The sequence below is a fragment of the Equus quagga genome, chromosome 11 (assembly GCF_021613505.1).
Source record: "Equus quagga isolate Etosha38 chromosome 11, UCLA_HA_Equagga_1.0, whole genome shotgun sequence".
NCBI lineage: Eukaryota > Metazoa > Chordata > Mammalia > Perissodactyla > Equidae > Equus > Equus quagga.
In genome coordinates this window covers 38,086,725-38,375,082 of record NC_060277.1, presented here as the reverse complement: position 1 = coordinate 38,375,082, position 288,358 = coordinate 38,086,725, and the positions used below count along the sequence as shown (strand labels likewise).

General features: G+C 37.0%; 1 protein-coding gene across 4 annotated transcripts in view; it reads right to left on the bottom strand.

The window, feature by feature from the left end:
• The window catches only part of EPHA7 (EPH receptor A7), a 169,023-nt gene extending 168,964 nt beyond the window's left edge, over nt 1-59 (bottom strand). For all 4 annotated transcript variants that reach the window (XM_046677608.1, XM_046677609.1, XM_046677610.1 and 1 more), the window contains exon 1: nt 1-59. This exon is cut by the window's left edge and continues 228 nt beyond it. The gene's annotated coding sequence lies outside the window, so the exon portion shown is untranslated.
• Nucleotides 60-288,358: the final 288,299 nt, after the last annotated feature.

Genomic DNA, 288,358 nt, shown 5'->3' with positions numbered 1-288,358 from the left:
CACGTTTAGCTTTTTTATTTTTTTTCCCCCTCCTGTTCGTTCGCACCGTGTTTGCTGCCTGCAAGTCTCCGACTGCAGACCGGCCGCTTGCTCCACACTCCAATAATATCAATTAGGGGGGAGGGGGCGGGGCTCGGAGCCGAGAGCCTCCGCCACTCGGGCTGAGTGGCAGGCGCAGCCGGCCTGCCAGGCGGCGATTCCCAGGGCCGAGGGGCGGGTCCAGGCGAAACGGCCGCCCCGGCCGCGGGGGCGGGGTTCGGGGCGCGGGCCAATCGGCGGCGAGCGGAGTCAGGTTGCGGGTCCAGGATTCCCCCCAGGTTCGGGGCTCCGAGCTAGAGCTGGATGCTCTGGGAGGACGGACGTGGATGGCAGCCGAGGTGCGAGCTGCTGTGGGCACTTTGCTTGGAGCAAGTACAGCTTTCTTGGAGCAGAATCAATCCGAGAATAACGCTCCCAGCTCCCAGGCCTGTAGCTAGCGGTACTCCTCGCTGTCTTTTAGAAACCAGAGGCAACGCAAGCCGTGCCTCGGCTACCGCGCACGAAGCCGGGACAGTGAAATGAACTGTGCCTTTAAGTAAAATGCCTTTTACTTTTTTGTTGTTACAACCTCCGCGGGTCGGGTAACTTTGTTCTTTTCCCTTCTTGAAGGGTTTCTTCTCTGTTTCTGTTACTCCCACGGCAGTCAGCTCTAGGCACCACCCAGCACAGTCCGTGGAAGAATAAAAGTAACTAAATGTATTATGTTCAAACAATGTTTCCAAGAGTTTGCAACAAGCTCTGGCAAAAGAAACAGAGGAAAAGGGAGTGGAGAAAGGAAGTCTTTTGTTTTATGTGCCTCCCTCACCCCCGCCCTATCATTTCACAATAGTTTGTTGAGTGAAGTACGACCAGAAGAGTGAACCTTCAGAAGGTTCCGTATCATTTTTCTTACAGGTTTATCATTTTCTGAGGTTTCCTGTGGATTGCCCCACTCTGTTTCACGTTTCGCTGCATAAATTACACTTAATTTTAAAGAATGCTATCACGCATTGAATTCATAAAGCAAGACCTCCTTCGCAAATATTGACTACTTTCCAATAATTATTCAATAATTATCTTTCAAAGGGAACTTGAGAATAAAAAGTGTAAGCAACATCTCCAGTTGAATTCATCCAACTAAAATATCGCGGACCATGCGTAGAGTAATCCGTTTTCCGTTAGGCACTTTCAGACCCTGCAATTCAAGAAGTGGGTAACATAAGAGGAAGAACTTGAAGTTTAAAGCCTTAATTGCCAATGCATCTACTTCAAAGGTCACGCAGAGTAACAATCACATGGTTAATATCAGCTTCGTTTTCTTCTTGTCCTGTATTTCTTCTTAAAAAAAAAAATCTGTCATTGATGATTTGCCTTTATTTATGATAGGCACAAAGTTTGATCTCGTGTAAGACTCCAAACTTTTCCTATCCTTTCTTACTGGATATATAAAGTAAATCAAGTTGTTTCTGGTGTTTACAGCAAAGACTTCTGAGAGATGACAGATCTCCAGATTTTTACATTTTATCTTATGGTAAATTGTCTCCTGTAGTTTTTACTTGCTTAATGCAGTTACGAAGAAAAAGGAAATGAAATTTCCTTCTCCTCTAACCTCTCTTTGGTTCTGTAGTTTATTTCTTAAATCTTACTTGTTCCTAGCCATTATGCCTACTAAATATTTTACAAATTATATCTAAAAGCATCTTAAGTGCCCTTTAAAGGATGCATAGAAAATGTAAACTGCTTAATAGATTAACCTTGAAAAGAGACCAAAAAAATGTAGAGTGCACTTGTTACAGAGAAGATCAAACAGTATTGACATCAACAGATGCTTTAAGGGTAAAAATTGTAAGGTAAAACGTTAGAATTAAAAACATAAATCCCCACACGTAGGCTATAAAACTGTTAATCTCAGAACCACAAACTCGCAAATACTAAACCACTTGTGATAGTTAAAATAGTTCAGGATTTCAACACTTTCCCCGGGGACTCATCCCCACTTCTTAGAATGACACCAAGGTAGCCTTTAAAGTTTAAAATATTCCTTTCATCTATTGAATGACTAATACTCAGTGATGGGAATACAAATACTTTTGCACTAAACCAGGAAACCAAAGAAGTAACAGCCTTCACTCTGATGAGTGTAGGTGGTATAGGAGCCCCCTTACTGTGTCCTCTCTCTCTGTCAGACATAGGGCATGTGCAGCCTCGCTTTTCTTTTTAGAGACAAGAGGCTTCACATTAAATGCACATGTGCCAGGCTGCTGACAGTTTTCCTGCAGAGTTGCACAATGAAACTCATTTTTAGGTTTACCAACCTTCTCTTCTTTCTTATGTATCTAAGTACAGGGATAAAGAAGTCAGGGCATTTCAGTAAAAGTGAACGACTTTTATTTAAGGAGAAGAAAATGTTCATTATTTGGTATTGGCATATATTTTAGTATATAAATTGGTATTAGACCGTATTTGACTTAAGGCAAAGCATATAAACCTATTTGTACATGAAGCCACTGAAACAAAAAATAATCAGTTCACAAACCTTTTATACTTTAAAATAACATTTAATAGTTAATTTCAGCATATCACTTTAAAAACAGTTTATTTTAGCTTCATATCTATGATTTTTGCATATTATCTCCAAGGCAAATTTTAGAAAAGAAAATGTATGTGTGTATGTAAAATGAAATAGAAAAGAAGTCATTCTCCTGAGCAATACAAAATGGTGTATACAACCAGCACATGCGAGCCAATCCAGAAATTCTGAAAACTATTTTTTAATTTTTATGTATTCACTGTGCAATGCAGTTGATAAAGTATACTACTTACGTTTAGCTAATTTTAACGAAATGGAAAAAAGAGACTAAAACCTTAATATTTCCATTTAGAGCTCCTCTTTTGAAACATCTATCATAAATGAATAGTAGAAAGATGAAAAATGCCTATTTTCAGATGCAAAGAAAATATCCTCAATTTTTCTGCACCCTGTTATTTTTATCTAATTACTAATAATCACACATAAGCATACATCTATGAAAATAAGTGTACAAATTCAAGACACACTTCCCAAATGAGGATACAGCTGTTATCGTCTTTTAACTTGCTTCAATACTAATATTTACCTCACTGTTTATCTTTGGGAGATATTCTCTGATTTTACTAGAGAAGTAGTTACTTAGGAGTAAATTATAATGACTTCGGGGAATAAGTTCCATGAATTTTCAAATAAAAGCCTTTGTGTGTGTGTATGTGTGTGTAGTAAATAGGCCTTTAGAGGGTAAAGGAACAACCTGAGACTTCGGTATGTTGCAAATCCAAAGCTGCCAAACTAAATAGTTAACAACAACAAGGAAATCAAAGGGCTGTTACTAAACCTTCTACGTTTGCACTCACTGTCTAAATGCATTCACAGCTGGTAAATGTGAAAATGCAAGTTCATCACAGAAAAGGGGGTAATTTAAACTGAATTAGAAAAGGTACTGTGCAGAAGAAACTGATTATAAACAGAAAAGCAACATTATGTCTCAGTTAATAGATATTACAGAAAATTGGGTTCTCTATTTGTGATTTCAGTCAAAATGTAAACAATCTTTCCACTGTGAAGGAAAATCACATATTTACATTAGCATGATTTATGTAGTATACATAAAATATTTATTTGCCCAATGTAAAGAATGTACATAAGCTAAGCTCACAAAAAACATAGTAATAATTTCGCTGATTCCTCTGAGCTTCAGATTTAGCTGACAGTATAGGAAGTTAGACGTCAGGAATCAAATCATAGGTCAAGAGTATATTTTATCCCTTTATAAAAAGTTCACTCACTTTTATGAGGTCAGATAAACCCATAATATTCAGAAGATTACAATTATAATTCTTTAACTGCAGTTACTGAGTTAATTTAAGACAACTTAACAAAAATACAATTTATATCAAAATTATGAGTCCAGTTGAATATTCCTAACGTGTCACTCTGAAATTTTTTAACCCCTTAAAATACTCAAAAGTGTTCAGTCAAATAAAAGTTATTTGACTAATATTAAAAGGACTACTAAATATAGCAGAGAAATATGGCACATTATACTTGAAATCACTGAACACATGTTCGATACTCTAAAGAAGATTTTTTTTTTCAAATTTGATTTTCCCTGGGGAGGTTCTTCCTTTTCATTACTTATGCTTCATTTTGCCATAAATCACCAGAACAGATAGGAAGAACTAGCTTAAATTATGCAAACTACTTCTAAATGCTTTCATGGTTTCCCATCTTGCAAGTTTTTAGCTCTTCAAATCCAGTGGATTTTTAGGTGTGGAGGAGATCTGTGATAATTCAGTGACCACCAGGGGGCACCAAGATCTGTGGGTGATCTGGGCAATCAAGTCCACACTGAATAAGGATGAGGTAATTATGAAATTATGTACATATATAATTACATATTTATATATATAATTTTATATATGTAATTAATATATTTGTCCCATTGACGTTTTTAAGTTTCTGATCCTCTCTGGACCTATGCCAGCCTACTAAAGGCCTTCATAAAAATTTGTGAGATGTTCTATGACCTCTTTCAGTGTATAGAGGCCAAGTTAACTGAAGGGGCTCCAAAGGCACCTTAGAAGATGAATTATATTCCAGAAAAGCTCTCTCCAATTTTTTAAAACTAAACATCTAAGGAACTCTAAGTATCCAGATAGGCCTCAGATATTCTCTTCCTTACTTTCCACCCACTTAACTCCCAGTCTTTTACCCCAAGAACAGGGCCAGGCTGGCTGGGGTTGAGGGTTTTCTCGGACTTGACAGTTCTGAGTTTTTAAGCATCCTGTGAAGTTCCTAGAACTCCCTAGCTCGAGGAGCATTTTAGAGACCACGTCTCACCCTAGTCTTTTGCCATGGTTAATAAGAAAGATGAAATTTTGTCAAAATTTACCTGGCTTCTCTCCAGGAGGTCTAAGAAAAGATCTGAACAATAGGAATTTCTATGTATCCAAGTAATTTAGAAACAGCATTTTGGGATATGGGGTAAAGAATTCATGAACAGTGTCCCCTGGCTGTAAAATTATAAAGCTGTGGATCCTCTCCACTGACTAGGGTGGCATTCTGTACCCTGCCAGAGGTGGTGCCTTATGCTACCTCTTGACTTGACATGTAATGTTGTTCTCTGTGGAGAAAGTGGGCAAATTTGCATGAAACAAGGACCCTTTGGGGAGGAGAGGTATCATAAGTCCCCAACCTAATCCCATTTGAATTTCAGCAATATTATAAGCTCTGAAGTGTACAGATGGTTCTGACTGAGAAGGAAATGAGTCCAGGTACCTCAAAGAAGTACTCATTGTGAGGGAAAGAGAATTCTGGGCTTCAAATTTGCTGGGCGAAGACATATGCTTGAGGCTCAAAGGCCCTCCGAACCCAGCACCCCAGGTGTGGTGTCTGTATTGATTATGTAGGTGTGAACTAAAAGAGCTGTACCATTGTAGCTCACATGTGGAGTGACACTGCAGCTGGGGTGGGGGGGATCCATAGAACAAGGCATCGCTGTAGCAATTCTGTTTAAAGCCAGTTTTCAAAAGTTATACAGTGTGGCAGTGATGAAAATAAGGTCAAGAGTGGACTGAACATACTAATCATTTGGAAGATTATCTGATCCTTTGGACTGAGGGTACTCCTAGAAATACTTTGACAGTTATGGAGACGAGAAAGCCTCAAGAAGGGGGTACCAGATGTCCCCTTAAGCTGGAGAAGCCAACTTAAAAGAGGTGACTATCTTTCTTCTCGATGATGTGGATCAAATTGATTACAGAGTCACAATCTAAACAGCATAACATTCCAGAAAGAGAATACTGACAGAAACCTCAATTAAAAATAGGATTTTCAAGTATTTATTAAATATTTAGAAAGGCATATGCAGATGAATAAAGCATGGCTCAATCCTCAAGAGACCTAACGACCATCAGGATTCCTTTGTGGCTCATGTTTCCTTTTTGAAACAGGGAGAAGATCATATGTTTAGAGAAATAGGTGACTAGCCAGTTTTACTCAGTGTTGATTTCAGCCATATCAACAATGATGCTGTCTTCATAATCACACTGTTGACCATAAACTGCAAGACGATTCAATGCACAATAAGGATTTTATCGTCTGACTTGTCCAAGGCTGTTTTCTTTTGCCCTCTCTGCACTCAGTTCAGATAAAAACTTTCCTGAAAATTTATACTCCGTCTCAGATTCTATGAGGTTATTATTATCATTGCTTGGTTTTATAGACACCTTGCTTTAGCTAAAGCTACAGAGTTAACCTGGCACATTCTCTAGTTGATTTTAGATTGATGAAATGACTGAGGTCAATCACAGTTTAATTAAGTATTTTAATATAACATAGTCACTCTCTCGACAGTCTTTTAACAGGCAAACTCTCGTGGCAAAGTCTGCAAGACTAAAGATGTGAAAAACATGGCAGAAGCTTGTCTCATTTAAGGACAGATGATAACCATAAAAGACAAACTCTACTTTGTCTACCTCACAAGTACAGGGGAGGAAGAAATTATCTGCATTCCAATAAAGGAGGACAGGACTGCTTATGAGACTTCTTTCATATCTCAACTTGGATTTAGTGTTTCTATACTGTCAGATCTCTGTCTTTATTTTAACAATTTATTATATTTACATATAGCTTTGAGTTAAGCTTTTGAGGGAACAATTACCTTCTAAGTGTGAGTAAAGATATACTATAATAACATGCATATCCTCAGGTGCTTTTGGGAAACTGTTGAGCAGATGCATTATCATCGCATTTTAGATAAATGGTAGTTGTGTCCATTTTAGAGAATAACAGCTGTGATTCAGTCAGTTATCCTTGTTCCCAAGGCTATCCAACAGCATGGTGAAAGATATGGAGTGAAAAGGAAAAAAGGCCAAAGCAATTACAAGCTTAGAATCGATTAAAGTTCTCATTCAAATATCTCAAAATATAATGAAGATTTTAAAAAATTACTATATATTCACCCATTCAAATGTCTTTAATAAAATTTAAAGCTTAGAGAAATATATCTATTTTTTACCAGAAATGAAAGTATAAATTTTATATAAATTTAAGTGTTAGATATATATATAGAAAGAGAGAGAGAAAGAACTTTAAAGTTAAATATGAAATTTGAATATGATGTATATATTTTTGTACAATTGTGCAAAATGTGTAATTTAGATTTTATCATACTTTATAGACAGATTATCATGAAATATATTCTCTAATAATATCTATTCTTCAAAATTTAAGTTTTTTCAGAGCTTATCATTATAAGGCATTTATCCCAATGTTAGAAGTAAATGCTTATCATGTCACATTTATTTATTTAAAGATATCTGATTTGAATAATGAACACAGATACAGAAATATTCACACCTGTAATACATCATTTCCAAGATCTACTTGGCTCTCAGACTTTGCATATTTCCCTGTAACTAGCAGCCACCAACTGGTTTCCACCTTAGTCTCTAGCCAAACTAAGCCTAACCTTAGGAAAGCAGAATTCAAGCAACATGAGTTAAAGACTCAGAGGATCAGAGTTTCACTCTTGAATCAAAGTCTATATGTGGTATTCAAATCCCTGTCCAGCCTATAAGTGTGAGTCCCTTAAGTAAACGTCCCACTACCTCATCCCTCTAATGGGATCCCTGTCCTAGAACCAAGCCCTATGCCTTAGGCCTCTTAGGCCTTGCAACTTGCTGATATACCATCTTGATGTGGACTGCCTGCCGTCTTCCTGGATATTCACTGCTCTTCACTTTACCTGCCACCTACTATATTTTTCAGAATATGTCTGATGCCACCTATTTACATTCAGTCGCATTTTTCCTGTCAAAATATTTATTGGACAGTATACCTGCCTTTCTAGACTACTTGACCACCTACAGATCTGGATTTCCCTTTGCAAGCCTAGGCATGTCTTATTCCAGCCCTGACCCCTTCTGCCGTATTACATTCTTCTACATTTAGCCTGCAATGTCTCTGCCACATCATGAGATACCCTAGAATGTGATATCCCTCAGATTATAAACCCTCATGTTGTAATTACTGTCCTTAGTAGAATAAGGCCTGGTTTTAGAGTTAGTCGTCTCTTCTTTTTGTCCTTCTTTCTCTCTCTCTCTCCTTTGTTCCTTCTTTCTTTTATTTCTTCCTTCCCTCCAATCATCACACTTTACAAAGCACATTCTACTGTTTAGCCTTTGGCTAGGTACTGGCATGCAAAAATGAATAAGAAATGGTCTCCCTTGTGGTCTTCAAGAAACATTCACTTAGCATGTGGCAGAAATATGCACAATTAACAGACAGTGCCTTTTAAATGAGATAGGTGCTCTGATAGTTGTATTCAGAGCAATAAATTAGACTGGGGACAGCATCCTAGAAGCAACTAGCGTTTTAGATTGGTTTTGGGTTGCAAATAATCAGCTGGCCAGATACACAAAGGCGATGGGGAAAGAAAATTTCAGAGAGCAGAGAAAACATGTAAAGGCATAGTAGGGTGTATATAAGTTATATTTTATTGAGAAAACAGAAATTACCCTAGGCATTTTAAGCTGAAGAAATTTAATTTGAATGATCTTGAAAGAAGATCTTCTGAGGCCTAAAAACAGCCTCATGAGTGTCAGGAAGCAAATCCTCCTTGAGTTGAGCCTTGAGATGAACACAGTCCTGACTGACACCTTCACTGCAGCCTGTGGAAGACCCTGAGCCAGAGGACCCAGATAAGTTGCACTGGATTCCTGACTCGCAGAAACTGGGATAATAAATGTAAGTTGTATTAAGCTGCTGACTTTTGGGCTAATTTGTTATACAGTTATATAAAACTAATGCAAGAACTTTTACAAATTTTTGTGAGCATCTAATTTCCAAATTAAATTTCTTCAGCCTAAAATTCCTAGGATAGTTTCTGTTTCCTCAATACATCCACCAGAGCATCTAGGTATGAGGGTTCAATTGCTCCATTTGCTGACTAACACTTAGTATATTCTGTATTTTTATTTTAGCAATTCTGTATGGTGACATCATATTGTGATTTTAATGTTTATTTATCTGATGACTAATGAAGTTGAATACACCTTTGTGTGTTTATTGGCCATTTGAATATCATCAGTAGTGAAGGTCTTTTAAAAGTTTCTGTCCTTTTTTTCTAAGTTGTCTGTCTTTTTGTTATAGATTATGAGTTTTTCATATATCTAGATATGCATCCTTTGTTAGATATACATGTCTTGCCACATTTTGTGGTTTGCCTTTTCACTTTGTTAATGACATCTTCTGAAAAAAAGAAGTTCTTAATTTTAATATGGTCCAATTTATCGTTATTTTCTTCTGTGATTTGTAATTTTAGTATCCTGTTCAAGAAATCTTTGCCTAATCCAAGGTCATAAAGAAATTTCCTTATGTCTTCCTCTAAAATCTGTATTGTTTTACCTTTCGTATTTAGATCTGCAATCCACCTGGAATTGATTTTTGTTTATGGTGGGAGGTAAAGGTCAAGATGCAATATTTTCCTCATAGAGTAAGTATCCGGTGGACCCAGCATCACTTCTTGGAAAGACCCACTTTTCAGAATTGCACTACAGTAGAGCTTTGGTTATAAATCTGGTATCTGATTGTATGTGTGGAAGATCCTACTAAGTTTTTGAGGAAATTCTACTGTCAAAGACACTATGTTATTCAGAAATCTGGCATATTTATCTATTTATTTTTGAATAATAAAGGAAATGGGCTATTTAAAATCCTAAGCCATCACGTAGCTTCACAAAGATCCTAATTTTGTTAATAGGACTTCAAAAAATTTGCTCTCTGTATTTTGAGATATCTGGTTATTATCCATTTTCCTGATCCTTGGAAAATATACTGCTTGCTTTAGACAAGCTCACAGACGTTCCATCTGCCCAAACTCTTCTTTCTGTTTCACTGGACAGGAAGTAGCAAGCCATGCCATGAATGATGTTATGAATCATGGCAAGGATAAAGAAGCTTTTAAAGGCATGTCCATCAACTTTTTCCAAGAGAGCCAGAAAAGGATCCGGGAGCCATGCATTCCTGCTGCTTCCCGTTTTTCCCCAGCCTGGGATGGAGCACAGGCTGAGAACAATTATAAATAAAGTGATTAAAGTAACTTAAAATCTTAGGTATAAAATACAGCATTTAAGTTTAAAATATATTACTCACTCTCTAGAATTTTGGATTATTCTATTAACCGGGCTTTGCTTCTGGCATAGCCCATACCCTCAGTCCATTCTCAACCATCCAGCTGGAGTGATCCTTTTACAACATATCAGAACACGTCACTCCTCCACTAGAAACTCTCCACCAGAAACTCACCATCTCACTTCACGGTGAAAGTCAAGCTCAGTAAAGGCCCAGACAATCCCACTAAACCATAACCCGGGGGACTTCCCCTCTCCTGCCCCTTTTCCCCTTTCTTGGACTTCTTTATCCCTTTGTTCTTTTCCAGAGATCTTATCACCAGTTAATATATCACCTTTACTTACCTTGTTCATTGTCTTTCTCTCCAAACTAGGTTGTAAGATTCCTGAGGACAGGGAATTTTCAAATTCTGTTTTTCTGGTGCCTAGAATGATGCTTACACACATAAATAAATGAGTAATTTTTAATTAGTTTGACCATCTTTTTTTTTTCTGCTGTTTTCTCCCCAAGTCCCCCCAGTATATAGCTGTATATTATAGCTGTGGGTCCTTCTAGTTGTGGCATGTGGGATGCTGCCTCACTGTGGCCTGATGAGCAGTGCCATGTCCCCGCCCAGGATCCGAACCTGCGAAACCCTGGGCCGCCAAAGAAGAGTGTGGGAACTTAACTACTCGGCCACGGGGCTGGCCCCTGACCATGTGTTTTATAATTAGGTTTATAAAGTTATTTCTAGAGAAATGTTCTACAAGGACATTTCTTGCTGTCTAGATTGTTGGGAGGCAAGATTTTTGGCAGTGCCATTTGTAATAACCGTTCAAATCTTTGAAGAGCATTAGAGTAGCTAATATATAAAATTCAAAAGAGGGAGCTCTATCAGAAGAGGTATATTCATTTTTAAAGAGAGCTATAAATATTAAAATATTGCAGATAATTGTTGGGGAAATAAGGCAGAATTAAGTGGGACAAGTTCTTGTTATACATGCTTAGTAAATAAAAAATATCGTCTCTTACAGTCCAGTAAGATCAAGATACACAGCTCACCTTAGCTCCACTTTTCCTACTTAGAAATGAAAATAAAGGTCTAGATCTAAGGACATGAAAAAATTCTTCTCTCAAACCCGTTTCTTGAAAGCAAATCACATAAAAGCCCCAGAGCAGAGGTTCTTTATACGATGCCTAGAAATACCTTGAAAATGTATGCAAATCATGTGTGAATGTGCATTTTCTGGGAGAGAGTTTCCCAAATCCAATTGTCAAAGGAATCCAAGCTGAGAAAATTAAGAATTCTGCTTTAGATCAGTGATTCTCGTACCCAGCAACATATTAAAAGCATCCAGGAAGCTGTTTAAAATTATCAACCCCGGGGCCCCATTATCAGCAATTTGATTTAGTTAATCTGGAGGGAGGTATAGGTAGCAGTATTTTTTGTAAGTTACTTAGGTGATTCTACTCCATACTCAGAGCTGAGAAAAACTGCTCTAGAGCAGCGCTGTTCAATAGACATTTAATGTAAGCCGTATGTGATTTAAAATTTTGTAGTAGCCACATTAAAAATATTAAAAAGAAATAGGTGAAAGGAGATGTTGATCAGAGGGCGCAAACCTTCAGTTGTGACTTAATCCTGGGGATCTAATGCACAGCGTGGTGACTATAGTTAACCATACTGTGTTATACACTTGGAAGTTGCTAAAAGACTAGATCTTAAATTTTCTTAACACACAAAATATAATAATTATATCTTTATATAATTCTGCGAGGTGATGGAGATGTTAACTACCCTCATTGTGGCATGATTTTTCAATATATATGTGTATTAAATCATCACATTTTACACCTTAAACTTACATAATGTTAGATGTCAATTGCAACTCAGTAAAGCTGGAAAAAATTTTTAAAACTAAATGGGTGAAATTCATTTTAATAATATATTTTATTTAACCTAATATATTGAAAGTATTATGACTTCAACATGTGACACTAGCCACATTTCAAGTGCCTCATTGCTATATGTGTCTAGTAGCTATCTTTTTTTATAGTGTACATCGCAATGACCTAGAAATTTTGTTAGAGCACAGCTTTCTAGTTCCCAGTCCTAGAATTTCTGAACAAGCAGGTCTAGGGTGGGGTCTGAGAATCTGCGTGACTAACAAGTTTCCGGGTGATGCTTCTTCTTCTTATTTTGAGATCACACCGGGAAAGCCGCTGCTTTGGATCCTGGTTTTTTAATCTTGGCTGTTCACTGGAATTACCTGATAAGCGTCTAACAAACTACCTGGATCCCATACCTAAAGATTCTAGCTTAATTGATCTGACATGAGGCCTGGGCTTGGATATTCTAAAAGATTCTCAGGTGATTTTTTATTTTTAAAGATTGTAGATTCACGGAAGTTGCAAAAAAGTATACAGAGAGAGACTGTGTACCATTCACTCAGTTTCCTTCAGTGTTAGCATCTTGCAAAATTGTTGCACAATATTAAAACCATGAAACTGACACTGGTATAATCCACACAGCATATTCAAATGGCACCAGTTTTACACACATTCGTGTGTGTGTCTATACTTCTATGCAACTTTATCCCATGTGTAGATTCATGTAATCACCACCATAATCCAGATACAGAACTGTGACATCACCACAAAGATGCTCCCCTTTTCTAGTCACACCCGCCTCTTCTCCCCAGAGTTCCTAACTCATGGCAACCACTAATATCTTCTCCATCTCTACCATTTTGTTATTTCAAGATGTTATACAAATGGAATCGTATAGTATGTGACCTTCTGAGGCTGGCTGTTTTCACTCAGTGTAATATCCAGGAGGTTCATCCAAGTTGTCGAGTGTATCAATAGTTCATCCTTTTTATTGGAGAGTATCATTTCATTGCATGAATGTACCACAGTTTATTTACCCATTCGCTTATTGAAGGACATTTGTATTGTTTTCAGATTTTGCCCATTACAAATGAAGCTATAAACATTCATATACAGGTTTTCATATGATCATAAGTTTCCATTTCTCTGGGATAATTGCCCAAGAGTTCAACTCCTGGGTCATATGGTAAGTATAAGTTCAGTTTTGTAAGAAAGTGAAACTGCTATACTCTTTCTTCAGAGTGGCTGTACCATTTTACATTCTGATCAGCAAGGTATGAGTGATCCAATTTTTCTGCATCCTTGTCAGCATTTGGTGTTCTCACAAATTTTTATTTTATTTTAGCCCCTCATTTGGTGTGTAGTGATATCCCCTTGTGGTTTTGATTTACATTTGACTAATGGCTAATGATACCGAATATTTTCCCACGTGATTATTTGCCATCTGTACACTCGCCTCGGTAAAATGATTCCTTATGTCTTTTGCCTAATTTCCAATTATATCATTTTGTTTTTGTACTCTTAAGTTTTGAGATATTTTGTGAAATATATGCTAAATGCAAGACTTTTTATGGATATGTGGTTTACTAATATTATCTCCCAATCTGTAGCTTGTTTTTTCATCCTTTCCTCAAGGTCTTTCACAGGAAAAAGTTTTTAATTTTGCTGAGGTCAATTCACTCATTTTTTTCCTTTAATAAATTGTGCTTTTGTTGTCAAGTCTAAAAACTCTTCATTTGCCGGGGAGACTTAAGACTTTCTCCTATATTTTTTTACTAAAAGTGTGATAGTTTTCTATTTTACATTTAAATCTGCGACTCTCTTGAGTTAACATTTTCTTATAAGGTATGAGGTTTAGGTAAAGGTTCTTTTTTTTGGCCTATGCTCCAATTGCTCTAGTGCCATTCTTTGAAAAATGCTTCCCCGGGGAAGTTTGAAAACCACTGCAAACTTTGGCAGATTAATACCCTTTGCATCTACCTCCCTCTTCTGGTGCATTCTACAAGTTATTAAGAAGCTTGTTCAGAGTGTCTTAGGTTCCAAACATACTAACGCATCTGGAGTTTGGCAAATTTGAGTATTTTGAGTTGAGATCCCAATTCATAAATACATTTCTTCACTTTCTTCTCCACTCCCCTCCTTCCTGCATTTATTCTTCTGTTTTTCTTCACCTTCTCTCTACCCCGCTTCCAATTCTCCTCTTCTTTCTCCTTATCATGGCAAGACTAGGTTGTATATACTAGGGATGAGGCAATGAACAAATCAGACTTGTCTTCGTGGAGCTTATACTCTGCATGAGGGAGCAAATAGAAATAATACAGGTCCAGAAGGTAATAAGTGTCTGGAGACTAATAGATGTTGATAATATGATAAAGTTTATTAGAAGAGAAGACTACTTTAAATCAAAATGTAAGCAAAGTCCTTTTTCAGACAGTGATATTTAAGCTGAATCTTGAATAAGGAGATGGAAGCAGGCACTTGAGTTAAAATCTGGGGAAGGGATGTTGTAGGTTGAAGGAGCTATCGATACAAAGGCCACAAACTGTCACTGAGAGCAATCCTTTTTGAAGTCACAGGAGGTCAGTATGATGGAAGTTGGGAAAAATAGTTTGATTTTCTTTTGGGCTTAGTTGGCAGAGGACAAATCATGTGGATTCTTGTAGCCCAGGAGAGAAGTTTGTACTTTATTTTTAATCCCATAGGATGACATGGGTGGGTTCTAAACAAGAAAGTAATGTGATTTACATCTTTAAAGGATTGCTTTGGCTGCGAAGTAGAAAAAGTCATATGTGCGGAAACCAAAGGGAAACAGGCAAACCAGTTAAAGGGTTCCTGGAGAACTCTCAGTGAGAGAGGATGTGGTGTGGACCAAGGTGATGGCAGTGCAGATGGGGAGAAGTGCTTGGATTACAATGATGTTTTGGAGTAGAACCAACAGGACTGTAAATTTAGCAGATGTGTGGAGTGAGTATAAGAGAGGAATCAACAGTGAATTCTTTGATCTGAGAAATTGTATAATTTCTCATAATTTACTTCAAATTTCTCATCATTTCTGTAGAATTTCTGATAATTTATTTCAAATCATTTACTGAAATGGGTAAAACTAGCTGAAAATAGATTTGGGAGGTATTAAGTACTCATTCTCTGTTTTGAACTTGTTAATTTTGAGATGTTTGCAATACATCCAAGTTAAGATGCTAAGTAGTCAAATGGAGATACAAATCTGGAGATGAAGGGAAAGATCAGATACAAATACACACATTTGTCATGTGGTATATAAAGCTTAGAACTTGATGAAATCATGTAGGGGGAGAATATAGCTAGAGATGAAGACATACAGAGATCCCAACATACCGAGGTTGTCAAGGAGTAGAAGGGCCAGTGAGGGAGGAGGGAAAAGGAGAGTGCGGTATGTTAGAGTACAACAGGAGGATGTGTGTCAAGAAGCGGTCAGCTCTGCCAAATGCTGACAAGGGCCAAGCATAATGAGAATTTGAGTAACGTAGAAAAATGGTCTTGAGCTTTATGCACAAGCACTTTATGGTGATAGAAATACAAGGACAGCATTTTCTTGTGTCTCTGGTTTAGCATCTGAAGGAAAGAGAGAAGCAAAAGATGAGAAGTTGACTTCAGGGTAAGTTTTGCAATACTGTGGCATATGTAAGGTTGGAAGTGACAGCAACATAGCTTAAATTGGCTGAAAACGTATTGGTTCATATAAAGGGTTGAAGAGCTGGGGCTGGCTTTAGGGCTAACTGGAGCCAGGGAATCAATCGTTCCTAAGGCTGTTTTGCTGCCTGTGTCTTTACTTACCTCCCATGCTTGGCCGGATGGAACTTGTTTCTGACAGCGGTACATTCTTAGGAGGTTCTAGGACATAGATGGGCAGAGGAGGTTGCAGAGAGGTAAGGCCCTGTAGGAGTAGATGGGGACAATAACCAGGATAATACAGGCTGCAATTAATTCAACAAACACGTATTTTCAACTATTTTCCCCTTATGCCTGGAAAAGGCTACTGAGGAGTTGACTGTATTCTCATCATGTACGTGAAAATGTCCCTATGCCTACTCAAAATTATGAATATATACATATGTATGTGGATACACACACACAAAGAGATGTCTTATAATAGGGTTTTGGTTTTTAATTTCTTTTTATTGAGATACAGACTATTTATGAAAAGCAGATAGCGGGGTTGTTCTAGTACGTGCCTGAACTACCTCTGGAAAGGATAGGACAATGTTTTTTTGTTTTTTGTTTTAATATGAAGCAATCACAGGACCACATTCAAGGCCAAAATCTGGGACTTGTTTAAAGAGAGTGCATATCTGTGTGATATAAATCTAGCTTTAATTTTTAATGCTAAATTACCATCATAATAAACTGTATTACGCATGTACTCCTTGGTCACTGTTTTCAACATGAAGTAGAACAAATTAAAAAACAAAAGAGGCCAAGAGATAACCCATTAAAAGAAAAGCGGGCACAAAAGTGGAAACATTGTTGTTTTAAATTGCAGTAAGCCCAACCCCTGGTCTTAACTAAGCCCTTCTTGAGATGTAAGATGGTCAAATGCCACTGACAAAATCCCTTGAATCTCCCATGACAAAGTTGAGGTTCCTCGCAAGAAAAATATCCTAAAAGGAACAACGTGAGGCTGAAGTTCCCAATAGAGTTCCCTGTCAAATCTTGATGGAGCAAGATCCTTTTAGCTTATTACAGGTACTCATGCCTTGGCAGAAGCAATATATATATATACTTGTTAATGTTGAGATGCTTACTATATATATGGTAACATATATACATATATGTGTATATATATTATACTAATATATATCTCTGCAATTGACTGGAGAAACGCTCCACATGCCTGTAACAGGTTAACCTGTTTTTTACACCCAAAGAATTACCCATAAACAAATTCTCTCTGCATGTTACAGATCCCATGGTTTATGAGTCACTTTTAGTAATCTTGTCTGAACTCAGTTGGGCGGGTGTATATAGTTGCAAAATGCTGTAAATGCACCATTGTCTTTCAAAGACAAAGATACCTTCACTTGTGAGAAAAGGAATTATTAAGTCAACTCATGATCTGCTATATGTACTCTCTGGACAATCTGGGGAAACAACTATGTTTTAATGTCATGTCCCCTAGCAGGGGCCTGTCCCAGTTTATGGTTTTTCCACGTACTATGTTTGTGTGATGGTGTTCTCCATTCAAAGGATGTTTCCATATAACCCTCTCTTTTTGTCTCTTCTTCAGGAATAAGTTGTATCATCACAGAACCTCAAAGAGTGCTCATTAAATTTTCTGAGCACTTGCTCTATTCCCTGTGTTTCCATCATACAGAGGTCGGTAATGAATTTTCTATTCTGTCTCACCATTTGCTTTCATCCATTTTTCTCAAAGGTTTTCAATAACCATAGCTTCGATAACTCAGGCCTCAGTTCTAAGACCACACTGTCAGAAAAATTGTATGAAAGGAAAAGAATTGAGGTGCCTATTCACTAATTGAATGTGACTTTTGTAATAAGTCCGGCTTAGTTCCAGGCATATATCTTGCAAATAAATACTATTCCAGGAGCACTAATGAAAAGGTTATTACAGTCTTACTCTGGGGTACATTGTTGAATGACACCTAATGATACATGTATGTGTATTTAGGGACAAATTGCAGGCCCCATTCTTATTTGTGATATAGGACAGCTCTCTTCTAGCTATTAAGGGTCAGTTTCCTCATCCATCTAATACAGATGAAACTATGTATCTTCCAGAGTAATTGTAACAACTCAAAATAATGAATATAAATCACTTACAGTACTTCAGTCAAATTTTACTAAAGTTATCTTTTAGCAAAATGACTAAGGCTACTGTCTTTTAATGAATTATATATATGTTACTTATTATCGTGGACTGCTTATTAGCCTAATCGATATGGAGAACAATTTGCTACAATGGCCCTTGTTCCTTTGCCCGGTCTCTGACTCCATCCCAACACCCCTACTGAGTGCCTCATCCTCTTCAGTATCCCCTGTCTCTTGCTTGGAACCAGTTACAGATCTTTCCCAGGCTGGGATCGTCACATATCTGTCGTAGGATTGAGGAGTGCCAATTTCCAAATGCTTCTGTGGAATGCACGCTGGTTTGATCTGTGCCATTCTGCCCAAATCTCATGGAAACCTGATACTGCAAATTTATCTAAATGGTGTTGGTGCCTAGAGTGGTGACAATGTCCTGTGTTCCAGTTCCTGGCCTGGGCTTAACTAACGCTTTCCTCCCTCCTGCCAGTTCAGATTTCTGATGGCTTCTCTTCAGTCTCAATCTTCTGTCGTACTTGTTAAGCCTCCCTTCTGTTTCAGAAGGATTTACTTTATATTATTTTATTATAAATTCCTTTTCACATGAGATAAAAATAACATGAGCTCACCACAGCCAGATAAATAATGCCAAGACCTATAAAGAAAAAATGATAATTTCCCACTACCCTCTCTCCACCTCCCATCCTTCAATGTAAGATGTTTCATAAATACATATTAACATTTTGCTGCGATCTAACTACAGCTTTATCCATCTTTTTACAATCATATGGTCACTTCTCTAGGTTTACAAAACTGTTTTAACAAAAATCATAAAATCTGAATCAGCAACTCATTTTCAGCACTTGATAATACATGAAGGGAATCTCTTCATTTCCATAAATAAGAATTGCTCTTCTAGAAAAGTCTTCTAAGACTTTATTTTTAAAATTCAAACGTTAAATCTATTTCAAAATTAATTTTGCATGTGGTGAGAGATCAGGCTCTATCATTATTTTCTCTTGGGTATCTAAATGCCTAAACAGCTACCCAGTGTCGTGAGTCATCATACGTACTTGATCTACTTTTGAATTCTCTATTCTGTTTCACAGATACGTTTTTCTTTTCCAGTGCCAAAACCACATTTTTATGACAAATGTTTTGTAGTAAGTATTTTTAGTATATTAGGAAAACTTGTATTTTTAAAAAAATATTTTTCTTGCTCATTATTCTTTTTCTTGATTTTGTTACCTCTTCATAGGCCATATATTATTCCATAAGAATATTTAAATTTTGTCACATTAAAAATTGTGTTGAATTCTAATTGAATTTACATTAAATTAATAAAAATGATATAAAAGATTCTCATCTGGAGAAATAGTCTATTTCTGCAATTGTTCAGGTCCTCCCTTATTTATTTCAGTAATATTTTATAATTTCCTTCCACACACATGCAGTACTTAAAAAAAAATTCCTTGCATTTTGCAATTTTTTCTTTTACTGTTACTAGGACATGTATTTCTCAGTACTATTTTCTAATTTGTTGTTTTGAATTATCTATGGAACTTTGCATCTTTTTAAAATATTCACCCAACTTATTGAATTCTATTTTTAATTCTAGTGGTTTAGTATCTCTTGGATTTTCTGGGTACATACATATATTATGTAAATAGACATGCTTTTATTATTCCAATATTTAATTTTTTTTCATTTTTTAGGTCCAATTGCATTAACTAAACATCCAAAATAGTCTTTTTTTACAGATTTTTATTTTTTTGCTTTTTCTCCCCAGAGCCCCCAGATACATAGTTGTATATTCTTCGTTGTGGGTCCTTCTAGTTGTGGCATGTGGGACGCTGCCTCAGCATGGTTTGATGAGCAGTGCCATGTCCACGCCCAGGATTCGAACCAACGAAACACTGGGCCGCCTGCAGCGGAACGCGCGAACTTAACCACTTGGCCACGGGGCCAGCCCCCCATCCAAAATAATTTTTAATCACAAACATTGATACGGGCATTCTTGTCTTGTTCTTGACTGTTGTGGTATGATTTTGACATTTCACCATTCACTATAATGGTAACTTTTTGGTAAATATCTCTTATCAACATTTATCAAAGTTAAATTATTTCCTTCTATTTCTATTACATTTAGAGTTTTTATTAGTATTGGCTGTTAAACTTTATTGGATTTTGTGAAATCATATGGGTGTTTTACTTAAGTAAACATTCTGATTTTGATCATTCTTTCTGGAATGAACCCTATTTAGTCATTGCTTATTATGTTTTGTCTGTTTGTTTTTAATTTTATCAAGGTGAAAGTCACATAACGTAAGATCGACCATGTTAAAGTGAACAATTCAGTACTATTTTAGTACATTCGCAATGTTGTGTAACTACCATCTTTGTCTAGTTCTAAAATTTTTTTTTAAAGATTGGCATATGAGCTAACATCTGTTGCCAATCTTCTTTTTTTCCCCCTTCTTCTCCTCAAAGCCCCCCACTACGTAGTTGTATATTCTGGTTGTATGTCCTTCTGGCTGTGCCGTGTGGGATTCTGCATGAGCATGGCTTGATGAGTGCTGCTGTGTCTGCACCCAGGATCCGGACCAGCGAAACCCCTGGCCGCCCAGGCGGAACCCGTGAACTTAACCACTGACCATGGAGCTGGCCTCTTCAAATATTTTTATCACTGAAAAAGAAACTCATTAAGCAGTTACTCCTCATTCTCATATTCCCTTTCTGCCACCAGCTGACAAACACCAATCTGTTCTCTGCCTCTATGGATTTAACCTATTCTGTATATTTCACATAAATTGAATCGTACAGTGTGTGGTGTTTTGTGACTGACTTCTTTCATTTAGCATAATGTTTTCAAGGTTCATTGAAGATGTAGCATCTATCAGTATTTCATTCCTTTTTACGGCTGAATAATATTCCACCATACATCATAATTTGTCTATCCACTCATCCTTTGTGGGTTGTTTTCACTTTTTAACTGTTGTAAACAGTGCTGCTATGAACATGTGTGAATATGTATTAGTTGGTTTTCATTTCTCCTGGGTAAATACTGAGTGAATTTGCTGAGTTGTATGGTATCTTATGTTTAATTTCTTTGAGGAATGGTTAAACTGTTTTCCACAGTACCTGAACCATTTCACACTCCCACTAGCAATTTCTGATGGTTCCAATTTCTCCAGCCATTGTAGGCTGCACTCTTTGATCTTAAAGTTGAAGCTTTAACACCCTACTTATACGTTATCATGAAGAAAAGGCACTAAGTTACCTCCTGATCATGCATAAATTGTTCTCCCTCTGCTTACTTGACTCTTTTACAAGAGGGAAAAAGTTTCCTCCTCCACCAGGCTAGACTCAAGCTAGAAGAAGAGAGGGCATCTCCAGCTCTATGTGGATACAGACAGGAGGAAGTATCACCCCTCAAAGTCTTTGAAAAATTCTGATTTACTCTTTTTCATCAGAAAAGAGTAACTTGCCTGCTTGACATTTCCATTCTGGGTAGGAAGTTGTGCAAAAATTTATTTTCCTTCAAATTCTTATCCTTTGACTTTCCCACATCTAGCTCACTCACCATCCCGTTTCTTAAAATGGCTTATACTTTTCATTCAGAATCCATATCTTAAAATACAGTTCAATAGAATGTATATGGATTCTAAGCACAATAATTTCTTAATTTTCTTAAATAATTTAAGAAAATGTTCAGTGTCTCTTGCTTCTAATCCTTTTCTTTTAAAGCAATATTGCATTTCTAATTTAGTAATTAGATTTAGATTGCCCTCCTCTCACTCCCTCACCCTCCAAATTGGTAGTAATCGAAGGAGCATTCATTGTAATATATGCCACCAGGTGAAGTTTGTATTTGAACAACCATATGCTACAGAAGTTCAAAAGAAGGCTAGAATTAAAACAAATGATGTTTACAAAGCAAGTCTTACACATTATACAGTGTTACTTTTGGGCGTGCGTATGCCTGATAACTTTTCTTCACTGTCAGCTTTTGGTGTTATTTATTGTAACGTGCATGCATCTGTGTCTTTCTCCTTTGAGTTAACTGAAACTTTCAAATAGACTTCTACACCGGCAAAGCCAGTTTTGGGAAAACAGAGCTAATCTAATAGTGCTTTGTTGAGCTGGAACAAGAAGCTCTTCTAGAAATAATAATAATAATTCAATTAGTTAAAATCAAAGTAATACTACTTTCAGTGTTAGCTAAAATTAATATATAATAATAAGAGCTGAATCGATGGAAACTTGCAAACAGTATAAGAGATGAGCTTTAGATGAACTATGCAATGCAGTCCAGAAAGGCAAATCCCAACCCATTATCAGATATGAAGAGAAATAAATGAAGGAAAACTGAATGATTAAATGCTTTCATCTGGAAATTTGATTTCAATATTCAGAAACTCTACAATTCTCGTAATTCATCATGGTCTTTGTTTATTATTAATAAATTAGTGTGCTGATGGAAAGAATTCATTACCCTTTCTGCACACTTCACTAGTTGCAGGTCATTTATTAATCTGTGTTATCTGGTGAGACTAAAACAGCTGTAATTACATTGTTAAACATTGATTAATAAGCAACTCTCATCACTAATAAAAGAAACATGTAAAATGTGTATTCTTTCAAGTATTTAGCCTAAAGTTTTACTCTCCTCTCAGGAATAAGGAATTTCAGAATGCCATTAATATTCTTTCTGAGCAAACTTGCCTTGCTTTTGCAGCTGCCTCAGGTCACACCTATGAAACCAGATTTCCAAAAAGAATTCAATTACACTAAAGAAACTCATCTTGGCCACAAAATAATATTAATTCCCTAAAATGGACATTGAAAATTGAAGTATATTTTTATGATTTTCAGTTATTTTTCTTTAATTTAATGTTAAAAGGCTATTCAATCAAAGCTGTGTTTTTATTTCCTCTATTTTGATTATACAATCGAATACACATCCATTTGTGGTTTGTAATTCAAATATTTCACAGATTGGCAGTACTTCAACTGCCAGAAGCATATTAAAAAACTCTGTAGTTACTGTTTATTAGGTTTCCAGTATAATCAGGTTGATTTAAGTGTTACCAGAACATTATTACATGTCAGATATTTTGATTATCGTTAACAGTAAACAAGCAGAATACCTCTGACACATGAGCAAATTATACAATTTCCTTTCCATCAATACCATAAAAAATAAAATGGTAATTTAAGAAATGGTTCTCTAGTAGACATTTTAAGCATAAGCCAATCAAATTCATGACTTCTTAATAAAGTGCCTCGTGCTGTCAAAAATTCCTCTTGAAATTCGAGGTGCCGTATAGTCTCTTGTACTTTAGTCATGAACTGACTGCTGCCACTGGTTTTCTCACACTTGTATTTGAGTGCAGGATCTTTAAAGAGATAGCTGTCATTTTTAGGCAGGGTGGTGGCATGGCAGGGGCTGAGGGTGGAAGTTACAGGTTCAAATCCCAGCTCTGTCACTAAATAGCAATGACTTGGGGAAGTCACCTAAACTCTCCTATTGTGAGAATGAAAGGAGATAATGTTTTCAAGAAGTGGCTAGCACAGTGAGGTTGAGTCACAGTAGACAAGTATAAAAATGTTATTTTCCCTTGCACCCAGATTTTTAAGCAGAGTAGTCAGTCATCTAACTGCTGATATTTTCAAGACTGCCAGCATGGTCTTCTTGTTCCTCAAATTTCTCAACTAACAGCTGGCTTCTGACACCTGGAAATCTATTGGTTATTAAATCAAGCTTCTCTCAGTTATACACATCTAAGTTGAATTGAAATATTGGAATTAGAATATTTCCGAAGATGAGGATTGAGCTTGAAAAGTACTCCAAATGAGAAAGGATAGGTAGAGAAGGGAAGGCGAAGTCCCTGGGTGAGGAGAGAGTCAGGGCAAAGAGAGAGAATCACGGCAAAGAGAGAACTAGATAAGGCCCTGAGTGGCTGGGTAAGGGGGACAGAAGAAATAGGCATAGGTCCACGTCAAGGATGCAAAGGAAAGACTCCACCTGCTGGGAAACCTGGTATCATGCAACTGGCAACTCAGTGCTGCAAACAGGAACTATACACATTATGATGCTCTGGAGCACACATAGCAGGTGCCAACAAGAGCATTTATTGGGAGGAGTTTTGGAGCTTATGTAGTTGCAGAGAAGCTGGAAGGATAGGTTAGGGGAATGGATTGAACTAAGCGCTTCCCCTAGTAAAAGTACAGAAAGTCCTGTACTTTAAGTGTTTTTAGCAGGAATAACCCGGCCGGGCTACTCCTGCTGCTGCTAAGGAAATGAGCACAGTTTCCTCTGTCTAGAATAAATCCTAACTCTCTAGTTAATATTGCTTGCTTCCTCCGAATTTACAGTCTTGGAAGAACACATCTCATTCAACGCTCTTAGGTCCAGAGACTTGCCTCAGTGCACAGAGGGCAGGAAGAGGAAAGGTCTGTCCCTCTGGCTTTCATAGTCAAGGCTGGAGCACCTTTCTTCACCTCCTCATGGAGACAATAAACAACGGCAAGTTCTCTCACAATGAGATAGGAGGTTAGATGCCATAAAAATAAAACAAAACAAAAACACCGTGCTATAGTACCTGCCTTGTGTGCAAGTCTTCTAAACAATGAGAGGGAAAATGAACATCACTATTGTTGGCATAGAAAGTCTGCCTCATTGTTGCTAGAGGAAAACGCTATAATGCAGGGGCTGGGCAACCAGCTGAAGGAAAATGAATTTCTTTCTTTCTGGAGGATGTTCTAGAGATGTCTTTTTGCCCTTCTCTATTCTGCTGTGTGCTAGGGAAGGCTGAATTTTATGGCCACATCAGCTAGTCTCCCCTACCTTCTGATTTGATTTAGAAAATGAGAGAGAAAGGCCAAAAATTGGAGATCTGGAGGACAGTGAGTTCGAGATATTTACTCTGCTGGCTCCCTTCCTGTCAGGCTGCATTCAGGTTGGCTGTAGCTATTGTTCTCTTGAAGGAACAGCTCCTGTCCTGCTCCTTTTGCTGCAGTTACGTGACTTGGAGTCTGGTAAATATTCCTTGTCCTTACTTACTCATGCCTGGACTGGGCCTTCTTCCCACTACCATGAGTCCTTGGATGCTATACCATTCCTTATTATTTTCCTTTCACTGCATTGAAGCTTTTGTAAAATGGTCCCTTCCATAAATTCTCTTCAATCACAGACTCCTTTTGAGCATGTCTTTGGTTTCATGCCATAATGTGACTGATACAGGTGAGCTGCAAGGACAGCTCATTGGCTGTGAATGGACTTACTGCTGTTCCACAAATGTATTCATGATATTTGGGAGAGAGGATAGCATGTATAAATCTTAGGCATAATATATGCTTTTGTGGATATTTCTTTCATTTCTCCAAAATAAGGAGGATTCAGCATCAAGTTCAGGTCAAAAAATCACCACAGCCTTGTCTTGAAATTAGGTTACTTCAAATCCTCATCTATCCTCATATTCAAGCAATATTCTAGAATAAAGTGTGAGTCATTGTTCTCTTTACCAATCCCTTTTCTTTTTTTTTTTATTGAAGTAACATTGGTGTTTAACGTATAAATTTCAGGTGTACATCAAATCTTTTGATTTCTGTGTAGACTACATCATGTTCACAACCCAAAGGCTAATGTTCGTCCATCACCATACACATGTGTCTTGTCACGCCTTTCGTGGTCCTCTCTCCCGGCTTCCCCTCTGGAAACCACCAATCTAATCTCTGTATCTATGTGTTTGTTGTTGTTGTTTTTATCTTCTACCTGTGAGTGAGATCATATAGTATTCGACTTTCTCCATATGCCATATTTCACTTAGCATAAATACCCTCAAGGTCCATCCATGTTTTCGCAAATGGCAAGATATTTTTAAAGCTGAATAGTATTCCATTTTACATCTATACCACATCGTCTTTACCCATTCATCCACTGATGTGCACTTAGGTTTTTTCTATATCTTGGCTATTGTGAATAATGCTACAGTGAACATAGGGGTGCACGTATCTTTACACATTCACGTTTTCGTATTCTTTGGATAAAATACCCAGAAGCGATATTTTCTCTTAAGTTTTTAAGGAAACTTCATGCTATTTTCCATAGTGGCTGCACCAGGTCACACACCCACCAGCAGTGTACGAGAGTTCCCTTTTCTCCACATCTTCTCCAACACTTGCTATTTCTTGTCTTGTTAATTATAGCCATTCTAATGAGTGTGAGGTGATGTCTCACTGTAGTTTTGATTTGCATTTCCGTAATGGTGATGTTGAACATCCTTCATGTGCCTATTGGCCATCTAGATATCTTCTTTGGAAAAATGTCTGTTCAGATCTTTTGCCTATTTTTAATTGGGTTGTTTATTTCTTTGTTGTTGAGATGGATGAGGTCTTTTATATTTTGAATATTAATCCTTTATCAGATATATGGTTAGCAAATATCTTCTCCGAATTGTTAACTTGTCTTTTCATTTTGTTGATGGTTTCCTTTGCTGTGCAGAAGCTTTTCAATTTGATGTAATCCCTTTTGCTTATATTTTTCTTTTCTTTCCCTTACCTGGCCAGACATGGTATACAAAAAGATGCTGCTAAGACTGATGTCGAAGAGCATACTGCCTATGTTTTCTTCTAGAAGTTTTATGGTTTCAGGTCTTACATTCAAGTTATTAATCCATCTTGGGTTAGTTTTTGTGTATGGTGTAAGATAATGGTCTACTTTCATTATTTTGCCTGTGGCTGTCCAGTTTTCCCAAAACCATTTATTGAAGGGACTTTCCTTTCTCCTTTGTATGTCCTTGACTGCCTTGTTGAAAAGTAGCTGTCTATAGATGTGTGGGTTTATTCTCTTGATTCTGTTCCACTGATCTGTGTGTCTGTTTTTATGCCAGTACCATGCTGTTTTGATTACTATAACTTTGTAGTATATTTTCAAATCAGAGAGTGTGATACCTCCAGCCCTGTTCTTTTTTCTCAGGATTCCTTTGGCTATACAGGATCTTTTGTTGTTCCATATAAATTTTAGAATTTTTTGTACTATTTCTGCGAAAAATGTCATTGGAACTTTGATAGGGATTGCATTGAATCTGTCGGGACTCTTTGGGAAGCATATACTTTTTAACTATGTTAATTCTTCTGATCCAAGAGCACAGATTATCTTTCCATTTCTTTGTGTCTTCTTCGATTTCTTTCAAGAACATTCTATAGTTTTCAACATACAAGTCTTTCACTTTGGTTAAATTTATTCCTAGATATTTCATTCTTTTTGTTGTGATTGTAAACGGGAGTGAATTCTTAATTTCTCTTTCTGCTACTTTTTGTTAGTGTATACAAAAATGATTGATTTTGGCATTATGATTTTGTATCCTGCAACTTTATTGTATTCAATTATTATTTCTAATATTTTTTTGTGGATTCTATAAGATTTTATATATACAAAATTACATCATCTGCAAACAGTGACAGTTTCACTTCTTCCTTTCCAATTTGGATCCCTTTTATTTCTCTTTCTTGCCTGATTGCTCTGGCTAAGACTTCCAATATTATGTAAAATAAGAGTGGCAAAAATAGCCATCCTTGTCTGGTTCTTGTTCTTAAAGGGATAGCTTTCAGTTTTTCACTGTTAAGTATGATATTTGTTATGGGTTTGTCATATATAGGTTTATTATGTTGAAGTACCTTCCTTCTATACCTATTTTATTCAGAGTTTTTATCATAAATGGATGCTGTATCTTGTCAAATGCATTCTTTGCATCTATTGAGATAATCTTCTGGATTTTGTTCTTCATTGTGTTAATGTGGTGTATGGTGTTGACTGATTTGCAGATGTTGAGCTATCTTTGTGTCCCTGGAATAAATCTTGCTTGATCATGGTGTATGATCCTTTTAATGTATTGTATTCAATTTGCTAATAGTTTGTTGAGGAATTTTTCATCGATGTTCATCAGTGATATTGGCTCGTAATTTTCTTTCTTTTTTTTTTGCCTTGTCCTGGTCTGGTTCTAGTATCAGGATAATGTTGGCCTTACAGAATGAGTTAGGAAGCCTCCCCTCCGCTTCAATATTTTGGAAGAGTTTGAGAAGGTGAGATGTTAAGTCTTCTTTGAATGTTTGGTAGAATTCACCAGGAAAGCCATCTGGTCTTGGACTTTTGTTTTTTGAAGTTTTGATTACTATTTCGATCTCCTTGCTGGTCACTGGTCTATACAAATTCTCAATTTCTTCTTAATTTAGTTTTGGAAGGTTTTATAGCTCTAAGAATTTATCCATTTCTTATAGATTATCCAGTTCCTTGGTGTATACCTTTTCATAGTATTCTCTTATAATCTTTTGTATTTCTGAGGTGTCAATTGTAACTCTCCTCTTTCATTTCTGATTTTATTTGAGACTTCTCTCTTTTTTTCTCGGCAAGTCCAGCTAAAGGTTTGTAAATTTTGCTTATCTTTTCAAAGAACCAGCTCTTCATTTCATTAATTTTTTATGTTTTTTTAGTTTCTTTTTCATTTATTTCCACTGTGATTTTTATCATTTCCTTCCATTTTGGGCTTTGTTTGTTTTTCTTTTTTCTAGTTCCTTTAGGTGCACTGTTAGATTGCTTATGTTAGATTTTTCTTGTTTCTCAAGACAGGCCTGTACTGCTATAAACTTCCCTCTTAGTACTGCTTTTGCTGGATCCCATAAATTTTGGCATGTTGTATTTTCATTTTCATTTGTCTCCATGTATTTTTCGATTTCTCTTTTGATTTCTTCTTTGACCCAATAGTTGTTTGGTAGCATTTTATTTAATCCCTACATATTGGTGGCTTTTTCATTTTTCTTCTTGGAGTTGATTTCTAGTTTCATACGATTGTGGTCAGAAAAGATGCTTGGTATTATTTCAATCTTCTTAAATTTCTTGAGACTTGTCTTGTGGCCTAATACGTGATCTATCCTGGAGAATGTTCCCTGTGCATTTGAAAAGAATGTGATTTCTGTGATTTTTGGATGGAATGTTCTGTATATATCTACAAAGTTCATCTGGCCTAATGTGTCATTTAACGCCACAGTTTTCTTATTGATCTTCTGTTTGGATGATCTATCTATTGGTGTAAGTAGAGTGTTAAAATCTCCTACTATTATTGTGTTACTCTATTTCTCCTTTTATGTCTATTAATAATTACCTTATACATTTAGGTGCTCATGTGTTGGGTGTGCAGATTTACAAGTGTTGTAGCCTCTTGTTGGATTGTTCCCTTTATTATTATGTAGTGTCCTTGTTTGTCTCTTGTTACAGTTTTGTTTTAGAATCTATTTTGCCTAAGTATTGCCACCCTAGCTTTCTTTTCATTCCCATTTGCATGGAGTATCTTTTTCCATCCCTTCACTTTCAGTTTGTGAGTTTCTTTAGGTCTGAAGAGTGTCTCTTGTATGCAGCATATAGATGGGTCTTTTTTATCCAATCAGCCACTGTACATCTGTTTGGAGCACTTAGTCTATTGACATTTAAAGTAGCTAGTGATAAGTATGTACTTATTGCCATTTTGTTATTTTGCTTCTGGGTGTTTTAGTAGTTCTCTGTTCCTTAATTCTTCTCTTGCTCTCTTTCCTTGTGATTTGATGATTTTATTTTGTACTATGTTTGGGTTCCTTTCTCTTAATTTTTTTGGTATTTATTATAGATTTTTGGTTTGTAATTACTATGAGGTTCATATATAATAACGTTGGCAAATAGCAATGTATATTAAGTTAATAGTCTCTTAAGTTTGTCCTTTTACTGAAAGTCCTACTCTTTGACTCTCTTCCCCCCCACATTTTATGTTTTTATATCATATTTGACCTATTTTGTGTGTCTGTGTATCCCTTAACTTCTTATCATGGAAATAGATAATTTTAGTGTTTTGTCTTTTGACCTTCATGTTAGCTTCATTAGGTGGTTGATCTGCTAACTTTACAGTATATATGCCTTTACCAGTGATTTTTTTCTTTGATATTTTTCTTATTTCTATTTGTAGAGTTTTCTTTTCCACTTAAATAAATTCCCTCAACATTTCTTGCAAGGTTGGTTTAATGGTGATAAACTCCCCTAGTTTTTGCTTGTCTGGAAAACTCTTTATCTCTCCTTCCAGTCTGAGTGATAACCTTTCTAAGTAAAGTATTCCTGGCTCTAAGTTTTTTCCTTTTAGCACTGAATATATCATGCCACTCCCTTCTAGTCTGTAAGGTTTCTGCTGAGAAGTCAGATGATAGTCTTATGGGGATTCCTTTGTATGTTACTTGTCGCCTTTCTCTTGCAGTTTTTAGGATTCTCTGTTTGTCTTTAATTCTTGACATGTTAATTATAGTCTCTCTTGGTGTGGACCTCTTTGGGTTCATCTTGTTTGGTGCTCTCTGTGATTCCTGTACCTGGATTTCTGTTTCCTTCCTCAGGTTAGGAAAGTTATCCACTATTAGTTCCTCAAATAGGTTCTCTGCCCCTTTGTCTCTCTGTCTTCTCCTTCTGGAGTGCCTATAATATGGGTGTTAGTAGGCTTGATGTTGTCCCAGATGTCCCTTAGATTGTCCTTGTTCTTTTTAGTTCTTTTTCCCGTTCAGCTTGGTTTATTTCCTCTACTCCTTTGTCTAATTCACTTATCTGTTCTTCTGTGTTATCTACTCTGCTGTTGATTCCCTCTAGTGAATTTTTCATTTCCATTATTGTATTCTTCAGTTCTGGTTGCTTCTTTTTTATATTTTACAACTCTTTGTTGAAGTGCTCACTGTTCATCTATTTTTCTCTCAACATCAGTGAGCATCCTGATGACTATTAGTTTGTACTCTTTACCTGGTGGATTGTTTATCTCTGATCTAGTGCTTTTTGTGAGAATTCTTCCTGCTCCTTATTTGGAACATTTTGTCTCCTCGTTTTGCCTCTTTGTGCTTATATCTATATATTAGGTAGATCAGCTATGTCTCCTGATTTTAGGATGTGGCCTCATGTAAGAGGTGCCTTATGAGGCCCAGCAATGTGCTTCCCTCATGTTACCAGTTTCAAATATTCCAAGGGTGTCCCCTGTGTGTTCCATGTGTGCTCATCTCTTGTGGCAGGGTTGCTCTTGCTGCAGCTGCACAGATAGGCTTGGCTGGCCCCCTGACCAGTTGGTTGCAAGGCCCAGCTGCATATGGCTGCTACAGTCACTTTAGTCACTTTATTGGGCTGGAGGAGCCCTAATGCAGCTGGCTGAAAGGTCTAATAGCACACACTTGCTTCTGATTTTCTGTTAAGTGAGTCAGGTCCCCAGCATGGTTGGCTGCTAGACTCAGGGGCTCACAATTGCTGTAGGCCTCAGGCCTGCAAGGCTGTTGTCAGGTCTCTCAGGAGTGCAGCTTCGTAGGCCTGGCCCGAGGCACAGGAGTATGTAATCGCTTCAAGTTTTGATAGGGGGCCTGGATCCCCTATTTAGCTGTTTGAGAATGCCAGCAGGACAAATCTGCTGCAGCTGACAAGTCCCACCGCCCATGGGCCAACACACCCTGTCAATGCAATCTTATCCCATGCACACACCCTGCCTCACTGAAGTGGACCCATTCTCCCTGCTGCAGAGGTCACACACACCCCATCTATATATGGGCCCCACTAGTTTCCAGGGCTTGCTGGTTGATAGGGTCATTCCCTAGGGCAGGCTGCCTGCCTTGGTTGAGCTGAATTAAATCAGTGCTCTAGGGAGTGGGGCAAACCCCTATGCTAACAGGCCAGGGAAAGAACTCCAACAGTGTCCACCAGTGGCTGTGTCAGCACACCTGTACTAGGTCATAATAATGGCTGCCACCAGTGTCTCAGTCCCAGGGAAGGTGGTCCCAGCCATCTCCTTCCTCTCTGAGATGCACTCAGAGCTTCTCGAGTGAATATTTTTATCAAAGAACTATAAACCTTTCTTTCCACTGATTTTGTGTTGATTTCTGGAATGGGTGAATTTGTGTGGGGGACCTTTAGGAGCAGGCTTTTCTGTCTCTTATGTTTGATAGCATTTCTGGGGATAGTCTCCATTGGTTTTAATATCCAGCAAAGCCATGTATTAGGGTACTTGTCTCAGTTGTGCTCAATTCAAAAGCTACTTATTGTGGCCTGGCTCTCCCACTCTGATCCCAGCTCCTCCAGGAAAAGCTTCATACCTTACGATTGCTCCTGACCATGAATCCCCAAGCTAGAACTTGTGTTTTTCCTCAGCAGAAAGTTATTTCTCCCTCTTTAACCTCAGTCAGTGTTGTCCTTTGTTGTGGGGGTTCTTTTTGTCCAGTTTTCAGTTCTCTCTCAGGGGTAATTTTTCCAAGAGTAGTTGTAAATTTGTAGTGTCCCTGGGAAGAGGTGAATTCAGAGTCTGCCTACATGGCCATCTTGACACCAACCCTCCAGAGTGGCTAGTTTTTGATGATTAATATTTTTAGAACACCAAACCTGATTTTATATCATTCCTTTGGAAAGCTTTACTTGTCTGTATGGCCTCCTCTTGAAACTGACTCAATATGTTCCCAAGATATGATCATTATGTTCATTCATAAACTTTCCTCTCTTTATTTGTGATTTTCAAAAAATATCATCATGATTGAGAACAACTATCCTTCAAAAGTCCTTGAAGCCATCCTTGTCTCATTTTTCTCCCAATGTTCCCAGACACTAGATGCTGCATTTTTTTTTTTTTTTTTTTGAGGTATGCTTTTTGGTCAGGAAGATTGGCCCTGAGCTAACATCTGTAGCGAGTCTTCCTCTTTTTTGTTTCCTCCCCAAAGCCCCAGTACATATTTGTATATCCTACTTGTGTGTCCTTCTTGTTCATCTATGTGGGATGCTGCCACATCATGGCTTGATGAACGATGTATAGGTCTGTGCCCAAGATCCAAACTGGCAAACCCTGGGCTGCCAAAGCACAGCACATGAACCTAACCACTACACAACTGGGCTGGCCACTTGTATTTCAAATCAGTTCTCTTTTCTCCATTATCATTGTGCATAATATGACCCCCTACGACTTTAACATCATTTAGGAGGCCTCCCTAAAATCAAAGTATTTCCTCCTCTGGCATATATATATTTAAACTTCTGTTGCTTCTCTCTTGCCTCATGAGACTTTTCAAACTTCCTGGAGAGGGTGATTTCTCAGATTATGCAGGGAAGTTTTAGAAGCCCCAGACTAACCATGGCTGAGTTTACTGTAGTATCCATTTTACTCACTTGTAAGTGGGTCAAAATATCTCTTTCATGTTATTCAAACAGGAGAGTAGAATGTAAAATTCTCATTAATATTCACAATAACGTGTTAAGACTTGAAAATTTTTTGCTTACAGCAGAATACTGTTGCAGATGGTGCTGACAGACCTGTGGGTGTATAAACTCATTGTCTTCTCTCTGTGTTATTATGGAAAAAAGTTTGAAAATCATTATTGTAAGGACAAAATTTAAGCTATTTTTGTGGCATACAAGTCCTTAAATAATTTGGTCTTAATTCATCCCTTCTGTCTTATCTGCACCTCTCACCCTCACTCACACTCTGCCCATTCACTCTGAATTTTTTGTGGTTTCCCAAACATACCAGACTCTCTTGCTCCATGCTTTTGCACAAGATCTCAACCCTGTCTAGAGTAATTCTTTCTTCAAATTTCAGGTCAAAACTTAGCTTTTTATGAAGGCTTCCCTGTTCTGAGGTCGTTAACCACTTTTCACTTACCTTGTCTTCTAATTACTTGCTAAATTTGTCTCTTTCATTACCTAGTGAATTTCTGGAGAGTAGCGATCACCTTTTTAATCCCTAGTGCCTAGCAGAGTGCATGTTAATGATTGAAAGAGTGAATGATGAACCTCGCTCTTGAATACATTAATTTTTCTCTGTATGTGTCTGAACAAAACCACAGAAAGTGTTTCCTCTAACTGTGATTTAGCAATGAGATTTGTGTTAGACCAGATTGTGAACTCCATCAATAAGGGTAATAGGAATTAGGAGTAATTCAACCAAGTACTTCTTGGCTGTAATTATTAATACTGTTAATAATTATTATAATTTAAACACCTTACATATTTGTTTAGGAGAAAAATTTTTAGCCATGGCTATGTATTTTTGCCTTTGACATTACTGGTTTACTCCTCTAGAGTCTCTCTTCTTCCTTCTCTACCCTATTCTGTCTGAGGAAACTGAACGACTTGGCCTGAAGCCATAGGGCTATTGCACGCAGAGGCTTCTAGTTGGCTCTGGCCGTTGGGGAGCCCCTTGGAAGATCTGAGAGAGGGAAAAGAATGAGCTCAGGTATTTATTCACTTGGCTCACTCTCTGCAATGGTCCAGTTACTGCTCCCTCTCTTCTCCCTTGGGTCAGAGTGCAGCAGCTCTGGTTAGTACTAACCCTGCATTGCAGCACCATACTTAGTGCTTCCTCTATACTCCCATCTCTGTAAACAGTCCCATATTCAGGTAGTTTGTTGAATTATCCTGATTTGAGTGTGACATCTGTTCCTTCTTGGGAACCTGACTGATATAATTCTCTTCTATTTTCATGATTGCTTATTCTACTGCCAAAATGCCAAAATTAAAAGTGAATAAGAATGACTTTTTCTGCTTTCTTACTACTTTATACAGCCATAAGTTTGTTCACCCTTAGGCAAGTGTGTGTGTGCATGCACAAGATTAAGTTAAAAATTAACAATGGCATGTTTTTGCAAAATGTATTTTTATTATAGAACAATAGTTCAAAATTATGTAGATTGAATTTGGATAGCGTTTACATTTTAAGAAAATTTCCTATTAAGTGGAATTATTTATTCAAGAGAATAAATCAAATTAAGATACGTTAGAGTATTTCTCAGGGTAAATAAAGTTAAGAAAAGCTTTCATGAAAGTTCTGTGGTTAAAATAAATAAAACCTGATTTTAAATTTTCTGTGCATAATAATTAAAGTCAATAGTAAAACATTAACAATTTAGATAATTTTCAAATATTTTTACTTTTTTTTTTGGTAAGGAAGAGTCATCCTGAGCTAATATTCACCACCAATCCTCCTCATTTTGTTGAGGAAGATTGGCCCTGAGCTAACATCTGTGCCAATCTCCCTCTATTTTATATGTGGGATGCCTGTCACAGCATGACTTCAGGATCAGTGTGTAGGTCCATGCCCGGGATCCAAACTGGTGAACCCCAGGCCACCAAAGTGGAGCATGCCAACTTAACCACTGCACCACTGGGCCAACCCTCTCTCTATATTTTTATAAGGTGAAAATTAAAGATATCACCGCTAGAGATTTCTGGGAAGGCAGCGGCATAAGAGGACTCTGAACTCACCTCCTCTCACGGACACAACAAATTTAGAATTACTCTTGTAACAATTGCCCCTGAGAGAGAATTGAAAACTGGATAGAAAGAACCTCCACAACAGGGGACAGTCTTGACTGAGGTGGAAGAGGCAGAAATTACTTTCTGGAGAGGAAAAAGCCAAATTTTAGCCATGGTACTTCAGCCAGGAGAAAAAGCTTCAAGGTATGAAGCTTTCCCTGGAGGACTGGGGGATCTGAGCAGGAAAGCTTTGCCACAATATGCAGCTTTTGGACTCAGCACAACTGAGACGTGTCATAATATCTGGCTTTGATGGCTATTAGGAACAATCGGGGAATACCCCCAGAAAAGCTAGCAGACATCAGGGGAATGAAAGGCCTGCTCTTAAAGGGCCCATACACAAATTCAACTATTTCAGAAAACAACCTAAAATTACCAGAAAGTTGCACAGTCCTTTGGTGAGAAATGACTCACTTGATAGGCTCTGGGCACATATCAGAGAGAGGTGAGACTTCCCCATGCTGGGACCGCCTCCCCAGGGACTGAGGCATTGGTGGCAGCCATTATTGTGACCTAGTACATGTGTGCAGACACAGATGCTTGGCAATGACAGTGGAGTTCTTACCCTGGCCTGTTAGTGCTGGGGTCTACCCCACTCACTAGAATACCAATTTAATCCAGCTCAGCCGGGGCAGGCAGCCCTCCCTAGGGACTGGCCCCACCCAACAGCAAGCCCTTGGGTAACTTGTGGGCTCACATAGGCAGGATGTGTGGGACCTCTGCTGCAGAGTGAGTGAGTCTCCCTCTGTGGGGCAGGGCACGCACAAGCAGATGGCCTGTGTTGGTGGAGTGTTTGGGGCCTCTAAATGGGGCAAGTGGGTCCACTTCAGTGGGTCTAGGACTTTGCACCGTGAAGGACTGTGTTAACAGGGGTGTGTGGTCCTGTGGGTGATGGACTTGTCAGCTGTAGACTGGCTTGTGTTTGTCAAACAGCCACATAGGAGAATGACCCCACCTTCCAAAGCCTGAAACAATTGTGTGCTGCCATGCCCGGGGTTGGCCCCACCAAGCTGCAATCCTGAGAGAGCTAACAAGAGCCTTGCAGGCTGGAAGCCTACAGCAATTGTAAGCCCCTGAGCCTAGCAACCAGCCATGCTGGGGACCTACTCACTTAACAGAAAAACTGTAATAGAAATGTGCTATTAGACCTTGTAGGTGTCTGTGCTGGGGCTCCCCACACCTGATAAAGTGACTGAAGGGTCCATAGCAGCCACACACAGCTGAGCCTGACAACCAGCTGGCCAGAGGGAGAGCTTAGCCTCCCTGTGAACCTGCAGCAAGGGCAACCCTGTAACAACAGAATGACACATGTAGCCCATGCAGGGGACAAGATTGGAACATTTGGAACTGGTGACAAGGGAGAAGCACATTGCTGGACCTCATAAGGTATCTCTTACATATAACACATGTAAATATTTATGCGCCCAACATAGGAGCACCTAAATATATAAAGCAATTATTGACAAACATAAAAGGAGAAACAGACAGTAAAACAATAATAGCAGAGGACTTTCACACTCTACATACACCAATGGATAGATCAACAGAAGATCAAGAAAGAAACATTGGCCTTAAATGACTCAGAAGATAAGATGGACTTAGTAGACATATACAGAACATTCCATCCAAAAACTAGAGAATACACATTCTTTTCTGACACAAATGGAACATTTTCCAGGATTGATCACATACTAGGACACAAAACAAATCTCAAGAAGATGGTTCTTGGAGAAGATACACAAAATTGACAAACCTTTAGCTGGACTCACCAAGAAAAGAAAAGAGAAGGTTCAAATAAACAAAATCTGAAATGAAAGAGGAAAAATTAGGATACCTCAGAAATACAAAAGACTATAAGAGGGTACTGTGAAAAGCTATACATCAGCAAATTGGATAATCTAGAAGAAATGGATAAATTATCAGAATCATACAACCTTACAAAACTGAATGAAGAAGAAATAGAGAATTTGAATAGAACAATCACCAGTATGGAGATTGAAAGAGTAATCAAAAATCTCCCAAAAAATAAAAGTCCAGGACCAAATGGCTCCCTGGTGAATTCTACCAAACATTCAAAGAAGACTTAATATCTATCCTTCTCAAACTCTTCCAAAATATAGAAGAGGAGGGAAAGCTTCCTAACTCATTCTATGAAGCAAACATTACCCTGATACCAAAACCTGACAAGGACAACAAAAAAACAAAGAAAATTACAGGCCAATATCACTAATGAACATCAATGCAAAAATCTCAACAAAATGCTAGTAAATCAAAGACGAAAATACATTACAAGGATCATACACCATGATCAAGTGGGATTTATTCCAGGGATGCAGGGATGGTTCAACATCAGCAAGTCAATCAATGTGATATACCATATTAACAAAATGAAGAATAAAAATCACATGACCATCTCAATAGAAGCAGAGAAAACATTTGACAAGATACAGCAACCATTTATGATTAAAAACTCTAAATAAGATGGGAATAGGGGCCAGACCCATGGTAGAGTGGTTAGGTTTGTGCACTCTGCTTTGGTGGCCCAGGGTTTCACCGGTTTGGATCCCTGGCACGGACTTGGCACCACTTATCAGGTCATGCTGAGACGGCATCCCACATGCCACAACTAGAAGAACCCACAACTAAAATATACAACTATGTACTGGGGTATTTGGGGAGAAAAAAAAGCAGGAAAAAAAAAGAAGATTGGCAACAGTTGTTAGTTCAGGTGCCAATCTTTTAAAACAAAATGGGTATAGAAGGAAAGTACCTCAACATAATAAATGCCATATATGACAAACACACAGCTAATATTCTCAATGGAGAAAAACTGAAAGCTATTTCTCTAAGAACAGGAACCAGACAAGGATGCCCACTTTCACCACTCTTATTTAACATAGTATTGGAAGTCCTAGCCAGAGCAATCAGCCAGAAAAAAAAGAAATAAAAGGGCTCCAAATTGGAAAGAAAGAAGTGGAATGGTCACTATTTGCAGACTACATGATTTTTTGTATAGAAAACCGTAAAGAATCCACCAGAAAACTTTGAAATAATACACTACCAATGAAGTAGCAGGAAGAGAAATTAAGAATTCAATCTCATTTATAATTGCAAGAAAACGAATAAAATAACTTGGTAGAAACTTAACCAAAGAAGCGAAAGATCAGTATATAGAAAACTGTAAAATATTGTTGAAAAAATTGAAGAAGATACAAAGAAATGGAAAAACATTACATGCTCTTGGATTGGAAGAATTAACATAGTCAAAATGTCTGTACTCCCTAAAGCAATCTACAGATCCAATGCAATCTCCATCAAAGTTCTAACAAAATTTTTCACAGAAATAGTGCAAAGAATCCAAAAATTATCCATTAACAAAAGACCTCATATGGCCAGAGGAATCCTGAGAAAAAAGAACAAAGCTGGAGGTATCACACTCTTTGATTTCAAAATATACTACAAAGCTATAGTACCCAAAACAGCATGATACTGGCACAAAAATAGACACATTGATGGAACAGAATCGAGAGCCCAGAAATAAACCCACACATCTATGGATAGCTAATTTTCACACAAGGGAGCCAAGAACATACACTGGAGAAAAGAAAATCTCTTCAATAAATGGTGTTGAGAAAACTGGACAGCCACATGCAAAAGAATGAAAGTAGACCATTATCTTACACCATACACAAAAACTAACTCCAAATGGATTAAGGACTTGAATGTAAGACCTGAAACCATAAAAATTCTAGAAGCAAACATAGGCAGTACGCTCTTCAACATAGGTCTTAGCAGCATATTTTCAAGTACCATGTCTGACTGGGCAAAGGAAACAATAGAAAAAGTAAGCAAATGGGACTCCAGCAAACTAAAAAGCTTCTGCACAGCAAAGGAAACCATCAACAAAATGAAAAGACAACCTAACAATTGAGAGAAGATATTTGTGATATATCTGATAATATTAATATCCAAAATATATAAAGAACTCATACATCTCAAAAGCAAAAAAAACTAACAACCCAATTAAAAAATGGGCAAAAGAGCTGAACATGTATTTCTCCAAAGAAGATATACCGATGGGCAACAGTCACATGAAAAGATGACCAACATCACTAATTGTCAGGGAAATGAAAATCAAAACTACAATGAGATATCACCTTACACTCATCAGAATGACTATAATTAGCAAAACAAGAAATAACAAGTGTTGCAGGGGATGTGGAAAGAAGGGAACTCTCATATACTCCTGGTGGGAGTGCCAACTGGTTCAGCCCCTGTGGACAACAATATGGAGATACTGCCAAAAATTGAAAATAGAACTACCATATGATCCAGCTATTCCACCGCTGGGTATTTATCCAAAGAATGTGAAAACACGAATGCATAAAGATACATGCAGTCCTATATTCATTGTGGCGTTATTCACAGTAGCCAAAACTTGTAAGCAACCCAGGTGCCCATTAAGGGATGAATGGATAAAGAAGATGTGGAGTATACACACAATGGAATACTACTCAGCCCTAAAAATGAAATCTTGCCATTTGCCACAACATGGGTGGACCTTGAGGGAATTATGCTAAGCAAAATAGTCAGAGGGAGAAAGTCAAATTCTGTATGATCTGACTCATAAACAGAAGCTAAAAACAACAAAAAACAAATACACAGCAACAGAGTTTGGATTGGTGGTTACCACTGAGGAAGCGGGGAGGGAGAAAGGTGGAATGAGTGACAAGGCACATATTTCTGGTGATGTATTGTAATTAGCCTTTGGTGGTGAACATGATGCAATCTACACAGAAATAGAAATATAATGATGTATACCTGAAATTTATATAATGTTATAAACCAATGTTACCTCATTAAAAAAAAACATAACCACTAGTGATATAAAGTATGAATTAATTTTTTTCCTGCTTTTTTCTCCCCAAATCCCCCCAGTACGTAGTTGTGTACCTTAGTCGTGGGTCCTTCTAGTTGTGGCATGTGGGACACCGCCTCAACATGGGCTAATGAGCGGTGCCATGTCCCTGCACAGGATCCAAACCCCTGGCCTCCGAAGCAGAGCGCGCGAGCTTAACCACTCAGCCACGGGGCCAGTGCCCATTTTAAGATCTTACTGGTATTTACCAAATACCTCTCCCCCAGATGATGCCCAAATACACTTGCTTCTTCTATAATGTGCTCTATTGTAAAGAGCATTACGGTGAAGTTACCACACATAGCTCTTTATGATTCAATCATTCATATTTAAAGGTAACTTTAAAATACATTTTAATAAGGAAAAATTTCTAAAGTGAAAATTTACCTTTAACCTCTCTATTTTATATACATATTTGTTCCTACATTTCTGTAGCCTTATTCCTTTCATTTTTCACTCGCCAAATCTTTTTTCACAAGTTGTACTTTCCCCCCTCTCTTTTTTCAACCTTTCCAAATGATAGACTGCATTCCACGATCTCAAGGTTGGTGACTCTGGCTTGCCATTTTTCTGTTTAGTATGGCCTATTGGTGAAATTGAGTGAATTTCTCATGAAATCGTGTTTTGTTGTTGTTGTTAATGTTGTTTGTGTTACTTACATATACTACAGAAGTTTTGACAGCACGGTGCTCATGTGTTTTGGGCAACACTTCAAGCTTCTTACGAATAACATAAGTCTTTGAAAACACTAACCCATGATATGACATTCTGATGAATGTGATCGTGAAGTCCATCTATAAGAAGAAACATAGGTGACTATAAATCACTTGGTCCAGTCTGAGTACAGATATGAACTAATAGAAAACCTGAAGAAACAAACATATTGAACTGGTCACAATAAGAGAATCCCATTGGCTCCTAGCCCCAAATTCTGCCAGTTTCCTAGACTTGATGTTAATCTTTTCCTCCCTAAACCCTTTTAACCATGCTCTCTTTGACAGTATCCGCCTGTTCTCTTGACTTCACTGTTCCAAACTCCACTAATGGAACTGCGTCCACTTCTACATATGCAGTACACCTTCATACACCCCCAGTTCTGAGACCATCTGACTAATGAAAGAAACACTGAACAGCCAAACACACCAGTCTAAAGACATTTAGCTGTAGGGACTCCTCTAGCCAGAGACTCTGGGACACAGACCTCACAGTCACACTCTTATCCCTGGGGGTCTAGTTCCCAGAACAGGGCTAATAAATAATTCAGTTCCTTTTAGCCTGTCTCCTTTTCTACTCCCTTCTAGAAGTACCAAAGTATTGCTTCTAAACATTCACCTATTAATTGGGCCCTTATTTTCCACCTACTGACCTGTTTCTGAATAGTGACCTTTTTTCTCTCCCTAAATTCCCTGGATCATCAATCAGATTATAGCTGTGCTCTGCTTTCCTGCCTGGATCTAACACCTGCTCTTGCAAACCCCCTTTTGACTTTGTCTGAATCCAAATGGAGTTATTCACGTTCTTTGTATCTTGTTCATGGCTCTTACTACCTCCTACACCCCTTCCCTTTTCAACTGCTCTTTGTAGTTAGTCTCACAATAAATCTAACTATTGAATCCTAAACATAATCTCCACACCTGTTCTGCCCTGGTGGGGTTAGATTAAGGTCCAAGTGGCTTCATCCTTTCAACTCTTGTTTGCCTGATTGGAGCTCCACAGCTCACATCCGAGTCTACTGTATGACATGTCTCAACACCCTATGTTTCCTCACTCCCTCAGTGAGTTCCACAGCACACTCTATTATTCTGAGCTTCCTGAGCTCTCTACTTCTGCAGCCAGCTTGCTTATCGTTGCTAAAAAAAATTCACAAGACTGCCAATATAATCAACTGCAGATTCATCGTTACTCTTCAGATAAACTTTAATGCTAATTTGTGTGTCGATTAGAGGTTGTTTCATACTTTTTCATTTCCTCAAGCTTCTAAGAACACTTCTGCCTCTATCCCCATCCCTTCCGCTCCCCTATCTCTCCCTTACCAGCTCTTGTCTTTACTTTCTGAGCAAATAAGGAACATACTTCTTAATTTTGCTAAGAGAATTGTGGACATTCAACGAGAGCTCCCTAAAATGCCTTTATTTGTTCCTAAAATTGCTCGCAATTATCTCTTTTCCATTTTTCTTTTGTCTAACAGAAACAAGCACCTACCACCATTCTCAAGCACAGCTTCTTTAACATTCTCCAATTTTCGTACGTATGTTTGTTGATGTAGTCCTCTCCTTTTAAGTTTCAATCTATTTCATCTTGGTCACCAGAAAGGCTGAAATATTTCCTTTCTTTGCCCCTTGTACTCCTTGAACTCCTATGGAATCTCCTTTCTATCCTTCACCAATGAGAGAGACTATAATTTTCATTCATTCTCCTTCTAACTCTTTATCTCTCAGTTGCTTAAAAGATTTTTTTCTTTGTATAAAGTGTATATAATTATTTAAAACAATTGTACAGTGAGCAAACATGTGCCTTTCCAGGGTAAGAAATAGATAATGACCAATCCAATTGAATGGGTTTCTGGCAATTGCCTCCCTTCATTCCATCCTAGAGGCAACTGCTATACTTAATTCTGTGATAATCATGTCCTTATTTTTCTTTATGGTCTTATGTGTATATCTTTAATTAATATATTGTTTATATTAATGCAATATTTGTCACAATTCTTATCCATCCTAGCAGACACCTCTCGGTGTGCTTTCAGAGCCACTGTGCTTATATCTGTCATAGCATTTATCACACTTACTTTCTGTCAATTCCTTAGACTATGAGCTCTTTTTACATTTATTTCCTTATTCTCAGAGCTTAATCAGTCCCCAGAACATAGTAGGCATTCAACAAATAGGAGTTAAATAAATTAATAACAGAAGAAATTAGGGGCACAACCTCATTGTAGGTTCAGAGTTCCTGTATTTTGATATTAAAACATTTAAGTAGACGAACACATTGTTGAATAGAAAAAATTTCAGTCACAAGGATTGAAACAAAAAGCATGTTCTAGTTAAGTTTCTCTATAATCCCAGCTCTGTCACTAATTGACGGCCACCTTGGGCCATTTATTTAACCTCTTGGTCCTCTATTACCTAATCTATAAAATGAGCTTGGACTAAATGATCTCGAAGGTCCTTTCCAGCTGTGAAATTCTATGATTGTCATCTATGATTGTATAAATAAAAAATTCAATTAACAAGAACATCTTAATCCCTAAGCATTACCACTAAATTGAGATTTTACTTTCAAAGAGCAATTATTTTATATACACAGCAGGAAAAGAAAGTGTTCACATATCTTCCTTTCCAGCTCAATTCAGCTTCATCAACAGACTCATTTTTCCATAATGTGGATAGTGTTCTTCCTAGTCAAATATGGGCACTTCTCTTTCTTTGAAGGGGCATCACTAAGTGATCTTTTCTTTATTTAATCAGTGAATTCATTACTTAGCTTAGAATAGATGTGTCACTTGTCTTACCCAAGTCTAATGAAATATGCTAGGCTCTCCCTCCAAATCTAATTAGACACTCTACACTGCACCTCTTAGGTCAGCAGCCTGGGAGAATTTCTTAGAGCTTCCGATATGGACTTTGGCCTTCATGTACTCCTGGACCTCTCCAAATCCATTTCCTCCCTCTAACTCTTGTTCGTCTTTCTTAATCCTCTGGCCTTCCCTCCCTATGGCTTCTCTGTCTTCCCTCCTATGCCTAGATTCCATGGAGAGTCTTCTGAGCCACATCCCCTGCCTAACTGCCCACATAGGACTTCCCTCCATAACCCTTTCCTTTGAGAGAAAATCATCACCCGCTATGTTATTGATACAAGGTCAGAATCTGGACACATAATAATGTCATCGCAATTAATGAAAATAATTTAAATGTAAAAAGTAATACATGGTCACTGTAAATTTTTTAACAGCTTTATTGTGGTATAAATGACATACAATACATTTTACTTGTATAAAGTACACATTTTTGAGAAGGTTTGACGTATGTATACACCTGTGAATCCATCAACAGGATCAAGATAATGAACATATCTTTCATTCCATAACATAATTTCATTACCCTTTGTAATTCATGTTTTCCACTCTCCCCACACTCCTCCCACTCCCCCGGCCCCCATCCCTGGGGGCCACTCATCTGCTTTCTGATGTTGCATTTTCCAGAATTTTATATAAATAGAATCATAGAATATGCATGGTTTTTGTCTGACTTCTTTCATTCATCATGTTATTTTGAGATTCATCCATATTGTCACATGTAAATAGTTCATTCATGTCTATTTCTGAGTAGTATTCCATTGTGTGGAGTGACCACAATTATTTTATTGATCTCTTGATGGACAGTGGGTTGTTTCCAGTTTGGGGCTATCACAAATAAAGTTGCTATGAACATTTGTATTCAAGTCTTTGTACAGATATATGCTTCTGTTTCTTTTGAGTAAATATCACAAGCGATATGGCTGGTTCATGTAGTAAGTGTTTTAAGAAACTTCCAATCCATTTTCCAAAGTAATTGTACCATTTTACCGGCAGCAATGTAGGAGAGTTCCAGTTCCTCCACATTCTCCCAATACTTGGTATAGTCAGTCTTTTTACTTGTAGTTATCCTAATAGATGCGGAGTGGTACCTAACTATGTGCCTGTTATTCAGAATATATATAAAACATTCAAACTTAGGTAATAAAAAGATAACCCAATGAAAATGTGGAAATGGTTTGAATATAAACAAGTGTTTAGACACTTCCCTAAAGAAGATATACTGATCATAAATAAGCCCAGGAAATGATGCCCAGTATCATTAGTCACTGGGGAAATGCAAATTATTGTAGATATTATGATTCATATAAGAATCAGTTGAAATGAACTACAATTTACAAAGCTTCCTATTATTTTCCTATCTGGTTGAACATAGTTAATATCATATTACATATGCAATTTAATCTTATTTTTACCCTAATGCAGTGTGGAAGAATTTAGTGAATAAATATTTGTGTTTCAGATTGTGTCCTTTTTACGAACTACCAAGAATGAAACTACTGGGTATATCAATACGCAATTTCAAATTACTTCTTATAAACTTTGTACTATGTACACAACTTCTATCAATAGATGAGATTTATCCTCTTCACACACTTTAAAATTATTAACTTAAAAAAAAAACTTTGTGAATCTGTTGAAAAATTGATTTTTATTTTAATTAAAATGTCTTTCATTACTCTTGATATTCAATTTTTTTATACATTATTGCATCAATTTTTTAATGATTTTCTTTCATTATTCACTTATCTGTTGCCTCATTTTTTTCCTAAATTACTTGACTGAACTCCATAAAGTTATTAAACATTGCAACTATTTCTTCACTTTATCTTTTAACAATGTTTACAGTACTCTTGACGTTCAGTTTTATATTTTCATGTTGCCAGTATATTAAATATATCCTTCATGGTTTCTTCTAATGAGTTTAAATGTAGAAAGGTTTAATTATCGTTTTAAGTTTTTTATGGCTTGATATTTTATATTTAAAATTTTAATTAATTTATAGCATATCATGGCCCGAAGTATAAGGATCTTAGCTGATATTTTTCTGTTGGCATACTATTTGTTCCAGATAATTGACTGACTAATCTATTCTTCCCTCATTATTTCCCATGTTTTCTTTATCACATATTCTTTGATGTAAACTAATTCCTTTATATAAGTTTCAAAAAAATTATTTTATTTCTGCTTCTGTCCATGAACATTATACTTATTTCTTAAAATTAAGGTAAGATCTCTTTAGAGTTTTGATTAAACTTGTACTTCAAGTTTAAAGTAGTTTGGGAGGAATTTGACATCTACATATTTTGCATTCTTATCCAGAAATATTGCATGACTTAATTTATTCAACTATGCTTTTATGGCTTTCAGTAATTTTGTAGCTTATTTCATATAGATCTCACGTACTTCTAGTTCATTTTCTTACTAAGTGCTTTATATTTGAATACTGGTACATATGTTTTTTTAATTATACTTCCAATGATTTAATACTGGTATACTGGAAAGCTGTGTCATTTTGTTTATTTTGTTTCCAGCCACCTGATTGAATTTTCTTGTTAATTTTAGTAGCATCCATCTTCATTCTTTTGAATTTCCCAGCTATACAATCATATTATGCATAACAGTGATAATTTTGTCTCTTTCCCCATATTTTTACTTTTATTCTTTAACTCCTTTTTGATTAATTCCATTGGTTAGAATTTCCAAAGACATTTAAAATTATAAGTTTTACTAGAAATTCTTATTTTTTTCCTGATTTATTAATGTTTTATATTAAGTATGAAGTTAGCTATGCTTTAGCTAACTTTTTTACTTTACATTTTAAAGCCAGTATTAAAGTTTACTCAAAACTACCTGAAATATCAGAATTCTTCCTCATTCGATCAGATAGTGATTCTTTAAATATTATGTGAGGATAGGGGCCGGCCCGGTGGCGCAGCGGTTGAGTTTGCATGTTCCACTTCTTGGTGGCTCAGGGTTCACTGGTTTAGATCCAGGGTGTGGACATGGCACCACTTGGCACGCCATGCTGTGGTAGGCATCCCACATATAAAGTAGAGGAAGATGGGCACGGATGTTAGTTCAGGGCCAGGCTTCCTCAGCAAAAAGAGGAGGACTGGCAGTAGTTAGCTCAGGGCTAGTCTTCCTCAAAAAAAAAAAATATTATGTGTGGATAATAATAACTTTAGCATTTCAAAATGTCAAATATGTTCCCCAGGTTACCATTACCTTCAGAAGTTAATTCATTATTTCTCATCAGAACTATAAGATCGTCAGAGAAACCAGTTGGTGGATATATTCAACTAACAAAAGTTTATTTATTCTTCTCTGTTAGGCAGAGATATGAACACCTACTCTGCCCTACAACTCTTATAACAGATGATGGAGAATAATAAGAAACATGTATCAACCTTTGAGAATGTCCCCTTTGCAAGTCACTTTACCTTTCTGCATCAGTAAGTCATTGAATATCACATATCTCTTTATTTAAATTGTGTGTGGATGCTTGGCTGGCAGTCAAGACCTTTGTGAATTTGAGTAAATTACTTTATTTTCCTGATTTCTTACCTCATTTATTCATAAGGAGTTTAAGATAGGTTATCTCAATTGTCTTTTTCGCTCAAATATTCTCTCACTTTATAGCAATCTCTGTTAGAAATAAGGCATACATATGTGGAAATACATATAATAAACAACTCAAGAGTTGATGCAGTATAGTAAAAATACAGGTTTTGGTTCAGAATATTCTATTTCAAAATTCTGGTGCTCCCTTACTATCTGTGTGACTTAGAGTAAATTATTTAAACTCTACAAGCCTGAGCTCCACTGATATCAATAGGAAATACTAACTCATACCTGCCATGGTTTGTGATGACAAAGAGTCTTGTACCATGTGAGTCTGTATCTGTTAGAGAACCAACAGGAAACAGATGGCACACTTGAAATAAGTTAATTCTAGAATGATTTATTTATAGAGATACTAATTATGAAAGTGTGGGTATATGGCAACCACAAAGGATATTGCAATAACCTAGGGCATATTAGCAGACAAATTACTATCACACTTCAGCCCAGGGGGAATAGGGGAGGAGGCAGTTTTGGGAACCTGGAGGGACACAATCTTACATCATCTTGGCCTTGAAGGAAGCAATGACCACTGAGTGGAGGGACACAGTCAGCCTAAGACGGAAATAAATTTCATTCACAAAGATGTAAGATTGGTGAACTGCCTAAATTGATCAAATCTGGGCTCCAGAATTTTAACTCTAGTGGGACCTGCGTTGTCTAGGTGTCTTCATGTAAACATATCCATAGCAGTCTCTTCGTATTGACACTTAACGAAGTGAGCAAATTTATTTGTCCAGAGTAACTGAGTTCAGAAACCAACGGAAGGTCTTAGACAATTTACACCATAGTTCGGTAAGATCTATAATACTCATAACGGGAGTTCTAATATTTCCAAATTCACCTCACATAAAACTTGTACTATTTGTTGAACAGTGTGATATGGTCCAATCTGGGTTCCCACCTTTTTGTCACAAGTTTCTCTGGCCCAAATCTGCCTGACCTAGCTCCAGGCTCCTTGATACAAGATTTTCAGTCTTTTCCTGTTTTTCTTCCTCAATGAATAATCTTTAAGTACTGAACCTTTATCAATTGATTTCTACAGAAAGCTGTGCTCCATTTCAATATGTTCTGAAAACTGCTGTCTGGGAGTAGTTTCCAGCTGCTCTCTGCCCTTCTATTCTGAGAGCTCTGTGTCTACTGGCAGCTGCATTCTCTTCGTAGAATTAGTATTCTTTTCTTTACTTTGGTGATGCAAGGGAGTTTTTTAGCTCCTTGTTTTTAAGAGTCACTTCCTGCTTGGAATCAGAACTACATCTACTGTTGCAGAGGAACAGAGATGTTATGACGCTTCCTTGGGTAACAGGAGCTCAAGGCACTGATTTTTCATGACTTCGTGTCCTACCTGTCAGAAAATTAGCAGAGGTGCATGGTATGATGAAAAGAATGCCAGGACAGAAATGTCAACCCGGGGCTATAGTTGGTTGTCCATTTTCTAGCCATGCAATTTGGAAAAATTACTTAAATTTTTGATCTTCATCTTTCTTTTTTCTCATTTGTAAAAATGAAATCGTATACTGCTATACTTACCTCATGTGACTGTTATGAGGCTCAAATGAAGTAATGTATGTAATGTGATTTGCAAACTATAAAGTGGAAGGAAGGAATTTTTACTCTCTGAAAAAATGCATATTCTTGAGCATTTGGAAACAGCATAGTATGTTATGTAAATGACTGTTGGCTTGGTGTTCATATTTTCCCACCTGACTAGTGAAATGAAAAGGACATTTATTTCTCATGGAAATCTCAACTGATATTAAGCATTCTTCTTTCAGTATATTTAATATAATTCTAAGAATTAATAAGCAACATTTAGAGTAATCACAGATACAAGACTACACAAATCAAATCATAATCATGTTCATTTTACACTGATAAAGTTTCCAAGAATAAAATGTACCTTTGCTGTTCATGACTTACTTGAATAGTTTTCAAGTCTCCATATAATTTTTCCTGGAGTTATAAAACTTCAACATTATCATATTGACTTGAAGAAGGAAATTGCATGACTTTCGTTAAAGGCAATGACTATTATTAATTTATTAATCCTGGAATTACTCTATACCGTTCATATGAATCAGCCGAATGCATCGTTGACTGGATCTTTAAATGTTTATGTGAGTTAAAATTTTATTAGGGGATGTTATTTTGCTTATATTTCTTCTTCTATAAACCAAATCATAATAATTGCATTATTATTGCTTAATATTATATCTTTATTATTAGTAATTAGATTCTGTACTATTTTTCAACGTGTAGAAAAGAGGATTTTAGAAGCAAAATAAGGATATTAAATCAATACTTCAAAACACTAACATTTCTTTCACAGTTTTAGACTTTTAAAGTAATTATGTCACTTTATTTTCTCTATTTCAGTCAGAGCACTTAAATATATTTGTGAACATTTGAACATTTTTCCACAATCTTCACATATTTTTGTTGTTTTATTGTCACCATCTGCTTTTCTGAAGTTTTTAATGACATTTATTCAGTGCTTACTATGTGTCTGGCAGTTGAAACGAGGTACTGTAGGAAGTCAAAAGAAGTGATTTGGGATTACCTACTAATCAAGAGCGCAGATGTAAACATACACATACCTAAATATACACATACCCAAATAATTAAATGAGACCATTTCATAGGGTAGTAAGTGCCGTAATAATAAAGCTGGAATATGGGATCAGGAGTGGCTGGGGTAGAAATGGGAAGGAGGGCTGCTTTAAATGGGATGGCCAAGGAAGATCTCTTTCAGGAGGTACCATTTTCGCTGAGACCTGAATTGTTAGTAACAGCCCAGTTTTTGAATCACTAGGGCAAGGACATTTTCAGTAGACTATGAAAAGGCTCTGATGAGAGAATGAGCTTGGCAAAGCAGCGCAGTTTGGTTGGGGTGTGGTAAACGGTTGGATAGGTAGGCAGGGGCAAATCAAGCGGTATGCTGTAGGTTAAGACAATGAGTCTGGATTTGGTTCTAAGTCCAATGAGAAGCCATTGGAGAGATTCAATCAGAGGAGTGATTTGATTTACATTGTTGAAAGTTTTCCCTGACTAGCATGTGGAAAATGAGCCATGTGAAAGCCAATGATGGAAACTGGAAAACAGGTTAAGAGACTGTTATGGTATCCTAGATGAGAGAGGATGGTAGGGAACAAGTGGTCTGTGTTCAACAGAACTGGTCAGATTTGGGATATGTGTGAGCAGTATGGCCACTAGATCTTTCTGGTGCATTGGACATGGGAGGTGATGAAGAGATGAATCAACTTTGCCTTTCATATGTGCAGTGTGATCACCTAGGAACCATTGACCATGGGTGAGGAAATCTAAAAGGAGAAACAGTTTATGGATAGGGTCAGTTTGGGGCTGAGATTGAGTCAAGATCTCTGTTTTGAACTTGTTAATTTTGAGATACCTATTGGGTGTCCAAAAAGAGATGCTGAGTAGCCATTTGGGTGTATTATTCTAGAATATGGATTGTTCATCCTAATGAAAGAGACCATTAAGTTTGGTCAGTTAATCATCAGAAAGAGAATTAACATTTTGGAACAACTATTACATCCCAAGATCTTTAGGTGTGATAATTTAGAAAATCCTCACCATTCTGTGAAGTGCATTATTTCTCAAAACGATAAAGTGAGAGAAGACTATCTGTTACAGAACTTACATAGTGATAAAGCAGAAAGATTTAAATTTAGGTATATCAGGCTCCAAACTTCATGGTCCTTCCAGTAACACCTGCTGACTTCCAGGTATTACTATTATCGTTACTTGCATTCCTACCATGTATTTAACAAAAACTTGAAAATACTAAATAAAACCATTTGGGTTTTTTCACATAATGGATCTACTACACTGTGATAAAGCTACTTTGCTACCATTTCCACAAACTAACTGATAGAACACAGTCAAGTTTCCTTGCACGTTCTCCAGCTTTGCCTTTTAATGCCAGTTGTATAACATGGTGACTAACATGGATTTGGTTTTTTACTCCAGCTGTTTAAGAATTTGTTCTGTAGTGTTACTTAGCCAGGAGAAAGTAGGCATCCTGCCATTTGTGACAATAAGAGTGGACCTTGAGCATATTATGCTGTGAGGTAAGTCAGACAGAGAAAGACAGGTGCTGAATGACATCACTTATATGTGGAATCTAGAAAAACCAAACTCATAAAAACAGGAAGTAAAATGGTGGCTACCAGGGGATGGGGGGTGGGAGGATGACAGATATTGTTTAAGGGAACAAATTTTCCACGAGCAGTAAATAAGCACTAGAGATCAGTGCATAATATAATGAATATAGGCAACAATATTGCATTATAATCATCAAGCTTGCTAAGAGACTAAAACTTAATGAGTCCAACCACTAAAACGAAAAGATCACTATTTAACACGATAAAGGTGCTAATTATCGCTACAATGGCAATCACATTATAATATGTAAATGCATTGAATTAACCTGTTGTACACCTTAAATTTGCACAATGTTAAATGTCAAATATATTTCAACCAAAAAACAGAATTTGTTCTGTGTCTTTTTTAACAAATAAAAGGGAACTGAGAGGTGGGTAAAAATTAGGAACTTGGACTATATATTTCTATGAATTTTTTCAATCTTGGAGTTTATTTGCTTAATCATTAGATAGCAAAATTTATTAGAATGGGCTTCATCACAGCCCAAATAACAATTTTAATTAATTAATGATACATTTATCTATCTTTACTAGCAATCTATTGCTATGTATTTGTTTGTCCTTGTTTCTATCTTCTACTGCTGAGTGAGATCATACGGTATTTGACTTTCTCCCTCTGACTTATTTCATTCAGCACAATACCCTCAAGGGCCATCCACGTTGTCACAAATGGCCAGATTTCATCATTTCTTATGGCTGAGTAGTAGTCCATCATGTATATATACCACATCTTCTTTATCCATTCGTCCCTTGATGGGCACCTAGGTTGCTTCCAAGTCTTGGCTATTGTGAATAATGCTGCGATGAACATAGAGGTGCAAGTATCTTTATGCCTTTGTGTTTTCAAGTTCTTTGGATAAATACCCAGCAGTGGGATAGCTGGATCATATGGTAGATCTATTCTTAATTTTCTGAGGAAACTCCATACTGTTTTCTGTAGTGGCTGCACCAGTTTGCACTCCCACTAGCAGTGTACAAGGGTCCCCTTCTATCCACATCCTCTCCAATACTTGTTGTTTCCTGTCTTGTTAATTATAGCCATTCTGACAGGAATGAGGTGATATCTCATTGCAGTTTTAATTTGCGTTTCCCTGATAGTTAATGATGTTGAACGTCTTTTCATATGCCTGTTGGCCATCTGTATATCTTCTTTGGAAAAATCTCTGTTCAGATCTTTTGCCCATTTTTTAATTGAGTTGTTTTTTGTTGTTATTGAGACATATGAGTTCTTTGTATATTTTGGATATTAACCACTTATCAGATATATGGTTTGCAAATATCTTCTCCCAATTGTTAGGTTGTCTTTTCATTTTGTTGATGGTTTCCTTTGCTGTACAAAAGCTTTTTAGTTCGATGTGGTCCCATTTGTTTATTTTTTCGTTTGTTTCCCTTGCCTGGTCAGACATGTTACTTGAAAATATGCTGCTCAGACCAATGTCAAAGAGCATACTGCCTGTGTTTTCTCCTAGAAGTTTCAGGTCTTACATTCAAGTCTTTAATCCATTTGGAGTTGATTTTTGTGCATGGTGTAAGATAATGGTCTACTTTCATTCTTTTGCATGTGGCTGTCCAGTTTTCCCAACACTGTTTATTGAAGAGATTTTCCCTTCTCCATTGTATGCGCTTGGCTCCCCTGTCGAAAAGTACCCTTAAAATGGCTCTAATTCTGTAAATAAATTTATCTGTATTCTTATTTTTCAGAGATATACTTTACTTTTTTTTCCTTCTTTTTCTCCCCGAATACCCCCAGTACTTAGTTGTATACTTTAGTTGTGGGTCCTTTTAGTTGCAGGTCCTTCTAGTTGTGGCATGTGGGACACCGCCTCAATGTGGCTTGATGAGCAGTGCCATGTCCGCGCCCAGGATCCAAACCAGGGAAACCCTGGGCCGTGAAAGCTGAGTACGTGAACTTAACCATTCAGCCACAGGGCCAGTTGCTACTGTACTTTTAATTCTTCTTAGTAAGTGGGATTACTTTTGTGTTTTGTCTTCTGCCAATGATGAAAGTCTTTGAAGTCTGAGCATTTTGTTTATTACCGTGTTTTAAGGAAGGATTGGCTTAGAAAGGGAAAGGACAGATTTGCTGGTTTATACTTTTCATTAATCTGGTAAATGATACTATTCATTCACCTAGTGGAAGGGTCTTAGGGTTTGGTTGAACAAGAGGCAAATGGCTATAATGTGACAACACAAGCGGTAGTATTTCTGAAATACAACAAATTTTGAGAAGATCAAACATACTCAGATTCAAATGTAAGTATTTACTTTTTTTCCAAAGTCTACATAGTTGACATTTGTGATTTGTCTTCTATTTATGATGATGTGATACATTCCTCTTACTGGGATGTTCTTTACCATGGGTATGTGGCTGAGGTTACATCATGAGTTTGATGGTTGTGCTTATAACTCCTGCTTCATTTCCTTGACTACATTACTCTAATTTGGTTTCTTTCCTAAGTGAATTATGTCCTGGGTTAGTATACATCTGTGTTTAGGATGCTATTTTGTTTAGGAATGTTGTAAAGTAATCCAAATAGTTTGGAGGCAATAAAATATCTATTTTAAATTTTATAAAATCTGGTTACCATAACAGTTATCTAAAAGTAGTTCAACTTTGTTGCAAATTATCCCTATTGAAGGAACACAGCGCCCTTCCTCAGCAGAGAGTTGTCCTATGTCCTGCTTAGGTTAACGTGCATGTTTTCTCCTGGAGTTATACATGCTGCCCCGGTCAGGGGCAGTAAGAAAGGGAAGTGGTGGGGCGGGTTACAAAAGAAGGGGCTGTCTCTACCGGAGATGTGTTTATTTTAAAACTGACACAGAATTGCATGGATCAATCTGACATTTTTACTTAGAATCTAAAGTTCAAACTTATTCTGCTGCTCTAAACTGTTAACAGATTCAAACCTGTGCAGTCGGTTGTGGGTTTTTTTAAACATACTGTTTATACTGTTAGTATATAAACTTGATATCAAACCCATTGCAATTTTTTAAAACAACATGATACTCATTTTTTCTTGTTAATTTTATGTAATGAATTCACAAGTCTATATTTTATCGTTGAAAGACCAAATATTGCTAGTAAAGCAGTCTTAGAATGATTTAACATGTACATTAATACATTGTTATTATGATATATTTCACTTTCGTCCTACGTTACTTTCTTTATGTTTGTGAGAAAATCCGAAAGAAGCTTGTTGGCGTTGAAGAGCAAAATGTCTAATTGGCACGCACAGTGCAAGTTTTCCTAGTTCTTCCCCTTAGTTTTTTCTTTTTTCTTGAGTCTTTCATTGTTGCTAAATGTTATTAACCCTTTTGTTTAAGATTTCTTACCTTAAAGGAGACACATAAGAAATGCTTTTATTTATACGTACGTATATATATATTTTTTAGTAATTTCGCTTGCCCCGTAAATATGGTTAATGGGAGAGTGCTTGGCAATCCATAAAAGAACAGGCTGTGGGGATCCTCATTAATCTTCTAATAGTAATAGTTTCTGCTGTCGTCCCTCTCTCAGGTTCCTTGCCTTGTAAAGTATTTGTGGTGAAGCAACAACACTTTTGCTTTCCACTAAGCACTGTCATTCAGCCAGATCCCAACAAAAGCCACCTCTCCCTCTCAAATAGTTTCAGCCTCGGTTGCATTACTGGCTGGTGTTCTGAGCCGTGAAAGGGAGACACTGTTGGTTTAACTGTGCTTCACAACACAAACAAACCAAGAAAATACAACTCCTCTGGCCTTCTTTTGTGTCTCCTGATGGTAATATAGTTTTACTCTTAGTGACTGCAAAATTACTTTGCAAACAGATGTTAAGCTTTTTTTTTTTCCAAGTTTGTAAGCGTTTCTTTAAACACTGTATCTTAACATAGCTGTGTTTAGAGTTATCAGATAAAGAGAATATCTCACTGGTCACATTAAAAATAACACGTCAACCTCTGTAAAATGAGTTCCTTATTAAGTTACAAATGTGACTGGCTATAAATGAAAATGTAATAAGTTATTTAAGGAAATAATTGCTGACCTGTTTTCACTGTTTCAATTTAAAATAATATTAGTTAACAAACATCTTTAACTCCAAAATTATGTTTATAGGGTAAAATTCCTTGAAAATGGAAGGCATATCTAAGTACCAAAAATTTGCTCTCAAAATCTGATAGGAATTGTGCTATACAAAATTTTACTTACAATGTTCTAAGCCCATTGAAAAAGAGACTATTTTATAAAAGAGAAAATAATGGGACTGATCTAACATAATGCCTCAGTTGCTTTACATAGTCTGTGTTTATTCTGAAAAGCTGCAGATGATAATTCTTTATAATACCATTTAGAAAGAAGGTCAACTTGAAGCACATTACCATCTTCTTCATTAAAACAAATCCTTTCATTTGAGCAAAATCACCACCTGGGGCCAGCGCAGTGGTGTAGCATTTAAGTTTGCAAGCTCTTCTTCTCTGGCCTGGGGGCTCATTGGTTTGGATCCTGGGTGCAGACCTACACACCACTTGTAAAGCCATGATGTGGCAGGCATCCCATGTATAAAGTAGAGGAAGATGGGCACAGATGTTAGCTCAGGGCCAATCTTCCTCAGCAAAAAAAGATGGATTGGCAGTGGATATTAGCTCAGGGTTAATCTTCTTCTTTTTCAAAAAATCACCACCTAAAATTGGTGGTAATATAGGAAGGAAGATTCATATATGTGAATGTATCACTTAACAAAATTTTGCATTTCTTGTTTTTGTATTTAGGATACAAGCGACCAGAAGAGAAGCATGTATAGACAACCATCCTTCAAAAATGGAAGGTATACAATTTAAACATATATATATATATATATATATATATAAGTAACCAATTAGAAAACATTAAATAATGTCAATTATCTTTAGGAGAGAATAATCAAAGGCATTAAAAATCATGCAAATAAAAATAGTTGATGCTTGGTTTTAAGGCTCATGTAGCACACACTGAATTGTGGTTCTGAAAGTGTAGTCTCCCAACTAGCAGTGTCAGCATCACTTGAGAAGTTGTTAGAGATGCAAATTCTTCAGCTCCATCCTAAGCTTACTGACTCAGAGACTCTGGGGGTGGGATCCAATAGGCCAAATTTTCACAAGGCTCCAGGTGATTCCGACATTCACTTCTGTTTGAGAACCACTGCTTCATGCAGCATACAAGGTTGGCAAAAACTAATTCTGAGCCTAAATCAGTGCAGTATTTCTAAGTTGTAAATCCAGAGGAAGCGCAAGTGGTCACTTGCTAAAATTAAGATGGGGATCTCTTGCTTCATTATCCATTATGTATTTCTCAAGAAAGCAAGATCTTTCAGAAGTCACAGGAAGAAATACTTCCTGTTCAAAGACAAGACATTATTTTGAACATCTCTCTAAGAGGAGATGTCACTCAAGAACACCAGGGGATACTCCTTCCAGATCACTTTAGCAGTGTCTGTGGGCAATTTCATTGTAGAATCAGCCCTGGCTCATTGTTTTTTCATAAACATCCAGCTTCCCTCACTACCAAGCAGAGTGCTTATAGCAAGATCTTACTACTGTAAACACGCCTCAGCCTCTCCCGACCTCTGCACCCTGTTGATGATTCTAGTAAAATAGCTAGGACATAAGGGCAGAATATCAAATTTTAAACACAATTCTGGTGACTTTGTTGGGCTATAGTGGGAGTATATGGAGCCAATGGTATCGTTTGAGAAAACTTACTCTTGCTATCTGTATTTCTGGTAGGCACAAACTTACTGTAATCTAGAGTCAGTGCTTTCAAAAATCAACTAAGTTCTTTCACTCTATAGGTGTACATTTAAGTATTTCCTATTCCACTAGTGATCAGATGATACTATCAATTGCCATCTAACAGAGTATGTTATTTATAAAGCTTGGGAAGGCAAAACACTCAATTTCTTTGTATTTCAGTATTCTCCTGTATGAATTGGGGATAAACTTATCCCTAAAAATTTATTCACTAAATTGGGGTAATCTTGAATAAGTGAGATTTAAAAATGTACAGCACTTAAAATAATGCCTGGCACATAACAACCACTCACTTAATATTAGCTGTTGCTATCATTGTTTTTATCTTACCATCTCATAATTAATTTCTGAAATCAGGAATTAAAAATTATCCTACTGTGGTATGATACTGAATGTTTTAGAAAGCACTTTTTAAATATTAGGAAATAGGGGCTGGCCCGGTGGCGCAGTGGTTAAGTGTTTACCTTCCACTTCTCCGTGGCCCAGGGTTCGTTGGTTCGGATCCCTGGTGTGGACATGGCACCGCTTGGCAAGCCATGCTGTGGTAGGCATCCCTCATATAAAGTAGAGGAAGATGGGCACGGATATTAGTTCAGGGCCAGGCTTCCTCAGCAAAAAGAGGAGGACTGGCAGTAGTTAGCTCAGGGCTAATCTTCCTCAAAAAAAACAAAAATTAAGAAATAGTCTTTTGTTTTAAAAAGAGACTCTAATATTAAAATTAATTTATGAGTTATAAAATAATTGTTGTGTTGGACATTTGCATCACTAGATATTAATTTGCTTTGTTTTCCTATGTAAAGTTGTCCCATTTTGTATTGAAACAGAGCTAGGAATAGCAATAGTTAAAGGAATACTGCACAAAATAGCCATTTCTCAGGAGATGCAATCCACACACCTACTGTACATTTCTGGAATGTGCTTTAAGTCACTCTTTGAAAGTAGTATAATAGAATGCACATCAGCAATGGGAATGAGTCCATTCTCACCATCTGTTCCTAATTTTTTTGAGCTGAAGACTCTGTATTATTAAACCACTGTGTAAAATGTTAAAATGGCATTAGAAATCTGAGCTAAATCCAGAAGAGTTCAGAGAACTTGAGGTTATTTGAAAAGATATCAATAGATGTGTTAGAGTGATGAGTAAAAGAAAGCCAAAAGCCAGCCCCTTAGTCTCAGGTAACCCCGAACTTCGTTGCCTCAAAATTCCCACAAGTTTAAAGTTCTTCCAAATATATTGTTAGCCAAATTGCATATATATTTAATTTCTATATAAACACGTAGTTTTGTACCCTCCTTCCTTTACGCTCATTTAAGCTAATAAGAATTTTAATATATCCTCCAGCCCCCAAGTTACAGAATTTTAAGAACTCATACAATCCCAACACAGAATTTTGGTGACTTTCTGAAGACCTCACAATTTCAGACTTTTCTCTACAAATGAGAAGTGATGTGATTTACTTTCCCCAGGGAATGCAGACAACAATGTTTATATTACTAACTGTGGCATCCTTAGCAACCCCCGAACCTTGTATAAAACCTTGCCTGTATTGGGATCTGGTTCTAGGCATATACAGGTTTCCAATGGGATTTGAAAAGCGGCAAAAGTCTGCTTGGCTCCAAAATATCTCAAGCCATAGCCTTGCCAATGTACTAGAAACTGCCACGTCAATCACTACTCTATATTGGGATTAAAAGTATGGTTAAAATGCAAACGCACTGCTTCAGTTATAGTCAACATTTACTCAGAATTTATACGGAGACAAACATTGCAGTTCGTGGGTTTACACGAATGCAAATGCTTCAGGATGTGACAGGGCCTGCACTTTGTTCGCCCCATCAAGTGAGTCAAATGGGCATTCAACTATGTGGAGGATGCCCTGCTCATTTTCTTAGGAGATAAAGGCCCAGTTAATTAATTTACTCATAAGATGTCCTTGGAAACATTTCACTGCCTGACTGGGTGGCAACGGTCTGTCTCAAAAACTCTCTCTGGGAGACTAGGCTAATTACTTGATCTCATTCTTTTATGAGCTTATATCATCTTGGTTCCGAAAGAATATTGATGTCTTAGCCCCTTTTGGCTGAGGTTATTCTTCTCTCTTATTTTGCCTTAATTCATTTCCCATGCACTGAACTTTGCACACATTTCTGCTCATGATCTCCTTCAATTTTCTGTTGTGTCTCCTGGGATGACCTGAATCTCTTCTGATAAGTTCACTGTCTTTGCTTTGTCATGCATGTTGCTGCTTTGCCACCAGATGTCTGTTAGAAAAGCACCATTTTCTCTTACACCCTTCTCCTCTACAGTCTCAATTCCCTTGGCTTGGAACTGGCTTAATTATCTGTGCCTATTTCCAGGATCACTCTTCGTGAAGCTTCCACTGTGCCTGGTTTTCTGCACCATCTTGCTTTTCCACTTCCACCTTGGCACAATCCTTCTTTTTGCGCCCTTACCACATTACAGCCCATGTACTTTTGAGTCCCCAGCTGGAACCAAACACAGAACATACACATTCCTATTCTCCTGGATGTGGGATCTCCCCTTTCCTCTTAGTAGAGTATTTTTGCATTTTTCGTTTTCTTCAGTCATTTGCAAACTCCCGTCTCAGTATAGGAAACATTGTTTTCTCTCCATCCCATCTCACACACATCACACAATACAGCCAGCATTTTATTCTACCTTCAGGTCAGTCTAGGGTAGGGCCAATAGGAAAAACTAAGATCATGATAATAATGAGGGCTAACACCATTGAGTTCTTACCTATGCAATGTGTTGTTTTTAGTGCTTTCATTTATTATCATGTCTAATTCCCACAACAACCCTATCTAGTTGATAATATTGTCATCCGTATAATGAAGAAACCGAAGAACAACTTGTGAGGCAGGATTAATGTTGATCTGGGTGAGATAAGGGAATAAAAGAAAGAGGAATAGCTCTCTGGAGTTGATCTTCCATTAACCTTCTGCTGGTGCTTCTAGTAAGTGCAGCTTTCTTCCCATCTTTCCCTCCCTCTTCTCCTCTTTATCCAGAGACCCTCCCTCCCAGGCGCTCACTCCCAGCCCTACCAGAGAGGATGTGCTCAGATATTCTTAAAATGATTTTCCTCTCAAAAGTGGATGGGATTTATTTCTATTGTTTGTGTACCCAAATTTACCATTAGCCCTTATGGAGGGTTATTATTCTTGATTTTTATTTTTCATAGAGTACAGTAAGGAGGAGGAGCATATTGGAATGAGATTATTTATCATTTTTTGCCTTGATTAATAGTAATAACATTGTAATAAAACCTTCCAAATTGTTGTGTGCTTGGTTTAGAATAGAGTGAAGGGAGAAGGCAGGAAATTATTCTCTATCCTATTGTGAGTCAGAAGGTATAGAAGCCTTTGTTGGAAAGTAGTTGCAAAAAGAGTCTTGCCAGGTAAACACTTGGATTTCTTTAAAAAGACTATAGGGAGAGAGAAAGACAGAGGGAGGGAGGAAGGGCAGGAGTCGGGGAGAGAGAGATGATGTAAGGTATTCAAGTTTGAGAACTGTCCCCAAGGTAGTGCACTAACAGGAGGTCCTAGCCTCTCTGTCAGCCCCTCAGAGCCCAACCTGCTTGAGCCAAATTATGAAAACCGGCACTAGTGACTCAGAGTCAGCTTTGGCTTCAGAGCTGTTTCGAGGAAACTTATATTCCAAATATCTTAGTTTTTGTCCGTATACTTTACCCTACAGATGCAAAGTGGCAGTAATTGATTAGTTCCCGTGGTATTATTACACAATTTTCTAGAGTATGTAAACATTTCCTAGACAGGGATGGTTAACATTTATTGAGTACTTACTCTATATGCCCTTCACAAGCATGATTTGATGTAATTGACACAACAACTATTATAGGATAGGTATCTTGGTCCTTCTTTCAATGCTGAAGAAACTTAGAGAGTTTAAATAATTTGTCCAAAATCACACAGGGTGTGGCAGAACATGCCTCCCGGTCTTCTCTTATTCAAAAAACTTATGATCTTATACCAGTATAGGATCTATACAAGGTCATCATGCCAGGAGCTCGCCATTTTTGTTGGTCATCACAGCACAGTTTTGAATACTAGAATTTTTGACAGTAGGCCTGAAGTGATTAAAAGATTCAAAAGAACACTAAACAGGTTAGCAATAATTACAATGCAGTCACTACCACGGCGTAACGATGTCTCACAGTGTCTATAAAAGGATCCACTGTTCTCTAGCACAGGCCGCTGGTGCAGCTGGACCGTTTATTGCCCATCTAAACAAGCACTGATACATCCTCACCAGAAGGAGTTCTCACAGGGCACACTTAACCAGAACTTGTTCTCTGTCTCCCACTTAATATCAAACTCCGCTTTTCTCTTATGTAGAGCATTTTGGACCCAGCTCTGAGCCATAATGAAGGACTCTCTCAGCTCAGTGCTCACCTGATAGACACTGCTTAACATTATGTATACTCTGTCTCAGCAGAAATTAAATGGTATACGTTGATCCAAATATACGGGTGCCTTAGAGCCTAGAAGTACATTTCACTCCAGAGGCAGACAGAGACTGAGGGTGAATTTAGATCAGCAGAAGGGGTCATGGAAGACTTCATAGAAGCAGTGACCTTGGATCCTGGCCATGAAGAATGAGTAGGATTTTACCAAATGAGGGAGGGAGGACAGGCATTCCGTATAAAAGGAGCAGCTCTGACAAAAGGCCAGAGGAGACTGTGCGTGCATTGTTTGGAACTGCTGAGTGGACTCTATTGGGTAGAGCTGAAAGTGCAGGTTAGAGAGCAGCAGAAGAAAAGACTGAAAAGTTGGGTAATAGTGAGATCATAAATATGGTGACAATAAAGCTTTTTGAAATTGGAACACCTTTGATATTAAACGGGGGTGCTTTAAATAATGACACTGACGTGACAGATTTTACCTGGGACTTTCCTAAGTAAAACATAGTAAGTGATCACCTAGTCATAAAGAGCCTGGAATGTTATGCTAAGGAAGTAACTGATACCTTTAGTCATAGATACATTTTTTAGACAGATTACTCTGACAGTAGAGTGGAAACATGTGTCAACAAAAAATTGAGAATGACAGACCTATTGAAAGGCAGTTTCAATGAAACAGCTGAGTGCCACGCACTCTTCATTTCTCTCAGTTTCCACCTCAAGTTCCACACCCTTCATGGAGCCTTCTTTGATGTCCTGCCTGGATTCTTTGAAGAGGCCACTACCTTGAACTCTCGTCTTCACTCAAGTTCTGAACCAAATGAAAAGATAGACGATAAATCAGCAGATGGGAGCGAAAACATCACCTTTATTACCAACAGAGGATGGCCTGAAGAAGATGGCTTATATCTGTAGGCACGTGTGCTTCTAAATATCAAATTCCAAACCATAGGCCGCCCTGGACTGGGGCAAAAATCCCTCTACTCCCTGGGGCAGAGCCTAAACTCGGGAGAGCAGGCCCACTGCAGACAGGCAGGTCATCCCCGAAAGGGAAGAAGGGAAATGTTGAGCTCAAATGTTCCAATGAGAAAAGGTACTAAAGGCAGAGACAGGACAGGAGTGTTGCACTAATTTTATTTACTGTCACATGTAAGGAAATTAGGAGTGGAGAGAGACTGTTACCTCTCAACCCTCTTTACCTTCAAAAGTTCTTTCTGAACTCATTATTGACCATATGCTGTTATTAGACATTCAGCTATTAGATTGTATTATACATATTTATGTAGTCACTACATTGTTCTGTAGTGATTTCTACCATATTTTTATAGACTTGCTTATATGCTTGTGTGTTATCCCCAAGTAGAGTAGAAGCTCTCTTACCCAGTCTCAACTGGGCGTACCTGCTGCATTAACAGGCACTCACAGGCCCTCTGCAAAGGACACTGACTTTTGCCCAAGGCATAGGAATAGTCATGACTTGTAGGCCACTCTCTAATGAACTTGTGTGCTTCTGTTCCCATGAGATACTGATATCCTTAACAAGAGTCAGTTGAATTTGTTCTCTAACCTGCTTATAACACTTATAAAGAAAATTGTAATAGCTAATATAGTTACAAAATATATTACAAAAGTAATATATTACAAAAATAATAAAATCTGAGTGTGACAAGAGTTAGATTCATGAAAACTAAGTCAAGTGCTTTGGAAAGACTCAATATGTAGTCACCAAAGAAAACCATCCTTAAGTTTATGTGTAAGTAAGATGATGATAACTGATTTAAAAAAAAAACACACAAAAATCTAGAAGAATTTTGCACACACAGATCTTCAGAAAAATCTTTAAATTCTCACTCTACTTCAAAGAAACAAAGACTAGAAATTATAAATAATATATTGTGCTCCAATCACTAGATCTATATTTTTTAAAATGTTCTTACATCAAAAGATTGGTGAATGTGTGGTCATTAATATATTTTAAGTTAAAATAACATATTGAATCTCTGTGTGTTTTCACTATTTAGAATCCCTGCTTTAACCATATTTCACTACTGTAGATTGTGGCCCTTTGACAGCAGGGCCATCTTTTGTATGTTCACTGTGGTTTTAGTCGGTATTGTTGGAGGCGGTCGTGATGGTGTTGCTGGTGGTAGCAATGGTTGAATAACAGACTAGATTTGAGGAACAGGAAGGAATCTTAGAAATTGTATATTTAATGCACTGATAACAGATGAGTAAACTGAAACTCAGAGAAGTGATTTGACATTGTCACACTGATTAGTTATCAGTTGATGTTTAATAAAGGGTGAGTGATTGCTATTTTTGACCCTAGTTGTTTTAGAATTCAAATGTCCTTAGAAATATTATTAAAAATAAAAATATTCTTTGTCTTCTTTTCCGTTTCTTTAGCATTAACCTGAATGCTCACTCTTTCTGTTGTTCTAAGCTTTTACAGCCCTTCGTATAGTCCATGTTCTCATTTTCACCAGGATATCAATTTCCCAACCTTTCTTACTCAATTATCACCAGTGATTAACTTTGAAAAGATAATCTTCGGCAAAATGCAGGTTCACTTCTGAAGGAAAGAGATACTTGTTTCCCAAAGAGGAAAACACAAGGAACTTATGTTGGCCTTAAATGCACATACACATTTACACAGGGTATTTTGCATTCCTTTGCAATATTTATTTGGAGAAAAAAGTAATGCGCCATATGTATCTCTCTGAAGAGAAGAAGCATTACCTGTGGAAAGAACTTGTGATCTATGGCCGAAATATTGGTGGGAGCACGGTCACAAAACTGCTCTGCCTTAAATTATTCACAGATGAGAATTACTGTGGAGGAAAGACACAGCCTTTCATCCCAAGTGGTCAGAGAATCTTCTCAAGTCAAATATGGAGACCGTAATATGCCTGAACATTGGTATTATGTAAGAAAAATGCTGTGTATTCTACTACTTTAGAAAACACTTCGTTAACACCTAGACACAGTAGGGTGGTGGTTACCAAAGGCAAGGGGGGAGGCTGGAGGATGAAAGGGGTGAGAGGGCACACATGTCCAGTGACAGATGGCAATTAGACTTTGGATGGTGAACATGATGTAGTTTTCACAGAAATCAAAATATAATAATGCACACTTGAAATTTACATAATGTTATAAAGCAATGTTATCTCGATAAAAAAAAAAATTGGCAAAGAAAATGTGACATTTTAAATAGCAAAACCAATAGGCTGCCGAAGAATTAGGCTACCATCTGAGAGGATGATTTTTTTAATGTAAAATTTCTTTTTGATAAAATTTTCTTAAAGTTGTATTTAAAAATATGGAGAATTTAAGAATTGGGCTAAATAAATAAATATATTTTCTTTATTTTGAATATATATAGATATAGGTAGATTATATAAATAGAATATATATATTCTATATATTGAAATAAATATATTTCAAAATAAAGATATTTTCTTTAAATTGTTCTTTGAGAACTCCTTTAAAGGAAAAGTAGAGAACTATTCAAGAGTGTATGATAATATCTAGGAGGAGAGTAAAAATAAAGGTGTAAGATTTTATATATGGGAAGTGTGTGTATATAACCCATGTAAAACACATATGTAAGTAATGGATATTGGAATTGGATAAGCCAAAGTACCAAAATAATTGTATTTGAATGGGACTATCAGTGATTTTTTCTTCCATTTGTTTTCCATGTTTTTTTGGTTTGTTTTATTATTATTTTTATTGAGGTATAATTGACATGGAACATTATATTAGTTTCAGCTGTACAAAATAATGATTCAATATTTGTACAAATTGTGAAATGATCACCATAATAAGTCTAGTTAACATCCATCACCACACATAATTACAGCATTTTTTTTTTCTTGTGATGAGAACTTTTTTTGGGGGGGGAAGATTAGCCCTGAGCTAACTACTGCCAATCTTCCTCCTTTTTGCTGAGGTAGACTGGCCCTGAGCTAACATCCATGCCCATCTTCCTCTTTTTTATACATGGGATGCCTACCACAGCATGGCTTTTGCCAAGCGGTACCGTGTCTGCACCCGGGATCCAAACTGGCGAACCCCTGGCCACAGAGAAGTGGAACGTGTGAACTTAATGGGTGTGCCACCAGGCCAGCCCCTGATGAGAACTTTTAAGATTTATTCTCTTAGCATCTTTCAAATATGCAATACAGTATTATTAACACAGTCACCATAGTGTACATTATATCTCCTTGAATTCTTTTATAAGTGGCAATTTGTACCTCTTGACCACCTTCACCCATTTTGCCCACCCTTCTGCCCTCTGTCTCTGGCAACTACCAGTCTGTTCTCTGCATCTATGAGCTTGGGCTTGATTCTTTTTAAATTAAAAAAAAAAATTAAGATTATCCCTGAGCTAACATCGCTGTCAATCCTCCTCTTTTTTTGTGAGGAAGCCTGGCCCTGAGCTAACATCTGTGCCCATATTCCTCTACTTTATATGTGGAAAGCCTCCTACAGCATGGCTGGACAAGCAGTGCTTAGGTCTGCACCCAGGATCCGAACCAGCGAACCCTGGGCCACCAAAGTGGAACATGCGAACTTAACCACTGCACCACGGAGCTGGCCCCATAGGTTTGCTTCTTTTGTTTGTTTGTTTTTTAGATTTCACATGTAAGTGAGATCATATGGTATTTGTCTTTCTTTGTCTTATTTCACTTGGTATAATACCCTCAAGGTCCATAAATGTTATTGCAAATGACAAGATTTCATACATTTTTATAGCTGAATGATATTCCATTGTATTTATATACCACAATTTCTTTATCCATTCAGCCATCAATGGACACTTAGATTGTTTGCATATCTTGGCTATTGTAAATAATGCTGCAATGAACATAGGGGTGCATGTATCTTTTTAAATTCATGTTTTTATCTTCTTTGGATAAATACTCAGAAGTAGAATTGCTGGATTGCATGGTAGTTCTACTTTTAATTTTTTGAGGAATCTCCATACTATTTTCCATAGCGATTGCGACAATTTACATTCCCACCCACGGTGCACAGCATCCTTGCCAACACTTGTTATGTCTTGTCTTTTTGATAATATCCGTTCTAACAAGCGTGAAGTGATATCTTATTGTGGTCTTGATTTGCATTTCCCTGATTAGCAATGTAGACGGTCTTTTCATGTACCTGTTGGCCATCTGTATGTCTTCTTTAGAAAAATGTCTATTCAGATCCTCTGCCCATTTTTAATTGAATTGTTTCTTTCATATTAAGTTGCATGAGTTCTTTATATATTTTGAATATTAATCGCTTATCAGATAAATGATTTGTAAATATTTTCTCCCATTTGTTTTATATTATTTTTATATTTAAAAAATTATGTAAACATGTTTTATTATCCTGGGCAGAAAAAAATGCCAGCTTAGGCTATTTTCCCTCACCTGACAGAGTGCTCTGGCGAACTTTACAGCTGTAGCCTGTCAGAATAACTTTGACATTAAGGACTAAGATTAACCAGTGTTCCTTCTTGTGACCTATTATGCTCCTCTGTTCGTTGTAGATTTTATACTCCATTTCAGGTTTGTGGAACATTCCTAAATGGTGTTTCTGCTCTGGTTCTGACACTACTAACCTTGGGCCACATCACCTCATAGACGCTCAGTCATTCATTTAGAGAGTGATGCAAGTAGACAAGATTGCATAAGACCCATTCCAGTGCGAATATTACTTAACTATATTCTTGGGCAATGGGTACTGTGGACTTTCAAACAGTATCAGCATATTTCTCCAGAATATTTCTCATTAGATGATTGTTAAATTTCAATTTTAACATCTCCAATGAGAGGAAATTTTGAGTTTGCCCATAATATTTATTGAGTGCTCAAATTCTCACATTGTTAATGAAAAGCGTTGTAATTTTAAAATGTTCTTCCTTACTTTGAGCTTTGGAAATATGACCACACGTATTTTATATTGTGATATTCATTTCCGTTCCTTGGAGCTGTGGAAATTAGTTGACTTTTTCTAAGTCATAATAACTTTAAAATATTTGAAAACTGTTATTGTATATTTTCTTCTCTGTTACTCTTATCTGATATATATACAAATATAATATATTTATAAATATAAATTAAAATATATTTATATATTTATAAATATAAATATGTATAAATATATGTTTATATATAATATAAATTAAATTATATATATTATATATTACACATAATTATATAATATATAATCATATTATATATTATATTAATATATTTATATATATTATATATTCTCTGTAACTCTTCTCTTATCTGTGCTGTATGCATTTATAAATATATATAGAGATAGATAGATTTTATCTTAATCCGGCCACTCTTCTCTGGCTACGTTTTCATTGTCTGCTTTAAACTAGATCACACAGAATGGAATAAAAATCCAGAAATATTTTCTTCAGTGCAGAGTGTAGGAGATGCTTATAGTGACTATTTGCAGTAGACACAAGTTGGGGCCTTTTCCAGCCTCTGGGTAACCCTGATTGTCTTCCTGGTTTTGTACAGGGCCGAAGCGGATTGATCCAAGGCATAAGGTGCCTCAGTAAGATCCTCTCCTTTGGGAATTGGAAAGCTTGCAGAATGTTAGGAATCACTGGACTGAACCACCTCAACAGAAAACACCCTGGAGAAAAGATCCTAGATTTCCGGAGTTCAGTCCTTGGAACCTCTCAGTTCTCTGCTGTTCTCCAGCAGTCCTTTGGGTTCAGGATTCTACCTCTGCATGCTTCCTTTAAATTCTCTGACCCCTCTTTTTATTTTGATTGAGGATTGAGGCTTAAGGGATGTGCCACGTTTAGATCCACAAAGAGGGGGAAGAAAAGCATCGGACAAGAGGGGAAAGGATGTGTTATATTATAAAAGTTAGTTGAGGAGAAAATTTCAAGTAGAAAAAAGTGGTCAACGATGGAGACATTGTCACGGAGAATGTTGAAAAACTAGGGAAGGTGTGCTGATTCTGGCAATTGGCAAATCACTTTTGAACTTTGAAAATGAAGTTTCAAGGAACAAGAACTATGTTGTGTAGAGTGACGTGAGTAGAGAGAAAACAAAAGCATTTTTGATACGTCTGATATAAAATAAACACATTAGCTGAACAAGTTAACAAGTAATAAAGTTTTTCTACTCAGGTTGCAGCTATATGGCCATGTTCGAGGAAGTTGAAGAGGAAACAAATAATGAAGTATTCAATAAACGAATATTTCTAAAAAGCAGGCGAGCATGGAGCTAATAACTCAACACGAAATTTTCCTTGGAAAAGGAGAAGTAAATGAGAAGTAAGGGATGATGGAGGCCATCAGTTATTTTGAGGTGATGAAACAGGTGGACATGCAAGCGACTACTAAGAGTATATTGATATCTTCATTAGGACACAAGACCTGCCTCATAATTTGGATGGCCAAGTGCAGAACAAAAATGAAGAGCCTATATTTCAAAAATTAAGAATTTCAGGAAGGTAACAACAGAACTTTAGGACTTTAAGCCAAATGTGGGCCCTTTTGAGTTGCTATACCCCAAATTATTTCTTTTAAATAAATAAATAAACAGATAGATAATTGAAAGAATTCAGGGTTTGGGGAAGGAGCCTAAAATACAATAGAAAGAGTATAAATGAGCTTAATAGTATTACAAATGAATAACATAACTATGCTGAAGGGGTGGAGAATAAAATAAATAATCTTCGCAACTTTGCAAAACAATATTACGACTACGTAATCGAAGGACAGAGACAAAAATAACTTTACATAACTGCTGTATTTCAGCGGGAGAATGGGTTAGTATTTGGGAAACTACTTCAGATGTATTCTTGATTGGGTTAACAAGTAAATATTGTGGGTAGTAAGTGCCAGGTTTCTTATTGTGGAGGAAAGGAGTTATAAATAAAGAAAGATTGGCAGCTAGAATTTGTTGCAGTGGAATTAGAAATAACAGAATAAACTCGTGATTTTTAACATAGATAGATAGACAAAAAGATTTGTACATACATAGAGATAAAATATAAAGATATGTATATTGGTATGGATACATACGTGCATTTCCTAGCTCTGTCTATTGAAAGGGCCTGGAAACAATGAAAATCAAGTAGCAATCAGCATACTCAGTGCCTGTAGTTTGGTTTCTTAATGCTGATTTCCAACAAAGGGACTAAGAGCTCCTTAGAAAATGGCAGATTCCAAGGCAGGGAAAGTATATGATAAGACAAGAACATCTTGTGTTGCTAGACAGTTAGGGAGTGTTCAAAAAATGATTGAGACATGTTCCAAGGGCCAGATCTGGTACAATTAGCACAAGAAAATAAATAATAATAGTAATGGATTATATAACGTAAAAGAAAACAAATATCCAAGGGTCCATACTGAGAGAGATATATATATATATATATATATAATTAAACAAATAAATAAATGAGAGAGAAGTGACAGCCCTTCCTTACAGTAAAATGCAAGTTAATAATTTTAAAAGGAATGATGGAAAAAGATTACCACTTGGTGAATGCTGCAGTTATAACTGTATTAGGCAAGAATAACCAATGGATGCTAAAATTAGTGGGTGAAGGGATGATGAGAAATAGAGTATCTATATAATCTCAAGTATCTCCTCATAAGATATTTACTAAATACAAAGGGAGAAAAATGGTAGCCTTATAGTGGAGAGAGCTAGCAGATCACAGCTCAGTGAGCAGCATAAATGTCACAGTAATGGGACATATCCATAAACTGAGCTTCCTGATAGGATGCACTGAGAAGGACACCATGTCACTTCTGTGATACACTTGCCAAAAATGCATAACTGAACCATCAGACAATCTTAAATTGAGAAACATTCAACAAAATAACTGACCAGTACTCTTCAAAAGATTCAAGATCCTGAAAGATAAAAGCTGAGGAATTGTCCTGCGTGAAAGCACTCTAAAGAAACATGCCATCCAAATGCGAAGTGTGGTCCTGATTGGATCCTGGACCAGAAAAAGGACATTAGTAGGAAAACTGATTAAATTTCAGTGACATCTCTAGATTAATGCAACTATCATATCAATGTTAATTTCCTGGTTTTGATAATTTTATGGTGTTGTGTAAGGATGTTAACATTTGAAGAAGAGGGGTGAAAGATACAAAACTTTTTTTTTTAATTTTAAAAGATTTTTGTAAATCTGGAATTATTTCAAAATGAAAAGTCAAAAAAATAATTAATGGCAGGACACGTTTTGTTCGTAATACATTGATATCTGAAAAAGAAACAGACTATAAATGAGTATGTACATCCCATTGTGTAAGTGAATATTTTTAATGTGATGTATAATATATATTTGAAAGAATGAACATCAAAATATTGAGAGCAATTATTTATGGAAAGTTGGATTATAGGTAATTTTTCTTTTCTCTATTTCTCTCTCTCTTTTCTTTTTTTCCCTTTCTTTCATTCTCTTTCTTCCTTCTCCCCTCTCTCCCTCCTTCTCTCTCTTCCCCCTCCCTTCCTTCTTTTTTTCCTCTCTTAATTCTTTAGTTTCTTTTTCTTGCCTTTATTTTTGCTTTTCTATGTTTTCCAAATTTGGTACAAATAGCATATATTGCTTTTGTAATCAAGAGAACATAGTACAATAATTATAAAATAACAAATTAAAACATGTTGAATAGGAAAATTTAAAACCTTTTATTTTAGCACCTGAGAATTCAGATTGTCAAAATAATTTCCTTTATATATAGTTGTTGACTTTCCTGTTTCTCTATTTGTCTTTATCTTAATAGTCACAGGTGGACCAAAATCAAGTAAAGATGGCCCCATGATTAGTGTTTCCTCTAACTCCTCTTTATAAACTATACTAATCATCTCTGCTTCTCTTCTCATGGTATTACTAAAATCCTTAATTTCAAGCTGAACAACACACATATTAAGGAATTCTTTTTCAGTTAAAAAAAAGTCCAAGTGTTATCTCTTTATATAAAGTATAGATAATTATGAAATAATTAAAATATTAATATATACTTAGGTAACAGAATACATAGACAGGTTTTGATTAATATTAATGATCTGAGGACTCCATGGTTCTTATAATGTGGTTACTTTAGACTTCATGTATAGTTCTTAAAGTGTAATGATTCTTAAAAGCCCAGAATCTGGAACCCATCTGCCTAATTTCAACTCCCAGCTCCAAAACCCAGTATCTATTTGACCTTGTACAAGTAACTTAACCTCTCTGTGCCTCAGTTTCCTCATATGTAAAATGACATAACAATATGACACATCTCATAGCGTCATTGTAGAAGGAGATGAATGCTTGAAGTTAAGTCATTTAGAATAGTCCCTGGCACATAGTATGTACACTGTTAGTATAAGCTAATATTATTTCTGTTAAGCAAACTGAGATCTTGCTCAAAGGTGACCTCCAAATGATAAACTGACTTCATCCCTACATCAGTCAAAATATATAGAGAATTCATACAATTCAACAACAAAAAACCAAACAACTCAATTAAAAAATGGGCAAAGGATCTCAACAAACATTTTTCCAAAGAAGATATACAGATGGCCAACAGGCACATGAAAAATGTTCAACATCACTAATTTTTAGGGAAATGCAAATCAAAACTACAATGAGATATCACCTCACACACATCAAAATGGCTATAGTTAACAAGACAAGAAATATCAAGTGTTGGAAGGGATGTGGTGATAAGAGAACTCTCATATACTGCTGGTGAGAGTGTAAACTGGTGCAGCCGCTCTGGAAAACAGTACGGAGATTCCTCAAAAAATTAAGAATAGAACTACCATATGATCCAGCTATTCCACTGCTGGGTATTTATCCAAAGAACATGAAAACAGGAACGCATAAGGATACATGCCCCACTATGTTCATTGTAGAATTATCACAATAGCCAAGACTTGGAAACAACCTAAGTCCCCATCGATGGATGAATGGATAAAGAAGATGTGGTATATATACACAAGGGAATACCACTCCACCATACAAAAGATGAAATCTTGCCACTTGAAACAACATGGATGGACCTTGAGAGTATTATGCTAGGGAAATAAAGCAGACAGAGAAAGCCAAATACCATATGATTTCACTCATAAGTGGAAGACAAAAGCAACAACAACAACAAACAAACACATAAGTATAGAGATTAGATTGGTGGTCACCAGAGGGAAGGGAAAGAGAAGAGGGTAAAAGGGGTAATAAGGCATATGTGTGTGGCGACGGATGGTGATTAGTCTTTGGGTGGTGAACAGGATGTAATCTATACAAATCGAATTTTTTTAAATATATAATTTATATGATGTTGTAAACCAATGTTACCTCAACAAAAAATAAACTTAAAAAAATTTCCTGTAATTTTTACCTACCTTTCTATCTTAGAATGAGAACCACATTTACAGAATATCTTCATTCTAAAAGCTGTCTTGAAATATTTAACAGACCTTACCTTTAAAAATGAAATGCCCTATATTTATTTAGACCTCACAGTTGAGAAAGAGTTTTTTCATAAATTACCTGCTTTCACTTTAAACTTCACACTTTGTTACACCCTAAATAATCGAGTCCCTAGCCTATAGGAGTGCTAATTACCTGAAAGAGTTTTGTACATTCAAACTCCAAGTTGCAGTTAATTAACTTAATTAATTTTTCATCATAATTTGATCCCTTAAGCCCCATTTCGGTTGCAATTTCTTGTAGTGTTCTGTGCTAACCAGTGAAGCACACAAAAAAATAGCATAATATTCCAGCTGTGACTTATATCCTTGTACAACAAGAGACAACCAAACAAAATTTATAGCTAACAGATAAGAAATTTCATGAAAAGTGGAAGAAAATGATGGAGGAAGGGGCTTGCTGATGTTGCAGAGAAGTAATGAGGAAGAGGCACCCAAGAAAAGGGAATAAGGTAGAAGAAATAAAGAGCTAAGGAATACATAAGGAAACAGAAAATATCTGGATGGGAATTTTAAAAACCAACAGGTGAGGATCTATAGAAACAATTGACAGTCAATAGAGCTAAAAAATGAGGGAAGACCATGCGGTGTCATGTCGAGGGGGAGTGGAGAGAAGATGTCCCTTGATGAACATGGAAATACTAGACTAAAACAGTTATTTATGAACTAAGAAGAATACAAAAGTGAATCCATATTTGCTTGAAATCAGTTACAAAACCAGTGCAAAAGGCGGTAGGTCGAGGCTGATACCCGGATGGCTGAGAGATTGGGGTCCCAGAGGGTCCTGTAGGGGCTGAAGAAGTCGGCTCTGAAGCTTAGGAAGGCACGCAAGGATGGGCGGTGCAGACTCAGGGCTGCAGAAGGCAAGCACCTGCAGAAAGCTCAGCACTCTACTCCACCCTCTCTTCCTGAAATCCAGTAAGGGAATTTCCTGTCTTTCTCTATCTCTAAAGGGAGAACGCCACTGAAGAGAAATTGAAATCCCACTCCTCCCTAACATTACAGGTATGGAGTGATAATGAACAAACTCAGCATAGTTTGAGAACCGCATGGTAAAAATTCAACAAAAAAATTGGTCTGGGATCACTGAAGTCCTTGAAATCTGAATAAACAAGCCAAAAACATCTCTGAAGTGACATTTTCACAACAACTCTGGGGCCTTCAAAAGAAAAGATAAATAAATAGAGTTTCAACCAAAGAAAAATTGCTAACACATAGCAAAAAAGCAACATGAGAATCGGCAGACACAAAGAAGAGACGAATAACCAAGCTAAAAATAATGGCATTCAAAATATGAATATTAAAAATGATTAAAGTGGTAAAAGAAACAATAAAGCCATAAGAAAATAACAGCAAAGTGAAGGGACCCGAATTTAAAGCCAAAAAGGCCTGGGATTGACTGAGTTTACCAATAAGTAGTTGAACAACTGATGTTTAATGTCTCTGAGCTTTAATTTTCTCAAAGAATTATTGATACATCTATCTTGTGGTGTTTATATAAAGACTGGATTAGAAAATGCATGTAAAGTTCCTAGAAAATTACAAATTCTCCGTAGATACCAGCGTTTGTTTTCCTACCCATTTATGAAACAAACAGTACGGAACTGAAGCTTGGTCAACTTTTGTTTGCAGTTCCAAGGACCAAGATCTATTTAGCGGACACTAAATTTTGAAACACAGATTTCCTATTTAGTGGCATTGCAAGAAGTTAGTATGGAATTGGGAATTTGTCAAGATATGCAGTTAACTAACAACAGTCGCATACAGATTTTCTGTCCACCTATATATGTGATATCTTCTTCAGGGAGATGTAAAATGCAGTTCAAATGCTTCTCTCAAGCACAGCCTTTCTAGGCCTTTTCATTAAGGTTGAAATATATCCTTTTGGGATGTTTATTAGAATATATTTACAAATAATTTTTGGAAAGTTGATACCTTTATAACGTTGTATCTTTCCATCCAGAAATCTCATGTCTTTTACTTATCTTTTTATCTTTTTATCTTTTTATTTGTTTTTCTTAATATTTTTTGTTCCTTAGTGAAGTTTTGTGATGTTTTTCATAAACATTTCTTATAAAATTAATTTCTATATATTTTAGACCTTGGTTGCTATAGTGACTGACATTTTAGATGCTGTTAGGTATTCAAGGAAACTTTTGATTTCCTTTAGTTTTTATTTCATATCTAACGTATAGCATTTTCTTATTTTAAATATTTTTAAATTGAGCTCGTTTTTTGCCTTTTAAGGTAGATAATGGCATATTCTGGAAGCCTTCCTTTACAAATTATTTCTACTATTATTCATCACGTTGACAGGCATTTGCAAATAATGTGGCATGATAAGTGGAGAACAGAAGCCTTCTTGTCCTTTACATGTTGAAGTATGATTTTACACTTAATTTTCTAAAGAGGACACTTTCTTTGGTATCTTTTTGTTGCTTTTCCAGATGATAATTTATTTTACTCTCCTTTAATGTGCTAAAGTATTTTAATAAAATTCCTATTTTGGGACCACTCCTTTCTTCCTATATATATCTTAATTGATTAAAAAGTATAAACCCTTTAATACACTTCTGAAAAGTGTGTCCTAGTATTTTGGACAACTTCAAAAGGGTAATTGTACCATAGATTATGTGCATGTATTGTGTGTTACTTTGTTAGGTCAGAGTATTAAAGCCAAATTTACTATCCTGGGAATAATACGTTTCTTGGCAGTTTGAAGTAATGCAACTGTAAAACCGTACTGTAGGCTCTGTGAAGACAGGGGCATTTTTCATGATGAGCACAACACTGAGGCTACAGAAATAGGTGTGGATTAGTTAAAGTTACAACATAAACCTGAAACATTATCAATTTACTAGAATAATTTTTTCTGCTGAGGAATCAATACCTTTATACTTAGGAAAATATGGCTATTTACTGAAATATAATAATGCTAAATTATCTTCTGCTGCTAATGGTGGAAAATTTTAGGATTATCTGGCCTACTTGATCTGTTCCGCTATTTTTACTCCTGTTTCTCATTCAACTTCTTTTCAATTTGATTTTTTTTATTTTTAGTGTTTGCTTTATGTATTTTAAGACTATGATATTTGGCAGGATCTTAGAATACTTTTCCTTTTGATATGCCCCTTTAATCTTTCATTTTATATCCTTTCACAAACAGCCATTATTATTTTTGTCATTATTTATATTGTTATTATTATTTTACAGGTAATACTTCTATAGGATTTTTTTCTTACTTTCCAATGCCTTTTTGATGTACCCTCCTCTCCCGCCTTCTCGTTCATCTCACTGCTTTTAGATACATATCCTTTAGCAATCCATTCAGTAAGAACTCATGAAAGGTAAGGTCCTTCTGTCTCTCTGAAGACGTCTTTATTTTCCCTTCAGTCTTAAGCAAAGTTTATGTAAGTATACAATTCTAACTCCAGCGTTTCGAAGCCGTGGGCTTCAGCCTTCATTGCTGTTGATGAGTAGTTCTGCTCTCAGCCTAGTTGTTTTTCACACGCCTCGGTCTCTTGTTTTTATTCTTCAGAAGTTTTAAACAAAAGTTTGGATTTGAAGATATTTTTATTTATTCTATACACTTCTCACTGTGCTTTCTTAATTTGAGGATTTTATTGTGGAAATTATCAGGCATTATATTCATAATATTCTCTCAAAAATTTTTACTCAGCTTCACTGAGATGACATATAGTATATACAAGTTTAAGGTGTATAATGTGATGATTTGATACACGTGTATATTGTGAAATGAATAACACAATAAGGTTCGTTAACACCTCCAACCCCTCACATTGTTACCGTTTTTTATGTGTGCGGTGATAACATTTAAGATCTACTCTCTTTAACAATTATTAGGTATATAATACAGTACTGTTAACTAAAGTCTTTTCATGTACCTGTTGGCCATCTGTATGTCATGTTTGGAAAAATATCTATTCAAGTCCTAAGCCCATTTTTTAATCAGTTTTTTTTTTAGGTGTTGAGATGTATGTGTCCCTTGTGTATTTTGAATATTAATCCCTTATCCAATAGATGGTTTGCAAATATTTTGCTTCCTTTCGTAAGTTGACTTTTCATTTTGATTATTATTTTTTTTTGCTGTGCAGAAGCTGTTTAGTTGTTGTAGTTGCACTTGCTGATTTTTGCTTTTGCTGCTTGCATTTTTGGTGTCATATCCAAAAATTGTTTCCAAAACTAATGTTAAGGAGCTTTTTCTCTAAGTTTTCTAGTAGTTTTACTGTTTTGGTCTTACATTTAATTGTTTAATCCATTTTGAGTTAATTTTCGTGAGTGGTGTAAGATAGAGGTCCAGTTTCATCCTTTTGAATGTGAATAATGAGTTTTCCCAACACTATTTATTGAAGAGACTGTCCTTTCCTCATTGAGTATTCTTGGCTCCCTTAACAACCATTTTGAGCATATATGCTTAGCTTTATTTCCAGGCTTTGATTCTGTTTCCTTGGTCTATGTGTCTATTTTTAATACTATAGCTTGGTAATAAAATTTGAAATCAGGAAGTGTGATGCCTCCAGCTTTGTTCTTCTTTCTCAGGATTCCTTTGACTATTCAGGATTGTTTGTGATTCCATACAAATTTTAGGAATTGTTTTATCTATTTCTGTGAAAAATGCCACTGGAATTTTGTTGGGTATTGCATTGAATCTATAGATGGCTTTGGGTAGTATGGACATTTTAACAACATTAATTCTTCTAATATGTGAACATGAGATATCTTTCCATTTATTCATGTCTTCAATTTGTTATTAAGCTCTTCTAATTTTCAGTGTACACATCTTTTACCTCCTTGGTTAAACTTATTCATAAGTATTCTATTATTTTTGATATTATTATAAACGGTATTTTTCTTTATTTCTTTTTCAGATTTTTGTTGTTAGCATATAGAAATGCAACAGATTTTTTATGCTGATTTTGTGTCCTGCAACTTTAATGAATTCATTTATTAGTTCTAACAGTCTTTTGGTGGAATCTTTAAGACTTCATGAGATCATATTATCTGCAGAGACAATTTTACTCCTTCCTTTCTGATTTGGATGCCTTTTATTTCTTTTTCATGCCTAATTGCTCTGGCTAGGAATTCCAGCACTATGTTGAATAGAAGTGGTGAAAGTGAGCTCCCTTCTCTTGTTCCTAATCTTAGCATGAATGCTTTCAGTCTTTCACCACTGAGTATGATTGTAGCTGTGGGTTTGTCATATATGGCCTTCATTATGTTCAGGTACATTCCTAAACATCCAAGTTGTTGAAAGTTTTTATCACCAAAGTTTGTCGAATTTTATGAAATGCTTTTTCTGCATCAATTGAGATGATCACATGATTTTCATCTTTAATTACATTAATGTGGTGTATCATATTGATTGATTATGCTTGTTGAACCATTCCTGCATTCTTGGAATGAACCCAATTTGATCACGGTGTATGATCCTTTTAACATGCTGTATAATTCAGTTTGCTAGTATTTTGTTGAGAATTTTTGCATCTGTATCCATCAGGGATATCGGCCTGTACTTTTCTTTTCTTGTAGTGTCCTTACCTGCCTTGGTAGGAGGGTAATATTGACATCGTAAAATGAGTTTGAAAGTGCTCCCTCCTTCTCAATATTTTGGAATAGTTTGAGAAAGATTGGTGTAAATTTTCCATTAAATGTTTGGTAGAGTTCACTAGTGAAATCATCTGGTCCTGGGCTTTTCTTTCTTGGGAGTTTTTTGATTTCTGATTCAACCTTCTTCCTCATTATTGGTCTATTCAAATTTTCTGTTTCTTCATGATTCAGTCTCGGTACACTGTATGTTTCTAGGAATTTATCCATTTCTTCTGAGTTACCCAGGTTGTTGGCATATAATTGTTCATATTCGTTTCTTATGATCCTTTGTATTTCTGTGGTATCAGATGTAATGTCTCCTCTATTTATTTGAATCTTCTGTTCTTTTTCTTTTCCTAGCTAAAGGTCATCAATTTTGTTTATCTTTTCAAAAAACAGCATTTAATTTCATTAATATTTGTCTATTTCATTTATGTCTGCTCTCATCTTTGATATCTTCTCCTTTCTGTTAAGTTTGGGCTGGGTTTGTTCTTTTTCTAGTTGCTTGAGATGTAAAGTTAGGTTGTTTATTTGAGATCTTTCTTTTTTAGTAATGTTGGCATTTGTCAACTTAGGAGTGCTTTGGCTGCATTCCATAAGTTTTGATGTTATAATTCCATTTTCATTTGTTTAAAAAAAATTTTTTTAAATGCCTCTCTTCGCCTTGATTATTTTTATTTTTAACTTTTAAGATTTTATTTTTTTCCTTTTTTTCCCCAAAGCCCCCCGGTACATAGTTGTATATACTTAGTTGTGGGTCCTTCTAGTTGTGACATGTGGGACGCTGCCTCAGCGTGGCTCCATGAGCGGTGTCATGTCTGTGCCCAGGATTCAAACTGACGAAACACTGGGCTGCCTGCAGCAGAGCACGTGAACTTAACCACTCGACCATGGGGCTGGCCCCTAAAAAATTTTTTTAAATTGTAGTCAGTTTATTTAAACTAAAAGAAAAAAGCCAGCTTACCCATTTCTCCCATTCCCTGCCCCTTGCCTCTTGCAAACACTAATCTGTTCTCTATATCTATGAGCTTTTTACTTCCACATATAAGAGGGGTCATACGGTATTTGTCTTTCTCTGTCTGATTTATTTCACTTGCATAATAACCTTGAGGTCCATCCATGTTGTCATAAATGGTGAGATTTCATTCTATTTTATGGCTGAATAACAGTCTATTGCATAAATACACCACAATTTGTTTATTCATTTGTCCATTGATGGACACTTAGAACATCTTGGCTATTGTAAATAATGTTGCAGTGAACATAGAGGTGCAGATATCTTTTAAAATTAGTGTTTTCATTTTCCTCAGATAAACACCCAGAAGCAGAACTGCTGGATCATATGGTAGTTCTATTTTTAACTTTTTGAGGAACCTCCATACTGTTTTCCATAGTGGCTGCACCAATTTACATTCCTGCTAACAGTGCACAAGGGATTCCTTTTCTCTACATTCTCTCCAACAATTGTTATTTCTTGTCTTTTTGATAATAGCCATTCTAATATGTGTGAGGTAGTATCTCATTCTGGTTTTGATTTGTATTTCCCTGATGATTAATAATGTTGAGCATCTTTTCACATACCTGTTTGCCATCTGTATGCCTTCTTTAGAAAAATGTCTATTCAGATTTCCTGTCTATTTTTAAATTAGATTGTTTTTTTCCATTGAGTTGTGCGAGTTCTTTATATATCTTGGCTATTAGCCCCTTATCAGATAGATAATTTGTAATTATTTTCTCCCATCAATAGGTTGCCTTTTCATTTTGTTGATGGTTCCCTTTGCTGTTCAGAGCTTTTCAGTTTGCTGTGGTCCCACTTGTTGATTTTTGCTTTTGTGGCCTTTGCTTTTGGTGTCAAATTAAAAACATTATCACCAGGACCAATGTCAGGGAGAGTACCACCTATGTTTTCTTCTAAGAGCTTTGTGGTTTCAGGTTCAAGACTGTAATCCATTTAATTTTTGTGTATGCTGTAAGAAAGTGGTTGCATTCTTTTGCATGCAGCTATCCAATTTTCCCAACACCATTTATTGAAGAGACCGTCCTTTCCCCATTGTATCTTCTTGGCTCCTTTGTCAGAAATTAATTGGCCATATATGTGTGGGTTTATTTCTGGACTCTCTATTCTGTTCCACTGATCTATGTGTCTGTTTTTATGCCAACATCATACTGTTTTAATTACAATAGCTTTGTAATATAGTTTGAAACCAGGAAGTATGATACTTCTAGCTATGTTTGTTCTCAGCATTGCTTTGGCTATTCAGGTTCTTTTGTGGTTCCACAGAAATTTTAGGATTCTTTGTTATATTTATGTGGCAAGTACCATTGGAATTTTCATTGCATTGAATCTATATATTGCTTTGGGTACTATGGAAATTTTAACGATATCAATCCTTCCAATCCAAAGCATAGAATATCTTTCCATTTATTTGTGTCTTCTTCAATGTTTTTCATCGATGTCTTGTAGTTGTCAATATATTGGTCCTTCGCCTCTGTTAAACTTATTCCTAGATATTTTATTCTTTTTGATGCAATGTTAAATGGGATCGTTTCTCAATTTCTCTTTCTGTTAGTTTGTTATTAGTGTAAAGGAGCACAATTGATTTTTGTGTGTTGATTTTCTATCCTGCAACTTTACTGAATTTGTTTATTAGTTCTAATGGTTCTTTTCATGGGGTCTTCAGTGTTTTCTACATATAATATCATGTCATCTGCAAATAGTGGCAGTTTTAATTCTTCCTTTCCAATTTTGACGGCTTTTATTTATTTTTCTTGTCTAATTGCTCCAGACTTCCAACACTGTGAACTTTCTTGCCTAATTGCTCTAGGATTTCCAGCATTATGCTGAATAAAAGTGACAAGAGTGGACATCCTTATCTTTTTCCTGATCTTAGAGGAAATGCTTTTGGTTTTTTGCTATTGAATATGATGTTAGCTGTGGGCTTGTCATATATGGCCTTTATTATGTTGAGCTCCGTTCCCTCTATACCCCCTTTGTTGAGAGTTTTTATGATAAATGGATATTGAATTTCGTCAAATACTTTTTCTGCATGTATTGAGATGATCATATGATTTTTATCTTTTAGTTAATGTGGTGTATCTCATTGACTAATTTGCAGATGTTGAACTATCCTTGCATCCTTGGACCTTTACTTCTAATTCTTGATTTTTTCTTCAGTCTGTCCACTGGTACCACTCTGATACAAGTCACTATCAACTTACTCCTAGATTATTGTGACAGCCTCCTAACTAGTCTCTTTGCTTCCAACCTTGTTCACTGCCCCTCAGTATATTCTCGACTTTAGTTGGAGTGAACGTTTTAAACATAAGACAGATTATGTTATTTCTGTGTTTAAAATGTCTGTCAACTCACCATCTTTCTCAATGTAAAAATCAAAATCCTTTCTATGGCCTATTCAGTCCTATACCATGTGGCTTCTATTTCCTCACTTAACTCCTATTCTTATATTCTTTTCCTTACCCACTCAGCTCCAGCCACATTGGCTTCCTCATTCTTCCTAGAATATATCAAGCACGTTCTTACATCAGAGGCTTGCCTTTGCTGTTCTTTCTGCTGGGAATACTCTGAATGTCTGCGTGTATATTGATTATCTATTGATGCAGAGCAAAGTATCCCAAAACTTAGAGGCTAAATCTTTAAATATTTATTATCTCACACAGATTCTTTGGGTCCCAAATTTGTGGGCATCTTGGCTAAGAAATTCTGTCTGGGCTTCTCATGAGGTTCAGTCAGATGTTGGCTGGGGCTGCAGAGATCCTGAGTCTTTTTTGGGCATCGGAGATCCACTTCCAAAGTGGATGCTCACACGTGTGGCAAGGTGGCATTCGCTATTGGTGAGAAACATCATTTTATCTAGATGATAGCCTCTTTGTAGACCGGTTGAGTGTTGTCATGACATGACAGCTCTCTATCCCTAGAGAGTGATTTAAGAAATAAAGACAGAAGCTACAATGTCTCTTATAGCTTGGCCTCAGAAGTCACACACTGTCTTTTCTACGATATCAAGTCCTTCTAGTGTCACCTTCTCAGTGAGGCCTTCCTTGACCAGACAATTATAAACTGCAAACTCACCATCATCCTTGCTCCCTATTTCATTTCCCTTTTTTATAGATCTCTATTGCACTTATCATCTTTGAATGTGATAGATGTTTATTGTTCCTTTTGTCTCTGGCTGTCTCTCCATGAAGAGAGGTTCTTTGTTAACCACAGTGTCTAGAAGACCAGCACTCATTAAATTTGTGTTGATCATGAGTTTCTATCCTTTCAATCTGTTAATCTCTGCCTCATTGAGGTTTTTAATTTGGTGATTCTATTGTTCTTCTCTGTGTAGTTTTTTCTTGTTCAGATTTTCCCTGTGGTTGTCTGCCTCACAGTTGCATTATTGCCTTGATGCCTATAAAGAAACATCAATTGTATATTTTTTTAAAATGTTAGGGTTTTATAAGAAAACAACTCTTTTGACTGTTCTTCTGAGTTACTCTCTTGTGTACTTTCATATAATTTCATATACGCAGTGATTTTTCTCTAGCAGTTTACCTTTACAGAGACCTCTCTAGGATCATTTGCTCTGGTGTGAAATGGGACCTGCCAGAGGTTGTGAGACTGAGTCTTTCAAGCTCAAATGAAAGGAGAAGAATAAACTTCCCATACATTATAGTTTCACTTTGTAAGATTAGAGCTCCATTATCAGAGGTTTGTAGAGAGAGAGCCAATGCTGTAGGCTCTACAGCAGGGAGCTCCCCTCTGTAACAAAGACCACTGCTCTTGTTGATCACGGCAGCCATTATTTAGCAGGGGCAGATCCAAGGATACACTATGAGCAAGTGCTGGGGTCCAGATGTGTAAGGCGAACAGTCATTGGGCACTTATTGAGACTCTGATGGGACCGCACATCGCTGTCTTACTTTCTAATACTCCACTGGGCTTCCACCTGTTACTGCCAGTGAGTTTTTTGGGATCTCTTCACTTATTTCCCAAACAACGTGTTCCTTAACATGCAGACAAGCAATCGTCTATGCAGATTCTCCTTATGAAGAGAAGTGTCTTGAAGTTTCTAGTGTGTTACTATATGACTGTATATTATATTATTCTTCCATGTTTTCTAATACTGGTACAGAATTTTCTATGTATATGTTGTATGTTTAGATAGTCATTTTAATATGATTTTGAGAAAGAAGTTAAATGGGTGTTTCATTCATTATTTAACGGGGAAATCAGCACGCTTAGGAAATCACTATACTTAGTCTTAGGTACTTAGAAAGGGTATCTCTAACTATCCTATCTAAAGAACCTTTCCTTTAATTTTTGACCGTAACTATCTATGTTTTTCCTTGAAAGCACTTAATTTTAATTATTTAATTATTCATTTACTTATTCTTTGCTCTCTTCTCTTTTATGCTGAAAACTCTAAATGGCTGCAAACACTGTTTTGTCTGTTACTATATCTTCACTGCTTAGCACAGTGCTTGGAAGTCAATAGGAATTAAAAATATGTACATTTATAGGATAAAGGAATAATGATAATTTTAGACAAAATACCGAGCACATGAGATGAGTGAGGTAAACAGCCTGTTTAGTCTGTACCACATCAGGCCACAGATCCTCACAATTTTTCGCTCTAAATGTGCCCATTGTGTGGTGTTCATTTCTTCAAGGGGTAGATATGAAAAATATGAAAATACAAGGAAATGCATCTCACTTTCACTCGTCAGAAACAGCTAAAGGAGCACGTGTTATTAAATCTGGCAAAATAAGATTTATGAAATAAATCTATGCACCATTATAAAAATATAACAATAAAACAGGTCGTATTTTCTCCAAAATTATTAAAGAAACAGCAAGAAGAATTGGCATTTACTTGTACAGAAAAAATAAAAACTAAACTACAACAAATAACTTCACAGTAAGATCATTAATGACAGGAAAAATTGCCAAAAGGCATTACACAATATCCTTTTTTTCAATATCCCCTGCAAAAGGAGAGGTACCAGTTAGGTGTGATGGATTCAGCCTTTGTAAAGGCAAGTCGTTTCTTAAAATTTCTTTCAGATGTAGAAATAAACCAGAGTAAAATATTTCAGACATATTTTTGACACGAGCTAAATGTAAGCCTAGAATAATTTGCTAAATGTCACAAGAGAGGAAAAAAAAATTATTCAGAATAAATAGCTGCCTTTAAGCTTAACTGTAGTATTTTCTTGTATCTGTGCTTATAAAAATCACCAGTTAGCTAACAGGACACATTAAATCAAAAGGATTGAGCATTGCGGTTAATGTCTTGTTCTTTATGATCTGATGGGCCTCGATATTACAGCACATATTTTACATATGTAATTCTGCTTTGGGACTACTTTAAAACCAACGTACAATATGCTGAATTAATAATGCTTATAAGTGTAATATATATGGGGAGAGTTTGAAAAACTCTTGATGAAAGGTGATATATATTTATGAGGTGCCAGATGTTTGCCTTTAAAAGTAATTTTTACTGACCCGCACTATTGAGATTTGTATTGAAGTGGTCTCTTTGTGGTAGTATATTATTTAAAATATGTTCTGTGAGACCTAGGCACAATGGGGTGAATAAAAGAATAAGTACCTGTCTAAATTTTATGTATTTTTTAAAATGGGACCATTGGGGTACATTTTTAATGCAGGTGCGATGGATTAGACAAAAAACAATAAAAATAGTTATATATTTCATATACAACTGCAGGTGCTGAAAACATACATATTGTTATTTTAATATTTTCTTTTCTTTTTATGATGGAAGTAATCATGATATCATATGCTTATATATCATATTTCTTCCAAGGTGTTCAAACACATTACAGTCATTAATTATTTCAGATTCCATAACTTCCCTGGAGGGGAGCAGGGAGACGTATTATGGCCCCATTTTACAGATGAGGTAACTGGTTAACAAATGGCCATTCTCTAAATGTCCCCAGAATATTTTCAAGCAGTCTGTCAGGGAGTTTTTTTCTCCAACCTTCCAAGTTGTGTGTCCACTGGGCTGTTTCTGTTGGGGTTGACTGCCGGGGTCACTACTCTGGTGACTGTCTCTGCTGCTGTGACTGGAATCCTCAGGAAAGTGTTCATTTCTTCCAAATTCCAGGCAGAGTCCACACTGCAAATTGTAATGAAACTTTAGCAAACATTTGGGAAAGCAGAAGGTGTACGTAAAAAAGCGAATACTTTCAACAGCTGCTCAGGTCCGGACCCAACACAGGTCTCCCTTTATTGACCTGCTTCCTGTCCTACTCTGACTCGCTCCCTTGTGGCCACAGCAATTCATCTCTTACTACATCTCAGAGTCGGATCCACACTAGGCTCCAAGAAGAAGAAGAAATCCTCTTCCCTTAATCAAAAACCCACTTCCATAGGTCCCAGAATTAACTTCTTCCCAGGATGGAAGTTTCCATTTCTCCTCAAGGAAATCCCATCCTTATCTACAGGAGCGTGTTTCCTCTTAGGGTCATTATACCAAATTCACACAATAGTCAAATTCATTAGGTCTGGCTTATTTGTCTTGAATAACATCATGTATGTGACAGAAACCGCCTAGTCAGATGGACCTGTGCCTAATCCTATTTCTTCTCATCAGAGAGTTAGTGTACAACATCATGTATGTGACAGAAACCGCCTAGTCAGATGGGCCTGTGCCTAATCCTATTTCTTCTCATCAGAGAGTTAGTGTACACTGGTGTGCAGTCTCATTCAAGTCTCCTTGCTTCTGTGATACACGCTCTTCAGGTGTATGGTAACAGACATCTCAGCAGAATCTAAGGTTCTAAGGCCCATCAGGACACTGGGACCCTGTTTGTGTATCATGTGTCAGTCATTGTACTCACTCAATTACTGATTCATTGAACAAACATTTATTTAAATGTGTGTGTGAGTGTGGCAGTTACTAGCCATACCATAAAAATGAATTAGACAGTGTTCTTGCCTTCAGTCATCTTATAGTTTAAAGTAAAAAACAAGCAATTGCCAAAATTTCTCCTTTTAAAGAAAGTGTTCCAGTTTCCCTCTGCAGATTAGCTCTTTTCCACTGGATACCATCCAGAGGGAATGTTAATCAGGTGCTCCAATCAGAAATAGACATCACTGGTTCCCTTGATCTCTTTCTGTCTCACTCTGTGCCTCTTGTCTCCGTCTCTGTCTCTCTGAAAAAGCTGAAGGGCATGTTTTTAGAAGTCTCTTTACCCATGCAATGATTCATAGCATCATTCATGGTGCCACTTGCTCCAACTTATCCATAGAAATAGCAACAAGAGCTTGGGCAGCTGTTGCATCTGTGAATTTTTCTAAAGCAAGAGAAATATTTTTCTGGAGATCAGCCTCATCGGTAAACCTAAAATGAACAATAGCCAAAGATTATGTGAAAATATAGACTGAGTTCCTTTTATGGAAATTCTTATGAACATATGAATGAGAAAAGGGTTTTCAAATGGCACTATTTTTCCTCTCATACAAATGAAACCTTGCATTTGTATACATCGATCACAAACATATTTATTTTAAATTTGGAATGTTAGGTAATTCCATAGCTTATTATGGCAGTTATGAATTAGAAATAGGGAAAATATTGGAAAAAGGAAGTTCCTGAGTTTGCTCAATAGCCACAGCTTAAAATTAAATAGCAAGTATGATTTATTTTGAAATTTTATCATGTAAATCACTTTTTCTCATCTTTGCATGTCAAAGAGAATAGTTTTGCTTTCTTATCCTTATATGAATTCATGGATTCATGGAATCTTAAGAGATGGAAGGTGCCTTAGAAGTCTTTTCATTTTAACTCCCACTGAACACTGAAATCCCTTTATCCCCATAATGGACAGATTTTTTTTTCGTTTGAACACATGAAAAATGGAAAACTCACTGTTTTTGAGGCAGTTCATTTCACTGTTGGGCAGCCTTGATGGCTGTCAGGAATTCTCCATTTTACCTAAAATCCTGCCCTTTAGTCTTCTACACATTGGTTCATTTGGTCCTAACTATTTAAATATTTGAAGAGAAAAATAATGTGCCCTCTACTGCCCCTTCTCTTTTCCAAGCTAAAAACCTTACTTTGTGGCAAGAGAAGGACGTATTATTTCAGGCAGGGAGAGCAACAAGAACAAACATGCAGAGCCAACACCTTATGAATTAAGCTAGCAGCATTGGTTAGAGCTTGGAATTCATGAGAAGCGGGAAAAGAAAAGAGAAAAGCTGGAAATGAAGACTGGGGTCTGACTGTGGAAAGCTGTAGGCAAGAGGATCTCTGCTATTTTTATTAGGCAGGGTAGTGACATAATCAGAGATCTGCTTCAGGAAGATTGATCAGGACATGACTAGTCATGTAGAGCATGAGTCCCAGTTGCATATGAATTTTGGGTCCGTTCTTTCCTCTGTATATTAGCTTTTATGCATTCCAGCGCTTGTGTAATCCCCTTTCCTTGCATGTGGGCTGGGCCTAGTAACTAGATTCTAACCAACAGAATATGGTAAAATTTCTGGGATGTTACTTTACAATTAGATTACAAAAAGATTGTGACTTCCATCTTAATAGCAGACTCTCTATCGCCCTCTCAGCTTGCATGGCTTCATGATGCACACTGGCATCTTGAAGAGGTCCATGTGCAAGGGACGGAGCATTCTTCCTGGTCAACCACTTGTGAGAAACTGAGGCCCTCAGTCCAACAACTTGCAAACAACTGAATCTGCTGACAACCATGTGAACTTGGAAGTGGATCTTTCCCTAGGTAAGCCTTGAAACGACTACACCCCTGCTGACCATGGATTGCATCCTATAAGAGACCCTGAGGCAGAGGACCCAGCTAAGCAATGCCTGGATTCCTGACCTAAGAAACGTAGGTAATAAATGAGTGTTGTTTTAGGCTGCTCACTTTGGCAGTAAGTTGTTACATAGCAATTGATAACTAATACAGGGATGCCTGTGTGATATTTTGAAAGCATTTAATAAGCTACTGAGCAATAGTAAACCTGGTGAGCTGCAGGAGCTTAACCTGATGTCCAGGTTGTGAGGATTACATAGGGAATAGATATGCAGCCATTGTGAACAAGGGTATAGTGATACCAAGAAATAATAGGGGATTATGAATATTCAGATTATGGATTTTTGGTTCTGGTGTGTGTACACTCATATAATTCATTCATGTTCACAATAAAACACAGAACTATATCATCTGGCCTGCAGTATTACTGACAGCAAAAGGGAACACTTCTGTGCCTCTAAGGAGCACCCTTGATCAATTTTTCTAGGCAGTTTTCTAACTGCAAAGCATGTGAGAGGTTAAAGTGCTCAAGTTATTTTTTTCAACTGGCAGAAGACCATCGAAATGAAGGCTCTAAATGGAACTTCCAAAATTAAAACAGGGTTAGCGCTTCTGTTTTAATGTGTTCATGCTACCATTTTTTCAAGTCAAAAATTCATTCCAAATACTTTAACTTACAGAGCAGATCTTTGGCACTGTAGCCAAAAGCATAAAAACTAAAACAACAACACAAACAAAATGAAGTGCTGCCAAACCAAATCAGACTACTTTGTTTTATCTTGCCTGGTCTGAAAATCAATACCTTCCTTATTTTAATAATTTACTCATTAATGAGTTTCTCTATGATTTTGCATTTTTACAGAAATATTAACTAGGTAATGTGATCAGGTTTCCCCATTGGGAGAACTAGAAATATTGAGGGAAAATATATAAAAACAATCCCTTTGAGACACCTGAGATCTAATGAGGCAAGAAGAATTATAGGGCCAAGATCCAGGAAGAGAAAGAAACCCCAAGAAGTACGCCCAATATTTGGGGCTGCTTCTCTCCAAGGTTTAGAGGCATCTGCAGATTCTATTAGAGACAAACTGAGCAGAACTTTTGATAAATCATCAATGCTGAGGAACAAAATTCGAGTCTATGCTGACCCAATTAGGGGTCCTGGAAAATCCCTATCATTTGAAGTAGGACTTCCAAAGGGCCACACTGCAGAAGAAAAAGTAAACCGGAAATAGTAAATAAATATCCTGGCCTGAACAGAGATTGAAGCCCAAATTTGAACCATCTCAATCTCTAAGTGGATTAAGGTGGTCACCAATGGCTAGTGCCCCTGGTTGCTGCTCTAAATCAAACACAAACCTTCAGAGAGCTTTGCTTCCAGGTAAGATGGAGCATTTCAATGTAGATCAAAACAATTGGAAGTAGAACACCCAGAAAAATTACAAAATAATTTATTTAAAGGGGTCAGAAGACTCCAGAAGCCACAAAGACTAAAAAGAGTAAAATTCCAGTGAGGAGACAAGTTCACAGAAGAGAGCTAAGGGTCTGCAACCATCCCTTCAGGCATTTGTTGGTTGTAGGTTTGAGGCAAAAGAAGAGACCCCGAGGGCACCTGCACACAGGGCCACCTACTAGGGAACAGGGTGACCGGCAGAGATTTGGGGAGTCACACAGGACTGAACTGACATAACTGGGAGTTTCAGGGAGGTCAAACTTGGCTAGCCTCCTCCTCAGTGTATGTCCTGATCTCTAAAGCTGTGCAGAGCTGGAGGTCAAAGAACTAAGACCACAGATTAAATGTCTAAAAATCAAGGGACCATCTTATTGTTTTGAATTGGAACACTAATTATTGTGAATATGTCGATTTTCCCTAAGCTTATCTAAGGATTCAATGAATCCCAACCAGAATCCTGAATGTTTTTTAAAATTGTATTTAGGGGAAATTGATAAACTGATTACAAAATAAATATGGAAATGCCAAGCACCAAACCCTGAGGGGGAAGTATAAAATTAGAGAAACTACACTATCAGATGTCACAACTCAAGATCTATTATAAAGCTATGGTAATGAAGACTGTGTGTATTGGCATCAGGACAGAAATATAGGCCAATGAAATGAAATCTAGAGTCTGGAAGCATACCACACATATATGGTCACTTGATTTATGACATAGGTGATACCACAATGCCAAGGGGAAAAGATGGTCTTTTCAATAAATTATCTTGTGTCAACTGTATATCCATATGGGAAAAAATGAAATCTGACCCTTACCTCCCACTCACATAAAAATCAATTGGATTGTAGATATAACTATGAAAAGTAAAGCAATAAAGTTTCTAAAAGACAATATAGGGGGACATCATCTTGACCTTGGGAAAGGGAAAGACTTCTTTGTTTAGTTATAAAAGTGCTAACCCTAAAGAATCGACTGAGAAATCAGATTAAAATAAAACTACTCTGTTTATCAGAAGATGCCATTTGAAGGTTGGAAATGCAAGCACCTCTCAAGTAGGTGAAATAATATTAACCACAGAAAACTAAGAGAAGATGTGTATCCAGAATTTATAAAGGATTGCTATAAATAAGCGAGGAAAGGGCAAACCCACGGAGTAACTGGCAGGATTCTGAAGTGAAGCCCAAGAACGCTCAACCGCATTAGTGATCAGGGAGATGTGAATTCAACCCACACAGAGATACCACAACTCCCACAGCAGAAGGGCTAAAACTTAAAATCTAAAATAGCAAACCCGGGTGAGAATGTGGGACGAGGGAACTCTAATACCCTTCTGTTGGGAGAGTAAACTGGTACAACCACTGCAGAAAACAATTTGTCATCATATACCAACATTGAAGATGTGTGTACTTTTTGTTTTGTTATTTTTTTTGATGAGAAAGATTGGCCCTGAGCTAACATCTGTTGCCAATCTTCCTTTTTTTGCTTGAGGAAGATTGTCACTGAAATAATATCTGTGCCAATCTTCCTCTATTTTTTGTATGAGGGATGCCATGACAGCGTGACTTAATGAGCAGTGTGTAGGTCCACACCCAGGAATGGAACCCACAAACCCTGGGCTGCTGAAGAAGAGCACACAAACTTAACCACTATGCCACCGGGCTGACCCCTAGATATGTGTACTTTTTGATACAGAAATTCTAGTTGAGGGTTTATACTAATCAGAAATATATAAACCCGAGTGCCAAGAGACATGCATGAGAATTTTCACAACAATAACTGTAAGAGCCCGAACTGAAACTAAATATTAATGAAAATGAACCTTATGAATACAATGTGGAGCAAAGGAAGCCAGATACAAAAGAATATAAACTGTATTGTTGGATTCATAAAGAGTTCAAAAGCAGAGAAAGAAAAACTATTGTGTTAAAAGTGAGAATAATGTTACTTTGGGGAAGGGATGAAGGAGAAGTGAAATGATTACCGGGGGCCATGAAGGGCCTTTTTGGGTGAAGCTGTATTCTCTATCAATTGCTGCATAACAAATTGTATTCCAAAACTTAGCAGTTTGAAATAACAAATGTATTGTAACAGTTCCTATGGGTCAGGAGTCAGGGCACAACTTAGCTGGATGCTTCTGCCTCAATGTCTTTCATGAAGCTGAGATTCAAGTGTCAGCCAGGATGGTCCCCTCAAGCCTCAACTGAGGCTAAAGATTTTATTCCAAGCTCACGGATGTGGCTTTGGCAGACCTCTGGAATCTGCTTCCAAGCTCATTCATGTGGCTTTCTCCTCAGGCCTGCCTTGTGACTTTGCAGCAGACTTCCATCAGCGTGAAAGATTTAAGGGAGAACAAGAGAGGGAATGCCAAGAGGGAAGCCACTGTCTTTTTTTTACTTAATCTCAGAATTTGCATCCCATCACCTCCACCTCATTCTTTTTGCTAGAAGCAAGCCACTGAGCTCAGTCCATATAAGGGCATGAAAAAACAGGAGGACGGTGTCATTCATTGAGGTCTATCTTAGAGATTGCCCACCATAGATGGTAATGTTCAATTTCTTGACCCTGATGGAAATTAAAGGAGTAATTGCTTTATGATTATTCACTGGACTGTACATGTTCTGTGTACTTTTTTTATGTTATCTTGTATAATAGAAATATTTTTTAAATTAAATAATATACAGTTCTAGAAATTTCTTCAAGCTTCCTGTCCTCATGGAATGGAACTGAAATGCTCTACGATTCTAAAGAACTTCTCCTTACCCACTCACTTAGATATATGGACTGCTTTAAGAATATTTAGGAATTTTACCTAAGGGTCCAACTCACAAACAGGTCAACCCACCACTTTTTTAAATTGAATTTAATAAATTAAGTTGAGCTGATCTTTTACTCAGGAAGCGATTGTCCTCGGGACCCTTATTCAAGCATTTCTTACTTAGCAATTCTTTTAGGTGCTTGTGGAAAAATTATAGCTAAGAGAAAGTCTCAAATTTCGGATTTGCCACGAATGCCACTCTCACTATGAACTTTAATAACTTTCCTAATCACAATACCTTAATTACAATTGTCTACATTTCAAAATAAAAATATTTTCTTTTTCTGTTTCATGGAAATTGCCACTACTGACTAACTGGAAAAAGAAAAACTTCAACTGATCATATAAATTTGCCACATATAAGTAGTGAGAAAGAACAAATTTTCACTAGTTTTTTAAATTAATATTATGCTTTTAAGAAACGTAAACAATGCACATGGCATTAATGGAAAAATCAATCATTAAATTTGTACTGGTCACCCAATAACAATACACATATGTAAATAAATTCTGTCGTGGGTGAGAAAGAAGCAGCTTACATCTAAACGTACTGCTCACTCATTCCTTGACAAACTCGACAAATGGCACAGCCCAGCCAGTCAACCTGCCCTTCTGGATGGGGGAGAGCACGGATGTGAACTTGGATGTGAAACACTTCTGTCACTTTCCCTCAAGTGGAGAAATCCAGAGGGAACTTGAGAATGGGTAAAGAAGTACCAACGAAAAATACAATGTTTCTTTTTTTATAATCCTTTCATATAAGTAAAAAGCATTAAATACTAAGACTTATAAAAACATATATACAAAAAGGTACATCAAACTGGATTTTTTAAAGCATATATAATATCATGAAATCTAAACCCTCAGATTTGAAGGAGAATTTCACAATAATGACAATAATAAAGATAAGTGTCAGTTATTGAGCTAATATTTCTCTTAACTCCAAACCCATCCTTCTACACCATGATGCCGGGGCGGAGACGTTGCAAACATTGCCAGCTGCTACTGGGTAAGTTCCACCGATAGGGGACAAGAAAGGGCCTGGAAGCCTAGAGGGGAAGACAGGGCTTGCTTTGTCCTATTTGCTCGCTGGTCTTGGTAGATGACCCAGCAATAACCCCTCACCCTGGCAGTGGCAGTTGATTCCAGTGCCTAGCTTTGTGCTCACTCCCAGACCCCTCAGAGACCCATGTAACTGCTTCATAAAACCATAAGAAGTCATGCTTATTAGATATTAAGAACAAACTTTAGCTAAGATTATTAATATACATCCTTCTAAGAAGGCATATTGCCATACCGTGCATGATAAATGATAAATAATCTATATATAATATAAATAAAAGGACAGCAATTGCTTCATTAACAATTTTAGAAAACAGAGAGCATACTAATTTCTTTTCAGTGCTGATCAAAACAATTAATAAAAACTATTCAAGAATTACACATATACTGGACAGTTGACCAACCTGAATACCACCTTTGGCTGGATATTATTTTTGAGAAATACTAATAAAAACTTTGTTTCCATAGCATAAATATGCAGTTTTTCAAAATAGTTTTGAATAGTTGTAATGACCACCACCTTGTGCTATACACATATTTCTGATGGGAAGGTGAATGCTTGTGAAACATGTTTGTCATAGAGTTCCAGAGATGACAGTTGGTCCCCACTGAATTTTTTAAATAGAGATTACTTTCTACCTATGATTCACAACTTCCATATTTATGATTTTTTTGTGATTTCTTTCTTTTGAGAAAGGGCACAATAGTAATTTTGAAAATAAAGAATTCATTAGAAAGCATATGTAAAGGAATTAGGGCATAGAGTTCTAAATTTTAATAGATTCGTAGTCAATTTGCATTAGCATACTTGGAAACATTCTGAGTTTTTTAAAAATAACATAGAACTACTTGATTACAAACAGATCAAAATGCAAAACTGACCATTTTAATATAAGTGACAGATACGACATGTAGTAGGATATAAGATAGTATTAAATCACTTAGTAAATGAGAGGAGAAAAATGATAAAATAATTATTTCTGTAGCATACGGATTTAATTTTTCTGTTCTTGAACGCTCGAAATTTGTTGGACTTTCCCCATTATTGGAAAGAGTGCTGTCGAGTGAAAGCTTCTGCTTCAATTACTCACTCTACTGCAGCTGCTCTCCAAATTGTCTAGTAATTTCTAATTGTCAAAATCATTATCTCTTTCTGGTCCTCATTTTAGAGGAGTATAGGTAATAATTTGAAGCCCATAAAATCAGTGTTCTTGCCATGTATTGGGCCATGCAAGAATTTAAATATCTCTGTGGACACCATGAGATCCTTGTCAGAATACATAATTCCATGGTTGGAGTAAAGAATCTGTAATGCTTGGCATCTGGGGTTGCGATTGACACTTGCCCTAAAAAACTCTTGCATCAAATATCTGGAAAAGGAGAAGTACACAGCTATCTTAATTAAGGAAAACCACCAATTAGGCTGTGATCCTAAGAAGTGGTACCAGTCCACCAAGATATATCCCATAATATGCTAAAAACCACTCAGGGACTTTTTTTTTTTTGAGGAAGTTTAGCCCTGAGCTAACTACTGCCATCCTCCTCTTTTTGCTGGGGAAGGTTGGCCCTGAGCTAACATCCATGCCCATCGTCCTCTCCTTTATATGTGGGACGCCTACCACAGCATGACTTTTTGCCAAGCGGTGCCATATCCGAACTGGCAAACCCTAGGCCACCGAGAAGTGGAACATACGAACTTAACCACTGCGCCACCAGGCCGGCCCTCAGGGACATTTTGATTGGACATTTTAAAGATTGACATTGGGCCTCCATCAGCAAACCAATATTCCCATGTCTTTCAAAAGGCAACACGATGGCTGATACAGTGGTGTACTTATGACTAGATGAGCAAAATGGCATTCCCTAAATTCAGGCATTGTGCAAGTGGGAATTTACTGCTATCACCCTCTGGAAGTCTCACCATCAATTGTTTTGTTCTTTAAAAACAACCAACTGATTTTGATCCAGGGCCACCAAGAGATGTAATAGAGAAAAGAATTTGTTGGGAGTACACTGTGATTCATTGTCTTTTAGATTAACAAAGGGAATATTTATGTAAATAATGGTGGAGATTTGGCCTAGGATAAATGACTGCTCCCATCACCTCATCCCTAGGAAAAATGATAGAAGAATACACAGCAGTGATTCCCTGGAAGGAAGGGAATAAGTTAGTTTTACGTTTGTGTTTAAGTCCTGTGCTTCTGTGTATACCCAGCTCATGAGTACACTCGTCGGAAAGGCTCCTTGAATTAATGTTTCGCTCCATGAAATACACACAAGATCAATGGTTTCACCACAAGCATTAATGCATATTCAATGGCCTATGGGCTACCAAGGTGCCTAGGACAGTATAAAGACAAAGCCACAGGTTCAAGTCCACACTGAATTCATCAAGCTCTTCATATTTGTAAGGAAAGAGATGTATTCTTATTGTCACTGGTATTTCTACCTTGTGGTAAGAAACTGTCTTTTCAATCTCAAAAATGTGAACTACATAGCACATTATTGTTATAGATTTTTTTGCTTTGTTTTTGCAAATGAGCAGCTTATTTGCTCTGTGGTTAAGTCAGACTGGAGCCTGCATTTGCGTTGGTGGCAATGATGAGTCTGCAAAGATGCTGAAAATTGATGGGGAACTGAATATTCCCTGACAATGACAATCTATGAGTGGTGGAGATCCTGATTTAGACCTGGAAAGATAATCTGCAATGAATGTCCTGCTCTGTCTTTTCTCCCGTATGAAATTTTGAAGGCAAAAGTTGAAAATTACTGACTTATTGCCTCATGAATTCATTTGAGGTGGCATATATTGAAATTGAAAGCACTATTACATGGGTAGCCCATTGTACATGATGATAAGGGAGCTTTTACTTAACTTGGCTGAACACCTGTCAAAGATTGCTCTTGAAATGAGTCCTGTGCACACTTAAGCTCTGCCACAAGGAAAACAAGCACATTCTTTATAACAAGAGATATCACGTCACGATCCAGAAACATGTACATGTCTTCCTGTCTATGTCCCTGTGAGAGGGACATCAGGGCCATGTGAAAATTAAGCACTGAGAATTATAGGTTATAAAATAGAAATAATTAATTCTTCTTTTTTGATAAATTATTGCTATAATTACTCAGAGTTGACAGTTCTATTAGTCAGGATACATTAAGCAATGCCTTCGTGGCAAATGACCTCAAAAGTCTCAATGGCTTTAAAAAACAATGGTTTATTTTTTTGTCCATGTTATATGTCTATCATTCATCAGCTGTATCCTCCGCTTTCTCTGTCCCTTTCTCTTTTTCACCTTGGAACCCAGTGTGACAGAGCAGTTCCTTTCAAGAATATTGCCATGCTAATGACAGAGGGAAAAAAGTAAAGTAACAAATAATATAATAGCTTTCAAAATTTCTGCTTAGAAGTGGCACGTCACTTCTACTTTTATTCCATTGGCCAAAGCACCACTGATGACTCTGTTCATGGGTGTTTTATCCAAGCATGGAATGGTCAAGGACTAAAGCTGACTGATCTCTGTTCAATGAGGCATCTTATCCTCCTTGCTATTTAGTGTCTCTTCAGTACCAGATACTCTTTAGTCATCACTGACTAAAGATTTGTGCCCTTGTGCCCACTCCCACACAAACTGGAAGAGGGATTGGGATTGTCATCTATCTTAGCTGACACCAGGTTTTAGCTCATTCTCATGGATCTTTGTAATTATATAGGTCAATGATACTCTTGTTGGAAATCCATGTATCTCATTCTTAGCGACACCATCATCTATTAGCCATCAGCACAGATCCCTACAAGTCAAGACTTCTGGTTGCTATTTTGGATTTATTACCTTTGATGGTAATTATGAACATCTTGCCTCTGACAGTTAGTTACTGTCATCTGACTTGAGCTATTCAGAATCTTATCTTTAGTCTTTCGTCTAAAGAATCCAGAAGGTTTCCCTATTGGCAACTCTGACTCACAAAGGAAAGTTACAATTGAACTCCCGGTAATGCCAGTGTCCTCACCACTTGATCATCCCTTATTACTTTAGCGAATGAAGTATCCTCTAGGTCCTCCTGGGTAGCATAAGCAGCTTATGGAGTTCATTAATAATATATAATAAATCTATCATAGCATGCCAACATCTCTAACTCTTAACCCCTTCCTCAATACTAGACCAAGGCAATTTTCACATCTACCTCTCATTTTTGCTGTGGGCCATGACGTTTTGCAAGCTTCAAGGACCCATTCCAGTAGTGTATCTAGATCAGTTCCTGGTGTCTTTGTTCCTTGTTAAATCTTGAATTGCTGGACAGCGTTTCCCTTAAATAAAGTCCAAAGAATCTCAGATTTGTTTTTTAGTTTGCTTGTTTGTTTAGAATTCTTGGACACATTCTGAAATTCTTAACTGTATATTACTTTAATGCTCTAGTCAAAATTAAGGATGTTAATCCTGACAAGTAAAAGTTATAATATTGAAAAAATACAGTGTGAAGTCTGATCAATTCAAACCAGACCCTCTACTAGAAGGTAAAAAAGGTCTCTTTTCCAGAGTATATGCTTTCTGGCTTTTAGTCTAGTGGCATCCTCTGGGTGCCAATTTAGCTTACTGACCACATGGTCCGTAGCATCAGCAATGGATCCTTTGTGGACAGGTACAAAATATATTCTTAGCTATGTTCACGTAAAAAGAGATTAGAGGCAACAGAGCAGATCTTCCAAGACAGAGTCAAGAGGATTGGCCCACATGGTAGGCCTTGAGTGCTTTGCAATTAACACAATTGTTCACTCTCTTTAGATATCACCATGACCAAAGAGACCCCTGTGGATATGATGGAGGGGAGACTGTGGTGGGTTTTCTTAGATGCTAAAAGTTATTTTGGGAGAGAAAATGTAGTTTGGTAATCTACAACTCCCAATACATTTTGTGGTTAGTAAATTCTATTAGCTATTGGGCCTTGACAGATCTCTGCTGGAGCCACAATGCTAACTTTACCAGAGCACAGAAGAGCCTAAATCTGCCCCTGATATGTCAAGTGCCAAATTCAGGCTTAAAAACCATGTCTGTACCAAAGCTACCCCTGAATTTAGGCATTGGTGCATCCCCACAGGGGTTTACAACTATTCTCTTTAATCTAGGGAAGAAAAAGCTCCCCCAACCCTGCTAAACACATGGTATCATGACAGGTGTGTGGTTATTTGCTGGTTTGTTTTTTATAATGCACAATTTACATACCTTATTCCAGCCACCTTTGTAGCAGTAGATGAGAATACACTCTGTTTTTTGACAGCTCTTATAAAAGTTGAATGCGCAAGGCCAAGATATACTTAGTATTGTCACTCAAAGCTTCCATACCTTGATGAGACCTCACCTTCTGATTTCTCAAAATTCTGAGACAATATAGCATAATGATTAGAGTTTTTGAATCAAAGTTAACTCTCCTACTAACTAGGTCCATGATCTCCATTAAATCATGTAATCATCTCAGTTTGTTTCTTTATAAGTAAAATATGCATCTTAATAGTACTTATCCCACAGAACAAGTGGTCAACAAATTATTATTTTTATTATCTTCAACATAATCTTATGTATAAATATGGCTTACTTATCTTTTCTGAGCATGTTTATTTCTTATGTATCTATTTTTATTTACTTGTGGGTGTTGAGCTAATGTTATTAGTGACATAAGAAAACTTTGTCCTTTGGAGGGGCCCTATTTTGTTTAAAAAAAGGTGCATTCAGGGGATATGATAAAATTAGGAAGACGTGATTGGATAATGATGAAGTATATTGTGATTGATTTGGGTATAATAATGTTAAGTAATAATAACAAGTATTATAAAGGAATACAGCTTAGATGACAGATTATATAGTAACAAGAGAGGACAAACGTATGTTGTCAGGGCCACTATTAGTAAGCAATCTTAAAAAGTGATACAAAAGGAAAAAACCACAGTTTTTACAGTATGATTAGGTGTTATCATAAGGGAAATCAAGGGCCAAAATTTTTGTTCTCATATGACCTGGAATACATGCCCTTGCCTAGAGTGTTGTAACAATCCCTCCACTCATTACACAATTCCTATTATGGAGTAAAAACGGTCAAATGGAGTAAAGAAATCTGAATTGAATATGTATTCATGTGAACAGTATTTAGTTGAGTAATCTTACAGTTATATTTAATTCCAAGCTATACGTTTTAGCAGAAAATCTTTTTAATATACCTTGGTCTGTTGTATACGCGTGGGATTTTTATGCTCCTGATATCTGGTGAGTTTATCAACTCTATACCAGTCATTTTACTGAAATTTGATGCACTAGAGATTCTGCAGTAAGGAATTCTCTCAGGTACACTTACGGCCGCAGCTTCAGGGAAATTTTTGAAGGAGTTCATCTCCAATAAGTGGTCTTTTACAATTTCACTTTGATCGTATTGCATAAGATGCAGGGAAAGAAATTAAAAAAAATATTTAAGTACAACTTCACATGAACCATTCCTAGATAAATTGCTAGCAAGACGCAAGGGCAGAGAGCCCAACTAGGCATGCAGTAATCAGAGATAAGATACGTTTTTCAACAAGAATAGTCACTTACAATATGATACAGAACAGTTTGATGAAAATGTTCTATGGCTGCAGCTTCAAACTAAAAACAAGCTTCCCAGGTATGCCATGCAGCCAAACTATGGAAGTACTTTGACAGCCTCCATCACATAGTGCATTCTTATTGATTCATAATGGATTGCACATGATAATGACAATTACCATATACATGAGCTGGCAAAATCTCAGTTCTTATCTAAAAGACAATTAATACAAGATTTTGACAACATTTAACTTTTTATGCTCAAACTAGAGAATAGAGGATGCTTCTTTTTGATGTTTGCTAATAATTATCTGTCAAAATAGTAAGAGTATTCTGTTGGTTTCCTCCCCACAATAAATTCTGTGATCCACAGTAATGAATTTCTTTAAGAAGTAGATAATAAATGAATGGTCAAATTTTTGTGTTCTTTACAAGCAAGGCATGTTGGATGTTCTGAAGTATACAAAGATACATCCAGTAAACTTATAATCTAGATGGTCAGTTTCCTTAAAATCCGTTAATTTCAGCTTCCTCTTCTGTGAAATAGGCCAAATAATAGTGCCTATCCAACAGGCTGTCAGACCATCAAGAGTCTCATATAAAATCTCTGGAAACTGTGCCAAATTCCTGGGGCAAATGATATGTGTATGTGTGTGTGGGGGGATGGGTGTTTATTGAGAAGTCAAGAGCATAAGTCCAAGTCCGAGTGTCAAGCATAGGGAAGATATTTTTCATCTGTACCTTTATACTTTCCCATATTAATGTGAGTGCATCTTTGAAACTTAGATTGCTATGAAAGTTTTGAAAATACAAAGATGGGGAGATGTAACCTATCGTAAGTTCAGATTTATATTAAAGCAAATTTATTAAGATAGCGTAATATTGAAGCCAGAGTAGAGAAAATAATCAGTGGAACAGTAAAGAGATTCCAGATGCAAACTCACACATATATTGGAACTTGCGATCTGAACGAGGTGGCATTACACATCAATGGTGAAAGCAAAGGCAAATTATAAATTTTTGGAAAAAATACCTAAGAGAACATCTTTTAAAACATTAAGGTAGAGAAGGAATTTTTAAGGAGACATAGAAATCACCAAATAGAGCTAAAAATGCTATAAAGAGGATAAAAAATAAACCAAAAACTGTATGAGGATATTCACAAAACATATAATTTACAAACGATTAGTGCCCAGAATGCATAAGAAGTTCCTATGAATTGATTTGAAAAATCTAATAGAAAAATGAACAAATGAGATAAAAAGGTATTTCACAGAACAGGAAACACCAATGGTCAATAAAAATATGAAAGCATGTGCATTATAATTAGGAAAATGAAAATTGTACATCAGCAAAAGTGTACAGAAAGGCCTGATAAGCTCTACTGTGACTGAAGATGTGAAACAAGGGGAACTCTCACATGAACTTGTACAATCACTTTAACAAACAAGTAGATATGAAATTGTACGTGACTAATAGCAGTTAGGTATTATGTCATAAGCCTCAGAAAAATTTGTCTATGTGCAGTAGAAGACTTGTGCATGAATGTCCAAAGAAGCACTGCTCACAATAGCCATAAAATACAAAGAGTCTTAATGCCTATCAACAGGAGAATGAGTTAATATATTAAAATTTGGAACTTTAAAAACAAAAACAGATTCTAATGTTTTTCCAGAGAGAAGATGCAGGTTACCAAGAAAAGAATGAACACTGATTTGACTACATCTATCATCACGCAAGAAAGACATTACCAAGAAGATAATAAAACTATATTTTCAAAGTGCAAAAAATGTGAAAGTAAAGCCTAGAATTTTAAATGAATAAACTATTATTTACAGGTGAGAGGAAATAAAGATATTTTTATGCACATTATTTAGTACAGAAAGGCCCTTTTAAAAACAATTTTGGAAGAAATTCTTGGCAAGAAAAGACAAAAAGATATAGAACAAAATTACGAGTCAAAGGGGAAGGATTACAGAGTGAGAAGGAATTGGAAGCTTGTTCAGTTAGCATATTTTGTTCGGAGGGAAGCTATGAATATTGATATATTTACGCAATTGATAGAAAAAATTAAACAGAAGTATTAGTCTTAATAAGCTAAGAATCACAACCAGAAAAATCATAGAAGCTGTGCATTTTCCAACAATAGAAGAAAGTTAAATTTACCTAGTGGAAGGCAGGGTTATACGGTAAAAAGAAAACATTAAATAAGATGGCTAAAATAAACATGAATATAGGGAAGCTAAATATGGATAGGTTAAACTCAGCAAGAAAAAATTCTTAGAATCCACTAAAAGAACTATTCAGCAAAATGTTACTTATATGAAATACACATAAAAACCACAAGACGGAAAAATGAATGGAAACCAATAAGTAAAATAAATATGATCCAAACTAAAACTAGGGAAGAAATATGAGGATTACAGAAAAACATGAGTTAAAGTGGGAACAAGGTTTAGTTGGAACAATCAATCAAAAAGATATAACAATCATGAGTATATATGCTCCTAAATTATAGTTGCAAACCATGTAAATCAACAAATGATAGGACAATGGGCAGAATTAGTTAAATCAACAATTGTAGTTGGACATTTAAACACACGCTTCTCTGAAATGGTAGACAAAGCAGAGCAAAAAGAAGCAAAGATACAGATTTAGAAAACACAATTAACATACTTGATTGAAGTTTAGGCTGAAGTTTGGCTTTAGCACTGGTATTAGCCAAGATTTCTTAATAAGGTCAAATATACAATGTAGAGTTCTCAGCATAATTTCTGACGTCATTTGTGTGTAATCAATGCATAATAATAGTAGTATGAATAAGGCAAGTATTTCAGATTTATTATTAATTTCTGAATATTCACATTCAAATATAGTTAAGTATTTCAAATGCAGCTTGGAGTGAATTTTTTTATATGCTTATATATTGAAATTCTATCATTCCTTTTAATTCATATGTGTTTATTATTATAAAGGCAAAATGCTGTATTAGTTAATTAGACACTTGAAAGTTGTTTATTATATACACAAAAGTGATTATTAAAAACTTTCAAATATTTACAAGAACAAGAAAATAGATTGATGGTTAAAAATGAATATCAAGAGAGGGCTATAGGTATATAACTAGAGAAAAATACATCTCTTTAGCAAAAAAGATAAATACATAAAATTAAGTGACACAAAGTAGAAAAATAGAGATTATATTAAATCATAATTCTAATCTTTGTGGAATTGTTTATTGTGCTAGTATTTATAACACTCAATAAAATATCATTTAATAACTGCATTTAATTTGTAGTTATTCATCAATGGTGCAAGTTTTTCAAGAAAAAGCCCTATTTGAAAATTCCCCATCCTGTGAGGCTGAATTAAAAGCAGAACTTTCCAGTTTAAATTTTATGAGAAAGACACTTTTTACAAAACATGGACAATAATATTTATGACAAATCATCTTTGATGCCCACACACACAGATTTATAAAGAATATGAAGAAAATAAAAAGAAAGTAAAATGAGGCACCCTGAAGATATTTTGTTCTCACTAATCAAACTTTAAAAGAACAGATTTTACAAGAAAGCTTTAAGATAACAATTCAATTTGTTAAGCTCACACCCTCTACTACTCTGGCTCCACTTTGTGAGGACTTCCAATCCATTGACTCTATCAACTTTTCACTGTCTCTCATTCCGTTCATATCCTTACTTATTTTCCTACTCAAATGATATTCCAATTCCATGGCCAATCAGTATAATCACCCTCATATTTCTATACTTGACTCCCTTGTCCCTCTCTTGCTTTCTCCCTTTTCCTTGGTGAAACTACATAGCTGATTGTATCCAGAGGTCTACCACGTGCCTGAGCCAGCTGAATATGACTAGATAAAAATATAGAAGATAACAGAATTGTCCCATTTTATTTTATTTTTAAAATTAGGTCTCTGTAATGGTTTTTACCCATTAAAGAGCAAACAGATGTTCTAAAGAAACCACATGGCTATATCATGCAAACAAATTTTTTATTTTCTTATCAGAATATTTTATCAGACATCACTTTATGTTTTCTTTGCTAGTTATAATTCTTTGAATAATTGCTTCTACATCATACTTCACTTTACATTTACTAACACAACTTCACTATAAATTCTTCCCCGATCACCCTCATCAAAAAACAAACAAAATCAACTGTAAAAGGCTCCTTTTCATTAATCAATAAATTATATTAGTTTTTCCTTCACTGGCTCTTCCCTTTCCATCAAACCTTGACAAGCTTTCTTTGCCACAAGTGAAATACACGTACAGCTAGGACACCACGTGCGATGTCTAAACTCATAGGACATCTTTACTTCCCTCTTCCCCAGAGCAAAGGTTCCATACAGGGTGGTCTATGGTGGTCTTGTGCTAGCCCTCCAACTCACAGGAAAACTACTAGTGTTCTTAATCCGTCATGCTTATCTTCTCTCTATATATACATATATATTGCTAATATTGGCTTCAATCTTTTGTCCTTGATGTGGCTTCTTTTGTTCTCATGTCCAGGCTCCTTTGGCTTGGATTCCTTTCTGTTTTCTTATTTAAATTGAAGTATCCTATTTTTATAATTGAAGTATACTATACAAGGTCCTATTAGTTTCAGGTATACATCATAGTGATTCGATATTTAGACACATTACAAAATCATTGCCATAAGTCTAGTTACCATCTGTCACCCTACAAAGGTGTTGCAATATTATGGACTATATTCCCTATGCTGTATACTACATCCTCATGACGTATTTATTTTAGAACTGGAAGTTTGTATGTCTTAATCCTCTTCATCTATTTTGCCCACCCCGCTGAACCCTCCTCACTCTGGTAACCACCAGTTTCTTTTCTGTATTATGAGTCTGCTGCTGGTTAGTTTGTTCATCTGTTTTGTTTTTTAGAGTCCACATATAAGTGAAACCATACAGTATTTGTCTTTCTCGGTCTGACTTATTTCACTTAGCATAATACCTGCTAGGTCCATCTATGTTGTCACAAATGGCAAAATTACATTCTTTTTATGGCTAATATTCCCTTATACGTATATACCACATCTTATTTATCCATTTTATCCGTCAATGGACGTTTAGGTTTCTTCCATATCTTGGATATTATAAATAATATTGCGGTGAATATAGGGGTGCATATGTCTCTTCAAATTAGTGTTTTGATTATCTTCAGATAAATATCCAGAAGTGGAATTGCTGACTTATATGGTAGTTCTATTTTTATTTTTTTGAGGAACCTACATAGTATTTTCCACAGTGGTTACACCAATTTACATTCCCACCAACAGTGGATGAGAGTTCCCTTTTCTCCACATCCTTGCCAACACTTGTTATTTTTTGTCTTTTTGATAACAGCCATTCTAACAGTGTGAGGTGATATCTCATTGTTGTTTCAATTTTCATTTCCCTGATGATTAGTGATGTTTAACAGCTTTTCATGTTGCCCATCCATGTATCTTCTTTGGAAAAATGTCTATTCAATTCCTCTGCCCATTTTTTAATTGGATTGTTTGTGTTTTTGATATTAAGTTGTATAATTTCTTTATATAGTTTGGATATCAACCCTGTATCATACATGTCTGATATATGATTTGCAGATATCTTCTCCCATTCAGTGGGTTGCCCTTTCATTTTGTTGGTTTCCTTTGCTGTGCAAAACCTTTTTAGTTTGATGTAAGTCCTTTGTTTATTTTTGCTTTCATTGCCCTTTCCTGAGGAGACTGGTCCAAAAATTATTGCTATGAATGATGCCAAAGAGCTGACTGCTATGTTTTCTCCTAGGAGTTATATGTTTTCAGATCTTACATTCAAGTCTTTAATACATTTTGAGTTTATTTTTGTATGTGGTGTAAAATAGTGGCTCTGTTTCATTATTTTGCACGTGGCTTTCCAGTTGTCCAAATATCACTTATTGAAGAATCTGTATCTTCCCCATTGTGTATTTTTGCTCCTTAGTCATAGATTAATTGACCATATATACATGGGTTTATTTCTGAGCTCTCTATTAGAGTCCATTGATCTTTGTGTCTGTTTTTGTGCCAGTGCCGTGTTGTTTTGATTACTATAGCTTTGTAGCACAGTTTGAAATCAAAGAGTGTGATACCTCCAGCATTGTTCTTCCTTCTCAGGACTGTTTTGGCTTCTATAGAAATTTTAGGATTGTTGGTTCTATTTCTGTGAAAAATGCCATTGATATTTTGTGGGGGATTGCATTGAATCTGTGGATTGCTTTGGGTAGTATGGACATTTTAACAATATTAATTCTTTTAATCCATGAGCACTGTATATATTTCCACTTACTGGTGTTGTCTTCAATTTCTTTCATCAATGTCTATAGTTGTCAGTAGACTTGTCTCATTTTAAATTCATGATCATAAACCTCAAGGGATCCCTTAATCCTACTGGACAATTACATTATATGCCCCTGGTCCCTTCACTCAACCACTCTCCTACATGAATGTTTCACACCTACTCCTCTCTTTAAATTTGAACACCTCTTCTTACACTCTCTTAGCAGATGATCTTCCTTTCTACCTGATTGAGAACATTACAACAATCAGAAGAAAACTTCTCCAGACTTCCTCACCATATATACTCACCTTCCATCATCTACACCCATATACTTTGGTTTCTCATCTGTGATCAGAGATGAACTATTCCAAAAGCCAATTTCCCCATCTTTTCTTGCCCACTGAAGACATCACTCCAGTAATCCTAATTTTTCTCCTCTATCTCTTCACTAATTCCTCTCTAATGGAGAAGTCCTTTAAGTCTAAAAACATGTTGCTATTTCTTCTTCCTTAAAAATAAAAAACTACTTCACTTACCACCCAGCTTTACTTTATTTATTTATTGTTTTTGAACTTGTTTTTTTAAAGATTGGCACTTGAGCTAACATCTGTTGGCAATCTTCATTTTTCCTTCTTTTCCCCAAAGCACCTCAGTACATAGTTGTTTATTCTAGTTGTAGGTCCTTCTGGTTGTGCTATGTGGGACGCCACCTCAGCGTGGCCTGATGAATGGTCCCACGTCCATGCCCAAGATCCGAACCAGCAAAACCCTGGGCCATTGAAGCAGAGCATACGAACTTAATTACTGGGCCACAGGGCCAGCCCCCCAGCTTTACTTTCAAGCCAAAAAACAAAAAACCTTTACATACCAGCCAGCAAGCAGTACTGTCTTTTCCCTTTTGTTAGCAAAAGTCTTTGATGTTTAGTTGCTCGAATTTCTCAATACTCAATCTCCCTTGAGCCACACAAATTAGAATTTTGCTCCCCAACTTTCTGCTTAAACTGCTTTTGTCAAGGTCATCACAGAATGTCAAGCAGCTAAATCAAAAGGATATTTCTTACTACAGCACTTGACCAGTTGATCAATCCTCTCTTCCTGATAATCTTTCTTCACTGGGCTTTTGGGACAACTTATTGTACTGGGTTTATAGTGTCCCATGTAATTCACATCCATTTGGAACCTGTGAATGTGACATTATTTGGAAATAAGAGTCTTTTACAGGTGTAAGCAGGTCAAAATGAAGTCATACTTGATTAGGTTAAGCACTAATACCCTATGCCTATTGTCGTTATAAGAAGAGAGAAATTTAGACACAGAGACATGGACAGAGGGAAGACAATGTGAAGACACAGATGCACAGGGGAGAAGGGCATGTGAAGATGGAGGCACAGATTGGAGCAATGTATCTACAAGCCAAGAAATGCCAAGAATTGCGGGCAACCGTGAGAAGCTAGAAGAGGCAAGGAAGGATTCTTCTTCAAAGCCTTGGGAAATAGCTTGAGCCTGCTGACTCCTTCAGTTTGGACTTATAACTTTCAGAACAGTGAGAGAAGAGATTCCTATTGCTTGTTTTCAGGAACCCAGTTCACGGTGCTTTGTTACAGCAGCCCTAGGAAGCTAGTACAAAACTACTCTTTTGGTTTTACCTCTTCCTCACTGGTCACTCTTTCTCAGTTATCTTTATTGGTTCCCTGCTTTCCTGTGACCTCTTCATGTTGGAGCTTCCTTAGGCTCAGTCTAATGTTGTTCTCTACATGAATTTTGTAGAGGATTGTATCAGGGCTCTGGTGACATCCTCTCAGCTGTCTTTTTGCTGTGTTAATGTGTTTGGAGGCATGTGAGGATGGAAAGCTTCAATGCAATTTCACTTGCAACAGCCAGCACTGGCAGCTCTTGTTTGCAGAATTACCCTTGAGTTTTTGCAGCCTGCTTTGGTGTCCACTAACCATTGAAGTGTTTTGAGAAGTATATTGACATAAACATACTTATAGTTTAAATGGTCTATGGCTGCTCTATTGATAATATACGGTAGAGGAGCAGAGATAGATTCAGAGACGTTTATTAGTAGTTTATTGCGATATTCTACCCCCCAACACACACACATACACAGGCACACAGTTTGAACTCACATACTGCAGGAAAAAATGAGAAAGAATGTTATTTTACCTAATTAGTTTTTTGAGTAATACTTGGAATCCCTAATGATGGCCTGGACATCCCACAAATCCATTCTGGATGTGGTTTCGGCTCCATTTTCTGTCCTTGATTTGATGTGAGTCTGCCCCAGAATTCTAAAAGAAATGCCTTCTCTACTGTAACTGAGTTTCCAGTGTTTTTTTTTTCCTGTTTCTGCTTCAAGTATGTTCAGCACGCACCTACCCCATCACTTTAATTTTTCCAAACATAGCTAAGAGCAGGCTATAACAGTAAAATGTTGACTTTGAGAGAAGAAAAGTACACAAAATAGCAGATAATTAGAAATACGATCACATGTCAATTGATAGGGACCATGTTAAAGAAATTGTGGTACGTTCATATCTATGGAACATCATGCAGCCAAATAAATGGAATAAAGAAAGCTACGTTTTGATATAAAAACATCTCTAACGTACAGAGTTGAGTAAAACAAGTAAGTGTGCAGAGGGGCGTAGGTAGTAACCTACCATTTGCATTAATAAGATGAAAGGGCCATTTTCACCATTGCTGGCAGATACACACATGGAAGCAACGGCCTGCGCTGCGTGGTGTTGTGTGAAGCCCAGTTCTACTCCTGTCTTCAGTCTTTTCTTCATTATTCAATGGAATCTTATATCGTCTATGTAAGTACTTGAAAAAAAGACATACTTGCTTCCCAAAACAAATAATTCGCTGGGATAATGTGTACATATTTAGGAAAACAAATAGAAATGATCCATTTCTTTCATCGGCAAGTGCAGTACTCTCTTAAAGACACACCTGATTTGTGTAAAAATATAAACAGAATTCTTACCAAATGGAGTCTGAAGTATTGGAATTCAGGTTCATGGTGTGTTTAAAATTAGTATTTTCTAATGGATGGAGACATAATTTTCTAATGAGCCTCTTTTTTGATTAATTTTTCAAAACCAAAATCTAATTGATGAGATCCATCTCTAGAGAGAAATCTGTGAGGAATTTTTATTATATTATAATTATTTTAGTATAATTATTTAGTATGTTTTTTAGTATAATTATTTGCCATAATTATTTATTATATTATTTAGTATAATTATTTAATAATTATAACATTACACTTATTACCTATATTATAAAAATTTTAGAACTTAGAGAAAGTAGAGCAAATAATACAATAAACACTCATCTCGTCATGATTGAGATTTAACAATTGTACAATTTTGACATTTGCATTATGCTACTTTTGATGAATTCCTTTAAATAAATTACACAAATTATTAAATTTTCATCTTAAATACCTCTGAATGCATCTCTAAATAGGAAGGAGATCTTCCTACAAAAATAATATTAAACCTTTAAATAGTTAACAATAAATCTATAATATAGTGTAATAACCATTATATATTCCAATTTCTCTGGTAGTCTGAGAAAAGTCTTTGACTTCTTATTTATTGCTATCGGGATCTAATCAAAGATCATGATTTGCATTTGGGTTTTGAATTTGCTAAGTTTCTCTTAATCTAGAACTCTCCTCTCCTATTCTCCACATTTTTTTTCTTAAGACATTGGCTCTTTCTAGATATTAAGCAATATGTTCTACATATCTTGTAGAATAGGTGAGAAAATTTTGAATGGCACCTATTTAATATCAAAATAATGGAAATTTCAAAATGCTTACTACACACATCCATCTATCTAGGTGTATATATATAGTACTTTTTAATCATGATTTTTCTTTCTTAATAATTTAACATGAGCATTTTGTATATTAGTAATCTTTGAAAACATAATTTTCTTCATGTTTCTGGTGAATTAACCATCTCCCTTTACTTGATTTGTTTCTAATTTCCCCTGTTATACTTTAAACTGTAATAAACTCCTGTGTACATAAATATTTGCTCCAAGATCTATTTATTTCCTTATAATAGATTCCAAAAGCAGAATTATTGGTCAGCGGTTGCATGATATACCTTGCCAGATAGTTTTTTTTGTTTTTTGAGGAAAATTAGCCCCGACCTAACATCTGCCTCCAATCATCCTCTTTTTGCTGAGGAAGACTGGCCCTGAGCTAACATCTGTGCCCATCTTCCTCTACTTTATATGTGGGACCCCTGCCACAGCATGGCTTGACAAGCCGTGTGTAAGTCCACACCCGGGATCTGAACCAGGGAACCTTGGGCCACTGTAGTGGAGCATGCGAACTTAGCCACTGTGCCACCAGGCCAGCCCCAACCAGATAGTTTTCTATAACTAGAAACTCCTTCCATCAGCACTGGGTGTGAGTCCCTGTCACCACTCTCTCCCCAGCACTGAGTACGATGCTTCCTACATGTTTGCATCTGTGCGAAAAACAAAACCTCCTTCTTTCAATTCAAATGAACTTTACCACTAAAAAGCGTGAATTTTTCACATTCCTATTATCCATTTTTATTTATTCTTTGGGATCTCTATGTTTCTCATCTTGTGCATTTTTCTATTGAAGTATTACTGTTTTTCTTTTCATTGTTGAAAACTCCTTTTTAAATCAACGACATTGCTCCTTGTCATATTTGTTGCAACATTTCTTTCAGTTTGCATTTGCCTTTGAATCTTGCGTTTGTTTTTGACTTGAATATTTACTCTATTTCCTTTCTTTCTTTTATTAATTTCCTTTAATGACCATAGCCATAATTCCGTTTTCCTCTCTATGTGGTCAACCATTTTAATGTTTCCTGTGTATTATTTTTACTTGAATGCATTGCAACATGTGTAATATTTTGTGTGTGCATAAATAACATTATGGTATATGGATAAATAGTATTATGTAACATGTAACGTTATGTTGCCTACTTTTAAAAATGAGGCCCTGTTGTTAAGATCCATCTTTGTTGATAAGTATGCATTTTGCATTTAGTCAGTGCTGCTAAATGCTGCATTTTACTTCATGATGGACATTTACCGTATTGTACCTGACCACTTTCCCAGTGATGGCCACAAAGGTTGTTTTTACCTTCTTTCTGCCACACATTCAGAGAACCGCATTTATCCATATCCCTTTATGAACCAGCATAAGATTTTTTGGGATACCTATTCCCAAGTGGACCTGGTGTATCATAGGATAGGTACGCACATAATTTTTAACTGTGTTACTTGAAGGCTTTCCAGAATGGCTGTGTCACTTGACACACTCACCAGAAGGGTATGAAAGCTCCTATGTGTTGACATCCCTGCCAACACTCATCATTATTAAATCTTTTATTTTTTCCCCACTGCAGTTTTAGTTTGCATTTTTCTGATTACTAATGATTTTCTGTGTCTCATCAATTACTAATTAAGTTAAAGCACATGAAATTGCTGATCTCCAAACATTTTTGAAATACAGAATATGGCAGTTACATATGGATCAACCTAATAGCTTTTTGGGTTTCCTCTTCTATAAATAACTTGTTTTATTATCTTGTTAATTTTTCTATCAAGTTGCTTTTTTTTATAGTTCCTTTGCAGAAATTTCTTATATTCTAGGTGTTGATCTCTTAGGATTTTCAGACACTGGCAAGTACTTTCTCTCCTTCTCTCTCCTATTACCTTGTTCATGGCATCAGCTCTTGGTTGTAGCAGAGGTAGTAGTAGTAATAGGCAATTATTTAGCATTTACTGTGTACCAGGCATTGTTCTAAACATTTTGCTTATATGAAATCATTTAATGCGAGAAATTGAAGCACACAGAAGTTAAAGGATTGCCCAAGTTCACTCAGCTAATAGGTGTTAGAGCTCTCATTCATCAATCTATAAATTTCTTGCCTTATGGTTTGAGATTTTGAAGGTTTTTTTTTTTTTAAGGAAACTTTACCTGTACATAGTACTCTATACTTTCATGTACATTTCACTTTTAAATTTTTTTTATTTTTAGTTTTTTAGGAAGATTAGCCCTGAGCTAACATCTGCCGCCAATCCTCCTCTTTTTGCTGAGGAAGACTGGCCCTGAGCTAACATCCGTGCCCGTCTTCCTCATCTTTATATGTGGGACACCTACCACAGCATGGCGTGCCAAGCCGTGCCATGTCCGCACCCAGGATCCGAACTGGCGAACCCGGGCGGCCGAAGCAGAACGCGCGCACTTAACTGCTGCACCACCGGCCGGCCCCCACTTCACTTTTACATGTGGGTGAGGTAAGGATTCCATTCTATTTTCCATCGCTCAGACAATCTGGCCTTTCCCTTTTGATTGTGGCGTCATTTTAATTTTATGCTAAATTCTCTTATATGTGGGTCAGTCTCTATTCTGTTTCATTGGTTTATTTGTCCAGTGCTGAATTTTTACTTCTGTGCTTGGCAAGTATATCTTGATATAAGACAAGGCAAGTCCTCAATTTTCCTCTTCTTTTATGACTGACTCTGCTACTCATATATCTTTATTCCTTCAAATACATTTTAAAGTAGTTTTAGAAATATGTTTAAAAACACAGAGGAAGCACACCTATGAAATGATTATAATAGCAAAATACAAAGTTTAAAGTGAGAGCACAGTTTTGGAAGGGAAGGCCGTGGAATTCTGATCAACCTAGAGAAATAGCCAGGTCAAAGCTGTCCTGAATCAAGCTTATCCTGTTAAAGACAGACAAATGGCAGCACAAAGTCATCGTTTGAATGCTTCACATTATTAAAGTAGAGGGAGCCCCTGAACTCTGAGACTTGGAAAGCCACTATGACCCGTCTCAGTCCCTACATAGGAAAAGGTTTCTGGAAAAAAATGACAGTAATTTGATCAAATTTTACTTGAAAAATATTGTAATAAAAAATATTGAAAATTAATCAAATGATATCCCAACAGTAGAGGAAAATGCTGTTAAATTGTTGCCACACAGAAGATGAACACAGCATCCTAATGTTTCAAAATAAAAGACGTTAGGTAAATTCTCAAAGTCTAGAAAGAATGACATAAATCGGAATAGCTCAGGAATGAGATGGCTTAATGACAGAAATAAAAGCAGAACTCACAGAATTCAGGAACAAGAGGAAAAAACAAACAAATAGAAATATTTTTTAAAATAGATAAATTGAAAGGAAACGAGCGCGTAAATATCACATAAAGTAAAGTAAAGGGATTGAAATAAAATGGATGAAAATAATTAGAAATTAAAAAGTGAAAAGACTATCAGAAAAAGTGGCAAATACACACGGCAGCCAAAGGACATCTACGATATGTGTGGTTGTGGTACACTGAGAAGAGAAGGAAAGCCATGGAATAGAGTAAATATTGTAAATTATAATTCAAATAAGACTTTCCTCAAATAATTATGATGATTATAAGTTGAAAAGGCATAACGTACCTGGGAATTTGAAACTAATATCAAATTCTGAGATATGTCCTAACAAAATGACTGAACTTTAAAGATTTAAAAAACATGTTTTGAGGGGCTGGCCCAGTGGCGCAGCAGTTAAGTTCGCACGTTCCACTTTGGTGGCCTGAGGTTCACTGGTTCAGATCCCGGGTGCGGACATGGCACCACTTGGCAAAAGCCATGGTGTGGTAGGTATCCCACATCTAGAGTAGGGGAAGATGGGCACAGATGTTAGCTCAGTGCCAGTCTTCCTTAGCAAAAAAAAGAGGAGGATTGGTGGCAGATGTTAGCTCAGGGCTAATCTTCCTCAAAAAAGCATAAAATAAAAAACATCTCTGGAGTTTCCAGGAAAATGCCTAACTTTGATCAGCCATTGATTAAAAAATATTCAGCATATGAGGGAAAGAAAATCAAATTAGCATCAGACTTCTTGACTGTAATTTTTTATACCGGAAGACCTTGGAACAGCATTATTTAGACACAGAAATGTGAGGCAGGTATCTTAAATTTGGCCACACTCTTCTTAAATCATAGACAAACATTCATGGACACGGAAGATCTTTGAGAATATTGTACTCGTGTGGCTGGCCTGAAAAACTGACTAGAAAATAAAACTCAGCTATCTAACAGATGACTGATGAAGCGTTGCCATGGGTACTATTGATGAGTGTATAATATATTTAACTTTATACCTAGGACTAGACAGTGGGCATAAGGATGACAAAAATCTATAATAATGTAGAATTAATGCCACTAGCAAATCGAAGAAGAGAATGGGGAGAGTCCACGGAAAGTGGAATAAACTCTTCTATTACCTCACAGGAATAAACTGAGACTAAAAGGGAATCAGTTTAAATTTGATACTAAAAGAGAAGTCCAGGAACTTATTGTGACTCAGTAGTATCTAAAAAGAGAGGGAACGAAAGATTACATATTAAGAAATTAGTGTAACTATATCCAATAATACATTATATACTTTCCTAAAAATTACAATACACATGGTGAAAGACTTCAGAGTTGTGTGTGTGTGTGTGTGTGTGTGTGTGTGTGTGTTTGAGTAAAGATATGGAAAAACCAACCCCAGTTTAATTTCTCACTAAAGGAACTAGGGTTCATTGAGAAATGGTTGATTCCATTTTTAAGGCAAGAAATGTACAAGACAGGTCTGGATCATCTTTTTGTGCCAGAAAGAAAATATACACAAAAACTAATATGGCCAAATCAAAACGACACAGAAGATACTAGAAAGAGCCACTAGTTGCCAAAGTTGAGACCATTTAGATATCAAAAAGAATAAAGACTTCAATTGAATACAACAACATATTTTGCATATAAAAACCAGGAATTGGCTAGACGGTACAGAATAATTTTGAATAATGGCAATAGTGGTTGCTATGCTTCTTCTGCTCCTAATTATAATGAGATTGCTTTTAGTGGTCCACGATTAAAATATTTTTTTCTATTTATAATCTGCTATAAGGATTTGACTTAAAAAGTCAGTGTTGGGGCTGGCCCCGTGGCCGAGCGGTTAAGTTCGCGTGCTCCGCTGCAGGCGGTCCAGTGTTTCGTCGGTTCGAATCCTGGGCGCGGACATGGCACTGCTCATCAAACTACGCTGAGGCAGCGTCCCACATGTCACAACTAGAAGGACCCATGACAAAGAATATGCAACTATGTACCGGGGGGCTTTGGGGAGAAAAAGGAAAAAAATAAAATCTTTAAAAAAAAAAAAGTCAGTGTTTTGGGGGATTTCTTAAAGAACTTTTATTGTTAATTAATATGCATATAATTTTTTTTTAAAGATTTTATTTTTTTGCTTTTTCTCCCCAAAGCCCCTCGGCACATAGTTGTACATTCTTCGTTGTGGGTCCTTCTAGTTGTGGTATGTGGGACGCTGCCTCAGCGTGGCTTGATGAGCAGTGCCATGTCCACGCCCAGGATTCGAACTGACGAAACACTGGGCCGCCTGCAGCAGAGCGCGCGAGCTTAACCACTCGGCCACGAGGCCAGCCCCTATGACTATCAATTTTAAAAGGTTTTACTGCAACAATGTTTACCTTTTGACCACTCAAATAGAAATGAATATTTTCTATTGATTTGATCATCCTATACACTCACAGTCACCTCAGCGTCACACGCGTCTCCTTCTTCGGTACATCGCAGGCTACCATTAATACGAATACATTCACAATGATGTTTACTCACCTCAATCTATTACTTTCTGACATTGCCTTTTGATCTCTGCAACCTTGGTAACTATTATCACATTAAGCAACCTTTTACAATTATTAGTATTTAGAGAAGAATAACCCAAGGAGCAATTAAATGTGTTGGCCTTGTTGCAGTCTGTAATTTTCCCTTTTCCTGTTAAGTAGTGGACTTACACTCTTCAGTGACATTCTTTTGATTCTCAGGCACTTACAGTAAGTGTTTCCTTCTTTCTTTTTATAACCTCTGCTAATCGGGTTTCATTCTGTGACTCTGTCTCATGACTTTGCCCTGACACAGACCAAGTAATTACTACTCTTACATTTTTACCTTGTAACTACATTTTCCCTGCCTTTTTAATGTAATTTCAATAGTGCCCTAAACTCGAGTTAGGGCACTCTAGGTTTCTGAAGGGGATTGTCTGAGATGAGACATATAATCAAAGTCCTAACTACTTCGGTTCACAGCACTTACTGGAATTCATTGTACGGGAATCGTTCTGCTCTTCAAAACATCAGGAATTTGAAACATTTTGAACAACAAATGAATATAATTATGAATATTTGTCTCATTTTTCTGGGAACAAGCTTCTATTAAAACACTGCATTTGAATCTATAAATATAAGACTAAATAGGCGCAAAAAACCTAAATTGTGCAATGATAATTGACAAGGATTTTTGTTGTTGTTGATTTTGCATATATCTGATTTATTCTGTGAAAAAAAGAAACAAACAAACAAAACTCCAGCATAAAATGAAATATTCTCATTGTCACTTCAGGTAAATGTTTCACACAACTCTAGGTATAGTAAACTGTTCAAGTTTACTGAGAGGTATGTGCCTAAAGAACTCTGGTCATGACATTGAAGGTCAAGCTGTTCATACACTTCAAGGGGACAATCCAGTCCCAAACTTTATTATTCAGCATGGCCAGCCACAGATGTGGCCAAGTGGTCTTGGCATTGGGATGGGAACTTCGTGAAACGCTCTATTGTTTATACCCTAAGTACTTGTTCCTAAAATGCCAAGATTACCACCTCTTTGTGTACCCTCGCCTTCTAGGGCTTTCCAAGGTGATCTTTTCAGTAGCAAACATCTCCAAGGTCATTTTGGTTCATGAACGGAAAACACACACACACTCCACTTAGAATTCAATTTTAACCACACTGAAAGTCTATTCATTGTAATGCTAATCTAGTGCTTGTTTAGCTTTTCCTCAGCTTTCAGGTTCTCCGAAAATTTCATTTGAAACACTGAAAAAAACCACACCTAATTTCTTTGGAAATTGGTAAGTAGGATTGATGACTCAGCCTAAAACAGAATGTGCAAAGTAGAGGTAGATATTTGCTTTGATTTATGGCAATGTGTGTATTTCAGCTTAATGAAGATTTTCCTCTTGGGAACAGTTAGGGAACGGACTGTAGTGTTTTGATGTAGAAGAGCAAAGGGGAACTTGTTTTGTTTTGATTGGTTTCCCTGTTTAATCTCAGACTGTCTCAGGAAGTTGTGTAGCAATAGTTGAATATTCTTTAAAAATGAAATCCATTATATGGAAACTGAAACAGGGAAACTTGCTTTGATTAGATTATGGAACATTTGGTGACTTAGACATGTGCAGAGTAACTCACGTGGGAAAGGAATGCAAGTGTCCAGCAAAAAACTTTGTCCCACCAGGCCTCTTTTGAGATGATGAATTTTTATCATTTTGCGGGAATATAAAAGAATCATGATTGACAACTTAAAACCTAAATATTCTGCCGAGGCAGCACCAGGGCAGCAATGGCGCAGAAGAGAGGGAAAGAGATTGAGTGACTGTCAATGATCATAATTGTGTGCATAGCACCGCTAGCTCTGCGCACAGCCCAGAGTCTAAATGAAATGTCTCTCTCCATGGGTCTTAGAGGTTGACGTGATCACACTGACAAGCAAAAAGGGGCTGCTTTATTTTTTTTTCTTTGAAAAAGGAATTTCTTTTTACTTTCCTTTGTCATTCACTTGATCGTGGCATCTCCCTGAATGAAGAAACTGCATGAGCCATATCTGAATGATCAGCATCCAAAATAGAGCTAAGTAAACTTTGACTTTTGGTGTAAGCCTCATTGCTTTTTTCTTACACAAAATTAATATATGCACATTTTAGAAAACTCAAACTAGCACAAAATGAAATTTAAAATTGTGCATAGCCACATTGTCCAAATATAACTTTTGTTATTATTTTGCTATCTTTCAAAATAGTTATCAATTTGCCAATCATGTGTCAAAATTTAAGAATTTTAGTCACAGTTGAGGCAAGAATCTATATTTTTGCTACATTGTCGTATTTAACTCAGTATAACACTACCATTTCCCCATTGTTTTAAAGATTCTTCTGTATGATCATATTCATGGCTTTGGCAATTCAATCTGTGGCTGTCCCAGAGTTTATTTGTAAATCTTATTTATAAAAAACACTTTGTTTCTCAGAGTTCAGAATAAGAACGTCTGAAGCTATAAATATTTTGGTGATAAGTGAAGAGACTTAACTCATTTTCTTTTTTTTCTTCTTCTGTCCTATTTGCTCAAATCATTTAGACTTTCTGCTTTTTATATTCGATAACATTACACTTTATTGTGCGGTTTCGTAGCCCTCATTTCAAAGGAACTAGATGTGTATTCTCTTCTTTCAGCCAAAGGCGACTATCATGGTCTTTTATAATTTCATGCTGCAAATCTTAATAGGTTATCATATTAAAAAAAAATAAAATTTATCTATAATGCAGATACGTAGAAATAATATGCTTCCGTTTTTAATGGCTGATGGTAGCTTAAGAAAAGTTCTTAGTGTTGCTGCTATTTGTTAAGGGAATACATTATTTACTTTTGTGGAAAGACTGCCTGGCCTTGTGCAAAAACATTCATTTTACATCAACATAAAGGAAGCTTCTAATCATTGCATTGCCCATGTGTAGTGTGATCTTAGGCAAATTGTTTAACTACATTGAGACTTTTTCCTTATCTAAAATAGTGAAGCTTGTTTTACAGGGTTTTTAGGAATGGAGTTAATAAAATCTATTTTGGGGAAGTTTAGTGATGTATTTATTAATATATTTACATATATATTTGCCCCAGTATATGGTAGGTACTCAAAAAATTATAGATACTAATATAATCAGCAATCCGTTTCTGTTCATGCTGTTCGTGATGAGGATGATCCGTCCAGTAGCTCAGTTTCTTCCTTATCTTTCTCCTTTTCCTTCCTTTCCTTCTTCCTTCCTTCTGTCTTCCCTGCTTTCCCTCCATCTTTCTATCATTCTCTTTTTGCTCTCTCTAATTCTTTCTCTCCTTCATTTCAGCCCCCAATAACTCTAGGAATGTGTTATATTTCTTTAGCAAAAAGCTACTCAGAAGCCCAATAGAAGTGACCCAAACATTACCCAGACATTCTAATTCCATTCCACACATTTTGTTTTTCTTCTCGGAGGCCTATACTTTGTTACTTACCTAATAATATTTGCCACCACCTTATTTCCAACTTTGTTAAAGTTAAGTGTTAATTGTGCAAATGGTTATGTTCCTTCTGCCACCATCGATTTAATGCATTTTCTTAATAGTTAATGATCATGAAACATGCTAAAGTGACATGTTTCTTTAAAATATAATATTCTGCCATTTACCCAAAAGGTTATTTCATATAATTGATAAGCACTTTTTTTCTTTTAATTTGGCTCAAATACCGTGGCTTGAAATATAATCCCCCAGTTAGAAGTCTGTTAAATGCCTTACCATAACAGTTATTAAAGATTCCTGTTTACAGAAATAGGCAGAATTTTCTCCAGGTTCCTAGGAGACAGCAGAAAGAGAAAGCTGACTAGGGCAGAATACTGGGTTTAGTATGGAAATTATAGAAGTATATTAAAGAGAGAGCGGGGGAAAACTGTGTACTGTAAAGCTTTGCCAGGATGGGAGAGGAGAAAGGTCATTCAGCTTGAAATTGGAAAACCTGGGTTCCATTCCCAGAACTGTTACTTACTCACTCATGTTATGGTATTATAGAAGCCACTTAGCCTTCCTTAGCCTTCATGGTATTGTGAAAGTCACTTAGCCTTTTTAACCTTAGTTTCTTCATTTATAGATTAAAGATAAATAATATCTATTTTGAATAACTGTTATGAGAATTACCCGAGGTTTAAGTGGCTTGTATACTGGCACTATTTTTTTAAAAAATAAACATTTCTTTTTAAATGGCAAAATGCATCAGAGTGCTTCAGAAACAGACACAGCACAGAGATGGGTAGAGGGACCAGATATAAGATCAAATTGAAAATCGAGTCCTCACCTATAAGCCATCTTAAAGACAAATGGTGCTGGAATTACCTTTATAATGAGGGTAAGAGAAAGAAGAAAAAAAGACTTACTATTTAATGAGTGTATTAGACACTTTTACTCGTGTCGCATTATTGAATCTTTAGGACAACTTGAAAGTAAATTTTATTATCCTCATTTCACAGATGATTAAATAGATGCAAAATAAGTTTTCTAAGTAACTTGTTCAACATCACACAGCAAATAAAGAGGAGAAGCTGGGAATCAATCAAACCCAGACCATCATGCCAGAAATCTGTTCTTCGTATCATACCACCACTCCAAAACAACCGGTGAAAGCCATGCAGACATAGATTAGTAATTTGCTTATTCTTTCCTCAGGTCTTCTGTTAACCAACAAGATAAGTAAGGGGACAAGAACAATGGCCTTTGTCTGCTTTGGAGCAAAATTCGTGAGGAGGATAGGTTCTCATTAACACAGAAGCCCAAATATTAACGTCTTTGACATTTATTTTTGTGACAGTATATATTTCATGACCAATAACTAGGGTACCATGCAAGTTTAAAAAAAAATCATACTTTCTAATAAAGGGGACCCTGTGTCAAGAAAATTACCCAAAAGTTATATATTTGAAGATGATGGGAATAAAAACATTCCTTGAGATATGAACAAATCACCTAAAGTATCTCTTCCCCAAATGGGAACCCATATCCCCCTGCTTATCATGGGTCAAATGAGGGATAATGAGAACCAAGAAGACAAAAGGGAAAGACAAAATCACATGTTAGGAATTTGAAAATTTGTATTAGCACCTCCAGAAGTAGATAACCTTACCTTACATTCCCTAATTTAAACTGCATAGGATTCCTTTGACTTAAAGTAGTTGAAATTTTTTAAAAAATTATGAAGAAATATTAATATAGGTCACAGTCTGGATTCAACTTATAAGCATAAAACTTTCTATTTCTCAAGCTATTGAAGCCAAGAACTTTAGAGGAAGCACTGAACTCTATGGATAGACCATTGCTGCATTATAATTTCTCCAGCTGTTGGAAGCTTAACTATGTGGTTCCATGTCCGAGAATGTGAAACAAACTTATAATATGAAACATTATGATGTGTGATTACTTTGCCTGTGTGTGTGATAAAGGTTAACAGACTCCCTTCTCCATTTCGCTTTTCAGCTTTGCACAAACTTTCAGGAATTGTTGCCAAAAAGCTTTCCTCTTGTTTCTCTATTTCTAAATTTATTCCTGCTAAGAGGTGAATCTTTATATGCTCTACTCTAATGCAAAGATCATGGTTATAGTACCTTTCCTAGGATTTGCAGCAAACATATGGAGAGCAGATTATTCAGGTTGTAAAAATTACCACTTCAGATTTGGTTCACTTGACTTGTCATCCTTCCTGTCATCCAGTACTCTCTTTTCACCCACCATGTAAACATCACTTTGGCACAAGAGTTCACTTCCTAAGTTGATGAGATCTCATGGGCTCTTTGTGTGTGTAGGTGTGTGCAAACAGGCCACAAAATGTAAACTTCTGTATTGATGTAAGAGGAAAGGACGAACTGGTTCTTTATTCTTTATTCTGTAGATATGTGCAAAGTCAACACTCATTTACTTTTCATTGAACTCCGAGTATTTTCAAAGCAAAAGGATTTGATGAGGGGTGGGGCAGAGACCAAACTGACAAGATGACTGATATTGATGAGCTTGAATCTACCAGCCAAGAAAAGATGCGAGGATAAAGAAGTATAAGGTAAAAAGTACATGTGGAGAGAAAAACATAAAGTATTCTGGAAAATTATAGGATGGGAAGAAGTTCTAGCTGGGGAACCTAGAAGACACTGGAAGAGGAAGACTTTGATGGGAGTCTTTAAAGATGCATCAAAGATACTCTGGGGTTTGAGAAATTTGAAAGGGTGATCTTGGTATTAAAAAAATATGATCACAGGCGCAGAGGTAGGGAAGAGCAGGCCAATTTTATTGAGTTGCAGATGCAATTGTAAAGTGAGTGTACGTGAAGCTCAGTTGTACGGAGAGGGTTGGAAAGCTCATTTGGGGATATTGTAGAATCCTTTAAATACTTTGCTTAGGAGGCAATTTACTTCTCAGACAATGGAAATCACTTAGATTTTAACCACAAAAATTAGATGAGAAGTGTGATTTGGGGAAACTATTCTTGCAATAATGTAAAATACAGATCGGAGACAGGGAAGTTAGGGGTGGAAAGACCATTAGTAGGCTACGTCAATCATACAGAAAAGAAGCAATCAAAGCATAAGTTTGCATGATTATGGAAAGAACCAACAGGAAGATATCAAAGCAAAAGTATTCAGAGGAAATCTGCACAATGACACAATGTGCTAGATTCAAATACAGTTGAAAAGGGAGAGAAATAAAAAATATGACTCAAGCTGAACACCCGAGGTGGGTGGAGGATCTGGGTGCCTAACAAATAACTGGTATTCAAGGTCAATTCAGTTTATCTCCTTGGTTGTAGTGTCTCTATTTTAGGATGAGGCAGAAATTGGGAAACGTCATTTTTAAGATAAGAAAGATCGGTATTTTACTGAGTTGAGAGGAAGGAACAAGTAGAAAGGGAGAGTCTGAAAAACAATGAAGAGAGAGGAGATTGATGGCACAATGAGCCTAGAAGACAATCAAGATCTCAAGAGAATAGTTAGCTCTGGAAGACAGGAGGGGTTTATATTTTCCTCTAACTCAGTAGAGGAAGGAGGTGAGAATGGTGAAAACAAATAGATATATTTAGATGAGATAGAGTAGATTTGAGAGACACAGAGTTAAATAGCCTAGACCAGAATAAGGTCCGGACTGAGGTGATTTTCTAGTGGAGACGGAACTGTAATTGTGGCTGGAAACGGAAGAGTGTAAGTAAAATGGAGAAGACTCACTGGGGAGTGTTCAAAACCCTGCAACATCACGTCCAAGGGCTGACAGCTGCATCCCCTTCGTGAAGAAGTTCACACCAGCTGTGGGAAATCGGTCTCACTCAATCTGTCCATATCAACAATTTCGCTGAAGCTCAGATGGAATTTGAATATCAACTACACTAAATAAGTCATAACAGGTTCTGAAAATATGACTACTTCCTTGTTCCTTAGGAGTTATCTTTCTTTCATTTTGATTTTTAATTGTCCCTTTTCAAATTGTGTTTAGATGTGTAAGTTTCTCCAAATCCCTTTTCGGGAATATGTGATACAAGTGTATATACTTCCCTGGATTTAATTATAGATTTCTAATCCTACCCTCTTTTGTTCAAATGTTCTCAATCTAAGACTCCATTGCTTTCTAAAATAGAGGTAATAATCACCATTACAAACCCTAAGATTTATCAAAGGGTATGTAGATACAGCGCTGACTTGCCATTTATCCTTCTGTAGATAATATATACTTTTATTTGTCTAGTGCTTTCAGTTGACAGAGAGCTTTAACATACATCTGATTACAGCCTTATAACAACTGTGTAGTAGGTATTGTTTTATTGTCATTTTAGTTTTGACAAAATTGTGCTGTGGTGAGGGTTAGGGTTTGGGAACTCTCCCAAGGTCCCCAAGTTGACTTGACTTGAGAAGCGGGAAGAACCAACTTCAACACTGATCTTCATACTTTCTGGCCTGTGTTATGTCATTTAATTAAGTTGAAATTTGGGGATCTACATATAGTTATGAGTCACTATTAGACTTTATTTTACCTTTAATTTAGTTAGCAGATTATTAAGTTATTCTTAGGTACTCATAATGTGCTGATTTCTGTCAGAAACCAAGTCAGTAAGTAGAAGGATTATCTCTGTGATCTTAAGGGAAAGGTATTCTATTTAGGAAATTACCACACATGCATGCCGATCTTAGTGAGGGGTATGTGAGGAGGAAGGTGTCTGTAATCCAGATGCCCACTGCCCTAGTATTTTCTGCTCTCTCTACACGCTTACCTCCTGTATCAAGAAAAAACCAACAGCTATGCTTGGATGGAAGATATTGCTGCTCTCAGAGACATCAAATGACAAAATTATTTTCACTATTCAGCAACAATCATTAAACAAATTTTTGAACCTCGTTAGGGGCAACTATAGTAAATATCTGCTATGATAATTCTGTTACATTGAAAACATATTTCCAAGTCAAAATGATTTTTCATATCTGCCTTGGTACATATTATGTGAGTCCAAAATGTATTGTTCTTTCTTTCTTTATATGCCAATGCTAAAACTGCATTGGCAAAGAAAAGACAATTTCTAGCACAAAGTATTATTTATCAAAGTTGTATCTTTGGTACATAAGAGATTTGCTTTTGGATTCCTTGAAAATAAGAATATTGGTTTCTTATTCACTCCAAAATGGTTATTTCTCTTCTTTTTTTCACATTCTCATGAAACCCTATTGCTGCTCTGTATGTTTTAGGGAGCAAGGTAAGAATAACTAAGTTACTATCTTCCAAAAAATTGATGTTAACCACTTAGTAGCCACCAAAATAAGTAAACACTGAAATAAGCTTTTGGCTTCATTGAAATCTCATTACAGTGTGTTCAGTTTTTCTCCTTTACTATTGCTTAACTTTGAGGACTTTTGGTTTAGAGTAATGAAGACAAAAAAGGACATCCAAAATGATATTGATTGGTTAATGTTCCCAATTTTGAATGTTCCCAAATTTGAAGGGAAAGACACATTCTCTCTTGAGCCAAAAATTGATTTGCTTTTCGTGGATTCTACTTTGAGAGCGCTTGACAAGAGAGAAATTTGCATATCCTATCCATTGTATAAACTCAACCTTCTCATTCTATCTGGGATTGGATTCTATGTATCTTATTCCAATAATATCCAGAGCAAACACAAAATATGAAGTAGAAATAATTTAACTTTAATTTCTAACATTTATGTAATCTTTTATATCATCTGACATCTAGGCCTTGTTTTATATTTCTTTTAGCTTTATTCAAGGTGTTTTACATCAATTGATCTTGACCAGGAAATTATTTATAGCAAATGGCTCTAGGCCAATAATATGCCTTTTGCTTAATAAAATTGCACTCTGAATAGTTTAAAAGATGCCTGTGTTTAATGGCAAATATAACACTGGCCGCTCCTTTCCTGTGCCAAGTCGCTGTCTAGTTCAAGGTGTTAAATAGCATAATGAGTTTGGTCTCTTCTGATGCTGAAAATAAAGACCCAAGAGAAATTCCACAGAGGAGTTTTACAATGGGAGACGACAAGTCATTGTGAATATGACTTTTCCAAAAGAGGAAAGTTTCTAACTTTTCAAGGCTGTGCTCATTTTCCTAATTCATGAGGTGGTCAGAAAGTTCTGTCAGACAGAATTGTCAATAGCCTAAGAAGTATTTCAAACACTGACATTCGAAGATGTGACGATTTCTCTTTTCTGATTCTGCCTGTGTGAACAGTGCTCTGCGCAGAGCAGGTGATTTGGTCAAATGGTGTTTTATTGTCAAAAACTCAATTCTGTGTAAAAAGTATGAATTAAATCCTTCAGAAATCCTAAATTGTAGTTTTGTTTTGATGGAATAGGTGTTTTTTAGTAGTTATGAATTTTTTTAGAGGGGAAGTGGAGATTGTAGGTTTTGACAAGATTGGAAAATATTTCCCATGGATTTATATTGATAGTAACACTAAAATAATTCTCTTTGAGTGTTGAGTTTTAAAATTTAATTATTAACTCCTTTACAAGAATTCATAAACTATAGCAAATCTCATAAAAAAACTTATTGTTTTAAAATAATTCTTAGAATTTTTAGATACATTTTAACCTTTTGGAATTTACTTTTTTATATAATTAATAACCAGGCTTACTAATTTTTTACACAAAAAGACAAGCTTAAATCAACAAGTGAGATCTAATGTAGGAAATTTCTAAAAATAACTCCCCCTGGTAAACAATGAGAATGAGACATAATGTAAAGATGTCTATTGCTGTTTATATCAAACTCTACACTGTAAAATACATTGATGTCATTATAAAGCAGCTGTTTCCAAGGTGATTTAGAAGATTAGATTTTATTTCCAAAACTGACGTCTGATGAAATATATTTAGCAAGAACTGAGTTTAACAAGTTAAACAGATTTTACGTTTTATTGCAGGACTTTTCAGAGCCTTTCCTATGATAAAACTCACTGTGATTATCCAAAGGGATGTCTGTAAACTTAGAAGACATTTCCTAAAGTTTTAAACCAAGAAAGCTTCATTCACAGAACATCTCTGTGGGATATTCTGTCCAAAGCATTGACCCCATCTTGTCATATCTCCACCAAAAAACCCACGATGTTTGCCTTTGGCCTACAGAACATAGTTCAAATTCTAGCACAATTTATAATTTCTCCTTGAAATAGGCCCCAATTTATTTTAATTCTTCATTTACAGACAACCTCTTCTTTTTCCCCCTTTCTACTAGAACAAAGCAGAATGTCTTCATTTTCCAAACAATTTAGGCACTCATGACTCCAGTTTATTGAATAATTAACTTTTGGCTTTTGAGTGAAGAAATGATCGTACATGGAAAACTTAATATTTTCCTCAGGGTCCTTGGTCTGAGACTATCAACCAAGGCTCTTTGATTGAAGCTTTTAACAGATATGCCTGTATGAAATTCTTTACCACAATAAAGGACATTACAGGAAAATTCTAGTTTTTATATGTCCCCGTGTATAACTGATATATTCTACTGATTTAATTAAGATACATGGAAATTGAATTAAAATAAAAACCTATTATCTTTCCTTTGCTTGATGAATTCCTCAGAATAGGTACTGAAACAAAATTACCAGGATTATAGAGCTAAATTTTCATGAAAATAAAATAATGCAAATACATTTAATTTTATAATTTATAAATATATATATTAACTATCTGTAGAGAAATTCTATAACTGTAGTTAAGCCTAATAGGTACCTAAAACTTTCTCTGGAACCCATAAAGCTTCACTAATTAAACCTCTACTGATTTTTGATCATGTGTCTAGAGACCACTCAATTCTATTTATGAAGAAGGGGTTTGCTACATAAATGATGAACTGGTCATATCCAGTCACTCATCAGTGAGTCTCATAAAGTCTTTGAAAATACTTCGCAATTTGATTCAAGGGATATGATTTGAACTAAACACAAAGTTACTAAATCACTGATGTTTGGCTTTGTGAAATAAAAATATCCGTATTTTTATTTTAGTTAATTTTAGATTATCTATTATAAATAATACACATTCTGTCTGGTTTAATATAAAAGGGCATATTTAAATATTTGAAACATTATAGAAATATAAAGAACATGATAAATAGTAACCATAAACAAGCCACTCAGAGATGGTAATATTGTACAATTTTTCCTAAATTCATATATACTTGCATACATATGAATTTAATTACATATATAATACATATAATATTATACAAATAAGTTACCTAAATACAAATGGATAATAGAAATACATTAAAATTGAAATCATAAGTAGCTTTTTTTCTCAATTAATCTTATATTGTATGTGCTTTTTCACTTTTTATATGGTCTAAGGAAACATTGATATATTTGCATAAGTATGTTCATTTATAAATCTTTGAATGAGTAAGATTATATCTTTAAGATGAGTTACTAAAACTAAATTTATTAGCTCCAGCTACTAGATAAATTTACTATTCTTCGACCTGTAAACTGATATATTGGTTTTTGTGGTGCGATGGACTATTTTTTGTACATGTTTGTTTTTGTTAGGTAAGAGTTTAGATTCCTTTTCCTTTTAAAATTTGGTATATTCATGTTTTTCTTATTTATTTAGAAGATATTTATGTTTTAACTCTGAAGATATTCTACATGTTGCAAATGTTTTCCCAGTCTGCCTCCTGCATTTTGACTTCCTTTATTGGGCTATCATAATATGGAAGTTTATTTGCATTTTTAACCTGAGTAGCAACATTTTCATGCCCATTCCTCCCAGATTTCAAGACCACTTTCCTGAATTAACCCCATTTTGCCATTTCTATTTTTATTTCTTCAGGCATTCATATCTAGATGTCTAAATAATTTGCTCATAATAAACCTCATCAATTGAATCCTTGATAAATGAAGAGTTCGCTAATATCCTCTTCCACCTCGATCTCCAACCCCAATTAATTCTGTAAATCCATCTTTAATGCCTCTCTTGCTTATTATTTGATCTTTAAATCATATGCTTAAACCAATGGGTAATAAGTACTTCTTGATTCCTTTGTAACTTGTAAACAAACTTAGCTAGGACTCTCCCATTTTGTTCTCTATCTCTCCTCCCTTGCTTCTGTATTTTGCACACTTTATTAAATGTTTCTTGCTTTATGTAAGGATTGGTCCTAAAAATTGAAATAAAGAAACATTATTTAATGTGATTATGACTAGATAGATAAAATCACAACAGAGTCATACAGTTTTCCGTACTTATACTTCCTTCTCTGTCCTTTCAACGTCACAACTCCAGTGGCACTTGGAGGATCCTTCTTTGTTAAAGCTTCTTGGGTGTCTAAAATTATACTGTTTTTGCTCTCCTTCATATTTGCATCAAGCTTTTCTGGAATTTTAGGTTTCTCTTGGAGTTGCTAATTGTCTTTATTTTATTTTGTTGGGAAGAAAATTAATGCATGCTTTCTTCTCCATAACTCTAATAGCATTTATATCTGTGTTGATGCCAGTCTATTTCTATTTTTACCATACCCATTCCGTTCTATTTTTCTTCTTGAACACTAACGTCTTCTTGCTTTGTCTTGGAATGGCTTCTTCACAATTGATCGGTGGTTTTCAATTACAATTATTTGTTTTTCCTGAAGATTCTGATTGCCTGTTTTGTCGCCCTGATGTTTTGTGCCTTCTTCATACCTTATTTCTCCTAATGTCTCCATTATAATAATTATTCTGTGGAACATCTTTCTGTCAAAGCCTGATCTTTTAGCCAATGGTAGATCTAATGGGTTAGATCAGCTAAATCTTGGATCTCGACTGTTTCTTGTCTGTCGTACTCTTCGTTAAAGTGTATCCTTAGTATCTTCCTACGAAAGGTGCCCTGGAAGTAAAAGCCTTTTCACGAATGGAATGCCTTTGTTCTGCCTTCAGATCTGATTGTTTGAATGAACAAAGAATTCTATTTCTAAAAGTGTGTTTTCTCAGCACACGATGCTTTAAAATTTGATGTACCTCGATAAACTGTTATTTTTTATAACTAATGTCTTCCACTGCTTTCATATTTAGTGAATAATTGTTAATCTCCCCAAAAGGTCAAAAGTCACTTCAATTTCCTGTTTCATTTTCACATTTAATTTGTTATTCCAACATGTGGTAAATAGTGTAAGATTAGGATCAGAGTTGATTTTTTCCTCTAATTAGACACATTCCTCTATACCATTTGGTGAATAACCCATCCCTTCCCCTAATTTATCTATAATATGTCCTTTGGCATATTCTGAATTGGCGTATTCAACTATCTGTGTTTAAATATCAACGGTATCAATTCTGCTTGACCTGTCTGTAATTCTTATACCATTACCACATTATACAAATTATTAAAACTTTGCTCTATGATTTAACTTCCTGAAGACAAATCTTTCCTTGTCCATTTTACCACTACTTTTATTTTTCTCCAATTAAAGATATTTATATATCTTTCTATATATAATAATTGTCATTATAGATCATTCTATACATAAAATAGAAGAAAATGAAGATCAGTGCATTACTTTAATATGCACAAAATGTTAGTATTTCATATATATTTTCCATTTTTTTGTATGTATAGAGGCACGTGGAAAATGTACACATCCATCACTCTGTGTATCACAGCTGCATAGAACTCCTTGTAAAGATGTACAACATTTCTGTAAATGGTTCAATGCTGGACATTTCAATCATATCTCATTTTATCTATTAAAAAACAGTGCTGGTATGGATAGTCTTACGCACATGTCTTTGCACTTACCAGATTATTTAACTGGCACAAATTCCTGCAAGGAGAATTTCAGCATATGCCCGTTTCGTAACTGTAACATGGTTTCAAAGGCCTATTTATGAATTTATGCCAAATACTCTGCAATAGTCTATTAAAAGGCCTGATTTCCCCCATCATTATTGTTATCATTATTATTATAATTGGAAAAAGCAAAAACGGTGTTTCTGATAAGCAAAAAGTATATCTCATCTTTATTATCATTTGTACCTATTTGATTACTAATAATGATTATGAGTCATATGCATTTATTTTTTAAATATTTGCTTATAGAGTTTTTCTGTTTTCTATTAGATAGTAATTTTTTTCTTAATGATTTGTAGAATCAGCTTATACTTGACTATCAAATATTGCACCTTTCCCCCAGTTTGTCGTTTGTCTGTTAAACATGCTGTCATGTTTTTATCACACGTACTGTTTTTTTTAAAAATTAATTTTGTGGGTTTTTTTTCTGGTTTTAAATCAGAATTAGAAGGAGTTTGACACCCATAAGATTTGTTTTATTTCCATTTTCATTTTTTTCTAGAACTTTAAATAATTCAATTTTCATATTTAATTTAGAAATGAATATGGATTTATTCAGGTATAAGGAATAAAGGACTTAACTATTTTTCACAAATGGCTAGTCATTTATCCTAATGGCATATTTCGCCCACTGATTTGAAATATCATATTTATCACATATTATTTTAAAATTTGGTTCTGTTTCTGGACTCAATTCTGTTCCAGCAAGCCATATTTCTATTTTTGTTCTAGTTTGAAGCTTTCAAATTACATTAGGTTCTTAAAATATTTCAATATTATTACCAATTGGCCTGTTATGTCCCCATTAATAATTTATTTTTTAATTTGAGGACTTAAAGCTTAAGCCCTCTCTCCCAGAAGGCCTGGCTAGTTTGCTTTTTTCCCCTTTTCCTTGTATTTACATATAGAAATATTTGGCCTCACTTGAGTGTCTTGGACCTGGCGCTTTTTCACAGAGTTTGGGGCCATCATATTTCTATAAGCCAGACCACACATTCCAGCCCAACTTCCACAAAACTTGTTCAGGGGGTTATAGAGTACCAGTCCAACTAGCAATAACTTCTTCCATGGATTCTACTTGTCAGTATTTACAGCATGCAAAGCTACATCATAAACATCAGAAGCGGGGGATAACTGGGCCATGTTAAAATTCAAGTTTCCCTTACAGGTGCCGAGGTCAATCTTAGTACTTCTCTGGACCACATCAACACCCATAGTCTGTGGGCATGTTCCATAGGACTTGAACGAAATACCACACAAAACCTCACTTCAACTTACATAGTTATCTGCCACATAATATGCCATTCTACTAAATGTTTCAATTAGGAATATTTGCTGAATTTTATAAAGCGCTTTAAATGTGTCTACACTGATGATCACATTTTTGTCTTTTGACATGTAAATGCGAGCAATTACATTATAGATTTGCTAATGTTAAACCGACTACCCATGCTTCTGCAGAATAAATTATAAACAGTTTGTGATCTATTATCCTTTTAATGCACTGCTGTTTTTAATTTACGGTCATATAAAAATACATATAATTATTATACTTATGACAAAATCATTTGTTGATATATGACATATCTATCTAAGATGCTTACTTGTCTATTCATAAACGAGAAATAACATTTACAAGTATTTCTTGAGCGTCTACTATTTGGTCAGCAGTGTTCAAGGCACCGAGGTTTCAGCTGTGTCTTCATGGATTTACCCTCCAGTGGTCAGAGATGCACAATAAGCATGTTAAAAAGAAAAAGGAAATACAGTAAATTCACATTACGAGTCAACAAGTAAAATGTTGAATTTTACTTGTTGAAAAAACTGGTTGAATTGGATAGAGAGTGCCTGGGGCAACTCAGTCTTCGAGGGCGTGTTCAGGGAAGGACTTTGAGGAGTTGCCATTTGAACCTGAGTGATGACAGGCATTCACATCATAAGGAAGAATGTTCCAGTGAGAAGGCTAAAAACAAAAGTCCCAAGAAAGTGGCTTTTACTTTTGTACATAATTTTTTAGGTTTGGGAATGGTAACATCATAAAATTATTGGGAGAAATTTTAGAACTTTCTGTTTTCTGGGATGTGTTTCAGTGAGCAGAGATTATTCACTTGCTGAAGGTATGAGGGCATCTGACAGAACAATCAGAAGGACCTGGCTTCATCTGTTTTGGTGTTCTTCGATACTTTTTCTCTTTGTGGTTATTGATTACTGGTTAAATCCTAGGTTTTCCACCATTTTGGAAAACCATTTTAATACTTGTTTAAAACAAGCACATAGGGCCAGCCCCGTGGCCGAGTGGTTAAGTTCTCGCTCTCCACTTCTGTGGCCCAGGGTTTCGCCAGTTCGGATCCTGGGCCGGACATGGCACTGCTCATCAGACCCGGGTGAGGCGGCATCCCACATGCCACAACTACAAGGACCCACAACTGAAAAATATACAACTATGTACTGGGGGGATTTAGGGGAGAAAAAGCAGAAAAAAAACAAACAAAAGACAAGCAAGCACATGCTTTCAAATTCATTTTCATCATGTATGAAGTATTTTCTCATGATTTTTAATGTGCCCTCTGTGATGGCTAGTTCGTTGTAATTACTCTTGTCAAGTAACTTTTTTTTATTTTCCTCTGAAAGGGTTTCCAAGGCTTGCTATTTTTGTTGTTTTTTCTAGTTGTCATCTTTTTACAAAATAGATCATGAATCATCAGCTTTTCTCTTATTTGCTTCTTAATTCTTTAATTTATTTCTTTGAGTATTTTCCTTCTTGTACTTTATTTTTAACGTCTTAAATCAGATTTTTAACTAATAAATTGTCTTCCCACATCCCACAAATTTTGATATGTACTAATGCAGTACTGAAAAGTTTTGTCTTCCCTTTGACACAATATTATTTAATAAAAGGATCAAATATTTTTAAGTTTACATGGTTTTTTTTTTTTTTTTTTAGTAAGGAAGATTGGTCTTGAGCTAACATGTGTTGCCAATCTTCCTCTTTTTGCTTGAGGAAGATTGTCCCTCAGCTAACATCCGTGCCAATCTTCCTCTATGTTGTATGTGAGATGCTGCCACAGCATCATGACTTGTTGAGTGGTCTGAAGGTCTGTGCCCAGGATACAAACCTGTGAACCCTGGGCCACTGAAGCGGAGCATGTGAACTCAACCACTACACCACCAGTCTGGCCCCTATATAGTTATCATTTTTGCATAACACGTTGGAACCACCAATTTTTACTTGTTTCTAGTTTGGCTAGCCATTTAGTTTGTAGAAATTTCTCCCAGGTGCTAATAGTAAGTAGATGTTTTAGCTAAAGCTTTTGAAATTTATGTAAATTTGTATACTTTTATTTATATCTATAATCATAATGGTGGGGTTTTAATAGCAATTTTCTTATGAGGTACCAGCCTAATTTCACTTTGATTAATTAATTCATTAATTTCTTTTTTTTAACAAATGTTTATTGAGCCCCTACCATGCTCTAGTCATCCTAAGAAATGGGATGAAGCTACAATTAAAAGAGAGAGAAGATCCTGGCTTTATGTACCATTATAAAGGTAATTAAAATGTAGAAAAAGAGAAAAAATACACCTAACATAAGATACGAAATCATCTACACTACTATTTCACAAAGATGACCACTTACCACATTGGTGTATTTATTTTCAGTTTTTCTTAATAAAGTTTAAAATTAAAGATTAAGAAGAGAGATTTCACTCTCTTTTTAAACATAAGCCAAATTCTGAAGACAATCACATTAGATTTTAAGGATCTTAAGGTGGGTCAAATAAGAAAGCTAAACCATTTAAACCAATGCCCTCAGCCTTTTTCAAAATTGGAAATAAGCCAGGCTTTCTTTGTTGCCTGCTTTCCATTAGCTGTTGCTTAACAGAGAACATTTCAGATGCCTCTCTTTGCATTGCTGTCTTGATTTTTTCAATTTCAGCAGAGTGGCTCATAAATAAACATGTTCACGGCTCAGGTTGGGAGTGACAGTTTATTCCTACTATTTTGATGGATTGTACAAGATATCTACAGTTCTCTTCTCTAACTAAACATCCATGCATGGACTGTAAAATTAATCATAACATGGCAAGATGCCTAAGAATTTGGAACTGCTTCTCTCTTGGTGACTCTCAGTGTCGAAGTGAAACTTTCATTTCAGTAATGATAATTAACAAAATCTACTTTTTGGAGATTTATCATCCAGCTGATGTATAAACCGCCCTTTCTCTCATATACAATGTTGCATATGCTCAGCTGTCTATAGATTCTATTTGATTAGAAAGCGAATCTCTTCCTTTGGTCATTGAATCATTATTGATGCTTTTATAGAACACTTTTGTGATATTTTTCACATATTTGCTGATGACCTTGATGTCTGTGTACATAGGCAGAGCTGCATCATTAAAGATTGGCACCCAACTGTGGTAATACCCTTCTGTGAACCCCAGCTGCTCTGCACCTTGAGAACAAGCTTCACCCTAATTGTGGGGGAAATGGGAGGAAAAGAGAAGGCTGTGTATATATCACTTACCCCCAAAACAAGGGGATGTCACACTTGTTCAAATGTTTACTCTCTTTTTTTATTCTTCTTCCAGCTGAGCCCTTTCAACTCACTGGGAAGAGCCTGGTGCTTGAGATCTGAAGGTCATGAATTCTATCGCACTGGCAGGTTTCATGGATGTGGTTAGCAGATGACTGTGAAGCCTGTATTCTTTGTATATAGGGTCACAGATCATTAAACATCACTTCCATTAACATCTGCTTCTGTCTTTCAACAATAATGTATGTGAGCCAATGGAATGTCTTAACAGGGGGAAAGGTAACAAATTTCTTGGCCCTGCTTCACAGACATATTTGCACACATACACACAGAAAATATTAATGGCTGTACATTAAATGATCATCACAAGAAAGATTTTTCCCTTGGATGCTATATAAAAAATATGACTAAGAGGAATTGAGAAAAGTAAAACTCCCTTTCTTGAGACCCTGTTAATGTTTCATTCATAATGTCCCTCTTCCCTCTCGCTTCTGTCGTGTCCTATGGCATACCCATCATAGGTGTGCTGGACAATTGCATCACCTTTGATCTAATCCTTGCATCTCTAATGTGTCTCTATTATATTGGTTTGTTTATAGCACTTTGTTATCAGCCTCCTGCTCCAAATCCATCAATGCTCCCTTTACTGACACAAAACATTCAAATTCCTTACTGTCATATTCGAAGTTCTTTACAATGTGAATTAAACCTGTCTTTTAGTTATTATATCTTACTGCTATGCTACATACACTCTCTTCTTTAGCCAGCTAAGTCACACCATGGGAGAGGGTGTTGCATAGTCAATGCTTAGGGTGTAGAGTTTAATGCGCCTGAAAGTTTTAACACTAGCTTTGCCTCTAATCGTGCATTTCTAAAAATTATTAAATTTTGTGTCTCTTCTTCACTGGGGACAACCACCAACTTTGCTGGATAATGAACTAATGAAGGTAAAGAGCCTACATGGCGCTTGAGCCATGGGAGATGTTTTATAAAGGAAGCTGGTAGTAATGGCAATAGTGGTGGCAATTCTGCCAGCTAGTAGTTTTCAATCATTTTTGTTACTCAAGTCCAACCCTTCAATTAAGTTACAACAATATTCCTTCCTGTCTTATGAGTTTTTTCATGATTATTATCCAGCTACTAAGGTTTTTTTTGCCCTCCTTAATTTTACAGTCTAATTATCTGCATCATTAATTTGTGTTTTAAATTCTCTTGTTTTATACTTCATATGAGGATTGGAAGCTGCTAGAAGGGAAATCCTTTATATTATATCTGTTGTCAGTTCTTTGCTACAATGGCAATTTCACAATTTTGCAGAGCATTTAATGCAGATTTGTTGGTAAATTTATCTACTGATATATTACTGAGTCAATGCCATACATCTAAGGAATATGGCTTCATCACTATATTAAATGGAACTTAACATTTTTAAGTGAGCTTTCACTAATAGCCTGAGTTCAACCTTAATTTTAACAGAAGTAGATGCAATTTACTAGTTGGTGACAGCAATTTCAAAATAGCCAAGATTTCGCTACTTTCAAATTCAGCTAAATCTGTTGCATTGCACAGATCCTTGTTGAACCGAATAACACCATCAGCTTATTTTTATCCAATCAACTTTGTGTCAGGAACACGCTAATCCCCACGTAGTTCTGCACATGATATATTATTATTCCTATTTTACAGATGATAACACTAAAACTCAGAGACAATGAGGAAAGTGCCCAAATGTGGAGAGCTGCTGTAATAGATTGGAGTAACGTTCAGCAAATATTCAATCACATTCCTGCTTCTTTCTGGGGGTGCAGTACCTTCTATGCTTCATTTTGATTTGGCCACGTGACTTTGCAATGGAATATCCATAATCGGATATTATGTGAGCAGAGCTTTTAAATGTGTTGTGTAGTTTAGCTTGCCTTTTGCCTTCCTGCTATTTACTGTGATAAGAATATACCTTGGGTGGCCACTGATCCATGAAGGATGTACCTAAACCTGACCCGTAGTGTGAAGTCAAGCCCATACTGACCACAGCTTGAAGCAAAGCTGCCAAGCCAAACCCAGCTGATAAAAGCCAAACTGCCTTGACATGTAGACCCATGAGCTAGAAAATTAGATGTTTGTTGTTGTAGAGCTGAGGATGGTTTGCTAGGTAGCATTAACATAGAATTAGCTGAGAAATCCACTAATAATTGGGTAAGCTAAGATTTGAACTTAGATCTGTCAAAATCTATGCACTTTCCACTACACCATACTTCATTAGCCAAAATGCACACAGAAGGACTGCATTTGAAGTCTTATTCAAAATCTCAGCTCATCTGATTTCATATTGATCAAAATAATATTCTGCCTTTCCTACATTGCTACAAGGATACTCCCATGAAAAGCACTCTGATTGTCAAAATGAATGTCAATAAAAATCCTTTCATAATGTCTGTGAATACATTTTTAGCATATTATTTGTATAGTGGGGACATGCAACTCACAAAACTGTTGCTTCAAATGTCTGCTCTCACATATGTACACTACTCGAAACAATCCTGCTCAAGGTGAATTCATTACCACCAGACAGTTCTAAATCAAATATAAAGTTTAGGAACTGATTATATATTCACCAATGGTAAACAGTAATTTTTCAGCGGTAGAAGATAAGCTACTTACTTTAGAAAGTCACATCAAATTGGAAAGTGGATGATTAACAAAATGTTAATTGCCAAATGTGGTAGGTAATTGAAAATGTGATAATTGACATATAATTTTGGCTATTAGCACATCATTCACTGCTTGCAATATTTGTATGTCCTCCTGCTGGAAATACTGAGTGCCTAGAAGAGATTACTAACATAGCAGAACTGGCTAGAATCAGTGGTATTTGACTAACCAGAGCTAACTAGTGGTTTCTAGTTGGTATCTAACTTTGTCAACATCTCTGCATGTTCACTATCATTTTAAAATTTTGTTTTCAAGTCTCTGAATTCTTAAATAGCAGCAACCTTTTCTAGAAATGTTGGTTTTTTTTTTAATGACATCTGAAGTGTCACATGCTGAAATTCCTGTTAGCCCCTATTTCTCTTTCCTTAAGTGCTAGCTTGATAGTGATTGTGGGAGACGGCTGCAAAGATGGCTGCCAACAATTCATCACATTTCCTTACATGTGTGTCCCACCCCCCAGCCACGAGATGGAGTACATTTTCCCCCTCCATGAATCTGGGTTGACCTTGTGACTTGCTTTGACCAACAGAATGTGGTAGAAGTGACACTGTGTCAGTTCCAGATTTAGCCCTTAAGAAACCTGGTTGCTTTAGTTTTTACTCTCTTGGCGTCCAGCTTTCCTGTAAAGAAGTACGGGCAAGACTTCTGAGTGATGAAAGATTGTGAGTACAGAAGAAGTCCCAGCCAGTCCTCAGCTCTTCTAACCACTCTATCTGAGGTGCCAGATATGTGAGCAAAGCCATCTCTGATCCTCAAGCTCTGGTCAAGCCACCCTGGACAATACCACGTAGAGCAGAGAAAAGATGCTCCACATAGAGCATCTGCAGAAAGACGACGATTGTGGTTTTAAATAGCTGAGTTCGGGAGTGGTTTGTCATACAGCAATGGATTACTGAAACAGTGTTATAAGATATAATACCAGACAGAGCCTTTCACAATGTTTTTTAACCTTTCCTATGTATGATCTCAGTTCTAAAAAAGCATTTCACCAATATCTCTTTTTCTACTTTAATTAAGTCATTAAAAAGTCATGCTTTTGGAGCCGGCCAGGTGGTGCAGTGGTTAATTTATTATGTTAATTTATTTGCGTTTTCCACTTCCTTGCAGGTTATTTGCAGGTTCCACTTCCTTGGCCCTGAGTTCACCGGTTTAGATCCAGGGTGTGGACATATGCATCACTTGTCAAGCCATGCTGTGGCAGGCATCTCACATATAAAGTAGAGAAGATGGGCATGGATTTTAGCTCAGGGCCAATCTTCCTCAGCAAAAAGAGGAGGATTGGTAGAAGATGTTAGCTCAGGGCTAATCTTCCTCAAAACAACAACAAAAAAACCCCCAAAACAACAAAAATAAGTCATGCTTTATTTCACTCTTTTCTCATGTTGATTCAGTTTGCATCATTGGGTAGCTCAACTATCTTTCAATCATCATTTTTTATAAAAGTATACATTTAGCAGAAAAAGTTAATGTCCATATATAAAATATAGATGATAGATCATAATATTTATTTCAATGATTTTTAATTTGGTCTTCTAATAATATGTACTGAAAATGAGTCATTTCATAGAGTTTTCAACAGTAGAGGGTAATAATTACCCAAACTTTGGAAAATATTTACTTCAACAAAACATTTCAGTGTTCTTTGAATACATTATTTTATACGCAAATATGCCATAATATAGAATATTTGCTCTTTCATAATGACTATGTTTAAAAGTGATTATAATTAAGTACAATTAATTAGCAAATAGCAACAGAAAGAACAGCATCTTAAACTTGGCTTTAAACTTACAATAATTTCTTTCTTTTCAAAGTTTGGGCGTAACATAATTGAGAAAAGATTTTTTGTAAAACTCTTTGTAGATGATTATGACACTGATCATAATATTAGTGTATTAGTTATAAATTCATGTCCTCCTGACCACTGCTCTAACAAATGGAACTGCCCAGAATGAACAGACCATGCGTGTGTTCCTGTATGAGCCAATTCAACTGAGGATCATTTTACCTACATTTTCAGGGTTAAATAAGTTCCTATTAAGTAGAAAAGTCCATGACAAAAAGGCAGTAGATCAATATTAGAGCCAATTTAGTCAATATTTGGATATCACTTTGGATCAAAAGTCAGTGTCACTCATATGAAGAAAGTTGAGGTGAATTGGAAACTTACAATATGGTATAACTCTCTGAGCTGATATGTACGTTGAATAGAAACTATTGTGTTGGAATTCTTCACTCAGATTGCCTAGATGAACACTGAATATTTGGAACCTCAAAAGGCAGAAGAGGACTAAGGGAAATAATCAACATCAAGTTCAGGATCCAGAATATTTAACTTTGACTCTAACAGAGGCAAAGTCAAAAATTAAATGGCTGGGGGCCGGGCCTGGTGGCGCAGTGATTGAGTTCCCACGTTCTGCTTCGGGGGCCCGGGGTTTGCCAGTTCAGATCCCGGGTGCTGACATGGCACCACTTGGCACGCCATGCTGTGGTAGGCATCCCACATATAAAGTAGAGGAAGATGGGCACAGATGTTAGCTCAGGGCTAATCTTCCTAAAAAAAAAATTAAATGGCTGGGAATATCTCAGGATTTCAAACGATTTATCCTTTTTGAATAATCCTGAGAGAAGGAAAGGTATTGGGAAATGCACTTTCACACTGCATTATGACCAGAGAAGAGATAGAACCATAAAATGTTCATCAACATTAGCTTAGGCATTAAAATATTCAGAATGGTGTAAGAGGACCAGGCTGCTTTCAAGCAATCTGAGGCTCAGTCACAATTCGTAGGAGTGGAGTTTGAGAATTTAATTACCTAAACAGCTGGCTCCAGAATTCTACCTTTAGGAAGACAACTGTCTTTGTTTGGGGAAAATGCCGTTTTAAGCCACTTGAAGGTGAGATGCTGAAAGTGTGGTTCCATAGAAGCCATGTTAGGAAAGGCCATTGTAGCACTGCCTTCCAGTGGATGTAAACAGGAACGTTAGGGGTGTGTGAGAGAGTAAAGAGAGTAGGAAGAAAGGAAATGGCTGGGGAGCATGGCAAGAGGATAAAACCTGAACCAAGGAAATGGCTATGAAGCTTTAGGAACAGGAGTATTTCCAATGTGGAATATTTTTTAAATTGACTTTATTTTTTAGAGCAGTTTTAGGTTCAAAGCAAAAGTACAGAGTTCCCATATGCCCCTGGTGCTCACACACACACACACACAGCCTCCCCCACTATCAACATCTCACACCAGAGTGATACGTTTGCTATAATTGATGAACCTACACTGACACATCGTTATCACTCAAAGTTTATACTTTACATTAGGGTTCACTCTTGGTGTTGTACATTGTATGGGTTTTGACAAATGTATTAATGACATATACTCACCATTATAATACCAAATAGAGTCGTGTCAATGCCCTAAGTATCCTCTGTGCTCTGCCCATTGTTTCCTCCCTTCCACCTAACCAATCAGAGTAGAATTTGAAGTTGTGGGCCTTGCTGTACACTCCCATCCCTTTAACCCTAAATAAAGCTTTGTACACAAGGCATACTGAGTTCCTTTGCAATGTTATCATTTAAAAACAGGATAAGACAATCTAGACAGTTAGTTCATCCCTAAATGTAAATAAGAGAACAGTTGAAAATCAAAAAGATCTTCAGAAATCTATAGAAAGCTTGAGGAAGATATTTGATTCTCCACAACCTGTAGAATGGAAGTTTGAGACAATTTCATTAAGATCTGAAGGAACAAGTTTTAGCTGACATCTGGATGAAAGAAGTCACATTATATTTTAAATGCACTTGATGATAAACAAACAAACAGCCTTCAATTTGGTTGTGCTGGGAGTAGCTGTTGTAAAATTAAGTAAATTGCCCAGTCTCTTTGTAAGCTCAAAGGACACTCGAATCACCATTTCCTTAGAGCCTAGCAGAGTCCTTCACACATCAACTAGTCAATGAAATCTTAAATGGGTTAGCCTTCAAGTGATACTTCTGCTATTTATAAAGAGCTGACAAATTTTGACATATGGACTTTCTTTTAGGTGGGGAGGACTCTTTCAAGTAAATGGAAAGGAATTTCAGAGTATTGCTCTCTCTGGGAACACAGTTAAAATATAAAACAAAACAACATCAACCTCAAAAGATTTTTTTCATCCATGGAATGGGTTTTTCTGAAAGAAAAATGCTCATCGTGGCAACTCTATCCCATGCTTCATTTACTGAAGGAAAGATGCTCATTCAAACTATACATAATCAAAATAAATCAGAGAAGGAGCCACACTTTGGGAGGGGAGGGCATCTTGGATCCAACAGCCTTGGGGCATGGATAGAGTAGAAATGTTAGCAGATAGAGGGTAGGAAGTCATTGCGTGTTGACGCTGGATTAGTGGTGTGAGAAGAGAGAAAAAACAGACAGCACAGTGATCTGAGAGAAGCAATGAGGGCCTTAGCAGGTCTAAGTAGATCATTGCAGGGAGTCTGCCCATAGAGAAAACAAAAGGGTCAAAAATACAGGAGAAAGAGGAAAAACAGAGAAATAGTAAAAATATTAATATCTGCAGCAAAGAAAGGAAAGCATTGTAATAATACTAAGAATTGAGCTAATGTGCAATAGAAATAATTAAACAAACAGGAGTCATGGTAGTGGTTAAGAGCATAGATTCTAGAACCAGTGCACCTGGGTTCAAATTCTGAGACCATCATTACTGACTGTGTTACCTTGGCCAAGTCACTTAACCACTCTGTGCCTCAGTTTCCTCCACAGTATGATGGAGACACTAAGAGCATTCCTTCCTCATTGGGCCACTGGGACTGAATGAGTTAATCTACATGAAGTACTTAGAATGATGCTAAGCATATAGTGAGCTCTCAATACATATTAACCATTAGTATTACTGACATTAACTAATATTTAATAATGGCAAAATATAGCAACAGCTTGAATAAATAAACCCACTGCAATACAAAGTAACCGGAAAACAAACAAGACAACATAACAGCTAGTGAACAAGTTGATTCACGAGGACGACTTGTGACGTACAAGAAATCGGCTCAAGAGCAAGGACAAAAAAGAAGGCTCAGACCTGGAGTTGAGTTTCCTCCTCCAGCCCTTAGCAAGAAGCCTAACACAAGAGGCCTCAATTCAACTCAAGTTTTCATATTTCATGTGGAGATGTCAGAATCAGTTATATATAACTAATAAAATGGCTCAATAAATCAGCTTATGCCTTTTTAGCTATACTGTGCTCATTGAACAAGTTTCGATTCTGTTTTTGTTTGCGTACAGTTTCAATTTTAAAATTCTAAGTAGGAAATTTCATAGAAATTATACTTGAATCAGCCTGAATTCCACGGATGTCACACAAGAATGGACCTTCCAGGGTAAAGCCGTGTTGGCCATATCCATATCCACATAGACATCAATGAGCATCCCGATACTTCAATAGCACCAAAGGAGAATGGGCGCTCCCTCCCTGGATCTACCTACCACTCAAATGGGAGGGGGCAACCAGTCTCACACGCATTAGCTGTGATGTACGTTCTCTGTGAATGAAGTTTTCAGCATTATGATCACTCTGTGATCCTAAATGTGACAAATGACCAATTTTTAAGTTGTCAAAGAAGAATAGGAATTTTTAGGTGAAAGAAATCATAAACAATATGTAGTTGTTCCACTTTATAAAAGAGGAAAGTATATGAATACAGAGAGATTAGATGGATTTTCTAAAATCCTGCAGCCTAGAAATAAAACTAGGATGAGAAACCAGAGAAATTTATTCCTATTCCTGCACTCATTTGACACACCTCCCTTGCTCACAGAGTCCTTTTTCTACTCTCAGAATGATGATGGTTTGCAGAAGCCAGGATAGAGTTGACAATATAAAGTCATCAAAAGGAACAGGGACAAGACAATGGCTATTTAAGTTATAGAAATCCTTCTATCATGATTATCATGTAAATAAACAATCAGCACTTATAAGCATTATTCCCCTGAATTGCATAGATTGCTGCCCTGGCTCAGTGTGTGTGTGTGTGTGTGTGTCTGTGTGTTTGTTCATTCTATGATTTTACTTTAGTATGTTTCAGTTGAATCTTGTTTATTTAGTAACCGTTTTGATCTTTTGATCCCTGTTTATTTAGTAACCGTTGTATTTTATACGTCTGCAATGTTCAGTTTTTTATCTCTAGATTGCAGTGTATTCTCTCATAAATTATACACCAAGAAGGTTTATTCAAATAAATGAGTGGAAGCAACCAAAATAAAAATACTCTTCTCTTTTCCAGTCTTAGTTTGTTATTCAAACATTGTGTGTGTGTGTATGGGTGACTGTGTGTGTAACATGTATATATATCATGTCTATGTCTGTATATCTCTTTGTATCTTTTATCTGTGTGTTTTTGTGTTTCTGTCACTGAATCTTGCTCTCTAACTGTGTACATTAGTTTTATGCATCTGTGCAACCAATTATTTATGTTTCAGGGAAAATACTGTAATGGGTCTATAGCCCCATGGTCTAGGACTAAACAAAATGATAAACTTCCTCTGCAGAGCACACTCGTTAACAGATATCTGGGGTTTAGGGGAAAGGATGCTTGAGAAGAGTGGGAAGGGGTCAAGGGCAAAAGGAGAGGCTTACAATCTGGGAACAAAGCTGAATCCTGAAGATCAAAGACAAATGTGAATATTCCATGGCAGAAATAATGAAGAATATTTAAGAAAAAAGAATTTTTTATAATTTATTTACGATTTTGTCCTGGGCTCTAATGGTCTGATAACCAATCCTCCCCTTGTCCAACATCCACACATAATGCTTGCTGCCCATACATCCATGAACTGTGGAGCTTTAGAGAATGAAATGATCTGGGTTGTACCTGGAGGTGCAATAATGTAGGAATGAACATCGTGCCCAGGATACAGTGTGAGTACAGAAGCATCTAGCAAACGCATGGCTGAGAAGCGGAGACCAGACACACCTACTTTGCCCAAATACATCAGAGAGAGTGTATGCTTGAAGGGGGATGGGAGATCGACGCTTGCGTTACATATACCATGTGACCATTAAGGACCCCTACAGAACCAAGTGCTATAACTAAAACTATGTATAAGCTCTGTTAATCACTTCATTTTGCAAGGGTAGACATAGACTGCAAAGAAATATAATCATTCTTCTACTACTTTTCTATTAGATGTAACTTCATAAGAGCTCCGTTGTGAGAGAAGCTTAGTTTATATTTCATGATATTTCGTATAATAATAATGTGGTTCCTGTGTAACGGTACCACTAAAAATAGTCCCATCTCTCTGTAATTGCCAGCACAGTTGATAGTCTTTGTGCGCTAAGCTGAAATGTGTCTCATCCCATAAATCATTTACAACCACTGCACTGATCCAACAGTTCATAATCTTAAACAAATAAAAATGAGTGTGTGTCTATATATGAATAAAAATGAATATATGTCTATTCCCTGGACAACTGCATGCATGCACTGACCCGCAGCTCTTCTCCAATTTGGATATTTTGGTTAAAACGAAAAAAATAACATGTCTATTTCAGTAACTGTTAATATTCTTTGAGTATCCCTTTAGATCTTTATCTCGCAATGAAGTGTAAGAGAATTCTAAATGTGGGTAATATGACTGCCCTAAAGCATGTTACACGACAGCTCTGTTTCTTCTATTACATAAATTAATGTATCATCCGTGACCTAATCAGATTTAGAAATTTATAAAATTTACCTTAGGATCATATTCCTTAGTAAAATTCATTACCATAATATTTGATCATTGTGATTATTTGAAGCCTAACTTGGCCTCAGTAGGGTTCCTGTGAAAGAGGCTCCGAGTTATCGGAGAGAGAGAAAGACAAGTCAGAACTGGAGAAGGAGGGACTCTGCTCTTTTCCTGACTGTGCAGCCAAGAAGCAGGAGGTGCTCACAGAGTTTGTATCTTCATGATGCCAATATTGTAAAATCCTAACTTTGACCTTAAAATATTGCTTCAAAATATTTTGTCTCTATTAAAAGCTATTTAATTATGTTAATATAACTGATTGTTTAAACAGTTAGACACAGTTATAGAAATTTCTATGATGCAAAATATCCCCCTAAGCTGACTTCTTTTTTCCCTCTCTGAACTGACTAAGGGTACTTGGTGCACCTTGCTACCATTTAATCAGCCCTCTTGTGCTTCTCTCCCATGAATTGAAGAAAACTACACAAGTTGGCCGTAGAATTGCACCTAACATCAACAACGCGCCCGGCATGGTATAGGCATTGAATAAATACTTGTAGTAGATGTTTGTAGTTTTTGCTGGACCAGCCCCCATTCCAACGTTTAGCACCTCCACGCTCAGTACGTGTTATTTTAGTGAGACTGATCCTACCCCCCAACCAAAAGCATAGACATGTTACCTGGTCCTGGCTCTTCATATAATATGTATATGCCTTTTCTTCACCAAAATGAGTATGTAAGTTAAACCAGGGTGATAAACAATTCTAGGATGTCAGTTGGAATTTTGGAAATAAAAAAAACACTTTCTAATAGAAATTCTGGCTGTAAAACTGACATGAGTCTGAAAATGTCAGGTTTCTCCGCATCAACAGCGTCTGTTCGGGAAAGAGTTCAAAACAAGAAAAAACAGAAAGAGAATGAGAGAGAGTGTGAGAGCAAGAGAGAGAGACCTGATAAAACTGGCTGAATTCCTACATTCTGCCATGCCTAAAGCCAAACACACTTCTGTATTTTTCAGGCATTCAATCAATTTTTTTTAATTTATATTTATCCGAAGTGGGTTATGGTTATTTGCAAATGAAAAAATTCTGATTAATACATTTAATTTGTTTCATACCCTTTCATGTAACAAAAATCTGCCAAATAGAGTATGTCATATTTCTAGTATGGGATGGGAGAGCTGTTCATAAATTTCTTTGGGCTGATCCAATAAAAGCACCTTGGAAAATGTCAGTAGAAGTTTGAAAACAGAAGAACCTATATTTTTCTAGCTCTTATTTCCTCTTAAATGGAGGGTGCACTAGGCAATCCTTAAGATGATCCGCAGTGATTCCACTCTTGGTATTCATGCCTTTGTATAATGTCCTCCCCTTGAGTGTATGGGCTGGATTTGGTGACTCAACCTTTAACCAATGGAAACCTGCAGAAGTGATGTGATGTCACTTTTGCAATTAGATTATAAGAAGACAGTGGCTTCCTCTTGAAAGTCTTCTCTTGCTCTCTTGGGTTTCTCACCATGTCATGAAGCTGTCCTGTGGAGGGGTCCATTTGAATGAGATTTGAATCATCATTCCCCAGTCAAATCTCCAGATTAGACTGCAGCTCCAGATGACAGGTTGACTGCAAACTCATGAGAGCTTTCGGCCGAGGCACCTAGATAAACAGGACACAGATTCTTGAATCACAGAACATGCAAGGTAACAAATGGGCACTGTTTTCAGTTTTGAAGATTTGGAGTAGTTTATTATGGAGAAATAGAACAACACACAGAAGTAGAGTCAGGATCAGTGCCCATACAATGGAATCAAAGTTTCCATTGTAAAACTGTAGCTATCTTCTGCCACCAATTAGCACAAAACAACTAAAATAAGAGAAATTTGGCTTGTTTTTGTTTTCCCTAATTCTACCAGCTGCTAATATCACCATGAAGGACTTGAAGTTCTCTCTTCCAAGCAAACTCAACTCACCATTTCAGGCTTTCCTCCTTCTAGTATCTGTCTGTCACTACGTCTTTCTATTTGGGATTTTGGATTTTGGGCAGCAGAACTCACTATTGTGTTACCTGCAATTATTACCTTTAAAACACAAACAGGTTCTGAAAAGTAATTGCAAAGAAACTTCACTCATATGAACATGAATAAATGCTGAAGAATTTGAGGGCTATCCAGGTAAAAAGTTGCTAAAATTTCCCCCTAGCGGACTTTATGCACAAATATGCTCGGTTACATACATTCACTTTTGTAGTTGAAATTTGATAGAGGTCTTGTGAATCTTCTTGAAATCCATGTGCATTGAGCTTCTAAACTTTGATTATAAAGGTGAGAGGTCAAAGTCCTAAGATTTAATCTTGCTAAAATAAACTATGTTGGGAGCAAGTAAGCAAGCAGAAGCATTAAGAAAATGTCAGCATATATTCTGAATAAAATTGCGTTTCCCTTTTGGCATCACTGAAACAACTATATATTTAATAGATTTTTTTCTCCTAAATTGGTGAATTTAGATTCTCCAGTATAATTTTTAAAATAGTTAAATTGTTTTCTACCACATTTCTTATTCATTTACTTACCTTTTTTTTAAAGACTGGCCCTGACCTAACATCTGTTGCCAATCTTTTTTTTCTTTTCTTCTTCTTCCCAAAGGCCCAGTACATAGTTGTATCTTCTAGTTGTAGGTCCCTCCAGTTCTGCTACGTGGGACACCACCTCAATATGCCTTGATGAGCGGTGCTAGGTCCACGCCCAGGATCTGAGCCGATGAAACCCTGGGACACTGAAGCAGAGCATGTGAACTTGACCCCTTGGCCATGGAGCTGTCCCCCATATTTTTCTTTAAAACCCAAATCACAGAGCTGTCATTATGAGAGAGTGATCTACGTGATTTTGCAAATCTTCTTTTGCTCTTTTCAGGGAAGTATATTCCAGGATCTCCTGGAATAGAGACCTAGAATTTCAGGAGTATTTCCAAAATATTTCATCTTCCCACACAACTATTATGTTAGTTGTTTTGAGATAGTCTTACTGGGAAAGTTCTGATAGGAATCAAAGGCAGTATATTATAGTAGACATGACACCTTTTGAGTTTTCTGGTGAAATCTGAGTTATATCAATCCATAAGCCTGTTTTGCTTCTTTGACTTTTGTCATCCTGATGGAATTGTTTGGCCATTTATTTAACAATATGAGTCATTGGCAAATCAGAGTACTAGAAAGCACAGGAGAAAGCGAGATAAGGGAGGAAAGTAAGGAAAGGGCAGAATGAGGGGGAAGGATGGAAGGAGAGGAAGAGAGATTGGAATTTCCAGAGTTGTATTTCCATACCTGTCTTACAAAGCTCCTGGTAAAATAGACCCAGTAGCTACCAGGCTCTTCCATACATCATCAATGAAAAAAGTAATCCCTTCCCTCAAAGGGAAGAGAAATTGAAAGAGGGGTAGCAACTGCTAACCCAATACTTGCCGCTTATTGAGAAAAGTAGAAATCTCCTTTCTGTCCGAGTGTGAAGAAATAAGCAATACCCTTCAAAGATCATTTTTTCCACATCATGCATGCCTTCTGTTCCAGAGAGCTACTCTTTTACTCAGTCAACAGTGCTTCTCAAACTTGAATATGTGTACAGATCACAGGGAGATCTCGTGAAATGCAGATTTGACTCAGGTTTTCTAGGGTGGGATCTGAGATTCCGCATTTCTGTCAAGCTCCCAGGGGATGTCAGTCTATGGCCTACAGTTTCATAGGAAGAATATCTGATAATTTGCAAGACTCTCTCTGTCTTAGCTACTGTGGGAATATATGCAGACACTGTTCTGAAGGAGCCTACAGTGTTCTCAAAAAGAAAAGTCAATCTGTGTGTAAAAATAGCTCATGCATTAAGAAAATTGATAGCAATTAGTGCATTGGGGAGGTAGAGACAGAGCTGGCTTCATGGGCGTGTGACCTGTGCTGTCTCACAGGGCCCCACGCTTAGAAGGGCCCACGCTTGGTTTAATGCTCTGCTGTCACTGTCTTGAAATTCTTATTAAGTTTTGAACAAGGGGCATTTCATTTTCATTTTGTACTGGACCCACAAATTATGTAGCTGGGTGCAGATAAGGTCCTATGGGGCATGAAAGAAGGCAAAAACACCTCCTGCTGAAAAGGGTAAGAAATAGCTTCACAGGAAGAAGTATTTGAGCTGTGCTTTGCAGAATGGGCAAGATTTGAACAGAGACGTATGTGGTGAAGTAATGAGGGCAAGCACTCTGGGCAGAGGGGTTGGTAGGATCAAAGGGATGAAGACTAGAAAGGGTGGCATGTGGGAGGAATGGCAAGTAGGTTAGTCTGACTGGGCCATAAAATGCTGAACACATAGGAGGCAGTCAATAAATTTTTGTTGAATGAGGGTCTGCTGAATGAGTGTCCCAGAGATCAACGTACTGTCTGTATTGCCATCCTACGAGAGAGAAACAGTGATACCACTGTATTAAACTGTAGGCAAGTACTGTGGCCTGTACTTTTAGAGATTCAAAAGTGGATATGGTTGAGAGAGAAGATTCAAATAAGGTTGGTTAGCAGATATATTTCCCAGCCCTGCAAAAAGGTGGGCTCTTTGACTTGTCACCGAATGTACCCTAAATGATTTGGGATGCAGTGGTGATTTCCTGTTCACTAAAACATTATGTTTTAATTTAATTTTCATCCATCTGGAGAAATTTTGTTTTATGTTTTGGACATTTTAAAGAAAGTACATATCGAAGCAAAAGAAAAAAGTTTGCCTTTGAACAGAATTAGAAACTGAAGTTAAACCATTACTATAATACATAATTTTAAAAACAAATAGCAATGCTCGACAAACAACAAATATTCATATGACACTTGGAGAAACCTTGCATGAGGGTGTGAAAAGATTGAAATAACCACAAAACAGTGGAAGAGTAGCGCATCATTTTGCTAATTTTTTCTTTATTAGATGTGAATAATGCACATAGGCTTTTATTTGTCTGTTTTTAAAAGAATGAGGCTACAACTTTGAAATAAATTCCCTTGGGGAAGGCATACAACTTGCTAAGGCTTATCTGTCTGCTTTAAAATTAGTGTTTGGTGTCCAAATTGACAGCTGGGGAAATTTTCATGCCTGACCGAAGTGCCCCTTTGCTCTTTAGGAGTCTCTTAACTTTCCCAGAACTCATCCCCAATGTCCTCAACCTTCCATCCCTACAGGGAGAGATTAAGTGGACAGGACAAGAGAACGACCTGGGCATAGTCACTCAATTAGTTCCCACTTGAGATCCCAAACACCCGGGCCAGAATGTTCAATATGTTGCCACCACAATACCATCTCCGGGGCCAACTCTGTGCCAAGGTTCCCCTTGAAATCAAGAGCAAAAGCGACATTGCAACAGCCATTACCCATGGTGAGCCTCACAGCAATGGAATATGCCCTTGATCTCTAAATTCTCTTTGCTGGTTACTCTATAGCTCCTTTTACCCAGTATGATTGGTAACGCAGGAATATATTATAAAAATCTTACATACCGGATCCTGTGCTTTGTATATGACATATTAACAGTCTCTTTTTCTCTTCCATTTTGTAATTGCTTTAATTGTAATTAATTTTCCTATCCCTAAAATAACTCCTCAAAAAAACACCTTGAAAAGAAATAGAATGCATCAAAAGCTTTTAAGAAACATAAAACGTTTAACCTTATAGTTTCTTGCATTCTTTCTAAGACAAAACAAGACAAAAACCCAGCTGAAATGAAGCAAACTTTTTTTCCTAGAAACAGAAGTCTGCCTAGAAATTAGACATCATAAAATGGATATATTATAAAAAGCAGATGAAGTATGCCTGGATTGCAATAAAGATGAGAAAAGCCATATTTAAAATGTGTATTTCTTCGTCTTCTGAGTCTTCAATCAAAAAGCAAATATTTTTTCTGTCTTCTGTCTGTTGGTCAATGTGTGATCTATCTGGTCAGCCAGACTTTGTTCCCAGAGGATAAATGCAGCTATGCTGAGTTTCAGAATAAACTCCAAACCGGGCCACTCGGGTCAGCTTCTTCATATATGGTCTATATTGGAGGTCTTCGTTGCTCCCATTAATCAGACGCTTTCTAAATACTATGTTCCGTTAGTGTCACAGAGATGAAGTGAAATTTCCCAGTTGAGGAAACAGGTTGGCTTGTTGGTGCTGAGTCTCTCCGGCCTTTAAACAGAAATAAAACAGATCCACTCTGCAATGCTGTTGTTTGGATTTCCTCATGTACATTTTAAGGGACCTGGGATAGTCACTCTTCAGAAAGCACGGCCCTTGCTATGGAGACATTTGCATGCACAGAGGACAGACTAATGTCAGTGCGTTGGCAGGTCTCCACAGTCAGACTCAAGTGGGAAGCACTGTAATTAATTGGGATGTTTCAGACAGAAACCTATTAGCCAAATGGTTAAAGGAATTGTGGGATAGGGGTTTCTAGCTTGAGTTATTCAATAATTACTTTCAATTTCATTTTGGCTATGAAAATGTGCCAGTGGATACCAGATTTGTGTCATTTTGGTCTGAGTGAACCCGCCAGCACTGTCGCCGTAGTGAAAGATTTAGGAAATATGCACTTAACTGGTTTGTGAAAATACGGGATTTTTAATTTATCTTTAAATCCCTGAACATATATAGTCACTCCTTTCCTCTCACAATTAAACCTTCAATGTTTTAGGGACCATTACCAAAAGAAATATGTCGAAATGAAATAATTGCTGAGTTTTAGAAAAAAATTTATAAAATGTTAGCAAAACAAAGCATAATGACATCATAATATATCTCATTAATGGTGGCTAATATATTTAATTTATCTAGTTCAACATTAACCTTATAATTTCTAGGAACATGTCTAAAGATATACAAATAAAGATTTGATCGTTTTTTAAGTAGTAAGAGACTCCACATGCAATTTGAAATGGGATAGATTCATCACTGATGTCTGAGGTCCTCACTCATGAAACATTACCCTAACGTGGAAGGATTCAAAAAAATTAATTTTTGTACACTTTCTATTTAATCATTGACCACACTTCTCTTCTAAAGTAAGAATGTTCCTGTAACTCTAAATGCCCAAATAGCCAATACCCCTGGGTGTTTACCCAATTCTCAACTTCTGGGGAGACCAGTTAAAGAAGGTGGAGAAATGGGAGTGGCTCTTTCTCCACAGGGCTCTGATTTTAGCCCAAACATTGATATAGACATCAAAGAACACCCCAGGACAACCAGAATAGAACAGCTGCAGACTTCCTTTGATCTCTGCTCAATGACCTCTTCATCACATTTAGTGTCCTTCTTAGTCTGGGGTATTTTTTGAATCCCTATTCCTTCTAGAAAAGCTACTGCCTATAGACTAATGCTAGTGACCAAAATTTTTTCCCCAGGGGAAGAAATGTATTGATAAGAGTCTTCCCTGCGGGCTGTGTGTGTTCTCTATGCCTATTTAATATTAAGATCTTTGGGTTTTGACTCTCCTCTTTCGGACATAGCAACACCCCAATCTGTTGTAATTGGGCTGCAATTAGCAACAGAACCTTGATGATTCAAGGCTTGTCATCTGAGGGCTGCCTAGGTCTTTTGTTTCGTCAGTATTTAATCATTCTACTAAATTTGTTCCCTTTATACCATAAATTAGTTGGAGGAAAGAAATTCTCAAATCAGACAATTAGTTACCAGTTCTACTAAAAAGATTGGTTGAAAAAAAGCAACTGAAATAAATAATTTAGTGATTTCAATTTTCATGTCCCCATGTTCTGTAGAAAAAGAATTATAATCATGATTAGGATGTTTATACAACTGTGGACTTTCTGTTCAGTAGCCAGACATGATTTTTGAGATCACTTACTTCAAAATTGTTAATATGACTGATTTTATAGATATTCATTGCGTTCCATTTAACCCACCAAAATTTTGTTGAATACTGACTATAGAACAGACACTATGCCAGGGCTCCTGAGGGAAATTTAAAGGGTGAGTAAAAAAATACTCAGTAGCAGAGGATCTCCCAATCATATAGACTGATCTACACCCAAGAAAAAATACTGATACAGAAGGAAAATGTGAGATGCAATAAATGATAAAAATAATACAAGATAGATTTATCCAAATTTACAGGTAGCGTGCTAGTTTAATGGAAAAGGTGGGATTTGAGCAATTCAGTACTTTGTTGCAAAAATATATGATACAGATAGCATCTTGGACACCTGAATAAATTTATGCATCTACTTATTTCTAAGTGTATATATATGAAACAAAAAAGTATTTGTGGATTTCTCTTGGTATGATATCAAATTATTTACCATCTCAGTGCTTTGGGAAACAGGTATGGAAAGAGATGAATGCACTTCTGTGCATTAACTTTTTGGTTCATTTGGTTTTTGTTGCCATAAGCACTTATGGTAATAGAAGATAATCAGCAAGAGAAATGTATTATACATTAATCAATGCAATCAAACAGTAAATATGTTTACTTCTTAATAATATAGTGCCTTCTCCTAAAAGAGAATTAAAATGTGGAGCATGCTGATCAGTTTCTCTCAGGTGAATTACAAGTAGACTAATAGAAATGGATTATGGTACTCAAGAAATTGGCATATTATTATGTGAAGTCACTGTTTGATCTTCACTTCTTCCCAGAAGCTTGGCCGTGTAAAGGCTATCTATCAAAAGGTCCCAATGATCCTAGCCCTTCTACTTTATAGCACACCCTTGTGATTCCTGTTCAACATCTGTTTTCATTGCTCCACTGTAGTCTCTTTGAGAGTAGGGCCTTCCATACCACTGCACACTCAGAGCTATAGTGTACAGCTGTAGTATGCTATAGTAGGTAAATGAATATTTCCTTAGTAAATGGATGGGGAAGAGCTGTTAAAGGATATAGAGAACACTCTAGAGTTATGACAAAGTTATCTTAGTTTATACATTTACAAATGTTTTTGATGTATTTCTTCTTCTCTTGGTGCCATAAAATGTACTTTGTAGACTTCTTTGGAATAGCGTTCCACATTCTATGGTTTCACTACCTGCTTTTATGTCTGTTTTTCTTGTCTGACTTCCAGATCTTGCTCAAGGATCTGATGAAAGAGCACCTTGGAGAAGTGCAGTATTTAAAAGGGGCATCTCAGGGATGTATACTCCGGATGGCTGGAACGTGAAACAGTACAGCCAGAGGGAGACCTGGAACCATTGACTGGGAGGATCCATAGTTGTTTAAAAAGTGGTTGCCTTTCAGGCCCAAGTTTAAGATAAACCAAAAGCAAGAAATTAGGATAGTAGGGTTCAAGTCAAGAGGATATAAAAGAAGGAGGGATCAGGAGTGAGAGGCAAAGAGGAACAATAGTGCCCAACCAATGGAATAAAGTAAAATAATAATAATAATAAATGTTAACAATAAAGAATGAAAGAAGCAAAGGGAATAGATAGAATTTTAAAAAGATAAAAGAATATCTAACATTTTTAAGGTCAATTGTAATTTTCATCTCAAAATTCCCTTCTATGGTTGAAGTTTAAACGCTTGATATTTAGGCAGGTTCTATCTATTCCCATTTATAGTTTTAACATTGTAAACTGAATATTAAAATTACTAAGTTAAGGTATGTTGAGAGCAGTAGTTCATTGGGCATACCCTAGTATTTGGGACACCAAGGTCTCCTGAAGACACAGTTAACAGGTAAAGAATCATTTTGGGGTGATAGTGGGAGGGGACTAGCCACTCTTTGCTTTGCAAGGTAAGTATTGCTATGAAAATATAGTTTTTGGTCTTGGAAAAGTTTTGTCTTTTTTATATACCAAAACCAATACTTACAATTTTATTACATCTTGACTTTGATTCTTAATTGTTAATAATAACTAATTCTTCCAGTAGTAGTTTACACTCTGTTTTGAGTAAATGGCTCTTTCAACCATCTTGAATATTTTAAAATAAAGTTAAAATGTTTTCAAAGTGCATGCTCTGCTCCAGGGCTTTAGGCCAATATCCATCAATTGCTTTGCTCTTTCGGTTGAGTGCGAATCTCATCCATGACAGCTTTCTGTAAATTAGAGATAAAGCCTTACTCTGCCTTTCTAACATTTCCCATGCAGCTTGATAACTTCCACATCTTTTCTTTTCTAGGGCCAAAAGAGAAGAAAATTTGTGTTAGATTTACTCTTTCTCTCATCAGTTATTTGCCTTCTATTTATATAAAGTTTTCTTCTTATTAGCAATCAGATTAATGTCACGAATTATCCTCAGATGCACATTGCTTTCCATTAAAGGAACATGTGTCTTTTTGTAAGACAAATGATTTTGAAAACCACTTTTAACCATAACAAGATTTAGCAAGTGAGATATACATTGATTTTACCATATGGCCTTTGTCCTAGCTTTGTGAAGCTATCGAAATATCTTATCACACCCTCACTCATCCATTAGCATATACTGGCTTACTCTTTGTAAGAAAAATACTCTTCAATAATTCGAGGTTACAATTATGTTTGCATTTTAAATTATTGTTACTGTAACAAAATCTAGAAATATAATTCTGTTCACTTAAATTCAGCTTTTGTGTCTTTTCCTTTATTAATTAGAAAGTATTCTAGTTACTAAGTTGAGGAATATAATTTTCACACTAACAGTTTAAAAATATAACTTTTATTCTGCAATGTAATGACGACGCTTTATTGCATTCTGTATAGAAAAATTACATTTCTGTGGCTTTTATTTTCACATTAACTATATTTACTTTTCATTTATCTTGGTTTATTTTATTTTTGTATTAAGGAAGTAGTGGTTTCCAGTTGCTGTTTTTGGCTTATGCTATAATTGCTCAAGATGGATTAATAAAAATAAGTCTTTATTCAGGATGGACTTTGACCCTTTGGGCTAAATGAATGATCATCAAATCACAAAAGTGAACCAGGTGCTGCTCAGAACATAGGAAGAATGCAAATCCTACTTTCCATGACCTTCTGGACTTTGACTTTTATCTATCCCTTAGTTCCTTAAGTTCTGTTGTAGGATTTATATGTGCACATAGCGTATCCCTACTCAGTGTCATCCATGAATTACATGCAAACCCACTCTAGTCTTTTCCAGTCATTGGAGCAGGTGATGAACCAGGCAGGCCCACTATCACTGCCCATCAGACTCCATGGAGCAGGGTCTGAGCAGTCCCATGCCAGCCATGCCTGGCTATGATGCCGCTTCCTTTAAGTGTAGTTTCTCATCTGTTTGGATAGTTATACCACCCAGAAGTTATTTAAAGTGCAATTTCACCAGACATTGAATCCAATGCTTTACTAAAGTGCATATATTCTACCTACTATATCCTTTTATCTTCTATTCTTGTCTATGCTAAAAATGTAGCTCCCTCCGTTCCACAAGATGCATCTTCTAGATCCCCCTCATTAGCCAAAAAGAATCCTGCAATTTCCCACAGCTGTGGCAGACCCCCACCCATGGCCCCATTCCGCTCCTGAATCTCTCAGTTTTACACTACCTTCCTGTGAGAAGAAGCTCACTAATATATTCCCATTCTCAGCTGCACAATTTTCTGGAACAGCTCCCAGTAAAAAACCTAAAGCTTCCTCCTTCAGCTGCACAATTTTAAATCTTCCCCCACCACAGTCAGACCAGGACACCTACCTTTTATCCTAAAGAAGCATTCTTCCATTCATAGTTAAGCATATGGTGACCTTGGCTAAAAGAAAAATGATTGCTACCCTTCCTGCAAGAAGTTCACGATTTCTTACAAAATATCACCCACTATGTCTTTAATTTAATGTTACAGAAATTTGAAATTGCTGTGAGTATGGGGGACAGGCGAGATACAAATTTTAGAAAGTGGATGTATAAAGTAATGCATGCTGAGGAGAATATTATCTGGAATGCCGATTATATAAACAAAGAGAGGGGGATATTGGTTTAACGGAATAACACGATATTGAGTCCATAAAGGAGTCTGTATTTACACAACTCTAAATATCTCTGTGAAGAGCACACTTCGGTTAGTCATCCACATGTTTCTAAATTGCTGGGTATTTGATATTAGCTGGATATTCGATATTGGGTGGGTATTGTGAACAGCTACATTTATAGTTATCCCCAGACTTTCTAAGTGTTTACCAAAAATAAACATAATAAAAATGGTTTTTAAAAAGGGAGATGAGAAATACTGACCAAATTCAATACTACCACATCTCAGTACAGATTCCTTTTATCCCTTGAGAGTCTGTGAAATTTGACGCTGCTCTGCAGGCCAGCTAAAGCAGTGTGTCCAGAATACCATCCAACATCAGAGGACACATGGCTGCAACTTCAACAACCTTGACAGATGTGCACATCTCCATTATAGAACACGCATATGAGTAGATGCCCTTGCCCTCGGTTACTTCTGCTTTATAAATGCAAATACCCGCTTAATTAAATGATGGACTTGAATGGGCTTCTCTGACAGAAATGAGCCTCCATTGAAAGTATCTTGATTTGAAAACATTGAGAGGAAAACACATCTATTTAGTTTAAGAAGTATTTAGAAGGTCATGTTGTCAGAAAAATCAGTGACCTGCTTTGAGTCTTTTTCTAATTTTAAGCTGTGATGGATTAACCATGCACAGGCAGCGTGCACTTATAAACCAAAGCACAGATAGGTTTGATATGATACAGTGGTTTTAAACTGTGCTTTAATTTGCAGCTATTTGAACCACTTCCATTTTTTACAGATATTGAAAATTGGAAATGAGTCAAGCAGTAGCATGTTCCAACATATTGCTCCAAGTAACAGCATATCGCTTCACCATGTACAGTGAGAGTCTGAAAATTAATAACCAAGTAAAAGACATTTAGCTAAAAAAAAAATCCTGAAATGAGAGACTAGGATAAGCTTTTATTAAAACCCAACTGTTGGGGGGAAAAGTGCTAAATAGATAGTATCCAGAAGTCCTGGCAGGGACAATGCTAACTGTGTGACATTGATCAAATTCATATCTTCTCTAAGCCTCAGTTGCCACATCTATTAGACAGGAAAAATGCCAGCCACATGTACACTAGCATGATTAATGTGAGAGTCAAAGGAGATAACAGATTTGGGAAATGAGAGAGATCTCTACAATGTCTGGTTTTATTATCTTTGTAACTATTACTATTGGTAAGTGCAATAGGGTTTCATCAAAATAATTATTATATAAATTTGTTCATGTATATATGTATTTTTTTCCTCAAGGAAGGCTGGCCCTGAGCTAACATCTGTGGCCATCTTCCTTTACTTTATATGTGGGATGCTTACCACAGCATGGCTTGCCACGTGGTGCCATGTCCGCACCCAGGATCCAAACCAGCGAACCCCGGGCCACTGGAGTGGAATGTGCGCGCTTAACCGCTGCGCCACTGCGCCGGCCCCATATTCATGTATATTTCTCAAATATATCTTTTGCTTTCTCCATTCATTCATTCATTTATCAAACATTGAATTTGTCCTATATATGTCAACTATGGTTCCTTTGCTCCTGGATCTCATCTCTCAGAGGAGAGATTAACATGAATAATTGTGAAAAACATTGTGAGTAAAAATTGAGGTATATAATAGATGTATATATGCCACAATGAGAGAATAATCAACTAACTCTTTCTGGAGGAGTGAAGAATTACCTCATACAGAGTGTGCTGGTTAATTTGATGTGTCAATTCAGCTGGGCCACAGGGTTCCCAGATAGTTGATCAAACATTATTCTGGGCATTTCTGTGGGGTGTTTTTGGATAAGATTAGTATCTAAGTCTGTGGACGTGAGTAAAGCAGATCCCCTCTCCATTGTGGGTGGGCTTCGTTCAGTCAGTCAAAGGCCTAAATAGAACAGAAAGAATGACTCTCCACCAAGTAAGAGAGAATTCTCCAGCTGACTGCCTTCGGACTGGGACTTCATCTGCGCCATCGGCTCTTCCAGCCTGATGGCCTTCAAACTGGAACACTGGCTCTCCCTGGGTCTCCCGTACCACTGTGGCCCACTCTGCAGATTTTGGACTGACTAACCTCCATAATTGCATGAACAGATTTCTTATAATAAATCTCATATAGATATATATCTTAAAATGTATATATTTTATTATTACATATAGACTTGGTTCTTTCTCTCTTAAGAATCCTGACTAATAAAGAGTGCACCGCTTATGCTAAATATTAAAGTGTGCCTGGGAGTTTGAGAAGTGGATAAAGAGGTAAAGGAATTTATAAGCAGAGAAGACAGAATGTGAGAAATTAGAATTGGGTTGCACGGAAACTCCAAGAGGTTCAGTTTGAGCCATCAAGTTTGGGGGTTAGTGTGGCTAGAAGGAGGGTACAGAGGCAAGAGATGAGTTTGAGAGTGAGATCAGGGAAGTGCCTTGAATACCATATGAAAGCATTTGGACTTTAACCTATAGGAGATGAGAAGCCATTTGAAGGATTTAAACAGAGAAATAAGATGATTAAATTTGCATTTTAAAAGATTACTCTAGCTGTAGTGTCAGGTATGGATTAGAGAGGGTCAAAGCTCTGGCAGAGAGATTATTGAACCAGTATAAGCCAGGATAATGAGGTCCTGCAGTAAGTCAGTAGTGGTGGAAATGGAAACGAGATGGAAATGAATGATACAAAAGAGATAAAATCAACAGAATTCAATATGTGGTTTGGCCTGGGGCTAAGGGGTGGGGATTAGATAAACTAAACAGGATGCCCAGCATTCAGCTTGGGGAACTGGATGGAGCTGCTATTATAATATAGATGGAGGCAGAGGTTTGGGAAAAATGAGAATTACTTATATTTTGAGCATGTATGACACATGTAGTAGCCCCAAAAAAAGAATGCCTAACGGGCAATTAGGTATATGGATCAAGAAAGAAATTAGAAATCAGGGATGGAGTTATAAAGGTAGGGATATGGGAAGCTAGATATAAAAATTATTGGTGTTGTTGAGATCATTCAAGAAATCTGTGAAACGTATGTACAGTGACTGAAGGCAACTGTACTTTTGGTGGTGAACACGATGTAGTTTACACAGAAGTGGAAATATAATGATGTACACCTGAAATTTATATAATGTTATAAATCAATGTTACCTCAAAAAAAAAAAAAAAAGAAAGAAAGAAAGAAATCTGTGAAGAGTAAAAAAGGAAGATGACTAAGACAGAACCCTTGAAGGCTCATGAAAAGTGAATCCCCAGTTTGCTGGTTAAGGACATTTCTAGAGTTAGGATTAGAGTAAAAGGCCCTTTATAAGATGTTCCTTGAAAGATAACAGATATTTAAACTTAAACACTAGTTATGGTTTGTACTATGTAAACATGTAGTTTGATGCTGTTTGACACACTGTCATTCATCTTTCAACCTAATTATTAATTACATCTACAGAGTCAGTATTTTAGTGAGAGGCAAACACTTTAGAAATCTTGGAAAAAGAGAACAGGCATTGATTTAGAATTGATGACTTAAAACTTACCGGTTCTTAATAAAGAATCATAGAAGACAACATATAGTCACTTTTTTTCTCTGTCAGTTTCCTCATTGGGAAAATAAAACAACTTCAGAAACAAATCAGTGTTAAGTAGAATGATTTTAAGGTCTTTTCTAGTAATAATAGTCCATGGTCCTGTGCTTAGTATCGTTCTAATGTTCTTAAGTAAGTGGCTTCTCAGTACTGCATTAGTTTGTTGTACTTGAGGAACAATATTGACATTTTAGCAGGAAGAGAAGGAGGCTGGGGGTGCAGGAAACAAAGGAAAGGAAAAAGGAGAAGTGGCAGTTGAGACAGAGGCTGAATGTGGCCCATAAAGCTAAATAAATAAATATATATATTTATATCCCTTTAGAGAAAAAAATTGCTGACATCCAAAGAGGATATGTGTATTAACAATATCCACCTCTGAGAGCAATCAAATTAACATAATCCTCCAACAACAAAAACAACCCATCACCACCAAAAAAACTTCTTTCTTTGTCTAAGTTGACATAAATGACTAGTACTTTGCATCTTTTTTCTTTTTGGCTGCAATATCTCCTTTGTAAAAGGCGTCCTTTGGTGAGCACTGATTTCCATCTCCCGCAGAAGCCCAAAATGTTCCAGGCAGATCCTTGAAGTAACCTCACATTGGAACAAGCGAGCAGTTAATGGCCCCGTCAGTCACAAGGGTGTCATTGGCCAAGGAAGCAGCCTCAACTTCTACTTTAGCTCTCTGCTATGAAAACACAATGCTGATTCATGGTTAACCATATCACTAGTCCAAGATTCCAGGATACTCGACGTATCATACAAATCTTTTAAAATAATCATCATATTTTATACTTTTGATTGTGGGAAGAAATTTATAGGCAAAATTCATTACGATTCTTATTGATGGGAAAACAAAAGTTCTTTGAAACAGTAGCCTAAGGTTTTTGTTTTGTTTTTTAAACAGCTGTATGTTGTTTCTTTTAATAGTTTTCCACCAACTTTCACATAGCTGTGTTCTTCTTCATCTATTCCTCTGAAAAATTCCTCACCCACATCTCTCACCTGCTCCCTTTCTTTCCTCCCTCCTGGGCAAGGAGTCCGGGTACCAACAGCAACACCACACAGACACCCAGACACACCCACGCCCCCTCACACACATCCTTTCTTCCTGTTCACATCCCTTTCTATTTGGTTCCCACTTGATCCAAGAGAATCATTCTTTTTGTTGTTTATTCTATTCTATAGCATTAAGACTTCTCCTTTTCTGAGGACTGAGTATTTCCATGACTAGGGTTTTAAAAATATTTCTTAGAGTTTTGAACAGAATAAAGGTGTTGATTACTATGAGAAAAAATATTTAAGAATCTGTAACAGAACAGAATATATGGAAATGTCACTGTCACAAATGGTTGCATCCATTCAAAGAAAACCAGGGTCTGAAGAGATGCGATGTCCCACTGAACTGAGCAAAAGGGTAATTCACAAGGCGTTGCTGTCCAGTTATAAGATAAATAATTCCTGGGGATGTAAGGTACAGCATGGGGATTATAGTAACAAGACTGTACTGTATATTTGAAAGTTGCTAAGAGAGTAGATCTTAAAAGTTCTTATTACAGAAAAAAAATTTGTAACTGTGTGGCAATGGGTGTTAACTAAACTTATTGTGGTGATCATTTTGCAATATATACATATGTTAAATCATTATGTTGTACACCTAAACCTAATACAATTTTATACATCAATTATATCTCCATTGCAAAAACCCTCCCCCCCAAAAGGCATTGCTAGATTCCTAAACTATCATATATGAATCCAGAAAATGAAGTATTGCCTATTTCCCTGATTTCTAATTATTTCACACTAAAGGAAAATTGAATTAGCAGTCTTCTGCTTACTTATGACTTTTCTACTAAAGTTCATTTTATCCTGTGAAGATACTCAGGACCTGGGGAGACACACTCGTGCTGCGGTTGACAGTACACAGAGAAGAAGAGGGAGAGATAATTTTATTTCTCTTAGACTAATAGGCTGCTAACCCAATTTGTTGATGCAATTTTGTAGGTATGCACAGGCCACTTGAACAAGGGAAATGCAATTAATCACTGAAACTTCAGTTAGGAGAAATGACCTTTAGCCAATGTCCCTTTTGAAACAGAAAAATTTCAAACTTCTAGAGAATTATAAGAAGCTTGGCGGAGCAGGCGCTGCTGTGCTTTTTTGAACCCCCAGTGAAGCCTGTGAACGTTACTCAATCCCACTATAGCGAGGTGGATCGTCTTACTGTTTCCACAGCTGCCAGGGTATTAAATTCTGACTGCAGCCAATTCTGTGATCATTGTACTGTGTCTAACGACACACCAGCCGAGTGTTGGAGCCAGTGCTGGCAGAGGACCTCTCCTTCCTGGAGGCTGCGGGGCTCCAGTAAATACAAGTCCTCTTGTTTTCCAGTAGTCTGTCCATCAGCCACAAGGGCTCCTCACTGACCACTACCACCTTTTCTGGGCTTTCCACATGCACACCATATGATTTCCTGTTAGCACAATTTTTTAAAAGGGTTATTAACTTTATCATCTTAAAAACATCAAAGGTTTACTTATTAACAGAAAAGGGAAAATTTTTTGTTTTTTGAGTGGGCAATGGCACTCACCATCACCTTAAAACCTTAAATAGGTATTAACAATAAAAGACAAAGAAAATGAAGATAAATGGCTTGCACCTGTTCTTTACCACGCAGTGTCTCTTGCCCATAATTTCAGACCTTGCCACTTTAGAATACCAGATTATGTCATATACTTTGCATTCCCAAGGAAAGACTAATATGTACCAATAGCTTACAAAAAAAAATTATAGGTAAATACTGCATTTTTTCACATGTCATTAATTTAGCACCGATCACTGCGTATTTTTTAAAAAGTTGCCATAATTCGTGGTAAATGGTTATGAAAGTTTTTATGTATTGTTTCTGAAGAGGTCCCACTTGTGTATGTATGAAAGTGGCACTGCTATTAATTCAAAGAATCTATAAAACATTTTAAAAAGAAATTGAACTTTCTATTGTTTGTAAATTAATCTCCTTCATAATGTTAATAATAATATTCCAAAAAATAAAGCACATGCATAAATAATATTTTTATGTAAAGGTAAATGTGAATTTTGCATATGTCATCTCATTTTTCACAAAAATATATCCTCCTTAATTTTTATTTCCAAGAACTATGGGGATTCAAACTTCAGATGTGAGTTTGCACAAATTATAAAAATGCTTTTGATTTCTTCCTCACTAGTAACTGTTTTGGTAGACTTTGAAAGTACAAATAAAAAACATATTTGTGAGGAATGCATTTTGAAGCAGGAAATATGTAAAAATGGAGAGAATACATAATCATTTGTGAATAACCATATATTATCATTCTTTCATAGTTCCAAAATTTTCCTAAGGAATAAAATCTACTAGATACAACTTTCAACTTTCTAATAATTAGTTTTATCGTAGTTGCAAATTACAGAGAGATAAACTTCACAAAACAAAATAACCCAAGGTAATACCAGAGTTAGCATACAAATATTTTAAACACAAATTATGCTGAATTCTCTACCAAACAATTATTGTAACACTTGGAGATAAAACCAGGAGTTAAATTGCCATTAGATGTTATGTTGCACTTAGTGGTGTGTAATTTGACGCCATGTTTTTTTGCAGTAATTTCCCTAATTTCTCACCACCATTCTGTGCTGCAAATTAAAATCAACTGTTCCTTTCTAAAGAAAATAGAAGTGAATGCATGACGATGCTTGCTGAAAGGCACATACACAATTCCTGATTGGAGTAGTAGGCAGAATTCATAAGTCTTTTAGAGTTGAAAGTGTCTCGTTTTAGAAAATGTATATTCAAAGAACTAAGAGGAGATTAGGAAGGAATTATGTACAATTGAGTTTCAAATATCTGATAAAAGATAACATATGGCCATTAAGATTTTCCTTACAGGCAATTTGAAATAATAATAATAAAACAATGAACATTTTTGAGTGTTTATGGTGTGCCAGGCAATGTGTTAAGAACATTGCCTGAATTATCTATTTTAATTCTCGTAACAATACAGGAACAATATTCCTGTCATTTCTATTTTACATAAAAGAAAATTAGGGCTTTGGTTAAGGAATGTCCCTAAGGGCATATAGCTATTCTGTGACAGTCCTTCTGATGCCAACATCCGTGCTTCTTGAATAAAGGTGGTGAAGGTAGCCACTCAGGTGAACAAAGCAATATTTGCAGTTGAGATTAAAAAAATTCCAAAAAACACAGGGCATATTTTTAACATTTTCTCTAGAATTAAAATTTTAGCATTACTGTCGATTCTTCCTTTTATTTCAGACCCTTTTCTCACCTCCTTTAACTGGGCTTTCACAGACATAGACGATGCATTTTAACTATGTTATATATATATGTGGAAATTTTGGGGGATATCATTAAATTCGTTATATATACAACTCAAATACATTTATATTATAAATATCATATGTAGAGAGTATCATTATAGGGCGGGAGAGTGCAGGGTGGAAAACCAAATCCTAATACTTAGGAGGTTGCCTTCTTCTTCTCTGAGCCTCAGCTGCTACCCCATAGCTAGGCTACCTTCAATTTCACATCATCATGCTTTGCCTTCTGCCTGGATCCTTCTGTCATAGCATCTACATGTCATTCCATGTAAGTTTTTACAGATCTGTCTCTCCCGCTGCAATCTAAATTCCCATAGTAAAGAAGAAGATTTTTATCCCTTCTGTGTCTCCCACAGACTTGCAGTACTTAATGCAAAGAGGTCCTTTTAAATGTGTTTTATTTTTGATGAGTAACTGAGTAAGTGAATGATTGGAATATTAGGTATTGGATTCATTATTTAAGGGATGTTTGGAATAGACAACTTTGTAAGACCCTTTTGTAATTATGAGTCTAATATTACAGGTCAGTGGAGAGAATAGAGGGTGTGTGTGTTTATAAATCTGGGGCCTAATATTAAAGATATCATCTACTCTTTGAATTTATTATAAAAAGCATAAAATATACAAAAAAAGAAATAATATAACACACATTAATGTCCTCACCATTCAGCTTAAGAAATAAAGCATTTCCTGTTTGATCAAAGCCCCCTCTTCCTCCTGCTCCTGCACAAATCTTATCTCCAGATTGACCATATTCATCCATTTCTTTGTATTTTTCTCATACCTTAATATAGCTATAAAAATTTATAAATTTGTATTTATATTTATAGCATTGTCTTCTGTATTAAAAATTTCTATAAAAATGAGGTCCAACTACACATTTTGTGATTCACCAATGCTTTGTGTGTAGCTGTAATTCATGAGATCTAACTTTGAAAAGATAAAAAACAAAATAGCCTAGACTGAGTCGTTGAGCACTTGGAGGAAGCCAAACGAAAGCATGACAGGGGAGTCAGGGTTCCTCAGCTATGTTTGGAGTTGGTTCTTGTGTGTGTGCTGGTTATGGACCGGTATCCAGAAGAGGGAATCAACTCCGTGAAGAGCCTGAGGGGCAAGAGGACAGCCCTTGGGGATTCAGTGATTTGAAAACAAGGAAACAGAGGTTAATTTTCTCTATGACTTATAACTTATTGACCCTGTGCTGAAAATGGGGGCACATTGGATGGTAATGAGAAATTAATTTAAACAGAGATAAGAAATGGATGTGCGCCCTTGAGGTTAGGGAGAAGGGTTGCGTATGATATGTTTGGTGATGGGGAGTCAGTAATTATGTAGGGATCTGAGGGAGAATATCATAATGATGATGAGTGGAATATATTGCAGAGGATATAGAGTCATGTCAGGGAGGTCAGTCATTAAGAGTGTTCATTAAGTTAGGGATCAGCCGTGGAGAGCATATGCTACAGTGGCAGCTGTATCAAGGCAAGAGAGGGATAAAATCGAGATAATTGTAGGGAAAAATCGGCACAGCAGCTCGTTTGATCTCCCTTGCAAGAAGAGTGAAGAAAAGATTTGGGTTAATACTCATATCAATGTTCCAAACCTGAAAATGAGAGTTTTTCCTTTTAACCTACAAATTATGTAAATTAGGAAAACTATCCCAGCTGATAGAAAAATTTATTGGTTAATGACTCGCTGAGGTTATAGATGATTGGGAATTAAAGGAAGATGAAAGATTGGATTATTTCATCTTCTCTCTTAACTCTCTTAGAACTCTGTGAGGGTTTTGGGGATTTGGGGGCAAGGAAGAACAAAAGTAAATAAAGAGGAGGGAAAGACAGTGAAAGTGAAACAAGGCCCTGGAAAGAATTGATGGCTCCAGAATGGATTGATCTCTCAGGAATGGATTAATCAAATGTAAAACCAAAACTCTCAGGAAACATGAGCTCCCACCCCCATCCTACCACCACTGGCTCAAATCCTAGCTAATCTGCAACTTTCTTTTGTTTTAAAGTGCTTCATTTATCTGTGGCCAAATTGGTCCAATTGTCTCAAGCATGACGTTCCTGAGGTCAAAGTCTTGGGTTTGATGCTTCTACAGAATAATTAACTTTGCTCTAACCTGTGGTCACAGCTCATAACCCATCTCCTGACAAATTCCCTTTGTTCCTAAGAGGGGACCAGATGAAACAATAGTTCTGTGAGAACAACAACCCAGCAGCACATTCAAGGGACAGGGATGAAGAATGCCATGTTTATTTACAAAGGATGCCATTTGGACTCCCGATTTCCATTATGTATTTTTAAAAAGTGAAAGCGTAAAACTTGCTAGAAAGCATGACATCAAGCTGAATGCGTCTAAATTAACAAACTGAAGGAATGCACTTAAAGATAAAAATATTATAGCAATTAAAGAATCTTATTTTCAACCATATAACATGATTAGAACATCTGCAGTTAAATAATATAACTGATCACTACAGTAAATAAAACAACAGTTTATCTTATAAACTTTTTCCAGAAGGTTAGCATGATTTTTGATATTGACATTAGAGTTAGGGTTTTACCGCAATTTTTATTAGATTTCACTTCTTTTCCTTTACTTAGATCCACAAAAAGTCATTAACATTGCTGGAAAATCTAATATTCATTCTAAAGTAAATTAGGATTATTTAAAGATTATTTCATACTTGAAAGTCAAGTAAAATGAGTTTTAAAAATATTATATATTGTATTTCTATTTAGAAGTATTATAAGTATATATTTTTGTTTTTGTTTTTGTGGAAGCCTGCCCTCATGAATTCTTTTTACTTTATAATAATATTTTTTATATTTCTCTGTGTATTTCAGTGTCAGAATATTTTTGTATAATGCTGTTTCTTCTAACCAATGATTTTGGAATATAAAAACTTAGAACATTTTCTATTGAATCTATTTGGTTGCTTTAAAGATACAATGAAAAGGCTAATGCGTAACGTGTTTTGTATTTTTTATTCTGTAATCAACATACTTATGAATATCCCCTTTTGCATGCAATTGAATTATAAATTAGTCTCTGATTTTTGTGAGGAAATACTTGTAGATTGAAAGTACACTTCCTTATAATCTTACCTCTATCTCAGCCTCTACTAGATTGTGTATCTATCAGATTTGAAAACTAAACTTAAAATTTTTTCAAACTCTTTTTTATTTTATCATTATCAAACAGCTTTTTTCATTTGCCTTTTCTCGAGTCTCTAGTGAGGAAAGGAAAACAAACATGGCCTTCATCATGTTTGTGGCCCACTCTCTTGTTATCAATGTCACTGTAAACTAAGCTGATCAAAATCACTGTGTGCTTTAACCTTAACTGTGGAAAGCATCTGGGTCCGAAGGGTTAACCACAGCAGAATCACAGAGCATCTAGATCTGGATAAATTAATGTAGGGGTCAGCAGACAAATTTCCACAGTTTTTAAAAATAAATTTTATTTTTAGAATAGTTTGAACTTTACAGAAAAATTGCAAAAAGTAGTAAAATTGCAAAAAATTAAAAATGGAAAACTTATGAGAGATAATAGATATCAGAGAGTTCTCATATACCCTACACCCAATTTCCTCAATATCTCATGCTTATTAGTATGATACATTAATCATAATTAATGAACCAATATTAATACATTATGATCTACAATTCATACATTATCTAGATTACCTTAGTTTTTACCTAACGTCCTTTTTTTTTCCAGGATCCAATTTACTCTACTACACTGCATTTAATTAACATATCTCCTTAGACATCTGTTGGCTGTGACAGTTTCTCACATTTTGCTTGTTTTGGGTGACTTTGACAATGGTGATACATACTGATCAGGTATTTTATAGAATGTCCCACAATTGGGATTTGTCTGATGTTATTCTCATGATTTGACAGTGTTTCGTGTTTAGGAGAAGACTACAGAGATAAATTGCCATTTTCATCACACCATATCCAGGGTACATACTGTCAACATGACATTACCTTGCTCACTTGGCTAGGGTAGTGTGTTAGTTTGCTATGCTGCCATCACAAGGTACCACGAATTGGGCACCCCAAACAACAGAAATTTATTGCCTCTCAGTTCTGGAGGCTGGAAGTACAAGATCAAGGTGTCAGCTGCTTCACTTCCTTCTTAGGGCAGTGAGGGAAAACCTGTTCCATGCCTCTCTCGTAGCTACTGCTGGTTTGCTGGCAAACTTTGGCATGTCTTGGCTTATAGATGCATCACCCTAAACCTCCCTCACCTTCTCATGTGATTTAGAGAAGAGAGTCTGGACACTGACACCTCAAATAGTAATGGTACTTATCTCTGCAGTTAGAAACAATAACAGTATATTATAAGAGAATCTCACAAAATCCCAATACCACACGTTCCTGCCATCCCTCCTGTTACTGTATGAACAGTCCAGCTTCCAGTCTAAAGCAAATCTACTTCTCTTTCCTAATCAATGATTTTATTTGATAAATGTGTTCTCTCTCTCCTGTATCGCCAGCTTTTCTCTCAGCACTATCATTTCTTGCTACCACCTAGCCCAAGTCACAATCATCTCTCTACTGGATGAGCACAGTGGCCTCCCATCTGGCTTCCTTGCTTCACTTTTATCTTCTCATGGTCTAGTCTCAACAGAGCTGTAAACAAGATCCTTTAAAAACATCCATTATATCATGTCTACTCAAAATCCTCTAAAAGCACCTCATTTACAGATTAAAAGTCATAGACCCATGAGTACGAGTACCTGGGTGATGGGCTTCTCCTTTTGCTCTCTGACACATCTTTGCTCCCTTTCCCTCATTCAGGCTGCTCTAGCAGAGGCCTCCACGCTATTCCTTGAGTACCTCAGGCACTCCCGTGTTTCAGGACCTTGCCTTGTGCGTTTTGCATGGCTCACTCCATCAACTCCTTCAGGTGTTTGCTTGAATTAACTTTCTCAGGTCTATCCTGTCCACACTGCTTAGAAGTATGACCAACCTATCTAGCAGGTACTGCGTATCCCACTTATTCTGCCTTACTCACATCCATAACATCTATCACTTTTTAACATGCAATATACCCATTAATTTTTACGTATATTTCCTATCTCTTTCCATTAGAATGTGAGCTCCTTGAGGCAAAGATTTGAATCTGTTAAGATTTCTTGCATATGTCCAAAGACTAGACTAGTCTCTGACACTTAGCAGATTTTCAAGTAATTTTAAAAATAAATTAATTTATGTAATAATAATAATAATAATGGTTAACATTTTGATTATCTTCTATGTGCTAAATACTCTTATAGATTCATTATACATGTTAACATATTTAACCCCAAAAACTCTATAATGTAGGTATCATTATTTTCCCACTTTACAAAATAGGAAACAGGCCAAGTTCCCATAGCTAAGGAATGGAGTGTCCAACATTACTGGTCATTTTCTTATTTATCTATTTTCCATTTTTCAAAAATTTTATATTGAGTATGTATTTTCTTTATAATGAAAAGAGAATTAAAAAGTCCTCCACACTCCCCGATTTCAAATTATGCTACAAAGCCATAGTAACCAAAACAGCATGGTACTGGCACAAAAATAGACACACAGATCAATGGAACAAAATTGAGAGCCCAGAAGTAAACCCACACGTTTATGGACAGCTAATATTCGACAAGGGAGCCAAGAGCATACGATGGAGAAAGGAGAGTCTCTTCAATAAATGGTGTTGGGAAAACTGGACAGCCACATGCAAAAGAATGAAAGTAGACCATTCCCTTACACCATGCACAAAAATCAACTCAAAATGGATTAAAGACTTGAATGTAAGACCCGAAACCATGAGACCTCTAGAAGAAAACATAGGCAGTACGCTCTATGACATTGGTCTGAGCAGCATATTTTCAAGTCCCATGTCTGACCGGGCAAGGGAAACAAAAGAAAAAGTGAACAAATGGGACTACATCAAACTAAAAAGTTTCTGCACAGCAAAGGAAACCATCAACAAAAAGAAAAGATAACCTAACAATTGGGAGAAGATATTTGCAAACCACATATCAGATAAGGGGTTAATATCCAAAATATACAAAGAACTCACACAGCTCAACAACAAAAAAACCAATAATCCAATTAGAAAATGGGCAAAAGATCTGAACAGAGATTTCTCCAAAGAAGAAATACAGATGGCCAACAGGCATATGAAAAGATGCTCAACATCATTAGCTATCAGGGAAATGCAAATCAAAACTACAATGAGTTATCACCTCACTCTGGTCAGAATGGCTATAATTAACAAGACAGGAAACAACAAATGTTGGAGAGGGTGTGGAGAGAAGGGACCACTTGTCACTGCTGGTGGCAGTGCAAACTGGTGCAGCCACTATGGAAAGCAGTATGGAGTATCCTCAGAAAATGAAGGATAGATCTACCATATGATCCAGCTATTCCACTGCTGGGTATTTATCCAAAGAACTTGAAAACACAAAGGCGTATAGATACTTGCACCCCTATGTTCATTGCGGCATTATACACAATAGCCAAGACTTGGAAGCAACCTAGGTGCCCATCAAGGGACGAATGGATAAAGAAGATGTGGTATTTATACACAATGGACTACTACTCAGCCATAAGAGATGATGAAATCCGGCCATTTGTGACAACATGGATGGACCTTGAGGGTATTATGCTGAGTGAAATAAGTCAGAGGGAGAAAGTCAAATACCATATGATCTCACTCATAAGTAGAAGATAAAAACGAGAAAAAAAACCAACCACATATCATTGGAGATTGGACTAGTGGTTACCATTGGGGAAGGGGGGGCAGGGAGGGCAAAGGGGTGATTAGGGTCACATGTGAGGGGATGCACTATAATTAGTGTTAGGGTAGTGAACATGATGTAATGTATCCAGAATTTGAAATATGATGTACATCCGAAAAAAATAAAATTAAAAAAAAAAAAGTCCTCCAACTCCTTCTCCAGAGTTACCTCAGTCAGTAATTCCTCATTTTAGCAAAAACATGTTAGTTGTATTAGCTGAAATCTATGATTCTTTTTCTTATATTGACTGTTTAAAACCTTATTCTCTATGTATCTTTTATCCCTACAATTAGCTCCTGTGGTTGTAATTAGCTATGTTTTTTATGAATCTCACAGATTTTAATATAGTGCTCATTTATTGATGTCTTGATTGAATATTAGGTGATAAATATTTGTGTTTATCCAACTTTGATAAGAATGTGTATGTTTGTATGTGTGCATTTTGAAAGTAAGTCTTTTTTTTGAAAGGAGGATTTGTTAAGACATTTGCCTCTGAACCATAGCATACTGACGGCCTTCAGCAAGCTAAAAGATTCTTCAAGCAGCCCCTTAAAACATGTCAACGAAATAATACAGGGTAATTATTTTGTTCTATTTTTAAAGATGGCACATAGAGGTTAAGTAATTTTCTTGAAAGCAGAACATTTACATACTGTATTTTTAATTAAGCGTCTTAAATTACCTGTGCAATTTACTCCTAAAATTTTTATGAATGTACATGTGGTTCAAAAGCTAGCAACCTGATGATTCAGAAGGCAAAGAGCCAACAAATTTGTGGTAAAAAAGAAAAAATTCGCCAACAACCATTACAATCTCAGTCTGCTGAAATGACCTAGTGATTTGTAATTCTAGTCATTATTTAGATGAACTGAATAATGGAGGTTAATTAGAAAGCAGCACAGTACAAAGAAAAGTAAAATTTGGGTTAGTTAAAACAGTCTTTGGGAATCAAAATTCTATAGCAGATTAATCTCTGAAAATCCATCTAATCAAACTAAATAAAAGTTAAATGTTCTATTTTACTTGGTATATGGGTACTTTTAGAGAATTGATCTATTACAGTATTAATCTATGCCTCCCTGATGTGTGTACGTGTGCATGTGTGTATTTGTAGTCATCAAATGAGCCTCCTATATCAGTGGTGGTTTTTATAAAACAATAAAAACAAGACAAGTTAGCAATTGACAAATCGACATAGTTTTTCTTTCTCTAACATGATTACTAAAGGTAAGATAGAAATTAATCAAGACAAGGAAATTAGTAGAATACCAAAGTGATGTGGCTTTTGTACATACAATGCATGGTGCACAGATACAGAGAGAAACTTTAATAAAGATCTGCTTCTCAATTTTGCCTATTCTGAGTATCATTCCTTCACTGAATTTGCACACACCTTCTGTGGTAGACAGTTTTCAAAATGGCTGCCTTCCATTTTGAATCATTTCCTTCCCTCCTTTTATGCATATACTGCTTCTCATTTATACCTGGCCTGGCGTTAATGAGTTGTTTACCCAGCAGAATGCAGTGGAAGTAACAGTCTTGGTCTGATAAGATTAAGTCAAAAGAAGTCTTGTAGTTTTACCAGGGCCTCTGAATGCCTGCTTGAGGGATGTTTTGACTTGAACACCAGCTCCCAGGCTGTGAGAAGTCAGTTGAAGCCACATGGGGAGACCACTTGTAGCTGCTCTCATAGACAAGAGATGAGCTTCTAGGCAACAGTTAGCATCACTGACAACAATGTGAAGGGGCTGTCTTCTCATATGAATAGATGTCTAGCCCAGTATAGCCTTCAGATCGCTCCAGTCCCAGCTTCCAACTTACTGTAATTTCATGAGGAATCCAAAGTGACAATCAATTAGTTGACACCAGTCAACATACGAAAACATGGGAAATCACAATGAATTGTATTTTAAACCACTGAGTTTTGGGGTATTTTTTTTCACAGTAATCAATAACTAGCACAAAAATTAGTACCAGAAGATAACTGTTACCATCAGAAAAACTTAAAATATATGGCCAGCTTGAGATTGAGAGGCAGGCACAAACTGGAAGGATCTCAAGGAGATTACGGTAGACTTGAAAGGCGCAGAAGAAATTTTGTTAGAGGATGAAGAAAAGTGACCCATTTTATATAGTAGCAAAATGTTTGGCAACATTGTTGCTTGGGATTAAGTAGAAAATAGAAAATACATATAATAAATTTTGACTAAGATTTCTGGAACCATAAAAGCCTAACTGTTTTTTTGAAAGCCACGTGTGATCAGTTGTAGATAGAGAGGGGATGAAAAGTGAATTGTTCGGTTTCAAGAAGAATTTTGAGGAAATAACACAGAGCCTGGAAATGTTGGGTCACAAATTAAACTGTTTCTCATCCTCAGACTTTCATGATGACAAAAAAACTTCTAAAATAAGGAATAGACTCACAGTAAAGATCAAATACAAGGTGTTGCCAGCAAAATGAGGCTTCAGGCTAGCGATGTTCAGACGGAGGGGTGGTTATAAGACCTTTTGTTAAGACCTCAGAAATATTAAAGGCAATGCTTTGTATACATATCAGCTAGATAAAAAGACTTCTAAAAATCTTAAGGGTGATAGACTTTTGCAGCTGGAAAGCTAGTAATGATGTATCATTTAGACTTTCTCTAGACAAAATGATTTCTAAAATCTTAATAGCACTGTGCCACAGCACCAGGACGCTCAGCGCTAACCAGAAAGGGGTTAGTCTCAAAGAAAGTTTTGACTATGCCTGCAGTCAAGCAAATTGAATTCCAATAAGATTTACAAGAAATACCTAACATTTGGGGAATATTGGATTAACAAAAATGTCATCACTTTGTAGTAAAAAAGGCAGAGACAGTTCAAAATGAAAACCTTTGGAATCACCAACCTTCTATGGGCAGAAAGCAAGATGAGAGCCATGTAGCTGCACACAGGTCATTTCTTATGGATGACTTGAATTTCAGAACCAAGACAACTTCTTGAGAGAATGGAGTAAGGAGCCAGGGATAATCATTCCTAGGGAGTAGATTTTATGCTGACCAGGTAACTGGTGATATGTACAGAGGGGGATTTCAAAATTGCTGTGGACTGCTGATGTTTATGTGCCACTTGTCCTCTCTTCTCACTTTTGAAATGAGAGTGTCTATGGCAATCATCCCTGTACCACAATTTTATACTAGGTTTGGAAGGGAGGGTGGGAGAGGCAGAGAAATTATCTTTCTAGTTCACAGATTTTTCAGACTGAGAGGAGTCATACCTGATGACCTGGACTTGAACACAGTTTAGATGCTGAGATCCTGGATTTAGAACCAGTACTGTAATGAGGTGAGTGTCGAGCTCTTGGTTGGAGAATAAGTGGATGTTGCATGTAGAAGGGACATGAATTATGGTTCCCACAGAGGAGTCTATGGAAGATAGTCTCGAAGGTGTTCATCATCAATTCCTTCCCTCACTATACATGCCTACTGCTCCTCACATCAAGAGTCAAATTCTCTCCCCCCCTAAACCTGCACTGGCTTTAATGATTTACTTGACCAATAGAATATGATGAACATGACATTCTGGGACTACGTAAAAAACCTTGTAGTCCACCTGGGCATCTTGAAAAGCTGACTCTTGCAATTCAATCTCTTAGAAAGCACCCACCACACTATGAGAATCACAAGCCGGAATGTGTAGCCTCTCCGTTGGAAAACCCATCCGAGTTTTAGTCAAGAGCCATAATCAACTATTAGTCATGGGGATGAGCTATCTTTGACATTGAGCCCTCAGATGACTCCAGTCCCAGCCTCCTTTTGGCTGCAACTGCATGGAAAACCTCACGTAAGGGCTGCCAAGGTGAGCCTGCCAACAAAGAAAACTATGAAAGATTCTAATGAAGTAATGTTTTAAACCAGTGAGAGCTGGAATGGTTTATCTGCAGCAACAAATAACTTGAACACCATCATTGTAGCAATTTGAGAACAGAATAGGGAACCAGAGAGAGTTTATCCGTGATGACAGCATTCAGGAGATAATTGTTGGATCTTGGAGGACAGGCACAAAACACCTCACATTTCTGTGTATCCTTCTGTCATATGAAACAAAACCTTAATTTGCTTCCGGAGGGGCTGAAAACACTCTCATAGACAGGATGTAAAGGGAGTGATAAGCAGTAGCACAGGGGATAGATGCAAAGCTCTGCCCTCTTTCCAGGGTTCTTCTCTATGATGAAGCAATAGCCTCTGGCCAAAGGGCAAACGTTCTTAGGTCTTATATCTTATGTGGACACTAAGCAGAGGTTTCTTACCTCTGGAGTAGTGGTAGAAAACTCGCCCTTTATACCAACCACAGATACAAGGCTGAGTTGGCGGCCATGAGGAGGTGGGATATCAATACTAGGAAAATCCCACTGCAAGGTCAAGGTGCATATGGCCCCTGTGAGACTCAAGTGAGATCAAGATAACATAGAACTTGCCACCCCTACAACAAAGTTAGCACATATCAACAAGCAAAGTTAGTCAAGCACTGAAGGGGGACAAGAATGCGGAGAAAGCTTCTTTCCATTGCACAGACATGCATAAATGGTAAAAGATGAAGGTGAAGGTGGAACACAAACACTGTAAAAAACCATCTGGTACCCTCAGTCTGCCCTCTCACACACATAACGCAATGGCAGTTGACGACTGGAGGAACTGAAGCTTGTGATGTTCTAACATGAACTATAGAAGTAATAAAACTGAAACTCAGTTCAATTTCTGATTAGACTGACACAACACTCCACACTAATGGTGTGAATGAAAAAGAGAACTGCCCATATTCAGGGTAAATACTATTTACCTCAGTCTCTACAGATCTAGAGACAACATGTGGAATTCAATGAAAAGTTACAAGAGGCACAGAAAAAGTAAGAAGAAACAACTTATTGTCAAGTGACAAGTAATCAATAGGATCAGATCAGACATAACTCAGACGTTAGAACTCAGAAATGACTATGATGTTGGGATTTCAAAAGAACTACAATTAATGTATTAAAAGATCTAGTGGAAAAGGTAGACAGTATGTATGAACAGATGGGGAATTTCAGCAGAGATATGACAAATATACGAAGGAGTCTAATGGAAGTACTAGAAAAAAACCCACTGACTCAGAGATAAAAATTCCTTCAATGTGTCCATCAGTATGCTTGACATAATTGAAGAAAGATTCAATGAACTTGAGATAGCTCAATAAAAATAACCCAAACTGAATCACAAACAGAAAACTGAAAGAGTGAAAGAAATAAAACAGAAAATCCAAATGCTGTGGGATAATACCAGATAGCCTAACACATACGTTTGGTTTTGTAGAAAAAGAGGAAATAGAGAATGAGTCATATAAAATATATGAAGCAATAATGGCTGAGAATTCTTCAAATGTGACAAAATATATCATATCATGGATCTAAGAAACTCAGAGAACCCCATAAAGGATAAATAAAACAACAATAAGTACCAGCAGCACTACAACAAAAAGAAAGATCTAGACACATTAAGGTAAAAATGATAAAAAGAAAAGGTGCAGAGAACATTTTGAAGGAGCCAGAGAAAAATAACACATAACGAACAGAGAAAATACAAAAAAAGTTAAGAATTACAGCAGACTTCTTATCAGAAGATACATAAACTGGGTGACAATGAAGTGACATTTTAGTAGTACTGAAAGAAGTGAAGTATTAACTAAGAATTCTATATCGAGTTGAAAGATCTTTTGAAAATACAAACAGATTAAAGATTTTTTTCAAACCAAAAAAAAAGAGAGAGAGAGGTGAGAGAGAATTTTTTTCTAGCAGACCTACATATATAAGGATTGTTCTTCACACAGAAGAAATATGATACCAGAAGAGACTTTTATCTTCGCAAAGGAATGAAAGTCTCAAGAAATAGTAAAAATGAAGGTGTGTATATGTACTACTATGTGTCATCTTGAACCACTTGAGATCCTTTTGTCATTCTCTCTCTCTTCTCCTTCTGGAACACCAAATCATGTGATGCAGGAAGGAGCCCGTGGATAAGTTGTTCTTATTTTCTTCCTAGTCTACATGACAATAACCAGTTCTACAGCTCTTCTAAGTAGTCCTTTATTCAGATTCTTGAAAGAGAGTAGCTCCAGGTGGAGCGATCAGCCACATTTGATACAAGTGGTAACCAGTTTGACAGGACATCCTGAAAAGGCTTCCTTCCTTTCTCACCGCACACTCCCTTTCATCATTTATGGAAACTGAGATTGTACTTCTTAATGGAGTAATAGTATACGTTTTTACTCCCTTCTGCTTTTTGTGGAACTTGGGACAGACCTTGGGCAGCTATAGGATTGGTTAATGAAACCCCTCTGAATAGTGGTATATAGCTATACATGGACCCAGGTTTTCTCCACATTTTTGCTCCTCTATCATCAGGCTAGCTTTTCTCTTGGTTACAAGATGTTGTGAATTCCATTCTCATGGTAACATCTCAGATCAAAAAAAGAGTTTTTATCAGAGTGGAAAACCTTTCCCAAATGACATCCATCAGAGTTCCCCTCATGTGACATTGGCCAGAGCTGTGCTGCATGTGAGGCCTAAATAATCACTGGCAAAGGAAATGAGTTTACTGTGACCCATTTAGACAAATAATGATTCATTCTTGGGCCTAAGGACAGAGACCATCTCCCATGAAATAAATGAAGGAAGCGGGTGGAATCTGAAAAAAATCAGAGTTTGGCCAGGAAGGAGGAATATGTCTTTCATAGATTTTAATCAGGCAATTGCTTTCCCACCCGCCCCCCGACTCTTTGTCCATGAGTTACTTCACATTCCCTTGTTGAAGGTTGACAGAGAATCAGGCATAGAGAAAGCAAGCAGAGATTTTTCAGGTTAGAGAGCATGGCTGACTGAACACGTAACACAAAAGCCATCCATCCACTAAGGAAGCATTCAAGCCAATACACAGTTCAAATAGTGTGTATTAGGGAGAAGAAAACCTTCCTTGGCAATAACAATGTGTCTTAAAATGAACACTTAGCAAATTTGTACGGAAAGACTGATATGTGTCCTAAAAGAGGATGGTGACCAAACCAGACAAGTTAGAATAGTGTGGAAGGAACAGAAATGGTGAGGAAGGAAAAGAATAGTGTAAGCTAAAGCTGTATAATGAAACAAGAGGAGTTTAGACCAAATCAGAACAACTTAATGCAGTTTTTACCCCTCCCTTAGGAGTAGAAATAGACATTACAACTATGTAGAAACTTAAGAGTTGTATAATCTAATTATGTCCAGGTTAGCTCTATATTCAAAATAATCCTATTCACTAGTAGGTTCAGGCATTTTCTATGTCTTTCTCCCTTCTCTCACTCTCTGCTCTCATACTCATTCTCAGTCTCACACACACACACACACACACACACACAATAGCTTTATAAAATCTCGAGTTATATCTGGCAGATATTTGGCCTGAGCTGAAATTACTTTATAATTTTATTAAAAATTGTCACACTCTTCCAAAATATTCCATTTTTGTATTTACACCTTACAACAGCACATTTTCTTTCCACAACAACCACTACAATTGCACAATGTGCTATATTTGGCTCTGTGGGTATACACGCATAGCTATATCTCATAAGCATGCCATTAAGAACTACTTATGGTCTGTTTATTCCTCTGCCTAGACTCTTATTTTTTCTCTTTCATTGACCAAAATTTCTTACTTTTTAATTTCCATTACACTTCTATTCAAGTGTATTGTTCACTTCTGTCTCTTACTTCAGTTGTTTTTAAATTGGACAGGCTAAAAACCCACTACAGAATTAAAGTTAATACCTCAGAAAAGGGCATGACTTTAGAATTCATACTTTTATTACAGTAATATCTTATGCTTTAGTGCATCTAAATATACAAGCAGCTTATTCTTAAATAGAAATGTTTTAAAAGGGTACAATAACCAAGGCCTTGAAATTCTCCCAGTATTAAATGACAAAAAAATAATTAAGTTAATATCTTCATTCTTCCAAAAGGTTTTATGCAATGCCTTGCTGTTATTTTCTTTACAAAAATGCATACTTTGGATATTTAATTACAAAATTTATAGAGATTTTATTTAAATGAGTCACTTTCCAGTTGTCTAAATCACTATGATTAAGGACTACATTATGATTCTCAGATGAATCATTTAGAAAGGAAATTTATATTAATAAGCTCAGAATTATTATTAGTCACTGTTACATATATCTATTTCTATTTCTATCTGTTACACGCCTTTCTTAACAGTGATCTTATTCTATATAATTGATAATTAACATGTGTGTCTTGGGGCCAGCCTGGTGGCTCAGCAGTTGAGTTTGCACGTTCCACTTCGCTGGCCCGGGGTTTGCCAGTTAGGATCCTGGGTGCAGACATGGCACTGCTTGGTATGCCGTGCTGTGGTAGGCGTCCCACGTATAAAGTAGAGGAAGATGGGCACAGATGTTAGCTCAGGGCCAGTCTTTCTCAGCAAAAAGAGGAGGATTGGCAGCAGTTAGCTCAGGGCTAATCTTCTTCAGGAGAAAAAAAAACAAAACATGTGCTTCCCTATCATTAGAATGCATACCTAGGAGAGTATCTGATACATGAGGCTCTGAGCCTCAATGTTTAAAGAATGAATGGATGGAGGAACAAATAGGATAGATAGGTTAGTGCATCTACCATCTATTGGGGACTGTATACTATAACTAATATATCCATACTAAAAGCTTTGCTCTTTCAAAAAAAGCCAAACACGTTCTCCTTCCCTGTTGCCAAGGGCAGCGTGGTTCGTTTTGTAGAACTAGGTGGCAAAGTGCAGGTGTCTCTTTCCTTTCATCCCCTCCCTCTGACATTTTGTGTTATGAGATAGTATCTTAAATTTCCAAGATTTCTCCTCTCTATATACATTTTGCTTCTCTATTTTTATTTTTCGTGTATTCATGTCATATTTTCCTTGATAGCCCCTCTCTTTCTTCTTTCTTCTACTCTTATGTTGTCACGGTTAGGTTGCTTAAACTGAAGTAAATCTCTACATGTCTTCTTGTACAGGGTGATGATGGACAGGGTGGACAGAATCTGGGTAAATTGACTTAACCTCTGTACTGGCTCACCCCATGACCAGTCTTCAGTTTTTTGTTTATATATATATATATATATCTCATTACACTTTGGCTTCTTGAAGGCAAAGAATTGCTTTAATAATAAAAGATCTATGTACTTTATTGGAAAAAATCTCTCTTTGGTAGAATTCTGTAGAAATGTCCTGATGCCCAAAGGAGACTTTTTTTTTTTTTAAGGAAAGCACTTATTTATTTATTTATATGTGTGTGTGTGTGTCTGTGTGTGTGTGAGGAAGATTGGCCCTGAGCTAACATCTGTTGCCAGCCTTCCTCTTTTCCCTTGAGGAAGATTGTTGCTGAGCTACATCCAGGCCAATCTCCCTCTATTTTGTATGAGATACCGCCACAGCGTGGCTTGGTGAGCAGTGCTGGGTCCATGCCTGGGATCCAAACTTGCAAACCCCAGGCCACTAAAGCAAAGCACGTGAACTTAACCACTATGCCACTGGGCCAGCCCTGGGAATGCTTTTGATTTCAAAAGCTTCTGGTAAACCATCAACTGTAAAATTATTGTTAATAAATATTTCTATCTATAGTAAATATCCTCGATTATTATAAAAATTATTTAGCAAATTTCTCTACAGGTAGAAATTTTAGCTGAAAATAGTATAAAAAGTAGAATTATGGTAAACGTATATATAATTAATTTTTAATTCAGATACAATTTCATGATTGTTTTTGTAAATATTCAATTTCAAAATGTTGTATGTACAAGTAAGATTTATCTGTTTTATAGCTTTCAGCTTGGAGAGGCAGTAATGCATTTATTGAATTTGTATCCATATTGTATTAAATTTGCAATCTGTCTCATGAGTATACATTTATGTGCATATTTACATATGAGTGAAAACAAATTGGCACATAATTTGTACACAACTAGGCAACTTTACTGTCAAGCTTCTCTAAACTAAGATAGAAGAAAAAAGTCCTTTCAGTTCAGTAAGTTCAAATCCATCTGGTAGCAGAGAAGTGAATTGGCAATCAGCGAATTGAGAGGAAGAGACTCTATATTCCAGTGCACTGAGCCAAGGCATTATTTTATTATTTCTTTAAATGTAAGGGCTGAATAACTTATTTCATTAAAAATGATGGTGCAGTAAGTTTAGAATCTCTATTTGCATATTACTTCTGCATCTACGAATTAACATTTGATGTACTCTCTTTAGTCAATTTGTGCATATGCGCAGACAGATTTTCATTAGATCTACAGCTAGCTGCTGCCTGAGATCCAAAAGTCAGAAGATGGATCCCTCTCAAATGGTTTAGAAGAAATCTTCAAGATTAATAAAATGTTAGCTGAGCCCTCTGGATTTAAGAATCAAAGCTGAAAGAAGAGAAAAGATAAGAAAAGAAAAGGGAAAGAAATATATTCACAATCAACTTCTGTGCTGAGCTTACGGAGCCAATTAACTATTGCTCCAGAGTGGAACACACAAAGCTTGGAAAGTCGCTAAAAGGGAACTAACTTTAAATATGGAAACATTCCTCAGGAAGCAGTGGTGACTTTCTGAAATGAGTTGTTTGGAAACAAACAAAAAGTAATATAAAGGGAGTGTTGCCACTGCCAACAGTAAATATTTTTTTTATATGGCTGTAGTGGAAAATGAGTGATTTTCACAGGCCCTGCGTCTAGCCCTTGGCTTGAAGAGCTGGGCTGTTTCTTAAGGAAAATTACCTCCCCTGCCTGGGAGCCAGTGCAGAAACTGGGCAGAGTGCCCTGGATAAGGGCACACCATTGGCAGCTAAGGTGACCGAACACACACTGGCTTCCTTCTTACTTGTGATAATAGGCTTCTTCGAGCATATTTCTTATAGGGTATGTGCCTACTTAACTACTTTAAGCATTAGACAGGAAAGATTAAGATAGCTAGACTTCTAAATAAAAAAAAAATCTCTAGCTGCTTCTGCTGAGCCTCAGCTTCTGTCAAGGTGATCTTCCTGTGGGAACCTAGCTTTAGCTCTTCCTCAGCAGAGTGGAGGTCAGAATTCAGAGCTCCTGTTTAAACAGTGTAGTCCCATAAGGTCACTTTAGCTTTTCTAACAGTTCATTGAACGACTGGTTAACACGGGAAAGATGTTGCCCAAATGCTTGTAGTTTGACTGTGGTCCGATTCCTTATTGAAGAGCGCGTGCACGCACACACACACACTCAAACTTCCATTCTTTATATTTTAATTTGTTAAACAAAAACTTTTCTAATTGCCATCATTTGTGTATCTCTATGAGGAAATGCACCACACAAGTGTTTAAGTCATTTAGACTGTTCGAGGCAGGGCAACATGAGGCAAAAGAGTAAAAAAGTCACATTGTACTGAACCCAAGAGAAGCAGGAACACAGAGAGTGACCAGAGAAGATGAAATTCCTCAAAATGACCATCGCTGCTTTTTAAGAACGAAAGTGGGCATCTAGCCGAAACAAGCTCTGGAAGTAGCTAAATTTGGATCCTTTCTCTGAACTGATGTTTATCCAGGAATATTAAGCTAGCTTGCAAATTTAAGGAAGCCCAGAAGAATGTCTCAATTTAAAGAAATTAACATAATGAAATTTGGCATTCTATGTGTGTGGGGTGTTGATGATTACATAAGGAAGTTTTTACATTTTACATGAAGAATTGGATAAATGAAAGTAACCAGTAATCACAAATACAAACATCTTGAAATTGCCACTAAGCTTAATTATTTTTAAAAGTTTGAGCCTTTTCAAGTAAGAGTCCCCCTTAATATAATTAGATATTGTGTCCATTTGAGTTTGTTGAAGCACGTTTCTTACCTTTTTTATTACCTTTTTTTTGCGGGGGCGAGGGGGCACACAACAAAAGGATTACGCAGACTTTAGAGAGGATCTGGGAAAAACACAACAAATCTGAAGTCCTTTCATCTTTATCTTAGCAAATCTCTAGCCTGGACAGGACCAAGGAGTACAGCAGCTTTTCTTGCTTGTAAAGAAATCCTAGTGAACTAATCTGCCAAGCATGGCATAAAAAGGCAGGAGCAAAACCCGGTTCTCACTTTACCCTCATGCTGCTGGATGCCATTGAAAGAAATTAATCTGAGCAGATTTAGGACTGAGGGCTCTATGTCCATATGGATTGGCAGTTGGTGAGACCTCGCTATTAACGGTGCACAATTAATAAATAATATGTTTCTTTTTGCTTGAGTAACTGTTCAAGCATTAAAAAGCTTATAAAAAGATTGCTTAGACAAAAACCCCACATATGGGCAAGGTCTTGATCCATGCTGGATGTCTTCCATTCAGGAATCCCATTTGCATTTTGCATGGTACATTGCCCCCCAAACACCAATTTGTTATTCATTTTACCAAGATGGACCAGATGAGTTAGGGAGATGTATTAATAATTCCTATAAATAAATAAATAAATAGCATTAAAAATAAAAAGAACAAGCATATCCTGCAATGGAATACTGTTACTGCTGTTCCAGCATGCAGGCAGAGACTGGAGTCGAAGCAGCTACCACTTACAGGTTGAACCTGTGGCTTTGCAGATCACTTCGATTGTTCCTTGTGATAAATAAGTCTAAGACACCACTTCAATTCTGATTTCAGAAGCAAATTAAATTTCAAAATTAAAACAAATTTAATTTTAAATGTCTCTTTTATAGCCCCTATCTATAGCAGTCCTTATTGAGAAAAACGGCAGGCTCTGTGATCCTGAGAGAGTTTTTGACCTGCTTTAAACTCTGGGACTAAAAAGATGAAGACACCGACTAATGAAGGCTTCTGTTAAAATCGCTCATCCAGCATTATGCTAAATCATGTTCAAGGACTGTTCTGTGTTTGCAAAATCTTAGGCCAAATTCTATCAAATCCAGTCCATAAACTGATACATTTCAATTATTTTTGTTTTGTACTGATAACAAATGCTGTTTAAAGAATAATTTGCTCACCTTATAGTAATAGTAACTTTATAAATGAACTGAAATGAAAATAAAATGGAAATAAAAGCACCTGAACTCTATTGTCTCCAAAGATTGGCTCACATATCATGGACATATGTTGACATTATAGAATATGGTATTTTAAGGGTATCTTTACTCTGTCTGTCTTTCCATAATTCTTCCAGGTGAGAGCACGTGCCTGAATTTCCTTTTTGTTTAAGTCCTTATTTATTTATTTTTTTTTTAAAAAAATCTTAAGGGAACTCTCAGTCTTTTACAAGTAAAACTTTCCAGGAAAGCCTATATGGCATTGCTGTTACATGAGTGACATTTGCAAATATTGAGCATAATTCAGTTTCCTTTGAAATTGGTCACAGTTTTTCTACAAGAAATTCAGTTTAACAGATAGGTTGTAGGGAATCTGCAGATAAATCAGATTATTTTGGGTGTACTAAATAAAGTCCCCCAATTCTCTTTCACTCGTCATTGTATTACTCTATAATACACACAGTTAAGTCTAGTGAATGTTTAAAAGTATTACGTCGTATCTCCTTTCAAAATTAGTGCAATAATTCCATTATTTTGGTAGATTTAGTAAATTTATTCATTGCCAAAAAGTTTGGGCAAATGAACAAACACATCCATAAAAGGAGAAAAAAAAAACAACCCTACAACTTCTTTTTCCAAATTAATAATTCCTGGGCCTTCAGCAAGCAATTATTGAAATATTTTCTGCATTCCCTTAGAAATTACATGGTTGCATGCAAACAAGACTTCATCCAGGATTTTGAAATGAAGATTCCCAGGAGTAACTTTTCGTCAACTGGTATTGGGAGAAATTACATTTTGGATGAAATGTAGATTTAGGTAACTATGGTAAATGTGGCAGGTTAGGAATCCTGTCAGTCATTGATTTACTGCTGAACTGGAGGAAAACACTTTAAAACAACACTCCCAGGACTGTCATAAGCGCTTCTTTCTCATCAAAGTGTCAGAATACTACATCAGGTAGCCACTAACCTTAAAAGTGATTTATGATTTTAAAAACCCAACTAAAAATTAGTTTTGTTTTATCATTTTAAAAACTACATGAAAAGATCTTTTAAATTATATCTCTTTTTCTGGTCTCTGCAACACAACCCACAACAGAGCAGTTAGCTCATAAAAAGAACATACATTATGAGAATGTTCTAAATTTTCACATTTTGTTTATATTTTATTGCTCTCACTTAAGTTAACATGTGGTACATTTTTACAAAGGCTGATTGTTCACATATATAATTTCTATGCCCGTAAAGCCATATATTTTTAATACAATCCAACCAGCAGGAAATTATCAGACTCTACTAAATATTTTAATATTAGCCTGAAGTTGTGAAGTGAAATATAAAAGGGAAAGTGGTTTTAGAGCCTGTGACATTTCACACTATTCCATCAGTAATAAAGATATATAAATCAAACTTTTGGGAATGTGATTTGGGAATTTTAAAATCCTAATACCAATGCTATGAAATAATTAATGAAAGATGATATGTAAAGTCAACAAGAATATAACACAAGAGCATATTTCTTTTTGTTATTAAACCTTTTTCTATTAGTAATACAAGAAATTTTCTTTTTAGTGACAATACATTGATTACACAAACAGAAATTCTAGTGGTTTGTAAATTGGGATCCTGTATTGTTCTCATACCTAATATATAAAATTGCTGATCAATTTGTTTAGTCCTAAATTTTAGGTATTAGGAAATCACTGCTCTGTTAACCAGAGTTCTATTTTTAAATCCGCTTTCTTCTCCTACTTGTAAATTATTTGACTTTTAACTTGTAGTTCTGTATTAAACATTAAATCCCCATTATACATTAAATGCATGGTTGCTGATCATCCTAATTATACATCAAATGGAGGGTTGATACAACCTTTGTGTGGTGCAGGAAATAGTCAAATAAAAAATCTCAGAAAGAGGTATATTAAAGATTTTTAACTCCAACTTCTGAGGCCAGGCTATATTTGAGGGACAGAAAAGAGCATACGGACTTTTCAAAAAAAATGATGGAAAATCATCAAAGTGGACTCTTCAGATACTCCTTTCCCATATAAGGCCATAAAAAAGTCATTAGTAGACATGTTATATACAATCTTCACAGAGGATATTTTGTGAATATATTCACATTGGAGAAGAGTCCCATCTTCTAAAGTTGTCACATGGAATTAGTTTGCACCATAGAAGATAGAAACAGAAAAAAATAGCGTTTATAATAACTATACCAGACAGTATTTGAGACATGTTTCAAAGCTTTACACCACATTTTGAGTAATACCAGACAGAGCAGCTATTTCAGTGAGGCTGGGTTCTTTACATGGAAAGAATCTGTGTGGAATGGATAAGGAGATCAGAGACACTGAACCTGGGAGGGACAGAATAGAAGAATGGGTACTAGAATACGGAGATTATAATTATAATTAACTTCTTATAGATCCCTAAGTGTTAGGGACCTCTGTAGCTTTGCACATGCTCTGCCTGGGTCTGAAATGCCGTTTACCTCCCAGCCTATCAGGAGAATTCCTACTCGCCTTTGAGAGTTGGTTAGCACATCACGGATTTGGAGAAATCTTTAGATTTTATCCTTTCTGCCACTATTATGACTTGCATGAATTTTTATTATATTTATCAGAGTGTATTACAAATATTTTAACATATATTTCCCTCTACTAGGCTTTAAACTCCTTGCCAGAAGGGAAATTAACTTATTTTTCCCATCTCTGTGATTCTTAAATTAATGCGTGATATGTGGTAGAGATGTAATTTATTCTTGTTCAATAAATGGATAATGGAAGAATATTTGCTTAGGTACTACTGGTTAAGGATGTCACCAAATGACCAATAAAAAAATAGGATTGGACATTTGCAAATAGAACAGAATGTTTCATTATTATATTTATTTTCCACTGCCTAAGTCATTCTTTGGGGGTACTGTGAAAGAAATACTAGAAATGATAGAAGAGACAAGGGATTAAAATGTTATGATAATCTACGTATTTGGATCCACTTGCTCATGTTGTGTTTTGTAAAGAACACAGCAGAAGATATGTTATTTTCTCAAATGCTTTAGTCAACTGGATTATATTTTACTTTAGTGAACTGGATTGTATTTTTTCTCTGCACATCACTGCTTTTTTCCTGGACCACTTGAGTTCTGTTATTATAAAGGTTATACATTCCCAGCTTTCTGTCTACCCATTCAAACACAACTATCTAAGGGTCATTCTGCTAATGATCTTTAATGTTGCAGTAAAACTAAATTGCTTTATTAGCTAATGTTAAAAAGTTGTAAGGCTCCCCATCAATCAATACATACATACATAACTTCCTTATAATAACAGTTAAAAATGAGTGACCTTTCCCTTTGTGTCCCCACTGTTGTAGATTCTTACGTCTACTATCATCTTTAATCCTCAAGAATTTATGAAGCAAGTGCTCTTATTAAGCCCATTCTTGAGACGAGGAAACTGAAGCACAGGATGTTGCCCAAGGTCACATTGCTAATTAGTGAGCATTTGAGAAAATGAGGCCATAAGAAATTTACTTGAGAAAGTAGGAGATTCGTTTTTCACATCTCAACAACACAAGTCCTTCAGCAAATGCTTCCAGATTTACATATGCATTAGCTATTTTTGCAATAGCTAATCCTATTTCTGAGTTCAACTCTAATGTCAATAGAATGATTGCCATTTGCTACAGGGAAAAAAAACAAAACAAAACATCAGTCAAACACCCTTTCTAATTTTAACCAGTTTTCATACATGTGAATATATGCTTCTTCACCATAATCTTTATAAAAAAAAGAAGACTTCTATATTTTAAGAAGCCAAGAAAATATTATTTAAATTTTATTAATATTAATATTGCAATCATATTTTTAGCTTTACCTCATAGCATGTTGAGACTTTTTCATATAACCAATGTATATAAGTTATTTATTACACTTTTGTACATCTCGGAGCTTAACAGTTTCAAATTTTGTAAATATTAGTAGTTGCATTAGTTTGAACTTTATTACACGTTGCAGATATTTATTACATATGTTTGCAGCCCTGACCTGGTCCCAGGGCTTTCGCCTGAGTCTCCAACTACTAGGTAGACATCCCCAGAGATCTTCAACCATTACTTAATTTTCAGTTATGCAAAATATACATTCACCATCTTTTTCCAAATAACAGGTCACATCATTTCTATCATTGACATAACAATTCTCCCAAGGTCCTAGCTTGAAATCTTGGAGCCATGCCTAACTTCATTTTCAACCACTCTCTCTACAGACATTAAATCAACATGCCCTTTCTCTATTTACCTCTATGTCTTCCTTTTCTTTCCCACTTGACCTACCTTGGTCTAAATTCTACCACTGCAGCAGAGAGTACCATTGGAAATGCACATTGACTTTTCTGAAAAACTGCTTTGACACATCTTTTCTTTAAACATTTAAAATCAATATAGCCAATTAAATGACATCCCATTTTTCTGTTTACTATTTAGCATCTTTGGCTATTTCGTATCTCTTTAAATATATCCTCATGTATGTTCTTCCAACAATAATCCTTGCATTCCAGCTTAATTGAATTTCCAGTTGTTCACACTCCCCACTCCCCCTTATTTTTGTTGTCCAAAGTGCCCTCTCCTTGCTTGCCATCCTTCAAGCATCATTTTGCCCTCAGGGCTTAACTCAAGACCCACCTACTCCACAAAGCTCTCACAACCATCCTGTCACATCTCTTCTGAGCGGCTTTCCCACTTATTTTCCATGTCACTCATTGGACACTTAGCATATGTAGCTCTCTACTTAACTTTATAGTTTTCATGACTATCCTTTCTCCTTACCTGGGCTACAAAACTTAAAAGCAAGATTAAAAAAACAGTTAACTGTTTAGCCTTATACTTTGCATTTTTATTCATAATAACTATGATTGATTGAAAGCTTTCATTCGGGAATATGATTTCCAATCATTACATGGGATACTCTTTTTATACTACAGTTGCCATAAAGGCGTTGTTTGCTAAATGAAACATCTATTGTGAAAGTTCTCCGGATGTGTTATCTGCAGTCACTTATTAACACTGCTCATTACTTACTACTGTTCTTTATCTTACTCCTAGATTCTGTCTTAGCGTTAGTGTTAATTTTTTCTTACCTAGATTTTAGGATAGTTTTTCTCACTTCAATTTTCCCTTTCCACAATGCATCTGTTTACTGAATATTATTGAGTGCATACTGTGTATCTTTCTTTATTTAACTATCGAAGTTATTTTTTCCCAAAAGATAAAGTGTGGTCAGTTTATATCCTGTTTATCCTCAAAAATCTTCAATAACTCCTAACTATAAAAATAGTCTTAACTGCTTTGGTATCCATTGCCCTGATTCTCTTTATACACTGGCACATTTGTTGTGGTCAGATCCAAGCACACATGTGCTAACCTCGGTAGGCCAGATGCACTTTCATGACTTTCTGCTTTTGCAAATCAGAGTCCTTCATCTTAGAATCCCATACTCCTATGAAATCCTAGTAAACTTTCTATGCCTCACTCAAAAGTTACTTTGCCAAATAACCTAGAAGAAATGGAGAAATTCTTAGACTCATACAACCTCCCAGAACTGAAGCAAGAAGAAATAGAGAATCTGAATAAACCATTCACAAGTAAAGAGGTTGAAATAGTAATTAAAAACCTCCCAAAAAACAAAAGCCCAGGACCAGATGGCTTTTCTGGAGAATTCTACCAAACATTCAAAGAAGATTCAATACCTATCCTTCTCAAACTATTCCAAAAAATTGAAGAAGATGGAATGCTTCCTAATTTATTCTATGAAGCCAACATCACCCTGTTACCAAAACCAGACAAGGACAACACAAAGAAGGAAAATTACAGTCCAATATCGCTGATGAATATAGATGCAAAAATCCTCAACAAAATATTGGCAGACCAAAGACAGTAATACATTAAAAGGATCGTATGCCATGATCAAGTGGGATTTATACAAGGGACATAAGGATGGTTCAACATCTGCAAGTCAATGTGCTACACCACATTAACAAAATGAGGAATAAAAGTCACATGATCATCTCAATAGACGCAGAGAAAGCATTTGACAAGATCCAACATCTACTTATGATACAAGCTCTCAATAAAATGGGTATAGAAGGAAAGCATCTCAATATAATAAAGGCCATACAAGACAAACCCACAGCCAACATCATACTCAATGGTGAAAGACTGAAAGCCATCCCTCTGAGAACAGGAACAAGACAAGGGTGTCCACTCTTACCACTCCTATTCAATAGTACTGCAGGCCAGATAAATTGAACAATAAAAAGAAATAGAAGGAATCCAAATTGGAAAGGAAGGAGTGAAAATCTCAGTATTTGCAAACAACATGATCCTATATAGAAAACCTTAAATAATCCATTGAAAAACTATTAGAAATAATCAATATTTACAGCAAAGTTGTAGGGTACAAAATCAACTTATAAAACTCAATTGCATTTCTACACACTGATAACAAACAAGCAGACAGACAACTTAAGAATACACTCCCATTTAAAATTGCAACAAAAAGAATAAAATATCTAGGAATAAATTTAACCAAGGTGGTGAAAGACCTATACACAGAAAACTACAAGACATTATTGAAAGAAAACAAAGATGACATAGAGAAATGGAAATATATTCCTTGCTCGAGGATTGGAAGAATAAACATAGTTAAAATGTTCATATTACCTAAAGCAATCTACAGATTCAGCACAATCTCAATCAGAATCCCAGTAACATTCTTCATGGAAATAGAACAAAGAATCCTAAAATTTATGTGGAACAACAAAAGACCCTGAATAGCTGAAGCAATCCTGAGAAAAAAGAACGAAGCTGGAGGTATCACAATCCCTGACTTCAAAATTTACTGCAAAAAGATACTAATCAAAACAGCATGGTACTGGCACAAAAACAGACACACAGATCAATGGAACAGAATCAAGAGCTCAAAAATCAACCCATACATCTACAGACAGCTAATCTTCAACAAAGGAGCCAAAAACGTACAATGGAGAAGGAAATTCTCTTCAATAAATGGTGTTGGAAAAACGGATAGCCACGTGCAAAAGAATGAAAGTAGACTATTATCTTTCACCATACACAAAAGTTAACTCAAAAAGAATTAAAGACTTGAAGGTAAGACCTGAAACCATAAAACTCCTAGAAGAAAATATAGGCAGTACACTCTTTGACATCAGTCTTAGCAGCATTTTTTCAGACACCGTGTCTACTCATGCATGGGAAACAAAAGAAAAAATAAACAAATGGGACTTTATCATACTAAAGAGCTCTGCAAAGCAAAGAAAACCATGAACAAAATGAAAAGACAACCCACCAACTTGGAGAAATTATTTGCAAATCATTTATCCAACAAGGGGTTAATTTCCAAAATTTATAAAGAACTCACACAACTCAACAACAAGAAAAACAACCCAATCAAATAATGGACAAAGGATATGAATAGACATTTTTCCAAAGAAGATACACAGATGGCCACCAGGCACATGAAAAGATGTTCAACATCACTAATTATTAGGGAAATGCAAATCAAAACTACAATGAGATATCACCTTATACCCGTGAGAATGGCTGTAAATAATAAGACAAAAAGTAACAAATGTTGGAGAGGATGTGGAGGAAAGGGGATCCTGAGACACTGCTGGTGGGAACGCAAACAGGTATAGCCTCTGTAGAAAACAGTATGGAGGTTTCTCAAAAAATTAAAAATAGACATGCCGTATGATCCAGCTATCCCACTACTGGATATATATATACAATGGAATATGATTCAGCCATAAAAAAAGACAAAATCATTCCATTTGCAACAACATGGATGGACCTTAAGGATATTATATGAAGTGAAATAAGCCAGACAGAGAAAGACAATCATTGCATGATTTCACTCATTTGTGGAAGATAAACCAACACCTGGATAAAGAGAACAGATTAGTGGTTATCAGAGGGGAAGGAGGTTGGAGAGTTGGCGAAAGGGGTAAAGAGGCACATATTTATGGTGACGGATAAAAATTAGACTATTGGTGGTGAGCACAATGCAGTCTATACAGAAACTGATAAATAATAATGTACACCTGAAATTACACAGTTATAAACCATTATGACCTCAAAAAAATAATTGAAAAAAAGTTAGTGAAATAAAAATTATTTTGTTGAGTTTCCTTCCTCTTTCTTGCCAAAGCACTTTGTTTGTCCTTCTATTACCACACTTATTTCATTGATATTTGTGTTATAGTCATGCATGCATGCATATTACTTTTCCTGTACTAAATTGTAAGCCTCTTGAAGTTAGTTGCTGCATAAAATATGTCTGTGTACTCCCATCAGTGCTCCATCACTATAGTGGAGTAGGCATGCAATGAATTTATAATAAATAATTTATGCTTTATAATTTAATATAATGTTCTATTTTCCAATTTGGGTTCTGATATCGAATATCTCAACCTTGTATTCATATTGAAAGGGGATAGGGATCCTTGTTGTAACGGAAGCATGGTTCAGCTAACTAGCTCATTCACTTCTCTCTCATTCTCATGTCGTTTCTCACTAATGACTTTCTTTTTGTAAAGCAATACAATTTGGTAGTGTTTAGTTGGCATTTTGGCTCCTCTAGCTCGCAGTTGAAGGAGAGTGAGCTTGCAAGAATTTTTAAAGTTGGTTCTTGGGAGAACTTTATATTCAATTCCATGAGACTTTAGGGCCAGCAAAGACTATTTCTAAGAGCAATAGGACTCTTCAAGTTTTAATGAGTTTCTATAAGAGGCAGAGGGTTTTCATTTACTGCTAGGCATTTGCCATGCTCATTGGAGTAATTCCATCAGTTTTATAGAGTATGGGTAAAAATGATAGCTTTCTTCATGTGCCTTAGCTGAGTCATTTGAGAACTCTGCAATCCACCCATTGTGGAGAGAGAAACCATCAAATTCAGTCCTGCCATCTTCACTGTGTCTAAGCAAAGTAGCATGCCAAGCAGAAAGAAAGAAATTAAAATTATCTGCAGCAGCAAGGGATTGAGATAGTCATTTATAAAAATAGTTTCTGTATCTTGGAATTGTGGGGACCTGGAAATGGCCACCCCAAGATATGTCTCTTTGGCATGAGGATTATTTGAGGCTGGTTTCTTTGCAGACAGGAAAGCAACTGAAAAGTAGAACTTGCTTGCCCTTTGTTAGGAGACATTTACATTGTAAATGAAATCTCTATCTGTAAAGGTACCTCCCTCTCTGTACCAGGAAGAAGAAAGGAGATGACCTTCTCTCTAGAAACTCTTAATCAATGGGGAAGGCAAGGACTTAAATCTGCATTTGTTTATTGTGCTTGTCTGGTAACCTCCTGTAACTGACTTCCCTCCCCCTCCCAACGTTGGCATTTCTTTAAGGATTAAGCATCTTTCCTTAGGCTAGGAACTGATTGCTGTGCTCACCTGTGACCACCCAGCTTGAGACAATAGACTTGCCTCCTGCTACGCCCTCCAAGATAGCAGACCCACTATGTGCTGTGTCCATCAAGCACTGTGCCAACAGGGCAATCTTGTGCCTATTGTGGGAGGGACATTTCAATCATATGTGAAATATCCTGTTTGGGGGTATATAACCACTCCGTGCACCCCACTTCTTTGGTGCCCTTTCTTACTTCAGGAAGAAAGGCCCTGGGCCATGGTCCTCATAAAGCTTTGTTTAATTTTCTCCTGCTATTCTGTCTCGTGTGAATTTAATTTGTTCTCCAGTCAGATGAACCCACATTAGGTAGAGGAAAAGTCTTCCTCCCCTACAGAATCAATTTATAAACACACTAGGTTCGTGATATTGTTCTCTTACAAATTTTTATAACCACTAACACACAGCCCAGTGTATGCAACATAATGTCCAACTAATATATAGTTTGCCACCAAATTCAGAGTTCAATTGAAATATTGTGTTAGCAGAAGATATATCCATGGATAAATGGAGGGCCTCGGTAAACTTTACATCAATAGAATCTTTTTATGTTGGAGTGTCAACTCTCATGGGCTCAGTGTTGATCATATTTTCTCACAAAATCTAATGGAGGATGATACCGAACCTCTTAACCTCAAATTCATGTGCCTGATGAGCAGTAAGCCAAACACTGAGACATCGGTGCTTGGAGATGAAGAAAGCTTTCTCCAATTGGCCAAAACAAGAAGTTGGGAGTGTGTGTTTGCTCAAATCTGCCTTAACAAGAGCAGAAAGCAAGAAGTTTTATAGAGCTAAGGGGCTTGTTAGGCGGGGCTTTGGAGAAACAAAGGGGTCACTCCCAATAAGCCCTTGGGCTATCTGACTTCTAGGCATCAACAAATGCTGGGGCAGGGTTGCAACCCTTCCTGAACTCACTCTCTTTCTTCTCCAAAACAAGCTTACAAATTCTCACCATCCCTGAGCTACCCCTCAAATTAAATAAGAAAACAGCAAGTTGCTAAAATTCATCTATGTCTGTGTTGGGAACAAAGTCAAAAGGTAATCATATTCTTATTGAATATCTACAGCAATCCTCAGGCACCCAGCTTCAAGAACTTTTTGAAGAATTGAATTGAAATTTAAGAAACTCAGAAGATCCATGTAAACATAGTAGTTATCTCTGTACTAGCAGAATGCCAGGTTGTTATGCACATTTATTCTCAATATGTTATGACTTCAAATCTACTCTATCAAAGAATTGAGATCCAAACTTGAAATATTGGATTTACCTAGAGTTAGTGTCAAACTCCATAGGTTTAGAGACTCAGTCCCATAAAACTGCCCCCATTTCAGATGCCAGTATCAAGTAACGGATATCAAGGTATCCATTTCTGTCAGACTTGGCTACAAAGTCAGGTTTCTTACAACTCCTCTCACCCCAGGTTTCTCTGGGAAGCGTATTACCCCTACTCCACTTACATTTACAGGTTTATTATAAAGGACATTATAAAGGAGGCAGATGAACAGCCAGATGAAGAGGTACATAGAGTGAGGTCTGGAAAGGTCCTGAGAACAGGAACTTGTTTCCTGTTGAAGTTGGGGTGTGCCACCCTCCCAGCACATAGATGTGATCACCACAATCCACAAGCTCTCAGGAGGTTCCATTATGTAGGGATGATTGATTAAATCACTGGCCATTGGTGATTAACTCAATCCCCACTCCCTCTCCCATCCTTGAAGGTTAGGGCCTGGGGACAAAAGTTCCAACCTTCTAATCACAGGATTTGTTCCCCTGGCAACCAGCCCCCACCCTCCAAGAGTTACTTTATTAGCATAAACTCAGGTAAAGTTGAAAGTGTTTGTTATAAATGACAAAAGATGCTCCTCTCACTCCTATCATTCAGGAAATTACAAGGGTTTTAGGAGCTCTGTGCCCGGAGCTGGAGATGAAGACATTCTCAAATAAATTAATTGTCAAAAAGACCCTCAGGACAATAAAAATGACAGTGAAAGAAAAGAATGAAACAGAGAAAACATACATATTTTTTTCATGAATGATTTCAAATTTGAATCTGCTAAGGATTGTTACTTTGCCACAGTTTTGTGAGTGCCATAGAATTTTCCAATAGCCTTCTTTTGTTTTCTGATTGCGATGGTAACTCCTTTCTTTAGTACTTTAGATGAGGTGAGGATTGGATATTGCCAATTTTTCTTTACCGGTATTGCTAGATTTTTACTTCATCTTTCTTTTAGTATTCAGCACCAGTGAATATTTTCTAAGCATTTTTTTCCCTAAGTAACTTTTACAGTTTTATAAATGTCTATTGTTTTCTATATTTTGCTGATATTTGTATAATGATAATTTTTATAATGTTAATTTCTTTGTGTATTCCTACGACCTATTCTATTGTGAAAGAAACTTCAAGGAAATATTAAAAAAGGGAAGACCCATCTTACAGATATATTTTTACTGAGCTTTAAGTTTACTTATGTTACCAAGCAAGGGCTCATGCCCAAAGCATATAGAAGCCACTACAGCAGTTGATTTCAAGAAAAGAAAAGGCTTTTTTTTTTTTGAGGAAGATTAGCCCTGAGCTAACTGCTGCCAATCCTCCTCTTTTTGCTGAGGAAGACTGGCCCTGAGCTGACATCCATGTGCATCTTCCTCTACTTTATACTTGGGATGCCTACCACAGCATGGCTTTTGCCAAGCAGTGCCACTTCTGCACCCAGGATCCGAACTGGTGAACCCTGGGCCACCAAGAAGCAGAACGTGTGAACTTAACCGCTGAGCCACCAGGCCAGCCCTGAAAAAGCTTTTATCAAGGGGTCAACTGGTAAGGAGACAGGAGGAAAGGCTCTCAAATCTCTTTCCCTGACAGAGGGTTCAGGGAAATATTTAAGGAGTTAGGGGAATTTCAAATTTGGCAGAAGCTGTTTCGCTAGTCTGGAATTAATCCATATATGGTAATCAAGCTACTTGGGCTGCTGAAAGCTGGATTTTCCTTATTGAAAGACTTCTTGCTTCATAAAGGGCCGTGGTAGCAACATTTCTGAAGATTCTTGGTTCTGGGGTCATCCTGGGACTATGGCTTTCCGCCTGGCACATGTCCAGTGCTGTCTTTATTATTGAATGAGATTTGATTAATCAACAACCCATTTTAAGGAAGCAAAACTAGTTTCAGCTGGTCAGTGTGTACGTGCTGTTTCAATTCCCCCTTTTTTTGGTATATTCCTCAATCTTAAAGAAATAGGATGATGACCACTCTAGCTACTTTCTGCTGGTTGGGGGCATAGATCTTTATGAGAGGAATGGAATTGTGTGGCAGTCAATTGTAAATATTCATGGATTCCAGGGCACTGTTCTCAGAGAGATTGTTATCCTTGGGTCTCTGAGTTAATGTGACACAAAAACCATGCAGTGGCCTGTAGTCTTTGAGTAATAAACTTGACAAGAAAATTGAGAATTATGAGCCCAAACAGAAGGAGTAACAAGATCATAACTGAAGGACCTATTAGTGAGTATAGCCATGTCCTGTTGGGAAGAAATCCTTTTATAGCTTCCCAGATACTGTTGGCTGTTGGGTTAGGGCCCCATGGGGAATCGTGTAGCCAAGTAGCGTGGTTATATATATTTTTAATGTTTTGTTCTACTTGGCTGGAAGTGTTAATCCATGTGCAACATGAACTATTTGCCGTCGTGCAAACTCCACACTGCTCAGCCAGTAGGTAATCTAGGGCCAGGTAGTTATCCATGACTATGTTTGCCAGTGAGTCTATAAAAATTTTAATGTCAACTAAAGCCGTAGCTGTGAAGCTTGCTAGTTTCTCCACAGAGGTTGTGAGATTTCTCAAGGCAGCCTCATGGTATGCAAAACCTCCCTGAGGGCTAAGAGGACAATAGCAAGTCCTAGTCCAGCAATAATCATCCAGAGGGCTCTCTTTGATTGGGTTATGTTATTGGAATAGGAAGATTGAAAAATTGTTATGTCAGCCTTTAAATAAATCCTAGAGTACATTGTCTTCTTGTTCAGACGTTATTTAAGCATTGTAACATCAGGATCTTACCATTAAAGGTAGTATAGGCTTGTGCTGACTATAGCTATAACCTGGGGCAGACAGAGATGAACACATACCTTCTTGGAGCACAAGAAGTTCTCCAGTCTGAGGAACTGAGGAATGTGATGACTTTACTCGGGAGATTGCAGTCTTGATCTGGACCTGGATTTTTACATAGAGGGGATAGGGTCCCCCTCTGAAAGGCTGAATTAATTTACCGGGTCGGGCATCCTGAGGATGGACTTCAGCCAAAATATTTCTAGAGAAATTTTGCCACTCTTTCTGTTCAGGTAGGGTTTGGTAAATTAAGGTCCAAATTTCCAGCTTTCCATTAGCCCAGTTCTGAGAATAATCCCCAAAAGTTTCGTTGGGGAATCTTTTACATATGGCATATGAGTTTGGGGTCCCCCACATGGTGAAATTGCAATTTGACTGAGATATCTATCTGCTAAAACCCAGACTACCTTCTTACAGAGATCACTTTGGTGCCAAGGCCAGAAGGATGAGCTCAGGTACAGGGAAAGATTATCTGATCCGGCAGTAAGATTACCTGCCAGAGTAATCTTAAAGTAAGAGGATCGGTCTTCCGAGACTAATTCCTCTTCTATTGGGAGCTCGAATCTGATGTTCCTGAACCCACAGTGCTCAGAAGTGGATAGAACTTGAGCGAAGTTAGTTAGAGACAGAGTGGAAAACAATGTAGCATAGCTATGTGGGTTTGGATGACAGACTCATCAGTCTTGTAAATGTCCCCTGCTTGCCGTTGCCTGGGAAAACTTTACCAGAAAGTTTGTTTCCCATCTTCCTTGTGCATCAAAAGTAGGGATGAAACACAAGCTACAACACAGGGAATTAGCTTTTTTTTTTTTAATATTTGCAAGGAAATGATTTAGGAAGCCAATATCCCAACCAGGAAAGTGAAACACATTACTTATTGAAATGATAGCAAATTAAGACAGAAAGAGTTCAGCATAATATGATCAGATTAGTATGGTAACTATAATAAAGGCTAGGTATAATAAGAATTTGGATTTATATGGGCCTGGTCCAGACTCTTGGGCAGGAGCAGTCTACTTTCGAAATGTCTGCATCTTCTCTTCCTAGCCAGCTGAAGACTTAGCTGTCTCATTATTACTTTTTTTAAAGTAATTTAAGGTCAGTTAAGGATTCACAAGTGTAATTAGGGGCTGAGAATTCATTAGTAGGTTTCCGGGCCCGTCCGGTGTTAGGACAGTGGGTCCTCCTGTTTCCTCCTGTCCAAGGAGAACGTGCCCTGTTTGGGAGTTGTAAAGGGGAGAATGGGATTCCTGGTTAGAAATGGTACTATCTTTACTCGTGAGTGGTGTATGTAAGCTTTAACTCTTTTTAGCTTTATTGAAGAATGTGTAACCAGAAGGACTTCATAAGGTCCATTCTACTTAGGTTACAGTTGACCTTCAGGGTGTTGATTTTGCTGAGTCTTAAGGAGGACCTCATCCCCTGGGCTTACTCAGTGCAGGAGAATATCTGTGGGAAACATTAATTGGCTAGGAGCATATATATGTATAGCAGATAAAGTAGCACCCAGAGACTGTACACATTTTATAGTATCTAATTCTTGTACAATATGATCATTTTCAAGACTGCAATAGTACTTAGTCTTAAGGAAGGTTTCTCATATAACATTTCATAAGGGCTCAACTGGAGCTTGCTTCTAGGACCTACTCTCACCCTAAACAGAGCAACTGGTAAGACCTTATCCCATTAAGGTTAAGTTGATTTCTTTACATATTTTAGCCATTGTGTTTTTTTAAGATATAATTCACCTTGTCAGTTTTTCCTGTAGACTGAGTTCTCCATGAAGCACGTAACTTCCTTTGTATTCTGAGGGCCCCAGACACCTCTTGAGTTACCTTGGCTATGAAAGCTCCTCTGTTGTCACTTTGAATTAAAAGAGGCAACCCAAAACAAGGGAAAACTTCTTTTAGTTAGGCCTTTGTTACCTTGGAAACCTTTTCTGTCCTGCATGGAAAAGCTTTGACCCATCCCGTGAAGGTGTCCACAAGTACTGGCAAATTTCTATAATTTCCCATGGCCTTTTCATTATTGGGGGTGGTCTGATATTAAGATTGTTTAAAAAATACAAAATCAGGCAATTTTGTATTACCTTTTGAATGCTACTTTGAATGATCCTTTGTTGATTTGTGGATCAACAATAAACTTTTGTAGCCAACGATAGGTTGCATCTCTCCCGTAATGGTTTCCTTGATGCAGATAAACAATAATTCTCTCCATTTAAAACTCGGGCATAAGCACTAGTCCCTGTTCACTATAAGTCTAGCCTTCTTTTGTTGTTTGGTACTGATCACCATCTAAGTCACGAGAGTCATCATAAAATCCTCGTTCATCTGCTCTCTCTGCATCCCTTTCCAGATTCCAAGGCTTAAACAGGGACAGATCCATACTTGGAATGAGTGCTAGGGCCTTAGGATCTGGGTTTTGCGTTTTGGTCGCTAGTTTTGAGGTCTAATCAGCCAAATTATTTCCTCTAGTTACATAACTATGAGTCTTTTTGTAGCCTGGGCAAGAAACCATGGCCACTTCTTCCGGCATTATTATAACAGAGTCTAATAAGGCCAGTATCTCTTGTGCACGCTTAATTTTTTTCCTTCCTGACGTTAGCAGACCTCTCTCTTTCCCTATGGCCCCATGTGCGTGCATGACAGAGAAGGCATACTTAGAATCAGTGTAAATGGTTACCTTTTTCTTAGCTCCAAGGTGCAGGGCTCTCGTGAGGGGTGTGAGCTCTGCCTTCTGGGCAGACATACCTGGAGGGAGGGCTTCTGCTTCTAGGATTTCCTGAGGAGTCACTACTGCACATCTGGCCTTTTGGAGTCCCAGCTCCATGAAGCTGCTCCCATCAGTAAACACTCCCATATCTGGATATTCCAAAGGCTGATCGGTCAGGTCGGGTCTGCTAGAATAAACTTTTTCAATTATCTGTATACAATCACGGACAAGTTCTCCTGTCATATTGGGAGCAGAATCGCTAGGTTTAGAGTGGATATCACCTTTAATTTTACATTTGGATTGTCAAGCAGTATGGCCTGGTTTCTGCCCAACCTTCCTGAAGTAAACCAATATCTTCCTTTTTGTTCAAAGAACAGTAGCATACAATGTGGAGTGTGCACATTGGTAGGCTGGCCCAGGGTAAATTTCTCAGCTTCTTGTAAAAGGTCACAGGTTGTGGCCAGGGCCTGGAGGCAAACCGGTCATCCTTGAGTTACTAGGCACAATTGTTTGGAAAAATAATGTATCGGCCTTCTGCTGGCACCTAAATTTTGAGTTAGTATTCTACAGTTACACCGTGTCTTTCATGCACAAAAAGATCAAATGGTTTTCTAATGTCTGGGAGACCAAGTGCTGGGGCTGTTAAACATTTCTCCTTGACAGTATGGAAGGCATTATGGTATTCCTCAGTTCAGATTAATGGCTCACTGTCATTTCCTTCAAGAGCCTCAAATACCGGTTTGGCCATGAGTCCAAAATTAGGAATCCAAATACAACAAAACTCAGCCATTCCTAAAAATTCTTGCAATTGTGTTCTGGTAGTGCGTACAGCCACCCTAGCTAATGCTTCCTTTCTATCTGGCAACAAGTTTCTTTGTCCTTTTGATAATTCAAATCCTACATATTTTACAGTTGGTGGAGAAACTGGAGCCTTTTTCTTGAAGATCTTATATGCCCAGTCTGCCAGGAAGTTTACAGTGAGGATTTTATTTTGGTGTGAAGCTTCCTTAGTTTTACCAACAATCAGTATGTCATCCATATATTGGAGTAAGACTCCCTCATTTAGCTGGAGATCCCTGAAGTCCTTGGCTAAGGCTTCCCTGAAGATCATGGAGGCATTCTTAAATCCTTATGGGAGTACCATCCAGCACTATTCTTGCTCTACGCTAGTCTCGGGATCATCCCATTTGAAGGCAAACAGTTCCTGGGACTCAGGACTTTGGGGTATAAAAAAAAAAGTCCAGAACTGTAAACCAGCAAAAGTCTCCAGACAAAGTTGTAAGCAAAGTACAAGGATTTGGCACCATCAGCTGTATATCCTCTACAATTTGGTTAATGGTTTTCAAAATAATAGTCTTTCGTCCCAGGTTTTTGTACCAGCAGGATAGGAGTGTTACATGGAGATCGAATAGGCCAGATTAATTGGCATTTAAGAAAGGTGGCTAGGAAAGGCTTTATATCTTCCTTTGCATGCCTCTTTGAGGGTGTTACTTCAAATTTGGAGCTGTGGCACCTGGACAGAGTTTTACTACTATTGGGTCAGCCGTCTAGGCCCTTCCTGGCCTCCCATGGGCCCAAACATCCACTCTTACGTTTTGGAGAATTTCTTCAGAGACTTCTTGTTGTGGCTTGTCTCCTAACTGTGATAGCGCAGGTTGGAGGGTGCAAGCTTGACCTGGGAGTACTTTAATGTCTAGTTTTTCTGGTGAAAAAGTCACTTGGACATTTGATTTTGTTAATAGATCTCATCCTAACAACGGGCTAGGGCATTCAGGCATACACAGAAAGCTGTGCTGTAGATACGCTTTCCCTGTGTGACACTTGAGCTATTGCAGGAAAGTTTTGTGAGAGACTCCCCTAGATACACCAGTAATGGATGTGTTCTTGGCAGAGGAGCCTTGTCTGGTGTTTAGTGCAGAATAAGTAGCTGTCAATTAGGAAGTCTGTAAGTTTCTTGCCCACTGCTATGGATACCCAGGGTTCCTTGTGGGAAATGTCCACGGAGCTAATGGAGTTTAAAGCAGTCCCTGGGCCCCATCATTCCTGCTCACTATCTTCAAGTTGTGGCATCTATCAGGAGGCTTTGAGGCAAGTCTCTTTTCCTTCTTGCCCAGGAAGGTCGGGACACTCTTGTTTCTAGTGTCCCTTCTGTCTACAAAAGGCACATTGTTGTGGCCCAACAAATGGATGGCCCTTTCAGTTGGGTTGTGGGGGTCCCAGGGGCCTGACCCATGGTTGTTTGTTTTCTCCTGAAGACATCTTGTTGGGTCTTGGTGGGTCACAGCTGAGAGCTGCAGCAAGCAGATCAGCTTGCTGTCTCATGCCGCGTTGCTTCTCCATTTCCTGAATCTGGTCTTGGCTGTTGAATACTTTCAAAGCAATCTTGACCAGTTGAGACATTGGCACCCCCAATCCCCTTCCAGCCTTTGTAATTTCTTTCTTATATTTGGGGCATTCTGACTAATGAAGGTCATATTGACCAATCTCACGTTATCTGGGTGTTCTGGATCAATATCAGTATACTGTCCGTAAGCCTCAAAAACTCTTTCCAGCAAGGTGGATGGGTTCTCCTTGGTTCCTTGCTATACTTTCTGGATCTTATTTAAACTCTGGTTTTGAGGACCCTTAGTGAAGTCCCGTTATTAAGCATTCCTTATAATCGTTTAACTTTGCCTGGTCTCCTGGGTCACTGTGGTCCTATCCTGGTTCTGTGCCAAGGATGGCCTGTGTGACTGGGTTCTGATTGGATTGTTTGGTTATAATTCATGGAGCCTTCAGGCTTTTTGGTGTGCCTTCTCTAATATCATCCCTTCAAAATAGTGAATGTCAATAACATACCTGCCTGCAGTGCCTTACGATGTATCCTTCGAAGCTGGTCCATGTTTAGCTATGAGCCTATGAAAAAGAAGAAAATGATTTACTTTTGTAACATTGCCTGGCCCAAATATCATCTTTAAATGTATTTTCCTTCATTCTTTTATTCTTTTATTTTTCAAATATAAATGTGAATTTTTTACTCTAGAGAGGTACTTTGTGTTTTATTTTCCATGGTTACAGATGTGCTGTCGACTTTAATGAGACGTAACTGAAACAGCACATCAAACATTGACCAGCTTAAACTAGTTTTGCTTCCTTAAAACAGGTTGTTGATTAATCAAGCCTTACTCAATAACCATGGAAAATAAAGTTTTCAAAAATAAAATGGTGATTTTTAACACTTCTTTATATCATAAGTGGAGCTATTATATACTAATATAACAAAGAAATTGAAAATATACTTTGTTCTTTTCTGTAAAATTTCTTGGTTTTTGAAGTCAATTTGGATAGAAAAAAGATAACTATATAAAGTTGGAATTTCTATTCAGCAATAGAATCATCTCTGGATGCTATCAATAAATAGTTTTCATTATTATCCAATACAACGTATCTCTCTAGAGTAAAAAAATTCATATCTATATTTGAAAAATAAAAGAATGAAAGAATGAAGGAAAACACATTTAAAGATTTTATTTTGCATCCTCCCATATTTTTTTCTTTCCCTGAGTAAGAGTGGATATGCTGTGTGAACACAAGATGGAGAAATTTAAATTACTGTTCTCTTCATTCTCTCTTTTTGCATAATTTTCTAAACTTTTACACTATTCTATTCACACTTTTTAGTTGTAATCACATAGGAGGCCCCTATTTCAGTTAGTGTGACAATCTGTTAACTTCACACTGTAAAAGTAATTATATCCACAAAGTCCCAACATTGAATATAATATAGAATTTCTCGAGGGTCAAATTAAAAAAATCCATACACCAAGATTTAGTAAATATACACCTCATATTTTCCAAAATTATAAATATTTATGCTAGAACGTACACTCATTCTTCAGAGCTTATCTCTCAATTTTTGGGTAGAGACAACTATGAATGTGTAATCTCATGTACCTGATAGCTAATGATTATACAACACCTCCCCAGCAATGCTCTAATGAGAGTAGGTTGGTAAAGAGTGTTTGAAATATTTCAAAGTCACTCTTATACTCAGTGACTTACACATGATCAAGTGGCTTTTCAATAAAAGTGAGTAGGTGAGAGAGAAGGAAGAGTAGATGATGATACCTGGGTCTCTAATCTGTGTAACTAGGTAAAAAGTGCTGTTTCTTTCTGATATGAGGAATAACGGAGAGTATTTTATGGAAAGGATAATAAGTTCATCTTTTTTTTTTTTTTTTTGAGGAAGATTAGCCCTGAGCTAACTGTTGCCAATCCTCCTCTTTTTGCTGAGGAAGACTGGCCCTGAACTAATGTCCATGCCCATCTTTCTCTACTTTATATGTGGGATGCCTGCCACAGCATGGCATGCCAAGCGGTGCCATGTCTGCACCCAGGATCCAAACTGGCAAACCCCAGGCGCTGAAGTGGAACGTGTGCACTTAACTGCTGGGCCACCTGACTGGCCCCTGAGTTCATCTTTAATGTAGGAAACCTGAGGTGTTTCTGGGACACCCAAATGGAAATATCTAGTAAGAAACAAAACATAGATTTAAGCTAGGGCAAATACTCGAGCACTGAATTTATCAGTATATATATATAATACTAAAGCCATGCAAAAGGATGAGATCATCTAGGGATAATGTGAGAAGCGGAATAAGACAAAATGCTGGAGAATATTAACGTGAAAGAGATCTCACTGGAAAGAACATCTATTATAGATTTCTGAGAAACTCTTGTCACAGGAGGGGCAGGGATAAGAAACAGTGGTATCTCATAGTGAAAAGTAAAAATAATTTCAAGAAGAAAGGTTAGGGGGCTGGCCCCATGGCTGAGTGGCTAAGTTCACATGCTCCACTTCGGTGGCCTGGGGTTCATGGGTTCAGATCCTGGGCTCGGACCTATGCCATGCTGTGGCAGCATCCATATAGAAGAACTAGAATGACATACAGCTAGGATATACAACTATGTACTGGGGCTTTTGGGAGAAAAAAATGAAACAAAGGAAGATTGGCAGTAGATGTTAGCTCAGGGCCAATCTGTCTAAAAAAAACAGAAAAAAGAAGAAGGAACTGATCAAGATGGAGGAAGGGAATCAGCAGTGTTTGAAGCTACAGAGAAGATAGTTAAGATTAAAAATCAAACTTGCTATTGGATTTAACACCAAAGATGTCACTACCATTCAAAGTAAGAGAAGTTTTTGTCAAGTAGTTGGGATTGAGGGGATAATGGGGTACATGGGCTTTGGAGCTTGAAAGTGGGACCATATAGAAAATACACAGAGGCTGCGCTTCCACGAATATTTGATTGCAAAGAGAAAAAAATAGGTGGCTAAAAGGCCCATGTAACAGTGAGGGAAAAGCTTTATTTTGATGTATGATTATGAGAGATACTTACCAAAGTTAAATTCTGAGAGAGAGAGAGAGGAAAAAAAGAAAATAGGCAAAGGATTAAAGGTCCCTGAAAATTTGGTCAGAGACCAAAAAAAAAGATGGGGAATTTTTTCCCTTGGAGAAAGGCTGGAGGTGGGATGAGGGAAGAAGTAAGAGCCCCACAGGCCAATTTTAGGATAATAAGCTTGTTGATAATATTTATTAAATAGATATTGTCATTAACTAAAGACTAGAGGAAGGAGAAGGTAGAGGAAGTGGCAGGGGGGTGGGGCAGGGGGCTGGGGAGGCCCAGGAAGAAGCAGAAGTGTCCCTTCATCTAGGCAAAGGAACACTCTTACCAAAGACTTGCTAATTTCTAGACAGATTCTTAGACACCGTGAGCAGGGAGCAACTCTGCAGAGTACAACTTCAATATAAACAGAGTTTTGAAAATTCCTTTTCATTCCACCTCAAAATTACATTTTGCATGGTGTTTACTGTCAACTGCTCAAAAAGGATACCTTAGATCCAAGATGAAAAATATTTCAGCTCTCCTCTCAAGTAGTCCCCTGCTTTTCTGCTTTTTTTCATATGCATAATTTCTCCACTCTTGGTTGAGATCCTTCCACTTTTTGGTGGTTATTTCATCCTCAAAACTTTCACATGCATAATTGAATTAACTTAAAATTATGCTTAAAGTCAAGGAGGACATTTAACACCAAGCACCCCCAAGGCAGCAAAAGCATCAGCTTAATTCTCTGGCTTTCAGCTTCCTCTTTATTATTGGCCCCTGGGGGAATTCCCCTGACTTCTCAAAAGCTAAGCTATGCATTTAAAAGGATATTTGTTATGCATTATCCAGAATTTCTCGGTGTTTTGAAGAAAGATGATATTAATGATATCTTATCTGCCATTTCACTAGAATTAGAAATCTTGTTCTCCTGCTTCGAATTCCAGCAGTATTTCCTCTTACTTGTGTCCTGCGAATTCTCCTGTCTCAAAACTATTCCTGAGTTTTAATTTTAACATGGAGACATCCCAGTCAGAATTACAACCAATAAGAAATTCTGGAAGGGGAAGGAGGGAATGAATCTGAATGAACTTCTGAATCTGACGCCTCCTGTCTGCATCTGTCGCTTTTGGAGGAAGGCTCGCTCTCCCTACGCCACGCTCTGCAGCTGTGTGAGCTATCTGGGGCACAAAGCTCCATTTCTATTTGGACTACTTGGTGCTCCTGGTTGTCCCTGAGCTTGGACTCCAATCTTAGCAGCCCCTCAGACTCCTCCTTCCAAGCTTGCAATGCTCCACCATACTGGGTAGAGGCACGGTGTGAATGGGTTAATAAATCTCCTTTCCAGGAAATTTAATTGTCCTCTTGGAGTCTGAGCTGAAACTCAATATTCATTCGAGCAGTACTGTGACATTTTCTATGTAACACCACTAATGCCCTTATTTCTTTTCTCCTTTCTGCCTTGGTTGTCTCACCTATAAAATATTCCCTCTTCCCAAACTAGATAATGAATGTAACCAATGCCACAATCACAATCACATACACAAGCATACATTACTGCCGTTTCCTGGCATCTGCTATAACTTAGCAACAATCCTAGTTTTCAAATGTTGAGAGAAATGTTTTAATCCAGTAAATTGGGGTGATAGGCTGAATAATGGCCCCCAAAGATGTCCGTGCCCCAATCCCTGACCTTGTCAATATATGTCACTTTACATGGTAAAAGTTAGGACTTTGCAGAGATGATTAAATTAGGGATTTAAAGATGAAGACATTATTCTGATTATTCCAATACAATAATAAGTGTCATTATGAGGAGAAGGCAGTAGAATTATAGCCAGAGAGAAAGCAGCAAGGTGATGACAACAAGAAGCAGAGACTGGAATGATGTGGCCACAAGGCAAGGAATGCCAACGGCCTCTAGAAGCTGGAAGAATTAAGGAACAGATTCTCCCTGGGAGGCTCCAGAAGGAACCAACCCTGCCAACACCTTGATTTTGGTCCCATGAGCTTCATTTAGGACTTCTGAACTCTAGAACTTTAAGAGATTAGATTTGTGTTGTTTTAAGTCACTGAGTTTGTGGTAAGTTTATTATAACATCCAAAGGTCGGTAATTTAAGTATACGTAAGAACAAATATTTCTTTGTCTCCAAGAATAGTAGTCAACATAGACAATGTAGTAGTAACAATAGTAACAGTAGTAGCTTCACTTACTGAGATTCCATTACTTACAAGAAATTCTTCTGGGTGACTCATTTAATTTTATGCAATTGATATAATAGCACCTCGAGGAGTATATTATTATTCCCATTTACAGAAACAAAACCATGGAAACCAATTTTCCCATTGAATAAGTGGCAGAGACAGGAAGTGAACGCAGCACTGTGTGATATCAGTTTAAAAACTGGTACGTTGTATAAGCAAAATGCAAATTAATGAAGAGAAGAATTCAAACATGACTGAAAGAAATGTTGCAAACCTGTACCAGGCAGTGTTATAGGTTGAACTGTATTTCTCAAAAAAGTTTATGTTGGAGTCCTGACCTGCAGGCCCTCAGCATGAGATCTTATTTGGAGATAGTTTTATAGAGATAATCAAGTTAAGATGGCGTCTTTAGGGTGGGCCCTAATCCAACATGACTGGTGTCCTTATCAAAAGGAGAAATTTGGTTATAGAGACAGACATGAACATAGAGAGAACACCATGCAAAGATGAAGCAAAGACCGGGACGCTACTTCTACAACCCAAGGAACACCAAAGGTTGCCAGCAAACCACCAGACGCTAGAGGAGAGACAGGAAACAGTCTTCCTCACAGCGCTCAGAAGGAACCAACTCTGCTGACACCTTGATCTTGGACTTTTAGCCTCCACAACTGTAAGACAATAGACGTCTGTTGTCTAAGTCATCCAGCTGGCAGTTCTTTATGGCAACCCTGGCACCGTTGGTGCTAGTACAAACACCAACGAAGATGAGGATGGTGACTATGACAGTAGTAATAGCAACTGTGGCTGTTTTTAAAAGTCAATATTCACTCATTATAGTTATGAAATTAAAAAACGTAGTTAGTACAAATCCTTTTATGGTACATATTAGTCTACTACATTTTAATAATCACTTTAAAGGGGTCTTTGTATAAAATTTCATCCCATTTCCAATTTATGGCAGTATAAATGGCATTTATAAAAATAATACATTCTATTTCCTTTTTAAATATTTCACCTGTCTGACTTAAACAAAATCTTCTTGAGTACTTAACTTCTAATAAATTAAACTTATTAATATGTTGAATCCTAAAGACTATTAAATGTTCCAACACTATCTATAAATGCTGAGATTTCAACTTAAAATCACAAGCCTAAATCAAGTGGTGAGTTAGACATTTAAGTTTACTCTTATGGGTTAAATTTTTTTACACTTTTCAAGCACATAAAATACCAAAAATGCGCAAGCTCCTTAACCCAAATGTATGAAAGTTATGGGGTGGATTCTTTCAAACATTCCAATACTGAATGCTAAATCTTTCTCAGGTTGAAAGATTACTTACAAAGGAACAGAAACAATTCATCATTTGCATAGTTCTGGGGTTAGCTTCTCACTTTGCTGAAGTTACCTAAACAAGAGGAGATAGTGGCTGAGGCATGACTGACCCTTATCTGTGCACAAGTGGGAATTCTAAGCCTTATTCATGGCTGTAACAGGGACTTAAGGAAGAAAATGGTCTCATATTCTATATGACTGAGATTTGAGTCAAATCTTTACTTCCTTTTCAAGCCAAAATAGATCCTGTATCCCCGACTATGTGGCTACACCAGTTGATGGTTTTTGCTTTTTTTGGTCTCTTAAAAGCAAACACATTAAAAACATGTTAATAATGTGCCAAGCAGAGGTCCAAGTGCTTAAGATATATTAACTCACTTAATCTGTGAATTGAGATTCTAGGTCCCAGTGGTGCCCTCAGCACCTTATCAGCATCAACAAAAGAAGACTATCCACTTTGCATAACCAAAATATCCTTTAGTGAGAGATGGGCAGGGTAACAGAGCCAACATTTGTTCAATAATCATATCTAGGATCAACACATTAGAGTTAATTAGTTTGAATATAATCAATTCTAGTAAGGAATCAAATAGAATACCCCAGGGCAACAGATCAGTCAGGGAATAACAGGTCATTCAGACTCAAACAACTCTTTACTGTACCAACTATAACAACTCATAGCTCAAGGACACTTGCTCTCACAGTTGGGTTGCATTTTAGTCACTCTACTCTCCTAACTGTTGAAGGTCAAAGTCTCTGGCTGGAGCCTCAGGACTTGTCCATGATCAGGCCTGACACAGGATTGATACTCAGTATGCCTAGGGCAAGAGGAAGCATCCATAATAACGAGATAACTAATGGGCCATCAAATGAATCCCACCTAAAGGTTAAGGTACTGTAGCCTTTAATATTGACCCTAAAGCATGGGTGTGTGCTGTGTTTATTGATTAGAAAGTTTATTCTGAGTAGCTTAAATAATTTTGTAATGGAAACATTTTTATGGTAAATATTCCAAAAATAAATAAGTGATTTTGAAAGTTTACCTCTTGTAGTTTCCTCTTGAACATACAAGCCAGTGAACTGAGCACAATGTGGTTCCCTGTAGAATTCTAAATGCCATATGTTTGGCAACATTTTACATATATCCAATAATATAATTCTTACATAACCCAAGTTACCAATTAAGAAACTGAATCTTATGGAAGTTAGTAAGAAGCAAAGCTATGATTCAAACCCAGAGCTGTTTGAATCTCAACGCTATTGCTCTAGAATGCTCCATTGTTCTCCTTGCCCAGTGATTTCAATGGGCTTTTAGCCTCTTGCATTTGGTTTAGGAATAAGACCACTGCTAGACCACTATATTTGGAAACTGTGGATTAAAAGAAAAAGAACAGGAGAACTTTGTTAAACTTATTCTTCCTCTCAGTTAATGATAAATGTCAATGATAACCTTTTGAGATTTGTGATGATTAGGAATTAACAAATTGGACAACAAAGAAAATGACAGTGATATAGCCTTTCTCTGTTTCCTCTGAGTTGGGAGGGCTCTTCATTTCAGATGGAAGTAGGAAAGGGAGATGTTTAGAGTTTGGCATCTCAAGTTATCAAACTTGAAGAATGGCAAAGTTTCTAATCATTATCTCATCATGGCTGGAAATCTTGGTGTAAATCTTCCCATTATTGCAATAATTTAATACATACAGCACCCAACAACTTGCATTTTAATAAGATGACAGTTCATTGCAAGATGTAATTTTGTTTAAGCTATTTTCACTTTTTTCCCCACTCCCATGAACTGTTGGAAATACAACTATAAGCATTTTCAGCCCTTTCCTTGTTATTAAAGTGTTACAGTCTGCTGTGGTTTGTAGCTTTTCCTTTGTTTAAGGTCAGGGAAAATTTTCTGGATAATTCATTATTTATTTATTTATTTAATTTTATTTTTTCAGTTATTTTATTGAGATCATAATGGTTTAGAACTGTGTAATTTCAGGCGTACATCATTATTTGTCAGTTTCTGTATAGACTGCGTTGTGCTCAGCACAAACAGTCTAATTTTTATCTGTCACCATGTATATGTGCTCCTTTACCCCTTTTGCCCACCCTCCAACTGCCTTCCCCTCTCGTAACCACTAAACTGTTGTTTTCTTTACTGGATAATTCATCTTTATCATTCTCTTTGCCAAGAGTTCGTGTTCGTTTGTAAAGTGATAAGCTTTATTTTCTTTTCTGTCAGACAATTTATAAATTACAAACATACCACAAAAATTCTTGAACATAATGAATCCACAGCTTTTGCAAGCTAAAACCAAAACTTCAGTTTACAACATTTTTCAAAAACGATCTCCGTGTTTATTCATTTTAACTTGTTTCATTTAAAACACAGTCAGAGTCAACATTTAGCATATTTCAATGCTTTTCATGCTTAATTTTCTCCTCCTAGGTAGCCTCTGATCTTGCTCCAATCGTACCTTGAAGCAGGCTGAGCATTTTGGTGAGTCCTAAGTCCACGAGATTTTAGACTTCTCACTGAGGACTCCAGGAGGAATGAAGACATTTAATGACGGCCCCCTGGTTGACGTCTGTTTCCTCCAGAGATCACCTGTGACTTCCATCAGACACTTTCTCTCCCCTTTCTCAGACATAATGGGACACCCATATAACATATTATTAAATGGCTTTTTGCAGTAAACAACTTTGAAAGCATTGCTATCACTTGGCTTTAGAAGTTATTTAGCTAGAAGTGACTTACGATAAAATTACAATTGGCTCTAACTGTACTGTATTAATCACAATAACTTATGGAAGCTTGCAAAGTAAGAAAACATAACCTAAAAAGTGTTCTCACTTTTTAGAATTCAAATTTTAACGGGTAACGAAGTTGACATAAGATTATGCATCCTTGGACATTTAATTATAGTTTAATTAAATATTTGTGTATTTAACTATTTATTTTTTATGATGCAGTTTTTTTCTGTGGTTTGAAGGCAATGCTTCTCTCTGGTCTGACATATTTTCAGAGGATCCTGGAGATCTGGAGATCTTAAACATTACGCCTTTTGAATGCTATGGGATAAAATGTCCACACCACTAGGAAAAATTCCTTTAGTGTTCTCATCTATTTAGCCCTAGCCCTAAACAAGCATAGTGCATCCAGAAAAACAAATCTTGATCCTTAGCAGTCTCTAGCACCTTTGAAAGCTGTATGTATGCACAGGCATATATTTATAGAAATTTTGTTTTCATGTATGTGTCAACATCATAAGGAAATAAAAATTTGATGAAAGCAAATCTTTCACTTGAGAGGATGCTACCTCTAAGAAAAAATGATTTTCCTGGGGTCGGCCTGGTGGTGCAGAGGTTAAGTCCTCACGTTCTACTTCGGCGGCCTGGGGTTCGCAGGTTCGGATCCCGGGTGCGGACAGGGCACCACTTAGCAAGCCATGCTGTAGTAGGTGTCCCACATATAAAGCGGAGGAAGATGGGCATGGATGTTAGCTCAGGGCCAGGCTTCCTCAGCAAAAAGAGGAGGATTGGCAGTAATTAGCTCAGGGCTAATCTTCCTCAAAAAAAAAGAGAAGATTTTCCTCATACTAAATACCTCCTCCTCAACCAGTGAGTATTTTCCACCCTCAGCAAATCTACAGAAGCTGCTTTCCCGCAAGATGTGGGTCAGACATTGTGGGAGAGACTCCCTCTGGCATAGGAGGAAGTGTCACAGACGTCAGACCGTCTCAACCTACAGTCTCTACATCCAAAACACAGCCAGAATTGGACGGGATCTCACTACCTCCCTTGCTGGCACCTTGTCCCAGCCACCAAGTCTCTGGCTGTGTGCTTTTCCTAACTGGTCTCCTGTGTTAGTTCTTGCTCTCCTTCAGTCAGTTCTCAGCACAGCGGCCACAATGGTCTTGTTCAAACTGAACCAATTCATGTCACTCCTTGGTCATCACCTTCCATCACTGTCATATCACTCCACATAAAAGCCAAAGTCCTTACAATGGTCTCACAAGATGTAGGTCCTCTTTGCTTTCCGACCTCTTCTCTTGCTTTTGTCTCTCTAGTTCGCTCTGCTCCGGCTGCACTGGCCTCTGCTGTTTTTGGAGTATACGATCGTTCTGCTCAGGACGTTTGTGTGCTAGGCACACTCTTCTCCCAGCTGTGGACACATTTCCCTCCTTCACATCTTCCTTAGACCCTTCCTCAGTTTGTTTTGCACTATCACCACAGATACCCGACTCATTGATCGTGTCTGTTGTCCGTCTTTCCCCACTACACTGTAAGTGCCGTAAGGCAGGGGTTTTGCTGGGGTTCTTTTATTGCACAGAGCTGGACCCCTAGTGCCTAGAACAGCGCTTGACTCATTTCACATGATATCTTAATATTTGTTCAACAAGTGGGCACATAATAGGTTCCTTTCTAAAGAAGTCAATGAGAAGACTGACATGCTATTTACCAGCAGCATCCAGGCCTCTACCAACTCACGACTCAAAGGCTCTTCCCCTAATCCAACCCCTAATTCCCTTTCCTAGGAGGGTGGGCCAACCCACTATGAGGCCATTTTAGGACAGTTTTTTCCCTTGGGCTGATAATTTCTACCTGGAGAAGGTGCAATGTCCCTTGTTTCTTCCAGGCACAACCCAGGAAAAGCCAGGCGACGTCTGATTCTGTGTCAGTCAACTCTGTTATGATGACTATACTAGAAATAGGATTCAAAAAGGATGGAGACTGCGAGGTGCACTTGCTTTCTACCTGGGTCCAGCACATTTTAGAACAAGACTGGAGTCTGTTCTGAGGCCCGTGATCAAATGTCAAGAGGGTCTCTACTTATCCTACTCTACCCTAGACCCTTGCCTATGGAGGACCGAACTTCAAGGGTGAGCATCACTTCCTGCTCTCCAAGTTTGAACCACCACAGCCAAGTTGGCAGATATTATTCTATGTTGAGAGCACACAATACCTCCTTATCTTCCTCCTGCTGTTTTCTCAGAACCATGAGAGCTCAGGACATCCAGGATGATGTTTTTCCAGCAGTCCATCCATAGTGCACGTAGATTTCTCGCACAGTGATCTGAACCCTTCAGGCCAGACTCTTCAAGGAACTCTCATTAGTACTTTACACCAGCAGGGTCCCTGTAATACTCTACAAAATTCTGCTTCAGAACCGTCATTTCTCTTCTGCCCATCATGTGATCTCTGTTGCTCTTTTATGGGGTTGGCCATCCTTGTGGCTGCTCTGGTGAATGATTTAAGCACAACACAAATATTTCTTCTGGTCCCTGCTATTTCACTCCCAACACATGCTCTCTCTCCCTGCTCCACAGTCTGCATGAGGAAAGATGAGCCCCTTCAGTTCATGTGACTGGCCCAGGCACAACCTGGCATACACGATCTGAATCTCTCAAGGTCCCTTTAGACAGTAAAAAAAAATGTAGGAATGCGTCAAAATAGTTGTCACACTGTTAGTGGCCACTGAATAATTGAATTAGAAAAATTGTGTGTGTATGTAAAATATAGTTATAATTTGGTCTACAGAATCACTGATTTAATTAATGATTAATTTGTTATAGTAAGTGTATCAGAAGTCCCAATAAAAATGTGGCATGCTTAAAATAGTATGTTTGAGACACGTTTATTAGTAAAAAGGCAGTTTACTTCAAAAGTGCGAGTGTGGAGGAACCGCAAAAGATAGTGGAATAACACAGAGCTGGTAACTAGCAAGCTTGTTAGCACCCCTCCACCTGCAAGGGGATGGAGAGGGCAGTTCCAAGAATCTGGAAAGAGTCTAAGTTGGCTGCCTTGCCAGGAGAAGTGACTTCTGGTCAAGTGTTACTAAAGAGCCACGGGAAGAAATACCCTGAACACGTTTTCCTCTCCCTCACGTCTACAGGGATTTCCATTGGTCCAACACAACTGGAAGTCTAAGGACATAGCGGCCCTCTTATTTAGGGCCTTTAGCCCCTAATAACCTTTTGGTTGTTCCCCCTGGAAGGAGAAGGGAACAGATTTGGAGGGGCAAGTGCAGTGAGCTTGTCTCAGTTCCCTACACTATTGTAATTCTGTGGCAATTCTTCATTCCTCAGACATTTATGTCTCTCAGTGCCGTGCAAGACTACACCTTAGAAAAGAGATCTTACATCTGTTCTTTTTTGCCATTTAATGAGATTTTAAAAATAAATAGTTGTTATTAAATGTTAGTTATTAAAATATAAGGGAAATTCAAAGAGAGCGAATAGAAAACTATCTATTGAGCGTTTCTTAGACCAAAGAATTAAAAAGATACAAAATCCTACAGAAAATTTCTGAGGCTGAAATTTTAAAACGTACTGAAACTGCCTGGAGGTTGAATTAGAGGTCTCTATGTCTGAAAATTGTTTTCTTTTGAGACTTTCATTCAGGTTTTCAGATGTTGATAAATTGCCTGCAGGGGATAAAGTGCAATCCACAAGGCCCTAGTTTGGACTATAGAACTCTGCAGCCTCGGGTTACAGGACCAGATATCTAGACTTTGGATTTGTTAAGAGGATCCTTGTGGAGATTCCGGTTGAATTACAGGGTCCTCTCTGCATATTGATACTGAGTACATAGATAACAGAAATAGATTTTCAAGGGGGTGCATATTTTCCAGATGAAACAGTATGTATTAAACAAGTTAAACTTATTTTAAAAAGAGGAGAATATTTGTTTTCCAGAACCATTTAGTAGAAAAAAAAAGAATCACAACTCAGTTAGTATAATGACAATTTTAACAAAAACTTGATAAGATTAAGGAGTTGTCAGAAATTAAATAATGAGCATTCCGGAAGCTATTTTTTTTTTTTTTTGGTGAGGGAGCTTGCCTTGAGCTAACATCTGTGCCAATCTTCCTTTATTTTGTACATGGATGCCACCACAGCATGGCTGATAGATAGTGTGTAGGTCTGCACCCAAAATCCAAACCCACAAACCCCAAGCCTCCGAAGTGGAGCACAAAAACTGAACCAGTACACCACCAGGCTGGCCTGGGAGGTTATTTTGTAAAGTCGTTTCTAATTACTTTATAATGGACAGTTTTCATATATATATATAGTGTGTGTGTGTGTGTGTGTGTGTGTGTGTGTGTATGTGTGTCTGTTTGTGTGTTAGAACAGTTCAGATGAAAGCCAACTACTAAAAAGCTGACTGATTTGTTTTACAGATGCATTTTTAATTTGTCTCTATACAAATAAACAGATCTCTATCTTTAATTTCATAGCATTTCTATTTCATGTTTTGATGAAAGGACTCGATCGTTCGGCTTTCCTATTAACTGAAGTGCTTTTGTGTTAAACTACTTGGAAAGAAGAAGAAGAAAAGAAAACAGAGCTCATATTCTACAAAAGAAATTGTTGAGGCCAAACTTCAGAGTGATGCTTTGAGCTGGTAATGCAGACAACTTTTATAAAAATGCTGCCATTCTAATACATTGGAGGGTTTTAAAATGATTAGTAACACTTTTCACTTAACTTTGGGTGTAAATTTGCCAAGATATCATAGTCATATTCCTTTCTTGCCAAATCTGAAATTATCTTTGGTGTCTTCTACCTATGCCCTATTGGAAGGGATTGCTCTCAGAATGTACTATTTATTCTTTTGGAGAATGCAGTTAATATAGGAAACAATTTATTTTAACTCTTCCTAGTTTTATGTTTGCTTTTGATATTAAAATTTAACATTGGCTATTTAGAATCTAAACTAGTTATTGACACATATTTACAACAATTTTCATGATTTAGCAATCAATTGTTAACTATATAGTTTGGTGCTATTTTTGTAAAGAAAAACCATTAATGACCTTGGTTTAGGACTTGGGGTATATTTTTAAAACAGTATAGAGGAAAATACTGATAAATTTAATATATTCAAAATAAAACCTCTATACAATAAAAGGCACGATTAACCAAATTAAAGCTAAGGATCAGACTGAGAAGATAACTTTTCATTACATACGATACACTAAGAATTACTATCCAGAATATATAAACTACTCCTAGAAAGGAAAATGAAAAATATCGACAGTTCAATAGGAAAATAAACAATGAATATAAGTGATTCAAAAAAAGAAGAAAAAGATTGGCTAAAAATATGAAAAATACTACCTTTCAATGAAAATTAAGGAAATGTAATTTCAGACAAAGATAGTGTTCTTAAACTATTGAATTGGCAAAAATAAATATGTAGTAATAGCAAGCTTCAGTGAAATTGTGGAGAGACAGGAATCTTTAATACTCCTGGTGTTTAAGTGTACAGTGCTATAGAATTAGGCAGAATCTAATAAAATTACCAATGCTATGGTAGGCAGAATTGCAAGATGCCTCCCCTGCCCCACCGCCACCCTGGGTGTCATGTTCTCCATAATCCCTTCCTCTTGAGTGTGAGTGGTCCTGTCACTTGTGTCTAACCAACAGAATGTGGTAAAGGTGATTGAATGTCACTCTTGTGATCAGGTTACAAAATACCGTCAGTCCTTGCTTTGCACAGTTCTGATATGCACAAATTTCCTTTACCACACGTTAGGAAAATAATACCTGTTTCCCAACTCTATTATTTAAATTTCAGTTATCACTGTATATTGTAACTGCAAAAATACAAACTTTGCTGGTAGCTCTTCAGTCTACATATCACTATATCAATAACAGATGTATATCGTGATGAGTGACCAGTCACTGACTTTCTTTCAAAGTCTGTTGGTAATTAGTCACCACACACGTTAGTCACTTCATGTACAGAGAGCAAAGCGTGTAGCTGTATTGTCTCCTTGTCTCGCTGTGATAAACCATGTAGCATTTTACAGAAACGGATAATTGATAGAGAGAATTGACTAACAAAGATGGAAATACAGCAAAGAAATGAAAAGGGAAAACAGTGGGAGTGAAATTGGATTTGACTAGAATATTTGAATATAGAGACAGCAAAGTAAAGATAGGACAAGACTTACCCCTGCATGAGGCTACTTTTTCAACGATATTGAAAACTAAATCTATTTAAAAAACTAAAGTTGTTACACCATCTTCAATTTAAATTGCAGTAGGAGTGAAACATTTACTTCCATTTTGGATTGAAGATTGTAATAAAAAAAGAGTAATCCCAATCAGTTTGTCTAGCATTCAGGCCAAAGCACTAAATTTAGGTGCCTCATTGAAAAAAAAGTAGATAATTATCAAGAGAGAAACAGTAATTTTTACTGCCAGTAAAGGCGGGTTTCATTGTTTCAGAAGTCACATAAATTGATTAAGCTATTTGGTGAAGCTACTAGAAGCTACTAGATAAGAATGCAGCTTTAAACTTTGCACCTACTAGAACGATAAGAATACAACTGTAAAATTTGCACCCAGATTCTAAGTATTGGTTAAAGTGGTTATTATAATTGTCAAGTATTTAATGTACATGAGACAGGTCATTTTTGGAAGGCAACCCTATCAAGAACTTATATGAAGAAAGTTATAGAATTTCAAAGTGACCATTAAGGAGAACTCTAGATACGCACCCTGAAGAAGTTAGTGAAGGTGGACTTATTGATGGAAATGATGGAAGTGGTTGTGATGAAAAGGACGGAGATGTCAGGAAGAGGAGACTAGCAGAACACTTTACATTAAAGGAACTCTTGGAGACATCTCATGATACTGAAGGTGCAAAGGTTAAAACGTTGGAAGCTGACTCAAACTTGGAAAGGACTGTAACGTTTCACTAAGACAGAGAAAAAAGATGCTCATTCCATATGATAAATTACATAATGAGAAGGCAAGCACCTTTCAAACTACTCTTGGTAATTACTTTTTGTCAAAATCAAACACTAGTTTTGAATGTTTCTGCTATTTGAAATTACAGCTCTAAATATATTTTAGTTTCACTACTTAAAAATCTTTTTCTTTATAAATTTCAATCTATAGTAAGAGAGTTTTTAATGTTTTGAGAAAAAACTTTAAAAGCCACAGAAAAATAGTGATGAAAATTCTAATTTTACTTGATTGATAAGATTGCTTTGTGTGGTTTTAGCTTGCATCATCGTTTTTATATTCCCACAATACCATGCAAAGAGAGGACTGCCTGTATATACGACTCAGTCTTACTAGCACACATATCAGAAGACACTGACTCTGGCCTTGAAGAATTAAGCTGCCATGTTGCAACTGCCAATGGAAGGGGCCATGTGGAAGCGAACTGCTGCCCTCAAGCCTACAACTGCAAGGAGCTGAATCATGCAGCAACTACCTCAGCATGGAAGAGAATGCCAATCTCCAGACACTGCCACAGCCCTCACTGACACCGCCATTGCACCTGTGGATTCTGAATAGAGTACCTAGTTAAGCTATGGCTGGACTCTTGACCTATGGAAATTGTGAGATGATAAATACATCTTGTTTTAAGCTAGATTTATCTTAGTATGACGTTTTAAGCTACATTCATCTTAAATGTGTGTTGATTGAACTACAGTTATCATTAGCAGCATGAATAAATTAAAAAATATTTTGACTGACAAAATGAAACACCAAAATGAAATGCATATCATTTATGTAAATAGTAAAGAAAACCACTCGAAATGCTATATATTGTCTATGAGCATGCATGTGTATATAAAGGTAAGGAAGATGAACTAGAAGGATTTACACTGCATCCCAAATAATGGTTATCTTCCTGGACATGGGAATGGGATGTGGGAATGGGACCCGGAGTATCAAACAATAGGAATTTCAACTTTAGCAGAAAAAAAATTGACAAAAAAGAAAAATAATCCCCAAAATATCAATAACTGTAAGTTAAATGGCAAATTCACAGGTGTTTATTATTTGCAATTTTCTATATTTTTGATTGCTAAAAAGGGAATGACTATAAATTCTAATATCTAACATACATTTAAACCATAGTGTATATCCAGCCACAGAAAGGAGATGATGAGAACCAGAATGGTTACTCTCCGGGTTTTAGGAAAAACTTTCTTTCTTCGGTCTCCTTTAACTGCTTGCACTTTGTCCTCCAAAAAAGTGAGACTCGCTGGCTTCCCGGGGCTGGCTTCAGTGTGTCTCACCAGGTAGGTTGTGATGATCCGCTTCAGAATCACCTGAGCACTTATTAATGCTCCAGATGCTTGTGCCTACAACACATTTATTGACTCAGAATTTCTGCAGATCGTGGCTAGGAATTTTCATTTTTACAAACTCTCTGGGGAATTCTTATGCATTCTCATTTTTAAAGTAGTTATTACTATTTTAATAATAAAATAGAGTTCATCAAAATGGAAATGTATTTGCAAATCCTAATAAATAATTATTGTATATATGAGTAATCTTTTACTGGAAACACATCTTTTAGGGAAATGGACGGGAGGCATTTATGGTGCCTTGATTAAAAATGTGTAATTTCCCTTTTGTTTGACAAACTCCACTCTCACCCTTGGGCATTGTACCATGGAAGGTTCAAGATGAATGAAAAGTACCCTAACTCTTTCTTCTTTCAATCTTTGAACTTTTAATTTTTCTTTTTGCTGAGGAAGATTAGCCCTGAGCTAATATCTGTTGCCAATCTTCCTCTTTTTGCTTGAGGAAGATTATTGCTGAACTAACACCTGTGCCAATCTTCCTCTATTTTGTATGTGGGATAGCGCCACAGCGTGGTTTGACAAGCGGTGCTAGATCCACGCCTGGGATCCAAACCTGTGAATCTGGGGCTGCTGAAGCATGTGAACTTAACCACTACACCATCAGGCTGGCCCTGAACTTTTAATTTAAAAAAACTACAAAGGAATTGAAAAGTTGCAAGAACACTTTAGTGAACTTCCTTAATGCCTTCACTCACATTCACCAATTGTTAGCTTTTGACACATTTACTTTGTGTGCATGTGTATGTGCGTACATATTTTTGCTGAACAATTTGAGTAAATTAAAGATATCATGAATGTTTACCTCTAAATATTTCAGTGTGTATATCTCCTCTCCTAAAAAACAGGACATTCTTTTATATACAGTGCCATTATAAAATATGGGAATTTTAATATTGTTAAAGTACTAATATGCCATCCATATTCAAATTTTGCCAATTGTCCCAATAAAGTCTTATATAGAATTTGTGTTCTAATCCAGTCTTCATGTCTCTTTAATCTCATTTAATCTGGAATGGTTCCTCACATTTTGCCGTTCACGACATTGGTATTTCTTGAGTACTAGCCAGTGATGCTATTGAATGTTCCTTAATTTGCTTTTTTCTGATTGTTGCCTCATGAATAGGTGCAGGTTATGTATTTTTGTGAGGAATACAAGTGATTTCTTTCCTCAGTGCATCACATCAGGAGACACATGATGTCCGTTTATCCCATTATTTGGCAATGTTAACTTTGGTGACTTTTGGTAAGGTGTTGTTTGCTAGGCTCCTCCACTGAAAAGTTACCATTTTCCTTGTAATTAATAAATAATCAGTTCTGACATCCACTAGACTGTAAATATTCTATCCTCCATCAAACATTTTTAACTTTAGTATACAGTGGCAATTTTTTTCTATATCAATTATTCCTGTGATTGTGAAAAAAGATTTTATGATTATAATTTCTCTATTTTACTGTAAGGAAGAGCTTTCTCATTTATTTAGTATCAGCATGGATACATAGATTCCTTTTTCTTTTTAATGCAGAATTGATTACCATCACTATTCATATTGATGCTCAAATTGTTTAAGATTGAGCTCTTGGGAGCCCTCTATGTTTTTGTCATTTTTTGAGCACTTTAAAACTTTCTAGCACCATAAAATATTCTGGATTATTTTGTACTTTCCCTCCACAGCCCTTCAATTAACCATTTCTGCACAATTCCTTGACTCTTTTCAGTGAGAAATGGTGTGTCAGAAATGCAAACGTGTTTACACGTGCTCATGGTTATGGGGGTCTTTACTTCTCAGCTTTCAGCAGGCAGAGCTGGTACTTATGACTCCAATTTTGCCCCTCAGGATTTTTCCAGTCTCTATTTGTATCTTCTTTCTTTCATGGTGAGAGTCCTGGATCCAAAATTTACAGTCAGTTCTGAGAACCAATGCAACTATGGCACTGAAGGTACTGTGGGCGAATGCCTAGACGACAAACGCAACTCAACGTATGAACCTTGGGAAGCTAACTGGAATAGGTTTTCCCCCTGGTTCTGTATTCAGTTACACCGTCCAATGCTGTCCAATGACTGGAGAATATTACTAAGACATTTTCCATCTATACTGGAAAGGAAAATAAGGGACCATTGCCCTGGGAATGAAGTGTTCTAGGCAATCAGAGTTGATTTAGACCTCTTTCTTCCACCCACAGAGTAGTGTCAGATGGATGTGTATACCATATTCTATACTTGATTACGGCTTTGTAGATTTATATTTGGACTTGTAAATGACATCATCTGAGAGTAAGCGAAATATTCTTCTCCTCTGTCTGATAAGATTTTAATAAAAATCAGAAAACAGATCAAAATGAAAATAAATTGTATTCCCTTATTTGAAATCTCTGTATGTAGTTGAAAAAAGGCAAAATTAACAGTAAAAGTGGGAAGCCATTAATGTTTTTGAAAAATATTTTCCTATTTTAATTTCATATTGGTAAAAATAATTTCATTTTTAGCTTATACTTTTCTATTTCTCTTTTAATGCAATAATAATTACAAATGTTTGAACGCTGTAATAAGCACGTCACAGGCATTATCATCATTTTTAAACGTTGAAACAATCATGGATGGAAGAAATTGCTATCCTCACTTTATAGACACAGACGCTGGAGTTCAGAGAGGTTGAATGACTTGTCTCCCTCCATAAAGTTGGTAACTGATCGAATCAATATTCACACATGGTCTGTCCAGTTTAAGCCAATATATGTTGATATAATATACCAAGTAAAATGTGAAAATCAATAATTTTAATTTTTTGGAAGTAAAGAGAGTCTATCTAATGTAGCTCACTTTTGCTCCTTATAGTTATGGAAATGTTCACTTTAATTCATTGGTTTCAGACAACTTAATTCTTTTGAATTCAATATCTAAAAAGAGAATAAAATATGATTTCCTATCTTTCATTGTCATATCATCACCATCTGAACATAGACACATTATATTACACTGGATTCAAAGTACTCATCATCATTAGAAAGCATTTAACAAGATTTAAAAATTATTTGAATGTATAGTGTGTATTCTAGAAGTTCAGCATCACTGTCAATCTAGAAAGAGTTATCACTTAGATTAAATTAGGATGTAATTTTCCTCTTTATAGAATTATTAAAATATTTCTTGCACTTGTACTTTAGAGCTTGGTTCTTAGACAAAATTCTTATTACACAGAACTCTTACAAATCCATCCTGCTCTTGAAGAAATTACCTTTTCAAATAGCCTCTTCTAACTAGAGTAAACTCTAGCTTTTTTTTTGTCCTATAGGTCACTTGATTAGTCACCTGGCCAAGAGAAAGCGATTCCTGCTTATCAGTCTGTGCTGGGAAATATCCTTGGAACTGTTTGGCCAGATGGTAAAGGTTATCACTTTGGGATGCTCCCCAGGTCCGGGGAGTCTTTTCCTCTGTACTTCCTGAGAGAGGAGTCTTTATGCTCCATTCCGATTTAAATGTAAAATATCACCTTTAGAAAACTTTCCAAGGCAAATGAAAAGGCCTCACTGTAAATCGTTAAAAAAAAAATGAGTCAGGATTCCTCTTCCATCCTTTGGGTTTATATTTTACATTCTATAAATAAATTTTTACAAAAACGGTAATACTTTTACAGATTAAATTAGACAACTAAAAACATTTTCATGTCAGTGTAAAGAATATTGGGAACTGGCTCTCTTCCGTAAGAGTAGGAGTGTTACAAATAAGTTTTATTTCTTTTTATATTTTTTAATTAAGAAAGAGGTAAATTCTTACTTAAAGCAATGTAATTTGGAAAATAAGAAGGCACAAAAATGCTGAGAAGTCAATACAATGTAATTACCAACCACAGATGATGATGGTGGTGACAATGTTGATGATGATAGCTGAACCATATACCTTAATAGTACTTACCATTTGCCATGCACAATTTTAAGCACTTTACATACATACGTTATATACATAAAACACATTCTGCATGTATGTACATACACACGTGATGCATATATATAAACCACTCTGTGAATTAGCACTATTCTTATCTTCATTTTCCAGGTGGGGGAAAATAAGGCACACAGGGGTTTAGTAGTGTGCCCAGGATCACTCATTAATGAGTACCAAATATGTTACAGATCTAGGCGTTTATATGCAGATTTAATGACAGCTGGAGTAGCCCAAACAACTTCTGAACTGGTCTTGGATGTAGTAGATGTGAGCAAACATGGAATTTATCTTTAAAGAACTGACGTCTTATCACATGGAAATGGGATTAGAGACGAGTAGGACAAGACCAGTATGTGGAAGATGGAGAATGGAGTTTAAAAATTCAATGCAAAAATTTTCTTACATAGCTGGGGTCACTTTTTCTGTTGGAAAATTATTTGTTTTGTTCCTAAGGTAGGCAGAAGGTACAATTGATAGGACATGGCTTTGGAAGGAGATGGATGTGAGTTTACGATATTTTTTTCTACCTGAATAACCAAGGACAAGTTATTACCTTCTCTAAAACTCTGGTTACTCAATACCATGCTGTACACTCTTCTTTGTGAGAAGCGAAAGGATTTTATGAGAATTCTGTGCAATGGAACCTGGTACAGATGGTTGGTTCAACAAGGTTATTTTACAGCAGTTTTCCTTCTTGTGTCATTGACTTCTGGCACACCACGCACATTCCGCTAATTTGAATCTCCCAGTCCTTTACTCCCCTCCTTCTTACTCTCAGCAAATCATCTGACATCTACATCACAGACTACTATCTTTCAGGTACAAACTTTATCAGTTTAACTCCCTCTAGTTGGGAAGGCAGGTACTAAACTAATAAAGATCCAAATGTTCTTTACTTATAGTCATGTATTCTTAAGCAGAAACACAATTCTGAGGATGTATAACCTGTTACTATTTTGAAGGTACAATACACCCCCTGGATAAGTGATTCTTAAACTGTGGCCCCTAGACTACCTTAGTCAAAGTGAACTAGAGTGTCTATTACAACGAAGATTCTTGTTCCCGCTCTAGAACTTCTGAATCAGTATCTCTGGGACGGGACTTGTAATGTGTATTCTTAGCAAGCTTCCCCAGTGCTTCTCGTGAGTCAAAATTTGATAGCAACTTCATTTAAAGACCAGGATTATGTATTTTTCACTCACCAGGAGACTAATATTATGTCCGATGCACGTATAACACTCAAAAATATTTGGATGAAAAGGTAGATGAGACAAATGGAAACGTTTGACATTTCTGGAAGAAAAACATTTGTATTGAAGTCAGCACAAATTGCATACATAGCTAGGTTTTGGTATTTGCTCTCTTACTGTGTCTGTGTGTTTCAGACAGTGGCAGAGCAGACGGGCTCTGCAGCAAGACTCCCTGTCCAGTGCACCTGGCTCTACCTGATCTGGCTTCCCTCCACTATGCTGACCTCCTCTCTTTCTACTCTGCCCCATGTCCCCAGGCTCATTCACAAGGCACACTCCCTCAGGACATTTGCACTTGCTGCTCTATCTTCTGGAATTTTCTTCCTTTAGATACAGACTTGCTCTCTACTCTCCTTCAAACTTTTCTCAAGCGGCACTTCCTAATAAGAACTTCCTTGAGCTCACTTGTTTAAAATTGCAATTACATGCTGGCCCAGAGTTCTCCATCTACCTTCCCTGGTTTATTTCTGTCCATTGCACTTATTACTTTTTAATAGGAACAATAGTTTACTTATTTTATTACACGTCTCCCCAAACTGGATTGCAAGCTCCATGACAGTTGGGCTTTAGTTGGTTTTGTTCATTGCTATAGCTCAAGTGTCTAGAACAGTAGCTAATACACAAGTGCTCAATAAGCACTTTTTCCTCTCTTTTTTTTTTTTTCCTCAGCAAGATTTGCCCTGAGCTAACATCTGAGTCAATCTTCCTCTACTGTACATGTGGGATGCCGCCACAGCATGGCTTGATGAGTGGTGCGTAGGTCTGTGTCCAGGATCCGAACTGGTGAACTCAGGGCCACTGAAGAGCAGAGCACATGAACCTAACCACTATACCACCAGGCCAGCCCCATCAATAAACACTTTTTGAGTGACCTAATATGAAACTTTGTAACCTTCCATTATGGGTTTGGTATCCTACAGAATCCATCTGAATGTATTTAAAACTCATGTAATTTTTCTCAGAATTTGAATCATTAGGTGATAGAAAACAACATGTTTAATTCTTTAAATTCAGGTAAAGTTTACAAGCATATCAAAAACTATATTTTTGATACCATGGCTCACATAAACAGTGATGTGGAAACATGATTACAAATAAAACAGTATAAACATAAAAATGTTGGAACTTAACAGTCCTTGAGCCATAAAAGTTGACAGTTTCTTTTATTCTTCTCAGCCAAGGAAGAGTGTATTATCTAAACATTATAGGTTTTAAACAAATTAAATCAGAAGACTAACATTGAAGATGGTCCTTCCAAAGCCCTTAAGAAATATAAGAAATTTCCTTTAAATATTTTAGTGATAAGAGGATGCTTTTCTTCCTAATATGGCAGATTTCAAGTTAAATATTTTTCAAACACTTAAAATATATGTAAATTTTGAAGAATTGGGGAGTATATTCAACTTTTTACGTAAGATTGATGGTGAAATGTTAGACACTTGCCCCCTACTCTCGCTTGTATCTACCACTGTATATTTCTGTCCATTCTACTCTTTCACGTCTCACTATTTCCTCTGCTGCCATTATAGGGCAAACCACCTTCATCTTCCTTGTAGACAATCTTTACAAACTATGCAAACCTCATATAAAGTTTAAAAATTGTTAAAGAACTTTTCTGTCTTGCCTTTCTGATTACGTGACTATGTCCCGGCATTCTGGAAGCACCATTCTGCCTCAGGATCTAGGGAGTGGACTGTATAGATTAGATTTGTTGCAGAATAAAGACTGAGAGATATGGAAAATACATTCCTCTTCCAATCTTCCTGAGGGGAATTTTGCAGAAAGAAAATTGCTTGATAGTAAATTTTGTTGAGAAAAAATAATCTGAGTTCCTTCATCTCCATCTTTATCTTCACAAGGGGCGAGGGCTTAGGATTCATTTTACAGTGTTTCCTGTTGTTGGAAAAAAGTTCTCCTTCCATGCATGGCAATGAGTGCTGCTTCCTGGTGTTAGGAGGATTTGACAGAGGGAAAGGAACCTGAAGGCCTGGAGAGTAGAGTGTAGGGAGATGGGGGAAGGAGAAGGCCAGGGAAAGAAGAGAATCTGAAAATCACCACACTTCCTTTTCCATTTCCCACCCCATGAGATCACCCAGCTAGCCTGTACCTTGGAAATGTCCAAATGACACCTTAGGGAGAGAATCATGGGCAGCAAATCAAAGCCTTTGGTGTTTTACCCAAGAGACATGAAAGGAACTGTAATGATCAGGTCTGATTAATCTTTATGCAGAATCGAGAATTTAGTTACTCTCCCCTCCACCTGCTGACCAATCACTAAGAGACAGGAGGAAGTTAAAGACAAGTATGAAAAAATATAGACAAGCAACAGAATCCAGATATTCTATGCACATTTGTAATGTTTTAATTAAATTCTGTGATCGTGCTATATCTAAATCAAATTATCTCAATCCCATGTTTAAAACCCTTAATGTCTTTCCCTTAATATAACACATCAATTCTTAAAATGCTAGGTCTATGATCTACAGAATCCGCCCTTTGCTTATTTGAATGATATGATCTTGCTCCAGCTTCTGCCTGGGTCACAAGGCTCCAACAGATATTTCAATTCCTTAAATGTGCCAAACACCTGGCAGCACAGGGTCTGCCTGGAGCTCTCCCTTTTCCATTTTCCACCTGTCTATTCTAACTTATCCCCCAGTGCTTACCTGAAATGCTATTTTCTATGACTTTTTCTACAATTTCACGATCTTTAATGGCTCTTGCCTCATCATCATTATTATTTTTTGGCATTCTCTCCTTATCTTCCTACTATGATAATATTCTGTAATTATACGCTTATTTGTGGACATCTGTTTCCTGTCTGTAATTCCACGTGTTTGGGACTGAACTCATTTTATTTATTCACCACTACCTACTTAGGGTCTGACACATAGTAGATATTTTATATTTTTAGAGAATTAAAGCTTTAAATGTTTTTCTTTTCATGAAAACTAAGATAAATTGTTTTCAAGGCAGCTTTGATAGCTGCTTTATCACGCCTCTTTAACTGTAACATCAACATACTGTAGTTATTTGTTTGTATCCTTTAGCACCGTTAATAGTGTCTGGTCTGGTTTTAACCTAAGTGATTTCAACCTCTAATAAAGTGTCTCAAGCGAACTGGATTTTTAAATTTATATAAAGTCTTGTTAGGAATGAGAGTAAAAGAAAGATAAGAAATTATGAATTACAACGAAATGAGGGCCATTTCCATTCCCACCACTGACTCACTAGTATCACTTGAGATTTTAAACACCAATAAGTGTTAGCGGTGCTTGTAAGTCCCAGAAAAAAAGATGCTATGTAGATAAAAGGGAGTGCAATTAGCAATTCTCCTGTGATGTTAATATAATGTTTTTTCGTTTGAAGAAAAGAAAAAGAGGCATTTCAATGTATTAGGATATAATTGGTCAGCTCAAAGCCTAGCTGGGTTTGTTGAGTATTACAGCATTACGGTGAGATACAAGTATAGATTCACCCAAGACCTTGATGGCGAATCTTGGTGATTAACATCACAATGCCTCTGAGGGTGGCTCTGGAATTTAGCAGAACAAGTATCCAGTGTGGGGTCACAGAGATTCCGTTTGCCCCGCCCCCTCATTAGCTGTGTGAACTCAGGCAATTTGCTTAATTCTCTGAATTTTGGAGTCATCTGTTGCAAAATAGGGATACTTATAACCAACTTCTAAAATTGCTAATATATATGAAGCACTGGACATTCTGTCTTCACATAGTAGGTACTCAACTAATGGCAGCTTTTGTAAAGCCTAGAGCAGCTCTCAGCACACAGTGAGTGCATAAATACAGTGTGATGGAGAGTGCAGCCTCTGGGCCCTTATGTGGGCTGTACAAATAAGAAGCATTATGAGATCGCTTTCTTTTAACTTTTTATTATCTGGAGCATCAAATGAAGTGATTTTATTTTTATCTCTTCTCAACCCCACAGAATAACAACTAAACTGCTGACGCATTGATAAATGGCTATCTCTTGGGCATGTCTACTCAAAATGGTAAAGAACTTATTATTGAACTGGGGTCAAGCAAGCTGTTCTGCAGACGCCAGATGCTTAATATATATTTGTTAGTCAGTTAGCTGTCACCTTTTTTTAAACATTTATTTTTCAGATTTTAGCCTTTTAACTTTTCTCTTGGGATTCTCTGTCTCTCTTATAGACTTTAGTTTTGCTTGTGCTCATTTTTTTTCCATTTAAAAATTTTGATGCTTTCTAATTCAACTCTATTTCAGGATCTTCCCTGTTGTTAAGACATAGATTAAAGAAAGTTCAATATCTTCTCAGTCAAATTATGCCAAAGAGACAAGTTATAATTACTCTGTACACAAATACATATTAAATAATCATTTTATATTTGAATATCCTAAGAGATCTTTAACTAATTAGTAACTGATATTAATTGTCCACCAGCTGAGAATTTACATAGTGTCATCAGTATGACCTGGCCAGTCACCTCAGTTGAGATGAATCATTCTGCATATGAGTATATGAATATGATAACATGCCGACATCAGCACTTGGAATTTAAAAATACAGTCAAAATCTTAATCAAATACGCTAGTACTAATAGAAAATTCAGATGTACGACAAAGAAGTATTAGAGGCATTTTTCAGTGTATGTGTTGCTGACATGCCAGTTTCATCAGTGAGATGTGGTTATCAGGCATTTCCAAGGTAATTTATACAAAGCACCTCTAACAGTGCCAGTTATCAGAGCTGAGTGGAACAAATATGCAATCAAAGTTTATTTATTTAGCTTGAATATATGAATTAGTTCCTGCTGTTTTAACAAGTATCCAACTGGCATTTGTTAGAATTAAATGGTGATCTCCAAGTGAGAAATATAGTCTGTTGGCAATTATTAGCATTTTATTGACCAATTTGTAGTCACTGAATAAAACTGAAATCAAACAAATGGATGTTTGTATGGTAAATAAGAATAAGAAAACAGAAAACCTCTTTCCCCTCTGGCACTGTTAATTCTTTTCAAGTCATTAACAAGGAAATATTAACGGGAAGTCAAAAGAAATAACCCACCTATCAGTTTTAGCATTAGCCCCCAGAGGGCACAGAGCATAAACTCAATTCTTAAGTTTCTTAGAGGTTTCCAACTCCTATCTTATATTTGGGAAACACTGTCCTTAAAATTAACAGAATTGAAATGTGCAATATTTATGATCTCTAATAAAACTTGTTTTCATTTTGTTTACATAGCTAATGTTACAAAATTTTGCATAAATATTTGAGTTATTATTTTCCCAAGATGTTCACAATGCTTCATTAATATTTTCCCTAATAATTTTTTCCCTGTTTGGGGATACCACAAGGACATACAACTGTGTCTCCAGCATCTTTATATTTCCTTAATGGTAGAGAATTTAGAAGGTTTTGCATTCTTGAGGTGAAGTGGGGACCACAGCAGTAATGTTTTTTAGAATTACAACGGGGCAAGTAAAAGAAAGGAAGAGGAAAGAAAGAGAAAGATGGACAAGGTCAGGAATTCATAGCGAGCACTTCTTTCACTAGAAACATTACATGTGTCCTCTCACTTTCTCCTTGCACTTAGCACGGCCAAAATACAGTGCTCAAATTTTAACAATAAAACAGATGAGGCCTAGATAGCTTGTGTAATTAGTCAGACAGCCAGCAATTCCAGTAGAGGAAGGGCTTGAACTCGAGTCTCTCTCAAGCTGTAGCACATACTTCTTCACTCCATCCTGGATGGCCAAGACATCTCAAAACTCTGATCAATATTTAGCAGCTTCCTAGATACTGTGTACACAGAGATAAAGCCTTATTGTGAAAGTAGCAGATTCGCAAAACTAAATTTACCTTCCCACCAGCTCTCTTAGGATAAGTTTAGAGGGTAGTTGGGAAAAAGCAAGGCCCTGAGATGCGACCTGGGGTTAGTTGGACAGACTCAGATGAGGCTGACAGTTTGAACCCTGAAATCTGTTTGGACCTTTCTGATGGAGCAGATGCTCCTACCGTCCTACCTCTTAACCACTCATTCCTGCCTAAGAGAACCAGTCCTCTCTCACGCTAAAAAACAAACAAACAAAATAACAAAACAAAACAAAAAACTTTAAATGATGTTGCCTGGTGCAGACACTACATAAGGAGGTGCTGATTTTCTTCAGTATATACTCCCAACATCCCTCATTGACTCCATGCTCCAGATGACAATTCAGACAGATAAATCAGGGCTTCCTCCAGGAGGGAATTGCTTCTACACCACGACAGTCATCATCTTGTGGGAAATTCTCTTCACTAAGGTATTAAGGAATACGTTGCTGAGGACATCACTCGAATTTATGAAAAGGGCTATAGTATTGTCCTCTATAGGCTGGAGAAGACAGTGAGCTCTGGCTGCAATGGAATTAGGCTCCCCAGGGGAAATGATGGGATACCAGAGTAGTAGAGGTCAGGTATTGGCACGTAAGCTTTAGAGATATATGGGCACAATTACCACAATTAGCCACCGAGGTCTAGCAGTGGCTCATTATTCCCAGGGCTCTGGGAATGAACTATCTTGGCAGCCTTCTAATGTGCAGAAATTTTCCAGGTCTGCTGAGTAAAAACGAGACTTGAAATACTGTACTGGGGTTCATGGCCTCTTATTCAATTCTGAAACTTAAACTATCTCACAGACCCAGAATGACTTGATTGGCAGGGAGGCCAGCCTCCTTTGAGGAAAGACCCTCGAAAAGGGCCTCAGCTCTACTATCCTCCAAGTCCTCTCTAGAGGCTCTGATCCCTTAATAATGTGACTGAGAAAAAGCAAATAACCAGACCTTACGTGATTATTAGATACTGACTCTGAATGGAACCATGTGGTCCACGGGCCAATTAGGGACTAACGGAGATCAGGTGAGAGATGAAGTCTTGGCAAAGTCAATCTTACACTAAATTCGTTGGAATTGTTTTGCCTGTTATTTCCCAAGTTCTGAAATATTTAGAGTAAATATATATACTTAGTAACTGGTAGAGTCCTCATATTGGTTCTCTATGCTATGGAATGAGAGCTATTACTGTAGAAATGGTCCAAACAATTTCCTCTCATGGTGTATTTCCCCAAGATAATAAATCAAAAGATACTAAATCAAAAGTAATGTGGCATTCCTGGTGGGTACTGCAGACATTAGGGCCACCATCAAGGACTTAAGAGATACCAGAGTGGATATTTCTATTTTATACCCATTTAGCTTTCCTGTTTGCTGAAAAAGTTAGAGGGATCTTGGAGAAGGACTGTAACAACCTTAAGCAGATAATACAACAATTGTCTCTGCTGTTCTGCACACGATATCTTCACTGGAGCAAATGAATAGATTCCCAGAACCGTGGTATGCTGTTACTCTAAAAAACACTGTCTTTAACTGCCAGCTGATTAACATAATCAGAAACAGGGTGTCTTTACCTATCAGGGACAGCAGCACTGTTTACTGTCTTTTTCAGTGCTATGACAATTCCTTAGCATTCTGTTATAATCCAGTATGGAGGAACCTTCTTTGTTTGTTTGTAGTGTGTAGCATTCCATAGGCTACACACTGATCCATTGTAGGATGTTAACTGAAACAGGCAAGAAGGAAGTCAGAAGCGCCATAGCTGCTTTAGGAAGACATATGCAGTCCTGCAAAATCTATAAAGTTTCTTGGGGTCCCTTAGGTGGTGCATGTCTGGGGGTACTCTCTTAAAGTGAAAGACAGTTGCTGCACTTTCACTAACCTCCAAAAATAGGCATGATGCTTGATTAACCTCTTTAGATTTTGAAGCAAATCTACACAATATTTGGATATGTTTTGATCTATTTATCAGGTAGCCTTTTAAGGCTGCAGTTTTGAGTGGAGCCCAGAGCAAGGGAAGGATACACAGCAGGTCTAGGCTTGCAGTGTACGCTTTCCTGAAATAACAGACCTTATGACGTGAGAGGCACAATGATCCTGAAAGTGGCTGTGGTCGACAGAGAGACTTGTGAGGTCTCTGGCAAGTATGAGGATAACAGCAGAGACTCCCTTGGGTTTTAGATTAAATTCATGCCCTATTCTGCCAACAACTATACATACTCCATTTGAAAAGCAGCTCCTGGCATACAACAGGGTCCTGGCAAACTCTGAATGCCTAACCAGGGGACACCAAGTGATCTTGCCGCTCAAGCTGTCCAAAATGGAAAATAAAAAAAAAAAGAAAAGAATAGGTGCTGCGAAGTACAGCGCTGAGAGGTGAAGCTGAGATGTGCTGATTATTCTAGGTTTGTTCTTTCAGTTCAGTTCTTTCCTCTTCTCCACCCCGTTTTGTGCTCTGAGAGACAAAGAGTATTCTCTGGGCTCCCTCACCCTGTAGCTTCCAGCTGTGTTTGGTCAATGGGAAGCAACAGAATGGAGGGCAGTAGGAAGCTGAGTGTTTATTCATTCCCTATACTGAGCTCCTTCTCTGCTGAGCTGAGAGTGAGTGGTAGTTGGATGACTCTCTCTAAGGCCACAGCTCCTTTTCCCATGGCCATAGCTCTAAGTTCCTTGGAACAGCCTAAGGATAGTGTTGGCGTGCCCTTGTCGCTTGTCCTTGGGATCTTCACCATCCTCTTTAGTTGCTCTTAGCCTTCCCCACACCTCTATAAATAGTTCAACTCTTAACTATTATTCCTTTGGATATGCAATCATTTTCTTCCCCCAGAAGAATCGACAGAACCAAAAGAGGACCCTGGAAAAATATCAGGTCATATTTATGGACTTTTTAGTAAAAGATAAATCAAATCTATCTTTTTTAAAGACTGTTATTCTGGGGTTTTCTATTATAGGCAGCCAAGCATAATCCTCAATGCCATAACTCTTCGCTTTGATAACTCCTTCTCCCACTTGTCTGCAAAGTGCTGCTTTACTGGCCTCATCCCAGCATCCACTGTATCCCGCGGATGTGTCTCCTTCCTCTGAATGTCAACGGATTCAGTGCCTTCACCACTCACTTCGGGCTGAGAATATCTAAAGGTATCATTATCTACCATTCCTGTACCATCCACTGTCCCTCAACCAAAATGTAGGAAACATGCCCTGAACTCTGTCTGTAATCAATGTTTGTTATTGATAAGAACGATACTTCCCCCATTTATTTAGGAAGAGTCAAATTTCACAGCCTTCTAAGTGCAGAAGACTGATAGTTTAAGTATTTTCTTTATGGCTATAAGGCTATCTTATGACAAGCTGGGTTTTTTTCTGACTCTGCTTGGAAGGCAATGTGGAAGAATAGCATTGGGAGATGCTTAGTGAAGTAGGAAGAAGAGATATGCCAGAGTCCCAGGCCCTGCTTCCCCTTCTCCCATGGTCATGTGCCACGCAGCCTTTGGGGTCAATAGCTCCCAAAGACCTTTCTGCAAGACGTGGGCCTGTCAACATCTGCTCACTTGACTTGAGTGAAAGCGCCTCTTCCTTACCCACAGCTCTCCCTCCAAAAGCCACAGATAAGACCAGCAGCCTCTTACTGAGGAGTGATCTGGCCTGTGTGTGTCTGGAGCATACCTCATGAGATTAGAGGCACTAGAAGGGCAAAGAATTTTCCTGTCTTGGGAGTTTTTGTGTTCTTAGCTGCTAGACATGCCTGGCTCATAGCAGAAAGTCAAAGAAATGATTTCAAAAAAGTAATAAACAGATCTTCAAGACCTCGCTCAAAATCCAGCCCAGGGCTCCTCCGTAGAACCTGCCTTCCCACCATTCCTCGCCACCTTCAGACATGCTCTACCCGATGGCCAGCTTTTACTCTCTTTGTGATTCCATGGCAATTTATATATGTTTCTCTCATAGCATTTTTCATGCTATCTCATAATTTTAAATGTCTTTCCCACTAACCTATGTAATTATTAAGCACAGTAGCTACACAGCTTAGGCTCTGAATTCCAGCTCAGTTACTTCATAGCTAGAAGATCTTACCTAAGTTACTTAACATCTCTAAGATTCAGTTTCCTTATTTGTAAAATGGATATATTTCATTCCTTAATGTATTTGTTATGCATGTATTTATTATGTGCCTAATATGTACTAGGCGCTAATGTAGTGAACAGTGATCAAATGAAGAGAAAAGAAAAAAAAAAAAGGAAAGACATGAAGAAAAGGAAAGTAAAGGGAAGAGGAGGCAAGGAAAGATGGACAAAGTCGTTGCCCTCATGGAGAGTACATTCTAGACATAGTACATTCTAGATATAACAAACAATATAAATTCATATATTCATAAGTACTCCAAAGAAAATAAAGCAAGGTAAGGGAATAGACCTTGACAGAACTGGCAGAGAGTGCTGGTAGTTATTAGAGAAGCTGATTTGAAGATTGACCCCCAAATCTTTAGAGCTGTGCACACATACTCTGTTTCTTCTTGATTTATGATAGGATTCCACTTTCTACCATCTTTAGAGTTAGGCATGGCCTAGTGACTTGCTTTGGCTCAGAGAGGAACTGCATGTAGAAGCTTTAGGAAGAGCCAATTAAGATTTGCTATGTCTCCTTTCCCCTGATGGAATTAATATGGAAACATTTATTGAGAAGGGGCCTCTTTCAGTTTAGGCCTTCTTGTTGACCCACATTGGACATCAGCCTGTGATTTTGGATATTTTACTTTAACACAACCTATCCTCTTCTTACTGATGCAGCCTTATCACGATGTCTAGGACTCAGAAAGCACTTGATAAATTCTTATTATCGTTATCATTAATTTTATTACAGTAACATTTATATTGCCAATATAGACACATAAGAGGGAGTCAATATCTTTCTCTTGAATAGGTATGAGTTTTAAGGCAATAATGTGCAAGTCTTTTGATCCTCCTGCACAAATAGGAAAATAAAGTCCAAGTAATTCAAATTACTGTCAGAGGTGGAGAATGGCAGCAGTTAGATCCAAAGAGGTCCCTCCAGTGGGGAAAATGAAACTTTACATCTTGAATGCTATTTTTCTATTGATTAGTAATATAAAACTAGATACACAATTTAGAAGTCATTTGGCTCAAAGACATAATAAATCTAATTATGAATGCCGAAAATTAAGTATATAAGTAAAAAATGTTAACAAGTGAAATACTGTTAGGAACAGTAAAATTTGTCTAAAAATGTTGAGATAAGCTAACAATGGTTATTTCTTTTTAGGCATGAAAATTAAATTTTAAAAGGAATAAGTAAGTAACTTTAGAAAGAAATGTCAGTTTGAACTGAAATGTAGCTCTATTTCTCTTAAACTTTTCCAAGGGAGCTACAGGAAAAAAGCGTATAACTTCCTTTGGTGGCAGAAATTGCTAAGAGCACCAGAGTAAATCTGCTGTTTGTGAAACATGTAAGGACAGATCTGGAGGGGGATGGCAATTCAAAACCCATCAGAGGCAATTTTCCAGTGGATCAAATTAAATCAAAGGAGAAAGCAAGTTTACTAGAATATAAATATAAATGATTAAATGAGAACTACATTTTCTAAAATAAGAATGTATCTCTTCAATGAATATTTCAGTGGTATCTACAAAATCAACTCCATGATTTAAAATTCTATAAATGAAATTCTAAGTATCCCATTTCTGATGCATCCTAGAAACTAGTGACTTGAGTACACTGTTCCTTTTTTAGAGTCCACTACCAACACAATAATAGCAGCAGCAAAAGAATTAAATTAAATTTATATTATATGTTAGTAGAATATAATTCACTTACAATAGTAGCTTAAAAGGCTTGATTTGAAAATGTGCAGGTAATGCTTTTTCAAAGTCATTGAAATAACTGATACAATTTACTCTGCTTTGGGAACTGAACAAGAAAAAATTAATCAATAGACTAGGACACAGAGTTATACTGTACTTTTAATTTTCCCGTTATTTGACAAGACATGTTAACCTAAATAGAACAGATTTGTGAAACGTGTTCTAGTACGAATGAGAAATTTTTTTGTTCACTTTGGGATTTTTTTTCTTTTTCCCAAGCTCACAGTACTAATTATGTCACTACCAAGAGAAGCCTTAACCAATCAGCCAAGTTTCCAGCAAGCAATTTCTAGGAACTGCACGGTTCAATTTGAGTAAGTATTAAAATAAAATACAAACTCATACAGAAACTACCACATCAACAAAAACAATCAAATTCTTAAGTTTGTATCAATAAAAACTTATTTTAAATTGATTTATATGCCCTTTTCAGTTAGTAAGCAACTTTTGGATTTTAAAGTTGAATATAGTAATCTTTAAAGTAATAAACCATGATGAAAAATAATTATTTTTCAAGAGGAAGATATGCACATATATCTTATATCAAGTCATATATATACTACACATGACAATATACACACACATATATCTACACACACATATTTACGTGTGTGTGGCTTAAATTTTATGATTTGTGTACCATATTGGAAACAATATAGACAAAATTTAAACTAATTTGAACAGAAAAAAATCATATTCTCATTTGTTCTAAAGTGAAAATACAGATCCTGTCTTTTTGTTGAGTTCACTGAGACTGCCTTAAATGGCTTGACACTACTGAGTTATCAGATATAGTCAGACTCCTCTGAATTTTTTAAATGTATTAAAATAAAAGGCTCTTCCACTAACAAATTCCACTAGAATTATCAAATCTTCACCACTGAAGTTTAGTCATTAGGCAGATGGATGGGTTTTTACTCCTCCTATCATTTTTAATTGTCGTGGAATTACATTTATCCTCTCTAAACCAGTACAAAGTCTGCTCTTCTTGGTTCAGTTGAAAGGGATGCACCCTGGAAGAGATAAATTATTCCATTATCACCAAAACATTTATTAAACGTCCATATTCTTAGGACGCAGCACTGAGGGTTACAAATTGGAATTAATTTGGCTTAATTCCTGCCTTGTTGGAGGTTAGAATGTGAGATGTCCAGACAGCGATGATGGGGGCATTTTAAGATTATGCATTTAGCATGCAGAAAGAGAGGAGTTAAGTAAGTTTTCACCGTGAACATTTGCACCCTTGAGCAAAGTATATCAGTGAACTGGGTGAAAAAGGAGACCCCAGGGAGATGCATGTCATGGTGATTCACAGCCACTCCACCAATCACGTAGGAAAGAACCCTGTCGAAATCCCAGGACTTGACTGAGTACTGTTCAAATGAGAGCATGATAAGCAGGGGTAGATGCAGTGGGATTTTCCCTAAATCTTCCATATCTCATCTCAGAAATTACTTAAGGGAAGGGATTGCAGCTTGCATCCACTCTACATATTTTCTGAATGCTTTATATGCTGTGGGGAAAAGGGGCTCAAATAGGAAATAAACTAGTTACAGTGTTGGCAAGCACCACAGAGAACCACACAAACTAGAGCAGAGGATACCTTCTATGCTGGTAGAGTTTTAAGTACATGTGTAGAGAATTATACCATTTTATACATCAGATATCCCTTATACACCAATATATCACTACTTCTCCTTTACTCCCCAGTTCTAAATGGTTACCAGATCTTATTAATTCTAACTCATCTCTATCTCTAAACCCATCTCTTCTTCACCTTTTTCGAAACAACCAACTTAACGTACACTGTTAATCTTTTCTTTCTAGATAATTGTAATAACCATTTTTCTTGATCTCTAGTCTCTGTCTATCGATCCTTTTTCCATAACAGGTCCACACTACTGACTTGAGGTTAAATTTTTTCCAAAAAATAAGTCTTATTATACAATTTTTATGTTAAAAATCCCAGAGCTTTCCATCAATTAGACAAAGAAATCTTGATTCATCAGATTAACAAATAATAACTCTGGTATATCAGTGTTTTTCTTCAACCACCTCTCGCTCACTCCCTTCCCATTTCCCTGTCTCAACCGCGGGTCTGAGAAATTCATTGTGATTTTTCATGTTTATCTATATGTGTATATATTATTCCTTCTGTTCAGAATACTGTTTTCTTCTCCACTTGAAGAGATCTTACTTCACCTCCAATACCAGGTCTAAATGTTGTCCTTTGTGTATAGTTTTCTGGTATGTTCCAAGGCAGCTGAGCCCTCCCTACTGTTTTACTGATGATGTTTTATGAGCCTGATTCTTCTGATATATGAGAGCACACACAGGGTCTTGTTCCTATACCCTCACTTGCCAGCAGTATCAATGAGTTAATGACATTCCTAATTACATCTTGGTTTTGATTTTCATAGTTCTTTCAAGTACATTGTTTTATTTTTTGCTTTCAATAAGTTTGTAAAGTATTATAAGTGGACATTGTTCCCCTATAACAGATAAGGAAATTGAGTATTAAAGGTAATAACTGAGAGTTTTAGTTTTGTTTTAAATATTTGCTTTGTTTTGTTTTACCTATAGCTTAATATCTTTCCAGTATATTATAATCTTTGTTATATAAACATTGCATTTAATCCCACACATACATATATGTATGTGTGTGTGTGCATATATGTGTATTTTCCTCACTGTGGGGTAGAAAGAAAAATTACCCCTTTGTATGTACTTGACTTTCTTTGAACATTTGCTAAGGATCAGTATATTACAAACCAAAAAATCCCTTAGCCTTTATTTTTTTTATTTTGACTTTAACTTCATCATGACATAAACTATGGCTTGACAGATGATCCAACCAAGGTATTATAAAACATTTTTGATAGGTTCTTTAGGACAATGATTTATGAAATAATCATTGAGGTCCACCACTATGAGTGGAGTCTTAGTACAAAAGTTCAAATAGATCATATCCGTTGTGCACCTTAGAGGGGGGTAACCACAAATTTATTGTGATAATGTCTATGTCAGTCAGTGTGTTTTATTTTTTATGCAAAAGATTGACTATTAACGTAAGTGAAAACTTGTGATTAAGAGCCAAATACAAAAGGAACTATTTAATGTTGTCCCTACATTTCTATGTTGAAAATAAACCAGATTTAGCTTTCATCCTATGTGGAAGTGATGGGGGAAGAATAATATTAGCCAAACACACCAACTCATCTTTTTCCCCCCAAAACAGCAAGATTTAATAGAATAGATAGGGGAAAAACTGAGAGGAAGAACAATCAGGCATTTTTAGGACTCTAAAAGGAAAAGCAAATGACCAGATAATGGGTTTTATGGGATAATACTGTGTTTTCCCATCCACACAAAGCTATTGACGCAGCATTCCGTGGGGCACGTTGCTTCCGTTGCTCCTATAGAGGCTGCCATAGTTTTGTCCTGGTTCATTCACATGCAGTTGCCCAATCTCTATTTGTGTGCATAGCCCTGCTTTTATAAGCAGACGCCTGGAATCTGTTAGTGGCTTCTTCTGACCAATTGTGTTTGTACAAATATCTCTTCTTTTCTGAATGTTTAGAGCAAAGTTTGGTAAATAGCGCAAGAGTCAGGAGGGAAGACATAAATCAAAACTAAAATCATGATATCAACGCTTCGAACTCTTGCTATATATTTTGTCATTCTTGGGCCTTACTCAAATGGTTAATGAGACGCAAACTATTTGAAATGCATGTCTCTCAAATCTAACTGGGATGCAGCCACATCTGAGTAAAGAGCTATTAAAATGATGAAATCATTATATTGTATCCAAGGATAAAAGACATTGTAAATATCTAGTCTTTTACAGTCACAAACCACTTACATGGATGAATATAGTCTATTCATTGGTTTCGGGTTCTAATAGCATCCAGGAAATGTCAAATTCACATGCTGTCCCAGAACACAAGATTTAGCTTTTGGATTTTTAATTTGACTAAAAGATGTATAAAAGCACACAGCCATCCAGCTCCCTATTGGCTTCACATCTGTGTAGGATTATATGCAAACAATATTTGAGCTAGCATTGGCAGTCACATAGGTTCACTAACTTGAATGTAATTAATTGTATTTTTTTTTCTTTTAGATAGAGACAAAAAGAATGAAGAAAGACAATTTGGAGAAGAACTGTTTTCAGCAATAATCTTACATATGAGGTAAGGCTCAAAGTTGCCAAAACGGAATCTGGAAATAGAGATCCATCAGCCTTATGTCTAAAGTAAATCATAATTGTTCTGAAAATGATTAACGTTGGGTGACAGCCAATGTTCTTTGATAAAAAAGTACTTAGTCTGATTCTACAATTGAGTAGACAGGAAATGGCTCACCTTTTGGTAATGAATTAACTCTTTCGTAGAGGGCTAGAGCAGTTCCAAAATAGAAGCCACAAAAATGTCTAGGATACCAGGAAATTAAACAGAGTTTCCAGGGGTAGCAGACAGTTGCTCTTTTTTTTAAAATCACTCTCTCTTATTCCTTTTACTCCTTTTTACTTTACTCCTTTTATTTATTGCTTTTACTCCTTTCTTATCTGCAGAGTTTGGTGGACAATGTACCTGCTCAATTTGCTTCTTAAAAATTCTCTCTGCTGATTCAGCTGCATCAGAGTGGAAGTTAGTAAACAACAGCATGACAGTCCTCCTTGGAGACTCTTCCTGCTTGCAAAAGTTACACAAAATATTTTTCAATACTTTGTAATAAAGTGGGATACAGGCAGAGCAAATTCCCACAATTTGTCAAATGTAGTCATTAAAATTGTAATAAGATCTTGAGATTTCCCAATTCTTGGAATGCAAAAAGCTACTAAGCTGCGTCTCTGTCATCATATGGTGTATTTAAATGCCTCTTTTAGGCACACATCTCCCCATTCCACACCACACTCCCTATATGCAACGTTGCCAAGCCCAGGCTCGTCCTTCCCTTGGGTATAACTTAAATCCATCTAGAAAATGATTTGATCTGCAGAATGCAGATCATTTTAAGCTGGAAAGAAGGACAAAGCCTCAGAGACAGCTCAGAATGTGGTTATAGTAGTCCAAGTTAAAAATGACCAGAGCATCAGCAAGGGATTTGGCTGCTAGACTAGTGTGGTTATTAATGGACAAATACTCTTTCCTCAACTGGGGAACTGCTTCTACTCCTTGTGGTTATGGGAATAGGAAATGGAAGGAAACAACACTTACTGGCAGACACATTACTGACCCTGCAGAGGCAGCAAGAATAATAAGCAGAGAAGGTTTTAGAGAAGAGAGTCCTGCCAAGCAGAATAATTGTGGCAGGAAGTGCAGGATTCCTTGGACGTGATGGTGACTAAGGTGGATCACCCCCTTTCAGGGTAGAATGGATCAACCAAATGGGCTGGTGAATCAAATCATCCTAGAATGTCAAAATCACTGAGTAAGAAGCAAAGGCATCCAGATTCCTGTCCATTTATGAGTCAAGGATATTCAAGAGAACCAACCTCTCACTTTATTGATGACAAATATGAACACTCACTTTCTGCCCATATATCTGGGATGGGCCTGAGTTCAGATATTCATTCTGTGATCTGAATATGTCTTGGCTTTTTGCTTTAATAAATAAGGCTATCAAAATACTATAGAATGCAGGTTTTAGACTAGTATAACTCTCAAGATAGTGCTTAAAATAAACAAATAAAATGGGCAGGATATATTTTTAATTGCAGGTTTTAGCAAATACTTTTGGTTAGAAAGAAAACAAATATTAATGTATATTTTTAGATTTGATTTTTTGATTATTTGACATCTCAAAATTGTTTACTTAGAATCAAATCCTTATGAAAAACATATTTGGAACTAGAGTCAATATAATATAATGTGTAAAACAGACGGAGGGGAATAAATAATGGGAGAACATAAATAAATAAAATTAAATAAGAAAGCAAGCCACGTTACTCTAGGCTAAATAATATCTAGACGTGGCCCCTCTTTAGAAGCAGATATTCTGTGTAGGTTTTTCCTCCGCTCTCTTTCACTTTGACTTAGGGAGCCCAGAGAAAAGCTTCGCTTTTGAACAAAAGCACAACAAAAGGCTTTGGGTTGAGGGAGAAACCAGTTCTCGCCTCTGCTATTTAGAACTTGAGGCATAAGTGGATAATTCCTCAAGCAAGACAGCTTTTGCAGAACGATATTTTTGAGATGCTTAAACTCTTCCACTAACAATGAATTCTTCTACTTGCGATGTATTATTGAATTTTAGAGCAGGGATTTATCGAGGCTTTTTGGGCCGCCAAAAAACAATTTGTTTAAATGAAACTGCCCCTGGAAAGGGTCATAACATTATCAGCAGACACCTGGGCAGTTTTCTTTGTAATCAGGTTAGAACACCTTGCTTGTTGGAAAGGGAAAATAAGATGATGCTCTAAGGAGCTATGGGAGAAGGAAAAGAGGTGCCTCAACTGGGAAGAAATGAAAGTAGAAAGGTATCAGAAATGGACTGGCCCTGGATCTCTGCCTTTTCTGCAGTTCGTCGCACTCAGCGTACAAAGGAGTCCATCTCCGGCTGCTCTTCCTGATGATAATATTCACAGTTTGCTGAATGCACAGAAAATGCCACCGTCACGGCAGGATTGTTTCCGTATTGAAAAAGTAGAAACCAACTTCTTGGCAGTCCATCAGAAGAGATGCGATCTCCCGACTAAAGTAGAATGTTCAATCAGAAGACTTTTTGTAACTTTTCCCTCTGCCTTGAAACCTGGTGAACAGTTTGAGTTTTTCCAAAATTACTTGAAGTTTAGCTGCTGGGAGGCTGTGCCGACCATTCCAAGTTTCCTTTCAATTTTGCATTTTGTTGAATGCTTTCTCAGGTCTTCCTGTGTAGTTCAGTCATTAGCCAGAGCTGGAAGGTTTATTATTTATTTTGACAGTCACCAGCCTATTTTGTCACACAGTACATATTACTGCTCCATTTGACAGGCGTTACTCCGAAAATCCTTCAGTTTCTTTTTCTCTCTTGAATGAAGCTTCTGCCTCTGCTGTCTTGTTTACCTTTCCAAAGGAAACCCACGATGCTTTCTGGTTGATAAAAGCTTCGTTTGTTGCTACTTTTCAGTGACAGATTAAGCATCCATAGTCAAAAACATTTTTCTTGGTTTCCTCTAAATTTTGGTGAAGTGCTTAAGCTGGATCCAATGGGAGACAAAATAGAAGAATAAAAGAAAGGATAGTGAATTCATTGTAAGTCGAGGCAAGAAAGCACAGCCATTTCACCTACAATATATATATTGCAAAGTTAGAAAGGTCAAAAGGAGCTTTATGTTTAATGGTGTGAGGTTTGGGCAAAAAGAAAAATAAGCTACATAATGTGTTCTATTCTCTCACAGGAAAAAATACAGGCGGATGTGATGACATAGAAAGGAACACTAAATCAGATTAGAGAAATAAACTAGGTCTGTCTGGAAAAGGTGGCATCCAAATTGATTTTTAAAGCTAAATGGTAATACAGACAAAAGAAGAGATGGTGAGAAAGGCTTTCTATATCGATGCCAACATGGGGGGGAGGGTGAATTTGATTTTGGATATGTTGCTTATCACACATCATGCAAACATTTGGAAATTAGCTTTTCCCTGATGTTCATGTTCCATCACTGTTACTCATTCAGTGCTCTAACCTCCTTCTCTGCTTAAAAGTTACCTCCTCAGGAAGCCTTCTCTGACCACTCAAAGCAACTACTTCTCTACCACCTTCCTTGGTAACTCTCTCTGTTTAAGTCCTGTTTTATATTTCTTAATAAAATGTTTCATTAGCTGCCAGGAAGGAAAAGCAAATATTTAACTGCTTATCGTCAGTCTCTTCTCTCTTAGCAATACTATGTAATACACTACCCTAACACGGTGGATAACATGCAACGAGTTTATGAAGCTTATTCTGTGGTTCAGGAATTTAAGCAGGCTCATCAGAGATGATTCATCTCTGCTCTGTTGTGTCAGCTGGGCTCAATGTCTCAGGTGGTAGCTGGGCTGGAGGATCAAGGATGGCATTTACATGTTGGGGACCTTAGTGCTAGACTGTCGGCTCGGGCCCCTCTCTCCACATGGCCTCTTTCTCCAGATGGACAGCCTGGACTCGTTCTCCAGGAGCCTCAGGGTAGCAAAAGAATGAAAGCAGCAGCTGCCACATCTTGTAAAGCCTCAGCTCTGATCTAGTACAGCATCACTTCCTCCACATTCTATTGGTCAAAGCAAGCCCAAAACCAGCACCAATTCAAGGGGAGAAGAAACGGATTCCATTTTTCTAATGTGAGGAGTTGCACACACATACAGGCTCAGGAGGAATGGTTACAGCTCTCTTTGATGACTATTCATCGCACCTTCTAGAATTTGAACATCCCAATGGCATCTTCTAGTTGTGTGGAATCAAGAATATAACAGCTCATTTATTATTATTATTTTTCATTATGTCTACATTAAAACACTGTTAAGTACCATATCCACATCTCCAATCCTGATTTCTTTTTTTTAGCTGGAATCTTTTATCTCTATCTGTTTATTGGACATTTCTTCTTATATGACCTAGTATCATTTCAGAAACAATATATCGTAAAGAAACTCACCTCTCCTCTCATGCCAGTTTTTTCTCATAATTCTTCTATACTATAAATGCTATTATCTCATCAGGATTTAAAATGTTGAGTTACCTTTCTCTCTTCCTTTTGCAATCAGATGGAACCAGGACCAAATTTGAAAATTGGCTCTACATTATACTGGTAGTGTGAAATTGAGTAAATCACTTAGCCTTTCTGATCCTATTTATTCGTCATTTAAAATTGCTATGATACTTTCACCTCAGGGTCATTGTGGAGATTAGTTTTGAAAGAACTTTGTAGAGGGCCTGAGCATGTTAAGCACTCACCAGATGCAAATTTCCAACTTTGCAAAGTCTTTCTGCAGCACCTGTGTGCACCGTGTTTATTGTTAATATTTTATGTACACGCTGTATCTCCACTATAAGAGAGTACACTCCTTGAAGGAGTGACTTCCCAAATCCTTGGCATAGGCCCATATACATTTAGAATTTGGAACATGATCAATTCTTTTGATTGACTCACATTAACATTAATTAAAAAGTTTAAACATCATTTCAGAAGGAGTAAATGTGAACTCACTGGCTTTGCTGAAAACAAAGCAGTGTATATTAAATAGATTTTTGTTTTCATTGTTCTTTTGCATTCTACATTCTGCTGTGTTCTTCATAAAACAAACTCTATTTAACAGAAAAGTATATAAGAAAAGTATATAAGAGGGCTGATGTAAAGGGGACTACTGATTTTGCTAGCCAGAGGAGGGTTTTCAAAACTTAGTGCCTGGGACCGGCCCGGTGGCGCAGCGGTTAAGTGCGTACGTTCCACTTCGGTGGCCCAGGGTTCACCAGTTCGGATCCTGGGTACAGACATGGCACCGCTTGGCAAGCCATGCTGTGGCAGGCGTCCCACATGTAAAGTAGAGGAAGATGGGCATGGATGTTAGCTCAGGGCCAGGCTTCCTCAGCAAAAAGAGGAGGATTGGCAGCAGCTAGCTCAGGGCTAATCTTCCTGGAAAAAAAAAAAAAACTTAATGCCAGATGTTGGGTCCATCTTGGGAATCATATTCCTTTTAGGTTTACATTAAGATCTTTATATCTCCTTTTAAAAAGTCCACAATATTGCAGCAATTACGGTTTTAGGCAAAAACATTTTAGAGACCAAATGCTTTTTTTCCTCTCTCTGAAATATGATTATTTCAATTACTAGTAGCAACAATTAATCACTAACTGATTCGTCAGCCTGCAGCTGGCATTGGGAAGCTGACTTCCTTTCTTTATTCCTAGTTCATGTTCCACTGCGCTCAGCAGGGCTTGAGTAATCACAGACTAATAACCTGTTCCTACCCTCAGTACCTTTTCTACTACTAGTAAAAAAAGAGGAAAAAAGAAAAGGAAGAAAATTTTGAATATTTTTTCCAGAGTACATTCCCCTGCCCCTACATTTCCGAAGAAAACTTTAGAATTACAAGTGTTGATCCATTTTGCTGCAAGCATAAGGCATTGTAGAACAATGTTTCCTTAGGAGTTGACCAACCATTCTTTGCTATTTTTCATTAAGCAACTCATACTATAGGAATGGCTATATAACTCCCTCTAAATGGATAATGCTTTTTCATTTCTAGTTCACCTGACATTTTTAACTTCATGTGAGTGACATATAAAATGCTGCATTAATGTCATTAGACAGAAAATGACTATTAGCACATCCATTAGTCAGATAGTGTATACATTTTTAAACTTTGGAATAATCATTTTGTTTTCTACATCCTTTTTTTTTTTGTGAGGAAGATTAGCCCTGAGCTAACATCAACTGCCAATCCTGCTCTTTTTTGCTGAGGAATACTGGCCCTAAGCTAACTTCCATGGCCATCTTTCTCTACTTTATATGTAGGACGCCTGCCACAGCATGGTTTGACAAATGGTGCGTAGGTCCACACCCAAGATCCAAACTGGTGAACCCCAGGCCGCCAAAGCAGAATGTGCAAACTTAACCGCTGTGCCACTGGGCTGGCCCCTGTTTTCTACTTCTAATGTATAAAGCCAAAATGCATTTAGAAATTTATCTGAGTCATATGACTCCAGATATACAATATACCAATATGTACTCATCTACCCAGCATTAGATTTTCTTCTAGCGTTTTAGTGTTCTGATTATCAGTATGTTACATTTCCTAGAGTTTAGCGAGAGGATATTGTAACCTATTTGCGTCATTCCCAGAAGGTGCCAGAATGTTGACCCAGGAGAAGTATATTCATCCTCCACTCCAGAGAAGGAGAAAGTTCACTTAGAGCAAGGATTCTCAATTAAACAGTCCACAGACTTCAAACTATTGACAAATGTCAAAGCATGATTTGTGCATTGGGCATTTTCTATACTTTTCATCAGTTTCTCCAAAATATTAAAATAAATCCCTTTAGCAGAAACGGGAAGTTCTGTTCAGAACAGTACTGAATTATCTCGTGTATAATCACATTCATTTATTCACTTAATTATTTTAAAGTCCAATATTCCTTGAAAATGTTAGCTATAAAATCTGTAGACTAAAACTTTCCCCCCCTACTCTCCTTAATGTAACTGGAATCATAATTAGTATGCATTAGGAATATACATGTCAGGAAATTAGCATGGTCTGAGACTTTACCCTACCTGTGTGCCAAGTTAGCTTGCCACAGATTCATGGGTGCTGGCAGAAGACGTGAGATTCCTGAATCAGAAACAAAGGACTTTATTATTCACAGCAATAGCAGTAGTCATAGGATCAGCATTTATGCTGGTGTCACACAGGACAATGCTAAGTGGGCCAAGTGCCTGCTCACACACAGTGGTTTGTATTATAGGAGTGGAATTCCAACCTTAGGGAAATTGAATCTTTTATAATGGGCAGTAAATCTAACTGATATTTGCCCCAAAGGGAAACATTATATTTGTCATACTGAACAATCAACATGAAAGAGCTATGGAGAATTGTCTTCTAACAATATTCATCCCTTGATTCAACACTGTCTTGACTTCTGGAAAATTTTCCTGTGAGTACACCACTCTGTCAGCCACTTTGATTAATATGACTCATAGAGATTAAAACTAAATCTGTTAAATTTGTCTCATACTAAATTTAATTAAGGTTACAATCAACAGGACTCTAAGCAGCAGGATGAGGCAATATGCTTCATCAACTGTCCCAGCCACAACAAGCTAAGCAAATCTCATAAACCATCTGGATCTCCCTTAGAAATTCGAGCATCTTTCGCCATAAGTTTCCACAATGACCTTTCCACTTGGCCCAAGACATTAATCCAGGTATAGCAAAATCTATTGGAGATCACACAGACTCTGCCTTGGCCTGTAAGGAGAAAATTTGGGGCCAATATAATCTACGACAAGTCTGAAAATTGAGTTAAGATCAATCTGAATACATTGTAGGGAAAACTAACTACAAAGTGGGTATAAGCAGCAAATCAATTACCCCTCTGGGAAGCTTCTCCAAGTAACCAAGTGTAGCTCATTCTGGAGAGCAGTGCATTCATCTGAGGGCTACATTATCCACTGGTGTGGATTCCTTAAAAACTTGGAGGTCCCTTATGGCCATGCCTAAGGTTACAATCACCATCTTGGGGGAGAGAAATAAGCTAATGTTTGGCCTCCACTCAAGGCATATAATCCCAAGCGTGTACACGGTAATGCTAAAGAAAGTGCTATTCACAACTATCAAGGCCCCTGAAGTGGGATCTACAGCATCCAGGAGCACGAGGTGACATTGTTCCAATTTGGCCTCTTAGTCAGCTGGTAAGTTTTAAGTTTCTCAATTCAGTTTGAATAATGTCTAGTCATTATTTTTTAAAGTAATGTCTGAGGACAGTCAGTCTACTCTGTCCTACTTATCCACACCATTCATCAGCCAGGTAGCATTCATCTACTCCAGGGAATTCTAAGCAACAGCAATAGGAATGGGGGTAAAGAAGATAACTAAAAGTATTGACGTGAATTATCCTGCAGAGTGTAGGGATTTGGGCCATAACCTGCTCTTTTGACAGACTTTTTGGTAATTTTAAGTGGAATGACAATCAAATGGTGGCCTAAGCTGCCTGGTGGGGGATTACGGACCCAGAAATCAGTTAAATTTGTCTTGTTAGTTTGGGAGAAACACACAAGGGAATTTTTCTTGAGATAGACTCCAGGAACGGTCTGAGGAAGAAAAAATATTAACGTCCTTTTCTCATCCATGTCTCCTGGGGTCTAAGATGTTCTCTCCCTTGGTGCCAGGTTGTTGCTGTCCCTCCACTGCCATAGAATATCTGTGTCCCATTATAGCAGCTGTAACTTCATCTTTTCTCAATCATCCCATACTCACACTCCCACACTTTTCATTCAGAAGGGATAGGTGCAAAGCGACAGAGGTATTTTAATAATACTTATAGAGCTGTTATTTCCCTCATTTTGGCCAATGTGGGCTACCGTAGGGAAACTCAGCAAGCAGTGTACTCAGTCAAGTGGTAATTATCTTTATAATTTAATTATGTCACTCTTCCAAGAGAATACAGGTGGTTGAATAAGAATTAAGTTTGAATGTCCTAGGCTTCCTTTTGGCCAGGCTGCCACTCAGAGGGTGTACAAACCAAGCCAGCCTAGAGTTGCTAGTGGGGAAAAGTAACGAGTATCGCACCCAATAATGGTCAAAGAAGGATCTCCAAATTTCAAAATAGATATATATGCTCTCCTTATCCTTCTCAGAGGAAGTGATGAAGAAAAGATGATCCATTTCTGGGGACAGCCGCAGTCAGTGGCCAAACTGCTTTACTAAGGTGTGTGAATGAGGAAGAGTTGAGGGAGGAATAGCCAGAAATCTCTCTGAGTCAATTTTTGAGGCTATTCCAATGTTCTACAATACCAGATGCCTGTGAGTGCTATATAGTATAGGAAGGTATTGAATAACATTGTCATGTGACTTTTTGATAAAAAATACACCAGCATTAGGCTCTAAATGGTCCACAGAGCTGAAAACATGACATAGACTGGTTTAAAGAGCCACAGTGGTATGCCAGACTAGGCTAATCAGACCATGGAACAGCAGCACCGTAATCTGAAAAATGTTGACAGCTGTGAGGCACTGCTAATCCCTCTGAGAGGAGGGCACAGTCTGGTGTAGTCAATGTGCTATGAGCAGGTGAGTGCAACACCCAATCTTATGTGGCTTCTCCTACCACGAACCAAACACATCTTCTTATGACAAGGTTATATGTGTGGTATGAAGCGATAGACTGTGCATTATAAACTTAGAGTCCTTTTCTTTGTCCCCAATCTGTGGTGATGGATGTGTTCCCGTATCTAGTATGAGGATGGATCCAGGCAGAAGTAGTAGCAATCTGGGCAGTACAAGCTCAATCAGCAGACTGATTCCACTTGGTCTCATCAGAGAACAGGCCCTCACTGTGGGCATCTCCATGATTGAGGCAGATGGTTCAATAGGCAGCAGGATTTGTTTCCACAGTTTGTGATTTTAAAGAAAGATGTCTCGAATCTGCCAGTTTGTAGTTTACAGGTGGCAGAATAAATAGTTTAGGCCACTGGTCTACTGAGTTGAATAACCATATCTATGTTCAATTCTGCATAGCTAGTGTTATGGTTCAACAGCTGCAGCGATCCAGTGGACACCATCAGGCTTAAGTTTGATGAACTATCAGTGAACCAGGCCCAGGCTTTTAGGGCAACCTCTGTGAATCATGGACCCTTTTGTGCCAGCAGCTTTTCTTCAGTTGACAGACTAGGGGATAAAGATTTCCCTAAAGAGATGATTATCAATTTCTTCTCTTAATGTGAGTCAAAGATGCTACAGGGGCCAGGCCAGCAGCATTCTTGAATATGCCATTCTGCTTGATAAGTGCGGATTGTTGAACTCTTCCCCATTAGTGATTGTTACTCACTGAATCCAAGTCAACCCAATCCTAAATGATAATATTAGACTGTAAAGTCACAAAGTCTTCATGGGTCAGGTATTCAGTTTCAAATAGTGTCCCACGGCCAGCTGATAACTGCTTTTCAAAAGGGGTGTACCTTGTAACTGTGTCATGGAGGCAAAAAATCTAAAACCCCAAGGGGCATCTCTAGGTATAGGGTGCATCCCTTTGCCATAGACTCTGATAAGCAAAATCTTCAGTCACAGAAACCTGTAGCCCAAAGAGTTCAGTAGTGTGGAGAACATGCAAAGCTCACTGGGTAGCTTCCAACACACCCTTTTGGTCTGGGTCCCATTCAAAGAATGCTTATTTGTGGACTAACCAAAATAATGTTCCGAGAAGAACTGTTGGATTTCTCTTTAGGGAGTGACAAAGAGACAGTAGTTTTCTTTGACTGCCAGAGGAATTGAGAACTTTGATATGAATTCACATAGGCCCAAGATATTCTTTGACTGGCAGGCCTTTAAGTTTTCTTGGGGTTTATCAACCACTCTTGCTGGTAGAAAAATAATAACACGGCCGTTAAGGCCATTGACACTGAGGCTTCTGACTCACCAATCAACAAGTTATCATCTATTTAGTGAAAACTTCAGACATCAGAAAGCAGAGACATTCGTGTTATCCTGACCGACTCCCTGGTGGCAAATGGCAGGTGATCTTAAGTACCCTTGGAGGACTACTGCAAATGTATGTAGAGGCCTTGCTGCGTGAAGGTTGGTCTTGGTCCTTGGGTGCCAGTGAGATAGAAAAAAAGGTGTTGACAATGTTCAATTCAGTGTACCAAGTGCCATCAATCTGTGCAATGAACTCATTTATGGGGCTATAGTAGCAACAACTGGATTCAGTTGACAATAATACATTGTAAGCCTCCATCTCCCATTATCCTTTTTCATTGGCTAGATAGGGCTGTTGTGTTGATATTGCAGCCTACACTTGCTACCTTTAAGACTTAGTCAAGGCTGTGATTTCTATTTGTCCTCCTTGGATTATATATTGTTTCCATTGGACAACCCTGAGTGGGCATGCAGACAAGTTGGGAAGTGATTTACATGTCCCACTAGCAATTTCCTATATGTAGTACTTCCTGATTGGGTGAATCCACTCTGAATTCTATAAGAATTTGCAGTATACACATATAAACATGTTAATGTACATTCAACAGTGGAAATCACAAGAGTACATTGAATTGGCCCAAGGGGCCCCATCCACAAGGACATATTAGCTCCCTTTCCCTAAACCTCAGCCCAGCCGAAATCTTACCTGAATCTGGGTACCCTTATCATTATAGAACTGGGGAAGATTGTGACTTGGGCACCTTTATCCAACATAATTATATAAGTCTAAATTTCTTCCTTCCTCCAAATTCCCCAGCATACCTGGATGGGTGCACATGGCTTTTGGTTCTCCTTGAGGTCAGGGACATGTAGAACTCATCCACAATCATCTTTCTTAAAACAGCTGAAGTCAGGGTAGTGAAGAGAGAGGAATCAGAGAGCCTGGAGCAGTCAGAGGGCAAGGCACATTTACTTTTACTTTTGAGCAAAGTGGTGGCGCATGCAGCTCAACCAAATGGACTGCAGCTGTTTTCAGTCCTCTCAGAGCCCTATATGAGAGGCAAGATCATCCTTACCGACACCATCTACTTTAGATTTGAGGGCCTCTTGATTCAACAACCATAGTCACATTGCTTTCTGGTTGAGGCAGTGGGATTTATTCCCTTTGGCTGATTTGGATGTGATATATACAGTGATGCCTTTTTTTTTTTTAAAGGATTCCACCTTAATCTAGGCATCTGCAGCCCCATTATCAAAATAACAATTCTTGAGGCTGGCCTTGTGGCCTAGTGGTGAATTTTGATGCTTTCCCTTTCGGTGGCCCAGGTTTGGTTCCTGGGTGTGGACTTATGCCGCTCGTTGGCAGCCATGCTGTGGTGGCGACCCACATACACAATAGAGGAAGATTGGCATAGATGTAATCTCAGGAGAAATCTTCCTCAGCCAAAAAAAAGAAAAGAAAAGAAAAAGACAACTCTTAAGTTCTTTCCTGGTTTCAACATAAGGCCTAATGGAGTCTTCCAAGATGGCATTGTTTACTAATCAAATTTATGTAAGATTTCTTTGGGTCCATTTCTCACACATTGGTATGTCATTTTCATAAGCATCGTAAAGCTTGTCTAAGGCAGCAAGAGCCCAAATACTAGTCAATGCCTCATCTGTGGTTTCCCAGAGTGTTTGTATTTCTTATGGAAATCTTCCTAAAGAGGCCAAAGCTACCTTATAGTAGCCAGGACCTGCTGCAAAATAACCCCTGAGATGATTTATTGTCATTTCTGAAAGTATCCAGGATTGGCGTGCTAGACTGCAGAAGGGACTAGGCCATAAGACAGCCCATCTATTGCCATTTTTCTTTAATGGGCATTATATGGCCAAAGTCAAGCATTATATTCCCCATGTCTCATCTCCCAAGTCAACTAACAAAATTCCTAATGGTTTGCATGATTTCTGCCTATAGTGGTCATGACAGTCCTTCTTCTCTTCCTTAACACGTCTCTTTTAAATGAAATGTGGTGGAGCTTTCTACCACCAAACCCCAGGATATTTTAGTACCAGTTACTGCAAAGTAGCAGACCAGAGGATGAGCCCCAGATGGGAGTGTTCAGTTTCTTCTCTTACAAGAAACTGAGCAACACCCAGGGCATCATTTGGGTAGCTGTCTTTATACCTACTTCCTAGTGCTTGGCCTGAAACCATCTTCTCAAGTCCTCTTAATTAAAAGCCAACAAAGCAAAGGACCCTTTATTACTCACTTGATCATATATGAACATCTCTCTACTCAAGATAATTGGCTCATGAGACCATAATCTTCCCTCTTGCAGAAAGCCGTGTCTCCATTAGTACTCCATCTCTCAGGATAATGGGTGAGTTTGAGATTTTACCCGACTCACAAGTTATTCTGCCTCTCTTTCATGGGTGCTCATATAAGACAATAAATAAATAAATAATAAACTCCTTGGATATGAGACAAAGGATTTTATTATTTTCAATGACTGTAATAGCCAGAGTATCAGTATTTACACGGATTCCCCAAGCTCTAATTCCCATAGGGCGGCCCGAGGGGTTCATGTGATAACTGTACATGTAGTGGGTTATAATACAAGGGAGAAAACACGAGTTAGAGAAACCAAATCCTTCATAATAGGTAGAAAACATGCCTGATTTTTACCCAAAGGGAAACAGGTTTTTACTATATTGGAAAGTAGCAAAAACAAATAACAACGACAACGACAACAACAAAAACCAACCAACAAAACAAGCCAAAAAACAACAAAACTGCTTTTTGCTCCAGAGGGAGAAACTACCTATGTCTCCTGAGGCTATTTGCTATAATAACATGCTTGAAATAACAGTCCAGAACAAAGGCCTGTGCCTCTGCTCACAGGACGTGCAGAAATGTGAGAGACCCCTGGAGAATTGTCGCCCATTAACTCGTAAAAACATAGTAAAGCGCATGCTCTGTCTCTGTCTCTGTCTCTGTCTCCACCTCTTACATGCACACAGCAAATGTCGAAGTGTTTTTGAGTTGTCTTTCAGCTTTAAAACAATTCCCAGAAATTTTACAATAAAAACATCAGGATGTTCATTTGAGGAGAACCTCAGAATTTCTTTTATAGTTGGTAGGATGAAAACATACCCCACTTTTTCACTAACTTTATTTTTTTTTGAGGAAGATTATACCTGAGCTAACATCTGCTGCCAATCCTCCTCTTTTTGCTGAGGAAGACTGGCCCTGACCTAACATCCGTGCCCATCTTCCTCTACTCTATATGTGGGATGCCTGCCACAGCATGGCTTGCCAAGCGGTGCCATGTCTGCATCCAGGATCTGAAGCATCGAACCCTGGGCCACCGAAGGGGAAGGTGCGCACTTAACCGCTGCACCACCGGGCCAGCCCCTTCGTAATTATAATCGGGAAATGGAAAGAATTCTAGCCACATTAAGAACATAGGTAAGAAGAATGACTGTAGATAATAAATGGGAGACTGATAAGTGGCAATATTGAAAAGTCGCAGAATTAGGCACATTATGTATAGCTAAGCAGATATCAGGCTGAGAAAATAGGCTGGGATGAGAAAGTTTGGCAAATATTTGAAAAAAGAAAACCATGTGAGTTAAATTTATAAATGAAGAGAAATCCAGTCAGTTAAGGTGATGGAAGAGGAGTGAGGGTAAAACAGTCCCGCTTCACCGAGCAAGATAATAGTCTGCTCAGAGGACTCTGGACCCTGGAATTTTAGAGACTAAAGATTTAAGATGGCTATAAAAGAATGAATTGTAGTAGTTGACATAGGAAGGATGAATAAGGATATCAATTGATGCCTACTCAATGTGAGAAAAATCTGGCAATGTTTCAGAGATGATGATAGTCAAAACTATATATGGAAGAAGAAAAAATTCTTCTCAGAATTTTTCAGTACAGAAGCCATTTAACTCACATGGAAGTGAAAGTCTTTGGGACAGCCAGCTATTTCACAGGACATAAAGATCTTCTCTAGTGGGAGGTAACGGATACAGCCCTCCCAGCTCCTGGCTGAAGATATATGCAGCACAAGTTTAGGAAATGCCTATTATTATATTATTTTTATTGTGCCATAAATATTCATAGCATCATACCACAGAGGAAAATTGTGCCAAAGGAGAGATAGAATTCCAGCATCAATGAGCTTATGGAGCAATGCAATATGCAGAAGGAACAGAAGGAGAAATGTAATATACTGACTTTTAATTTTTATTTGAGATGGATGCTTATGGCTATCTAAAGCCAGCCTCATTAGCAGAGGAGCAAAGTAAATTATATCAGTGCAGGAAGGAAGCACACGGCAAATTCCAAACTCTAGCTTTGACAGACATATTTATTGCATAAATATGATGAAAATGTAACTATTACCATTTATAATTATGCTTCGCAGTCAGGTTTTGTTTTCCCTTTTTAAAAATGCACACATGTAATGTGCAAGAGATATTGAACAAGGCCAGTTTAATTGTTGTCTCAAGATCAAATATCTCTGTATGGTCAAGGGTCTCAGAAAGGGCGTGCACATAGGATGGGCACTTGCTTTTTGATATTCCCATCTGGGTCTGCCTTGAAACTAGGAACTAAAAGGGGCAAATGCAGAAGTTAATACATCAAGACTTAGGCTTCCTAAAATGCATTTTGCATCTCAAGCATAACCCCATAATGAAGTACATTTCATTTGTGCTTAGCTTTCTCAGAAGCCACTTACTGCAATTGCTTCAAATCACTCTGCCTGTGCAGTCTATCTTGCAAAAAAATCTAAGTTAATTTGTACCTGTATTATGGAAGCTAAACACATCTAGAAGGTAGGCCTGTGGAAAGATGTTTGTGTACATTGTCATGTGCACTACGAAGCAGATCTTCTGTTTTGAATGACAACTTTGGAATCCAGTGCCATCAGTAGCTTTGTGTAGACATGAGCATATGGTGTAATTGAGTTTTAAGAGGATGGGTCCAGTTTGATTTTATTTGCAACATTTCTAGGAAAATCACGGAAGGAAGTTGCATTGTCAAATAAATAATAACATAATAGTTAACATTTATTCAGTCTTTTCTACTGTGTCAGTGTCAGGCACAAGATGAACTTTTCAGTATCAGGAATGAGATAAATACTTAAATGCAATTTCTTATTTAAATTTCACCACAATCCTCTGAGGCAGGTACTATTATCTATTATCTCTTACATACATGAGGAAATGCAGGTTTAAAAGGTCATGTGCTGTTCCTGAACTCATAAGCCTGTTAAATGATATTATCAGGACATAGGCCAAGTTCTCTATGACCTTGGAGTCCAAGTTCTTCATCAAGATCTGTGCATGACTTCGAGAAACACCTAAACACAGTCTAGAATTCTGCAAAGAAATAAATCTAAAATTAATTAAGGAAAGGATGATGAGGCACACAATTCCGTTAACTCAATTTATTAGAACATATTATTAAAAAATGTTTTCTGCACAACCAGAAAGACCTACAACTAGAATATACAACTATGTACTCGGGAGCTTTGGGGAGAAGAAGAAGAAGAAGAAAAAGAAGAAGAAGAAGAAAAAGAACAAGAAGAAGAAGAAGAAGAAGAAGAAGAAAATGTTTTCTGCTATAATCTCCCACATTGGAAATGTATCTTTATCAAGAATCCAATTCAGAGTACAAATCCAACCTGGGAAACTGCCCTGCAAATATCAGCTCCTGCTTTCGAGTGGGACCTAGCATCACAGTGAGTGGTTCAACATGAAACATCACCTTTTTCAGAATCTTAAATTCCTTCCATTATTATAATCCCAATGGCAACTTCAATATCTCAACTTCATAGCTAAGTACCTCAACAATAGCTTGTTATAAAAAGATAATTTTAAAAGTTAAAGAAAACCTTAGAAAGCTTTCAAGTTAAATATAAAGTCCATGTTTAGGCATGTCATTTAGTACAGAGCAGTCATACTTAGGAATTCAATATACATTGATCAGAAATAATAGTCTTTTAATCTTGCAAAATGATTTACTCAATAAAATATTTAAATCATCTATATAATAAATGCAGGTGAAAGCTGAATAATTACATTATTTAATTGTGCTCAATTATTTTCCTGTGAAAATAAAATGGACTCATTAAAATTTTGATGGAATAAATTAATCACCACTTCATATGAAGGTTAAAAGAAAAAAGTATTAAAAATAACTAAAACTACAGTAATTTGTTAATGGATACACAAGGTAAAAAGGAATAAATTGTAACATCAAAAATACAAAATGTGGGGGCCGGCCCGGTGGCACAGCAGTTGGGTTTGCGCGTTCCGCTTCTCGGTGGCCCGGGGTTCGCTGGTTCGGATCCTGGGTGCGGACATGGCACTGCTTGGCAGCCATGCTGTGGTAGGCGTCCCACGTATAAACTAGAGGAGGATGGGCGCGGATGTTGGCTCGGAGCCAGGCCTCCTCAAGCAAGGAGAGGAGGACTGGCAGTAGTTAGCTGAGGGCTAATCTTCCTCAAAAAAAAAAAAAATACAAAATGTGTGTGTGTGTGGGCAGTAAAATAAAAACGTAGAGCTTTAGTATGTCTTCAGAGTTAGGTTGTTATCAGCTTAAAGTAGACTGTTATAAATATAAAATGTTTTCTGTAAGCCTCACGGTAACTACAGAGCAAAAATATATAATAGATACACAAAAGATAAACAGAAGGGAATCTAAGCACACCGCTATGAAAAATCATCATAACACAAAGGAAGAGAGTAAGAGAAGAAGAAAGGAACAAAGGAATTATGAAACAGCCACAAAACAACCAACAAAGTGGTAATAGTAAGTTCATACCCATCAATAATCACTTTAAATGTAAATGGATTAAAGTCTCCAATCAAAAGACATAGAGTGGCTGAATGGATAAAAAAACAACACCCAACTATATTCTGACTATAAGAGACTCATTTCAGCTTTAAGAACACACACAGGCTGAAAGTGAAGGGTTGGGAAAAGATATTCTATACAAATGGAAACCAAAAAAGGGCACGGATAACTATATTTATATCAGACAAAATAGACTTTAAGACAAAGACTGCAATAAGAGACAAAGAAGGTCATATATAAGGATACAGGGGTCAATCCAACAAAAGGATATAACATTTGTAAATATTTATGCACCTAACACCATAGCACCTAAATATATAAAGCAAATATTAGCAGATCTGAAGGGACTAATAGATAGCAATACAATAATAGGGAACTTTGATATGCCACTTTCAACAATTTATAGATCATCCAGACAGAAAATCAACAAGGAAACATTGGACTTCAACTACCTCTTAGCCCAGATGGACCTAACAGATGTATACAGAACATTCCATCCAAAAGCAATAGAATATATGTTCTTCTTAGGTGCACATGGAACATTCTTGAGGATAGGTCATATGTTGAGTCTGAGGGAGATGCAGCATCCAGAGCAGACACGGCCAAGTGGAGCCAAGGGGACCTGCACTGGATCATGGAGTAGGCGAACAGGTGTAACATGAATAACTGGCACTGGACAAAGCAGATGTCACCAGCTGGTCCAAGGGGAAGCTCTGTGAGCTCCTGATGGGCATCATTGTGGAGAGCAAGGCTGGCCACTGAGAGATCAGTGAGCTGAAGCAGGAGGAAGCTTCCTGCAGTAGCCACAAAGGAAAGCCAATTTTCTTCTACAAGTGGAACATCAAACTAAGCTGGAAAAGTACAACTAAAGAATCTGGTGCAAAGCACAAGGGATTGATTGAAACATCCAACTTTTCTGAAGAAAATGAAGTAGATGACACTGAGGTGAATATTAGCAAAAAGAAAGGAGATAGGGATATACTGAAGGATCTTCCGTAAACTACAGGCACTGCCAAAGTCAGGGAGGCCCTTGTAAATTACTAAAGGCACTTAAGACAGAGTTTATGATGGGAATGATTTTAGGGACAAAGCTATGGCAACCCAGGAATTGACTGTTAAAAGGAAACTGAGTGAGAACACCCAAGGCCTCATCTCCAGCAGCCTTGTGTGTAAGGGTTCCTACTGTGGCACTGTTGTATGACTGCTGTAGAGCAGCTCTGCAGCATCTTTACTGTGAAAGATTTGGTGCAAACATTTTCTAAAGCTCCTGCTGTGTTAGAAGCTGAAAAGAGAGGGGAATTCCAAATGTCTGATGGAACATCACCGATGAATATATGGAATTGTTAACAAATAAAAAGATTGTCATGAAATGTAGACGTAGGAAGTGGCCAGAAGAACACTATGCAACAATTACACTGAATTATATGCTTCCTCCAGGGCAGACAAAATTACAATTGGAATGTATGGGAGTTCCTGTCTGTAAAGACGAGAACATGAAATTCTATTGGCAGAAGCCACATTTTGAAGAAATAAAAGGTTTACTGCAGCTGGCCACCCTGAATTGTTGAATTCGAAGATTTTATAAGGTAAGATTTTATAAGATTTTATTGTGTAAGCAGGAAAAGTGCTGTTTGCCTCTTCCCTATTATTACTTTAAAAAAAGAAAACAAGAACTCTTAATTTTTGTCGGATGAAATCCATGAACTTATACAGAATTTAAAGCATTGTTTAAATCTTTGCTATGACTAGACTTTGCATTGAGTTAAAAGCAGCAAGAACCTGAAATTAGGTATTGACCTTACCTCCCTTAGACGCTCCTCTGGGAATAGGCTGAGTCCCTGAGTACAGATAACTGGAGCTTCCCAAGCTAAAGCTTGTCCTTGCAGGCATGCTTTCAGCTACCGTTTTAGTTCAGGAAGACTATTCCTTTATATAAAAAGCAACAAAAAAAAAAATCATTTTTTTAAATCTCTAAAACATATTTATTTTTTGTCTTCATGTTTTTACATTTTGACAGAGAAGTTCCAGCTCACCTTTCATTAAGTTTACTTGAAAAGAGCAACAACTTTATTATCTGTTTAAATTGTTCTGGGGCCAGTCCCACAGCCAAGTGTTTAACTTCATGCACTCTCCTTCTGTGGCCCAGGGTTTCGCTGGTTCAGATTCTGGGTGCCGACATAGCACTGCTCAACAAGCCATGCTGAGGCAGCGTCCCACATAGCACAACCAGAAGGACCTACAACTAGTATATACCACTATGTACCGAGGGCTTTCAAGGAGAAGAAGCAAAAAAGAGAAGATTGGCAACAGATGTTAGCTCAGGTGCCAATCAAGGAAGGAAAAGAAATAAGCAGTGTTTACTGTATTACTGATACTTTAGAAATGTAACAGCCATTTTTGCTTACTTTTTGAAATTGGACCCAGAGAAGAAACAGCCCATTCATTACAAACTTTTAAAAGTTCAAACTACAATTTTTTAAATAATCCCTTTCATTCTCCCTCTTCTGTGAATACTGGATAGATATCAATAATATGTCAGCTTCAAAAAGAAGAGGATTTATTTATTTATTTTCTTTTCTGCTTTTTCTCCCCCATATCCCCCCAGGACATAGTTGTATATTTTTTAGTTGTGAGTCCTTATAGTTGTGGCATGTGGGACTCCGCCTCACCATGGCCTGATGAGCAGTGCCATGTCCGCGCCCAGGATCTGAACCAGAGAAACCCTGGGCTGCCTGCTGAAGCAGAGCACACGAACTTAACCACTCAGCCACAGGGCCGGCCCCCAAGAAGAGGATTTCAAAACTAAAAATGGACTGGCATAGGAAACAACAGACCTAGGCTGTGCTCCTCGGTTGACCGCTAGTTCTAGTCTGGGCCTCGGTTGCAAGATCACAGTGGTCACGAACAAACCTCACTCTCCCCTTCATCCCACATAAGGAAACCTTACAGAGAGTTATGAAATGAAGCCCTTAGCTGTTCTTCAGAATTCCAGCATGGCTGTGAAATCTCAGTCTGTGCAGAGACGGGTCTGATGCTTCCTCCAGGGTTGGAAATAATCACAGAAGAGGCCGGTCTTGGACCCAGCTCAGTCAGAAGTTTCTGTATGAAATGAAGAAAAGGGGTTTCCTTGAATGTGGGGATCAATTTAGAATTCTCATAAGGATCATGAGCAAAACCAGATGGTCTCTGGGGTAAACCCTCAAAGTCTCCCAGGAGTTCTTGGACTAGGAATAGTCCATCCAAGTCTCTACTATCAACTTCTTTGGTCTCTTAATAGGGATAATTCTTCCAGAATTTCCTTCAATCTCCAAAATTATAACTGTGAAAAAATTCATGGCTGGGAAAGCGTCTGTGCTGCTGACTTCCTCCCTGAGATACAGCCATCCCACACATACCCAGACATGGGCACCGATCAGTTGCCTCCAAAGTTCCAGAGCTCAGAGGTCTGTACTTGGCATAGGAAATCCAACCACCAGGAGACAATGCACAAGCAGCTGATGGAGAGGTGCCCAGACTTTATGTGAAAGAGTTTCATATGTTCCCTTGTATCTTGCAACTTTTTGTAATGATTTACTAGTTCCAGGAGTTTTTTTGTCTATTTTTTTAGATTTTCTACAAACACAATTATATCAACTATGAAAAGACAGTTTTATTTCTTGCTTTCCAATCTGTATACATTTTATTTCCTTTTCCTCTCTTATTGTATTAGCTAGAACTTCCAGTACAATATTGAAAAGGAGTGGTCATAGGGGACATCCTTGCCTTGTGTCTGTTCTTATGGGAAAGCTTTGATGTTAGCTGTAGGTTTCCTGTAGATATTCTTTATCAAGTTGAGGAAATTACCCTCTGTTCCTAGTTTGCTGAGAGTTTTTATCGTGAATAGGTATTGGGTTTTGCCAAATGCCTTTCCTGCATCTCTTGATAGGATCATGTGATTTTTCCTTATTGATTTGAATGATTACATTAATTGATTTTTGAATGTTATCCAGCCTTGCGTATCTGTCATCAATCTCACTTGGTCATGGTGTATAATGTTTTTTACACACTGTTGGATTAGATTTGCTAGTAATTTGTTGAGGATTTTTGCATCTATGTTCATGAGAGATATTGGCCTTAGTTTTCTTTTCTTGCAGTGCTTTTGTCTGGGTTTTGTATTAGGGTGATTTTGGCCTCATAGAATGAGTTAGATTGTATTATATCTGCTTCTATCATCTGAAAGACATTTTAGAAAATTGATATAAACTCTTTCTTAAATGTTTTGTAGACTTACTGGCCTGGTGCTTTCTGTTTTGGAAGGTTATTAATATTTTATTCAATTTCATTAATAAATAGTTCTATTTAGATTGTCTGTTTCTTCTTGTGAGAGTTTTACCAGATTGGGTCTTTTGAGGAATTGGTCCATTTCATCTAGGTTATCAAAACTGTGGGCCTAGAGTTGGTCATAGTCTTCCTTTATCATTCTTTTAATGTCCATAGGATCTGTAGTAATATCCTCTCTTTCATTTCTGACATTAGTAATTTGTGTCCTCTCTCTTTTTTTATTAGTTAGCCTGCTAGAGGCACATTGATTTGATTGATCTCTTCGAAGAAAGAGCTTTTGATTTCATTGGTTTTCTCTGTTGATTTCCTGTTCTCAATTTTATTGATTTCTGCTCTAATTCTTCTTATTTTTTTCTTTGCTTACTTTGGGTTTAATTTGCTCTTCTTTTTCTAGTTTTGTAAGGTGGAAATGTAGATTATTGATTTAAATTTTTATTCTCTTCTATTATATTCATTCAATGATATATATTTCCCTCTAGGCACTGCTTTCACTGCATGTCACAAATTTGATAAGTTTTGTTTTAATTTAGTTCAAAATATTTGAAAATCTCTTTTGAGATTTTTTGTTTGACCCACGTATTATTTACTTTTTTTCTTTGAGGAAGATTAGCCCTTAGCTAACATCTGCTGCCAATCCTCCTCTTTTTTTCTGAGGAAGACTGGCCCTGAGATAACATTCTTGCCCATTTTCCTCTACTTTATATGTGGGACGCCTGCCACAGCATGGCTGGATAAGTGGTGCTAGGTCCACATCTGGGATCCAAATTGGTGAACACCAGGCTGCCGAAGTGGAATGTCTGAACTTAACTGCTGCACCACCTGGCTGGCCCCTGACTCTTGTATTGTTTATATGTGTGTTGTTTAACCTCCACATATTTGTGATTTGCCAGTTATTTTTCTATTATTGATTTCTAGTTTAATTCCATTGTGGTCTGAGTGCAGACAATGTATAATTTGTATACTTTTAAATTTGTCAAAGTGTGTTTTATGGCCTAGAATGTGATCTATTTTGGTGAATGTTCCACGTTAGTTTAAGAGTGTGAATTGTACTGTTGCTGGTTGAAGCAGTCTGTATATGTCAATTATATCCATTTGATTGATGGTGTTGTTGAATTCAACTGTGTCCTTACTGATGCGCTGATCTGTCCATTTCTGAGGGATTAGTATTATTTTAATCCTTGAAATTCACATATTCACCAGACAGTATCTAGATACTTTGTTTCTTCCTTTCTTTCCTTCCTCCCTACCTTCTTTCCTAGCTCTCTCTCTCTTTCTTTCATGTTTAGTTTTTGTCCAGTACCAAAGGGATATTCTGTTTTTGTTTTTGGTTTGGTGTTTTTTGCAGGGAAAGATTCGCTCTGAGCTAACATCTGTTGCCAATCTTCCTCTGTTGCTTTTTTCTCCCCAAAGTGCCACTGTATGGTTGTATGGTGGCTCTAATGTTGCTGTTACCTCAATACTACTACTACTACCAGCTAACTAACACTTATAAAGTGCATACTATGTGCTGGGTACTACTCTAAGAGTTTTGTGGATATTACTTATTTTTCCCTCATGACATCATCATGTGGTAGATATTATTATCTTCATTGTAGAGATAATGAATCAGTTACAGGAAGGATAAGTGACTTTCTCAAGGCCATACAGCTAATATTTGATAATGGAATAGTTCGATGAAGATGACATATTAATCAAATGTCTCTTACTGCCCCTTTCCACTTAATCTCAAATTATGAATGCCTCTATTGCATTCTTGTGTATCATCGGCAGGTGAGCTTTTGTTTCTCTTCTGTTTGTTCTGTATTCTTTCTCATGCTTGCCAGTGATCTCTATTTGGATTTATGTCCTTTGGGTTTATCATCTCTCATTTTCTGGTGTGTGTAGCAGTGGTAGTATCCAGCAGCAGATCTGTACAATGGCATAAGTGATACCCATGGGGCATCCAAATGAGTGCATTTCTTCAGCAAAATCTTGGCTTGGTTCCTCCTACAAAGCTTCTGTTGTTTTCTGCCCATTTTCCTAGCATGTCTTTCATCCTGCCTGCTAATTCTGTGAGCTATCCAACATTCTTTCAACAAATTTATTTTCTCTTTTTATTAGATAGAGCTGTTTTTGCTGCTCACAACCAAGATCCCTAACTGAGAAATTGTTCTCAGGAAATGGGGTGCATTAGATACCTGCAAGGGAATGCGGGGACCATCAATTATTTATCTGGCATAGCTGGGTCAGAAACTAGTCAAAATCTTGCGTAAATGCCAAGATGGGAATTCAGCAGCAGTGAAAAAGCTAATCAAATCATTGCCTGTGGTCACCTGGCATCAAGTGCTCATTGCAGGCATGACTTTTGGGAATTGAGTTGCTCCTACCACAGAATGGTAAGATGTACACGAGGAATTTATGGACTTAGAAAAGGGGCAGCTGCTTCAAACATCAATGGACAGCTTCAAGAAAGAGAATGACAAGTTAAAATCCTCGAATTCTAGGCTCATAGCACTGACTGAAATCCAGGGAGTTTCTAGGATCAAGATAAAAGCATCTCTTATCTTTTGTTGCTGCAGGGACTGAACTGGGTAAAAAACAAAATGTGGTCTTAGAGATAGTAAAATTAGACTATCAACAGAATTCAGAGCTTTTCCTTCTCTCTTATGTGAAAATTAGAGAATTGGTAGGAAAAGAGAATGTTTGTGCCCTGAACACTAACTCTCACTGATAGTTCATTGACACTGAAGAACATATTAAGAAACTGCCTTATATCTCTCCCTAAAGACACCCATAGCCACTTACCAGAGTAAGGGTTTTCTGGGGAATGGAAAATGTACAAATCTTTGGGAGATGCTTATACCCAGGCCTTAAGCATATATTAGTCCATTGTGCCTATTGGGTGGATTTTCTTTCTTTATGACCTACAAGGCCACTTGTGGAGCTCACGGAGCAAAACAATGCCACAGGAAGTCCAGTTTTCTCTGGTGCTAGTATATTATGTAGAGCTTGACAATTGTTTCACATTGCCTTAATAAAGGATCTACCAAAATTTATGGGAAGTGGTTGTCGGTTTTCCTAGATAATAAGGAATCTCAAAGGAACTGAACCTGGGGACTAATGACAAGTATTTGGGGGAGAGAGCAAAAGCAGGGAAGAATTTCTTGAAATGGGCTCAAAACATAAAGAATATCCATGCTACATGTTAACTCAAAAGACATTTCCACTCATAATAATTAGGTGGACAAGAGAACTTGATCTCTCTCAATGTCAGTCATCTCCCTTCCACAGCAACTTCAGAACTTAATAAACAAAGTGGTGATGGTGATAAAGATGGATGCTGTTCACAAATGCAATGACACAGGATTCCCCTTGCAGTATATGAGGATATTTTCAAAAGTAGTAAATCTGAACCTATTATATTGTACCATACATTTGAGTGTCACTTGATGATTTTTTCCATTTTACTACTTTTGTCATGAAGAGATCCTGTAATGTGGATTAGATACCTATTCCGGATTTCGATTTCGACTTGATTTCTGCATCCATCATGCCTCAAGTCAGCACTGGCATGAATGTCTTAGACATTCAACATCATGATCTCTCTCATAATTTCTTCTATGAAAGAGCTCAACTTTCCATGAAAGAAGCAAGACGATGGAATAATGCTTTTAGGCTACTTTAGTCTTATCATACACCTTATTGAAGAATCAATTATGGTACCAGATCATAGGATGTTACCTATGATTTGAAATATTGGCCAAAACATGGTACTATTTCTTTCATAGTTGTTATACATAGGTCCCGAAACTAAGGAATAGAATTGAAATTAACACCTTTCTCAATTAGACTTAATTAACCATTCACATTTTTAAAATTTCCATCCCTTAAACTATGGGAAATACTTGTTTAGAAATTAGTAATAACTAAGGAAGAAATTTTTACCAGGAGTCAGCGATGGTTACATTGAAATAAACGATGACATCTAGATAATTTATAGTCTCATGACGCTGAATCAGTAGGCAAAACGAAGGCTAGTGCATTGGTTGGGGTAATAGATCCTCAAAATCAAGCAAAAAGAAGGTTGATGATGCATCGAGGAAGATGGGTGCCCAATTGATTCCTAGGAATAAAGAGTTTGACCATCCTACTGGCTAAAGAACTCCACAGCAGCTGATGACAAAAGGGATATGGAATGTATAGAGAAAAATAAGAGTCATATATATATAATTTTGTGACCGTTGTAAAAATAACGACTATGGCTCTAATATATATATCTTATCTTGATATATGTATGCACACACACACTTATATACACACACGTATATATATATATATATTTTCTCTGAAAATGTGGCTATTTAAAATATATATACATAGTTGTAACCTATTTATCCTTTCCTTTACTTTCAGGCAGCACTGTGACAGGAAGAAGTGATTGTTAATTTTATAATTTTAGATATTTTACTGTATAGCAAGTATCAAGACTGGATCCAAAACTAGGGTCAGAATGGATATTATTCAAGGATTCTTGTCTTGGAGCTAGATGCGGTGACTGAGGAGACTTAGAGAGTTTTCTTCTTTTGAGACACCAGTGAAAATGGATTTTTGCAATGAAAGGAAGTTGTATTGTGTTAGGGAAGTTTTTTCTGTCATAATAGGAAGAAGATTTTACATGAATTTTCGATTGCCAAAGGAACAATTTCTAGTGGGCATATTTTGGGACAATGCAAATGCTTACTTATTTGGGAATAAGGTCTTCATTATGACAATCTAGGAGGGAGCCAGAGTTCAAGGTCAAACAGGGTAGGATGCTCTTCCTTTTTCCCTCAGGCTCTTAGAGCAAGGCAATTGACCTTGGTTCCACCAATTGAATGCTCCATTTTTAATTTTGAGGGTGTGATACAAATAACAAGGATTTGTTAGAAATTCTTGTATCCATGTCAGCAGTGCCCAGTGACAGCAGGTCTAGTACAAAGGTATCCAGGGGCAGCAGAGCAAGGGGCACTGTGTTCTAATCAGGAAATTCCTCCGATGGAACTTATTTGTGGTTCCTGATGTTCACCTTCTTGTTTTTCAAAATATGATTTTCTAGCTTTGATTCCACTCCAACCTCAACGTCATCTTCAATGGAGCATCCTCTCTGACCCTACCTGGCTATTTAAATGCCACTCTAAAAACTTCATATTGTTACCTCTATCATGAGACTTCTCCTACTATACTACAATTGCTTTCTTTATCATATGAACTTCCCTGTTAGAAATAGGACTAAAACCTTCCTGTGGATAAGACAGTTTATCCTCACATGGGATGGGGCCTGGTATAAAGGAAGAACTCTGAAACTGTTTCCAATAAATGAATGTCATTATTTTCTGGCCATTACCTATGCCACTTATTAAATTATCACCTCTCAGCTCAAACTCTCTCTTTTATGCAATTTTTTTTTTTCAGGGAAAGATTTGCCCTGAGTTAACACCTGTTGCCAATCTTCCTCTTTTTTTTTTCCTCCCCAAAACCCCACTGCATGGTTGTATATCCGACTTGTAAGTCCTTCTAGTTCTATGTGAGCCACCACCACAGCACGGCAACTGACATACAGGTGGTGTGGTTCTGCAATGGGGAAATGAACCCGTGTCACCAAAGCAGTGAAAGCACCAAACTTTAACCACTAGCCCATCAGGGCTGGCTCTCAAACTCTCTCCTTTAGACTCTGTTCTGTGATGCTAGGGCTGGAAATCTGCAATCTTCACTTTGACTTTGCCAGCTGCCTCCCTGTTAGTCTTGGCCAGCAAAAAGTAGTAGTGGAGGCCATAAGGATGGAGGAAGAAGAACTTTCTCCATCTTCTTCGCTTGCTGTTGGCTTCCTGTTTGCTTCCTGAGTCTATCAGCATCACCCTAGCCTCATCTCACCTCTTCCCCCTGGCAGCAGCAGTTTGTTTCAGTAAAATGTTGAACTGAGTTTTCAGTTTTTCAACACTTGCTGAAACAGCATCAATGTGCTAATGCAGAAACTCCAGCACCTGCTCTGTTGCTCAGTATCCCTCTTCAGAGGGCTGGGTCCTGGTCCCATGAGGTTTCTCCTCCAACCTATGAGATGCCAGCATAGATCAAGTAACACCCCCTTCTTTGAGGTCTGAGTTTCAGCTCTGTGAGGCCCCTCCTCCAACTTTGTATGTCTACACCTCAGGCCTACTACGGTAGCTGCAGCATGTAGACCTCCTTTCTGTAATAATTTTTTGTTTCCCTTTTTAGTTCTTCAATACTTAAGTAACAATTCTTTATATTAAACTGTTTCTGTTAAAATAACTGATTTGATTTTGTCTCCTGACTGACCTTGACTGGCACAAACTCCTTCCCAGGGTAGTAGGTGCAAAAGAGAGCTCGATGGTACCCTGAACTCCTGTTCTGGCCGAATTAAACCCTAACTAGTTCTGAAATGTGCCTCCTTCTGCTTGTGTTTCTGCATGGGATATATTGACTCAGAGAACTAGAACAATCCAGGTACTTAAGCCAATTTCAAGTATATTTTTAGTATTCACAATCAAAAGATGTAATGAGGATACTCATGTTTTACTCTCTTTATTTTTGTATTGTTTGAATAATTTACAAGAAGAATCATGTATCAATCAAGGTCCTGCAGAAAACAAATTACATATTCAAATGAGTAATTTGAGGTGAATTTAATAAAAAGACTATTTACAAAACTAGGGTAGGGTACAGGGACACCAAGAGAGAGAATGCAGTATGCCAGGGCGAGTTGCTTGGAGAGTCTGTTACCACCTTTAGATCTGAAAAACCTCAAACCCATAGAGAGATCTGCCAGCAAGAATCACCTGTCAGGAGTTGTGACCTTTGACTGAGGTACACAGTTAACCTGCAGAGAAGGAACAAGGAGAATAAATCCCCCTGACTACCTCTGATCTCCTGCCAGGGATCCCCATTAGCCAAGCTCAACTGGAAACCCGAGGGCAAGGGAACTGCTTGATGCAGGTCATAGAGGTCAGTTCCCTGGGGGTCTAGCAGGGTGGCAAGGGGGAACAGGATCTGGAGGAGTGATTGGGGGATGTCTTGCCCAAATGAGTCAATTGCAAATGTAATTAATATGTTTTTAATAACAGCAACACGTTCAGGAGGAAATTCCTTTGAATAAATGAAAAAAATATACTGAGGGCAGGGAGGGAGTGGAGTGGGAAAGAAGCGAGGAGCACATTCACAAAACATTTCTGGAAGCACAGAAGTGAAATATCAAAGAGAAACACTGTCATCTGAAAACATGAAAGGAATTGGAAATATAAGCATTCTAAATAACATTTTTATTTTTAACAATAAATACAGATTTTTAACAGACTTCCATCTTGATTCTGGAGAGCATTTCAGTGCTAAGTAGCATAAAGAAACACTGAAACAGTTTGACAAATACCTCCACACAGATATAACATGTGTATATATGTATGCTTTAACATTTCAAAATATAATATGTGATAAGTTGCAGAGCATTTATAATTAATTAAGCTGTTTTCACAGCCCTCTGGAAGAATATTTTTCAGGATAGCTGACTACATAATGCTGTGCATGATTTATTTATAGACTACTAATGAAGACATATCTAATCATCATAATTAATTGGTATTTTTGTGCTTTGGGGCCTAATCACAAAATCTTTCATATGCTGGCTCAAAGTAAACTGGCTATGGGGCAAACATTTAGGACAAACCCTGCTTGTTGTTTCTAATATACAAATCCATCATATTGATTTATTTATTAAACATTTCTGGCTGTTATTATACAATGCCAGGACATGTAACCCCTTTGGTCAATCCTGTTTTTTAAAAGATTTTCTTGAAGAAATCAATTAACCAAAAGAAACTAGAGGAATCATATTTGGCATAGTCGATGAAACCTTGAGATGCTTTCATTATATATTGTGTTGTATTATTGTCACTCATACTATTATAAGAGTTTTGATTATCTTGAAGTCAAAGCTGAATCTTGAAGGAGCTTTAACACTGTAGGATCAAAAAAATACATTTTCCCCTTTAAATTTACCTGTTAATTTTCCTTTCTCTTTTACTTATGTAAAAAGTAATTTAAACTCATTGTTACGAAACAAATCAGTATTTTATTTGTTTGTCTATTTTATTACAGTTATTAGGAGTTTCTGAGGAAAACCCTCAGAGTACTTTCTTTCATGTTTGGATACTGAAATAGGAAGAAATTACACAAAGAGTAAAGATCGATAGCAAATATCTGTTTTATTATGGCTAGTGGTCAGGTTTAGGATGTGGACTATACCTACAGACTTAGGCTGGTCCTTACCCTCCATTCACACGCAGCCCCACATGAGAGGCCTGTCATGGAAGAGCAGGGCAGAACTCGTGCTCTCTTTGGGCAGCTTCCCCAGAGGAGGGAGAAGGGCGGCATGGAGCCAAGTAGGCCCAACTATTCTTTCCCGAATTTACAAATTCCTTAGATCACTCCATCCCCCAGGGATGGAATGAACAAAAAGTTAGAGAGAGGACCAGAGTTATATTAGTTGATCTCCTTTCAAAGGAGAATTGGGGATGAAAGATTTGGTTCTGTTAAAAATAAACAAAGAAAAACAGTATTTTGTATTTGCCAACAGCTCTATTCAGATTAAGTGATTCTTTTAATATTTGAGAATTAAAGTATTCTAAGCATTTCATCTTATATTCCTGGTGGTAATCAAGCAATGCATAAGGTGTTTTCTATTTCCAAAGGAGGGAATAAGCATTTGGGTATTAAGATTCCCTCCCTGTGATATTCACCCCAGGTGAACGTATACTTGCAGACGTAAGCTGGTCCTTACCCTCTGTTCACACACAGCGCCGTTGAGAGGGCTGTCGTGGAAGAGCAGGGAAGAACTCATGCTCTCTTTGGGCAGCTTCGCCAGAGGAGAGAGAAGGGCAGAGTGGAGCCAAGTATGCCCAGCTATTCTTTCCCAAATTTATACCCCAGTGTGTGGTAAAGGGAATTAACCATATTGTGGGTCTAATGGAGCAAGGGTTATGACCAGAGCATGAGCAGATGGCCAGTGTGGTCTTCCACAGTGAATCATTTTCTTCTGAGTAGCCAGCTGGTGACCTTAGAAGGCTGGGTGATTGGGTTTGGACATGGCAGAAGTAGCCAGGGGGATTCGAATCACTTCAATGGGATCAGTGTATTGAAGTTGTTCAGGATATTCTGACATAGGACATCATTCGGGATGTTGAAAGCTTACCTTTAGGTACACTGTAATGGTAGTGGGTAATCTTAAAAATCTAGGTGTTGTGGTAGAAACTGAGATGTGCCAACACGACCCCTCTCAGCTGTGGGGAGGGCAGTTAGCAGACATCTCCAGAAGTCAACTCTTTCAGAATGTGTCTCAGCTCCAGAGATCCCCTTTGCCCTTCCCAGAGCATCCCCCATTCTGTGGCTAGGTAAGGTGAGAGTAAAAAGGTCGGGCCATTTTGGCCCAAGATAATCTGATGGGCAACATTGGTCCAGCCTTGGTCAGTTCGGCCTCACAATCTGACTTGTCTCTCTTCCCAGAGGTATCAATTCCTAATAAACACCTTGAATTCCAAACTCCACCTCAGCGTTTGCTTCAGAATACCCAACCTGTGACAGGTGCCCATTTTTTAATGAGTATGAGCATGTTCTTCTCATAATGAGATAAGAATTAAAATAGATTAAAGACAATGATCAAATATAAGAATGATGTTAAGAAATTAGAATTTGTCTTTACATATATAGCTTTTTATTTAGGACTTATCCAAGTTATTGTACATTCTTTTGCTTTTTAACTAAAAACACCATTTGTTTGATCTTCTGAAAAGTGTAGTGCACCTTCTGGACACTTCTACTGAATTTTCTGGAATTGGAATAACTTTCATAATTAAGTTAGTAGGTCAACTAATTTTATTTTTATGATTCTTCCGTATCTGTGCATTTCATTTAAGCCATGTCCTTAATAACTCAAGATTATTTACTTACTCCTACAAAAATTATAGTAATTAAATCATTCATATTGAAGCCATCCTGAGAAAGCACCAGAATGGCAAGAAGAAGTGAATACTCTGTCAACAAGAAGGAATCAAAAGAAAGGAGAGACAGATTAACATAACTGGTATGAATTAATCTGAGAAAATTGTTTGAAAATTCAATAATAAGGAAAATTTGTGATAAAGGGGGGTATATTTCTAAATTAGTGCATTTGTGAAGATGTGAGTTGTATAACTATTTGTATTAGTCAGCTAGGGCTGCTTTAACAGAATACCACAGACTGCAGGGCTTAAACAACAGGCATTTAGATCTTGCAGTTCTGGAGGTTGGGAAGTCCAAGAGCAGGGTGCCAGCTGATTCAGTTCCTGGTGAGAATCCTCTTCCTGAATCACAGATGGCCTTCTCTCGGTGTCCTCACAGAGCGAGGAGAGGGTGAGAGCTCGCTTCCTCTTCTTGTAAAGCCACTAATCCCATCATGAGGGACCCCACGCTCATGACCTCATTTAACCCTAATTCCCTCCCAAAGGTCGCATCTCCAAATACTATGACATTGATAGTTAGGGCTTCAGCATATGCGTTTCAAGGGGACAGAATTCAGTCCACAGAACTTTTCACAAAGAAACATTTTGAGATGAGCAGAAAAATTACTTTTCCAGATTGTGGAGAAACAGATTCCAACGGATATTGTCATGAGAGAGTTGAACTGAAAGTAGAGACATGGGGCTAAGTTCCAACTTCAGGGCTGAATGCTTGTGTGACTTGGCACAAGTTAGGGAATTTCTATGACTTTGACCTTCTTTAGGAGTCATCTGGGGCTACCGAAAGATTTTTTTCCACAGGATTGCTGGATATTTTTAAATGACGTAAGGAATATGCTGTGTCAAAACAGTCATGGAAAATTAAAGAGGAGGTAGTGTGTAAGAATGATGTTTTGGGAACTATATTTGAAGCTTTCTACCACTGACTGTCTTGTTAACGTTTCTACCCTCCGTGGTGGATATTATTCTTCCTAGGAAGATATATTTCCTCTCCTTAAAATAGAATCTGTGAGATTTTAAACTGTACTTTTTGCATTCAGTTGCTCTAAAGACTTAAACAGAGTTGAACGGTTTCACAAGCGGTGCTGTCAAAACTGACGGATAATTTGTTAAAGAAACAAACAAAACAAGAGGAAAAAAACAGTGTGAGACTGGGAAGAGAGACGTGGCATATTAAGAGACCCTTGTGATGATATTAGAGCATTGGGTTAATTATTACTTCCCAGAAATTAATGATGAGAATTATTGGCTCAAACTTGCGTGTGAGTGAGGATGGGGAGCACAAATAAACTCAATAGTCATTTGTTTTACAAATTGTATTACCATTTCCCTGGAATGTGCCTATTTATTATTAGGGATTGATGGATAACCTTTAGAGACTCTGCCTGGTCAGCTTTAGACATTGATAATGAGTGTGCGGCAACACATTCTGGATTAGTACGACAAAGCAGATATTTTCTAAATGAATACTTTGCCTAATGTTTACTAAATATAAGTACACGTTTTCTCCTTTTCCCCCTACCTTCCTTGACTTAAACATTTGTCATCCATCTTTAGAACTTATGCAGAACCTACAAAAGCCCTTTCCAGCTTGAATAATGACCCATACATGGGAGATATGCAAGTTGAGCTAGCACAGGGACCAAAAGACCTGCTGTGCTTTATGCCGTGTTTATTTATCCCAACTATAAAAGCAGAAATGATCCCCAAGCAGTTTGATTGATAATGATTGAGGCTGCAAAAATTATTGTGACTAATTGTGTTTACCCTGTTTGGTTAAGCTAATTGAAAATCAAAGTGGAATCTCCCTCCAGATAGATTCTATATTTTATTACATTTACAAAATCATGAAACAGTTATGTCATCCTCAATTTTCAAAAATAATTACATTGATTTCGAAACTGTCAGAACATATTTCCTAACTGTGTGTTACATAAATGGGTAAGCAATCTGATATGATGACCCAAATGTTCCCAGTTCAGCCATTACAAGACTTGGTGCTTCTCTGGCTTCTGTTTAGAAACAGTGGCTCAAATGCATCTCATAACATGTTCGCCTGTGGTGAGGGATCCATTTGGACAGCATGCTAAATACTGAAGATTTTTGTTCTAGAAAAGGTCTCAGGAGCTTAACTTCATCATTAGGATCACACATTGTACAAACTTTGATGAGAGTAATGTTTTTTTTTCCTCCCAAGATAAAAGGAATAATTTAAATTTATTTTGAGAATTCCAAACTTTGGTGGTCAGTTATCTTCTTTTGTTCTCCAAGTTTGCAATTAATGAGGTTTAGACAAAACTTCAGTCTGGCGGATAAACTGGGTTGAGCTTTTGACTTGATTGATTGATCAGTTTGAAAATTGTCAGTTAATTAGTTTGCTTCCATCTCCCTCCCCTTCCCCACCTCCTGCCCCTGACTGAGCTGTTTATCTGCATAACCTATTAGCCTGGCTTTGTGTATGAGTAGAGTCTCAGGTGAAGAAGCTTATCCAGATATATTTGCACTTTGATAGAGCCCTTGTTCAATAGAAGGGACCATAAAAGTATTTATCAAATTTTTGATATGTACTAGTCAATAAAGTGTGTTATCCATTGAAATGTAATGGGGCGCAGTATTAGATGGAGCGCAAGCTCAGAAGGGAAAGGAAAGATCTTTCCCCGCTGGTGAGAAACATCCATCGACATCCAGCACCATCCGTGTTGTAAGGATGCTGGGAAGCAGGCAGCTGGGTGAAACCCTGAATCACATCTCGCACAGCTGCTGCTTCACTTTCTGTAAGAGCAGGGCTACACTGATTAAGCCACGACTATTTGAAGAGGTTTTGTTGTTGTTTTTTCTTTTCTGGCCATCTGTAAATCATGGAAGAGCAGGAATTGTGGCTTTCTCCCTTAAGCAGCAGGTCAGCAATTCAAATGCTCCTTTCCCACATATAATTTTGTCCTGGCCCAACTATTTTCTATTCTTTGATTGGATTCTGCATTTTCTCATATTTTCATCCGGTGTCTTCTGCTTAAAATGATTTTACTCCAACCTTCATTTATTAACAGGCATCCATGATTACCTTTTCATTAAGACTTTTGCTTATCACATGTTCTCATACACTTATGATTCTCATAATGTTCTCATACATTCTTAGAATGCTTTGCCTATACCATTGTTAGGGAATTTTTCACACATAACCTTGCATTACTTATTGTAGTGATTTTAAAGATGTGTCCACAGATTCTTTGATACTTCTTTTAGCAAAAGGTGCAGCTTAACTCAGCTCCCCTTGAGTGGGGGTTAGACTTCGTGACTCTCTTCTACTGAATAGAATTTGGCAGAAGTAATGGCAAGTCACTTGCAAAAGGAGGTTATAAAGATCTGTGGTTTCCTTCCAAGGTGTTATTTCTTCCTTTCTCTTGAATCCCTCACTCTGGGGGAAACCAGTATTGTGTGAACACTCAGGCAGCCTTGGAGAGGCCCACATGGTGAGGAACTGAGACTTGCCAATGTGAGTGACCTTGGAAAGGAACGTTCCCCATTGAACTTCAAGATGACTCCACCTTCAGCCAACAGCCTGGCTGAAACTTCATGAGATTCTCTGAGGCAGAACCACCCAGCTAAGACAACTGCCTTCTTGACCCTCAGAAACTGTGAGATAATATTTGTTATTTTATGCTGATAAGTTTGGGGTAATTTGCTTTGCAGCAATAGATAATTAATGCACTTACATTTCCTTACTTTGTCTTTTACTAAATGATGAACTTTCTGAAGATAAGAATACCTACATTGATGTTCTATTTTTAGTCAAGATAATATGTGCCTGCAGCCATAAAAAATAAAATCTCAAAAGCTTAATCCAATAAATTTATTTTTTGCTTAATGTCAAATCCAATATGGGTGTCTACTCTCCAAGTGGTGACTCAGATGTTTAGGCTCCTGGCATCTTTTGCCTCCGTTGTTCACTAGAGTCACCTCAGAAACATCTGTTTCTTTCCCTGCATTCAGATAGTTGAGGAACAAAAAGAGAGCTTGAAGAGGCATGTAGGCTCTTTAATGTCTTAGAATGGAAGAGATTCGTTTCATTTCTCATTCACATTTTATTCCATTTAGAACTCCATCACATGGATCCGCCTAGTCACACAGGAGGCTGGAAAAGGTAGTTTTCTTTTGTTCCCAGAAAGAAGAGAACCAGATATTAGAGAAAACTAGCGGTATCTACTACAGATTTTTAACCTTTATAACATTTAATTTAAGGTTCTGCAAAATAAGTGCTCTAAAGTGTTTATTGAATGAATGGATGAGTAAATTAATGAATTATCATAGAATAAAATATTGTTTTAAAATTAAATATGTAAATGTTACAATTCAATATTAATTCAAGCCAAATGTTTATTCAGCATTTACTGTGAGAGACACTCTGTTCTATATGTTAAAGATTCAGCAGAGAGCAACACAAACAAAACCTACTCCTTCCATCCTAGTGAGTAGAGAGGTCAAAAGTGAACAAATAAGTAAATAAGATAATTTCCAAGAGTAATGAATTCACTGAAAAGTATAAAATGTTAATTTAACAGAATGACTGAGGAAGGCAAGGTAGAGGGCAAATTTAGATAGAATGGTCAGAAAGGTCTCCAGGAGAAGGTGATAAACTTGACAAACTGGCTCTACAAAGATCCAGAGAAGAACATTCCAGACTGAAGAACTAGCAAGAGCAAATGCCGTGAGGAAGGACTTTTCCCCTTGGCAGGCTCACAGGAAATGGTGTGAGATGGGTAGGCAGTCAGGAGTTAAAGCAGTATTTTGTAGGCAGTAATGAAGAGGTTGGAGTTCATTGGAGAGTTTTAAGCAGAAAGATAACGTAATTTGATATAGAATATTGGATTTTTACTGTCATAGGTTGGGTTCCTCAGAAGCAGAGCATGAGACAATCAGCAGTCTGAGGAGAATGGCAGTGAGGGAAGCAAGAATGTGGTCTCGATGGATGCTACCTTCAGTCTGATCGCATGGGAAAGCTCTGGAGCACTAATTGCACTCCACAGAGTTAGTCCCCGAGGCAGGGGGCCAGCCTTTTTTACCGCCCCCACCCCATTAGTCACAGGCCATTTTCTATATTGGGGCTGTAAGAGGGTATAGCCTCTGGAGGATGCAGCTCCTAGTTGGTATAAGTCAGTTCTCCAGAAAAGACCAGGGGCAGCTGTATATTGTTATCAGCCAGTCCTCGCAATAGCTAGAAAAGGAGATGAACATGGATCACCACGAACATCTACTGCAATCACATTGGCCGCTGAGTGGGCAAGTGGAGAGGAGGAAAACCTGGCAGTAGACTGCTGGAATATTACAAGGGAGGGGAGAGAGTGGGTTAAACTGGCAGCGGACTTAGAAAAGCGGAGTTGAAGGAAAGTAGAGAGGTTTAGGATACATTTTGGAAGGAGAGTAATTAGATGGGTGAGTGGATTGAGAGAATGTGGGGATTAAAGATGACTCTTTGTATGTATGACTATAGAGAAAATTTATGAAAGAGTAAATTAGAAATGTACTTCTTTCCAAGGTCCCCCAAGATAATTTCCTTTTTAGAAAGACTTTATTTTCATGTATCGCTTGAGGAGAACAGGGTAGAGAGGGTTCCAGGGGAGGAATAAAGAGTGGAGAAGGGAACCATAGGTCAGAAAGGAGTGGGGTAATTAAAGAGATAATAGGGTAGAAAGCAGGGAAGGAGAGAGAAATAAAAACACGTATGATATGAAAGGAAAAAAAGAGAGACCGGGGTAATTAGTGAGAGGGGGCTAAGGAAGAGAGAAAAATGAAAGTAGAAGGATAACCATAGGACAGGTTTCTCAAAGTGTGGTCTGAAATCCCCTGGAGTTCCCTGAGACCTTTTCAGAGGTCTATGAGGTCCTCCATTGTCCCACTCCATATCTGTTAAGGTCAGACTTTCTTCACATATTTCACCTAAACAACATATTGCAACAGGCTGAACACAGAAGCAGGTATGAGAATCTAATTATTGCCTATCAGCCAGTTACTAAAGAAAAAAAGCAATACTCATTTTTTTTTGGAAAAATACAGTTATTTTTCATAAAATTTTTATTTTAACATGGGATGTGTTTTTATTGTTTTTAAAAGAATATTTTAAAACTTTTTCCATTATATTTTCTAACAAGGAAAATATCAATAGACATAAAACAGAAACAAAAGCTCTTTGGAGTCTTTGCTAATTTTTAAGAGGAAAAGAGGTCCTGTGACCAAAAGATTTGAGAACCATTGCCATAGAGACTATCTAGGTTTCGTGGCAAAATGGGAGTTAATACACTCTTCTACCAAGCTGCTGTTCATTTGAAAAAAATATGTTATCATTTGGTTATTTAGTTACCATATTTCAGAGGTTCCATTCTGAAACAAATATCCAAAGTTGCTAGATAAAAAGTAAAATACCCTGAGTGTCACCAATTTGCCCACAGCTATGTCAGCTCAAAGTCTACCTACCAAATGGAGTCAAGTCAATACAGGAATGGGCTCAATACAACAGCATTCTATTTCTCTCTCCTAGTTTCTTTTTCTATCTAGCCTACTCCACGTTCCATAATTGAAAATGGTAGGTATTTTATAGAGTAAGTAATGGAGGAGTTGAGGCATCCAAAATTCATTAGTAATCCAAGGAATTCTCTGAACCAATTGCTTTTTGATGAAGTATGCTTTGGATGAAGTATGAAACTCATTTAAGAGGTCTTAAAAGAGATTTTAAGTGTAAGGATATGTAAGATCTGAAAGAAGAGCTGTAACTCCATTATGGACAGAGAGTATTCTAGATCAGCTATACACTGACTCTCACTCCTGGCCCTTGTTGTGTCTCCTTCATTCTTTACGGTTCTCTTAGTTTTACTCTTTTCTTCACATGGAATTACCCCCTGTTTTTTCCGGGTCCAATTCGGTAGAGGGCCATTTGCTCCAATCATCACAGCCCTCAGGGGAGGCCTCCTCAGGGTGGGTTTTGGCAGCACTGTGCCCACCCTCAGCCCATCTTTGGCCGCCCCCTCACAATTCATCTCAGGTCTGCAGCCAGGAAAGTTTCACTGAGAAGGGAGCAGAGCCCATGGAAGACATCATAGTACACAATTTATTTTGCATATTTTACTTAATGCTTTTTAAAAGAAGCTAGACATTTTCAAAACTTAAGATTGTAAATTATCCTGAAAGCTCTTGTGATTGAAATTCATTTGTAATATAGTCCTTGTTGTTATTGAGGCCATTTTTTTCTCGCATTTATTGTTGTTTTAATGTGAATTTCCGTGCTTTGGCCTAAAATTAGAAGTGGAGAAATCCAAAATTTTTCCTCCAAGGCAACTCCTAAATATCTTACAATCGTTCCTTTTCTTTGGTTAAAAATATCCTCCATTCATTGTATCAAAGGACAAGTTTTGAAGAATTAATCAGAGGAAAGGAAACAGATTCTAAAGAAGGTACAAAAATCTGGAGAAAAAACTGTGGATATAGATGTCGTCATAATGTAACATAGCTATCAATAGTAGATGTGACAATTTATTGGGAAAAATGCCTTTCATTTGGTGCTTAAAAGTAGGTTCTACGAAGAAAAATCTTTTACTGTACAACAGGTACTGTGGTGAGCTTTGTTAAGGAAATGTTCCGATAGATGTGGTATAGAACATTAGTCACATAGTCATAATTATCATGATCCTTGACAAATAAAAACGTAATGTATAAAGCATTAAGATACATACATAGCTAAAAACATGTCATTGATTCAGCTTTACAAAAGCAGACAGCTTCCTGTTCTATTGTACTAAGGGGGTTGTGAGAATTCTTGTGGTGCAGGTGTGTGAGAAGGGCACAATTAGCTTCTGCTGAGATCCATAATCATGGATTGTCTCTAGCTTTAAATTCAGACTGTTTATCAGAAGATGCTTTTCATGTACCATTTTAAGCCATGAGAACTTATTTTTCTCCAGCTTGGTTGAGATATAATTGATATAACGTTCTGTAATTTTAAGGTGTATAATATGATGATTTGATACATGTATATATTGTGAAATGATTACCACGATAAGGTTACTTAACACGATAAGGTTACTTAACACATCCCTGACCTCACAGAGCTATCATTATTTTGTGTGTTCTGAAAAGATTAAAGTTCTACTCTCGTAGCAACTTTCAAATTCATAATACAGTAGTGTTAACTAGAGTCACCACACTGTATATTAGATCCCGGAACTTACTCATCTTCTAACGGAAAGTTTGCACCCTTTTTATCAACATCTCCCCATCGCCCCACATCCCCAGCCCCTGGCAACCACCAATCGACTCTCTGTTTCTATGAGTTCGACTTTACTGAATTTTCAAAAATTTGGCAAAAAATTATTCAGAAATTAGAGAGATTTTATTTTTACAAAAGTTTTTTAGGCATTTCTATGTTTTAATATGTTCAAATAATTTTTTATTAAACTTTAGGTAAAAAACTCATCTGTGGCAAATAAATTATAGGGAGTAAATTTCAATTACATTTATAAAAAGTTATCCTTAATACAAGAATAAGTACATAAATATCCATGATAACATCCAATGAAAAATGGCTAGGTAGGGATATTTTAGTCTATATGAAATTAATTTATAGTAAATAAGGCATTGTTATAACAAGATATGTTTTAAAATATATTAAATTTCTTCCAGGTGTCTTCTTTGCTCTATTAGTATTCATAACTTATTCTTTTTTTCCTCTTTAATTTCAGGTCTTATTCTATTTAAGTCATCTTAAATTTTCAATTAGTGAAGAATTGCATTGAAAGGTTTCACTGAATTGCTGGGGGTATTAGTCTATTTTAATTTTGAAATTAAATTATAAACTCTTTTGTTACCTGATAAAAGAGAGCTAACAGAATTAGGACCATGATTAAGTAATTTTAAAATAAATATGTATTCAGTAGTCATCTCTTAATTTCCACAACTTTGGAGTGTAGATATAATTTCTTCTTCCTCCCTTTCTCTTTCTCTCCCGGCCCCCCCGTCACACACACACACACACACACACACACACACACACACACACTCTTCAGATGAACAAATGTGGAGGTGGAGCCTCAGATAGGTTCATTAACTTTGCTAAAACCACACAGCTAATCTCACTTCAAAATCTGCTTTATGGTAAAACAAATTGGATTTCTTCTGGCTTTGAGAAATTTAGTGAGAAAATGAGAATCAGGGAGTGACTCCTGTGCTCTGAGGTGGAATGCTTCGCTATAGAAGCTGTGTTTCTAAAAAAACAAAAATTCCCTGAGCCTCTCTAGCCTCTAGCTTTCTCTTCTTAAGGCGGGTTAAGATTATCCACTTTACAAAGGTGTGAGGATTCTATTCCAAAGCCCTTTCTTACCCAGGTGTATTTTTCCCTGTGCTTTTAAAAAGGATTGAGGTGGGAAAAGAAAAGCCAAAAAGGGAAAGACTCTCATTTGACAGGTGCAGGTGGGAGGAGAACTATAGTCATGGTGGGTTTTGGCTACAGAAGCTCCGCTGGGCGGTAGCAAGCAAATGCTGTTTCTCCCGATAGTGGTCAGTGAGGGCTCCATGACAAGAAGAGGGCTCCCATTCACCTGGAATCGAGACAGACAACTGGGTTTATTTTCTACTGCTGTGTAACACATTTCCACATATTTAGTGACTTAAAACAACACCCATTTATTATCTCACAGCTTCTTTAGGTCAGAAACTTGCCCATGTCTTAGCTGGGTCCTCTGTGCCAGGTCTCACACGGCTGAAATCAAGGTGTCAGCTGGGGCTGTAGTCTCATCTGAAGCCCCAAATCCTCTTTTAAGCTCTCTGGTTGTTGATACAATTCATTTTCTTGTAGATATAGAACAGATGTCCTTGGCTTCTAGAGGTCATTCATTGTTCTCTGTCACATCACCTTTTCCACAACATGGCAATTTGATTTCTTCAAGGCCAACGTAAGCACAGCTACTACATCTTCTCATCTTTTACCTTTAAATGCCTCACCTGATTAGGTCAGACCCACCTAAGATAAACGCCTTTTTGATTAACACAAATTCAACTGAATAGAAACCTTAATTATATCTGCAAATTTCCTTTATCTTTTCCACATAAGTAACCTAATCATAAGTGTGACCTCATTATATTTATAGATCTCATCCACAATTTAAGGGGAGGTATTGTAGAATGGAGTCCTATTACAATTTCATCATAGTTGATGTTGTGGTTGTCTTCTCATTACCTATTTCTCTTCTTTCCCTTATATAGCAGTCATCCAATTTGGGAACAATACTTTGTCTCTGGAGTGAGCCTTGATTAGAACAAGTAAGTGTCTTTGAAACATTCTTAACTTCACCCACAATGATAAATGCATAAACATATTGCATTGCAATCTAATGCAAATATACACATACATAAATGAAAACATCTAGGATTACTATGTGCAATTCACTACTATTTTCTATTCTGTCCTATTCTAGTCTATTCTATTCCACAATTAAATGCTAGCTTCACTTTAACAAATTGATATCACAAACCCATTAATGTTACCATAAGAAGTGGGAAAACACTGAACTAAACCAATCATTGTGCTTATATTTGCTTGTCAGTGACTGTTGTAAGAAAGCTAAGCATTTTATCCCTCAAAACAAAGACAGACTAAAAATACAAAAGGAACGGGTCCTCCAGTGGGATAACTAGTGTGGAAATGGAGGTATATAAAAGCCAAGACATCAGCCCGACTCTGGAATACATCAGGATGTATGTAAAAACCTTTGCAAATATAATGGAAGACACATTACAAATTAATATTTTGTCACCCTATTATGGCTTCCCTGGATTTTTAGTAAGCTATGCCAGAGTTGATGATGTCCCTGTTCATTCTCTATACTCTCCTCAACTGAGTAAAGCAAGATTGTGGTTGAAGCCCTGTCTCGTTTCATTTATTTTATGCTGCCATACTTAGGAATATAATGGGAGACTTGGAAGCTGGTGTCAGAGTTCTATGTGCACAATGGCAGTACCAGTTGTCTGAAATTCAGATGTAGAGGATCAGATTTCCGTGCCATGTGAAGACTAATTGTACAAATGTCAATCTTTTTTGGGTTCATTAAATTATGATACTTAATTAACATCAATGTCAGTGAAAGAAAAAATACCCAAAGCTTTCCTAAAAGCTGTTCATATTCAAATATATGTTGATTGATAGAAGCCTATTGTTTCCCAGTGCCTAGTAATGTTCTTCACTGCATATATTACCTGGAGACTTCACCAAACACAGAGATATTTGGAACTCTAATGAAAAAATAGCTTCTGTTGTTAGATGGAAAGTGCAGTTTTATGAGCAGACCCTCCTTATTCATCTATTGAGCATGTAGCTACAACGTGATTGATTTCGACACATTCTTTACCAGCCAGTTATTGGTCACAGAATCCCATGAATAAAAATAAGAATCTATTTGTTGGTTGGCATATCAGAACATGTTAGGAAGGCATGGTTTCAATTTATGAAGGATCATACTGACTTCATTCCTAGGTAATATGGAATAATAATAAAAGTGCAACTATGTGATTTATTAATTTAAGTAGATTTATCCAATATAACTTAAAGTAACTTTGCAAAATATTTAGTCACTGATGACTAAATAATGAAAACAATTAGGCCAGGAATAAGGTTAGACTCTAAAGAAATCATGCTGCTGTCAAGTAAGGGTGTTAATGGAAACATGAATCTACACATATCTTTCTTGAGCCTTATTATTGGTTACAGGAGATGCATTGGTTCTATGATTTTTATAAATAACAGAAGGATTATAAATGTTTTTTTGCAGAAGAGAAAGAAACATGAAGTGATGAGATACGTTGAACAATGCACATAGTAGATACCCATGATTAGTTTCAAAGCATATTTGCATAATTTGAGATGGTAGGTTACAGTAATCACAATAATCCTGTAGCAGCATACATTATAAAGGACACAGAGACAAGTTAAAAACCTAATGTATTCATTAGGAATCACAAAATATATGGCGTGTTTTTATTTAGCTTATGAATACATTGTTTATCAAAGCCTTCAGCATATGGTTAAAATGAATTATTTCTTTCCCTCTACCCCTAAATGCCTTTAAAGTCATCAAAAAGAATAATGCAGCACTAGAGAATAGGCCTAGAAATAGAAAAAAGAATAGAGAAAATCACAAACAAGAGAATCTATGAACCAGCAATCGAAGATCTAATGAGAGGAAACTATAAGAATAGATTCAAATAAAAACTACAGTTGTAATATGATTATTAACCTCCAAACAAAATGTAATTAAGTGTAGAGGCAAGACCCAGTTCCAGAAATAGCTATCCGTAATCATATACAATTGGCATGTCATTATTTTCTATTAGAAAAAAAAAGAGTAAATGAGAGTAAAATGCAATATTAAATGTCTGATAGAATGGAGCTCCTAATTAAGCCTTCAGCTGAATTAAGTAAGCATCTCCCTTTCGCTTTTTTCTTTATGTCTCGTGTATAGGCTGTTAAAAAATGCTTGGCATAATTACAGTCAAAATAGATGTATTTTTGCCTGTTCTGAACAACACGAGATTTGGCAGGAAATGAGGAACCCAAACCACAGCCAAATTACTGAATCCTTGAATTGCTCATGCAAGCAAGAAAACCCTATGGCCTCTTAAGCTGGAAAAATAATTATACTTTTGTGACCTCTTCTCTGTCCAGCACACAGTTTACAACAACAACTTCCTGCCACATTAAAAATAATCTCTTACTGGTGCTCAACTGTAAGTAGCAGTTTAACCTAATGAATATGTATTGTAGGATCCTCACTAGCGTTCCCTATATCAGGAAATTTTAAAGAATTGTTTAAATCCTTCACCGTTTGTGAAGAGTGACTTTTTCCTCCAAATTGGTCACATTTCATTGGACTGTTACACTTTGGCCTTTTTTAATAAGCTTGAAATCTCTATATTTCAATCCCTAGAAAGCCTCAATTTTGTGGCTGAGGGAACACATAATGGGATGTGTAGCCTTTCACCTCTAAGTTTTACATTTAAATCCAGTGTCCATTGTCAGTAACCACGTATCATTGCATCTCATGACCATTCGAGAACCGCTACAAAAGATTTAGTTGCCTCAATTGAATTTCTAGTGAACACGCTGTTTTTATTACTTCAAACTAAAACCTCATCTGGGTGAAAGTCTCAGCTAGGTCTACCATTAAATGGGTCAAGAAATAAACTCTACTTTAGGTCTTAGCTGTGTGTGGAAGTTCTAGTTCATTTGGGAAGCTTTTACTCTCTTCTATATTTTTCAAGAACTCTAGAAAGAAACAAATACAATATTATAACTCAAAATTTTCCATT